We start from the raw sequence: 269,116 nt of genomic DNA, 5'->3' as shown, positions 1-269,116 counted from the left end.
GACAAGCTGAGGACTCTCCATTCAAGGCAGAGCACAAGCCCTCTCAGAAATTACGTTCCTGAATCCTCTTGGCCACTGACAAGTGTCAGAGGGAACCTCCATTGAAGCAGCAGATGACTTCATACAGTTTAGCAGGCAGCAGAAAGCTACCGTTTTTATTCATTGGATTTGTCATTAGTCTTGCACAGAGCTAGATTTTCTTCACTAATTATTTTGGGGGAGATACAGTGCCCAGACTTTAGAGCCATTGAATTGTTCAGATTGAAAACAATCTCTAAGATCACTGAGTCCAATCATGTCACAGTGAAAGGTTACAGAAGGGGCAGAAATCAGACATTCTATTGATAATTGTCTGCCTTGGGAAAAGAACGTTTCGAGGCCCCTAAAAATCTGCCTTATATATGCAAGCACTGATCATTTAATACTGGAAAAGAGAAAAAGCTTATATAACACTTAATTACACTTAAAATCCATTATACAGTGTACAACTTATTTGAGACCAAGAGACAGAGTCCGAATGCACAGGAAAACATGAAGACCAACCAGGCTCTGATTAATCTAAAAGATGTTCTATAAAGATTTCAAGGACAGAAGGAAGCCTGAAAATGAGGAAGAAGAGTCTACAACTGTTTAGTAGAACTGCTGGTTTTCTCTTTTAGCAGACTTTAATCACAGAACTGATCTACACCAATGAACTATGCGGTCAACACCGTGTTAAACATTTGGTTCTTTCCAAATCATGTTCACATGCAATAACTGCATTCCTGCCATAATTAAGCGCCGTGCCTGCCCTTTTTACCGAAGCAGAATTGTTCCTCTAATACATCTGAGCACACATTCCCTCCCACTCACAACAAGAGAGAAGCACAAATCCACTTGTGAATGCAACTTTACACTTCTCACAGTGAAATGTTATCTAAAGAAAATACTTTGAGGTCTGGAAATTGACCATTTAGAGCCCAACAAGAACTGGCCAACTGTTCACAGAGAAATAAGGTAGTGGCAGAGTGATGATTTTCCCTGGGTTTCAGCTGTTGCTACAGCTGGCACGCAGACGCCTGCAAGGGAAGACAAAGCACAAAGATCTATAAAGCAGCTGGAAATAAAGAACAGCTCATCTGACTGCCCCTGCTCAGGGCCTGGCAGGAGAAGAGTAGGAAACAGAAGTCAGAGATACACCAATATGGAAAATATTTGGGAGAGCAAAGGAAAAGGACAAAGCAACAAGGTGATGTAAGAATGATCCCTGACAGCTTCTCCAGGAGAGAAAGAAAGCACACAGCCATGTATCTGAGGTGTGCATGCAGCTCACCTTCACTGGGCAAAGATGTTCCCTGGGAGATGGGGAAAAAACACACACCAATGTCTTTTTTTTTTTTTTTTTTTTTTTTTTTTTTTTTTTTAAATAGGAAACACACTCCTTGCATTACAAAAGCCATAAATTAAGCCATGGTTTCAAGAAGGTTCTTTCAGTGGCGGTGGCAGCTCAAGACATTTCCACTCATTGGTGCTTGAGTAGGCCAGGAGTCAGAACTGGTTGTGTGCTGATTATGCAAGACATTTCCTAGTAATCATGCCTTTGTAGTCAACATTTTTATAGTATTACCTTTTTCTCCAAAGCAATGTCACCTCAAGGGCATTACCTAGCTATTATTTGAAAAAGAGAATTCCATGAGAAACTCTGTTCATTCTGGAGGAAAGATAAGAATCCATCATATAGCATAAAGCCTGTCCAAAGAGACACCCCTGCAATGGATGATGCCTTTGAAGTGAGTGCCTACAAAAGAAAATAAATACTGTTTGTATTAAGACTATCTCATTAATTGTTATTCATCTAGTTTCTTTAAACCACACTTAATTCTTGCTTTCTGTTTGTTTATGGCACGTGCTCTCAATTTGACAACTAACAGGTGGTGTGGCCTACAGTTCTGGAAATTGAAACTAAAAAAAAAAAAAAAATCATATGCAGGTGAACCACAAAAGCAAGATAATGCAGACACTACAGAAATCCAAACACAAATCAGTTTTATATTGTGTTTCTTTGACAGCCCACTCTGAGGTGTAGCTTGGCTGCAGGGAGCTCTTCACCACAGACAGTACAGGAGATTCCCCTAGGAGTGTTCCTTGCATTGTGCACAGCCAAGTTCCAGCTTCCCACTGCATTGCACAGCTAGTTTGTCATGGGCTGCTTTAGAGCTGCTTAATATTCAGTGCACTGCTATCTCCTGAAGGTCCTTTATGGCACAGAGCACCTCACAGGCACATACCTCACATTTCCATCAGCACGGGCAATGCTTTGCACGTGCTGTGAGCTGATGTAGAAGGGAGCAGAGGTGAGGCAGGTCTTTCATCTGCCTCATCTGGGATTAATCAACTTGGTTATATATATTCTTTAAATGACTGAGATGCACTATCATTACACATCAGCCAGTCAGAAAAGTTGTTAGAATCAAACACTGAATTTTAATTACAAAGTACTAACTAATCAAAGTGAACAAAATGCTACATTACACACTGTATGTCTGCTTTGTGACTGTCTCCAACCTCTGCAAGCCTCACTCCTTTGCAAAAGGGAAAACACTGCTCCCCTCTCACTCTGAAGGATGTGACAATGAAGCTGCAGCTCAGTAAAGAACCAGACACACCAGTCCATCATAATCTGTCTTCCTGGACACCAGAACTAAACAGAAGCCTTCAAGAAATTGCAAATATTAACCAGCTTCATTGTAAAATGCCAGAGGAAATGCATCAAGACTCCCATACATAAAACTAAATTAATGATTCATAAGGCTGCAGAATTAACTATGCTAAGTCAAAAAACTAAGTGCTCAAGGAAGCACATCCAGCCATCCCTGGCCCTCTGATTTCACATGTGATTGCAGTTAGATATGCATGCACTATTTCACAGGCTGTGCTGTCCAAAGGGACATAATCTCAGATCTGGGGGGGGCATATCTCCTTCAGGAACAGCAAGTCCCTGGACTCCCATTGGGAAAGGCTTCAAAGCAATCCTGTGTGTAAAACCAGGGGCACATCACTGGGAAAGTGCACCCCCCCTATGTCGTGGGGAGGAACAAGGGTGTATTAATTGTCCTCCCTGAGCCTCTGCCTCCAGAGGAGTGCAAGTAGTGCCTGTGTGCCTCAGAGTCTGGGCTTAGCCCTATCCCTACTCACCCACACCTTATCCCTTGGAAATGACCTGCAGGAGCAGAGGCTGCAGGTCCTAGAACTCAACTTTCAGCTTCACGGATCACAAAACACCCAGAACCTTTTTGTAAACCATATGTGCTTTGAGAGCTCTTCTGTCCCTGTTCCATGCCCACGTGACCCTGCAGCTCCAGAGCAATATCTTTCTCTAATTTTGTGCTGCAGACCTCCTCGGTTGCTCACAGTAAATCCTCTCTGCTGCACATTTCAGCAGCTTTGAAGGAAGAAACAACACCCTGGAGTGCACGCTGAGAACATTGTTTTCTGAGGCTCGCAACTCAGTCAAATCAAAGCCAAAACTAAGGCACTTCATAGTTATGGCTATTTCAATGCCAAATTTTAGCCCACAGGCCTCAGCTACTCACACTGCAGAGCTGTTCAAAAGAAGGCAGCAAAAAGTCTTTATGGAAGGGAAAAATATTTTTCCACTCTCCTCATATTCACACATGGATGAAATACTTTTGCTGAAACTTTCCAAGAAGTTCACCTTTGAGCAGAGGCCAAGGGCCTTATTTGAACAATTTTAAAACTCTCTGCAAAGAATAAATACTTTAATCATATAAAAAGGCACTGCTCAATTACAGATTTGACTGTGGGTAGCTCTCCTCACATCAATTCCATTGTCATGGGACCTAAATCAGCCTCAGTGCTTACGCAGAACTAATAAAAATTATCCCTGCCTCTTCCAACAAAAAGTTATGGAAGACTGAGAACAGAAGGCTAATATATCCAGCAAGCATTTCAACTGTACAAGGACACAGCAATGCCATAACAGAACATACCAAAATGCCTCAGCCAAAATCTTCACGTCACATATAGAATAAATCAAATGGCTCTCATATTGTTACTAGAAATATTGTCTTCACTGTGTTTCAAATCTCTTTTTCTGCACCTAAGTCAGGTTTAATAATTCAATTTTCCATTGCACAAACATGTGTTGGGTTGATTTAGCACAATGCTGATTTTCCCTCTCTGCTCTCTTATCTCCATACACTCGCTGATTCTCCATAAGAAGCATCTTACTTTCAATAAGTTTACAAATTTGTCATTTATATTATTGGCTAGTTAGTACTCAGTCCTCCCCCTCATTCCCAAATTAATTGCCATGGTTCCTGTTCTTTTTGAGCGAGCATCAGTTTTCAGAATAAGAAATTTAACTATTTGATTAAATGTGTTCTCAAAACTTCTCTTCTGCCCTGTTTCATTTTGCTTTGATTACAGATATACTGCACATATGCCTTTTATGGCCCTGTTACAGTGTGTTTAAACAGGATAAATCTCTGTTGGCTATAAGGATCCTCATCTCCTAATTCTGGCACAGAATCTTTTTCATTTTTCCTCTTAAAAGAGAAATATTTCCTCCCCTAGAAGCCTATGTCACTCCAGTATCCTTTAATCCAAGCACTCCCCAGAAGACTCTGAGCTTATTAATTATATTGGAGTATCTGTTATTTAGGATACTGGGAATACTTCTCCTTCTGTCTGGGGCCCCCTGAGCAGACCTTTGCCAGTGAGCTCTGTATTTATATCTAACTAGTTCAAAGCCCAAGGACTTTGTCCCTCCCACCCATTGGGTTATAATCAGATGGCAGCATGTCTTGGGTTTGACTCACTCCACTCATGCACACACTTAGTTTCCACAATGGGTAAATGAAGAGTTTGAATTTAAATGCTGTTCTTACAAAAAAATCCTAGTGCTTGCATTTTCTTGACCTCTAAGATTAAAATAACAGGGATAAATTCACAATAAATCCTTGTATTCTTATAATAGTTTGTGTTATTTGCTTTTTTAGTCAAAATGATCCATATTTAACTCAAGAACTATGTCCCTCCTTTATTGTGGGACATGTTTCAGGATACTCAGAAGTTCCTAGACCTTGATTTAAGGAACTTGCTGAATGCCTGTCATATCAAAGAGATCTTCTGGATGCTGGAGATGGTTGCACACCATGGACAATTTTGTCAGCCAGATCTGAAACAAAGTCTTGCAAGCTTTTCAGCGACCCCAAATTTTCCCAGCACTCAGGCAACAGTAAACCAGAGTTATCATAATGTTTTCTCCTCTTCATTGGGCTAAAAGGGAAATAATTGAAGGGAAGCAACAATTCTTCTTATCTACAGATCTCTTGATTTTTAATGCTACATTCATTCTATCTGACTTCATCGAATCCTACAGAGATTTTATAGCCCTTCTACAGAGTCCAGCAGACCCTATTAAATCAGACTCCTTCTCCACAGTTTTCTTTTGAGCAGGGAGGAGCCACAAACAAGTGAATTGTAAGCCAATATGTAACAGATAACTCCAGAAATATATAGTGTGGTCCCTCTGCAACCACATAATGTTTTTTCATCATACATACTCCTCAAACAATTAAAATCTGGGGGCTTCACTAACTACTGCAGCCTTGAACACAGGAATCTCTAAATTAGAAATTATATCTTTTGAGTGCAGTGCAATAAAATCCAGGTTTGGGGAGGCTGGGGTTTGGGGGTTTTGAGTTACTTTTTTCTTTGATTGGTTTTACCTCCTCCATCTGTAAACTATCCTACAGTCATACACAAGAGTCTGTACAGCAGTGATTTACCTTCTTCAACTTCCACAAATCTTCCTCAGGGGATTTCTTCTTTCATCATCTAAAAACTCTCCAGCAAGTTCCACCCTTGAAGAAAAAATTCCGTAACTGTTTGAAAACAAGACAAAGGCAGTCTTGAACTGCAGAGAGCAACACATTTACTTCTAATGTCCATTATGTTCTCTCTGTGGTGAAACACAACAGTTGAGTAAAGTCACAGTACAGATAAGGAAGAGGCTCAGTCAAGTCCATCAGGTGCTGTGCCAGCCACACACACAGTGGCACTCTGGTTTAATAAATGAGTGCTAAACATGATTCTGGAAGTGGCCTATTTTGCTTGGGGAGGCAAAAATGCCTTTATCAGTGTAAATCAACTCCCATTTTTCCCTTTCTGCTGCTGTGACTCTTTTTCTACCTACTGCAGACTCCAGGCTTTCCACAGCTCACATTCCTACCCATCAGATCAATAAAAATGCAGTATTAAGACTTGCTTTTTCATTCATTTATTTAATCCTAACTTTTAAGACCCCTCAAAACTCAATCTCACTTTTTTGACTCTCCTTGTTTTCATTTTAGAAGCTTTTCATCTCTACTGGTGCTTCTTCTTACAGATCATTGCCTACCAGAAGCTCCCCAAGGATAAAGGCTTTGTCTTTTATGTACTAACACTATACCCTTGGTAACCAGTTTCAAAATGACACACCCAGCTTTGAGATGCACCTTCATCCTGATGCCAGAAATGCGTCTGTACTTCAACAACAAGCAATATTTCCTTTACTAACAGATGTTTAAAAAATGTACAGCATATCACTAGTGTTCTAAAAATACTTGCTTTTGTTGGTATTTACCTTCATACTTTGCCCTACATCCTTCCCCTCGTTTATTCTACCTCTGTTTTGCCTTTTGCTTTTCATGCCATGCTCTGAGACAGACTCCTGCTCACTTGCAGATGCTCCAGGACCGGGCATAAACCCTCACTGTGACCTTTAGGCACTGTTCCAGTGCAAGGACTGATTTTTCCATGGGTACCTCAAGTCCAACACTTCTGCCACTGGGATGTAGAGTAATAGAGCACAACTCACTTGAACAAATGATCAACACCTATTAAAAGTGCTGTGAATTTTTGGGAGCAGCACACTCCAGCTATAAAGAAATCCCTCTTTTTACTTGGCTGCTGCTGTCATACATCTGTCACTTCCTTGAAGTGCTGCTGGTGACTTCAGCAGATTCACTTGTAAGGGAAAGGTGACAGGATTAGACCCACAGGCTGTAAACTCTTCCCTCTGGGATCACCTGGCTTTATTATTATTGGCACATTGTGCTCTGGCAGCAAAGACATTAATTTAAGGATACTCATTGCTATTTCCAGCTCTATTACATCTATTTTTGTTTGAACTTATTTAAAGACAACATTATCAACCCAGGAACAAAAGGCAGGAAGGAGATGGAAGCCCGCAATGCTCTAGACAATGACAGGAAACAACCTGTGTTTTGACAGTTCCTCCAGTTCTCTTCCAGATGATTTTACCAAAGAATTAGACAAAGTCCAAAAAGCAAAATAAAACCCAAAACCCTGTGAAGAGGAAATCCTCTTGTATAGGTGCTAACAGAGTGGAAAATTTTAGAGAAAACTCACGTCTAGCATCTAGCCTACTGACAACTTACTTAGCAAACTCATACCTTATCCATTGTATTGGGATGAAATACATGTATTTCTAAAGTTCTACAGAAAGACTCCCTCAACAAACCCCAAGACCTTAAAAAACGGCAAAAGTTGAACACTGTTAATGCAAAATTGTAAAAAAAGTTGGCGCAGAAGCCACTAGTTTATCCTGTGGAGATCTCCTGGGAACACAGGAATAAACAGGATGGAGGAGCCTCTTTTCAGGGGCATTTTATAAACAGCAAATTAATTGTGCAATATGTTACTACAGTCAGGGAGATGAGCTGGACTGGAAATCAAAACCTAGAGTAGATAATTATAAAATGTGCATTAAAAACCATTAAATTACACGCCAAAAAAGTCAAAGGAATATTAAAATCTTTCACTTTGGGTTATAAGGTGAACACTGAGAGATCCATGGAGAAACATTTCTGGTAAAGTTACTCCTTACCTGTCCACAACTGAATTGTCAGGACATATGTATGCACTACACAGGCAATTTTTCAATCCTGGTGTACCCACACCTGCCTTCTGTATTACAGGGATTTTGTAACATCCTCCAAAAAAAAGTAGCTTAAACATAAAATCTTTCATCCACAAATTAGTTCTGACCTTGCTAGAGAAACCTATTCAAACTGCAAGGCAAGTCTTTGCTAATAGTGCCAGCAAGAACACAAGAAAGAGTCAAACATTACAAAATAATACAAAAGTACAAATAAAGTGGTCACCAGTGCACCGAGGAATGGAATAAACCACCCAATGCATTCTCAATCCAGCACCAGACACCATCAGGTCCCAGTATGTTTCAGTTATTACAGATTCATCCTGGATTAAACCTGCAACAAGAAGTGAAATGGCTCCATATCTTCCTCTTCCCCCAATAACATGTCTGTTGTTCGTCATGGATTGTTTTCTAAACCTTTCCTTTGCAAAGTAAAAAGAAAGCAAAGAAGCCACAACCTTTTTAGGTTTTTTTTTGTTTTTTTTTTTTTTTTGCCTTTTTTTTTTTTTTCTTTTAAGAAAATATTGAGAGTTTAAGCTCCAGCCGTGCAAGCAGCCAGCCGTGCATTCATCACCACAACGTGGCATGATGTGTCACTGGAGAATTTGGCACCCACTTAAGAAAAGATATTTTGCTTATTTTTGTTCCACTGGCTAGTCCAAAACCAAGTGCAAAGTTGCATAATCCCTCCAATTCTGTTGGAGAAATAACAGTCAGAATCAAGATCCATGGAAGAGGGAAGGAAAAAAAAAATTCCAGCCCTGTTTTCTGGATAAGATGTTAAAAATTAAGAAGCAGGAGTTCTGTAGAGAAAGCACTGCTCTTGCTCTCCCAGGCAGGCTTCTTGCTCTCCCAAGTGGACTCCAGACTTCATGTATTTCTTTCCCTCTATCCCTTCCTCCCCCAGCCCTTGATGACAGTATTTGGCAGGAACTTCTAATTAAAAAAAAAACAAACCAGACTGCCTTTGTGCTACCCCAGCAAACCTCTCTGGGGGAATGATGTTCTTTGCTCAGCAATTCCTGTTCTGCTCAGAATGCCAGCACGAGGAAAGCAGCTGGAGTGACTTCCTATTCTCCATTCAGGCCTGGCAGGCTCAGAACAAAGCCTTACAAAAAGAGAGGCTGAAACCAAAAGAGAATCACTGACAAAGACGTGCACAAGGGCTCTGGTAAGATGTTATTTCCAACAACACAGGACTCAGCAACAACTTGAGCCACCAGAGGCCTGGAGAAGCCAGTGGATGGTTGTGGATAATTCTGTGGCTGCAATCCCAACAGCTGCCGTGCAGACACCTAAGGATATTGTCCAGTTTAATCTGAACACCAAGAGATTTACTGCAAATCCCTCTCCACAACCAATTCTAACAATGCAGCTATCACCACATCTCCCAAGCCTTCATGATTTTTTTGATGGACATTACTTTTTTTCCTGAGAAACATAATGTCTGTTTACAAGTGCTTGGAAAGCCAAAGTTTAATCCAAGGGATTACAGCCATTAAATTCTCCTATTCTCAATTGGACCACTCCTCGAGCTTTAATTTGAAAATCCATATATTACTTGCTAATTTCCTTACAATTAAATGCCAAAATCCAAAGCATCTGAGATCATAGCTGAGTTCTGGAAGAGACCCAAGAGTTAAATCTCCAGGGAAGTCAGGCAAGGCTGATAATTTGGTTCAGACAGGGATATATATTTGAGTTTTTATGACAGTGATACTGGATAACACTCCAGCCTTGCATTTTCTCCTCTTTTTCATCTTTACTCATTTCTTCCTTTTAAGAAAAGGTGACCTTTTTACTTGCCTCTCATCACTAATCAGATCTAGATAACACTAACTAACCCTTACAACAGCCTGGCTACTGAAGGTTTGCTGAGAGGGTGAAGGACATGAGAGGGGAACAGTGTTGCCCCTCCAAGGTAATTTAACTCCACTTTGAAGGTCTGGCCTTTTCCTGAGGCTGTGTCACCACAACACTGGCACCAACTGCATCTCCATAACAGGATGGGTCCCCTTCCTCCTCTCCCACCTCCTTTTCTTTAATCACCATGGATTTCCTTCCCTGTAACCTTGTTGCCAGCTCTCAGTCTACTCCGTGGATAGATTACAGATTCCTCTGGTTCAGTCTGCAGTTGAGGGACGAGGAAAGCAGTTCCTCCAATAGTATGTAGACAAGAAGGATGGAAAAAAAAATTTTCCAAAGGAATAGTCACTCATTAAATGTTGATTTACATAAAAATGCATTAAAGGAATGCCCTGCATGTAACATAGAGGGCATTAATGAATTTGTTTCTACATGTTTAATCAAAAGTCTTAAGAAAATACGTGTATCACATCCATGTTATGACTAGCTCCAGGAGCAGCTCTCTCCCAGAACAATCCTATGGCAGCAAATCCTCTGCCTGTGCTAACCTGCCCTCTCTAATCTTTGTTGGGCTCTGTGTTCATACAAGAACAGAACACACCACCCAGATGAAACACAGATATTAAACAGCTATGCTAAAAAAAGAGAATCTGCAGCAAAACTTAATTGGTCACCAGGGGAGGGACACACTAGGGACTGTGGAATCCCTTCTCAGGACATTATTGTGCTTATTGTGCTGCAGGAGAAGTATCTTATCTACGACACTGTTTTGCCTTTTCCTGCTCAATTACTTGAGGAATTGTTTTATTTTCCTCCTCAGTCTCCTTTGATGTAGGTATTCAGGCCAGCAACAGTGCAGAGTGGGGAGAAGGGTATCTTCAAAAATGTTCAATGAAGACCAAAGGGGAATTTTGCCAGTTTGTCGTGTTTTCACTGCAAATAAAGGTGCCATTATGGCTGAGAGAGGATCTACACAATGATAGCTCAAGAAGGCCATGATGGCTCTCAAACAATGGATTATGAACATAAATTTGTTTTAGTCCTCTACCTTAAAAGCCAGAGCAGTAAACGCTGAAGCCCAGTACTCCCTGCCCATGGCAGGCAGTTGAACTACATGACCTCTAAGGTCCCTTCCAGCCCAAACCATTCTGGGCCTCTCTGACAGTCTGTTTACCTCCTGCAAGTACTTTGTTGCCCTTAAGCCAATTTCCAGCAGAAAAACGCCAGCAGGCCCCAGGCTGCAACCACAGTTACAGCTGGATTGCAGCTTCCTGAGCTGAGGCAACTTTGGTGGAACATGTGACACAGCCTGAATTCCTCCTCTGCCAACAAGGCGAGTGCTCCTGCAGGTAGGGCTGATACTGGAATACATTTTCCACCAGCTCTTTTCGTCATAATAAGGGGGGTGGTGGTGGTGGCTGTAATATATATAAATATGTGTTTATATAGATACATATGTGTATATGTGTCTGTTTTTTTCCAGGGCTGCTGTCTTCTGTTAAGAGGAACTTCACAAAGCTGTGTCATTTCCTAATTAATAATAGGATAATTACTATCTACACAGGCCAAGTGTAGCTTAAAGAAATAATTTTATACTTTAGAGCAGTGTTTTCACTTCGTGATTCAAAATCTTTTTTAATATGGGGCACGTGAAGTATCTAATGTTGTTGCCCAGCAAACAGGGTTTTTTTCCATGGAGTCATGAAATGGGTTGGAAAGGACATTAAAGATCATCTCATTCTACCCTTGCAGGGACATCTTCCCCATCCCAGGTTGCTCCAAGCCCCATCCAGCCCAGCCTTGAACATGGAAGGGATGCAGGAAAGGGATATAATCACTTAGGGTCACTTGGAAAGGGGAACATGTGCAGCAGAGAAATACTTGCAAAGCATTCGCCTGGTTTTTGGTATGTAAGCAGCAAGGCAAAGTGAAAACCCCTAAACATCCAAACATAATAAACTGTCTGAAGAAAAACATTCATTACACCAAACAGACAGCAAGTACAACATACATACAGGAAAAGAAATATATCTTGCCTTCAACTGTGCAGTCTGACTCCATTCAGAGGCAAAGCTGCCAGAAGCACTTAAACTCAAATTCCATATTGATGTAAATAAGGATCATACCTGCAGCAGCCATAGAACAGGGGCTGCCAGACCCTCAGCTCCTGAGCAGGATTTGACCACCAGACTCGGGTGGGTCTGGGAGTCTCCAAATGCCTGAAAATGGGTAAAGAGAGCTGGAGTGAATTCCCCTCCTCCATACTGGATACATCACTGTATTCAACCATGACATAAAAGAAAAACGTTGGCTTTCCTTCCTCTTCAAAAGGGAAATAGCAATGCCCTGAAATCACATCGCTTCCAGGCAGCTTCCCAAGCACACTTTGTTTTCATTGACTAAAGAAATGCCCAACAATGGCAATTGAAAGCAGATTTTCCTATACTATAAAAAGTCTTATTCTATTAGAAAATAGCAGGTTTAAAATAATGTTATTTAGCCAACACTTCTCCCTGCATAGTGAAAGAAAATGGGGCATCCAGACAGAAACAGAGAGTTGTTTAGGATGCCCAGGCTCACAGCATCCCCAGCAACTCTGGGTCTTCCCAAGAACACCAAACTCTGCCTTCTCTTTTTCCTTGACATACAGACATCATTTTTCAGTTTGACAGGAATCACCAGGCTGCTGCTCTGGAAGGAGGAGATGGTAGGGGCAGTTACTGCACTGGTAATCAGGATTTGCCTGGTTTACTTTGGGAACAGAGTCCCAACTCCAGTGGGTTTTCTGCCAGCACAGCTCCCCTCATTCCTAGAGAAGGGCCCAAAAGGAGACAGGTGGAAATGAGATCAGATTTGGACTGAACATTGTGCAATATTCTACATGTACAAGGCTCATAGTTCACACCAAAATTAAAATGACTGTAACTGTTTGTCTCATAGCACTTAAACCAGTAATTGGTAAAATTTTCCCTGGTCCTGTGTTTCTGGAAACCATCTGAGCTCCACTCATCGTTATGGAAGCAAATCTGTGTGCACACTAAACATTTGACCCCAAATCTGAAATTGTTTTCTGAACTGGTATTTTCTAGGAATGAAATATGTCTCTTTGAGTCACAAGAATCATCTTCATTTTAAATGGAAAGAAAATGAAGCAGAACATTTTATATACATATGTTATATATATGTGTATGTGTGTGAAATATATATGTTATGTGCAATATAGGAAAAGTCTATTCTATATTCTATTTCCATCTCTAAACTTTCATTTTCTTTCTCTGTATTTTCAATCTGTAAACACAGGCTCTTGGCAAGTTCCCTGGCTCTTTCTTAGGGCAAGAGGAAATCTGTCCAATTGTTTGACAAACAAAGCATCCTGATAACACTTTATAATTAATATGTAAGAATTTCTCCACCTATAATCTCTGGTGTGACCACACTCAATAGAATGAGATTTTTCTTTTTTTTTTCTTTTTTTTTTTTTTTTCTTTTTTTTTTTTTTTTAATAATCAAAATTCTGGGTTATTTCTGTATTTTTTCCTTATGATTTTTGCTGTCCTAAAATTTAACCTGGTTACCCTGTCTGTGCCATGTAAATGTCCTTATTTGTCATTCCCTTTACAGACTGCTCGCTGCTCTGTGGGTTTCAATTCTACTCATAACAGACAGAAAAGGGAAAAATACTTCTTTTTAGGCATAGAGAAAGGGAAATAATCAAGATAATGAAGCCCTGGGAAAATCTCTGGAAGTGAGGTGATAATTCAAATCACTTTGAGGTTAAACAAGCCACACGAGGCAAATTTGGTGGAATGGTTTTGGGAAGGTCTGATTTTCACAGGAACTCAAGGAGGAAACATTCCCAGCTCAGGACCTAAAACCTGGCTAATCTTTATGGTTCCCTGGCAGAGTGCAGAGCACCAGGGCCCCACTGCAGAGGCAGGAGCAGAGCTCCTGGGCACGAGATATCCTTGTATCCTCCTGTGTTCAGTGAGCTGGAGACCAGGCTGTAATATATATAAACATATATTTATTTATCTATATTAATATATATGTTATATATATATTAATATATATAAATAAAAATATTATTTATTTATATATATTTAGTGTGGAGGCAGGTTACACCACCACAGCACAGGTTCCAACTGTCTGGATATGGCTGTGGACAGATCTTGCTTCTTCCCTCTTATCCTTTGTTTCTTATTTTTAAAAACCTCAGGGTGCACAGGAATGTCAAGTCTCCAGCTCATTACAGGACCATGTGACTACTCTGGACTTTGAACTCAGATAAACTCCCTACTGAATGAAAACTTGTAAAATGCTTCCAGAAGAGATTATTTTGCACCAGGCTGTACTAAGAAATGCAACAGAATTTCAACACTCACGTTTCAGAGGCACAAAAAAGAGGAGCCATCCTTGTCTTGAGTGCAGCATTTCAGGGGAAGCTCCAGAGCTCCTCGCCCTCCATACAACACTTAGACCAGACTGTGGAAGCAGATCACGGTTTAGTTTGGGTAACAAACCTTCCTGATTCCATTTAACGATGCATCATCTTCTGTCTAATCAGTGCACACAGTTTTGCTTCCAAAAGACATCTTCAGAAATCCCAAGATCACACATTTACATCAATAAAATCAGGTCCAAGCTGGCCACGTTGGGATGGATCAGAATTTCTGCTTGCTCTTTAGCCTGGAGAGAGACTAGAGTTTATCTAATATTTGGATAAAGAAAAAGAAAATCCCAGCCCTGATCATTAGGGTGTTTTTCCCTAGGTGCAGAACAGACTGTGGCTCACTTCCAGATGGAGTCATTAGAGATTGTTTTCCCTGTGGTTTTCACTGGATAAAGCATTCCTCTCCAGTTCCTCCTGTGAACATTTGTACCCTGTCATGGGGCACTAATCAGTACCTCCTGCCCTCTGCCCCACAGAGGCATTTGAGCAAAAAGCAAAATAATTTCTTAAAGTTATAATTCTATCCCAGTCCCCTCCAAATATAGTTGGGAGGGGCAGAGATAGAATTATAATTTTAAGTATAATTGGAGAGATGGAGATGATAGAGATAAACATGGATCTGTTAACACTCGTTTTGAGTTTCCTAGGGATCCATGAGACACTATCTCCTGTGGCTCATGGAGAGGGACAGCACTGGCAGAGGAGCCAAAGGCTGATGCTGCACATCCAGAAATGCACTTTGGTTGTGGGAACACTCTTCCAATTAGTCCATCCGATGGGGTAGTTTGGGATTTGACTCCCATCCTCTAAGGATGTGACCCTGTTGATCGAGGAGATCGAAAATTGGCAGAGTTTTGATCAGGGCAAAGCACCAACCAAAGAAAAAGAGGCAAGCTTCAGGGGGAGATGTAAAATTCCCAGTGTCTCTGGTGGAAAACCTCTAGAGGCACTTAAAAGGAGCTGGAGAAGCAATCTGCTCCGTCCAGCAGAAAACGACACAGGTCCCTGAGGTGCGACATTGCCATCATGTGGCCGTCCCAACTCTGCAGGAGCACCCGCAGGGGCAGGAGGAAGCGGAAAGTTATCTCAGATCTGCAGCCTTTTCGATTGTCCTTAGCACTGGCAGCCCACAGGAGACCTGGCGAGGAGGTGAGCCCCTCTCCTGACATCCCTCTCCAAAGAAAACCACTCGTTTCTCCAGACCTGCCCTCCTTTATGCCAGGGAGCAGAGGCATTTTCTATTTCCCCAGGCACAGAACTGCCAGGCTTACATTACACTGCACAGAACAGAGCACAATTGACCATCCAAAACGTACAGAAACACCAGAAATGACAAATGGAACATTCCTGATGTCAGGAAGCCAATCTTTAGGAGTGATCTGAATGAGAACAGCACAATGGCCTGGATCAGGAAGGAACTACAGCACTTATATATGCAAAAACGTATGAGGACAATATACAGAAGTTAGTGTAGATCAGGAGTGGAAAGCAAAGCAAATTAACAAAATGATGAATTTAAGGAAAAAATTAAATACTGACAGAGTGCAAAACAGGGTGGAATGCAGAAGTGAGCTGTGATAAAATACGCAGATGGCAATGTTTTACAGTGGAGCAGCAACAGAATTAAACAGGATCCAGGAATGATGAGGGCCAATGAGAACAGCAGTGAAGACAAATAATTTCCTGCTTGAGCCAAAAGCTGTTCATCCACACAAAATTTGTGTTTGCTCTCCTCTGACACCCTGGTACAAAGCATGATTGAGCTTACTCACAGAATGGCCCACTGCTTCCTGGAATTACAGCCTCAGGGAGGGGCACACAAACTTCCTAGGAAAGGGAAAACCCTGGTGCAGAAGTACAACAGGAGTTTTCTGTACAGCTGGCACATCAGGCAGAAAAACACACAAATCATTTGGAAAGCAACTCAGCTGGACATTCCTTAGAACACCCAGATTTCAGCTATAACAATCTTGTAGCAAAACGTCACTAATAAAAAAGGGCAATGATATCACTTGAGAAATGAAAAAAAAATATTGACAGGCACAGAACAGCAGCTCAAACTCCCACAGATGCCTGGCCCTGCAAAGGCAAAGTCTGTTTGTGTTCCTGACTCCCAGCAACTGGCACCTGGAAACACCTGAAACAACCTGCCTGCTGTCTCAGCTGGAGCCAAGCCCCTGCACTGGGAAAGATCCTTCTGCACTGAACTGCCCAGACCAGGGAGGAGCCTTCTTCTGCACCACAGAATCTGCAAAGAAAAATTGCAAGAGCCCAAAAGTGGAAACTTAAAAATCCACTGAAGGAAATCAGATAAATATATGCTATTACCCTGAGCCAGACCTACTGACATGGTAATTACACCTTTTAATGTTGTTGTTGTTGGTTTTTTTTTCCGATGGTGTTTGCATGGTTTTTTTGCCAGATTAAATCATGGAATCGCCTGTAACAATCCTAAAAAGAGGGCTGTTTCTGTTGTGCAGTTTCTCCTCTCTGGGGTAAAAGAGAAATTTTGACTCATTTTTTTAGTAAAAAGGCTGATCCATTAATAATGCCCCCAGGCTGCAAGAGTTTTGTTCTCTGTGTCATCAAGCAAGTTTCCAAATGCTGCTACAAGTTTCAGTAGCTTTTCACAGCCGCCTGTGCAAGCATCAGCTGCATCACCCTCTACTCAAATTTCTCACCTTGCAATGAGGCTCAACACTGAACTCAGCGTTCAGCTTCCTGCTGGGGCACCTCACATCTCGCTCTGCATCTCCTCTTAGCCCTGTCTGGCCCCGGTGACCCTGCAGGGGCATGGCCATACCTGCATTTATGGCCATAAATGCCTTTGTGTGTGACATCAGGGGGCAGCCCCTTGTCACCCAGCTCTGCCAGCAGCTACACAAAACCGACATCAAATTAACCTAACAGGAATTAAAACGTATTTTAGGACAGCCTTTCCCCAGGGAATGCAGGGGAACCCAGCTGGACAGCAGAATTTAAAGGCTTTTTCCTCTCTCAGTTTTTCCCAACAGCATTTCCCAGCCATGGGAGGCAGTCTGCTTCCTCTGGTATCTCCAAGCCAAGGAGGGCTTTTCCCAGGTGCCTTTCTGCCCTTTCAGGGGGAGGAGAAATATTGTAAGGCAGACCCAGAAATTTTGCAGACCCAGAAATATTGTAAGGCATTTAAAAATGCCAAAGGAATAAGTCAGTGGAAGTCCTCATTCTGATGTGTTTCCCTGTGGAACACACCTACCTGCTCTGAGGATGGCACACATCCACCCGCTTTTTGGTGTGAAACTGAGATCACAGATGGCAAAAAAAACCCACCAATAAAGTCCCCTCCTGCCAAATTTAACCCATGCAATAAATGTGTGTCTCAAATAATGGATTATGAACATACTTTTGTTTCAGTCCTCTACCTTAAAAGCCAGAGCAGTAAACGCTGAAGCCCAGTACTCCCTGCCCATGGCAGGCAGTTGAACTACATGACCTCTAAGGTCCCTTCCAGCCCAAACCATTCCGGGCCTCTCTGACAGTCTGTTTACCTCCTGCAAGTACTTTGTTGCCCTTAAGCCAATTTCCAGCAGAAAAACGCCAGCAGGCCCCAGGCTGCAACCACAGTTACAGCTGGATTGCAGCTTCCTGAGCTGAGGCAACTTTGGTGGAACATGTGACACAGCCTGAATTCCTCCTCTGCCAACAAGGCGAGTGCTCCTGCAGGTAGGGCTGATACTGGAATACATTTTCCACCAGCTGTTTTTGTCATAATAAGGGGGGTGGTGGTGGTGGCTGTAATCTATATAAATATATATTTATATAGATACATATGTGTATATGTTTCTGTTTTTTTCCAGGGCTGCTGTTTTCTGTTAAGAGGAACTTCACAAAGCTATGACATTTCCTAATTAATAATAGGATAATTATTATCTACACAGGCCAAGTGTAAGTTAAAGAAATAATTTTATACTTTAGCACAGTGTTTTCACTTCGTGATTCAAAATCTTTTTTAATATGGGGCATGTGATGTATGTAATGTTGTTGCCCAGCAAACAGGGTTTTTTTCATGGAGTCATGAAATGGGTTGGAAAGGACATTAAAGATATATATGTAATATATGTGTGTGTGTACATACACGTGTATGGGTCTATTTTTTTCCAGAGCTGCTGCTTTCTATTAAGAGTGACCTCACAAAGCTGTGTCATTTTCTAATTAATAATAGCATAATTATTATCTATCTACACAGGACAGTGTGGATCAGACAAGCTCGGGAAGTGGCTCATGGGAATCTCATGAGATTTAACAAGAACAAATGCTTCTGCCGCACCTGAGGAAAACCCCGGGATCGATCCAGGCTGAGGATGAGCAGATCTGGGGAGATCTCCCAAATCCCTGGGAGGAGGATTTGGGGCTGCTGTGGGTGACAGCTGGAGCTGCCCCAGCCCAGAGCCCCCTGTGCCCAGGGCTGAGCTCCAGTGCAGGCAGCAGGAAAGGGATTGGGATTCTGCCCCTCTGCCCCTGGGCTCAGGTGAGAGCCACCTGCAGAGCTGCCCCAGCCCTGGGCCAGCACAGGGGGGACCTGGAGCTGCTGAGAGAGTCCAGGGGAGGCACCAGGATGAGCAGAGGGATGGAGCAGCTCTGCTGGGAGGAAAGGCTGGGAGAGCTGGGATTGTTCACCTGGAGAGGAGAAGCTTTGGGGTGACCTCACTGTGGCCTCGCAGGGCCTGAAGGAGCTGACGGGAATCACGAGGAAGCACTATTTACAGGGGCCTGGAATTACAGGACGAGCAGGAATGGCTTCAAAGTCAGTCAGAACATGGTGACAGTAACATCAAAGTTTGTCACTTCAATTCCATTGTGGCCATTTACTTAAGAATTGGATTCGATGATTCTTGTGGGTCCTTCCCAAGTCAGAATATCCTGTGAATCTGTGAAACTTCAAATTGAAAGAGAGTAGATTTAGATTGGATGTTGGGAAGAAATTGTTCCCTTTGAGCGAGGCCCTGGCACAGGGTGCCCAGAGAAGCTGTGGTGCCCCTGGATCCCTGGAAGTGTCCAAGGCCAGGCTGGAGAGCGCTTGGAGCAACCTGGGCTAGCGGCAGGTGTCGGTGCCCGTGGCAGAGGTGGGCGGGATGAGGCGGGCTCCAGGGTCCCTTCCAGGCCGCTCCGGGATCCGCTGACGGCGCTCCGGGCTCCGCTCCGGGATCCCCTGACAGGGCTCCGGGATCCGCTCCGGGATCCCCTGACAGCGCTCCGGGATCCCCTGAGGGCTCCGCTCCGGGATCCGCTCCAGGATCCGCTCCGGGATCCCCTGACAGGGCTCCGGGATCCCCTGAGGGATCCGCTCCGGGCTCCGCTGACAGCGCTCCGGGATTCGCTCCCGGATCCGCTCCCGGATCCGCTCCGGGCTCCGCTGACAGCGCTGCGCTGCGCAGGCGCCGCTCGGGGCGGGGCGGGGCCGGCGGCGGCTGCGCGGGGCGGGCGCGGCCATGGCGAAGCACACCGTGTCCTCGGCGCGGTTCCGCCGGGTGGACGTGGACGAGTACGACGAGAACAAGTTCGTGGATGAGGAGGACGGGGGCGACGGGCAAGCGGGACCCGATGAGGGCGAGGTGGACTCGTGCCTGCGGCAATATCCTGAAGGGAGCGGCGGGGGCGGAGCGGGCGCGGCCGCCGCCGGGGCGGCCTTATAGGGGAACAGCGGCGAGCGGGCACCGCGGCGGGCGGGAAGCGCTGGAAGGGGCTGAGGGAGAAGGGACCGGCGGGACGAGGGGAGACCCTGAGGGGGGAAGGGGCTGGCAGCAGGGAGAGGCTGAAAGGGAAGTGCCTGACAGGAGGGAGAGGCTGAAGGGGAAGGGGCTGACAGGAGGGAGAGTCTGAAGGGGAAGGGGCTGGCAGGAGGAAGAGGCTGAAAGGGAGAGGCTGAAAGGGAAGGGGCTGACAGGAAGAAGAGGCTGAAGGGGAACGGGCTGAAGGAGAAGGAGCTGACAGCAGGGAGAGGCTGAAAGGGAAGGGGCTGACAGCAGGAAAAGGCTGAAGGGGAAGGGGCTGGCAGCAGGAAGAGGCTGAAGGGGAAGGGGCTGGCAGCAGGAAGGGGCTGAAGGGAAAGGGGCTGAAGGGGAAGGGGCTGGCAGCAGGAAGGGGCTGAAGGGAAAGGGGCTGAAGGGGAAGGGGCTGGCAGCAGGAAGGGGCTGAAGGGGAAGGGGCTGAAGGGGAAGGGGCTGAAGGGGAAGGGGCTGGCAGCAGGAAAAGGCTGAAGGGGAAGGGGCTGGCAGCAGGAAGAGGCTGAAGGGGAAGGGGCTGGCAGCAGGAAGGGGCTGAAGGGAAAGGGGCTGGCAGCAGGGAGAGGCTGAAGGGGAAGGGGCTGGCAGCAGGGAGAGGCTGAAGGGGAAGGGGCTGAAGGGGAAGGGGCTGGCAGCAGGAAAAGGCTGAAGGGGAAGGGGCTGGCAGCAGGAAAAGGCTGAAGGGGAAGGGGCTGGCAGCACGAAGGCGGTCCAGCTTCCTCCCTGCCCGCAGCAGCCGCAGTGTCCCAGGGCTGCGCTCAGGGACGTGTCCCGGGGGATGCAGACTGCGGGTTCCCTGTGTCCGAAGAGTGCCCCGTGCCCGCTGGCAGGGCTGCCTCGCCCAGCTGGCCCCTGGTCACCCTTCCCAAGGGCTGCTGCCCCCGTGCCTGGATGTGCCGAGCTGAGACTTGTTCTCGAGGGCTGCAGATTGCAGAAGTGATGGAGGGTGGCTTCTTTTACTTGGACCCTCATTCAAGGAAAGGCCTAAGAAGTATTCAACAGTCCTGGAACGATACAGCTGCTTGTTGATGCTGCTCCTGCCTCAAATGGCCTGAAAATTGCTGTCTTAGGCTGGAATGTCTTCTTATCTAGTGAAGGAATCCTTGCAGCAGAGTGTTTTCAGTCATGCACAAGCCAGCTACAAGTGTGGCTGTCCATGTACTTGGTGTCTGGTCCTTAACCATCTGGCACAGGGAACATGATGGCTGCACTGCAGGCAGCTCTGAAGAACCCTCCCATCAACACAAAGAACCAGGCAGTGAAGGTAAAATAGCAACTGCTTGCTCCTGGCTTACTCCCTAAAAATCCTTTCCTGTCTCTGTTATCTCTGTGCGACTTGAGGAGGCCAGAGAAGCAGAATTTAGGGTATTCCCTGATGTTGAAAGATCCGTGACCATAAGTGTTTTAATCTTGTTTAAAATACTTTAGCTCAGGTGTCACGTGTTCAGGTACCTTTACCTTGGTGCTGGATCAGCTGTGGTTCTCCTGCCAGTGCTGATTGTGTTCTGTGTGCCCAGGTGTCACCAGGTGCCTGTGTCTGACTCAGACCAGAAGTGGCAGCTCACAGATATAATCATTGTGTGCTCAGGGAACCAGGCTGCAGTTGTCACCTCTGACTAATGAAACCACCAGCAGTGAGCCTACAAAAAAGGAAGAATCGTTTTTTACCACATCCAATCAAAATGAAGCTGTTAAAACCTCAGGAAAACCGAGCCCTCCCCCTGTGACAAAGTGTGGGAGTCTCCTGGGTACGTGCATTTCTGAATATCCCCAGGATGAGTCCTGAATAGCTCATGATTGCAGTCGTGGGAGGAACAGGCTGATAAGATAGGGCACTGCCCAGCTGGTGAGTGCCTGCAGTCACTTCTCCCTGCCTGAGGAGAGGCCCAGGGCCATGGTTTCCTGCTGCATGCTTCCTGGCAGAGCTGTTCCTGCAGCCCCAGCCCTTTCCCTGAAGGGTTTTACAGAGCTCTGAGAACCAGCTGTTACAGATAGGGCTGGCTTTGTCCTCACATTAATGACTTGTTTCCATTAGCCCTCTATTGAAGGATTTAAGAATACACTTGGTGGTGGAATTGTAGAGGGCAGAATGACTGAACATTAAAACATGCCTTAATTTTTTGTTATCTTTAGAACTCACAGAATTTTACTTCCAGTCATGGGAGAAGTCTTGCTAAACCAAGTGATTATGGGATATTAAATTGGGCAGGAAAAGTGACGTCCATAGTTTCTGTGGGTAGAAGCTGCCTGATGTGTTTGTGTGATGGAATTATTCAAAAGTCCAGCAACCCTGAGACATTCTTCTCTCGTGCTGCCTCAGTTAGTGATGGATGAACAAGAAGAGCTGCTCTTTGCTGATTACATTGCTAATTGCTGCTGTAAGCATGCCACACACATTCCCAGGCCTGAAATGATATCCAGATCAATGGTTATTAATGCTTAATATTAATGGCTAGTCTGCATCCAGTGTGTCTGGGACAGCTGCTGACTGCTTGGAAAACACGTGGCTTCCAGCACTCACCTCTTCCAGGCTGCCAATGGCATTTCCCTGGATTATAATGGTTGTGTCACATGTTTTTTTACACTACAGAGGTATGGAAATGTCACATCTTTATGCTACAGAGGTATGGAAAAGGATCTAGTGGGAAGGGGGCCTAGACAAGCAATTGATTGTTATAATTATTTTGGAACTGGATAGATCTTGAGCTTCCATATGAGCATTTACTATTTAGCCATAATTAAGAGGTGGAGAATTGCAAATACTAACAGAGAAAAGCAAAAACTTTGGAGAAACTAAAGCAGGGCAAATGTGTTAAACTCTTTTACATTGTTCATCCTTGGGAGGACACGTCTGTTACATCTTACCATGACAAGCTCTTCATGCACAGTCCTCTTCAGAGCTGCTGAAGAGCAGAATGCTGTAATTCAGTTTGAGGGAGGAGCAGTGTTTGGCTGCAGCTCACACGAGGAGGCTGTGTCTGTGCCTGCCTGTTGACAGGACCGTGCTGAGAGCATCGTGCTGAAGGTGCTCATCTCCTTCAAAGCCAATGACATCGAGAAGGCCGTGCAGTCACTGGACAAGAACGGCGTGGACCTGCTCATGAAGTACATCTACAAGGGCTTTGAGAGCCCCTCTGACAACAGCAGTGCTGTGCTGCTGCAGTGGCATGAGAAGGTGAGTGCATGGGGACAGCTCCTGCCGGAGTGCCCAGGCCCTGAGCCCCTTCTGTCAGCTGAGACTCAAGTGCCAGATTCAGGCTGTGACACGGGTATGGCCCTGGAGCTCACAGATGACTTCTGTCTCCTTCCCACTGCTGCTTCCTTGGGTACTCACCCAACAGTTAAAATTGGGGTTTCTCTTGGAGTGAGGCAAACAAAATGGTTTCATCCAGCTATTCAAGTAGGCTGAAGGAGAATTTCCTTCCTGGAGGGAAGCAAAATTTGCGGCTTGGTTATGCAGGGAAATGAAACCATAATGAAATAGCTTTCTTGAAATTGAGTATGATTATTGTACCCTGGCTCCTGGCGTTTTGTGGAGGGCAGGAAGATACTCAGGTGCAATATAAGTGTGATCCAGGTAATTTCATAGACTCCCAGAATGGTTTGGGTTGGAAGGGACCTTAAAGCTTATCTCATTCCACCCCTGCCATGGGCAAGGACACCTTCCACTAGCCCAGGGTGCTCCAAGCTCCAATGTCCAACCCGGCCTCGGACACTTCCAGGGGTCCAGGGGCAGCCACAGCTTCTCTGGGCACCCTGTGCCAGGGCCTCCTCACCCTCAGAGGGAAGGATTTCTTCCTGATACCTCGCCCTACTCCCTGTCAGTTTGAAGCCCTTCCCCGTTGTCCTGTCACTCCAGCCCATGTCCAGGTCCCTCTCCATCACTCCTGTCAGCCTGTTGAGCCCTGGAAGGCCGTAGCTGCCCCGGCCTGGTGCTGATGGCCACGTTTCCCTTTGCAGGCGCTGGCTGCCGGAGGAGTTGGCTCCATTGTGCGTGTCCTGACTGCCAGGAAGACAGTGTAACTGCAGCAGGGAGTGTCACCAGGGGTGACTCCAGCAGGGAGCCGCTGCTACAAGCCCTGATCCCCTCCTGTCCTGGACAGGGCAGCCCTGTCCCCCAGCTTTGCCTTCGCCCTGCTGCTTCTGTCATACCCCACCAATTACGCGCATCGTGAGCTCTTCTGCAGTTCAGTTCTGGAAAAATTATGAAGGTGGAATTTTACTTCTAACAGGAATATTTGGTACTCACCAGCCTTTCAGTGATGTATTCAGTGATGTAAACGATTTGGTGTTTAGGGTGATTTGCATTTGTGTGTAATCGTGGCAGATTTGGACCTGGCTCTCTGAGCAAATGCTGAGGGACGCAGGGCAATGTCTTAATTTTTTTTGCTAGCCAAGCAGTGTTTTGAGCTAAAATCTTGATATTTGAGAAGTGGGGCAGCTATTATTAACACAGGTAACTGGACCATGTTGCCTTTGGTCAACCTCTGACCCTACACCCGTGAATAGGAGAGGAGAAAAGCTCTTTTCCAACCCCAATTATCATTCCAGAGAGCTGAGTATTTTCCTTAACCTGCTTAGGTTCCTTGCCATCAGTCTGATGCTGGGTCCACAGTGGGAAGGTCACAGTGAGATGGAGTTGTCCATAGTGCAGTTCAGAAAGTGGAATTTGAAAGATTAATGGTCCATTTACACTGGAGGCCAGCCCAGTGAATTCTTATTTTGGGGACCAAAGATCCTGAGGAGAAGAAGAAAAAGCAGCTTTTACACAGTGAATCACCTTTCAGCAACTGGAAAGTGATTAGGTTTTGTCAAGCACAACTAAATGGCTGCTTGGGGTAGTCTGAGAAACATATCCTGGTGTCAACACTATCTCTGCAGAGCCTCCCCTATTTTGTTTTCTGGTTGTGTAGGGTCGGTAAGGATACCAGACAGCTCACATTCCTGTTGCATTGTGCCTCATCATGTTAGCTAGTGGGCCAGTCAAGTTCCCAGATAAAGAGGAGTATTTTAAAGAATTAGGAAAGCCCAGGTCATCCCAAACCATGGATCACCATAGAAGGTTTGGGGCCAGGACTGAAATACGTGTGTTTTAATTTCACTATTTTACTACAGTTCAGTTGTGTAAAAACTGTTGGGGACCTTGTGAAATCTTTGCTGTTTTTTGATATCTGCTTTGTTTTTGTAATAATAATAAAGACCAGACAATAAACCATCACTGAATATTTACTCAGTGTCTGCCATGCCTTCAATGGAGACAGGAACCAGAATGATCACCCTTAAACCGTGCAGAACACAGGCACAGCCACAGGAGGCACTGAGATCACCAAGTGGGAGACCCTGCCTTGCTACAGAAGCTACAGAAAGCATCCAGGTTTCACCCAAAGATCTACACAGAAATTCTCCTGGTCATGCAGTGAGGGTTCTGTCCTTACAGCTCTGCCAGGGACTGTGATTGGCTTCTCTGCTTCTTTCCATTTGCCCAGATTTGGGTTAAGACATCAATGAACCTCATTTAAAAAAAAAACAAGCTGTAATCCCAGAGAAGGGGAAAGTATTTTCCAAAGCAATTGATGCTAAAGCAGATCAGCTGCCTCTAGGTGGCATTAAATAAATGATGTTAATAAAAAGAGTGGTCTTAAAGTTTTGCAGATCCCTTAGGTGAGGCTGTAATGGACTTTGGAGCATTTACAGAACACGTACATCTGTGTTTCTGTTCAGGGATGTGCTAAAACATGGATTGATGTGGGGGTAGGGCAGGATTTGCAGGGGCAGCTCTGCTGGTAATGAATGACAGGAAGGGAGAAAGTAAGTCTTAAAAAACAGCCTCTTTCCTCCAAATCCTGCTTTGCTTATATTGGTGGGTGGTATGGACACCATGACAGGGGTTCATATTCCTGTTAGGAGAAGAAAGCTTCCATGGAGAACCTCATGCAGGTCAGACTGGGAAGGGTGACAGGGTTTGCAGAGCTCTGCTGCTTCCAGCTTAAGCTAGAGCACCTGGCAGTGGCACCTTCTCAGTCACATCCTGCTTTGGTGCTAGATGAGACCTGCCGCTGTCCTCACATCCACCTCAGTGTCGCCACCATCTGAGAAAAGAGCCAAAACCCCCAGGTCCTGTGCAGAGAGCTCCGACCTGCCTTCCTGGGAATAAGCTGCACATGCTCCTCCACTTCTGCCAATAAAACTCACAAAAAGGTCTTCCCTTGTGCACAATGGAGGCTTCTTTGGGCCTGAATCTGAAGAGTCTTTTTTTGACTCTTCAGAAATTACAAACTTGTACGTAGTGTTGCTACGATGTCAAAACATATGCACTGCACCCCAGCTGCATTTCTCTATTTCTGACCCACCTATTGGCAATCTGAATTTGCTGGATTCCAGGAATCTTCCACAGGAGTTATCACCATCTCTCTTACTCACTTCCTGTTGGACGTTATGGTAGAAGAAACAAGTTTACCTACTGAGTCAGCTTTGGGTAGAGAAAGGGGAACAAGAGACTTGCTCTTGCAGAAAGGGCTGTGTTTATCACAGCTCTGAAATCTCACTGTTAAATTACAAATACCCAGGCAGAAGGACAGCTGCTATGAGCATTCCAGTGGGGATGACCTCTCATCCTCCTCCAGCTCTCCTTGTACTGCTTTTGGGATAAACCTGACTGAGCAGTGCACCAATTCAGACAATTAAATGAGCAGAAAATAATGCCTGCAATAAGGTGAACCTTTTGCAGCTCCATGGGTCTCCCATCCCTCACAGGAATCAGAAAAGGCATCTAGAGGGGTGTCTTTACACTCACCATGTTTATTCCTTTTGCCTGGGCATCACTTCAGCTGGTTGCATCTCCCTCTGCTTTCCTGGAGGTCAGAGAGTCTTCCACGCTCCTGTGGGAAGCTCATAGGAGCCAGCTGGGATGCTGAGGGCACACATACAGAGCCCCAGGCTCAGAGTTCTCTTCGGTCCTACTTTGGATTAAAACCCCGGTCTTTGCAGCTCTGGGGCTTGGGTTTCTCCATCAGCAGTACTCAGAATTCACCTCCCCACAGCCTCCCTCCCACTGCTGGAGTTATGTAATTTGCTGGGGAAGTTTTGGTAAAGGCACAAGGGTTAAGTCTTGCTGACATATTTTAAGCTCTTGCAAAATACACGTCACATTGCTGGTAGATGGGGCAGAGGCAAAGCACTCCCAAAAACGCTTACAAACCGTGTGTGGAGCTGCAAACCTGTGAGTAAGCAGCGAGTCAGAATCCTGCTGTCACCCACGTGCCCAGTACTCATCTTGGCCCTGTGCTCCCAGCAGTGCTCCAGAGCCGGTTGTGTTTCCTTGGCCCTAAAACACCCGGACAGAAGTGATGCTGGGCTGTGCCCTCGGGACACGGTGCAGCACGGCCACTGCCCCAGGAACCTCAGCCATGGGCAGCTCCATGTGCCCTCAGCAGTGAAACTCCACACTGGGACAACACGGTGGGGTGGGAAGGACCAAGGGTTTCCCAGGCGGTGCCTTGGGCTGTCCTTCACCTCCCAGCTGTGCCTGCAGGAACCGCTTAGCGATGATAAGACTGTTCTTTGCAGGGCACCGAGGGCTCAGCCCAGCGCTCACCCTGGCGTTTTGCAACCTGAAATTTAACCCGCTGAACCACCCAGCTGACATAATCCGCGGCTTTTCAAGTGTAGAACAGAAGCTCAGAACCCGAGTAGGCGAGGAGCAGGGATGCACCCCACGGGAGCCCGCTGTGTCGGCGGCAGCCTCAGCCCCACTTCCCCATCCCGGGGCTGATGATGCGGTGGGGCCGCTTCCTGCCAGGCTGGTGACAGCGCCGGGGACAGGCAGAAGTGCAGGCTGGAGGGAGCCAGAGAGGCCCGGCTGTGCCACAAGGAAGGACAGCGAGAGGGGCGAGCCCCACGGCGCGGGGATCCCACATCCCGCTCCGGGCACACCATGTCCCTGGTGGAGACGATCCGGCTGTGGCAAGAAGGGGTGTGTGCAGCGGACAGGAAGGACTGGGCTGCTGCTCTGGGTGCCTTCACAGCCGTGCAGAACCCCCCCGCCAAAATCTGCTTTAACATCGGCTGCATCCAGCTTGTCCTGGGGAAGCTGGAGGAGGCGGAGCAGGTAAGGTACAGCCCCGAGGGCCGCTCATCCTCTCACCTCTGGGACTAGCCCAGAGACACAGACATGGTGGGGAAGGGAGGGATTAAAAGGATCGCGGCCTAAGGGGTGGATTCGGGCCCTTTTAAAGCTGTGAGGAAGGTGGACAGCCCTAGGCTGCCGAACCTATTCTGCCAGTGGATCAGAGGTGAGGCGGCAGCAGCGATAACACGGCTCACTGTTCACTCTCCCTCTCTCCAGGAGGTGACCGTGCTGGCGGATGGCTCCAGCTCAGAAAAACCCCGGAGTCTGGTACAGGCTCTCCCCCACCAATGCCCAGTGCTGCAGGGAGACACAGCCCACAGAGCCCAGCTCAAGCCACTCAGCTAAGGCAGGACATGTACAACTTGCTCTACACCCTCAGTTTTTTAAAGGTGTCCCCTTTTGCTCCTCTCCTACCTCTGCAGGCATTCACCCGGAGCATCGGCTGCGACAAGCACCTGGCAGTGGCTTATTTCCAGCGAGGGACTGTGTTTTACCGGAGGCAGAAGTGAGTGGAAGCATTTCAAGTTTCATTTTTGCCGCTTACAGAGATGCCAGCCTTCATTCGGGGATGGCCCCAGGCAGATTGGTGCCCCAGAGCCCAGACTGAAACCCCTCGAGGTCAAAAAGGCTCCTGCTCTCCAGCACTGCACTCCTGGGATTAACATGAGGCTCAGAACCTCTCTCCTCTCCTGGGGTGTCTGAAACACAAGGATAGAGGGGAGAGCTGACTGAACTCAACCAGTCTGAGTACAGGCTTAGAGGCAGGCAGGGTGCCACCACGAGCTGGTGACACCTTCATCCTCTGCTCCACAGCCATGGAAAGGCCATTGAGGATTTCAAAGAGGCGCTGGCCCAGCTGCGAGGCAACCAGCTCATCGACTACAAGATCCTGGGGCTGCACTACCGGCTCTTTGCCTGCGAGGTGAGACACACCTGGCCACAGTTCTGATCCCAAAGGTCTGTTCCCCAGCATGAGAAATCTAAAGAGGAGACAGCCAGCCTCTCTTTGTACCTTGCAAAAACCAAGCAAGCAGGTGCAGTGCCACGGCCCCACTGTCCTTTCCTTTCCTGCCCTCCTGGCAGCAGTCTGGCTGTTCCAAGAGCTCTTTCTTTTGCTCCCATCCCTCCAGCAGATTCTCTGCAACATTGCACTGGTGTATGCCACAATGGAGAACTGGGAGAAGGCTGAGGAGCACCTGACCCTGGCCATGAGCATGAAGAGCGAGCCCCAGCACAACAAGATAGACAGGGCCATGGAAGCCATCCTGGTATGGAGGAGCAGGTCTCACAGCCTCACAGGGAGAGGGAGGGAAATCCCACTGACAGCACATCCACCTTTTATCAGGATGAAAATGCAGTGGCAATAGATGCTGTGGTGGGAGAAAGTCAGTGGGAAGAGCTTTGGGTCACTGGGGAGGCAGGGATGGGAAGACAAGATTCAATGGACCACACCAGGGCTGGGATTGGGCTGTCATGATGCTGGTCTGGCTTTACGGAGCAGCCCCCAAGCCCAGAGCAGAAAGGACCTTCCTCAGTCCCTGCTCTCACCTCCAAAGTTTCCGTGACTTCTCTGTGCTACAGAAGCAGAAGTGCTGTGAGCTGGTGGCCATTCCTGCAGGGAAGCTGTTCAGGCCAAATGAGAAGCAAGTGGCTCAGCTGGAGAAGAAGGACTACCTGGGAAAGGCAATGGTAAGAAACATCTATACTATTTATTCAGGCCAAGCCTGTGGTGAAGAAGAGCTCTTGACTGCCTTCTCAGCACCCCTCTGAGCTGCTGTCTGCTGCCTGGTAGGCAGCCAGACACAGGGAGCTGGTCTCTGCCTCAGGCATCCCCCAGACATGGAGAGAGGGATGGCCAGAGGGATCTCGTGGGAAACAGAGAGTCTGCAAGTATACAAGAGCTAAAAGCACACTCTTGCTGATCATGGCCCATTTCTAATTTCTCTCCTTACTGAGACATGAGGGATAGTCAACAATGAGCTGGAAAGATCCCACTGGAGCTTCAACTCACGCCAAGAAATTTTCAGGGATGAGGGAAAGGAGCTATTTAACATTAGACACCCACAACCAACCTCCAGTTCTTCCACTGCTCTGTTTGAAAAGGGCTTTTCAGCTCAGATAAGCAAGCAAGCTTTTCTCCTGTGAGTGTGCAAAAACCAGTCACTGGGATACCACCCCTGGCTCAGGTCCTGGGAGGCAGCACTCATCCAGAAAAGGAACCAGGGACTGGGGAATCAGACAGCCGAGAGCCAGGCAGCTCCTTGAGTGCCAGAAACATGCACAAAACCATGTATCAACTTTCTAAATTACATTTAAGGTCACCTGTTGGAGGTATGGGCTTGAACTGGACATTTTGGCTCCCTTCAACATTTGTATTAAAACAGAAACAATACCTCAAACCACAGGGGCAGCCAGGCTAAGAGCAGAAAACTTAGCCCAGTTGAGATGGAAGCTTTGGTGCCAGAGGCACTCAACCTGTAGTCCAAGACGATTAGCCTAAAACATAGCCCTTCCTGAGATTAATGCTTCCTGAGGAGCTTGGCTTGGCCAACAGCAAAGGAGGAGGTGGACATCAGAGGTCTGAGAGAAGTCTACAGGCACCAAGTCACTATTTTTCTTTGGCTCTAGGTGGTGGCATCTGTGGTGGATAAGGACGATTTTTCAGGATTCGCTCCCCTACAGCCACAGGTAAGACCCAGTCAGTGAACAGCATGCTCAGTGCAGGGTGACATGGGGTGGTTGTCATCCACAGTGGGGAGCAAACAGCACCCTTACCACCCTGAACTCTGTGCCACTGCTGTGGGGAGGAGGTGGGCACTGCTTCCATGGGTCAGCTGCTCTCTCCAGCATTAGGAAGCTCATCCCAAACCCACCCACAGCTGTGGCTGAGGTTAAGCTGGTTCTCTGCACAGGGAAGTAGTGGGCAGGGTGATGGCTCTCTGCAGGGAGATGTCTCTGACCCTCCCTGAAGGGTTCATTAGGGATTGTCTGCCTAAGGCTGAGTGGAGAAACAACACAGTTCTGCTCTTGCTTTTCACCCTCCTGCCCATTCCAGAACACCTTTGCATTTCCTGTGCCATTTTCCAGATGATATAGTGGCATCTTCCCATTCCTAAATGTGGCAAGAGCTTTTCCAGGAGGTTTTTAGAAGGATATGGGGAAGCACAGCACCGTTGCACAGGATAAATTACACCCTTCTCAGTGTAGACAATCTCAATCTTCTGTGAACTGAAACTCAAATCAGGAGTGCAAACAGGATTGTGCTCCTGAAAACTAACTGTATGTTGAAGAATGTGGAAACTGTTCCTTAGAAGGAGCAAAGCCAGTGATACTCTTCATGGCACTTAAGGCAACTGCATGTGGAGGAAGGAACAGTGTTGGGGTGAGGGTAGACCTGGTAAGAGGCTGCCGGACATTTCTGCAAAGCAAACTAAATTCTCAGGATTACTGTTAATTTTCCTTTTTATCTTCCTGTTGGCAGGCCTCTGGTCCTCCACCCAGGCCCAAGACTCCAGAAATCCTCAGGTATGTTGGATAAAGGATGGATAACCCAGAGCCAGGCACAATGCCATCCTGTACTCTCACAGCCCAGCATCCAGCTGGCGCCCAGAATTCAGAAGGAATGGGGAATGTAGAAACACGGAGGCAGAGGTCTGGATTGTCCCTGCAAGGTAAAACAACAGCATTGCCAACATTCCTGACTTGTCCACTGCTCCCACACCCAGGGCCCTCAGAGGGCAGCCACACCGTGTCATGTACGAGTTCATTCCCGAGACCGCCGAGGAGCTGCAGGTCCTGCCAGGAAACATTGTCTTCGTCCTGAAGAAAGAGAAGGACAACTGGGCTACAGTGATGTTCAATGGAAAGGTATAGCAGGAGTGTGCTGGACAGGGGGGCAGACAGCAGGTTATGGTTGAGGTTCTGCAGAGGCAGAGGCTTGCCAACAGTAATTAACTAAGTTTCTGACTGAGGTCTCTTATGTCCATCCTGGCTTCGGCCAAAGGGTTCAGTGAAATTCACCCAACCTGCAGAAACTAAAATTCAAGACTCAGGAACCCTCCTGGGATGCAGGGGAGGGTAAGGACACATTCGGTTGTGTCCTCTAGCAGTGGGTTGCCTTCTTGCCAAGCAATCACTACTCATCTCTCCTCCCCCTGCAGAAAGGAATCGTCCCATGCAACTTCCTTGAGCCTGTGGAGCTCCACAATAAGCTGCAAATCCAGGTGAGGAGGCCCAGGAGGAAACGGTGTCCTGGGGAGGGCAGATCTCCACATACTCACCCAACATCTGCCTCTCAGTAGGACCCATATATGTGACTCCCCCTCATGATGCTGGGGTTGGTTCTTCTGGCTTCTGCTCACCTTATTATGAGCTCAGGGATCTGCAAAATCCGTGCTGGTGGCACCCTAGAGGTGGTTGGCAATGCTGGGATTATGGATAGCAAAGTCAGCCCTCCCCAGTTCAAGATCCTCAACAGCCTTTGAGAAGATGGCAGGTTGGAGGGGATCTGCACAAGGCAGCAGCACCCCAGCCCCTCAGGAGGGTGGGACTGACAGCACTGTCTTCTTCCCATGGCACAGGAAGAAACGGCTGTGGAAGCTGAGATCTCTGAGTCACCCACCTCCGCTGTCCCGGAGAAGCCACGGCGGCAGGCGCCAGGTCAGTGTGGGGAGCACAGGGGGACACCACCCACAGCAGGTTGAGATGCTGTGCTCTCACCCTTTGAGACCACGGCTAGGGCTCATCTCCCTCACATTCCTGACCCCACTTCCAGTCAAGGACTAGGAGACAACACAACAGGAGGCAGAGACAACTGCAGTGCGGAGGATAGAGTAAAACAGTGTCTGTGGGGTCCCTGAGGAAAGCAAATCCCTCTGTCCTTATTAGCACAGTGACTAATGAGAAAAAGGGTCTGGAGATACGAATGGGGCAAGAACCAGCTGGGACTAAAACATTCCTTATAGGCTTCTCCTTCAAGCAGGGCATCCATGATAGTTTCAGTGCTGCTGTGAGCTGAGCTAGCTTGAAGGAGCTGTGTGATCAGGACTCCTGGCTGGTGCTACCCAGTGTCCCACATCCCAAGCTCATGAGCCCAACAGAGCAGCTTCATAGGAGTCCATGGGTACAGCTGACACAGAAGGCTGTGGCTTAGGGAATTAAGGACAAACACCACGTGGACACAACAAGCCCAATGACCATCTTATACGACACCAAAAGCCATCTCAGATCTAATAGTGGGAGCATGTTCAACGGTGTAGCTTGGGCTCTTCCTGGAATGAGCACTGCCAAAATGTAAACCAGATCCTCATGATGAGACCTCCACAAAGCTGCATGAAATCACCCTGCCTGGAGGCCGGAGTTTAGCTTCCCTGTAAAGGAAGGACAGGGATTGCCTTTGGTTTAGAGAGATCAGAAGCACAAAGACACTAAAACCAGCAGCTACCTGTTTATCTTTTTTGAATCCACCCATGAAAGACATCCCATCCCTCATGTTCCCATCTCTGCAAGAGGGAAGGCACAGAGCCAAAGCCTCTGCTCAGTGGTTGTATCTAGATCTTACAGAAGAACCCCTGGGGCAGATGCCATACCGTTTGAGGGACCACTGCTGGCTCCAGGGTTGGTTGGTGGTGTTGGAGATCATGATGGCCTGCAGGAGGTCTGGCTGTGTGTTTAGACAAACTTTATCCCATCCCACCTCCTGAGCCACCTTTTTCCTCCTCTCCAGACTATGTTCCTGCTACTGTGGTGCAGCCAAGAGACACAGCAAAGGTAATGTCCTGTGAGCACAGACCCTGAGGTCCTGCTGGTCATACAAATCTGCATTTACCAGGAGACTTAGGGCTGCTTTTTGGGAGTTCTCCAGGCCCCAGGTGAACCCGGGGCTGTGACCAGAGCCGCTGCATGACTCTCAGCTTAGTCAACCTGAGGAACTTGAGAAAACTTGAGAAAGGAAAAATAGGAGAGAGCTTGGCTGGAACATGCTCCTGGGTAGGGTCAGCACATCAGAAGGTAGCACTGGGAAGAGAGATGGGAAAATAGAGCCATTCCAATTAAAAAAAAAAAAAAAAAAAAAAAAAAAAGAAAAAAAAAAAAAAAAAAAAAAAAAAAAAAAAAAAAAGAAAAAGGCTTGGAGGGTAGACACTGCTCTAATTTGATTACCCTAAAGCCACAATTTAGTGCCAAGTCCCTAATCTATTACTGAGCTCTCTCCTGGGGCAAGGCTGGGGCTGCCAACAGCCAATGTCCAAGCACAGCTTGGGAGGCACAGTCTAACTCAGACAACCAGTTTCCACATCCCTGTGCTTGCCAAAGCCACACAAGGTGACATCCTGTTTCCTGCCTGCAGGAGGCTGAACCAACTGTCTCCAGCCTTCATGTCCTCAAGGTGCACTACAAATTCACAGTTGCCCTGAGAGTCGATCAAAGTGTCTCCTACAGGGAGCTCCTGGAGATGGTTTGCAAGAAGCTGGAGCTGCAGCCTGAGCACACAGAGCTGAGGTGAGGCACTGCCAGCCCCAGGGAGCCAGGGCTGTGTTCCAGGGCTCCTCACCTGTATCCCCTGCACACCAGGTACAAGCCTGTGGAGGGCCAGGAGCTGGTGACACTCAGTGCAGACAATGTGGAGGTGGCCTGGAGCCAGAGCAAGAACAACTGCTTGACAGTGTGGTGCAATGGCACAGAGGTAAGTGACAGCTACAGGGGCAGCCACTTTCTCTCCTGCCTCTGTTTTCCTTGCTACAAGCATGAGTTTGTGGCTTGCACAAGAAGCCAGTAACTTCATGAAAGGCAGAAGAGCAAAGAGTGAGTGGAGAGGAGAAGCAGAGCTCATCTCTCTTGCCCTGGTACATAGAAAGGAAACCAAGTGGTCATGTCCTCATCAGCTTGTTTCCTGCCTAGGGAGAGGGGTTTGTACAAGACAGCAAACCAGAGGAGTCACCGCAGGAGGCAACACCAGGGGAATTGGGAACAACCCATGTTGTAGCTCAGTACAGTTATGAAGCCACACAGCCTGAAGACCTGGAGTTTGAAGCAGGAGACACCATCCTTGTTTTATCCAAAGGTAACTGTACTCCTCCTGGGACAGGAGAGGGGAGGGACCCCCCAGCACTGGTGAGAGGAGGGTGGTGTGGCAGCAGCAGAGCCCCTCCAGCTCTGCCATTCACACGTCCCTGTTACACACATTTTCTCACCTGAACCTCTGAGTGAAATCAAGACATCACAAATAGTTTTAAAGGCAACAAACCCTTATATTTTGGTGTCTATAGTTACGTCAATAATCTGTGGTGGCTGTAGTGGCAGCAGTACACAATCAGTTCCCCATCTAACCTCTGACAGGTTAGATTTCACAGCATGCAATACTGATGACCCCCTCCACCCCAAAATCCTACCTTCCCCTTCATTGCTGAGCTAAATATTTCCCAATACAAAGCTGGCTCTTGCCTCATCTGGTTCCCCCACAGCAAAACTGCCAGAGCTGGTAGGCTTTACTTAACCCTTCTAATGGGTAGCAGAAGTTTCGGGGGCTTGTTTTATGGTTTTTTATGTGAACATGGAAAACAGCTGACAAAACACTTCAGATGTATCCTGAAGAGGACAGACCAAAGTTGCAGATCATTTCCTCACTCTCCACATTCACTTTGTTTCCACTCAAGGCAGTTTCCAAGCCCCCAGTCTCTATTTTGATCCAATTTCCCATCCCCATTTGATATTCCTTTTTACCTTACCCCTTTGCTCTCTTCCTCATTCCTCCCTTTCCTCCACATTCCACTCCCTGCTGGGTCTAGCACAGCTCCAAGTTTTATCAGCAGAAGCACCACAGAACAGTGATCTCAGGCCTGTCTGCAGCACATTATGCTCCTGCTCATTCCTATGGTCATAAGAACTGTGTCAACCTTCCCTTCCAGTGAATGAAGACTGGTTTGAAGGCACATGCAAGGGGAGGACTGGCATCTTCCCATCTGCATTTGTTCAACAGCCCAGTACTGAACACCCAGAGAACTGATTTCAGAAGAGCTTGAAGTTGTGGAGAGAAATCAAAAATTCAACTGTCGCCATGATGTTGTCTGCATATTATCCCCTGCATCCGAAAATTAACTTTAAATGTTATTGCTACTTGTATTAAAAGCTTTATATTTTCTCTTACCTTTTGTGTTGTTCTCTTGAACAGGAACTTCTTGTTAAGAAGTTTCTAATTCCTGTTAGGAATACATTCATTTCTATATCCTGTGCTTGCCAAGAGACTTGCTATGTTCCCCCATCCTTAAAAAAGCTTCTATACAGACATGTCAGAAGCTGGGAACACCCACAAGAGGGTGGAGCAACCTGCATTTACAGCCCTGCCAGCAGATCCTGAAGGGAAAGTGAATTCAGGAAGCTACAGACCAGGAAAGCATTTGCTTCCTTAAGACATTAGTGCCAACCCCAAGATCCTAGAAGACACTACATAGCCTCCAACTCACAATTCAAATTCACAGGAACTCTAAAACTCTCACCAGTAAAAGCAGACAAATTTTCTTCAGGGTTGGGACCCCTGCTTCAAAGTTTTTCCTGATCAGTCAGAAGATAAAGAAACTTAGAAACACACAGCCTGGGATCCCAGAGCTTTACTCCAAAGGTGCTAAGGGAGCAGGGGCTTCTCCACTCTGGATTCTATCACACAAGTCCAGAAAACCCCACTGCCCCATTAACCTAAGTATCACATTTATTTCTAAAGGAACTTATTCTGGAGACAACAAACACCTGTAATTTCAAAACCAGAACATCCCTGGAGTTTCCTGTGGCATACCTGGAAGCAGTGAACATCCTGGTCTGCAGCCAAGTCAGTGGCAGAAGGATCTGTGCCCTCCATCTGCACACTGCATATGCTGTACCAGGATGAGTCTGCAACTAGGGAGGAGTTTTGCAAGCAGCTCCCATCCTATATATTTAGTTCAGTATGTAAAACACACTACACAGGCAGCACAAAACCACAACCAAATTATCTGTACCAAGCCCAAGCCAGAACTGCTGTGATTTATTTAGGTCTCTTTCAAATTAAAATAAAAAAAAAAATCTTCAAACATTCTTCTGGCTTCTACAGAAAAGTAATGCATTTTTAAGGGCCTGAAGCCAAGTCACACAGGAAATAAATGCTACACACAGACCTGGATGGAGAGAACATGGTTTAATTAAAGGCAAAGCTGATTTCGGCAGCTGCAGTTCTTGCACAGACAGACAGAAAACACAAAAAAAGCTTACAACACAAACCAGTTTCTGTTGGGGGCCCCTTCCCTGGCTCCTCCAGGTGCTGGAGGGCAGGCGGGGTCAGATGCATTCCCGAGGCCGGGTGCTCATGCACAAGTGGAACGGTGCAGCTGGGAGCTGGCACGGCCGGGAGTGAGATGGTGCTCCTGGTTAGCTCGTCTGGGGTGCAAGAGTCAGTGACGGTGCAAACACGGGAATGTCACAGCTGCCTGGGCACACAGCTCGGACACACACCAGAAGGGCTGGAGGGGACACACAGGGTGGGCTAGATTACCACCAGGTGGGAACTTCACTTTTTAGACTTGTTAAAGGAAATACAGCTTTGAAATGCAACACAGAACAGTGATGTTGCTAAGGTGGCGCTCGTACGGAGCTTCTCGAACCCCTGAGGGTATTGGGTCTCCTCCGCCTTCCCTTTTTGTATTCTCTGGGGCTGCCCAGACTCCAGCGTCACTTCGGCTCCTGCATGTGCTTTGTTCTGCAGCTGAATTCTAGCCCAGAGATCCTGAATCATCACACAAACCCCTACTGCTAAAAACAGCAAATGGACATTGAGTCTGTTTCTGTAACTTCCCTGGGAAATCTAACAAAAACGCTGTCCTTTTCTTTAACAAAACTTCCAGTCTTCCTTCCCCCTAATAAATAGCAAATAAAACGTTTTTTTTTTTTCCTTTTCCCTTCTGCACCTTTTCATCTATGAACAGCACTGTGCTGTCTCCGTGTGTCCATGGGTGCCTTGGATTTGTTTCTGGCACTGGAAGCCTGGGGCTGCAGCTGGGACAGGTTTCTGCAGAGCTGACCTGTGCCTCACTGGCTGTGCGGATGCCCCACGCTGTCTGGGCTGGCTGTCGGATTCACCCAGCCCTGCTGGACCCCTGATTATTTTCTGCCATGGTAATGAAACTACGAGCGTTCAGCAAAGATGGGAGGATGGAAAGAGAAAAAACAAAACCAAACAAAAACAAAACTAAAAAAAAAAAAGCCAAAAAAAAAAAAAAAAAAAAAGGCAACACAAAACAAAACAAACTCAAACAAAAAACCAACCAGAAAAAAAAAAACAACCCCAAAAAACCCCAAAAACAAAACAAAAACAAAAAAAAAAAAACCCACTGAAAGCTTTCTATCTACCTATTAAAATGAGTCAGGCTGTGAATGCACAGACTAGCCTGTCCTTTGTGGGGCTAGCCACTATGCTACAGTAAAATGTACAGGAATCACACATTAATTTAAAACCCCATAGCAGTTAACTTGCTTTTCAGCAGAGTGCTGCAATGCCCCATGTCACCCCTTATAGCTCAAACACCTACTGAGAGAAAGGCGTTTCATGCTGGAGTCTCTAACACACCCAAAGCCTCTGGGTGAAGTGGTGCCAAGTGCCAGACTCTCTTTCATGAAACTCCTTTGCTAGTCCAGGACACAGAGCCCCACCTCGTCACCACCCACTGTAACCGGAGCAGCAACTGGGGCTTTCATTGCTACACACTGACTATGGAGCACATCTGTGTAGAGAATTCAGTGTGATCTTACTACTGAGATAGTCATAAAGATGTTTAGGAGTAATTTCAACTACATTCTCAGTCAGCGAAGCAATCATTAATGGGTTCCTATTGTATCTCCTCAAAGAGAAGAAAAGGATTGAGAAGTTCTCATTGGCTTCTCCCATCTGCCCTTTACTCTCAGCTTTTACTTCCCATGTGGCTGGGGACATGCACAATGGAGAAGGTGAGAGGCGGTGATATTGGGTTACTGAGTGAGCCAAACAGCAGTCCCTCTCTCCCTCCGAAGGGCCCGGGGGATGGGAGAGTTCCTGATGTTGTTTGCTTGCACTGCAGATGTTTTGTGCACACTCAGTGGGTTGGTGGAGCACTTACGCCCTCCTGACAGCAAGGAACAGAAGAGAGGGCTGCCACCTGCACAGGACTGTGTGTGCCAGTCCCACAGACCCAACATGCCATGGTTTATGGAGCCGTTGTTGTAAGGGCTGTCTCCTCTGTCTCAATGCGGCGGATTCATGGCGCCTTGTCCGCGCTGCTGCTTCTGCTTCTGCTGCATCAACAGCTGCTCCAGGGCCGAGGGGCCGGGGTGCATCATGGAACTGGACCAGATGGACTAAAAACAAACAGCCAACACTAGTACCTCCTTGCGTTACACAGCCCCTCTGCCACATGGGAAAGCAGACACCATGTTCTGTATTCTCCATCCTTATCACTCATACCTGGCTTATCACAAAAGTTAACCAGGCTTCAAAGAAGACCTTCTAAAAAGAGGCTTCCTGGAAGAACCTTATCCTCCTCCAGAACCCTTATTACCATAAAAATTCATCCCACGTTAACTATTACTAATTTTACACTAGTCAAAGCTAATACTAGAATTTCTTCCAGTTCTGCCAGCCTGGGCTTGTTCCACAAAATCTCAAAACCAGCAAGAACTGGACATCTTCCTGCATCGGTGACATCTCCCACACTGCCTGTATAAGTGAATCTGCAGGAAAACCTTTGGGCTTCTGGCACTGAACTCTGACACTTCCAACAGGCTAATGCCCATCACTTGATTGTCCAGCCTGCAGAGCCATCCCTGAGCACAGCCCCAGCCAAACCCACCTTCAGGCTCTCCATAAGCACAGCTGAGGAGTCCTCCATGGCAGGAGGGCCTTGGACTGCCCAGGTACCACTTGGAGCACTGGACTGGTGCCAGCTGCTCTCCGAAGAGGATGATGTTGTTGGGAGATAGTCCAGACCAAACCCTCCCATTGCTAAAATGGCAGAAAGACAAGTTCAAAGTGACATGGCAAAAACAGTGCAAAACAAACATCATCAGATGATGGTGTCTGACAGCTCCATGCTGACCTGGAACCCAGCACTTGCCTGGCTTATCTGTTTTCCAGCGGTCTGTGACTCTCCGGTCTCTGCTGTCTGGAGTCCCAATGGGTCCGAAGTTGGAGAAAGGAACAGAATTGTGGTTATGGGTTGGAGGGGAGCTTGGCAAGCTGCTGGGGTTGGAGGAGTGAGGAGACTGGCTGGCTGGTGTTGAATGATCTAGGGATTACAAGGAAAGAGGAAAAAAGGTCAGCAGAGACAGCAGGCGCCTCAGTTTTGAATTTCCTAGCGCTGCTCCAAATTCTGCCATCACCCAGTTTGCTACAATGCTGACAGTCAGCAGTTCCTATTCCCTCTATTACATGAGTGTAATGCAAATTCCTAAATTCTGAGTGAAAAATTTACAAGAACAGAATGACTGTGTTTAATGCTTTCCAAAAAAACAAAAGGCAGGAAACCTCATGAAGGCTGGCTAGGCAAAGCCAGTTTTCCCCATGTCTCTTGAAGAACTTGTCTCCAACTAAAAGAATAACTGTCTCTGAGCTTGACAAATCAATCGAAAAATTAGGTAGGAACTTCAGGATTTTGCAAGTTTACAACTTCAACTCCCAAGTCTGAAAATGTTTTACACTTATGTGAGCCTTAAAACAATTCAGACCAGAACCCAATAGTGAGCAAAAGAGGAGAGGGAGCATGAAGCAGGCTGTCCACAGGCAGAATGGAACCAATGAAGAGGTGAAGGGAGAGGGAGCTAAAGGCATGTGAGCCAAAAAATCTTGTTACAATAAAAGCACTTTGCAACTCCCTCCATTTTACCCACAATGGCTTTTCCTAGTTGGTTGCAAAAGTCCCACCAAACATCTCATCCAGTGCAGATGTTACTTTAAATCCACTCATTTCTTAGATTCAACTAATTCCTCTCTCACAGGCTTCTGGATTTTTAGTGAGAATAAAATTATGACATAATAGTTATGGTTTATGCCTTTAAGATAATTACTAACAAAGAAGCTGGTTTGCTTTATGCACTGCTTAACAGTAAAAAAAAAAAAAAAAAAAAAAAAAAAAGGGGGGGGGGCAACAAACCCCAGTATTTTCCTCCACTCTTCCCTCATACAGTTTCCTTTTCTGAATATCAGCATTATGAAATCCGGTTCCTCCTGCTTTTTCCCAAAAAAGTGACACAAATATATGGATATCTGAGTTAGAGCACTATTCCCAAATGGCTGTCAGGAAACCGAGTTAAAGAGATTTCAGGATTTATCACCTCCTACAACATTTATCCTGCTCAACTACTTAAATTAAAATCCAGGTTCTTACACTATATTAATTACAGAATCCCCTCGTATTTCTGAAGATATATAAAGAAAACCGAAACCTTCAGAGACCTTGTCAAGCAAGTTTGGGTGTTTTTTTTAATTTCCAGTTACATATAACTTGCAGTTGGTTTAGAATTAACTCAAATCCTCTTACATCATTAGTCACAAGAAATGCCGTACCAGGATTACCTGAGCTGGCTGGAAGGGATGGAGACCACGGAGTCCCTTCAAAGAGAGAATAGAGTGAAGTCTCCTGATGGGCAACTGAAGGGGTGACTTCTGTTTTTGTGCTGGTATTCATGTTTTTTCCATATACCTCATTGAACATGCTGTTGTTCGGATATCTTTCCTGAAAAAAAAAAAACAACAACAATATAAGAGCTTATCTGTCAGATTTCTTTCAAACACTGAGACTGTACAAAGGAAACAATTACAGTTCAAAATATTTCCTAATTCCTTTTTCACTTCCCAGCCCCATCTTCTTTGACTACTTAATTTAAGTCCATCACATTATGAATCAGAACAGATTTCTCCTGGTTGGACCACGAAGTCTTCACAAAATTTTCAGATTCCCAGTACTCAGAAAAGTTGTATCAAGACCCTGCTCAATTCTCTGGAAGAGAAGAGGTAATTCATTGGTCTGGAAATAAACACCTACACACCACAGCACCCCGAGATAGAACTTTTCAGTCAGTTTCAGGACTTCACTGAGAGCAAAGGGTCCATGAACTCAGCAAGATTCAAGAGTACATCTGCAGAGATATAGCTAAGATGAATTTGGGAGGAAAACTGAAAAAGGCAAATATTAAGGTTGATACAGAGTGAAATTACACATTCCTTTTCTTTCAGATTTTCCACTGGATTAACCACAGGCTGAAATAGCAAAAAGTTTTGGACTCTGGTTCTCACTCACCTGATTTAGAGAAAAGCCACTGAGGGACAGGAAAGATGATGACTGACACATCAATTCTGACGGTTTTTCCAGCAGGGACTTCTTCAGAAACCAAAAAGGGGAAAAGCGCAGTTAGTGCTCAGTGTAGGGACCAGGAGGAAAGTGTGTAATCAGAAACTGCCAAAGTGGTTTTGGTCACATTTACACCTGGCCTTGCATTTTAGCTCCATCACATTGGAGGACAGGGGAGGCAAGCTAACAAGTGCAAAAAATCAGTAGTTTTCCTACGACCTGTAATTAATAATCTACAAATCAACAAACATGACAGCTGAGAGTCTCAGACAAACCCCACTGCCAAAACAGGTTTTCAAAAGCGAAGTCTAATACTCCAATACATCTAAAGGGGAGACTCCTGCCAAAGACACCTTATGGTTGTGTAAAACCTTGTACAAGTGAAAAATCCTTGTACAAGTGAGACAGGATCCCTCCCAGTGACACGAGCACTCTTTCAGACAAGATTAGACTCGTGTATGTGGCCATTGACAGAATATTTTTGCAGTTCTGAGAGCATCCCTGTTGTAGAGATGTTCTTAGACAGCGAGAGCAGCTGAAAGTGCTTTTAAAATTAGGTTTAGTAGTCTGAGTGTCATCTAGTCCTCATTTCCATTATAAATTACTTGTAGAGAGGAAGGAAAGAAAAACAACTCAAATGTTTAAAAGAAAGGTTCCAAAACTCCCCTGGCTTTTTAACTTCCATGTAAAGGTATTATGGGCCATGACCTTTTTTTCCATTATCATGCCACCTTCCTCTCACACAGTTGTTATTTCCAGCATAACATTTCTTGTATTTCTGTTTGGTTCTTACTATGATCAAGGAGTGAAAAACAATTGAAATTAGCCTACTCAGAGAAGAAATAGCTAAGTTATCACTGATAGAAACCAAAGAAAAATTATCAAGCTTGGCTGGTAGACAATGAACATCACCAAATCTAGGATATGGATCACCAAGCCACAGAATTAGTAAAACCACAAGTAAAAATGTATGTGAACCAAAATAAAGCTGTAGTGTTGTTACAAATAAACCCTCTCTTGCAATCTCACCAGCTCACCATGTCATTTGTTTTAAAATTTATTATTCAAACCCCAAAAACCAGAACTAGCACCCTGTCTTTAACACAGTCACAGTACCTGGAATATTTTTGCTTTCATCCTGTAAACTTAAGACAAACAGCCTCATTTTCTTGGCAAGAGGCCCCTAGCTTGCTAGATTTTCAAAGTGACAGCTCATTACTTTGAAAGCTCATTTTAAAAGACAGACAAAATTCCCACTCTGTATATCCACACGGCTTGCACAGCGAAGGATTTCCTTCCATTTGTCAGCAGACACAACAGTAGGAGCTTCAAAGGAAGCTGCTAAAGCAGCAGCTATTAGTTTCTTGGCAAAGTTATCTAATGAGACAGAAATGGGTGTCTGTTTTGTGACCAGCTCCTTGGGATGGCAGGTAAATAAAACTGAGGAAGATACTTAATCAGAGATTCTGAGTAGTCACAAATAATTCTTTGCTACAGCTACTAATCTGAATGAGTATGATTTAATGAATATGCTTGTAGTCATAGTAGAAAGGCATGCTGCACTTTCAGAGGCAATTTAAAAACTCAACAGCTCTGAGACACCCCAGCTAGTGAACTAGAAAGGTTTAATATGAAAAAATGTAGAAAGAAAATCCCCTATGTTAAAAATGACAGTATTTCTGTAAGAGTCATTGTGTGCTTATCCAGTTAATTGCTATTTTCTTCCAAAGCCATCTTTCTCTTTTTTCAATCTCTTCTGCGTTGAACAGGGCAGCCAGCATCTCCCTGCCTGTATAGAATTTTTATATGCAGATGATAATCACAGAATTGTATCAGAATTGCAGAATGGCTTAGACTGGAAGGGACCTTAAAACTCATCTCATTCCACTCCACTGCCCACAGACACTTTGCACTATCACAGTTGCTCCAAGCCCCATCCAACCTGGCCTTGGACATTTGCAGGGATGGCACAGCCACAGCTTCTCCCCAACCTCACAGGGAAGAATTTCTTCCTAGTATCTCATCCAAACCTATTCTCTGTCAGTTTGAAGCCATTCCCCCTTGTCCTGATGACTCCCCCCAGCCCCATCAGTGCCCTCCTACCCGTTATTTCAAACCCACACAACTGCAGAAGAGCAAGTGCATTAAATCATGTATCACGGTGCATCAACACCTCTCCTGTGGACTATGCTTACAAAAACCCCACAGTTATTCTGATTTCAGAACAAATTAGCAGGCCTGGATTCAGCCCCAAAGCTGTAGTTTTCACCCTTGTGAAAACTAGCTCAAAGGTGAGGCAGGGAAGTGGACAGGAGGGATGGGGGAGAGAAAGGAATTTCACATTTCTTATAATTTCACAGAAGAAAGAGATGCCAGTTTTAAGAGTGAGAAGTAGCAGTATTCCATCAAATACATACAAAGAGGCTTCGTCCAGGAAGAGAGGCGAGAGGCCCCAGCAGAGCTGGGTAAAGATCAGGAGGATTAGAGAAAATCAGCTCTTCCTCCTCCTCCAAGGCAGCCAGACTCTTTAACAGGTCCGGAGGAAGCAGAGGGGAGCTCTTGGGGTCCTAGTGACAGAAATGAGCACAGTGAGACAACAGAAGGCAGAAAGAACAGCCAGAGCAGGAGAGAGAACAGCAAGAGGAAGGCAGAAAGGCAACATGCAGAGGGCGAGGTGAGAATGGTGCTGAGGAACACTGAGAGAACTCTGAGCAGAAACAACCACCAGCCATGCTGCCAAATGCGCCCGGGGAGAGGATCACGCATCAAAGTGACAGCAGGGAGCTTTAATTAGCAGAGCATGTGCTTCCCCTTGCATCCATGCCACATACTGAACCTGCTTCCATGTACAAGGACACCAAACAAAATCTTATAGTCACTCTTCTACAGCTGACCTGTGACTCATTTAGGTTTCAAGTAGCATTATGTTTGCATCTTCTTTTCTCTGCTTGTGGAGCTTCGTCTCCCATGAGATTTCTTTCCACTGGTGATAGCTGCTGTGCCAACACACAGCTGACCAGCCCCCTGGGCCAGTAAAATCTGGACATCTTAATTTTCTGAGGGATGCTTAAAGCACAAGCATCACAGGCACAGCTTCTCTCTGTAGCACAATGTGCTACCACCTTGGCAAGGTTTTCCTTTTAGGAATGAGGACAAGGCTTTGACCCTGTCTCCATCTAAAAACCACAACCTGACATCAGGGTAGGGGCAGACTCCTGTACATTGTCTGGCTTTTCTCTCAGAAGGATGAGGCAAGTGAGATCAGCTGACCTTCTCCATGTCCTGAGTGCATTTACAGAGGCACACCCAACCAAAGGTTTAAAAGGCCTCTGTTTAGGCCTCCTTATAAACATCACCAAAAGCACTCACAGATGACTCCAGGGCTGTTAATAAATAACAGAGATTGCTGGGTTTATAAACAGCAACATGAAGCACGATTACATAAACAGAAGTATTCCATTACTGCAACTGGGAGCTAAGGAAGCCATTTAGCTCTCTCAATGTGGTGGGATTTTCAGGAAGAACAAACAAAAAAACAAAAACCCAACACGAGACTGCTGCTATCATCCTTGATTGCTCAACCTATTGCAGCTTCAGCCATTCAATTCACTCCAGCAGTGTTAGGAATTCACCTAAAGTGTAATAATTCAACTGTAATTGTTTGTGTGGCTTTTATGGTTTTCATCAGTTGCCAGACAAGAATCTTTCCCAAAACTATCAGCTGCCATGTTTCTCGACCTGGCAGATACAGGGCAGAGATGGATGTCACACACACTCTGAACTTACATCTACTTGAAACCAAATCTTCAAGAGACTGATCCTACACACAGCTTACAAAAATGGAGAATTCATTACTTTGTGCTGGAACCCCAAGTACTGACGCTCAGGTCTCTTCTAAATTAGTTCACACTGACCTACTTGGTACCACAGGGCATTCCTGAAACAGGGAAATGCCAAGAGTTGCCAGGAATACCAGAGCCTTAGTTTTCCCCACTTGTAGCATGGATCTTACCTCAAAGGTCATCCTGGAGACAGCATCCTGCTCGGAGTGGAAGACTCCCTGCCGCTTCCCCCTGCGGTCCATGTTCGACTGCTGGGTCATCACCCTGTTGTCACTCATGCCATAGGAAGAGTCCCAGTAATATTCTGGCACCTTGACTTCTGAGGGGTTCTGGTTATATGGCTCCATTGGGAAAGGCTTCATTTTTTTCTCCAGAGGTTGCTGTTGCATCACAGGAGGCTGTAATGACTGTTCAAAGAGTTTGAGAGGGTCCTGGGCCTGCAGGTAATAGGGCTGCTTTACAGACATGATCTTCCCCAGGGAGCCTTGGACTTGAGGGGGGTTCCAGAGCTGCTTCGACGAGTCTGTCTGTGGATACTGAGGCAGAGACACAGGATTTCACCAGCAGGGAGGAACAATTCATGTTACCTGAATGCCTAACTCCATCCAAGAGGTCAGCCTGGCTCATGCATGATCAGCAAATCAGAATGTCTGTGGAATGCCTCTGTTATTAATCAAAAGCAATTTCCATAGGCATCTAATGCTCTCTAGTCAAGCTTTAAACCAACAGCCAAGTATAATCCTTACTCTGTCCAGTACCTTTTAACCCAAAAGCCAACAAACTAAACCTTTAGTAAGGTACTGAGCCAGCATTTTGCTGCTCAGAACACAAGCAGGGTCTCACCATCGGGTCCAGATTTGCCAGAAGGGAGATTTTCTCCAGCACAAGATGAGCAAAGGAACTAAAAGCTGTAAAGGAACTGACACTGCAACCAGTTAACCAAAAGGAGAGTGCAGGTGGAGGTTCACACTCAGTCCTCATCACTCACACAAAAAAACTAGAAAGGCCTGAGACAGACATATCACTTCCATACCTTGTCTATAGCAGAAACACACAGCAAATAGATGACACAAAAGACATTCCATTCCAGTACATACCTTCCTTTCAGTTACAGCATCATATGTTCACACCCAACAAACTTCAGCTCATTTTCAAATTTGCCCAGAAATTCACAATCAAAAAATTCTTTAATGACAATTTTGAAAGGTAATCCGGGAAGATAAGTCTTGAATGTTGCCACTTAATTTTAACTAAAGCCCAGCATGTAGCACAGACCAAGTTTACCTGCTGGAATCCGGAGTGGTGTGGCGGGCTCTTCCCCAGGCCCTGTACAGCTTTCGTGGGGGACTGTTGCTGCTGCTGCTGGGCCAGAGCCTGGACCTGTAACTGGCTTGCGGACTGTGCTGTTGCCTGAGCTGGTAAAGATGAGAGGGGTTGCTGGGAAGGAGGTGGTGTTTGCTGAGGTCCCTGGGTCATTGGCCCTGGTCCAGAGGGCCGTTGCTGGCTGTAAGGAATGTGGGACTGTTTCCCACCTTGCACCTGGTTTCCTGCAGGCGAGTGAGCTGTGGGCTGGAGGAAGGTTCCTGGGACAGAAACACCACCTGGGAAGGTGTACCCCGTGCTCATGGAGAAAGCCACAGGAGGGGGGACAACATAGGTTGGAGGAGGAAATCCTGGAAAAGATGAAAAATGCACCGTTAACCACAATTTGGCAGAGCATACAACTCCCTCCAGAAAACTTTTAGTGAGGGTTTCTCTTCCTGTGCTGTTCATTTAAGAAAGGAGGCACTAATCTGCACACATGCACTACAATGTCCTTTCTCACTTTGGCATGTGTGTGACTGTGATCACACAAGGATTCGAACTCTGTTCTGGAGTTTTCTTGCCATATTCCAGGCACTGATAGCAGTTAGCCATGGCAGTACCTGAGGGTCATGTTTCCACATCCCTGTGTTCCCTGCCCTGCAATCTCCCTGCTTTTTTCGACCCCCACTGCTTTTTCCTTCATTGCTCTTGCGTTTCTGATGCTTTACACCCAAAGTTTCCTCCCCTTCAAATAAATACATTTTCAGGGACTAAACCTCTGCAGGAACTAAGAGAAGCAATCGATATAGTAAGTGTACTGTCTCCTCTCACAGGATCACCAGTCTCTGGATCAATTTAGAGAGGGACAGATGGTAACCAAACAAACACTCATATCCGTAAGATCAATTCCTTCCCAGCACTTCACACTGAAAAGCCAGGTTTGGAAGGCAAGCTATAATTTTGTGTCTCACAGGCCAGATTTTATGCTGACTTTGGGACAGGGAACATTCCCATCTGCCTTATACTGAGGAGCTCCATGTAACAGGTGCAGGGAAGACACAGCTTCCAGTTATTCCATGAACAAACATGGATAGCTAGGTATGACAGGCAGACTCCACAGCAAAACGGGACACACAATGTGGCAACAGCAGCAAGACAGACCACACAAATTACAGCTTCAAATATGAGCACCACTACAAAAGAAACCGAGTTTTAAAGCAAGCAGTGTGATTGATCTTTTGCAATGGAGTCTGAAGCACAGGGAATGCTTCAGAAGCAGTGCTAGCAGAAAGCTTTGTCATGTTCAGACTAACTACAGCAAGAGCCTAGTGTGAAGTTCCTTGATCTCACACTCACTAAACCAGAGGGCAGGAGACAGATTTCATGACAAACCTCAATTCCAAAGCATAAGGTATCTTATTTATCTCATTTCAGTTTTGCTACGCCCCTTTTTTGCTACTTGACAAGATGTTCAAGAGGAAAATCTACGTTCATTAACAGAGCCCCTACCTTCCAGAGGCTGTACCAACCACTGGATTGGTACATCAGGATTTCTTTCAGTCAACAATAAATGACACTTCAAAAGAGTGATGCAAATTACCTGGCCGGCTAGGAAGGGGAGGGAAGGCTCCTGGGTGATGAATAGGGATGAACTGGGAACTGCTGGCCTGACTTGGAGTCTGAGTTACAGGCGTTTTCCTGGCTTCAGATACCGGAGTCTTCCTCATCTCCGTCTGGGATTTCACCTGATGCAAAAGAAAGTATGAAGACATTAAATCACTTTTCCTACATTTCCGCATTAACCATATCATGTCTTGAGCCAAAAATTAAACTCTCAGACTGAGCAATTATTTTCTTTTCCCTAAGTGACTGAGAGAAGTTTGGAACACAGACCCCTCCTCACTGACCTCAGGCAGATTACCCTGCATGTCCTCAGGCACTTCTTGCCTCACAAAAGCACTCAAGGGTATTTACTCAGAAGATGCAAGGGGCTCTTTCTCTAGCATGAGAATGAGAAGCAGACACAGCATCTCACACCATCCAAGGAACTTACCACGCTGCTCACCTGTAGTGTTTAAAAACAGAAAGTGCAGATGCTACTATACTTCTCCTAGGGCACTGCTTCAACCTAAGTCATGCTACTTACCTGCAGCCCCTTAAAAAACCAACACTGCCACATTCCTCCTGGGGAGTTCTCTCAGCCTAAGCCATACGGTGATGTATATGCACAGACTCCTCCACACTATGGAATTCTTTTGACCCAGAGCATACAAGACAAACAGCAGAAGTGCTTCACCTCATTCAGTTTACTGTAACTGCGGGGTGTTCTGTTAAAAGAGCTGCACCAGTTAAAGGCAGAGAGAAGAATGTAATGTAATGTTTACCTTATTCTGAGTCTCCCGCGGTCTGGGTCTTCCTGGGGAGGAAGACAGAGGGGAAGACTACTTTCCCTTTCTGTTCAGCTCGGCAGAACTGCCTGGAATGCAAGATGGAGCAGGCAGGAAAAAGACAGCAAGCAAGGAACCTGGGCAATACAGAAAGGGCCCAGGAGCAGACCTGACACCAAGCCTCAAAGGTGAGTGAAAGAAAGGGTTGTATCAGGGATCAAATGAAAAAAAAATCCAAACCAAACAATAACAATAAGCCCCACACCATAACTTGTGTGGGGTTTATTTAGACATTTAGTGCTGCTGAAAGGAGATGCAAGACAGTTGTTTTCTGACAAATTACACTAGTAAAGGGATAGATGCATTCAAACCCTTTAAATTCTTTTTCAAATTGGATTTTCCCATTTAGAAATTACAGGAATGTAGGGTTCTTTCTGCATTTGTAAAATTGGGAGGTTTGGGTGGATTTTTCATTTCCCAATGGAAAAAGTCTGGAGGGAACTCTACCTCGAGGTTCTGGCTGATGCTAAACACCACAAACAATGCAGACCCTTGCTCATGCCACATCTCTTCACCCTCCATCACATTCAGCATATTTAACTTCCATTGTGCTGCCCCTTTTCCCTCCACAATAAGCTGAATATTTTTATAAGCCATATTAAGCATTACGCATTCTTTTACAGAAATGCTAGAGAATTCAAAGACTCTCTTCCTGCCATGGCATTTTAAAACTCAAGCTCTATCCAGTAAAAACTCAAGTATGCTATAACATTTCCAGAGGATGGCTTCCAAAAAGCCCCCTGCATAATTTACTGTTAGCTTTATAAAAACCTTAATCACTAAAATTGATTAATCAAGACAAATTTCATTCTTTCCTTGCTTCTATTTGATATCATCTCAGAAGTGTTAATGCTTCTAAAGTATTTACCCCCACAATAGCCCTAATTGCTCCTACACAGTGTTTGAGAGAGGCACCATTTTATCACAGGGACCTCTTAAGAATACACTTGAAGTTAATCTGCATTGAACTTCCTTGGCTCCTAACATCATCTTCTCCAGTGAGCAGATATTCAACCCACATCACATCCTGCCTGAGCATGCAAGTTTCCCATGTATCTGCAAAGCAGGATTGATCACTTCTGTACCACATTCTTCACATTTTTGCCAAGTAGGAACTGCAGCATTTAAGTTTTTGAAGGCAATGAACTATGTAGGAAATAAAGCCTGAAATTGTCAGGAGTGCCAAAGCAGAACACAAACAGTCCACTAACTGGAATGAAACCGACACTGGTTTCTCAGTGTAGGGGAAAGCAAGCCCTCCCTCTATTCTGGAGCAGGTCTGGATAAACAAGTCCACCAAATTATACGAAACAAAAGGTATTTCAGTGGACTTGTTGCCCTAAATACAGCTGATAAAGTTAAAAAGCCAACATTAATTTATATTCAAGAAGAGACAAACAATAACAAACAACATCAGTGCAGATTCTGCTACAGCTGGGTTTGTCATATCTTAAGACTAAATCAAACAAATTTCTGATAGCTGTCATCCCTATCCAGGAAGCTACACATAGTCCTCAGATCTGGTAGGTTTTTATCTACCTGAAATCCTTATTTTGCAAGACAGGGGCACAAAGATCAAAACTGAGAGTTATGCTCAGAGCCCCAACGACATTCCAGATGCATTTGACAAATAAACAAGAAACTTGCTATTCTGGCTCACCTACATTGTTTTTCAGATATCAGAATTGTGTTCCACGACTCACAATTTCCCCCTGGTTTCTGTAGCCTTTACAGAAACCATTTGTACCCCAAGGTATGGCTCCCCCACAAAACCAACTGAATAATGCTGCCAGTTCAGGCATTCCATTTCATAACCATGATGTTTAACAGCAAATCATCAGGAGGAAAACAGGGAGAATAATCTAAGGCTCCTAAACAACACAAGCTGGAAAAACTGAGAGATGGTTTGTCTAGCCTGGGGAAAAGACCTCAATTGCACAGGCCTTTGGAGCAGCTGCAAAGAGGAAGAGTTATTCTGCAGACCTGTCCTGGGCAGCAGTAATGGGCTTACCCACAGACAAGGGACATAAAGTGCATTAGGAAGTAATTTCCACTTGCAAGAACAGTGAAGAACTAACAGCTTCTCTAGGGAAATAACAGAAATCTCCATCACTATGATTGAATGGTTCCAGTCATCATCAGGGAATAACTGATATACAGCCAAATTGCCCAGGTACAGATCAGATCAGCCCTGGCACTATCCTCATTTACTATGGCTCAGTGGAAGACAGACCAGCAAATCCACTGTTTAATTGATATATTTCATATGTAATGCTCAAAGAAATAGATAAAAAGCATGTCCCTAAAAAATATAAGTAGTAGAAGAGCAGCTGATGTGAAAACAAACTATTTTGAGCAAGTGCCTGAGCACAGACAGACGATTTAAGAGCACAGTGTCATTCCTTTGCTTCAACACAGCAACATCTCATTGCACCCACACTAGAGAGGATCTTACTCCACATATATAAATATTGGTGCTTTTGTGACACGTTCAGTTTGTTGAACGTGCACCAGTCAACTGAAGTGAAAATGCAGAGTACCCAGTTCATTCACAACAGACCCCAGAATGGCAAGAGCATGGCTACGACCTGGCCATGTGAACTGCCTTAGTGGCCTAAATAATTTTTGGAATGGGTAGAAATCTGTTTTTTAAGACAGTTATAGCACCTCTCATCGCACTCTTTTTTCCCCCATCTCTCTCTTTGAGACAGCATCAAGGAAAAGCAAAGAGATCTCAAGATCACCATCACCTGGTCTTTGAGGTAGAAATATTTTATATTATTGAGCATTGACTGCAGCTGCAGGGCCCACAGCAAGACCTCAGCTCTACCATACTCTACACAAGCAGAGACTGCCCTGACACAACATAGCACTGTCTCTGGCACAGTATCCCTCTGAGCTAAAGGCTTACCTGAACTGCCACATTCTGCTTTCCTGCTTCCTGCATCTTATCCAAGCCGCATTTCTTGGTCTCATTCTTTCTCTTATTGTTATCCTTCTTCCCATCATTCTTATTTGCTACTATTCCTTTGCTAAAGTCCCGTCTCTCCCTGGCTATGTCCTTGGGGGGGTAGATGCGCCCTTGTTCTCTGTTCATCTCCCGGGGCTTGATATTCTCTTTGAAGGTGACCATTGGTTTTTCTCCTGCATCACAGCTGTTGCTCAGGCTTCTGCCAGAGGACAGCACCGATTTGAGTCCAGGGCTCCCATCAGCACACAGCGGCTCTGCCATGGATGTCTCCTGCAAGGCGAGACTCTCTTTGGCTTCACTAGGGTCCTCCAGTAAGAGCTCCGGGATTTCTGTTACAAACAAGAGCTTTCCTACCTCATTTTCACACTGAATCAACCTGAAAAAGATAGGAAGGAATTAAAAAGCAAGTACATAAACTACATTACTTATCACAATCAGTCTGTGAAGGAACAGCATGCTGACCAACAGAACATATTATTAGTGCTGTCAGCATCCTGTGCTCACATTACAGCTAATTGCTGTGTTGAACAGAGAGAAAAGTAACATTCCACACTGGCACCTGTGTCACCTCAGCTTCCAGTAGCATGAGAAACACAAAGTACTTGCAATTACCTTGGCTGGTTGTCAGCAATCCATTTGCCTGTGAAGATCAGGCGCTGCTGCCGTATCCGACGTTGCTGCCCTTCTTTATCCCCTGTAATTGCTTGGTGGCCTTTGGAAAAATCCAAGTTCCTAGTATTGACACAGATGAGGGGATATTAATTACACAATTACCCTCTGCAATAGCCTATTTTTCTAGAAATATAACGTTGCTCTATTAAAAGCTGTGAACTTTCACCAGATACTATTCAAAACATGACTGTTAAGAGATGTCTGATTTACATATGTAATTCCTGTCTGGTAAGGTGCATGTACATTAAAGAGGTTCAGCAGAGTCATGAGCAGTATTAAAACCTCAAGCATTTCTTAGGGCTACTGCATCCATTGCAGTGGTTTTGAAGAGACCGATATCGATATCAATCAGTATCAATATAAACAACATAAATAAGATATTGTAAGGAACAGGCCAGTGTCTGTAGGACTCATGACATCAGCAAGGATGCAGGATCTTTTAGCTGTCACCTACCTGAATGAAGGCCTCAGAGCCAGGAATCCTTGCAACTCAAATTCTTCTGGAAGGGGAGTTGCTGACAAAGAGACATCAAACAGCATAAGGAAAACATTAAAGCACTGAGCACAGTATCACAGCAGATACCTCAGCGTGGTCTCTATACATACTAAAGCCTTCTATTAACTGGTCCACCCAGTAATCTGAGGAATTCAGGAATGATAAAGCAGAGCAATCTGCTCAGAACAAGGAAAAGCATTTGCAAAGTATTCACATGAACTAATACAAGAAAACAACTTGCTTCCTTGTTTGTTCTTCAACTGTAATTCCCCACATTGTTTTTCCCAGTTCTTTACAGCACAGACTACAAGTGTCCTTACCATTATTACTGGATAGATCTTCTTCATGAGGCTGGAAACTATTCAGAAGAGAGATCAGCCAGGGCCATATGCTAAAAATTAGAAAACAGGACAGCCACCCTAAGTGAAAACTGCAAAACATGGGATGTGTTTGCTTTACCAAAAAAACACCAAATGCTGTTACCATCACAGTTTACATTAATCCTCTGATTCCCATATAAAGTCTCATGCAAAGTGTCAGTGAAAAGACCACGTTCTTGAAAAAATTACTCTTACTAAAAAGCCAGCCTAAAGTGTCCAAGGAAGCAAGGCTCTCACAGCACAGTGTTCATCATCCAGCAGGTCAGAGAGCCCGCTGTGAATTTAACCAGATAAAACAAGAACATGAGCAAGTGCTGTGAGCACCTGTCTGCAATTCCTGCTTTCCAGTCCGAAGCTGATGACTCTCAAGGCACAATCAATGAATCAGTTTAGGCAGCAAAAGAATTTATCAAGACACAGCTGTGCACAAGTACTTCTGCTCCATGAACAAGAACACTGTACTGTACTGCTGGAGCATTTACCACCAAGGGAAGAGACTCAAAGTAAGGGTTGCACCGAGAAAGATCATTAAACTAGAGGTGAACTTGGAGTCCCCTGCCTTGCCCTCACAATACCAGTAACAACCAACGATGGGAAATTCTTCCAAAAGGCCCTGGAGCAAACAATTTTAAAATCACACTGATAACTGCATAGGTGGTTAATATTTAACTGCTACCACCAGGTTGCTTGCTCCTGTTTACTAAAAGGTCCCACCCAGAAGTCCAAAAATCCTTCTGTTTCACCAATGGGCACCACAGAAACAAGAGTAAACTATTTCAGAATGCTCACTGTGCTTGGTGTAGGAGAAATGAATGTGTCCTCCTCAGCAAGGCTTCCAGCCATCATCCAGCCCATGGCCTGGTCTATGCACTGTGCCCACCACAGCACTGTACACCCTCAGCTGCTTTCCAGCATGGCACAGACAGCGTGAGCTTCGTGATTATTCTCTACACTACAGTGAGCAACAGCTTCCTTCCCATGACTGACAAGGAACAAAAGAAGGGAAAAACACCCCAGAGGTCTTCAAGGAGGCAAGTAAACTTAATGATAGTCCAGAAAATGGGTTCCTTCAGAGAATCCCAGAATGGTTTGGGCTTGAAGGGATCTCCCACCCTGTGCCATGGGCAGGGACACCTTCCACCACCCCAAGGCTGCTCCAACTGGCTTTGGACACTTTTAGGGATGGGCCAGCCACAGCTTCTCTGGGCAACCTGGGCCAGGGCCCCATTGCCATCACAGGGAAGGATTTCTTTCTAACCAATCTAAATCTTTGCTCTTTCAGCTTAAAGCCATTTACTCCATTAATTACTGCCTGCATGTCCTCTCTGCAGGGACTACTTGATATCAAGTAGATATCTTGCCTATTAAAATATAGGCTTAAGTCTTCCTTCAGGACGTGCGAATGGCAATAGTTATCACCATCTCAAAACATATCTGAACTCTTTTCCTTAATCTTGCCTTTAGGAATTCTGGGGTTTAAGCTTCCAAAACTCCACAGGGTTTTTTGTTTCTTATTTTAAAAAACAAAGTTATAGGCAGCCCTTTCCCCATGCATCACACTGCTTTCCTTGGAGTGCCCATCTTAGGAACAATACTCAAACAGTTGCATCAGTAACAGTCACTCTGATCCTAAGAATCACCTTACAGAAACACTTTATTGAATCACAGTAATTAATGAAAAGTTAACAGACTATTAAAAAATTTGTGAGTTTTGAGCAATTTAAGCCTTAATTTATGAGATTAGTGGCAAAAGTGAAAAATCAGAGTAACAGTCCAGAACTGTTATGCCTGCATTGATATTTAAAGAGCCCCTCTACTAAACTGACTTTAATTCCTAGGCGACTGCATTCCAGCACCGCCCAAGTGGTGGTTTAATACATTAAGGCAAGTACTCTCCTGCTACTTTTCCTAGTAATCTGAGAAATCATTATACTAGATAAGACTACAGGAACACTCAGTAGTTATGCTGAAACTGGACATTATAAAATAGATCCCTTGACTGTAAAAAAATTTAAAGCAAACCTAAAGACACTTAAGAGAATCAATTTGCTCATGTAACCAACAAGTCTCACGCTTTGCTCAATGAACTTTTTAGCACGTGCAGTTTCTACCACTTTGGTATCTGTAATGATGAATTGCATGATCACTTTTGCCATGACTAATTTGTGGATCAACAGTAATTAGGACCTTCATGCAACAAAATGTAACAAGAGAAAGATTAACACTCACTACCGTCTCTCATCAACCACTGCCTCCTGGAAAACACTGGGCCTAAGTTTCAGCCAGTCCATCGAAACCTTCACAGCTGGAAGAGGATACGCAGCCCCAGAGTCCTCCTGGTAGTCATTTTGTAAAGGACACTTGCACAGAACTCCAAGAAATGACACTAGAAACAGAGTAAGAGGAAAAAACAGAAAAAAAACCTCCATGATATGGGAAGGACACTTCAAAGCTGATCAAATAACCTAGTCAAACATATCCACCCCATAAACCCATATTCTAAGAGTTAGCTCTTTAGAACAAGGCAGGCCAGCTACCTCATCTTAAACAATCCACCAACAGATCACAACACAGGGCTTTTTAATAGTTTTCTACTATGCAGCAGAACCTTGATGTTTATATCCCTTCAACTGTCATGGCAAGTCATTTTGGCAGGTTAAAAAAATCAGGTGAGACAAGCCCAGTGCAAAAACATTCACTCACCTATTTATTAGAAACTATCAACTGAACTACCTACCTGCACTTTATTCACTTCAACCAGCAGGCACACAAATGTACTGAAGCTCTGCAGGCAGGCACCCAGCCCAGACCCCTTAGGGCACAGAAGCTGAGAAAGAGTAACCACACCTCTACAGTGTGACCATGGTGCCTTCAGAAACAACTCCAAGCTGGAATTTGGAGAAATCCAGCTATTCAGAAATTTAGGTGTTGACAAACAAGGCCAAACTGAAAACTGACTCAGCTAAAATGCTCTGCACTCTCACTTATCTCCTGGTTGATATTACCAAAGGCAAAGAAGTAGCTGAGGTCCTGCTGACTCAACTTCAACTTCAGTCCTGTGGAATCACAACCAGTTCTATTCAAAGCAACCCCAACTGTATCCAGCCAACTGGGGAGCAGCCCCCCAAGAGGGGTACTACTCACCACCAAGCTGGATCCAGTTTTGCACCCAAGTTAAAACGTTCTTTCAGAAGCAGGAAAATGATGCAGAGCTCTGTAAAGCTTCAAAGAGAGTAAGGCTGGACACAGAAATCCAGTGTTAGTCAGCACTGCTGACATAAATGATCCTGTGTGACCATCATCTCTCACAACTTTCTCCCTAATGTCTATTCTCAGCACTTACTTTGCAGAGCCATTAAGCTAGAAAATGACAGGAAACAACTAATGGATTTGACATGAAAATGAAGAGAACTACAAAAATCAATTAGCTCTCACACTTACTGAAGAGAGCCAGGAGCTGTGTCCAGCAGAGCTGCTCATCCTGGCTGTAGCTGTGTTGCTCTGTTTCATTGCTGAAGTCTCGCAGGTGGTGCAGTTGGAACAGGTTGATCACAGTAATATGGACTAACTGCTGAGAGTTGAAGGCCTTCTGGAACAACAACCTCTGCAACAAAGACACAGGGTGTATGTAATTTTAGATAGCAAAGCACATGCTTGAAAGGATTGGTAGTTGCTCCTTCACTGCTTGACCAATGCTTCTGCCCTTAGGCAACACTCATTCTGAATTTTATTTTCAGGACATCCCTCTCAGCACAGTACTGGGCTTCCCAGGAGCATCCCACTGTTAAGTAAAAGATTTTTGCTTGTACACCGCTCAGGCACACAACAAATCAACATCCCCTTTGCACATGGTTCTCTTCCAGAGCAAGTGCAATTTCAAAGGTTCACTGACAGCACTGCAAAGGGCCGTAGATCCACTGGGTTTGTCTGTCTTGCAAAGAACCAGCATGGACAAGGTGACATTTAAAAAAAAACATCCCAGGAAAATTTAACTACTGCTTGGTTATGCATTAAGACTAATTCCACACCTGACTTCAGGGTCACAGGATGCCTTGGCAGACTAAATTAGCGAGAGCAATTTACAAACACCTTTCAGTAACTATGCTAGGAAAGACACCTTTCTCAGGACAGGAAAAGAGACTTCAAGGCTTTTTTTGGGGAAAAAAGGAGCTAGCCCTAATCTCAGTCAATGTATCTTCACACACAACTATCAGGGAATCAGGTGGATTAACTAGTGTAAGCATCAGGAGAAGGTTTAAGCTCCATATTCATCCTTGACTCTCATTTAGGGCATGAAGCACTGTAGAGCTGACAACTGAGACTAGCAGAGCTAACAGCAGCAGCACCCACGGGCTGACTGAATGCTCCTAACCCTGCAACTGCTCTCCTCAGAGCTAAAATGAGCCACAAAGTTAAACTGATTCACTACCATACAGCCAGCTTCACACTCACATTCAACTTGCTGAAGACAGAAGAGTTGCTCTCTGATATATTAGGCCTTATGTTGCATAATATAAACAAAAAAAGGTAATCTAAGCAACAAAACGGGGCTCAATTACCTGCTTTAACACTGGGTCAGTCCAGAAAATTAAGACTGTTCCACATGCCTGAGCAATGCTGACAATTATTGATTATAAGCACTGTGGAAAAAGCAGTACTTGTTCAACAGCCAGCATCAGGGAAGGAGAGATAAAATCATTTCATTTTGAAACGATATAAACTTTCAGGGTTGGAACAGCCCACACTGAAAGTTAATTCATAGCAAGTTCTGCGGCTTCTTAAATTTATTTTAAAGACAGTGTTAAATTAGCTGTAGCAGCACAATTTAAGACAAGAAAGTGTAAAAAGACACTGTAAAGAACATTTGTGATTTTTTACATTGCTCAGACCACATTCCCCTTTCCTTTTCCCCTTGAAAAGCATCCACTGCTCCGCTGAACATATCCATCCTCCCTGCTTCTTTTCCACTAATTAGGAAGCTGAAGAATAGCAGTTTCCAAAAGGCATTTACCAGCTGACACTATGTCCTCTCTGAAACTGAACTACTTTGCATAAATACCTTACTTTTAAAATTCTTTTGTTTTGATCTTCACTGTATTGTCCAACATAATGGGCTGGGTATGTAATCAGTGGACTCCTGGATTTTCCATGGAAAACGTGCTCTGCATAGTTCTAGCCTGCACAAAGTAAGGTTGTATGGGACACTTTTCAAGGGCAAACTGTTAACAGAAGAGGCAAGTTTTCTGAAGCAGATTAAAAGCAGCCTTAATAACCACTGGGAGAGCATGAAAGCCATCCAAAAAACGAAGCTCTCGAAATTCCTCAGACCACCAAGCCAAGACTTCACAGATGAATCAAGTCCTTTTCACAGGTATCCAAGAATCATCCAAGTTAAAGAGCAGAGAATCATCAGTGGTCACTGATTTCTCCTTTATCTCCACCAACCATGAACCATGAGTCAAATGGGAAAAATCCCTAATCTTGGCAGAAGTTACCAGGACTATCCAATGTTAGCTGCAATGCAATCCTTCCCTAACTGGCTACTTGAGCTTCCTGTATCTTATCATGTGAAAGAACAATTACTGAGTTCTGTAATATCAGAACTCAGCTGTTAAAAATATTCTCCTCAATATACTAATTAATATGTTGTTAGAACTAACCTTGAACTGTTCTTCCAGCTTTTCTCGAAGAGGGCTCAGCTTCTCCAAGCTCTTACTCAGGTACACATGGCCATGAAATTTAATAAATGCCTTGATGAAGTCAGACACGCTCCATCGAGTCTTCACCTCATCACGACTGCATTTAGAATAGAAATACCTGATTCAGTCTTTGGAATCACACACAGCTGCACATAACACCACAGAATTACTCTAAAATGAGGGAGAAATGTCCATGCAAAGCTACTTGTGTTGGCACAATGTGCTTATTTCCTGCATTCACAAATCACAGTCAGGAGCATCATAAACTATTCTTTGTTCCATACACCTGTGAGGATGTTCTGACTAGACAAGGGTCGAGGGACTTCTGTTTCCACTTCCAAATATGAATAAATTCCAGCAAGGCAGGTACTTTCAGAAGAAATATCTTCCAACTTATCTGAGTGGCAATACTTTACTCTTAGTCTCACCTTTCCAGTGCTTTAGAAAGTGCTTTTTGTAGGTTAGTGGAGGCAGCTGGGAAAGGAAACTTCACAGCAATGCTTCTGCAGTAGTAGAAAATTGTGGTCAAGTGGTCTCCTTTGGAGGAAGCTAGGATAGCCAACTGATTATAAGGCTGACCTAAGGAAGGAAAAGACAAGTTGTTCAACAAGTTGTCTTAGGGGGCAAACATGCTGGGTTTCAGAGTACGTGTGGTCACTTGGAAAGGGAGCATAAAGTCTTCAGTTCTTCAACAGACAAGGCTCAGATTCATCTGCTGACCCTTTCACCCCAGCCTTGGATCTATACCATTTCAGTGAAAAAGCTGCTAAGCTTCTAAATTTGTGGTGCATCAGCTGTTTGGTTGTTTGGGGTTTATTTTTGGTTAGTTAAATTTTTTAATTTTTAATTTTTTTTTTTTTTAAATTTTTCTGAATGTAACAGATTATAGCAGTAGTGAAGCCTTGGAGTAAAGCTGTGTATTACATTCCTTGTTTCTACATCTGCACAAAAAGGAAGCACACAGATCTATATAGCAAATAACTATTATCTGAATGATTTACTGATGCATGAGGCTCTGTTGTATGGTTGTGTGGAGAATTTGGGGAGGGACATTTATATAAAAGCCCAGGTTTTCAACGGCCACAGAAGAAAACAATACCTCAAATCTTCCCTTGGAATTATGAACTGAAAAGGTATCCCAGACTCACCATTAGAAGGGACAAGCTGAGCTGCATGTCTATAGTAAGACTCTGCCTGGCTGGTCTGATTCCTATAGCGAGCTAAGAAAAGAGCAAAAAAAACCCAAATTGAGGCACAAAATTCCACTCCCCTGAAGTTACTTTCCTAAAATGCAACTTACCTGAAGAGCATTTCACTAGTATATCAGAAATAAGCATCAGAAGAATGTGCAATTACACCAAACGGCACCAAGATTCAACACATTCAATTCTGACGTGGCTGTTTTGCCTCAGACCTAAGACTGTCTTATGAACAGTGCCAGAACACTACATACAGAGAGCTAAAATAATTTTCATCCCTCTTTGTACGATCACCAACTAGATCTATTTTTAGGCTGTTCAAAAAGCAACTGCAGATTCCTGTGAAAAGGGAACTTTCTACAACACAAAGTTTTACTCAAATGAAGAAATAAACCTGTTGAACTTAATGTAAAAAAGAAACCTCATTTATGAAAGACTGGATTTCTAACTGGTGCCCTTGTACATAAAAACGTTAGTGTTCTGGAACGGAGAAGTGTGCTACTGCAACAACCTTTTGTAATAGTTACCAGTTTCAGCACTTCCCCGTGCCTACCAGCTAGAACACGATTAGAATGCTAGGAGACAGACTCTAGCAGATCACTAGAAAGCCAGTGATTAACTGTCTCCATGTGTTAATGTGTAACCCACACCAGATAAGTCTGAACAGTTTCTTTCCAGATCTTTTCCTCTACAGCAACTCGGCACAATAAGCAACTAGCTACTGAAGTGGAGCACACTTGCAGATCTCTAAGAAGCTGAACACAGCTAGAACTCCACAGGCCAGCCCTTTCCTTGTGAAACTCACCAATATCTCCCAGGTGGACAAGGCAGTGCTGGCAGATGTAGGAGCAGGAGCTGGACTGCGGCTTCACAATGGCGCTGGTGTGCGTCTGTTTATTGCTAATGATCCCCAGCTGGGAAGACTTCACACGGCACGGCAGGTCTACGTTAAAAACTGTGCACAATTCCTGTAACAACTGCAAAAAGCGGGGCTGGGTCAGCAGCACCTCAAGACAGGCATTGGAAAGGCATCAAAACAAGTCACAAAACTGACAGAGCACCACTCGGAGGTGTACTCACCACAGATGAGCCAAACATATTTGAGGTGAACAAGCTCAAGTTATGGAAACTGAGACTTTAAAATACATTCTCCATATGGAATTCATTGAGTTCAATTGCATCCACCATGTTCATCTGCCCCATAAGAAAAAGCTCTGCATCCCAACTAGTAAGCAACTCAATCCTCATGAGATTTAAATCACCAAGGATTAATCAGTGGAGACTGACTATGGGAAGTCTACAGATACTGTTGGGTTTTATGGTTTTGCTTTATCTTTTTTGTTTTGTTTTTTCAGTAGGACACTCAAGAGGAGTGGGGTTTATATCTTGATGAAGTGACACTGTTCTCTAAAAAGAGTAGAAAGAAACATCCCTCACCCTCCAAAGCAGCTTGTTCCAACGTAAGAAACCACACTATCCCAACCTAAACTTTAGAAAGAAGCTGGAACATAACCAAGTTTGTAAGCAATGCAAGGCAATACTAACAGTTCAGTGGCAGAGGTGTCAGTAAATATTTGTGCTAAGCCAACACTGGGACTCTTTCAGGAACAAGGCACCAGCTACTTGATCAAATATTTCAAAAGCTGATTGAATAAAAACCTCAACTCTGCCATTCTAATCAGAGCTTTTGAAGTTTTCCCCTACAGACTCCAGCAAATACTCTGCAAGTAATGGCAACCAGAGAGCGAAGAGTGTTAGTTGGACTGAGTTCTAGGGTAAAAAAAATGCAGGTAAGAACTGACAGACTTTCTCCCAGCTGGGAACATGCTCAGTTTCCAAATAAAACAGACCTGCAGGAGGGTTGCACTTTCAGATAAAGGCACAGAGAAAGCCCATGGCTGACAGACACACACTCTGTCAACAAGATGTGACGCGATGCTTTTGCTTACTGCAGAAAGAGGTTTGTGTTACATCTCACTCCCCTTTGGGTCTGTCTTTATACAGTAAACAAAAATCTCCAAACAAGAGAGATCTCACAGATGAAAGCTGGATAAAAGGAAACAACTTGACATCTTCAAAGACACCAAATTAAGACAATTCATGCTCTTGTTCAAAGATGTCACTTGCCGAGGCCTCACAGATGGAGAACAGGTACCTTGGCTGAGCCAAGGCTTTAGACTGAAAAATGTGTTTAACATCACAGCAAAACAGAGAAAGATGCCCTAGTCTGTAGTGTCAAACTCAGAAAGTGTAAAATTCCCTGATCCTCTGCAGGAAGAACATGGCTCTTGCAAGACAAGCAGTGTATATGGTAGAATGCCCTTGGCAACCATGACAGCCTGTCAAAACCGGCTGCTTCCAACAAGCAGCTTTCCAAAAAACAATGCTGAAGGGAAAAAAGGGTAGCCACGAGGGTACCTTGGGGTTGGCATTGCAGATGTCTGGAATCCAGCTAGGAAATGATACATCATGAATGACCTACTGTGAGTGCTGTAAGCTGAAGACAGTGTAAATCAGCCATGACAAAGTTACTCTGAACACAGAGAGGATTCAGCAACCACAATGTTGTTGAAGCAGACACCAATGAGGGGGGAAAAGTACAGAAAGGCAAGTTATCTTTACTAAGGCCATTATCATACACTGACTCTTACTCTCCATAATTTAAAGCTGAATTCTAATGGAATCTAGCATAGGAAAGAGTGTAGCCAAAGTAAGTCAGTCAGAAATAAGTATAGGAATAGCAATCACACCCCTTTGGCAATTAACTGAAAACTTTGCAGAAGATTCTTAGCCCAAGAGCACTCAACAATATAGTTTTGCTTTAGGGGAAGAAAAATTCCTAGAACTGAATTAATTGTTCTAATTGTTGTTGAAAATAAAGACACCTCAATGCTCATCATCCACACTAGAAGTCAGATGGAAGAGGCAAAAACCAAAACATTAGGCCATCACAGACATCCTGTTCATCTTCGTCTTCTGTACATATTTCTGTTCCTGAGTAACTTAATCCAAGAACAACTAATTATCCTTGCATATCCTTCACTAAACAGAGAATGAAAAGGAATTAAGACAATGGCCCACAAACACATACATAGGAATGAGAAGCCAAATGGGAATTTTAGAGAAATGACAGAACAAAAATAACTAAGAATACAACGAAATCATCAATTACTCATCTCTTGGGCTTGAGGTTTTTTGTGTCGTTATTTTTGTTAAGACATTACAACTAAAAGACAAAATTCCTCACCACAGGTCACTGTAGAGACAGAGTAAAAGGCTTTAAGAGGGACTGGAGAGTCAGTGAAGGCTAGACCTAATAGTTAAGAGGATTCACACAGGCAGTAGTTCAAGAAGACAACAGATGCACACCAAGAAGGCAAGAAACAGTGCAAAGAAGTATCACTCTACCCTTCCTGCTGCTTTATAGCTGCTCTGAGCAGTCACAGCAGAGCACAGTAAGAATGGACCTTTGACCTTACCCAAAACAGTGGGGTTTAGGCTTTAAAGCAGATTCTATTAGAAAGGAACTTAAATTGCACTAAAACAACTATGACATGCAGAGAAGTTTCAGCTCAAGATTGATCAAAGATGTCAGCTCTGCAGACATTTCCTGTTGAGAGCACCATGGTTAGCAAGGCAGACTGCTCAATGCGATACAGCAGCAGTTTCCTAAGCTAAGGGCAAAGAACAGATTTTACACACCTAAAACTGATCCTCCATCCATCTTCTACTTTGTGCAACTCACCTGTGTGTAGAAGCCACTAGCTGCTTCTAAAAACAGAGAAAGGTTCGCCTGACTTCCGCTCCGATTCGGATTTGCTCTGTTTTTCGCCTGACCCTGGAGTGTTGTGATCTGATTTTTAAAGGCATGATTCCAACTGAAAATAAAAGAAGCATTTATCTTTTTACTTTGGAAGTGTCTTACGCAGATGGCATAAACAACAGGAAAGAACTGTTTTATTATACAGCATCAGACATGAAGAATGTTCAAATTCAGGCAACATTCAGGCAATTAAACAAATTATTTAAAAATTGTTAAATATAGAATAACCACCTTTCCTCACCTCTCATATCTAGGGAAACAGATCCTAACACACCATATATATAGCTAACATATACACGCATATATGTATATATATGTATATGGCTAATGCTAACGTTATTAATATTTGCTTGCAATTGTTCTATTTTAGGCAGCATAAAAGCCCCTCCCTAAAACAAGATGTAGGGTCCAGAAATGAGGATTAAAATCATGCAGTAAATGGAAGCATGGAGAAGAGAACTCAGCCAGCCTATTCACCTGGCTTCCCTCAAACTGAAAGAACCATATGTTTTGTTAACCAAACTTATTACAACCCATGTCTGCACCTTAAATAGCAGGGAATGGATTCAGGGCATGGAGAAAACACAGCTGGATCTTTCCCTGGTTTGTAAGGCATCACGAGCAACCCATTAAGTTCTCCCCTGATTATTCCTACCTCTGCCCTGCTCTACCTCACCAGGCTTAAAACACAGCTCTTCAGCAGTTACTCAGCTCCTGTTAGACCTTGCTCAAAGCTCCAGGTGATTATATCAGGCAAATTTCCCCCTTTCTGAAAAATGCAGACTTCAGCCCTTCCTCATAGCAGAGCAGGACCGGTGCTCCTTAGTTTCTCCACCCCATCTGCCTCTTCAAAACCCATTCCTGCGTGACATGGCTGCTTCTGAATTGCCAGAGGTAAAATACTAACCTACTGAATGCTCTTTATCAGCTCTGCAGTGCATTCCTCATGTTTCGCCCCTGCACAGCTCTCATTTTAAAGGAAATAAGGAACCATTCCATAGGTAAAATTGCTCTTCTGGAAGTCTCAAGGTTTCCTGCTCCCAGCCTAGATTACATACATATACACAAATTCAATGAGGTACTTACAGTCCTGCTCCACTTTTTATCTAAAGCGTATCCCAAATCAGTCACTAGCATTTTTTGATATAAGTCCTGGAGAGCCTGTCTGGATGTCCAGACTTCTGCTGACCCAGCTTTGAATCTGAGCAACAAGAAAGAAAGAAAAATAACCTAAGACAAACAAATTTATGGAGGTAATCTGATTTTTCACTCATTTACCAAATGAAAGAATAGAGCTCAGTGTAAGATACACTCCACCAAACACCTGCTTTTATCAGTTTCCTCAGAATAGCGAAAATATAAGAACTACAGAGAGGCTGAGGGTTGGGTGCTCACTGATTAACTGGTGAGACTCCTACAACACCAGAACTACATGTGACAAAGTTAGCAGCTGGCAAGTTAAAAACCGAAGGACAAGGACATTGTTCTCTGTAAGTTATTAAACTGCAGAATTCGTGCCACTGGATCAATTTAGAAAAATTTCCAGCGTAGCCTGAAAATAACTAGCAGACAATAAATCTACGGAGGGATGCTAACAGAACAGTCCATGGACACACACTGTTGGTATTTAGAGAACACTGTGGGCAAGTATTGCTGCATGCCTGCCATTTTATAACTCTTCAGGAGTCATCTGCTCTCTGTCCCAGAGGGGGAGTGCAAACACTGCTCCCTGCTATTGAGTTACAGAGTTCCAATTCCCATGGCTTCTACAACCACCTGGGCTGGGGCTGCAGGAGCACAAGGGATGGGCCTCACCCCAGGGAAACCACCCTGATGCTGATGGTGGAGCCACTGCTGTTAGGTTTGGGTGGATCCAGCTGCTTTAATATTCCTATGGGGAGTATGCCAGGCTGCTACTTTCACTACACCCAGGTGTAGCAAGCACAGCTGAGCAAAGGTTCATGAGGGAAGCTACCTTTTTCTGCAGGGCCAATTCATTTATATAAACCATTTCAATTTCCCACTAATACATATGGCTTATATCACAGCTCACAGAATTTCTCTGCATCTAGGGCTGCACTTTCCCAACATGTAGTAGTGCTCAGATCAGCATTTCCTCACCCCAGGTTCCTTAAAACCCCCAAATCCTGGCTAATTCCCAAGTACAGAGTTCCTGTGCTAGTCTGGGCAGGAGTCTCAGAGAGAAGAAGACACATGATCTTCATCTCCAAATGTTTAGAACATCCAAAGTCAACTTCAAAAATATGTACTAGGTACAGGCAAAAGAGGTACAGGTGTTAAAATACTATTTATTTATTTATATAAAGAGAACAAGTCTTAACATAAGTGATACACTTTCCAGAAAATTCTCAGGAATGAAAGCAAAAGGAACACAAAAGGAAAACAAAACTATGAATTAAATATTATTAATAAGCTAGTTCAACTGTATAATAAAGGCAATTACCTGTCATGTCAGCCTTCAGGACTTCTGCCTGCCTGTAAGAAAACAATAAGACAATCAATTAGAAGCAGACAGACCAAAATAACTGAATTATGCTGAAGCACATTCATGCAATGGTGAATCTGCTTACAACTCACTCTGCTCTAGTTCACCCCATGCAGGATTTAAACTATAGTTGTTCAACAGTGTGACTGCTTTTAGTTCACCCCATAACAGTAGTCAACTGTTCACTTTTCCCTGCTTATGCCTCTTTCTGAACAAATACAAACTAAAATGCTTACACATTATGGTTTATATTTTAAGTTTCATGTGGCAGCAGTGTCCTGCCAACATTAGTGATAATTACCTGGGAACTTGGTATCAACTCTAGGGTGTCACACATGAAAGGCAAGAGCCAAGAGAGTCAGAGCAACAACACTCCTGTCAGTGTCTGTCAGCACCTCAGTACAGCCCTCCTGCCCCCATGCTGCACAATTTTCACAGGGAGAAGGGATTAGACTGTGGCTTCCTCAATTACCCCTCTTCCTTGAACTGCATCCTAAAGTAATGCTTTGATCAGGTTTTCAAGGAAAAAAAGATATAGTACACACACAAAGAATGGCAACTATAGGTGACTATCTACAACTCTGGCACTGAGCATCCTGTGCAAATCCCCACATTACTAGGAAGATATAAATTGGTAAGCCCTTCCACAAAATTTGTTAATTAAATGCAAGCATTAATAATAGCTCACCATAGCCACCTCCATTTGAGAAGCAATGGGATGCCCAAGAGCTTTAATTGTCAAGAACAAAATCAAGAACACGTTAACTGTATCAGAGGTGAATCTGTACATTCCTCACCTGATCCAAATTTAATGCCTTTAAGACAACTTTTTCAGTTTACTTATTTTAAGAAGGTGTTAACATGGTTTTTTAACTCCTAAAAGCAGGAAACACTGGAAGAGATAACAGAGACAAGCGATGCAACTTTTAGCAACTGTGTCAGGAGAAAGCCGAAAGTCCACACAGAGGTAACAAAAGGCACCTAAGGGAGGGCACCTAAGGGAGGGCTCTCTGTGGCTGGAGCCAGAGGACAGGAATGAGCAGAACCTGCCCCCATGGAGCCAAGAAGAGCTGAGGAGGGACAGGAATCTCCCCTGTGTGCTGTGCCTCCGCAGCCCCTGCGCTGCTGACCCACAAGCCCAGTCAGGCACAGATGTGTGGAGCTGGAACTCAGCAGCCAGTGATGTCACTGCTCCCAAGGAAAAGCTGACTCGCTCAGGTGCTGGAATCTCGCTTTTCTGAGCAGCCAGCCAAGTTTCTACAGTCTGGCTCATGCTTCAAACATCTTCCAGTGCTGTGAAGGTCTGAGCCGAGAACACGCTCTGTCCTGCCAAAGCCATGACTGGTGAGAGGCTCAGCCCCAGCAGGACACACAGGGCTGCACCCACAGGCACGAACCCAGAATTCTCTTCCAGACACAAAGGCTCTGCCCTTTAAAAGCCAAGAACTGCTCCTCTGGAAATTACTTGTGTGGAACTACCTTCTACTAAGTATAATCTTTAAAAGGGGAAATACAGAAGTGCTTTTTTCCCCCCCAGAAGTTTGCCCTCACTGTTGCCTACAGAATTCAGATAGAGTCTCAGCCTCTCCATCAGTGTGACTTCTGACAGACTCTCTGTACATGCACTGACCCAATCATATGGATAGACCCAAGCTTCTACCATAAAGACTTATTGAAATACACTTTTCTTGGAAGAGAAGACTCATGGGCTCACAGAGCAAGAGACTAGCACCAGTCGCTTCACTGGCTGTAACATAGACTACCCTGTGTATTCATAAAATTGTAACAAGCAATACTGAAGGGACTGTCTCTTTAATTTTTAATAAAATATATAGAAATTATTTCAGTACTTCCTAGAGGCCAAAGGAATTACAAGAGTCAATCTAACAATAGTATGCTGCTTCTCATTTCCACCTAGAAATAATTTATTTCAAATAGTTGCATTCTAAGCCAGGATAAGGGGGAGCAGCTGGGTACAAAATTGGTTCTGCATCAGTGGCAAAGTATTAGCCAGAGAGAGAGAGAGAGAGAGAGAGAGAGAGGAGGGAGGGAGGGAGGGAGGGAGGGAGAAGATAAGAGAGAAGATGTGCTGCCTGTTCCTTAAACCAGCTTCACAATGGGCCTTTGCTGGTGCTCAGGGACTCCTAGTGAGCACCCACTGGAGTTCACTGGTAACAGCTACAAGGAGATTCTCACAGTGCCAATGGTTCCTTCGATCACCCCAGAATTCAACAAGCTTTTCTGCCTGTTACTGCACGACCTCATACTGAATTTACACAGAATGACTCATTCTGGACAAAAAGGTCGCTTGGAGAAAACCTGGTAGGGCTTGTTTACACATTGTATCATTTCAAGAATATTCTCAAGTACCTCCTTGCCAACTGGACTCAGCAGTTCAGTCAAGATTCCCAAAGGTTTTTTTTGGTCCAGAATCAAATAAGAACAACCACAATTCAGAAAGTATGTTTTAAGTATTTACATATACCACCTTGATATATCATAATAGCTACTCTTTATAATCTCCTAACCAAATATGTAGATTCAGCTCTGTGCTTTAGTCAAACTTTAAACTGAAATACAACAGCCTCCCACCCAATTCAGTAAAAACATTTGATAGCTAAAGCAATTTAAATTTTATTTATAAAATCGAAAAGCTTCAAACTTTAAAAACACAGCAGTCAGGACCATCTCTTGATGTTCTAAAGGTATAAAATAAATGAAAATCTAAGCCCCCACAGAAGACAAAAGAAACTTCTCTTAAGAATCTGAGGAGTATATAAAATTCTGTTTTGCTGGAGCTCAGAGGTCACATTTAATCCTAACGAACCACTGGACTTGGCAAAGGAAGACAAGAAAGACACATTTCGTTTTCCCTCCTCCAAGTTTTTACCATTCTTGATCAATTAAGTTTTCCCAAAGCAGAATAAGAAAACAGGTTGTTTCCCTTAAGCTGGTAAGCAGTACAGAAGATAATCCCATAAATCTTGGGACATGTCTGCTGTATATATATTTTGATGTATTTACCCCATCACACTGAAAGAAACATCAAAAGATCATGCAGTCGCACCTACTAGAGCAAGCTCGCTTAATTTGATGTTAAAATCATCTAAGAAAAGGTCATACAGCCTCTTTGGTTAACTATTCAAGTTTTCCTCTTGTTGCCATCTGACTTCCAACTGTATTTGCATATCACTGAACAAATGGATCTATTTACCACTGTCCCCAAAAGTACTGATTTCTGTTCCAGTATCTGTCTGCTATAACTCTGAGCACCCAATAACAAATTTTCAGTTCTGCATCCACCACCCTGCATCTCTAATAGGGCCACATCCATTCTACAGAAGCAGGGGTCTGCTACCAAGCTTCATTATCAAGCACAGATAAGCCAATAAAATTAAGCCCAACTTCTCAAAGCAGCAGTTTTGTGCTACCCAGCTAACATCCTCTATTTCTGGAAGTCAAGCCTCACTTACACCACACCTCTCTCATTTTCACAGGGAGGATGTGCCAGGCGCGATCTGCTGCGGCACGACGAGTTCAACAAAATCTGTGGAAAACCCCAGAGCTCACAGAGCCACACAGAACACAGAGTTGCTTTCACGCTTCCTGAAGGGCATTCCACCTGGTTTTCCCCTGACAGCCATAAGCATTAGCAGCTGTATCAGTTTCCCTCAGCAAAGCTCAGTAACACACACCCCCACCGATAAGGAATTGAGGATTTACATGACTAAACGGGCAGTGATCCAGGCAGCTGGGCTTATAAAAGCCATCAGAACCCAATCACATGTTCTGTGAGTCTAAAAACTAAAAAACATTCAATGGTCAGGAGTTTCACTCCAAGCAGAAATTCATGTTCCTGCAGTTCTCTTTCCTGGAGGTGTGTGCAAAAACTACCACAATGAAAAGCACCAGCAGCCTAACATGCCTTAGCAGGAGGTGACTGATCCCAAGGTTCATCAAGGGCACCACCAGAAAGTTTTTCATTCTTCTGAAATGGAATACAAAAATACAGAGAATATACAAAAAAACGTGGGAATTCTTTCATTTGGGTAGAAAAGTTAGATTTTTATACTAGCATAGTAGATTAATATTTTAATTTCGTATTTTCATTATTTGGCAAGGCTCACACCCAGAAGGAACTTCAAAGCAACAACCTGCAACTACCATTTTAGATTTTCCTCAAAATAAGTAATATTAAACAAAAATTTAGAATGGTTTCAATACTCAGTGGTTTGGGGTTTTTTTTCTTTATTTGTCTGTATTTAAGCATACCTGTGCTGATTCAGGTGGAAGCAGTAGGGAACACTAACAGCATGGACACTGAATATTGCCCAGCATATTTAGGGGAGATTGGTTGCTCAGAAGCCCCTAAGCACTGCATCCAAGACATCATTCACATCTGGAGCGCAGCACTTAACAGCTTTACCTCTTAGAGCAAGTTCTTAGTGCTCCAAGCTTCAAGTGTTGCCACCTCATTTAAATGACCATAGTTTGCATAAAGTTCTGGAAGTGCTTGCTTTGGGAGCTGGCAGGATTGGGTGATGGCAGCTCTTACTGAGGTAGCAAAAGATCTTCAGGCTGTGGGTCATGGAATTAAATGTTCCACGTGCCTTGGAAGAACACTGCTAACACACACCAATGAAGAACACCTTTAACAGAACCATCTTATTGTCAATTTTATATGCTAAGTAGTTTAAATCTTATTATTCCTCTTACAGGCAGCTGAAGTCAGGGTAGAGCTAATTTCCTTGACCTGCAGTTTAATCAGATTATAGCTGTAGATCAAAGCCACAGAAACAAGTATTTCACCACCAGTAAAAAAACAAAACAAAACAAACCTACACTTCTGCAAGCAGATCTTAAAGCAAAGCAATCACCATCTGAATACAAGCCCCTTCCACAGGGAATCCTGCTCTGTTCCTTCTGTGCTCTCACCATAGCTGAGGAGGATGTTGAGAAATGGGACACAGAACACAGTTTTTCTTAATCCCATCTTCCTCCTTCTCCTCTATTAGAAGCAAGTCAGAATAATCATCCTCAAAACAAACCACAAAAGCAACTCTTTCCAGTTGATCAGAGCTGACAATCCTCCTCCTCGGATAAGGGCAGAAGTACCCTTGCAGTCAGTTTCACTCAAACTCACTTTCTTCATGGAAGTCAGTTTCTTTGTTCCAAGACTTTAAAATTATGTGCCCCAAAGGTAAAAGAGCTCCTAAGAGAAGTTAATGTGTTCTTAATCTCTGATTTAATCTACAGAGAGGGACATACAAATCTCTCACACTGCTCAGGCTTCTGGCATTCCACTGCCTCCACTGGACCCTCTGCTCTCCCTCTCCTTAAACCTGGAGCCAGAACATGAGCTAATGCCTCAGAAATGGGTCCAGCCACAGGAGTAGCAATATGCCTGGATCTGTTCCATAGAACTCCAAAATTTAAGCCAGGAGAGTAACCTGAAAACTTATACACAACAACCTTATTTTCCAATTGAAGCAAGAATAGCTGGCAATCAATATACAGTGTTAGGACTAGCTCAGGAAAGCTCAGCTGTGTTTCCACAGTCATTTTTTAAAAAATAACGACTATGCTGTTTTCTCAGTCATCATATTGACCTACTAGTTATGAGGAATTTTACTAAAGACAGCAGGGATAAAAATAACCTCTAAATGGATGCTTCCCAAGAGGAAAAGCACAGAAACTCCAGACACCTTTACCTTGCTTACCTTCCAAGTCCTGACAGTGTAGCACCGTCATAACCTGACACTATTTCCAGCATAGGAAAAGTCTGGTTTAGTAACAGTAAAAAGAATTTATAGCTATAAAAAATACATGCTCAGAAAATAAGAAATGGATACTTAATATGTGTGGCAATTCAAGACACTGATATATTGTCATATGTTAAGGAATACAATTTGAATGAAAATTTCTACTAGCAACAGTATGGAATACCATTATGGCACATCCATGCAGTACTACATTTACTGCACTGGCTGACAATATGTCAATTTTGCAGCTGACCTGAGAACAAGGGAAGGCAAAACATACAAGATCAAATATATAATACATCTGCGTATCTCCTCCAATCTTTACACTATCCCTTGGACAAGCAGATTTCTCAAAGCTAAGGCAATCTTAAAGGTACAAGTGCACAAAAACTTCAAAATTGCCCTCCAATCCTCTCAGCCATTGACAGCCCCCTCCCTAAAGGAAGACAGACACCAAAAATAAAGCTCTGCTCCTCACTGCCCACAATTAGGAAATTTGGGGAAGCACACCGAATGGGTTACCAGTTCTTAGGACTACAGCCTCAAGAGGGATGTGAGACATTTACAACTGAACTTGCCACAATAATTCCCACAAGGTCTTGAGACCGAGCAAGAAGAAGCAACAGAATTATTTTCTGAACAACAACAAAAACCCCCCTGAACTATGCTCTTGTAATAAACAGTTAGTGTGATGTGTGTTGTTGAATGTTTAATGTATGTTATAAGGTTAGAAGAAGTTCTGTGAAGATCTGGTGGTTTTTTAATATAAGTTTTGTAATGTTGAAAGTTGATCTCTGACCACTGGGAAAGTTGAAGCAGGAAGGAGTGCACAGACTCCGAGAGGAGATGGAGGAGGAGCTGGGTCAGAGAAGTGACATATGCACGAGTGTGAGGAGGGCTGGCTTGTCAACAGCACATATAAGGATTGTTAGGGGTGTGGGCAGTGTGCCTCTGGCTGCAGCCAAGCGCTGTCCCTTCTTCCTTACTCAGCGCCTTGTTGAGGTTCAATAAATCTTTTATAATTTTAAGAAGTGAGGCATTTCTCACACTCTTTTTTTCCCTTTCAAACCCACCCTAATGAGAGTGTACACTACCAGGTCTCAGTGGTGATAAATGTATAGTAACACCAGCAGTAATTTGCGCTATTACAGTTCCTGACTTGGTAAAACCTTCACTTGTCTCACGGGACTGGAAACTGCAGACAACAGATGTTAGAACAAGTGAACATTACTTCTTTTAACAGCTTCTGCACCACAAAAACCATTTCCAGAATTACAGAAAATGCAGATATCTGAGCACTGAGATAAGCTTCAGATGGGTATCATCACATCAGTCTCAGAAAGTTCTCCTCTCCAAGCCAGCCCTGCAGAAGCCTGATCAGGTCAGGCAGCAGATACCAGCCCTCCCTGGACACTGCATGGGATCTCCCAGACAAGCACAGAGAACCCAGTTCAAAGGAAGGAAGCCACGGTCTGTTCAGTGCCACTCTTGCAATGCAGACAAAACGTGCCCTCTCACCTGCCTGCAGAGCTGGAGAGCAGAGACACATTTCCCTCGGGAAGGGCCACTCCACTTTGCATCAGAGAACAACAACCGCAGCATCTAAATGCTGACTTTCAGCTCTACAAGTTTCCTGCTGCCTCCAACCTCCACTACCAGCTTGGGATATACAACTCATATCGCTGCTCATTTTTGGTGTTCCCTAGAGAACCCCTTCCTCTCAGTCCCTGCCTCAAATTACCCCTTGCACAGTGGCAAATGCTGACCCTTATGCTCAGTAAAGCTGGAATGACTCCAACACAGAGGAAGTGATCATTTAAGAGGAGTCAGTTACTGGGAATTTGAGATACTGTCTTCATTGCTAAGCAGCAGATGGGTAAAGAGCAAATCCATTAGATAGTACCATCAGAGGTGGCAGAAATAAAGCACAAGTAATCCCTCATACTGTGTTTGTACCAAGTCAGCTATGACAGACACGGTGGAGTTGAGTGCTTTTAACATGTGCTCTCCAAGTTCTAACACTAAGATCTATGTCCAGATAGTCAAGGCCTTCCAAAGCACAAGCCTTATTAAAGCAAAATTATTGATACTTAAATATTGTGGTAATGCAGTAACTGTAAACTGGTTTTTGCCAGTCCTATTTTATAAACTTCCAATCACGTCAACATCACATGAAACACACATCTGTGCACAAACATGACATAACCAAAAGTTTTAAGCAGTTATTCATTATCAAGAGGTTTGAAAGGACACCACATGGTACAAGCAAGCCAGGACAAAAACACTCGTATTACATTTGGGTAGGATCCTAATTTCAAGCTACATCTTAGAAATTCTTTTCAATTCTCCATCTTGAAAATGCATGCAAACCATACTCTGAAAGCACAGTAACAGCAGAAGGCTGAACATCAGTCAGGGAGAATTATATCCTCTCTTTATGATAATTAAATGGGTACTCAGAACATCACTGTCAATTGTTTACAGCAGTCTCATTAGCTGCTCCCTATTCTCTATCACAAACACACAGGCAATGGTGTCCTGAGATAAACTTACTTTCCAGCTACAGAATATTAGAATAATTTCTGGCTTAGCAACACACGACTCTCCCACAGTCCTCTGCTGCTGCTTCTCCTCAGTTCAGGAGTGGCTCATCCAGAAGGGCTGCTGGCTACAGTACCCAAATCCATCACTGAAACACATGATACTCCTGGAATATGGGAAGTTACTGTGTTCTGTGTTCAGCTGAAGGAGAAACCTGTGACCAATCCAACCAACTCAGAGCTAGCAAATGCTATTAGCAAAGAAGAAGGGAAGCAGATGGATACACTATTACAAGAACTGTCCTCTCCAAGAAATGGGCAGCTTGAAGTTTTGAGGCTCATCAAACCCCAACAGGTCTGGAGGAAATCCAGCCTGGGTGAAGAGATGCAGCTCCCTGGCCCAAGTCCAGCTGACCTGTGTAGCTCTGCTCCAGCAGGCCCCAACTGCCCCCAAACAGATCTGCTGCCACCACTGCCCCACTGAGTGCTCCCAAGGTGCTCCCAGTTAACCAGTAACCTCCTTTCCCACTTTGAAAACTAACGGATTGGTCAGGAGCAAGCATCTGAGCAAATTGATAATTCCCAAGGTTAAATCTACTTGTGAGGCCTAACCATTTTTATTAAAAAAAACCCAAATAATTTGATTTCAAATTTAAATCTAAAGACAGAGTCCTTCCTAGTTTTGTGTCAGAAAAGTTCACATGAATGTTCAGCTGACTACAAATCAGTATCTGCTTTATGAATCATATATGGAAAAACATGGGAGTTTAGCAGACCTTTACTAAACATAAACTGTAGAAAAGACTAATGTGAATCCAGTTTTCCAGACAGCAGTCTCCCTTTCAGCAGTCAGACCAGACCTCACTGTCTTCTGCAAAGGCTGAGGAAAAGGCTCCATAGCAATGGATTAACACATCCCAACTGAAGATGAAATTGTAAGCCTAGAAAGGGTCTCAAAAGGTTATGTAGCCCATTCCATCACCCTGGTGTTATTTCTGACAAACATTTAGTTGCTCGTTTTAAAGTCCTATGGAGTCACCTCCACAGCCCAAAGCAGGACCCCAGACACTGACAAACCACAGCCACATGGCACTGTCCTGCCTTCAGGAATTGCTGTGTGCCTCGGGTTCACCCACTCCGGCCCCTTCCACCAAATCCCACAGCAAACATCACCAGCCTTGCTCAACTCACTGCTACATTTGGAGGGTGGGGAAGGGTAGTGACTGTCCTCACTCAGAGAGGACATCTTCTGAATCTTTGAGGCATATTAAGCAAGAAGAGACAACGCCATCAAAAGACTTGACATGTCACTACACAGTTAGCAGTTATTAACTTGACATTTGTGTTACTCAGGCTGCACAAACTAATGCAGCCCCTGCATTCCACTTTGCAACCAATTGGATTTCAGTCACTTGTTTCGTGTAGTATACCAGAATGTCCGAAAGAACTTTGAAAATAGAATAATTTTGGCACTGTGCTTCAGCATTTGACAATATAGCAGGGAAACCAGGTGAATCATGCTGCTTTAATACAAAAATCTGAAATCCGTATATTCAACAGCATTTCCCATTATACACAAAAAATTTCCTGCACCCAAGTCCTTAAAGGCCCAAAGATCTTCACGTCTTTTGGATCTGTCCTTCCTGAAGACAAAACACTCTTGACCCATATCACCTAATGCTCCAGCATAGCAGTTCTCAAAGAGTTATTTCATGAATTAACAGAATCAGTTATGCAGGACAGAAGATACATTTTTGTAACCATCTTTAATCAAAGAGTACAGAATTTTAACTGATCTTCAATGAGTATCCCCAAATTCTTACCAGGTAATGTTACAGGCAGACACAGCACTTTTTTTAGTGCTGACTTCTGACTGGCCACCTATGATGGAAGCAACCAAAATAGTCTGTAGTTGCACAAGCAGCATCAGCAAGCAGTTGACATCTTCGTTAGAAACACTCTGGAAACATTTTTCTGGGTGCTTTCAAGCATTAGAGATGATTTTAGGTTTTGAAATCAAAACCAGAAAACTTCAGCTGAAGTCAGAGCAAGCCATAATCCCCTACAGATGTCTTTGCCCCAAGCCTCATATTTCCTACCATTTACCTCAAAACAAAATAAATCTCTAAATCAAATAATAGTATGCTCAAGCTGGGTGGAAAACCTGCCAGAAATTCATGCCCTGGCATAATCTGTGTGACATACTAATAAATTAAGGCCTGCTGTAATAATTCAAATGCATGTCAACAATGCATATTAAGGATTTTATCTTCTTTATCTTTACTTCTTTCCTAGATAAAGATTTCATATATATGTTCAATATTACAACTGTCAATGGTATTAAGACAAGCTGAAACACCTTCCAGATTTTTACTGCAAGTTTACTCTGCACATTTTAGTAATTTAATTTGCAATCATTAACGAATATAGAAATCTCACCTTTTTCTTAAAATTGAAATAATATTTCCTTTATTTTACTAATAAGAGAAGCAACATGTCTGAGCTCTAAGAGCTGCTACAGTTTTCATGGTTTTATACACTTTTGGTGGGTCTGGGTTCTTCTTAATCCTTATAAATGTTGCTTAAATCCTTTGAACACTATTCTTACCAACAGATTGGCTTTTTCCTAGGAAATATCTGGCTGGATCAAGTCTCTCTGCTCAGAAGTTTGGTCATGGCATTATCACTGACAAGTATTTACACTACACTTCAAGACAGGCAACTTCAACAGGTAGAAGTCTTGTCCCATCCCTCCTTCTCCATAGGTATAGAGGATTAGTATTTCCAGTTATAATTTTCAGTTATTATTAGGCTGGTTTGGAAAATCTGCCCTAAAGACGCCTCATAACAGCTCAAGTGTACCTTGAATTGAGAGCAAGAATGCCCCAAGACCCTGCCAAAACCAGTTCTGTCTGCAGAAGGAACCAAGGATGTCAAAGGCTGCTTGGGTTAAAAAAAGATTATCACAGAGTCACAGCTGTTTGACACACAGCAATACCCACGTGCTTTCTTCACATCATGGCGAGACCAACACAGGACATGGCAAAGCAAATACCAGGAGAATTTCACTGCAACAGACAGCAGCACAATTTACAGAATTATCATAAAACAAAGGAGGGAAATGGTCTTCCCAACAGATTTATCAAAACCTCATTTATTCTTCATATGTAGGGAAGTTAAGATGTGGTAAATAACACAGCACAGACCATGGGGGATCCAGGGGGCTCAAAACAGGCAGGCCCCAAACAAACTGCCCTTTGCTGTAGCCTGACCAAATAGGAACAAATCTCAAGGCCTCATTAAATCCAGGCATCATGAAACACCAAAGTCTGAAACAAAGATGCTTAATGCCCAAAAGGTCTGCTTTTCTGCTTTCCAAACAAAAAAGTAGCTTCCTTTAAGTAGTTCAAGAAATGTTCCCCTAACTAACTACTCTGGCAGAATCAATCTTAGAGGTTCCACACTCAAAATTAATTTCTCATTTTCTAACACCTAGAGAGTAGCTCTCAGAGAATTCAGCTGTACAACAAGCAGGGCCTGCAGACTCCAAACAGACAATGCTTCAGAGGAGAGGAGGGAGAGAAATAAAATAAAAATCAGCTTTACCCATACCACCATTAGACAAGGTAGAAAACTGTTCAGTCAGGCTGAGCACTAGAGGACACTTTCATCACCAAAACCAATGAAATTAAAAGATGAGAAAGAGATTGCTGATGTATTCAGGACATAGTAAGTACTTTCAGAAACACTGTATTTCTTTTCCCTGAAGATGGAAGAGAATATTAAGTCTAGCAATACTCCTAAGTACCTCTGATTTGAGTCCCATCAGTAAAATGGGACTCAACACAATCCCACAATCCCAAGGGATTCAGAGACTCCTCAGCCTTCTGGTTCCTTATGATAAATCCCTTGAGTGTAGAAGCCAGTGTGAATAACCCAAGAGAAGTCTAACTGGAATACAGAAAGAAGAGAAAGCAGACCTAATGTCACTCAAAAAAGTTTATTCCACCCCAACTCACAGGATTACATTGATCTGAACAAGTACCTGCTGATTTAACTCAGAGGAATTTAAATACTCAACTTCAGAACACTGTTTAAGCCATTTCCCCCTCCTCTGGTCATCTGGGAAGTCCCCAAACTTACAGTCAAAATTTTGTCTTAAATTAGAAGTGCAGCAGTGGGCAGAAAAGTCTAGAAAGGTGGCCCAGAGGCAGGACTAGGAGCAGGGCTGCAGCTGGTGATGACTCCAGTAGAGCTGGAAGGCTTCCTGCAGTACTTTGTCCAGTGCAACAACTCAAGTGCTCAGCAGACACACAGACAAAGCCACCAGCCCTCCACCCTGTGTGGAATCACGAGCAACAACGGCCCAGAGTCTTCTTGTCACTTCACAACAAACAATCTGTTATTCCTCTATTCTGTCCACAGCAGTAAGATGGAGAAATAAGACACCACATCCTTCCCTGAGCACAGGAAAAGCTATGTTTTCCCAAACACCACTGAAATCTATGATCTCCCTCCTAATGCATTAAGAAGTACAGAATCCAAGTATGCATCTCTGCTAACGATTTTAAGGAAAAAAAAATCTGTGGGTTTACTCCCCTCCTGCCTGACAGTTTTTCCAGTAAGATGAGGACAATCCTCAAGTTCAAAGCAATGAAAGCAACAACTACTGTCCTCCCACATATATTCCTTACAAATTATAGCTGCATTCTTTAGCTGCTCTTTTACCAGCCTGCTGCTATGAGTGAGTCTCTGCTGCTGTTGTGAAGATGTAGCAGCAGTGATGAAGAACCCTTAAACCTCTACAATCCCCAGCAGCTCCTCATCCAACAAAAATCAGATCCTACAGCAAATTATCCTCTCTTCCCTCCCCAGCCACCATGCACTCCAACTGCAATTACTCCTCTTCTATGCTCATTTTTGCTGGCTGAGCAGAGCAGGGAAGATGCCAAGGCATTTATCCATCAAACCACTGTCTTCTCCCATCAACCCAACCTTTTTTTCTCCAGTAGGAAACACCAAGACATCTGAAAATGCCCACAACAGCCAATGTGGCAAACTAAAAAAAGCAGGGGCTGCCCTGCTTCAGTTTCCAGATTGATTTAAACAGAGCTTTAGGTTGCTTAACTTAAAAGTTTGTGATACAATTCACTGCTCAGATCAGCTTATATGGAGGCCAAAATCATCCCACTGGACCAAGCTATGGTTACTTGTAACGATTCCTTGGGATAGAAGAAAGAGATTTTACAAATAGCCAGAATATCACGGTATATTTTACACTGAATACTTAGATAAAACAGCTAATTCAACAAGAAAATGTACCTTCTTACCACGCACTGAAATGAAGAAACAGAGGAAAAATATCCTCCAACCCCCTACACTCAGGGATGGGGCAGCCTTGTCCAAGTGCTTTGGTGCACTCCCTCATTAACACTTCAGACAAGCATCACCTGGTTTTACTGCCACAACAGAACTTTCTCTTTTCCAATAAAGATCAAACTACATAGGAACATGCAGGTTAGAACAAGAAATTAACTGCTACAGGAATCATCCCTGCCATCAAAAATAAATAAATGAATGAGTACAGCTGCAACTTTACTTACACTAACCTGCACTTCTAGGTCACTGGAACACTGTTGTGCAAGTAACCTCACAGCAGAGCACAAAGGAAGTGCAGTAACAGCATTCACAACAATGTGTTCTGCAGCAAGGGGAGACTCTCAGTCCAGACTGGAAAGAGGGGCATGGTCTGCTGCCAGTGATACCAGGTATATTCTATAAGGATGATATTCTATATACAGCCCTGTTTTAGGAAACAGGACACTATTTACTGGGGTGCTGGGTCAGTGAACACTTCAATGATAACAAACACTATCACTCCAAGCAGCAGTCCCACCCTGCTCTTAACCATTAGTGCTGCAAGCCTGTTGCACTCAACTTCATCCTTTTCGTCTGCAGTAACAATGAATGGTATCAGGAAACCAACTCAGACCAAACCCCACAGTAAAAAAACCAAAACAAAAGCAGTTTTAACCCAGTCTGGTTCCCCAGACTTGGCCATAAATTTACGCCATCACATCAGCGGTGAGGGAGAGTGAGAAATTTCTGTCAAGAGCTGTTCAAGTTTAAAACCCACCCTTGGTCTGTATGGCCAAGCTTTTGCCAAGTGCTAAGCAAGACACCTTCTGTGGCTACTGCAGCCCTCTTTTCTCTGGCACATAGTCACCTTCCTGCCAGCCCCTGCAGCAGCAGAGCACGGCCAGCACCTGCTAACCTGCAGAGGCACTCCCATCCCTGCTGTCACCTCCCTACAGAGGAGTCTGCTCAAATCCCAGCACAGAAACCAAGTGCTGCTTTACCCCAGCTGGGCTCTGCCTGCTTCTCTCTCATCAGCACACTCATTTGGATCACCCAATCAGCTCACTTTCACAAAGTTATCATGGCAGCAACCAACTCCAGCACACCTGAACAAGCCTTGCTTGGAAATTTAGGTTTGAAAAACAAAAAAATTATCACAGATCAGACAGTGATTTTAGCACAAGCTGTCCCTGGATGACAGGAGGATGCTCAATAATTCAGATACTCATGACAGGAAGAAGGGAACAAGTAATTGCTGCCCAGACACCTGAGGAGTAGGGTGTGTGTCTTGGGGCTCTCAGCGAGATCTATTACCTTCAGCAGAAACCTCAATGGGGAATTGCTTGACACTTTTTTTTAATTGTGATTCTTTTTACCTCATAGGTCACCGCAAAAAGCTTCTTGATACTAAGTAAATAGCAGCCATCATCAATCTTTGCCTTTTAAAATCATTACTCTCACCCTCAAAGAAGAATAATAAGTGTTACTCAAATACTAGCAGAAATTCTAGTTATCAAACGGTGGAGACATCTTGCATAGAGAAAAACAGAGACTAAACTAGAAGGGAGACTTTATGTTCCCCCAAAGAAAACATCATGCTACAAGGTGTCTCCTGGAAAGCCAAAGCAGGCCCCACTACATCTCCCCTGTTTAAAATTCAAGAGTAAATACTGTAGGAAATTAGCACTAATCATTTCAGAAAACAAAAAGCTGGAGGGAATACTTTCCAAGACTGACTTGGTCTTGCTCAGATACCAAGACAAATCAAGAGAGCTGTGGAAGAACTGGAGCAAGGCCTCCAGAGCTGGAGGAGAGGCTGTGGGAGCCAGCCTAGGTCAGCCTGAGGTAGGGAAGGCTCCAGGGCACCCACAGCTGCCACATGCCTCCAGGAAGGGGACTGAGAAGATGGATCCAGGTTCTCCGTGTGCTGGGAGGAAAAGAGAGAATGAGCATAAATTAAAACAGGAGAAGTTCAGACTGGATGTACAGAAAACCTTTTCCATCACGAGGACATTGACAGTGCCCCAAAAGGCTGAGATGTCTCCATCCCTGGAGGTTTTCAAGCCCTGGCACTTGGTCTGACCCAGAGCTGTCCCTGCTGTGAGCAGGAGGCTGGACAGGAGACTCCTGAGGCCTCTCCTCCAGCTTTGTGATCCTGCCAACCCCAGGAAATCCACTGCAGGGACACACTGTTAAAAGAGGTTACAACATTTACTAACTTTTCCCTTCATACACTCTCAAGATAATTAAATAACTGACTTAGTCTGCTGAGACTCATTCAAACAATATTCTGGTTGGTGCCTTTCCAGCACACACAAGCATCACCTCCACATCATCCTGACCAGGAATCAGTACTACCAGAACATGCTCACACACACACACTGCAATTACCTCTGCTCTGCCCTCCTCCTTTAACACTGCAAGAGGTGTGTCAGGGGCAGGCAGACAGCAAAGGAGCAGCCATGAAGAGACACAGCAGATGCAGGAGTTAATGGAGCTACTGATGAGTCTTCAAAAAGAGACCCACAATTTGAATTATTAAAGCTGTCAAACCTTTAATGAAGTTGGTTACAGCCTCATCATAAGGCTACAGGAAACTACCTACTGGTTCATCAGCACTGGAATTTCTAAGCAGTGTCCAAGCCCTGTAATTCAAATACTTTTTATTCTACATTTGTGCTTGTGCTAAAAGCCACAGTTTACCAGGGCAAAGCCACATTTAACTGGTAACTGAGCTCACATCTTTTTGAAATGCAATTGAGACAGTCATATATCAACCTGCTAAAATTCTGAATCCTAGTTAACTCAATTTTGAACACTAATATACAAAACTGGCATTGAAGATCATTTCTCTAAAGTGAACAAACATGGACTAAAGCTGAACACTGGCTTATAAAATGGATGTACTCAGAAGTTTCTAAGCTATTGTGTCAGAAATCCTATCAGTGGTCTTTTGCTTAAAAGTGACTTCTTTTATATCTAGCAGGATACATGAAATGTCTACTTTCAAGCAGACAAGTGCCCTCTGAGATTAATTTGGTTTATGGGGAGTACTTGCAGATTCCCCAGGCAGCACAAATTGCATGGATACAAATTTTCAGCAGATCCCCGATGAACAGAAACACCTGACCAGGGAGACTTGAACAGTGCTTCCTAAAATATCTTTTAGGTTCTTATGCCCTAAAAGAACCCTCTGAAAGGTCTACTCACCTTACCAGATGCAGTGCAAATCTTTGAAAAGTGACTCAAACAATGATTCCAGAGAAGTATGTTGGAAACTAGAGAGAATACACTGCAGTACTCTTGACAGGTGACTTTGAAAAGGATAAGACCAGGAAAATAAAAATCCTAAAAATCTATTGCAACATAGGAAGATGACTTAAAAACAGACTCTCCTGCAACTTTTCAAAGACTCAGGACATGAAGCCTGACCTTATTTGCTCTTCCTGGAAGACTTCTGTAGGAGGCTCATGTGTTTCTCAGTTCTTACAGGTAGATTGAAGGGGCACAGTCCTTCAAGGACAGCATTTTTAAAAAGCTGATTCACACACATAGAGAAAGCAGGAACCTAGAAATGGAAGAGTTAAGGCAGTCCAGCCAAAAGTCCCTTCTTCTCTGCTCATCTTTTCAGCAGCTTGATTCTTGCAGAGTCATTATTTCACTAAATATTCAACCACTACATGTTCACCTTAGAAATCTATCTCGCTTCCATTTAAAATTCAAATACACAGAAAAATTATTTCTTGCAGAAACTTTTCTGCCCAACCTTAGTGTTAAGACAATGAAGACAGCAGAGACTAATTGCCTCATGCCTTCATTTGGCACAATATTTTGTCATTTGTTAAAGCTGCCCTCTCACATTGTTACACTTTGGTCTATTCCTTCTTCAGTGTAGTCAGATTGAGCCTGTCCTGCCACAGTAAAAAGGAGGATGCCCTCCTCCTGAAGACAGAGGACTAACAGAACTGGATCCAAGACTTTGAGGCTTCATTCCCAGTTCCCTTTATGAGCTTAGGCTGCAGCAATCTGCAGCTGCATTTCTGCCCTATGCAAATCAAACAATGTAAATGCACATTCTGTGCACACAAAAAGCATTTCACGGCTTTTCAAGGAAACCTTCCCCAAGCACACCTTCGACACAGAGAACAAACCCAAATGGTCTTTAGAAGCAGAAGGAAGATGATGGACTACAGAATGCTTGAAAAGCTCAGAAGGAGGGCTGTCCTGCTGTTTTAGGACGAAGGTTCCTGGTGACAGAGACACTGCCTGTAACACACCAGTGCACACACACTTCAGTCCTGTTGCTTTGGCACAATATAAGCAAAGCAGTCAGGAAAAAGCAAGAACAACCCAGGATGAGCTGAAGTGTGGGAGGAACAAAGAGAGGAGAAACAGGTGATTCCTGCCCACAGCTTGCAGGAAGGATTTCCAGCTTGGCACAGCAAAATGCTAAGGAAGAGCCTGGTGGAGCAGGAAGGTGACAGGGCAGGGACATGTCTTCAGTGGAATGGCCTCCCACAACCCAAAGCAGCCAAAGGACACGTGCAGTCACAAGAAGGAACAGGGAGCCAGAGGTTACAATATTATTAAGACACATCCTACAACAAAAAAAGCAAGTTTTTTACTGATAGAAGATTGCTAATAACAAAGCATTTAAGAGCTTTGTTATAATAAAAGAGTAAGAAAGAATGAAGAAGCTTTATGACAGCATAGGTGTACTCATCTGGAAGAGAAAAAAGTTCATAAACTCACTATTAGATAAAAAGATTACATTTTTTTCTTTTTCTAAGAAATTAACTTGAAGTATGATCTGGAATAACAGAAGGAAGCAGAGATAAAAGACAAGATGAGGAAGAAGAGAGGAATCTGGAGAATCAGCAAGACAAGACCACTAAAGTGTTTCAGAACTTTGTACAGAAAGTGCTTTTGAAACGTAAAATCCTCAATGAATTCACTCCTAAATCCTTCCCAAGCCCTGAACTCCTCAGGAGGAATGTGCATGCCCTTTTGGCATTGCTATGCCCTTTCTGTGAGGTGCTCTGGAAGTGTCGGGGTGACACAACATGATCAACCTGGACATTTAGTACTCGACAGCTACTGAAAAGCCCTTGTAACTCACGACGCCGCTTTCCAAAACCACAGGAGAATGAGCATTTGGGTATAAGTTCACCCCAAAGCCTATCAAAGCTCTGCCCGTATCAACGTGAGGTATCTCGTCTCTCGACTTGACGGACTCGGGAACGGCTCTGCTCGAAAGCACAGCCCTGGCAGCCTCACTCGTCTCCCAAGCCCTCAGCTGACCGTCTCCAGCACGGACCGGCTGTGTCAGCCGTGACTGAGGACTTCCAGCTGATGGCGAGGGCTGAGACAGACTCCTGCTACTCCGGTTCTCGCAGAGCACCTCTCGGGGCTGCGAGCACTGGTCCCGCTCCACGGCCGGGGTCAAACTCGGCGGCCGCTCCGCAGCGGCGGGTTTCCCCGCCACCTCCTCGGGAAGCGATGGAGAACGCCGGCAGGGAAGCCGGTGGACTCTACTACAACTCCCGCGGCTCCACGGCAGCGGCGTGACCTTGCTGGGGAGCCCCGGGCCATGCGGCAGCCAAGCCCGCCCGCCCGGGGGCTCGGGGGCGCGGCGGCTGGGTCCCCCACGCGGCCCCGGGCACGGCCCGCTCACCACCAGCGCCTCTCCGTGCCGCTGCCAGGCCTCAGGGCTCCGAGTCCGCCCGCTGCCCGCCGTGCCCGGGCCGCCCGGCCGCGGCCTCGCCTGCCCGCCGCGCTCCGGAGATACTCACCGGAGATACTGCGCGCACAGCAGGCTCATCCTCCGCCGCTCGCCGCCCGTCCCGCCGCGGCTCTCACAGCCCGGGCCGGCCCGCCGCCCCCGCGCCACCGCCGCCGCCGCCTCCCGCCGCCGCCATCTTCCCGTGCAGGGCCCGCGGGGAGGAAGGGGCGGGGTGTCTCGGCTCCGCGCTCCGGCCGGGCAGGACCGCCCGCGCCCCGCCGACCCCGCCGCTCCGGCCCCTCGGCGGCCCGCGCAGCCCCGGTTTCCCCGCTCCGGCCCCGGCGGCGTCCGCTCGCCGCTCTCTCGTCCCGCCGAGGCGCCGCGGCCCTCCCGCCGCGCCGGCCGCGCTTCCGGGCCGAACCCCGCCCCGGCCGGCACTTCCGGCGGCGCCACCGGCAAACCCTTCCCCCTCCCGCTGCCATGGCAACCGAGGGGGCGGCGGGCCGTCGCCACGGCAACCGCGGTGCTTCCCGGGGCCTGCATCCGCGGCCTGAGCCGCGCGGCGACGGCCGGCTTTGTCACATCTCCCCTCTCGGCCCGGAGCGGCGGCTGCCGGGAGGCCCAGTCACGGAATCACAGGAGCACGGAACGGGGCAGGTTGGAAGGGACCACAGCGGGTCATCGGGTCCCACCTCCCTGCTCAAGCAGGGTCATCCCAGAGCACATGGCACAGGATTGTGTCCAGACAGCCCTGGAATATCCTCAGTGAGGGAGATTCCAGATGCTCTCTGGTCTCTGTTTCAGTGCCTGGTCACTGCACAGGAGAGAAGTTCTTCATCATGTTCAGGTGGAACTTCCTGGGCATCCATTTCTGCCCGTGGTCTCTTGTCCCATTGCTGGCTCCAGGGAGCAGAGCTGGCCCCTGTTGTGAGCTCTCCCTGCAGACAGGGACAGAGGGCTCAGGGCCCCTCTCAGCTGAGTCTCCTCTGTGAGAACAGCCACAGGTCCCTCAGCCTTTCCTTGTGAGAGAGCTGCCTCATGTCCTTCCTCCTCTCTGCAGCCTCTGCTGGACCTGCTCCAGGAGCTCCAGGTCTCTCCTGTCCTGAGGAGCCCAGGCCTGGACACAGAACTCTGCATGGACCTCACTAGGGCTGAGCAGAGGGGCAGGATCACCTCCCTGACCACCGGGAACGCTCTTCCTGACGCACTCCAGGACTGTGTCAGCCTTCTTGGCCACAACAGCACACTGCTGGCTCAGGCCCTCAGTGCAAGTGTGGTAGTGGCCTTACACTTTAGTGACAAGAAAAGTTTCAGCAGGAACAGTTTACATAGGCTTGGACTTCCCACATAGAATCATAGAACTATCAGTCTTGGAAGAGAACTTTGGAGTCATCCAGTCCAGGTATCAACAGTGTTGCTGAAGCACACACCATATGAGGAGGAAAAAGGAAAGAAAGGGAACTTGTTTTTATTAATTGTCACTTGTTTTTATTATTGTCACTCACTGACTCTTGTTCTTCATAATTTACAAGCTGAAGTTGGCATTGCAAAGAGAGTGGGAGCAAAAATGCATCAGTAAGGAATAAAGGCATGAATAGGAATAACACCTATTTTGAAATTAGAGAATAGAAGCATGAAGGCTGGAAGAGACCTTTAGGATCATCAAGTCCAACCATCAGCCCAGCACTGCTGTGGTAACCCCTAAACCACTAAACACGTCACCCACTGCCACATCCAGATGCCTCTGGAACACCTCCAGAGATGATGTCTCCATCACCTCCTTGGCCAAGAGAAGAAGATAAGAGGGAGTCACAAACTAGACTTCCTGTTCCCTGCCTGCTTGCCACACTGGGGATTCCCAGGATTTGCCAGCTTGGGTGTCCAACCCCAAGGATCACTCCAAAATATCCCAAATGTGCCTCATCTAAGAGTCCCTCCATTACCCAAAGCTGCTGACAAGCTCCAAGCCCCACTGCCTGGGAGGCAGCACGGTCAGGCAGGGGAGGGTTCCACCCCAGGGATGGCCCCAGAGCTGGCACACAGAATCCCAGCATGGTTCAGATTGGAATGGATATTGAAGATTATCTCTTTCTAACCCCACTTCCACGAGACACTTTCCACTAGACCAGATTGCTCTGGGCTTTGTGCAGCCTGGCCTGGAATACTTCAAGGGATGGGGCAGCCACAGCTGCTCTTGGCAACCTGTGCCTTACCACCCTCACAGGGAGGAATTTCTGCTCAATATCCCATCCCACCCTGCCCTCTGGCAGTGGTAAGCCTTTCTCCCTTGTCTGTCACTCCATCCTTTTTAAATATTCTCTCTCCATCTTTGCTATGGACTCCCCTCTGGTACTGCAAGGCCACAGTTAGGTCACACTAAAGCTTGTTTTCTCCAGGCTGAACAACCCCAATTCTCCCAGCCTTTCCTTGTAAGAAAGCTGCTCCATCTCTCTGATCATCTCGGTAGCCTTGTCTGGACTCACTCCAACAGCTCCATGTGCTGCCTGTGCTGGGGACTCTGGAGCTGGACACAATGCTCCAGTAGGGTCACCTCAGCATGGAGCCAGGGCACGGGCACATCGGGCAGTAACCTTGCACCTGGGCACAACATTCTGTCACAGCTGAATATTTACAGTTTGCCCACTATTTATACCATGTGGTCCCACCTCCCATGCTGACTCGGTGACTTGTTTTGTGCTCCAGTTTGTCTTTTCATGGCAGGAAAAATCCCACTGAGTTCAACATCTATTCAAGCGCATGAGCCAGCCTGAAGAAATGAGGCGGAGGAAAATTTGGGATCAGATGAGCACGAGGTGGTGGCTGATACAAGTTGTGTCATTTGAGTCTGTAAGTGACCTGAGGACAAAATGAAAGATCATGTTTCAAAAATAAACCCCCCACATTTTTTTCAGGTTGAAAAAAAGAACATGTTTAAGGAAATTATTTTCAGGGCCCCACGTGTTCAAATGGGAGTCTTGCAAGGCTGCAGAATGGTTTTCCTGGTTTCAGTGCAAGCAGGCTGGGCAGCGAGCAAACCTCCCATGGAATCCACTCAGGCAGGTGCTGTAGCAGGACCCAGGGCTCAGCTCCATCCCTCCAGCCTCTCAGCTGCAGAGCAGGAGCAAACTGGTTCAGCACTGGGCAAACTGGGGCTACTGCTGCCTGCCTGGAGTCTGTCCTGTGCTAAGCCAGGCTGAGGTTGTACTTTCGGGTTTTATCTCCTGGATCAATGCACAAATGCAGCTCCTAGGAGCTGCATCTCTCGGGGCACATTGTCCAGAACTCTCCTCAGACCCTTCACGCTCCCTGTGGGATTGGTAGCCTCATCCTTCTGCTCCTGATCCAGCATGCTCAAGGCATCTTGCACCTGATTGTGGCCTTCCAGTACCTGAAGGGGCCAACAAGAAAGATGGAGAGGGGCTCTGGACAAGGGCTTGGAGTAAGAGGACAAGGGGGAATGGCTTTCAACTGTTAGAGCTCACCTCATTCCAACCCCCCTGCCATGGGCAGGGACATCTTCCACTACCTCAGTTTGCTCCAAGCCCCATCCAGCATGTCCTGGAAAACCTCCAGGGATGGGGCAGTCACAACCTCTCTGGGCAGCCTGTGATAGTGTCACACCACCCTCACAGGAAAGAATTTCTTCCCAATATCCCAATATCCATCTAACATCTGTCAGTGTGAATAAAGGCATTCCCCCTTGTCCTGTAGCTCCCAAGTCCCTCTCCATCTTTCCAGTCCCATCTTTTCAGCTACTGGGAGGTCACAATTAGGTCACCCCAAAACCTTCTCTTCTCCAGGTGAACAATCCCAGTTCCTGTATCCTTTCTGGATGAGCACAGTTTTCAACCAGGAGACCACAAAGTGCTCCCTGGAGGCATCACGCTCATGCTGCATCAGGCACAAAAAGCAGCAGCATCAACTCAGTGGCTGTCTTGTTTGGTCTTGTCTGAGTCCAAACCACTTTCAGAGCGACCCCAAAAGACCAGAGAAGTTCCCATGGGGCAGAGCTGACTTCTGAGGCTTGGGCAGTAGGGAACAGGCAGCCCTGAATATTTTCAAGAGAATCTGTTGGGTGTCATTGCCAGTGTTATTTCATTTGCTTAATGCCAATATAAATTGCCAAGCAGAACCACATATTAAGGGCAGCTGCATGAGGAAACCTGTGGTCCATCAGGATGACCTGCCCAGTTACAAAGTCTACCTTCCCTTTTTCTCACTCCTCTTTAATATCTTCCAGACAAAGGAGAAAAGGATGTCACAATCTTTGCAGACTCTTCCTGGTTTTTCAGGGCTTTTTTTCTGAGTTGTGGAGTCTTTTGCTACCCCTCTGAGTTTCTGCACTGTTGAAATAGATCTGTCCATTAGGACAGCATGTACATAAGTTGCTCTCCCACACCTTCTGTTCTTGACTCACAGAAGGCTCTTTCATAACTTCAGATTTGTTGTCAGACTATCCCACAAACATTTTCGAGGGCTTGACATTGTTGCTGATTGCTTTGCTCTATTTCTTATGAAATTCTAATTCAAACCTATTGTTGCACACAGCAAGGGGATAATTTCCTTCTATTTAAGGGGGATTCCCAAGGCAATCTCCCCTTTGTTTTGTTCCAAGAGATTTGTGATAAAAGAAGCAGATTTCTCCTAGAGGTCAACTTGTATTATCGTCTTTGTTAGTAATGGGTCAGTAACTGTAGTCTATCATTTTAATAATATCACAGCATGGGAAAGGATTTGGTCCCCAGAGAAGGAGGGTAGACCAGAGACTCTGTGAACCCATGGAATAAACCCATCCCTCAGCCAAAATGCCCAGGAGTGAAACTGCTCTGCTCTCCAGAGGGAAAGTCCTGTAATTCCAAATGTGAATCCATTTTACATCCTCTGACTGCCTCTGTCACCTAAAGAGCTCAGCATTTTACAGACCTTGGATGCATTTATGCTCAAAACACTCTCTAAGAGGTAAGAAAGGACCATCCCACTTAACAGAGAGTAGGGGAACAGAAGAGATTTCATCAAGGTCATAAGACAACAATGGAGAGGTGGACCATGTGGAGCCTGCTTCCATCTTTCTTATTAACACTAGCATCTTTAATTGTCCTGTGAGCCTCACTGAATCCAAGGTCTCCCCTTTGTGGGAGATATTCTGCTCCTCTTTTCATGCACAGATGTGGCACTGGTCAGCCCTCTGTCTCTGTGCCAAACTTTGGCTTTTATGTCTTTGAGACATCACATTCTCCTGCTGCTCAGATGAAACATGAAATTCTCTGCAGGTTAGGTGATTATTTCAATCTAAATGTTGTGATGTGGGAAATTAGCACTCAACAGCATTTGAAGGAAGAAACAAAGCACGAAGATACCTAAACAATCCTAGTTTTGTCCTCTATTCTTCCTGATCTGTAATTATGTTATCGTGACTAAAGTGTATTTGTTGTCATCCCAGATTATCCTTAGATTTTGAATTGTTAGTGACAAAAGCCTTATCTTACCCTAATAATAACTTCTTTTCCCCAAATGTACCCTATATGCAAAACTTCAGGAGTTTCAACTGTGTAGAGATTTGTTAAGCCTTCATTGTTTCCTCCAAATATCACCCAGAAGAAAGAAAAAAAAATCATAAAATAGGCCTCATTTCTTAGAGAAATTCCTTCCAGTCCTTATAATTTGTAAAGTAACAGATTTCCTTTTAAATTTTTGAGAATAAGTGCTGTGCATTCTGGGCAGAAGTAGCCTTTCACACTAAAAGCTAACTCACTTTGGGAAGGGAGAGAGTGAGCAGCCATTCCCAAGGATCCCTGTTGAGTGCCTCAGCCTCACTCCCCATCCCAGGAACTCAGCTACAATCCTGCCTGGGCAGACTGATCTGAGCTGTGACCTCAGAAACAGAGATATTAAAAGGGCTGCCAAGTTAATTGCATCTGAGGCCAGTGTTCAGCTGTTATTGAATGTGGGCAAGAGAAAAATTGGTTCCCAGGCTGACCTTCCCCAGGAGATTGGCTCAAATGTCAGTCCAGTGTCCCAGAAAAACTGCACAGCACTTGGGGTCAGTTCACAGAAGCCACAACCAGGGTTTTAAGTCCTCAACTTCAGTAGATCTCCAGCTTTATCTCATGCACCCTTTTGTGTCTTCTTCCAGTGCATGATGAACCAAGCCTTGAGAAGAACTCCCCAGGCTACTCAAATTTTCAAACCTCAGTTATAAGTCATGTCTTTTCACTGGCTGCTTTTCAGCCTTGCTTACTCCTTCCTTGTTTGAATGTCTGCTCTTACAATGGATCACCCTAAATTAAAGATTTTTCCTCTTTGAGCCAGGCTGTGCCATCCCCTGTGGCCTCAGGCCTGCTCTCTGTGGGTTTGGCAGGTCCCTCCATCTCAGCTGGGCTCCCACCATAGCAGCTGCCCCTGACTGCTTCCATTTATTGTCCTATGCCATTGTTCCATGGCTAGCCTGGCCCAATCTGCCAGTTCAGTCTAGCTTCCTTATATGTGCAAATCCTTTCCCTGCCATGGGTTGGGTTTGCAAGCCTGTTCTGGCTAGATACATGGAAATTATATCCCAGAAATGGGTGTAAATTAAAAACCTGCTTTTGTAGGAACCAGGGGTTTTGTTCCAACTGGGCCACAAAGGGAGCAACTTCTTTATTCAAGATCTTTTGCTCGTTAATTTTCAAGGAAAGGTCTTCTTTTTTTTTTTTTTTTTTTTTTTTTTTTTTTTTTTTTTTTTTTTTAAGTGCATTGTTGCATTACAAAAATTTCTTAGAGTCATAAGGCTGAGCATGTGAGGAGCAGAACTGAATCTGATTCTTAGCCCTTGTCAGAAAATGCTCAAAATGTACCAGGATGGGTTCACAGACAGTTTAAGCCCCTGTCATTTTCCTTTTCTCTAATAGGCTTGGGTTGTTTCGAGGAGTTTGCAGACTGTCAGTTTAAAAGCCTTAAGCTGGAAGGTTTCTCTTCCTCCTCCCAAGCCCAAGGGGAGGAACAATGTGAGAAGCAGTGCTGGGAGAACTGAGGGGTCCCCATCCCTCACCCAGTGAACACAGCCATCATCTTCCTGCCTTCTGCTGCACAGCCTTCTGCTCTTGGGGCTGGTTGATGGTGAAGAGCTGGACAAATCCATGTGCAGAAATACCCTTGGTGTGAGCCACAGGCCATCTCTCAGGTGTGCTTAACAGGTCTCAAGTCCCACAGGCACCGATTTTGCAGTGCTGATATGAGCTGCCTTTGTAGGCAGATTCTTTTGTTTCTCCATGCTTTTTTGTTCCTCAGAGAATAAACCCCAGCTAATCATCCTGCTGCCCTCTCTCTGTCCTGCTGTACCAGCTCTGCAGGTGGCAGATGGCTGTTTGCCACCATGGGCTGGGTTGGAGCTCAAATCCACTGGGGGTCTTGGGGTGCTCCAGCGCTGCACAACAATCACAGGGAGGGCTGGCAGGGAACATCTGGCTCCTGCAGCTGGGGCTGTTGTCTTCAGCCATGGGAAACCTGCACCCACATATTCAGGGGAAGCAGCAAGTAAAAGGAAATACATGCTGGGTTGGAAAACTCTGAAGGAAAAAAGGGGAAATAACCACTGCACAGCCTTGCAGGCGTCTCTCCTGCACCAAAACCTGCCACCGCTCCCCAGCCGGCAGCGTTGCTAAGTGACAGCTGATTTACCACATCACTCACCATCCAGCAGGCAGCAGGAAAGCCGGGGAAGAGCTACAGACAGGGCTGCCCAGACCTCATCCTCACCACAGCCCAGCAGTGCTGGCCAGATCTTGTCCCCACCGTGGCCAGGCAGTTCATAACCTGTGTCTGAACAGGTGATCTTGATTTTTCACTGGTGTTTAAGGTCAAACCCTGGTGTGAAACAAAGGAGGCAGAGAGATTCAGCTGCATGGCAGGAGCTGTCAGGACCAGTGGGATGTGCTTGGTATCACCAGGCAGCAGGAGAACTTGGCCCAGGCAATTTTGTCCATTTGTGCCTTCTGCCATTGCAGCACTTAATGCTCCTACAGCTGCAGATTGTGTAAGCTACAGGAGGGAAAACATGCTCCACTGCAAAATTCCTTATGCAAAATTAGCAGGGAATGGGGTTATGATTAACAAAAACCTCAGCTGTCTTACCTCAACTTCAGCCTCTTCTGTATAAAAGGAATCAGTGAAGAAACTTGTAGAGGGCACAACCCCATATGTCATGCCAGGGAAGTTGTACCACCCCCAAGAGAAGGGGGTAGGATACCATCCTTGGTGGGAACATGCAGGAGAGGAATATCCATTTCTCTGCTGACAAGACCTGTGGTTTTAAAGGCAGAGTTATGCTGTTCACAGCACCAGTCATAAACTGCAGAGACACTTCTCCTAATGTCACAAGTCTCTCCTTTTCAGGGTAAGCTTGGAGAAGCAGCACAGGAAAAAGCCCAACACAATCCCAAAAATCTAATCCCATTGAATCATCATATGTCCATACAGAGCCAGTAAGAAGATAGAGCAGGGAACAAGGGGCAGAGCACATCACACTATCAGTGTGTGCTCCTGTGGGTGAGCGCAGCCAGGGCTTTCACAACAAGGATTTAAGGGTTCCCTGAACAAACATTCATTTAGCATCATCTTGGGTTCATTCCCTAGTGGTCTTGCTTCTTCATATCACTCAGGCTGATGAGTATCTCAGCACCTGGCTAAGCTGAGAGGGAAAAAGTTTTCAAGCAAAGGACTGTGAATAATTAATCTCAGCAGGACCAAAAAGAAAAAACCCCAGCATACTGCTGTGGGTAGGGCTAAAAGCCTCTGCCATGAGAAGGCAGAAATGAGTGTCTAGGGAATGTCCTCTTAAGGACAGAGGAGGAAGACATATGGAAGTAGCAAGGGAGACCTGTTGGTAGCAAATATGTCCCTGCTGAGAGGAAAATCTGTGTGTAGGAGACAGAGATAAGGCCGGGACATCCTTTGGGAAGGGGCTGAAAGCAGCTGCATGCAGTTCTTCTTCAGTGGCTGTAAGCGGAGAGAGCTCTGCTGGCCCTTGCTCAGGGCAAGGAGCTTCTTTAGTGGAGAACAGCAATGCTGCAGTCCAAAAAAGGAGAAATTTAGAGAATTAGACTGTAGGTTAGCCTGGAACTAGTTTACTTTGCAGCAAAGACAGTTTTTTGGTGATTGCATAGCATCTATTTGACGCTGGTCTCTTTCAGGCAATGAAGTGGATGTATTGGGTGAAGCTGAAGCCCCACAAGTTATTTTCCCCACAGAACCCCAGAACAAGGTGCTGCAGCAACATCATGCTGGGGTGGAGCAGCTGGGAGACTTATGTAGGTCCCAGGCTGGGACCACCTGAGCAGCCACCAAGGTGGGGGGGGGAACACACTGCTGCTCATGAGCACTGGGTTGTGCAGGTCACAGAATCAGTGAGGCTGGAAAAGACCTCTGAGGTCATCAGGTCCAACCTAGGACTGATAACCACCTTGTTAACTCTGTCACGGCGTTAAACACCTCCAGGGATGGTGACTCCACTGCCTCTCTGGGCAGCCTATTCCAATGTCTGATATTTCTGCGAACAAATTCCTCGTGATGTCTGTTGGCCTAAGACTATGCCTCCTCTCCCTGTCGCTGGTTGCCTGGGAGAAAACACTGACCCCCACTTGGTTACACCCTCCTTGCAGGGGGTTGTAGGGCGTGATAAGGTGACAGTTCAGCCTCCTCATCTACAGGCTAACCCCACTATTACATCTCCCGAGTCCTGGGGATGCCAGCGTGTCCCTGCCGCACCTCTGTGAGCGTCCACGGAGCGGATGCGGGTGTGCGCCCATCCCTGTGTGTGTGTGCATGGGCGCGTCTGTGGCGGGGCGTGCGCCCCTCTCCGTGCCGCGGGGATGGAGGTGCACCCGTGGGGTGTGCCCACGCACACACGCGTGTGTAGGGCCCCGCGGGGGGAGCGCCCCGGGCCGTGCTGGCGAGGGGCGGCCCCGGCCCGGCTCCCGCAGCCGCGGCGCCGCCCCCGCGCCCGCCCGGCCCCGCTCCATCCCTCCGCCCTCCTCCCTCCCGCAGCCGCACCGAGCCACAGACCGCGGCGGGGCCGGGCAGGGCCGCACCATGACCGAGACCACCAAAACCCACGTTATCCTGCTGGCCTGCGGCAGCTTCAACCCCATCACCAAGGGGCACATCCAGATGTTCGGTCAGTGTCGGCGGCGGCGGGGCGGGCCCGGGGCGGGGGGCAGAGCGGGGAGGACCCTTGGGGATGCACCCCAGGGTGCGGACGGGGCTCCGGGGGGCTCCGGGGGGCTCCGGGGGGCTCGGGGCCGCAGCCCCGCTGCCGGGGACCGCGGCGCGGCCGGGCGCTGTCCGCGGCGTTGGTGCTGAAGGCGCCGCGGGCGGGGACCGCCCGGGCCTCCCCAACCTGTTCTCCATCGCTGGCAGCTGCCCCGGTGCTTTGGGGCTGTCCCCCACGATGGCCCCGCTCTGCACTCACAGCCTCACCCTCCCGCCCCCGCGGCCCCCGGGGTCGGTCCTGGCGCTGTTTGTCCGCTGCTGTTCGTCCTCGGGTCTGAGAGACTGCAGCCGCTGCAGCACTTCCATTTCCTCTGACCAGGGAGGAGAGAGAGCCAAGCAGCCACAGCTAGGCACAGAAGTCAACAAAAATCCAGGCACTTAATGGAGATACTGGAGTACTCAACCATTAGATTGATACTAGGTTGAAGGAACGGGAAACGTTTGTGTGAGATGATGGGTATTACCGAGCGTCCCTGTGATGATACAGATCATGGGGATGCTAGAATCACGGCTACAGCCTGCTTAGGCGAGACAAGAGGGAGGGAAGCAGCGAGAGAGAGAGGGCAGTCTCCATCAAAGGCAGTCTGACATGCCATAAATACTGTTTGGGTAAAGCTCAAAATGCCTGGAAATCCCTATGCAAACTGTGGCCCACTTGGCTGGGGAGGAGTCCTGTGAGGGTCAAGTGTCCACTGCAGACCACCTTGGAGTGCAGAGACACGATTCATCCTTTATGTCTGATAGGAGATTTAAGGCTGGGAAGCAGACACTGAAGATCTTATGCTACCGGTGGGGATGCATCCCTGGGGGTTCTAAAAGCTGTATATAAGTTTCTAAATATATAAACTGCACAAAAATAATTGAAATCAGCTTGAGGTATTTCTGCATCAGACCTTGTTTTGGTAGAACGTAATGAGTCGCCCATCAGAAATGTTGCACATTAGAAAATGATGATTTTCTAGATGCAATGGATCACATTGTTATTCCATTTCATAAGTGCCAGAAAAATGTAGGCCTGGACACCAATATGTTTGAATTTATTTTTTTTTAAAAATCCTATTCCCTAAGCAAAAAGAAGCTGACAACAAGGATCAAGAGGAACTATTTTAAAAGAAAAAGAATTATTAAATTAAATTACAGGGACTTAGTTGATGGAAGCAACCACTGGTGAAAAAGATTCCTGTAATTCACATTAATTTTAGTTTGATTAAATCACACTAAATATATCCATGTGGCCCTCATTCAGTGGACTAACAAGTAACAAAATGCATTTTAGAAAATAAGGATCGGTGAGATATTAGTATGCAGTGCGTGTTCTTATAAACTCGAAATAAGATTTTCTTTTTGCTCAGTACTCTTCAGTATTTTAATCAAAAAGGTGAAAGAAAATGTATAATCCCTGATGGTAAAACCGTGGCCATGACCCCAAAGTCATGGGCAGAGTAGCAATTCCTGCTGGTAATGAGTCAGTTGTGCTGCCTGACTCGGGTTTTTTTGATAAAAAGGGCTTGTTCAACAGCAAAGTCAAAGGCAAAGTCATATGCCCAGCAAGGAAGAACGCACATCAAATATAAACAAAAGGCAAATGTCTTCTGCCAAACACGGTGGTGTCAAGGACTGAGGGGGGATTGTGCACAACCCACTGAATGCAAACTCTGTGTGGTGCTGTAAATAAAGCAGCAAATGTGATCCTTGTAGATATGAGCAGGGGAATATCAAGCAGAAGAAGAAAGGTTGTATTATTTTCATGTACAGCATTAGCAAAACCCTTCTCTGAGGAACAGCGACAGGAATTACATTAGCTTTGGAAGCCAGGTTTTGTGGCAGGAGACTAGAGAGGGTCAGTCTAGATCTATCTTGAAATATGTTAAGGGGCATCTCGGTCTGTCTGGGGGAGGAATATGTGATATGTGATGAAAGTGAGCAACTTTATTCAGCAGAATAAGTACTGGTGAGACGCCAAGAGTGGATCCTGCACCACTTCAAACTACAAATCTGTTGTGTGGGTTTGAGTGAAGGTAATCAAGTAATATGAGAACGTACCTGGGTACCTGATGGATCCTCTGTCACATGAAGGCTGTAAATGAACACTCAGGCGTCTTTCAGGAAGACAGGTTTTAGCTGAAATAGGGTGGCTTGATGTGGAAATTTTCTATGCATGCGTCCTGTAGAGCTCCTGGAATACAATACTTGAGATACCTGATAGGGACAAATGAGGCTTCCATAAGGAAAGGACACAGGATTTAGCTTCTAAAATCCCTCATCATTTTTGTGTGAGGAACATTTTTCCTCCAGTCTCAAAGTGTAATTCTGTGAAGCCATAGGAATTTCAACCATAATCTGTGCTGCTCTTCTAGCTCTGCACTTTAGAGTCCAACCAAAACAGTGCTCTGTCCTGTAAATGATGCATTTCAAAGAGCTGAATTTGAGCAAAAATACTGTCTTCATAATTCAGACAAATATTGGAGCTTTGAGAACCTAATAAGAGGATTTTTTTTCTTAACATAGAGAGAGACAATTTATCTCTTTAACATATGGCATTAATTAAGCCAAAAGGAAGTAAAATATTTGCTCAGATATGTCACTGTAAACACACCATTGTATGTCAACCATCTCTTTCATCAGTGTGGATTTTACCATGTTTTATTCAGACCAAACCCCAACCTTCTCCCATAGGATTTTTGCCTGAATAGGAGATTAGTTAATTGTGTGGAAGTCTCTTCTAGTGGGAGGAAGATTCCCATTGAGTTATTCTTTCCATCAGTCACAGGAATTTAAGACTCTTCATTATCACTGGGATTCCAGAAAACTGGGACTTTTCTTACAACCCCAAATCTGCAACTGCATCCCACCACTGAACCTTGTGAGCAGCTGAACTTACTGCACCAGAGCTCCCCTCTTTGTCTGCAGTTATAATTCTGGATCACTGGGGATCCCCAAATGAGGCTGAATCATGTTTGTGGAAACAAAATGAATACCATACATATAAATTAATACTTTGCCTAAGATATATAACATACAGCAAAAAAAGTAGGTGAGGCACAGTCATGAACAGCCATCCCTACCAAGGGGTTGAGGCAAACACCCACATAGTCCTGCAAACATACCGAGTTATTTGTGGTATCAGCTGTGCTTTGAGAGGTGTTCTGAATCATGAATTTCCGTTGTATTTTCTAGCTTTATATGGCTGGAGAAAAAGTTTGGGATGTTACTGCGGTGGGGTGGAAAGATGGAAGTAGAGACAGGGCAAAGTTTGTTTCCAAAGCTTGACACAAACATTGGCGGCCTTTCATCCAAAATGAAACTCCATTTATAACCTAAGGAGGTATTGAGAAGAAAAAGAAGAGCCCAAGCAAAGAGTCTTAATAATTGAAGAAAAATCAGATTCAGAACAAAGCCCTGCATTAAAGCCACGTGAAACCCCCACCACTGTTTGATGCAGGCAGCCCACCTGCTCCCCTCAGCCGACACACACCAAACCCCAAGCAGTTCACTTTCATCTCTTGCTGCCACTCAGAGGAGCTCTGAGCATGGGCCACTGCTTAACCCTCCTGCCCTACAGCAGCTCAGGGAGGGAACCTCTGAGACATCCCCACACTGCCTTTGGATCTCAGCATGAAGCACTGGGACACTGCGGAGTGGCACAGACACCCAGCAGTGGGATGTGCCATCTAAAGTGCATCTTCTCCATCTCAGCTTCCTCACAGTTTGCCTCCTCCTTCCTTCCCATGCAAGCAATGCCACCCAAAGGACAAAAGCCAAGGCACCAATGTCAAAAGCAAAACCTAATCCATGCAGCTCTGCTAACACGCCAGAGCCCACGCTGGCATTCTGCCCGACAACAAGCTCGTGCTTGCTTTGACAATTAAAACACTTCCCCATGTGGCCCCAGCTCAGGGAGCCTTAATACAACTGTGTCCATAGCTTGAAAACCAAAAGGCAGCTCTGCAGAGAAAGCCAGAAAACAAATTTTTTTTTCTATCAAAAAAAAAATACAGTTCATTTTGAATATGGTCTTGGGTAAAATAGTGGGATTAAAGGCATCACCAAACAAGGTCAGAGGCTTTGGGTTCTCTGTCATGCTGTTTCAAAGTTGGAGACAGAGCCAACAAATAGCTGGATTCGGAAGGAAGGTGCTGAGAGTAGTTTCTTTGTAGGTTCTGCAGAGGAAGGGGCTTGTACTGTCCTGTGGATATGTGAGAATTGGAGGATTGTTGTGATGATTTCTTCAAACAGAAATGAGGGTTTTGGGGGGACAAGTTGGTATCTGGCTGATCAATGCGCTGTATTTTGATATTGAATTTTTTCTCTATTTTCCTTTATTCATTTTTCTTCAATTGTAGAAGAAAAGGCCCCTCTGGAATTACCCACACCCCCTATTTTGGCACTTCAGACATTTTTTTCCTTGCCTTTTTAAGGTTCTAAAATTTTTCACAGTCCATTATTTTCATGTGCAAACTTCTAGTTTCATTCACAGAGACTTGCTCATTAACCAGAGTTTTACTTCTGCCCAGCTCTAAGAACAGCTTCATCTCCAGGGATTGGATGACCCCTCAATTCCCCTTTCCACCTCTGCTTACCAGCCTGCAAGTTGCAGAGCTTCACTGGGGCCTCCCTGCTCTTGCAAAGGAAGGTATCAGTCTTCCTTCCTCCCTTCTGGATGCACAGTGCCCACAAGGTCCAACAACATGGAGTCTGGGGTCCATGGGGATGCTCAGAGCTGGTCTCAGAGACAGCAGGTTGGGTAACCCCTTCCCCAAAAATGGGACATTTTCTGACTCAGTCACAGGTCCTTGGCGCCTTTTTTTTTTTTTTTTTTTTTTATCCCAGCTCTTTTTGGGTACTATGAAGCACTTGAAGGCAAACAGATGATTCTTATCAAATGTGTATCATCTCCCTACCAAATAACTCGGAGTGTTTTCAGGACTATGTGGGTGTTTGCCTCAGCCCCTTGGTAGGGATGGCTGTATATGACTGTCTATCCCAACTGCCTCCTCTCCTGCAGGTGGATTCATGGGGTAATGGGTTTCTCCAGATCAGCTTCTTTGGGAGGAAGAGATTTGTGAGATGCCTTTTAGATTTGGCCCTTTCATAGGGAGTTTTGGTACCTCAGATATGATAAACCTGTTTGATCATGGAGTTTCCCCACCTACCTCATTTCAAACAGTGCCCAGGACCTGGACTTACCTGTAAATAGCCTGAATCCTGGAAGTCAGCAAATCCCCACTATTCTTCCTTTTTTTGTCTTTAAGGTTTCCCTAGGTCCTATGTGCATCAGTTATTGAAGAGTGTTAATGTCCCAACCAATTGCTGGGTAAAAACCTTTTCTGGTGGAAAACAATGAAAGAGAACTCTGCTATCAAGCATAAAACCTTCTTGCTTGGTTCTTAAGAAAACTTGAACAATTAAAAATCTCAGCAGGCTGCTCTTTGATTATCTACTGCAATCCTCATAGAGGAGCAGCACTGAGGGCTACTGCATCCCATAGCAAGGGATTTGAGATGAAAGGATGGAGTTCTCTAAGTAAAAAAGGGATAAAGAGGCAGGAGCCGAGGCTTTTGTTAATCATGTATAGTTTTAACATCCTGAATTTCAAGAATCACTTTTTTCTTATTTGATTGAGATGACTGAACTGCAGAGCAGTTTAATGAGAGCGTCGCTGCCTGGGACAGAGCTGGGAGAAATGCCTGAGCGGCATGACAGCTTCACCCTTTCCCCTCTGCTTAAATAGGAATGCATCGGCGAATGTCCAGAAGCAAAATTCCTTCCCCCTCCATCTAACAAAAGCTTGTCAAGAGCTTGAGAGAGGCTTTGCTCTGCAACATGAGTAAGAAGTGCGGGCCCCTGCGAGGCTGGCTCCTGGTTCCATTTCATCCTCGGCTGAAATCTGAATGCGTAATTAGCTGGAGGGATCGATCGATGGAGCGGGAGGTGTAATGGGGCTCTGGGGGGACGTGACAGACAGGGAGAGGCTGCCTGAGCTCCGGCCTGGCTCTGCACGGCATTGGAGCTCAGCAGCACCGGCAGAGAGCAGTGGGAATGACCGGGACAGAGCCAGGACAGATCTGACTTCAAACACCCGGGGTGATGCATGGGACACGGGGAGCCGCAGCATCCCTGCTCGTCCCTCTGTAGCACAGTGGAGGAGCTTCCACTGACATCCAAGCTGCTGAAATCACAGCAAACAGCCAAAACCTTTCCTCAGGACAAGGGCTTTAGGAAGGGAAGTTGTTCCCCCCTGGCTCAGCATGGCAGTGACACCCACCAGCCCTGCCCTGGTGCTGCGGTGGCCGGGTCGCTAACACACCTCCATGCCCAACACTTGCCCCAAACACACTGACAATGCAGATACTTGGGTGCTGTGCTGGGAGGAAAAAGCAGCACTGGCAGGACTGCAGCACCCATGGCCCTTCTGGGGACCATTACGTACCAGCTGATGTCACATTCCCATCACCGCACCCCATACAGACTCATTTGTCATCAGCTCCCTGCATTTCGAGCATCTCCTCTTCATGAGCCAGAGTGAGGAGGAGTTTTACTGAGCACGAGACTAAACTCCATCAATAACTATTCAGGGATTCTTTTAAAACATTTATAAGCTCTTAAATATTTAACAGTATTTATTACGATCTCTGAGACATCACATTGGCTCCATGATAATGCCACCTCCCAAAATGTGCCACCATACCTTCTTTTAATTCCACCGACTATAAACAAACCTAGCAGTGAGAAATCCAGTCCTACAACCTCATTCAAGGAGGAAACCGGGGCTCTGCTTCTATTTAAAAACCATTTGCACTCACTGTGATGCTCTCACCTCCTGCACTGTTTTCTCTGATGCCTTTTAACATCAGCCAGTGCAATGCCAAGGGTATCAATTAGCAGCATGCTAAACGCCAGCAGCCCACAGCTCTCATGTAACCTTGGGCAGCTCATTTAACTGCTTGAGTGGTGCAATGGGGGAGCCACGTCCTTTCCCTCCAGGCTGCTGTGGGTTGGGTACCAATGGTGGGGGCCAGGGGTAGGAGTGGGTCATGACCATGCTGATCTTCATGCAACTGAACAGCAACTGGCCCAGAATGGGCATCCTCACTTCTGCACACTTCAGTTTCTAAAATCCCTTCTGTCAGCAAGTCTGGGGGGGCTGCAAGAGGCCCTCTGAGCCAAGGAAGTCCACCTTTGTTGAAATGTAGCACAAATAGCTCCAACCTTAACCCTAACCTCAACCTCCACTTCAGACCAGGGAGCCAAAAGCAGCTCTGGGAAGATCCAACAACCTCTAAACACTGAAAAATCAGCATAAGATAGAGACAAAGCCAGGGCACCTCTGGATTTTGATATGAGCATGCCATCTCTGGTATTTATAACTCCTCAAGCTAAGCACTTCCATGATGCCACCAGTGCCCAGCCAAGCAGGGATAGATTTTTGGGATGCCCTGTGAGGATAAAGTCAATAGTGCTCATGACAAGCCCAAAAATAAACCTCGGCCAGGGCACAATTCCACTGAAACACCATTGCTGTTGGAAAAGGCAATCTGGCTCAGAAAGACTTTTTTTCCCTCCCCCTTTTCAGCACCAATTAGTTTTCTTCAGTAAGCCCAAGCCACTGGATATCTATATCGGTCATAACAGCAGAAATTTGCTAAATCAATATTTGGGGACAGAAAAGCCTAGATTCTTCAGAAATACGCATTTTCAAAAGCCACTGTAGGGCTTGCCTCGGGAGAAGATTAACTGAGATAAGTCTGTTTCAGGGCTGAAATAGGAAGCAGAGGCAGAGGAGGTCCCCGTGGGGTGGGTGGAGAACCCATCTCTGAGCAGGCAAGTAAGAACTTGCACAGCCCCTGCTACACAAAGGTTTCTCTTTCCACTGAAAATCCAACAGCCTCTAACTGAACCTAAGCCTTCCCTGAGGAGATGACATTTCTCCGTGGATCATTGGCAAGGGAAAGCAGAAAAACCCACTTTCCTCAGGACAAGCTGCGCTGGGGATGCTTAAACACAAAACTATGCTTCTGGTGCCTTTGCTTTGTGCAAAGACGTGGTTGATGTTTCTTTTTTGGGGAAAATGGGGTCGTGGGAATGGGTCTGCAAAGAGACAGAGACGGGGTATCACTGATACACAGCTGCAGAAACGGGAAAGCGACATACCCCTGGTGTTACCTTGAGCCTGAAATCCTACCACGGCTCTGTCACCCCACCCCTTCACCAGCATCCCCCCAGCCTTTTTCTGCCTCTCTCTAGGTGGGATGTTTTCTGCCTGCACAGTCCTGGTTGAGCCAACACAGATCCCAGAGCAGGCCAGCCTCTTCAGACACTTTTCCAGCAAAGGCAAGCCGTGGGGCAGACACACAGGGGTCAGCTCCACGTGGAGGCAGCCCAAGACCAGCAAAGAGCTGCTGGGCAAAGGTTCCTCATCATCCCTGCTACGTGGGGAATTGAGAACCATGAGTCCTCTGCTCCCAGTAGGATTGTGATCCTGCCACGTGTCAGCCCAAAGCAGCAGCACAGCACATGCCAGGACGTAAAAAGCGCTGCCTTTGATGCCTACAACGGCTTGGAAATGAAAACAAACAGAGTGCTTCCACAGGGAAATTAGGGCACTGGAAAACAAGTGTGGAAATCTGCTGGAGCTTTATTTCCCCTTCATTTTTTTTTAAAGGCACTGTGTGACACCAATTTCCCTGACTGAGATGGGGACTGGGGCCTCTCCAGGGATGTACATTAAGGTGCCTGTCCTATTTTTGGATGTTCTATCCACATTTTGATGAAAGTGACATAAATGCTTGGCAGAATAGTGAAAATTCTGCCTTTTGCTGCTACCCTTTTGCTATGTGACTCTACCCATGGGCCCAGGATAACAAAAATCACTTCAAAGCAGAGCTGCTGGGCCTATGTGGAATACTCTCCCATTTGCTTGCCAAACAGTTTATTTTTGCTCCTGATATTTAGACTCTCATGAAGTTGGTATGCAACCACAAAATGCCAGCTCTGTGCCAGATTCACACCAGAAACTGATGTTGCTTTACTGTGGGTGGCATGTTACATCACCTTACACCAGCTGGAGAGCTGTTAGCCTCAAAAATCACAGAGGAGAGACACACTTCAGCCGAAGTAGCTCTGGCTGTTTTCTCCCAGCCCAGCCACAGTGATGTTAACTGCCCTGGTATGTGCTTAAATAGATCCCGGAATTCAGAGGGGCATTTTTACACTGAGCACGTGCAAATCCACATTTCAGCATATTTCCTCCTAAAAACAAGGAAAACACTACACTAGAAGAAGAAAACTCTCTCCCCTCAACCACAATACACCATGGACAGTTCTTACTGATTTATGGGGTGACAGCTAATGCACCAGACAGGGAAAGGTACATGACCTTTCACTTTCCCCTTCAATATCACATATACAGAAAATCATCTTACCTAGAGATGCTTAATCCTTCTCCATGGGCTTCTAAGCAATTGCTATCCTGCAGAAGAGAGATCAAAAAACCTTCTTTAGGTGAAGGCCTCTCCTTCATCCATTTTTAGACTCACAGAATGGTTTTGAAGAGACCTTAAAAATAATCTTGTTACAACATCCTGCAGCAACCCCATTCCCTACACCAGGTTGCTCTAAGCCCAATCCGAGTATCTGGTAAGAGTTGCTTTTACCTCATTAGATGCTTTCCCTTACCTCTTTATCCCCAAGACCTGTAAGATGTCCAGCTAGTAGCCCTGGGTGTTGAAAACCTTGTGGAGGTATTTAACATGTCTACGCCTCAGGTGAGATCCAGCATGGTTTTGAGAACATTCCTGCTCTCAGATTCAGTGTGGAGATCTCCAAGCAATAATTTATATTGCTGCTCTGTAGAAGTGAAGAGAGGGGCAGTGCTGTGCTGATCACCTGTCTGACAGAAACCTAGTTCCAGCCCCTGCCTGGAGGAGCACTTCAGCTCAAGAAGCAGCTCCTTTTACTTCTCCTCATGTTGCTCACCTGATGGGCATTGCCTGCTCCCTCACACTGCATTGCAGCAGGATTAGCAGCTACAGGAGAGGAAAGCATCTTATCCTGGGTTGTTTTGCCATGCTTTCCCTCAGATGTTCCTTCTCACGATCTAGAAGCTGAGAGCTCTTCTTCCTGGACCCCTGGGGAACTTCTCAGACACACTGACCCTTGCAATGCTTCACTTGCAATAAAAGAGGGCGAAATAGGATGTCTTCCCTTTCAATTCCAATTATATCAAATAGGTTGTCCCTCTACAACTTCATAGAAGAAACTCAGATTCCCTGGGACCAGTCAGGTCGCCTGCCCAGGCCCCAATCTAGCTGGGGCTCCAGAAAATGTCCTGCTATTTCTAGATCACCTAAATGGTGACTCAGTCTCCTACTTTTATTATTCTTAATTAGTTAGTTCGTTTTCAAACATCTAGCTTCACCTTTCTGCCTGAAGCCAGGAGTGGTCACCAGATGGTGATGGCATGAGTCTCAGTAGTCATCCCTTGTGTGGCTCTGAGTTGGGCACTGGCAGGGGCCTGTGTGGGCTGGCAGGGTCAGGTCCTGCAGCATCATCTCTCAGGGCTTTTCATAGCCTCTGCTTCCACCACAAATCTTGAGGCATTTGGTGGCCAGTGTTTTTTTTTTTTTTTGTGCTTATGAAAAGCTGATAAAACTAATGCCCAGCAACACCTGAAGCCTTTCCCACGTTTGTTATTTCCACAGTGCCCGGGTACAGCTATGGACTAATGGGGTGGAGGAAAGTGTAACAGAGCAATTAGCTCAGAGATGAAGATCATTAATTATTAGGGGGCTTAATGGGATTTTGCTACCAACCATAATTCTCCAAGAATCTGACTGAAATTGTCTAAGAGACACTGAGCATGAGGTAGGACGGGCTGTTTGGGTCACTGGGATCTCCCCAGGCTTGCCTTGGGAAGGGTCAACCCCATGGTGAAGAATCAGTACCCTGCTTCTTCCCAAAGGAGGGACTTCCCTTGAAGAGCAGCCATGGCTGGATAGAAATGACAGAACAGGCATGATAGAAACATCTCTTCCAGGAGCCCAGGGAAGGGAGATGTCAACAGTTTCCTCAGCTCTAACCAAGATCTGACTGTGGCTGAAGACACTGGCTGGGACCCAGAACAAGGCTCTGGGGTAGGCAGGAGAGCTAGGCTCTGGGGAAAGGACATCTCTGGTGAATATATCCCTGATTCAGCATTCAGAGAGCTTTTTAAAAAAATATCTATTGACAGAAGAGGTACAACTGACACCAAGAAGGCCTCAAGCATCAGCACCTTGTTATCTAAAAGTCCCTCAATCCTTTTCTATGTGGCCTCCCATGGGCAGCTCTGGCTCTTTCTCTCCTTCTCTCTTCCTCCTGCAGTTCCAGCTCTCCTTCCTGTCTCCAGCACAGCCACCTAACCCTGCATGTGCCCTGCACAACATCTGACCCTTTCTGTCCCTCACACAACCTCCTGTCCCTTCCTCCTCACAGCACAGCCACCAGACTCCAGCTGAGCCCAGCCAGCTCACTCACTCTTTATCCCACCCACGGCTGTGGGGACAGGGCTGTTCCCACTCTCTGGAAATTAATACAGCTGCAATGTATCAATGATTGCCTTCAGCACTGTCACTATCTGACTTCCCACAATCTATCTATACCATCTATAGCTGTATCTATATCCATACATCTCATTCAATTAGACTGAGAGTAACTGCTGGCACCTTTCCCACACTGAGCTCTGGAAGCACCATTTAGGTCCTGCAAGTGCTGCTAAGACTGAGAATAGAACAAAGTGTCCTGGTGTATCTGGGTCACCTCTCCTGGGATTTTAGACAGTGGGAAAGTGCCTCCCTTGCCCTTGGCACCTCATGGTCATGTCTCACCTCCTGTCCAAGGATGTCAGAGGCCAAATTGCTCAAAATAAAAATAAGACACTTGGGAAATGGTTTTGCCTTCTCCATCACCTGTGGCTGTGCAACTTCTCTGTCCCAGCTCTCAGGGATGTGCAATGAAGGCTGTGCAAAGCTTTCTTGCCTCCCTGCTACCTTGTGTGTGTTTTCAGAGAGCTGGCACAGTGTGAGCAAGATGCAGCTTCAGTCCCCTGTAGAGAGAAGGGCATAAATCAGAGCTGGCCTGTGGCTTTACTCTGTAAGAAGAAAAGAAAAATAGAAAAAAGGAAATCTTCGGGGTGCAGATGAACCAGGCGCAAAGGCAAAGGAAATACAATTTGAAATTACATCTTGAGAAATTGCACATGAGGAATATTTGATTTCATTAATGTCAGCTTAGCTGATGGAGCAGTGCCAGAGGAGCCAAAACATCGCGATTAAATATACTCAGTGAGAACCTCCAAAAGGAAACGTCTCTTAAATAAGGACTGATTTCCTATTGGGGAAGTGGGATGCTGTTTTTTTCATTCAAACAGGACAAAACCTTTACCTTTCAGTTTTGTAGCCCTGGAGCATATCCTCTGATTGGTCATTCCCTACCACCATCTCTGAGGAGAGCAGCAGAGACAAAAATACTTGAAGTGCATTTGCAGGGCAGGCAAGCCAAGCTGAGCTGGGAAAGCAGGAAAGTGTCACCAGTGCTTGGGATGGCTCCAAGTGTCACCCTTGTCCTCTCCCCAACACAGCAAGGCTGTGGTCATCCAGCAGCTGCCAGGCATGGAGCCAGGGCTGAAATCTTCCCATCCCACAAACAGGCTGCCAGGGGGCTAATGCATGTCTTGGCAGGGCCATCGCCCCGAGTTTATTTATGTCAACAATGTTTAAAAGCCATCCAGGCTGCCTGGAGCATCACAGACAATTCATGCCAGAAAAGGAATGAGCTCTTCTTTTACAAGCTGACGTCCTTGCATCGGTGGGGCAGGATATAAAGTGCTCGTAGAAAATGAAAGTACTGGAGGGGATTTTCTGTGGTCTGGCATAATCTCTGGACATCACAGGTATTCAACAGGCAAGAAATGGGCTGGGAAAGGGATGGGAAGCTGTGACAGAGGGCTGAGCTCAAGGACAAAAAATGGGCCAGACACCCCAGCTAATTGTCAGAGAAGTGGAACTAAGATGCCAAAGACTTAGGATTTTTCAGACCAAAATCTACTTTTCCCCGGGCAAAAATGTTTGCACGAGCAGGGAAGGAAGGTTGGGAGCTGCAGACAGGTGACCATAAGGAAGACGAGTGAGCAGAGGAATACAAAGCTACTGCAGTGTCTTTGGAATTAGCCACGTCTACAAGGAGACTGTGAACCTGATCCCCGTGGGCAGCATGTTTTAAATTACAGGCATGACAAATTTTGTGAAAGAAAAAGGTCTTTTCTGAGAAAAAGCAAGCACTGCAAGATCAAAGCAGCCGCAGCATTTGAAGCAATGACCCACCAGATCCAGCGTTTCCAGATCCCCAGAGGAATGACTGCTGCAGGGATCCACACCTCCACTGCTCCAGGGGCACACACCATGGCAGGAGGCTCTGCACCCTCAGCCCAGGGTGGGCCACGAGACACCAACATCCCTGAGGTCTCTTACAAGAGCTAAAGCAGTTCTGTCTGGCCTTGTGCAGACGGGAGGACTCAAGGCCTGATGAACTGTGTCAGGACAGGCTTAGCTGCCACCATCTAGTGTCCTCTCCAGTTAGCCACTGAAGGGTGGGTCAGTCTAAGGAGATTCAAACTGTACAAAAAATTAAAATAAGCTTTAAACACAGCAGCATGATTGCAGTGAGGACACTGCAAACTAACACTGCAATTTTAGAATCACAAAATCATGGAATCATCTAGGCTGGAAAATGCCCTTTAGATTGAGTACAGCCCTTAACCCATGTCTCCAAGTGCCACCTCTATATGGCTTTTAAAACCCTCCAGGGGTGAGGCCATTTACATGAAGAAATTTTTCCCAATATCCAATCTAAATCCATTTTCCCTTGTCCTGTCCCTTGTTCCCTAGAAGCAGAGTCTGAGTCCCACCTGGCTCCACCCCAGGGAATTGTGGAGAGCCAGAGGGTCCCTCTTGAGCCTTCTTTGACCCCCCACCCAGCTCCCTCAGCCACTCGTGGTGCTCCAGACCCTTCTCCAGCTCTGTTCCCTTCTCTGGACATGCTACAGCCTCTCAGTGTCTTTCTTGTGCCACCCTGAAGCCATGGTGTCCCCTGTCCCAAATCCATCCCAGCACCATCCCAGCAGTAAGGGCAGCTGCTCCTGTCACCATGCCAGCCCTACCAGTGACACAGCTCCTCTCCAAACAGGATTTGGTGTGTTATTTAAGAAAATGCAATCCTTTTTAAAGGCTTTTGTGTTGAAATGCATAACTGTGAAGGACTGGCTTAGCTGATGGTTGTTTGAAAAGTGAGACTGCAGAGTTTCCTGATGGACACAGCCCTACAAGCAAACAATGTGCTCTGCCCCAAAACCAAGAACACACCAGTTTTGGATGCAAAAGGGTGCTCTGCAAGTTGTTGGCAAGACAGAACCAGGAGGCAGGTTTTCCCCTTCCCTGCACTGTGCTGCTGCTTCTTAGCCCACATCTGCCCAAACACCTCCCTTCCAGTGATCTAATTGTCAATAAATGTGTTCTTTTTTCTGGCATATATAAATCACATGCGCTGCTTCTGCGGTAGACAACAAACTCTTGGAAATGCAGATCCCAGCTTAGAAAGCAGCCTCATTTTTACAGGTTTCTCTAAAGACCATGAAGGTTAAGACCCAAAGGAGCAGTTTTGATGGCAATAAAAGAGAGCAGCAGCACCCCTCTCCTGCCAGCAGCAGAGCCCTCCCTGAGTGCTGCAAGGCCATCAGCAGCCCCTCAGATCCATGCCATGGGCAGTGACACCTTCCACCAGTGCAGGTTGCTCCAAGCCTCAGCCTCCTTGGTCTTAGACACTTCCGAGGATGAGGTATCCAAAATTTCTCTGGGCATCCTGTGCCTGTGCCTGTTTTCTGCAGAAGGAAGATTTTATTAAGGCAGAAGGTGGTGGTGAATATTTGGTGTGAGCCCCTGGAAGCTGGAGCTGAGATGACACACCAGTAGCATTGGTCACGTCACCTGAAGATGCGGAGATGGTGCCAGGCTGTTTAAACACAGACCTTGAGATATTGGTAGCCAGGAGAAACCTTTGGCTTTTACCACCAAGAACTCAAGGCAAATTAATATCATCAGCCATCCCTGAGAGCTTGAAGCAGACCTTACATGCAAAGAGTTGAGCTCCTCTGAAAGATGAACTTTATTAAGGGCCATACATGAAGATAGACAGATCAGTGTTTGTAATCTTCTTTTGGCAAGGAAAACCAAATCAGGGCAAATCAGGAAATAATGAAAGGATGTGTTCATTTAAAACTCAATGGCATCTTTTTTGTTAGGGAATTTCCTTTTTATTTTAATTTGCATTTTAAAATGCATGATGATATAAAGGTAAATGCAGATCCATCAATCTTCACATCTCCCTGCCTGTTCAAAAAAGCCAAACCCAAGCATCCTGTGTTTTGCTGCATGTGCTCTCATGGAATTATGAGGGCAGGAAAGATAATCTTGATGTATCCAATTCAGGCAATCAAATTTTACTCCCTGCACCAATCAGCCCACTTTTCCCTCTCTGGAGGCTGGTGTGTCCAAGGTACAGGAACTGGGAAGGCAGCCAGAGTGAGGATTTCAGGTGAGTCTGAGGAAGAGGCTGTATTGAGGCTGGCAAATTTCCCACAGGCTGCCACAGAGCCCTGAGGCTGTTCAATGCCCTTGAGGGGGAAAAAAGGTCCGTGGCAATTATATCTCCTTAATTTACTTTTAACTGACAGGAACTGAATAATATTCCCTAGCAGAAATTTCAAAATATGGAGGAAAAAATAATTGCCCAAGTGGCTTAGAATCCTGGAATGATTTGGGTTGAAGGGGACCTTAAAGCTCATCCTGTTCCAGCTCCTGCCATGGGCAGGGATATGTTCCACCATCCCAGGTTGCTTCAAGCCCCACCCAGCCTGACCTTGGACACTTCCCTTTGCCTGACTGGGAACACCCTCCTCCAGGAAGGACCTCTCAGCATCTCCCAGGGCAGTGCCAGATGATGAGTTCAGTGTCTGAAGGATGTGATGCACTGTGACATTTCAGGGTGCCTAGAGGGATCCTGAATTCACCACCTCGGCTTCGGAAATGCTCCTTTTATTTGCAAATCCAAAATATTTTCTAGATCCTCCGCTTGAAGAAAAAAAAAATGATCCTTCTAATGGCTCATCATTCTTTATCTGCCTTTTTGCTTATACCTTCCCTATCGTCTTTTCCCTTGCTACTGTCTCAATAGCAGGGGTAGGGATGTAGGAGACCAGGTGAGTTGGGCAGTTTGCCACCAGCATTTTTATCCTTAAATGCCACCTTTAGGAAATTCCAGTCTGAAACTGAGCATCTCTCAGCACAGCTGGGACACGGGTGGCACAAGGTGGGGTGTAACATCTGCGTGGCTGTGGAGGGCCTGGCTGGGCCACGGCTGCTGGCTGCCACGGTGTTGTGACAGGGCTCAGTGGGTCCTGCTAAATCCCCCTCCACCCTTTTCCTTGTGTTCCCCCTCCAGAGCGAGCCCGGGATTACCTGCACAAGACCGGACGCTTCATCGTCATCGGCGGCATCGTCTCGCCCGTGCACGACTCCTATGGGAAAACGGTGGGTGCTCCCCATTTCCTCCTTCTGCCCCTGGCTGAGATGGTATCTCTGAAATCAGGGCTGAGCACCGGGCAGCACTGCCTGGCCTGGGGTCCCTTCATGGCCCTCTTCTGCCTCGGGGAGCTCCTGACCTTGGGAAAGAGAGAGAAGGGAGAGGATGAAACCTCTGGGTCTTTAGATTAAAAACTGCAGTGAGACCCTAAAATGAGCCAAAGTAGGACAGCAAAGAGAAACATTCCTACCCCAAACAGCAGTGGTGGTTGATAGGGATTTTTTTTAGTTTTACTTTGAATTATTTCAAAGCCAACTGTTGTTTTTTTTGTTTGGTTTGGGTTTGGTTTTGTGGGATTTTTGGGGTTTTTGGGGGGGGGGGGGGGTGGGATTGGTCAAAATCATGCAAATTAGGAGCCATAATCTCACTTTTCTCCTGAAAGCTGGAGGAATTTCATCAAGAAACCACCCCCTCAAGCTGGCCCCTTTGGAGCACAGGTCTGGGAGTGGCAGTGCTGAGCAAATCTCACCACCCAAGCACGTAGCCAGGGCTGAGCCCAACACACTCCTCCCCTCCAGCAAACAGGAGCTTAAATAAACTTCTGTGGGCAGAAGGGAGTCCTTCTGGCCTGTCTCACATGAGTGATGCTCTGCCCAGAAAGGTCTGCGAGCCTGGGCTGGCCAGAGCACAAAGGCTGATCACTGTTCTCCCTTCCCTTTCCCGTGCAGGGGCTGGTCTCCAGCCGGCACCGCCTGACCATGTGCCAGCTGGCCGTGCAGTCCTCCGACTGGATCAGGTGGGTGGCACAGCTGCAACACCTGCCGTGGCACCAGCAGCCCCTGCCCTGCACCCCGGGGGCAAAGTCCTGCATGCCAAGTGGAGATGCCACCAGCTGGTAGAGCTCCAGGATGACCTTCCCCTCCTAATCCAGCAGAGAGCAGATGATTAGTTTGCCCTACCCTTCAAGGGAGCTCTCAGGATTCAGGGAGTATTCAAGCCCCTCACTGAGCCTGTGGTGATACCCAAAGTCACTTTGGGTGATACCCAGAGTCACCCGGCCCATTCCAGCCTTGTGCTGTGGCATCTTCCCTGTCCGCACATGTAGCACCAGACTTTCACCTTCCCAGCACTGCCATGTGGCCTCTGGTGGTGGAAGTGACCCCAGGAGCATTTTGAGCTGCCCTCAGAAAGAGGGTCACGATGCACATAGTTGCATCCAAGCCAAACAAAAGCTGGTTGGTTGGGTACCAAGCATGGAAAGATGCCCAGGCACACATTCAGGTCTCCAGAGCTGTGAGGGATCATTGTGTAGAAGGGCTGGAGGAGGGACACGGCCCATGCCAGGGCTGAGGGATCAGTGATGGCTGCTCATGGCACTGCTGGCCAGCCCAATGGGGAGGAGGTCCCGGCACTGTTGCCCTGTTGTGCTTTGGGCAGGGTGGACCCCTGGGAGTGCTACCAGGACACCTGGCAGACCACCTGCAGCGTGCTGGAGCACCACCGCGACCTGATGAAGGTGAGGCAGCCCCTACAACATGGGTGCGCCAGGGGGAGACTGCAGGGGTGGGGTGCTCTTCCACCAGCTCATGGCCATCAGCAATCAAAATACACCAGACACTGACAGCGAGGAGCCTTGCAGGAACACAGTGAGATCCTGACCTGGAAGGGGTGAGACCTTGTCACAGCTGCTTTGAGATCTGGGCCCTGATGGTGGAAGGAAATGGAGCCAGCTGGAGCCAGCAGCCGTCCCGGACCTGGGAGCACCATGGGGGCAACAGGGCTTAAGGCAGAGTCAAAGCAGGGGTGGGCATAAACCACAGAATTAGTGACACCCTGCACGGGGCGGATGGGGCCTCCCTGTCCACCCGCTGAGACACTACTACTGTATGAATCTGGCAGAGAGATTTGACAGGGAAGTTCAGCATCTGGAAAGTCCCCAGGGAGCACAGCCCAAGGAGGAAACGTTTCAGGCAGGTTTAAAAGCCAAGCAAGAAGGTGACTGCCCTTAGGTGACCACAGGGACAGGGGTAGCAGAGCTGCTGGTACATTTAGATAGGAAGAAAACCAAATATGGGAAATGGATGAAAGGGCATTGTACAAGCTCACAGACAGCCCAGACAGGAGGAACAGGAGTAGCATGAGTCAGCCCAGCAGGATGTCCAGTGCATCCAGGACCTGTGGTGATGAAGCCATGGAGTTGCTGGTGATACCTTCATTCTCCTGCAGAGATGGGTGGAGAAGAAGAGAACATGTTTGCTCCTTGCTAGCCCACACAAAAAAAAGTTGATACCACCTCAAACACAAGTCATTATCCACAGGGCCCATTTGGTGAGGTCAGAGGGACTGGGGACCCTGAAGTGGGCTGGGATGTACCTGTCACAAAAGATGACCTTGAGCCAGGGCTGCAGAGGCTTGTTACAGGGTCAGAAAGGTTTTGTGAGGGTGCTGGGGTGAAGACACTGTTCCAACTACATCCTTCCCTGGTGGCAGAGAGTGACTGGCTGCATCCTCTCCAATGTCAACACACCCTCCATCACCCCTGTGATCGGCCAGCCCCAGAACGAGTCCTCGCAGAACATCTACCAGAACAACAACGTTTCCACCAAGCCCACTGCAGGTAGGTGGCAGTGGCTTGGGAAGAGAGGGATGGCAACTCACCCCACACCTCCCAGCCAGGGCTGCCAAATATTATAGCAGTGCTCCATCACCATGTGTTTGGACAGCTGTCTCATCAGTCTTGGTGCACCAAATCCAGGGTGGGGCAGGGGTGTGATGCAGCATCCAGCACAGCAAGGGGAGAAGCCAAGATCAGCTTAAAATGGCTATGAAATCTCCCTGGACTTCAGCTGGATGATGTCTAGGCAGTGAGACCAGCAAAAGGAAAGGCTATTTGGTACCAAGGGGTGAACTGGCAGGAGAGATGATGTAGTGGGATTCCATACAAGACAGAGGGATGTGGACCATAAAGGTATTAGCTGAGAAGCAGTAACATTACTTAAATCCCATAGAAACGGACATCTTATGATTTTCTTCATGATTTTAGCTGTCTAGCTGGTCCCTTCGAGGCACAGTGGAGCACTCTCAGGAGTTAAGACCATGAGAGGAGGTGTTGGGAGAAGCTGGGAGTAGTTGCATACCCAAGCACAGGGGCATTTTGCAGAACTAGCGTGGCTGAAGCTCTTGGCCAGATCTATCACATAGCCTCTCTCCCATCGATTTTCCTTCTTCCCCTTTAGCAAAGATCTTGGGGAAGGTGGGGGAAAGCCTGAGCCGGATTTGCTGCGTTCGCCCGCCCATGGAGCGCTTCACCTTTGTGGGTATGTAGAGGAAAGGTGCAGCACCACCTCCAGAGATCCACTCCCCACCCTTCCTCCCAACCCCTCTTGGAGGCCGGGCACCAGAACCTCTCTTTTGCTGCCCTTTCTCAGATGAAAATGCCAACTTGGGGACAGTGATGAGATACGAGGAGATCGGTGAGTACACGGCCCCTCTCCACACTGCTCCCACTGCCCTGGGGCAGTGCTGCATGACTTGGGAACATCTGCATGACAGCTCTGGCAGATACAGGATCATCTCACCTTGGTGCCAGCTACTGGGGCTCAGGAATGCAACAGGAACAGCTCTAACTGGGATGAGCCTAGTCCCATTGACAGACAACAGCCTGAAATAAGGGAGTGTGCAATGGGGACACAGCTCCCAGCACTGGCACAGACCTGCCATGGCATCCTGACAGTCCCCTCAAGTGCCATCGAACTTCACCTTCCATGATGGTGTCACCCTATCCCCACATTGCCTGCAGCCCTGCAGAACCTTGCACAGCTGCAGGAGAGATTTCAGCTCCTGACCAGCCATGGTGCCCCTTGCTCTAAAGACTTTTAGGGGTTTTAGTCCCACCAGACATCATCCAGAGCTCTTCATGGGGAGCTTGCTGGTGGTTTTGAGACCCTTTTCGCATACAGCCTGGCACTACAGCCATCCTAGCACCATGCAGAGCCTGAAGGCTTTGGCCACCTGGCAATGCCAAACAGAGAGGCATTTTCCCATGTAGCCACCTTTTCTCACTCCTCCGAGGGAGGTTACGACTTTTGTCTGGCAGTTGTGCCAATAAATTAACCTTTATGGGCCTGTCAGATCAGAAAACTCTTTCTCACAGCACAATCTTCTTGCTGAGTTGCAAAGCCAACCCTCAGAGTTGGGGTGGGGTGGTGCCTGCTCAGCCCCCTGTGCTCCCACCTCTGAGCTTCTCTCCTCTGTTTTCCAGAGCTTCGCATCTTGCTGCTCTGTGGCAGTGACCTGCTGGAGTCCTTCTGCATCCCTGGCCTCTGGAATGAGGCAGATGTGAGTCACCACTGCCAGGCACCCCTCTGTGCTCCTCCTTCTCTGCCTCCCACAGCCAGTGCTCCTGGGAGCCTCTAGGTCCCCTGGGATGACAGGAGGGGTGCCCACCATCTCTGCTGCCTCCTCCATCCCACACCTGACATCTCCCCTGCACATTTCCACAGGGCTTCCCTGGTCCCAAGCCCTGTACACTGTTTACTGTTCATGCAGAGGTTGTCACCTGGGGTGGCAGGGTAAGCCAGTCCCAAGGGGTTTCCAAAGGCTCTGCTCCCACTCCTTGCCCCTTGGAAAAAGCCGGTATTGAGAAGTTGCCAATCCCAGCAGAGTGAGGTATGCAAGTAGGAAGTAAGGTACTTACAGGAGTGCTCCAGATGTTAGGAATTAAACACATTTAGAGCCAAATCAACATCTTTCACTGCTGGTCCTTTCTGGAAGAAGCCATATTTTCATGGGAGAACAGCAGCCCTGGAGAGGGGCTGGGCTACTGACCCTTCAGCTGCTCCCAGCAGTTGGAGCCATGGTGGCTGTGAGGGCTCCCCTGGCTCCTCATTGAAATCAGTCAGTCAACACAAACCTCCCTCCTTGAACAGCCTTCAGAAATCAGTTACCACATCTTCAATCCTTACCTTTTTAAAGCGTTTAGGCAGCAGGTATCTCCTTTGAAGGGCTGGAAAAACTGAAATGAGCCAAGCCCTGGAGCCCAGCACAAAGGATGCAGAAATTCATGAAAGCACAGGCAGAAGATGCATTCTGCGGCAGAACCTCCTCATGGGCTCCTACTGCCTGAATTTGCTGACCCAAAGCTCTTTTGGATGAGCTTGATTTGTCTCACCTGAGATAGGTGTGAGCACTATGACTGGTCCCCATGCAGTAGCAAATTTAGCCAAACCACCTCGGAAGAACAATCCTCCCAGACCTCTGTCAGGACTAATACATCCATCCTGCTCATGAACCCATCCAGCGAGGCAGAGGTCACATTTACCTTGGGCAGCCTCTTCTGTGACCTTCTTCTGCCACAAGTTCTCCTCAAAGCCTGACCTCAACATCTGCTAATAGGATATAACCCTGTGCCTTTTCTTTGATCTACTGCCAACCACTTGCCTGCATAATTCCATGTTTCTGCCAAAGGCTGTTGCCACAGACTCAAAATCACTCCCCATCTCCCTCCAGACCATGGTCCAGCTTTCATGGGCAGCAGGGTGGGGTTGGCAGACAGTGGCAGGTTTTGCATGGGGTGGCTCTGAAGCTCTCCACACTGTGTGTTGCTCCCAGATGGAGGTGATTGTCGGGGAGTTTGGGATCGTGGTGGTGCCCCGGGACGGAGCAGACCCCGAGCGGATCATGAACCACTCCTCCATACTCCGCAAGTACAAAGTGAGTGACTGGGTGCATGGGTGGCCAGGGAAGGCTGCCAGAGGACTGGCAGTCTCTCTTCACCCAGGGGAACACTTCTGCCATGGGACACAAAGGATCTCAGGGTCAGGTGCCCTCAGCTGATGGGTGGGATGAGCAATGGGTCACCACGCAGCAGAGTGGGGAGGCTGGAGGGGCAGATATCTGCTTTCAAGCCATCCCTTCACTCCTGTTTTCCTATTTCCCCTGCAGAACAACATCCTGGTGGTGAAGGATGACTCAAACCACCCCATGTCAGTTGTCAGCTCCACCAAAAGCAGGTGGGTGAAGCAGGGCTACTCCCACTACAGAGCGGGGAGCCAGCCTCTCCATTTGCAGGGGCACCTGACCCACCCAAGTGGGCTCTGACCCCTTTCTCTCTCCCCACACCCCCAGACTGGCCCTGCAGCACGGGGATGGACACGTTGTGGATTACCTCTGCCAGCCTGTCATTGACTACATCCTCAAGAGCCAGCTCTACATCAACGCCTCTGGCTAAGTGCTCGAGATCCTGCAGCGAGACAGCCCTCATGTCCCTCCTGCCTACAGCTCTCCATCACTCTTTTCTCTCTCTCAGTCCGTGTCTCCATCTCTCTCCCCAGCCCATGGCCTCCTGCCCGTGCCTGCCCCTCACCCCCAGCACCAACACTCTGTTGTGCAGCCACATCCAGGGAATGGTTTGGTCTCTTTTTCTGGGGTGCTGCCCTGCCCTGCGTGCGTGGGGAGGGAGCAGGGGCTGGTCAGGGAGCGACATGCCCCACGTGCTCCCAGCATGTCCCTGGGAAATGGTCCCTTCAGTCCATCTTCCCAGCATGGTCAGAGCAGGGGCTGCCTATTCTGCATCATCTTACACCACTTAAGCTCAATAAATCTGGGTGGGTTTGTTTTTTTTTTTAATTGAGTAGCTTTAGTGTGAGCCCTTTGAGCCTCTCAACACAGTGACCAACCAAACCCTGGTGGGCAGCAGGCAGTTGTAACACGACCAGCTTGGTGCCCCACAGCAGGGGAACCTCCTCAGGCCAGCCATGAGATAACCCAGCTAACAAAATCCTCCTCCTGCCCCCAAAAAGTCATGGAGAGGACATTTCTAAAGGGGAGCAGAGGACTTGGTAAGTACTGCTGCCAGAGCATTACGGGGAGAATGTCATGTCTCACCTTCCTTTTGCTGCAAGAACTCAAACCACTCCCTAGGCAAGAGAAGTTGGGGTGATCTGCTCTTACTCAGTGCCAGAGGGGGCATCCCACACCACCTAGAAAGGGATCTGTCGTTTATGGAGCCAAGAAACTGGGTAGAAAGAAGCAGGGGGTGAGCCAAAGCCTCTGGTGAGGATTTGCCCCAACATGGCCACGTCCGTCCCCACCCTCTACCCTCCAGACCTCCATTTCTGCTCCATCCATCTTCTCCCACCACTCCTACTCTCTTCCTCTCCTCCAAGAGTTCATTAAATGCATGATAACCTCCCCCTCCCGAACTTCCCCTGGCTGCATTGCACATTCCTTGGGACAAACCAGGTTCCTGCTCCTGCCTGTGACATGCCCCCAATGCCAGGGATGGACCCTAGTGGAGATACTCACAGTAAAAGCAGGACAGGTAACGTGGAGCAGTTATTGGAGTCTTGTGGAAAGAAGGGTTGCTGGAGCAGGGCCTTGTCCTGCTGATCACCCCTAGGACCCTGAACAGCTCCTGGGGAAGGTCACAGCCATGAGGAAGGATTAGCCCTCATCTTCCCCCTTTGCTCTCTGTAACCTTATATCACTTTGGGTAGAGTCTTTCTGCCCGTGGCTGAGAATCCTCCATGGTCTTTCAAGGAGAGATGTGAAATTTCTTTTATTTTGTCTCTTAAAAATTCCACAAAGGGTCACAAGTAGCTCTCAGACAAGCTCCAAAGGTGAGACATTGTGCTAAATTTAGTGACCTGCTGGGGCTGCTGGGCATCCCTGGAACAGCAAGCTGTTTTGGACAAGCAAGGAAAGCCACAGCCACAGGGTCCTTGCAGCAGACGGGATTTTAGGAGCAGTAGTTGACAACTTCTTAGGAGGGCACAGCGCTTCCCAGAAGGACAGAAGTGATGTGACCCACCCAAAGGCCAGAAGAGGTCTTTCCTTGTCAGGAATTTCCCTTTGCACGGAGAGATTTGTTTGGGAACTGTTCTAAATTCGGCAGCTGAGTCCCTCAGCGCCAGCTCTGGCATCTCCAGGTGGTTGAGTACACATCCCATAGGATGAGGAGATATGGAGATGCCAAAGCAGAGAAGGTGGTGAGAGTGAGTGGTGGGACTCTGCTCCAGGGAGGCCTTCAGCCAGTGTGAGCAGCACCATCACCACCCCACTGAGCTCCCTAATGGTGACACCTCATCCTGAGACATCCAGTGTTTGTCAGCCACTCGCTGGGCTCCTCTCTGCCTGCTGTTCTCACATGTTCTGTTTGTCAGCCTCCCTTTCCTCTCCACCCCAACACACAGGTTACCCCAGACAGAAGCCTCCCTCCTTGCCAGATGTCCTCTGTGTTTCTTGGCTCCAAACCAGAGAAACAGCAATGGTGGCAATCAGCTCCCACAACACACAGAGGGACTGAACTTCCTGGGGAGCGACACCTCTGAAATGGGAGCAAAGACAGTGGGTTTTCCTCGAGGAAAGACACAGAAAACTAAACGATGGAGATGGAGAAAGAAAGAAAGTGTCGTGTCCAAGAGCCATCTCTGATCCTCCCCCCTCCTTCTGGTCCACGGAAGGGGCTGTGGGAATGCCATGGCCTCCTGATCCATGTGGTTGGGATGATGAGTTTGTTCTGTCCTACTGCTCTTACCTTCGTGTATCCGCTCAGTAAAACTCACAGGATGGGGGGAGGGAGGGGGGTTTGTAACGGGGCCTTCAGCTCTGGGACTGGTTTGGAAAAACCTCTTTGGGTGGGCATGGGAAGAAAATAATCATCTGTGATGATCCGTGTGACCGCTGGGGAGGTGAGGATGGGGGTTTCCAGGGTGCAGGGGAGGTGTGGGAAGAAGCTCGTGGGTTTTGGTCTTTGAACCTCCACTTTTTAACAGTCAATTTGCTGAAAGTGAAATGAACTTCAAACGTCTTTTGGGGAAAGAAAATAAATAGAGGGGGGGAGGGAAAGGGGTTGAAGTTGCCATGCCACCAATTTCACCTTTGTCAAAAGTTTCTGAGCCTTTTTTTTTTCTTTTTTTCTGTTGCTATATGAAAAAATGGTCATTGACAAAAAAATACTTTATCAGCAAAATGTTTAAATTATGTAATAAACAAAACAAAACAGAGATGTTAACTGGTGTGACTTTAAAACATTCCCAAGACTTAGTCAGAACAAGAAAGCAAATGCCTGCACTGCTGGGATAACCCATGGCCAAATTCCTCCAAATGAGGAAGCCTGAAAAAGTAAAGTGTTAGGCAAGATCTAGCCAAGAGTATTTACCATTTATTGACCTCTTACCTTTCAAAAAACCCAACTCACAGAAAAACAGGTCCCTAATGGCTGTCCCTGTGCTGTACAACAGGAGAAGGGACACATGCCAGGGGCTAAAATACATCTCACTTAAATAAAAGTGTAAAGCAGACATAATATGCAGTATATCATGAAGCAAAAGCATGGATGCTGCTTTATCAGATGCCACTTTATCAGAGACTTGAGAGATAAGGAGGGGTGAATGAATGAGTCCCCAGTGTCCTTCTCCATCTGGGACCTCCTCTTTTACCACCATGCAGGGCAGGGGCTTCAGCAGAGCTTCAGCTTCCAGCACGTGGTGGCACTCATCTCCCCTTTTCCCTTTTTATCCCTGCATGGCATCTGAGGGAAGGTGGGAGCAGTGTCAGGATGCAGCTGGACCCACATGAAAGCTGCAGTGAAGGGTGAAGGGAGTGCAGTGGCCTTGGGCTCATCCAAGCTCTGTTGAGATGAACGGTGGGAAACCCCTGTGGAGAACCGCCTTAGTGGTGATGGTGGCCTCTGAGAAACACACAGCACCATCAGGGAGGGAGGGAGGACAGGCAGCACCAACCCAGAGGTGGACACACATCGAAGACATCTTCAATATTTTTAAACTAATGAAATATTTTTAAACTAATGAAAGGTTACAGGCACTGCAGCAGGATGGGACAGGCTTCTGAGGCGCAAGAGCCACACCACTCCCAGCAAGGGGAGGACTGCCAGCCTGGGAAGAGACACCACACGAAGCATCACCAGTGCCACAACTCAGAATTCATCTCCCCCAGGAGCCTCTCATGCTGCTTGCTTCCTGTCTCCTGAGCTGCCAAAGGTGAGGAGAACAGGAGGAGGAGCTGGTGGTGGCAGTGTCAAAAGTATGGACAGAGACTCCAGTCCTTCTCTGTGTCCAGACCAGCACAGGGTATCCACAGGTCATGGAGAACCTCTATTATGAGCTTCAGGGTCCAAACTGTGCAAGCTCACAAGGCTGGCACCTAACCCTGCACCTCAGAGGTTCATTGTAGGAATGGGCTGTTCTTCAGACAGTAGCACCTTGACAAACCAGGAGTCTCCTTCTTCCCATGAGCAAGGGACGGAGCACTTTGAAAAATCAGGGACTTTCCGGGGCCAGCGGGAGGAACTTCACTTGCCACGCTGACCTTGAGGGTAAGGAGCAGTTTAACACAGCCAGTTCTGCCAGATTTGGGAGGCCCTCCTGCCTTCAGCCTGGCAGGTGCTGCAGCCTTTCCAGAACTGGCTCATGGCAGTTCGATGGCTTTTGTGTTGTAGCAGCCTGGAGGAAGACTCTTCTGGATATCCTCCAGGTTCTTAATATCAGCCAGGATGCCATCAATGCTGCTCTCCAGCACGAGCACCCGGGCCTTCTGCAGCGCAGCCGTCTGCTCCAGCTCCGACATCTCCGCCTTCAGCTGCTGGCTTCTGCTTTTGGCTCTGCTGAAGTTCTCCTCAAGCTGCCTCAGGCCATCCTCATCCACAGCGCCAGGCTGGTCTTTTGCACAGAAGGAAAACAAGGGAAAGCATGCAGGGAGGCTGAGGACTAGATCTTTCTAGATATTTCTTCTCCGCCCTGCTGCCCCAGCCTGTTCACAGGCATCACGTAATTTAGCTTCCCACTAAACTCCCAGAAGCCCTGCCTCGCCCCAGTGGGGACCTGCCTGCATCCACACCCCACAGTGGTGTCACAACACCTACTCAAGAGACGCAGCAGCTCCTCCAGGGCACTCAGTGTCTGCTGCACAGCCGCCTCTGCCTGGCCAGCCTTGTCATGGACCCTCTGAGCCTCCCGAGCTGTCTGCAGGAGGAAAGGCAGCAGCCGTGAGGTGGAATCAGCCCACAAGTCAACGGGGAAGGAGACAAGGCAGGGGAGATGGGGACACACCTTCTCTATCACAGCAGCATCTGCCTCAACCTCGGAGAGTTTCCTCTCAAATGTGTCATCCACTTCCTTGGCCTCGTTTCGGAGGGTGGCCACAGCCTTCTCCAGGGCGAGGACGCCGTCAGCTGTCTTGTTGGCTTCCCCCTTCAGCTGGGCAATCTCCTGGGCACAGGAGAGTACAGGAAAAGGCACTTTCAGAAGGGCAGAGCACAGCCAAAATCATTCTGGGTGCATTGGAATAGGGAACTGGTAGAAACTGATTCCTTCTACAGGGGCCCCAAAAGTATCAGAAGCTGTCCTCATGTTCTCCCATCAATTGCTCCAGAGAGTCCTTTCTATGTCCATGGCTCAATTCCTCCCTCACACATCAGCAAATCCCTGGGAGATTACAACATACATCCGGGAGGTGTACCCACAGACAGCAACTTTGGGACCTCACAAGCCTGCCAGTGACTCTGGCTGCAGGAGCGAAAAAATCCCCTTGGTCCCCGAAAGGTGGCTACAGTGCGATGCCACAGACATCCTCACGGAAGGAATATGCCTGTAGAGATCATCAAAACTGGTATCTGCAGGACTCACTGTAGGGAAACTCCAGCTCAAAAATCAACCCATCAGGCTCACCATGAGGTTGCTAACCATCTCCTTTTCTTCCATGTTTTTCCCCTCCAAATCCTTTCCTGACAGCGATAGCACCAGAGTCTGTCCTCACCTCCTGGATGCCCGTAGTGATTTCCTTCGCCTCCTCCACCATGCTGCTGCCTGCCTTTGACTCGGAAGCAGCACTATCCACGATGCCTTTGGCTCGGTCTGTCTTCTCCCTGGCACTGGTGACCATGCTGCTGATGAGGGGCAGCCTCCTCATGGCATCTCTGGCTTCCCTCCTCTTGTCATCTGCTTGCAGGTTGAACTCTGGAAGAAACGCATGTGGGAATGAAGCCACACTACCTTTCATGAGATCCCACATGGAAAGGACGAGGAAGGGTTTCTAGGACGCTACCTTTGAGGCTCTTGAGGATCTGTTCCACCTCGTAGAAGGTGGCATTGCCAGCGCGGGCGGCTTGCAGGGCTGTGCTCCTGGCAAGGGTGGCTCGGGACAGCAGCTGTGTCAGCTTCTGCAATGCATCAAGGGACACCAAGAGTCGGTGAAGGACACGGTGTGGGAGCATCACACAGTCCCAGAGCAGTCTGGGAGGAGCTAGGCTGGAAGAAACCCATCAGTCTGTTCCCAAATGCTTGCTCTTGCCCCTTAATCAAGACTCTCACAGGCTAACCGGCCATCAGAAGCTTGTGCTGGTGCTCCTGAACCAGCTCCAGCTACATCCCGAGTCATCTTAGCTCTAATCTTTGCAGGATCAGGTCTTCAACCCGCCTTACATGGAGGAGATGTGCAGGGGAGATCCTGCACCAGGCAGCTCCCTGCACACACTAAGGTCTGAAGATCAGCCCCAAGGAAGGGTCCAATCCTGCACCAGGCAGGCAGAGCTGCCTTTGACAGCTCTGCAAGGACAGTGGTGGGGCCACAGGCATCCCCCCAGGGCTAAAGCTCCTGCTGGGGTGGTCACCAGCCCAGCTCTTACCGCTCTCTCTCCCTCTTGCCCTTGTAGCAGCTGCTCGGCTTCCTCCTCCCAGCGCCCCACACGGCTCTGCAGGCCCCGGTACTGCGCCAGGGATGTGTCCACCAGGCCCAGCAGGGCGCTTGAGTCCTGCTTCAGCCTCAAGGCTTCCTCCTGAAACAGACACACCGTGGGGTCCCCAGCATCTCTCCAGTTGCCCCCCAGGAACCAGGGGGAAAAGGGTAGGAAGATGCCTATCTAGTGTCTCTCCAATGAGGATGGAGCCATGGGAAGGGCTGAGCTGGTGGTGGGACAAGCAGGAAGGGCATCAGGAAGAGCAGAAGGGGATCTCCTGTCTGACAGGCACAAAGCCCTCACCTTAAAGGACCCCATGTCCATCTCTGTCAGGCGGGACAGGGAGCTTAGGATCACCAGGCTGTCCTGATAAGCTTCATTTGCCATTAAAGCCATTCCATCAGCATCAGCCTTCAGCCCTCCAGCCAGTGACTTGAGCTCCTCATACCTGTACAGATGTAGGTTGGAGAGCCTGGTACCAGCCAAGCTGCCAGCCTCCCACCCCAGCATTAATACTACCATCTACGTTGACTCATTCACATCCTCTAAGGCCCCATGCAGATTTATCACACATAAAAAGTCAATTGCAAACATTCCCTGCATCCCAGTCCCTCCAATGAGCAGGGCAACTGCTGGCTCCTTACTCCCGCTCCAAAATCAGAGATTGTTTCACACAGCTGAACCCTCACAGGCTCCATGGTGCTGATCCCTGCCCTACAACTGCACGTGTTCTCCTGCACATCCCTGTTTGACTTTCTAACTTCCTTCAAGGCTGCTGCTCACATCTCCCCCATGGTGGGCTCTGGAGAGGCCGAGTCTGACCAAAAGAGCCACAATGGGCTTAAATTCAGGGGTTTTGGCCTAAACCCAGCCCAGATTTTCAACCACATGTGGAAAACACCCCCAGAAGCCTGTGGTGTTAAACCCCTTTGCCCAGCTGCAGGTAGGACCTCAGGAGCACAGAGGGCTGTGAGGTGGGAAGCTCACAGAGAGCTGCCAAGCCCCCATCTCCACCCCTCAGACATGCCAGAGAATTCCCTGCCTCCAGCTGCACATTTCTGCAGCTCCGATGGGGAGGCAGGGATTCATCCCCCTCCTCCCTGCCAGGTGCCCACAGGACGCTGAGGCCAAGGCAGTGCTCACCTCCTGGGCAGGGAGCCCAGGGCAGCCTCTCCATCAGCAGCGGCACGCAGCAGCTCCAGCGCCTGCCCCGCGTCCTCCCGCGCCACCTTGGCAGCCTGGTCGATGGCATTGGCTGCTTGTGTGTGGCTGCAGAGCACAGAGGGGCTTGTCAGAAAAGGGTTCCTGGCCAGGTTTCCTCCACCAACTTCCTTTACTGGGGCATTCACTGGTGCTAGATCACACTCCCTCGGGAAGCACAGCGTGTCTGGGAAGGGGACCCCGATTTCGCTTGATCCTCCTGCATCTCCCAAGGAGAGAGGAGCACTGGGGAGGGCAGAAGCTCTCTGTTTCAACTGGACATCCAAGGGCAAAACTCTGATACCAAAGATGCTTCTAAATCACATCCAATTACATCCTCAAGGACAGCTGAAGACAACTCTATAGGGCAGCAAAGGCAGCTCAGCAGCTGCATCTTCCCCTGCTCCAGGGCTGGCAGATGTCAACCAGAACCCTCCAAAAAGGACCTTTTGGGCACTTAGCAGGATCTCAGTCCTCCTCCCCTCTCTCTTGGCAAACAGGGGAGCAACTCACCTGTCGGCCAGTCTCAGAGCCTCCTGGGCCAGCAGCAAGAACTGATTTAAACCCCCGGGAAAGTCTGAAACAGGAATGCTCTGAGGAGGGAGGAAGGAAGAGAGGTGTGAGTGCTCTTCCCTGCTCTCCATCCAGTTAGGCAGTGAAAGAGGCAACCCCAGCACGTTAAACCCCCACTGCCCCCAAAGACCTCTGCCAGCTCCTCTCAAGGTCCCGACTCCAAAGAAAGGACCATCAGAACACCTACATTCACAAAACAACATCTGTAATTCTTTAAATCCTTGCTTTCTTTGTTGGTTTTCTCCTGAGCTGGACTAGGAGTGTGTCCCACGGGATGCTCTTACCACCCTTCGGAGAGCGGCGCCGCTGCGATCCAGGTCCAGCCTGGCTCTCTCCAGCAGCTGACGGGTCTCCTGCACCTGCCTCTCGTACTGGCTGCCCAGAGACCTCAGTCTCTTCACTGTTGCCTTGACCTCATCCAAGTGACTCTGGGAGCTGGACCCTTGCCCCCTCATCCTGGCCACACGGCCTTCCAGAGACCTGTCAGAGGCTGGTGAGAAGGAAAGAGAAAGGCTGAAGAGGAACTCGCTGCTGTGCAAAAAGGCCCAGGCAGCAAAACCCTCCCTGACACAGCCCCCATGGCCCCATCCAAGAGCAGTGGGCAGGTGGTACCTTGAAGGCTCAGAGCTTCCTCGAGGATGGTCTGCAGCATCTCCTCAGCCACCAGCATCCTCTTCTCCAGCTCCTGACTCTCGGTCCCACAATCAGCTTGCACCTCTGACAAGAGCAGCTCCAGCTCTGCCAGCTGCTGCAGGTACAGCCCCACCTACAACCACAGACCAGGCCATCATGGGGGGAAGACCAAGGTGGGAATCAGGGCTGCAGTCAGGCCCAAGGACAGAGACCAAAATGAATGCTCATTTTAGGATGGGGCACAAAGGATCAGGCACAAAGCCAAGGTTTGAATTCACATTTCACTCGCACCAGGAGTAGATGCTTGAGGAGGAGACACTGAGGGTGAGTGAATCGTTGCACTCCTTGCTGCTCAGTGGCCCTGGGGCTGGCACAGATGCTCACCTGCTCTTTCACCTGGCCATAGCAAGCCGGGCACTCACTCTCTTCACAGCGGGGCCCCTCGAAGCCAGGTTTGCAGATGCAGCTCCCGTCACTCCTGCACTTCAGGGGCTCGGCACCAACCGAGTCGCAGTCACAGGCTGCAGGTCAGAGGGACACAGATTCAGGGGGACCTGGCCCTGCCTCAAGCCACAGCACATCTCTCCCTGCTTTCCTCCCGCCATTTAGCCCTGCGCCTTGGTTCTTCCTCACCGTTCCCACCGTCCAGCATCCTCCTTCCCATCCAACCGCCCCACAGTCGGTCATGGGTTTTCTTACCCACCCCCAGCTCAGACAGTGCCTGGAGCTCACCTCTGCACTTGTCCGCGGGGTCAGGGGCCAGGGGGTTCCCGAAGAAGCCGTCCGTGCAGCGGTCGCAGTAGAAGCCGGCGGTGTTGTAGAGGCACTTGAGGCACTGGCCCGAGCGCCGGTCGCAGTTGCCCACGGCGTTGGGCTCCACGTTGCCGTTGCACCGGCACGGCTGGCAGGGCTGGGAAGCTGCCGGATCTCCAAAATAGCCATCGGCACAGTACTCACAATTGGCCCCTGGGAAAGGAGAGATAAGCAGGAGTTAATGCTTGTGCCCACCGGGCAGAGGCTGACTCGCTGCTTGCACCCCACAGAAATGGGGGTGTTCGGCCCCATCAGGGTTGGCACAACAGCTGCTCCGCTGTCATTGCTACCACGGCCAACACACGACGCCCCACACACGCTCTCCAAAGCTGGGTGCCACAACTGACCTTCTACAAGGCGTTTCCAATTTGGTTTTTTCCTTATGTTTTATTCCACTCCCTTTCCTACCCATCCTTTCTCCACGCGTGTTACATTTAGATGAGAACTTTTCCCGGAGCAGGACAAGGTGTGTTTGCCCAACCCCTGGGGCCCAAACACCCCCCCGCAGGCAGGAGTGGCAGAGTCACAGGCAAGCTGGGCTGACAGGATGGTGTGGATCTGCCCAGCTGCAAGCACAGCTGTAGGAAAAGGCAGAGCAGAAGCCAGGAGGGCATTACCAGCAGCTCCAGGAGGGCAGTGGTCACAGATGACCTCCTCAGTGCCCGGCCCCACGGAGCAGCCCTGGCCGGGCCCGCAGGGGCAGGTCCTGCAGCTGTGTGGCTGCCGGGGGTCTCGGTAGGAGCCGAAGGGGCAGCTGCCCACATTTTCATCTCCTGAGTAGCATTCACCTGGAGGAGCAAGGAAAGGGCTTAGGGCAGTTTATTCACATTCCCAGCAGGACATCTTCCACCACAGCAACAGCCACACGACTCCAGCCGCAGCAACACAAGCACCCGTGGTCCAGCAACCTCCACAAGATCTCTTCAGATCCTCACCATGCCCACATCATGCACCACATAAAACCATGAAATAGTCAGCATTGGAAGGGATCTTTAGAGGTCATCTAGTCCAGCTCTCCTGCACTAGGCAAGGACTTCTTCAACTAAACCAGGTTGCCGAAGTTCTGTCCAACCTGAGGCATTGCCATGTTTAAGTTTCAAATAATAAATCAGAAGTGAAGAACTATTGCTATCTGGGCAGCAGCAGATGTTTTTTCTCCCTCTAACATGCACCCAATTTGTTCCAAATGCATCTGACTGCAATGCCTCCAGGCTCTGGAGAGTCTTGTCTTGGATGGTCCCCACATTTTTAGACCCAAGTCACAGAATCACTAAGGTTGGAAGAGTCCTCCAAGACCACTGAGTCCAATCTGCAGCAGATCCTCACCTTGTAAACCAGCCTAGAGCACTGAGTGACATGTCCAGTCTTTCCTGGACACCTCCAGGGATGATGACCCCACCTGGGGAGCCCCTTACAATATCTAATGACCCCTTCCATGAAGAAATTCCTGTGAAGTCAGTGGTCTCAACTCCCCACAGCTCCATTGTCGGGACACAGACAGCTTCCTGCCGTTCCCATACAAGCACAGCACGGCGGTGGCTTCTCTTACCGGTGTCGGGATCACAGATTCCTCCCCCCTGGCAGCTGCAGGGCACGCAGGTGCTGAAGGGGCCCTGGCTGGGGCTGTCCCTGCGGTACCCAGGGGCACAGCTCTGGCAGAACTGGCCCCTGTAGGGCGCCGGGCACTGGCAGCGCTCCACCCAGGGCGCGGGCACGCCGGGCACGGGCTGTGCCGACACCAGGGTCACGTTGTCCACGTAGCCGGTGCCTGCAGGGAAGGACAGACAGCCACCTGCAGGGGACGGCAGCGCCACCCGCACGACCCACAGCCAGGACCTGCACGGGTCGCATATCCTATTGCGATGCCCGTGGGCAAATGGAGCAGTCAAATCTGTTGCCATCCTGCTCAATCTCTTTGCTACTTAATTTTGCCTCCTTGGAGCACGTGCTATTTTTGTCTTTTAATAAATTTTAGCAAAGGTGTATCCATCCAGAGACTTGTTGTCTCCAACAGCTAGGAGAAACCAGCCTTGCAAGCTCTCTGTGCACTCACTGTATTCCCCAAAGGTGGCTCGGATCCAGAGGGCTGTCAGGTTTCCCAGCAGCCTGCGAAATTCAAAGTGATTCAGTCTTGGGCTCCACTTGCTGCTTGGGTGCTCATCCAGCCTGCCATGGGAGACGAGGGGAGTGGAACTGATGTCAAAAAAATGATATGCCTCCTCCAAAAGCACCACATGTCATCCACCTCCCTCCTGGGAGCTCAAGGCTTTGGGCAATGACCTCCATGCATGCAACTGATCCAGAGCCGAGAACCCAACCCAACCTCAAGCCACATTTTTTGTTGCCCTTCTCACAAAGTAACCTCCTTATCCAGGACAGAAGTGTCTGAGATGCACCCAGCCCAAACCAGGCAGCCATTTGCCACCTCCAAGGGACCACGGCTGAACCCAGAATCTCCATAAAGCCACAACCATTCTTGCCCCCCCTGCTCCAAACACCCCAGCTCCTCGCTTTACCTGAACGTGTACGTCTGGCTGATGCCGCAGGGCAGGTCCTTTCCCTGGGGCAAGAAGGGGGCAGTGACTCTCAGGCCGTGTCCTTCCAGGACCACATCATGTGGAGATGGCTGGCGTCCCCCTCGGTCCAGGCGGTAATCAAAGGAGAGCATCTGCCCATAGCTCAGCTGCTGGTTCCCGAGGAATTTTGCTGCAAAGGGCAAATCAAAGGCTTAAAAATCTTTCCTTCTTCCTAAAGGCTCAGTCGATGGGATCGGACCAAGCAAAGGGCTCCCTCTGCCCACCACTGATCCCACACTTACCAGGTGCCATGAAGTATATTGGCTCCTCGCTCCTCGCCGCTATGAAGGCATCCTGGTGGCGTGGGGACCACTGGAGCTGGGCTGGGGAGCCGCTTTCATGGACACCTCGCCAGCCCTCAGTACCTGGAGCACAAACAAGGAGCAGTCAGAGTGGACAGGGAAGGTGTTTCCAGGATTCCGGTAACTTTCTTGAGCTGTGTCTAAACAAAACTCTCCAGCCTCCTACTCCGACCTCTGAGGGGGCAGCACACATCTGTAAATCAGCCTGGCTGGGCACAGAGGCCTCCTTCCAAGAGGCAGGAAAGACATAAGGAAGAAATCCTCTGCCCCCCTCAACCCTTGGACCCTTCTTCTGCCTATGACCAAGCCATCCCATCGAAGCCAGGTTGCTGCAGCCACAGGCAGGTTGGATGAGCACCCAAAAAGCAAACACAGCCCAAGGCTGACTTCACAGCACAGCTGGGAAGGAGGGAAGGAGAGAGGAGAGGAGGCAAACATGCCCAGGAGCCATGGGGATGTCCTGCTTGGGCTTCACCTTGCTGGAAGGTAGAGGTGATGTTGTGGACACTGTAGTTGTCTGCACTGATACAATTGGCCGAGTGCCCGTAGCAGAAGCAGGGGGAGCATCCTGCAGGGTTTCTGGCATCCAGGTTATAGAAGTGTCGCTTGCACCTGGGAAAATGGACGAAGGTGACAATGTTCAAGTTGTTTTCTCCTTTTACTGGCCTACAACCATCCCTCTGATGCAATACAGCCTTCAGCAGGGTTCAGGTTCATCGCTGGGCTGGGATGGCAACACGGGTGTGAGCAATGGTTTAACCTGACAGAGGGAAGGGCCAGACTGGATATTGGGAATAAACTGTCCTGTCGGAGTGGTGAGGGACTGGCCCAGGTTGCCCAGAGAAGCTGTGGCTGCTCCATCCCTGGAAGTGTTCAAAGCCAGGTTGGATGGGGCTTGGAGGGAAGCCAGGGTAGTGGAAGGTGTCCCTGTCCATGGCAGGGGGTGGAATGAGATGAGCTCTAACATCCTTTCCAACCCAAACCATTCTAAGACTTGGTGAAGGGAAGCCATTGCGGAGAGGAGGCTGTGCCAAGCAGTGCCCAGCAATCCTCCTGACACTCACCTCTGGCACTGCTCCCCAGTGGTGCTCTCCTTGCAGACACAGCGGCCGGAGTGACAGTCTCCTGTGCTGCCTGCTGGGTCACACTCACACTGCAGGCTCCTGCAAAGGTACAGCAGGAACCTCTACCTGGATTTCCACCTTGGCCTGGGAGCTCAGTGCTTCCTGCTACTACACAAGAGAGTGGAGAACCCTCCCAGCTGCCATTCCCATGCAAGAAGTGGGGAAATAATCTGCATAGCCACCTCTCTCCAAAATCTGCAGCACTGAGGGTGCCAGGTTGAGCCAGTGCCCATGACTACTGCTCCAGAGCATCCCAAAGCACCAGACTCGCCTACAAGCACAAAGTGAAGCTCCACTGAGCTTAATAAACCCTGGCTGAGTTTCATAGACCCTGACTGAGCTGCACCAAGCAGCAGCACCTCAGGGAGGCTTGGGCAGGAGGCCGAGCCCAGCAGCAGGACTGCAGACAGCAGTCTCTTGCTAGCAGCCTTTGCCTGCCAGCGGCCCCAAAGGAGCAATGGGGGGTGAGGTGAGGAAAAAGAGGACACAGCTGAGGAAGTCAGATCAGAAGTGTTTCTAAAGGTGTTTAAGAAGGGCTTCATGAAAAGAAAGGGGTTGATTTTTGCATGCACATCTCCTTGTGAGCAGCATGAACGTGAGGCAGCCCCACAGACAGGCAGGTTTTGTTTTACATGGTAGTTGCTTGTTGGGCACTATCTGGGTGATGAAACCATCACCTCAGAGAGTGGCTAAGTTCAGATTTTGATGGTATTGCAGGACACCAAGCCCTGCAGGTTAGCGCAGAGGTCCAGCCTCACTCAAGCCCACTCTCTCCTAGCATGGTTGGCTTAAAGCTGTCCATGAGCTGCCAGGAAACCAACCCTGCCTTTGCAGGGGGTGTTTTCTGCCAGCACAGGCCCCAGAGGGCTCCGGAGGCTGGCCCTATGCCACCAGCACTCACTGCCCACTCCTCCAGCACCCGGCCTCGGACAGGGGCTCGAAGCCCGGCTGGCACTGGTCACACTTGTCCCCCATCACTCCGGGTTTGCAGCTGCACCGGCCATCGTTGTCACACTGTGTGCCGAGGGAACCTGTAGAAAGACAGGACGGAGAGGTTGGGAATGGGCACATTCCCACCCCAATCACTCTGCGAGTGTGGGATTATTTCAGAGGGCAGGCGGTCTCTGTGCTCTGGTATGAGGGGGCTCAGCAGGTGCCTTTAGCCCCAGGCTGGCGGCCGTGCACGTACCCCAGGGGTGGCAGAGGCAGGGCAGGCAGCACTGCTGTCCCCGCGGGCGGAAGAAGCCGTCCTTGCAGCGCTCGCAGCGCACGCCCTCCGTGTTGCCCAGGCAGCCGAGGCAGCGGTACCCGTTTCCCGTCTCCCTGAGGAGCTGCCAGTCAAAGATGCACTGCCTGGACATCCCATTGCAGTCACAGACTGGGGAGAGGAGAGGAGAGCAGAGAGACGTCTCAGATGATGCCCAGAGATGAAGGCGCCAGCAGCAATCCCACCCTGAGCGGCGAGTAACGCGAGGCAGGTGGTGCAAACCTCCCCTTCCTGCTCTGCCAACACTGAGCTGCTTCCCCACAGCTCTGGCTTTGTCCCCGTGTCTGTGTCCATCAGCCACCCCAGTGCCACCAGTGCCCACAGTGGGGAGGGACGCCCCACTCCACTGCAGAGGATGGACAAACCCAAGCCAGGCAGCCACAGTCCACACAACAGCATTGCCAAGGCTATTCCCCACTCTTCCACAGGTCTTGTAACACAAACAATGTATAAAAAATTATACATTGAATAAGCAGAGGTGTCTTGAAAAAATCAGTCTTGTCCTGATAAAAGCATAGGTAACTATTCTGTTACTCCATAGGTTGGAGACAGACAGGACTCACTGAGGGTCAGTGACAAACAGCCCAGATTTATTATGGCCACCCCCTTTTATAGGAGGGTCAAAACTCCCAGACAACTGATTGTTCATGGTCCCAGCTCCCTGACCAGTGATGTGTCTGCATTCAGGATTGAACAGGATTGGCTGGGTTCCTGTTGGGATTCAAATCCATCCTATCCTTGCTCACCCAGAGATTTGTCCAATTCTAGGCTGGTGGAGTTTGGGGATCTGTTATGGCCAAATTTCTCTTTGCAGCTGTGAGAAGTAACCTTACTGGAGACTTTGGGGAATAGGGGAGGTTTCCTGAGGTTATCCTTTGTTTCACCCGGCCAGGAGTGAGCTGAGTAGGAAAAGCTCAACCAACTTCCACCAGGTCTCCCCACCCAGGTCTGCAGTGCAGGGTGATGAGGAGTGGTCTGGGATCCAAGGAGTTGGGCAGAAGTGTGCCGGCCAAGAGGGAGATTGCCAAAAAGGTTTGGGTGGGATGGGACGGGTCACCTCACCCCACCCTCCGTCACTGTGAAGAAAAGCTGCAGCTGCCCACAGTGCTGCACGAGGCATGGCAGGAGGAACAGGCATGAACACTGCATTCCTCTGTAGCCAGGAGAGATGATCCCTCTGGACATCAGACTCAGGCATCTCACCAGATGTGCCCGCTCCAGCACTCCACTGCCTTGTCCAGCTGCTCCCTTGAAGCCACCTCTCACCTACTTGGCAATCCCTCAGTGGCCAGTGCTGGAGCTTTAATCCTGAGGACCTTTACTCCAGACATGCCCCTTAGGATCACTGAGGAGAGCAGGCACACCTGAGAGAACGGCTGGCAAACACAGGCAGGAGAAAGAAACATCCCAAGGGAAAAAACAGGTCCTCAGGGGCACCGAGCCTGCTGAGGAACTGCACCAAACCACCCTGGTGCTGCCCTCAACCTCCCTCTAAGGAGCTCTGCTCACTGCTGGCCTCCTTGGGACAGGAAAAGCCATCCTCAGTTACCCAACCCCTGCTCAGGTCACCTCTGAGTGCACAGGAGGTGGAGGGAGTCCAAAAATGGGCAGAAACTTGCTGCACGGATGCAGACAGTGCCTTGTACTCGTACACAATGAGTCTCCTCCTTCCCAGCTCTCTTCTGGCACAGCTCAGCCCCAGGGTACAACGTCCCTGTCCTGTGCATGTGATTCCCGGAGCAGGCAAAGGCTCCTGCTCCGTGCTCACACCTGGGCGCCGCCCTCCCACACACCCATCGGCTCCCGCATTCCAGAGGGAGGCACTCAGTGCAGCCTCTGCCAGGAGCAGAGATGACCTCATGCGCCAGCAAACAGGGAGAGAGATTTTTCCAACCTCGGCAAGCACAGTCTGGCTGCCAGGAGAACAAGAACAAGAGCTCAGGAGATCCTCTGCCACCCTAGCCTGCTGGGAGGGGACCTGTGGGCACAGAATTCCTGCCTCTAGGGTCTGGGAACGTAACTCCAGCCTCAGAGAGTGTCACCAGTGACCAAAGGGCATAGACAACACAAAGGACCGATGGAAAGCAGCAGCGTGAGACTTTCTTCAAGTACTTGTGCTCACCTTGACAGCAGAAAGACCTCACTCGGGCTGATCCCACTCCCCATCCCTCTGCACTCCAGCTAAATCTCAAGTTGGAAGGGACCCATAAGGATCTTCGAGTTGAACTCCACCCATGTATCACCCTACGCAATCTCGAGGATTTACTGGGTTGCTAAATTACAGGCATGAGCACCATTCCCCCAGGGAATGAAAACCTTCCTTTGAGTGTTGCTCTACTGCTGCAGCATGTTCGGAACCAGCCCTGGAACAAATTCCTGTCTTGCTGATTCAAAGCCATTTAGGGTGCTGTGGCAGGTTAGTGCCACCACTGCACTGCTATGTCTGCTCCTGGTCATCATCTCATTTTCTTCATCTCCCAGAAACCCAGAGCTCAGGCAGGACAATCCTTCCCAGAGCAAGGCACTGGAATTGATAACGAGATGGAAGAGGAAGGACTGCTGGAGGATGAGGACCAACTGAGGACAGGATCACTTCTGTATCCAGGTGCCCTGAGGCTCCGCTCTGAGATCATCCGTGGAAAAAGAGCAGGTTCCATTGAGGAGAAGTTTTTTGCAAATGGATTTCTTCAGCACTACGTCAGGATGCAGGAGATCCATGGCACACATACAGCAGGATGTCCTTCCCCCAGCTCCCACCAGCAAAATAAAGCACGAAAAATGCTCGATGGCTATGCTGAGATGAATTCTCACATCAGAAAGGCTTGGAGAAGAAGACAGTCAGCTTCAGGCTTCTTAAACTGTCCCCTTGAATTCACAAAACCAGCCAATGAGGGTGGCCCTGGGTCTGTGAGGATCCAACAGCCCTGTACCCATGAGCCGATGTGCAAAGATCCCTCCTTCCAGCAGGAGAACAATAGAGCTTTGCATGCAATGAAGGCTCCACGTCAATAGAAGCCGTTCCCTGCTCTGTGCTCTTGGGACAGTGATGCACAAGGCTGTCCCATCTGCTGCTCCACGGCTGGGTGTCCCCATTGCCCAGCTTCTTATTGCAGGAAGACCTGCCTGGGGCTTCTGGGCCTCCATCAGCAGGCTAAATTACACTCTGAACCCACTCCAAGTCTGCTGCAGCATGAAAACAGAGTCCTTATCGACCATCAGTGTCACACACACACAGAAACGAGTTCAAGAGTCCCTGGGAAAGCAGCAGTTTCCCACACACTGCCAGGAAGGAGCAGAGGAAGAATCTATACCACTGTTTTAAAACTTGCACGTAATTAAGGCTGATGTAATAATTAACCCAAGTAGCAAATAAAGCAAAGCAGATTTTTTTTTTCTTTAAAAAAAAAACCAAACAAAAACATTATTCAGCACTTATTTCCCTTTGCACCAAACTTAAAACTGATAAAATTCACCTTCAAGCCCAGCAAGCTTATTTCAGAACATCAGTACTGGAGACCAAAAAAAAAAAAAAACAAAAAAATTACATCATTTAGTATTTACAAAATACATGCAAAAACCTGATTTTGGCCAAACTTACCCACCTCCAGACTACAGGCCAATGAAACCAAAAATCAGATAGCTGAATTACCACTGGGCTGAACACGTTTAAATCTCCCTCCATGACACTCTCCACTAGGTGAGATTTGAAAGTGCAAGAGGATCCGGTGGATTTTTAAACACGTGGACCGCAGGAGACTCCTGTCTCCCATAGGATGTGGCAGGGCTGTGGCACCTCGTGAGCCTCACAGACTCACACAAAATCCAAACACTGCCGTGTTATCACAGCGAACTGTAACAGAGCTTCCAGCCCTTCTTCAGGCTGGGGGAAGGTTTTGGTCCCAGCAGTGACGGGCACATCAGCCACTGCCCGGGCAATGCTTGTGCCCACCCCGGGAGCAAAACTCTATAGCGACAGCAACGAGGTAAGAGCATATAAACAAGTTATTGAAAGGGGATGCCGGTGGCAAAACGAAGGCCGACTCCTCGTGGGGTATTTCACCTCGGAGGAAAACCGAGAAGCACCTACAGCTGCAGTATCAATGCCGAAGGCAGGGAGGGAAGAGTGCCCGTAGCAGGATGCCGCATACCCCGGTCACCAGCACTCCAGCTACGGGCACTCTCCAGCTGCCAGCCAACCTTCCCGCGGGACGGGAGCGGCAGCAGCCGCCGCAGGGAGCCTCACCTTGTCCGCCGCGTGTGCTGCGGGCCGCGGGCAGGAGAGCGGCCAGGCAGGCCAGCGGCAGCAGCCAGCCCTCGGCCATCGCCGGGGTGGGGGAGCACCAGGAGCCCGTCCCGCCGGGGCTCCGCGGCTGCCGCTGCCTTTTTTCGGTGCGTGTTTTATGGGCTGCCCCACCTGAGTCACTCCCAACAGGAAGAGCGCGTGTGCCGTGGGCTGACTCACGGCAAGACCCAGCCCAGGGAGCGCAGACGGGCGCCTGCCCCATCCGCACACAGGACCTTCTGCATGCGCCTCTTAGGGAAATAAACTACATCTGCAGCTGCCGAAGACACCCCCCGGCCGTGCCCCCGCCCAGCTCCATGTCCTCTCCATCTCCCGCTCCACAGCCGCGCTGTCCGGGCACGCCGCAGCCTTGCGGGGACCAAAATGAAACAGCGTGAGCTCACAGGAAGCCTGGGGAGGGTGGATGGGGGCCGCCCGCTCGCAAGCCAGGTCCAGGCAGCCAACCTGCGAGAGCAAGGCTCCTTTCAGGTGACTAATAGCGCTGGGGATGCGAAGTGACCCAAGGTCTGCTTGAATAAATGCCCAGAAAGCAGATCGATTGGGATTGACCAGGCAAGTTCAGGAAATCCCCAGACCTAGAGATAAGGTGGAAATCATCACATGTTTGTCTGCCTTTGCTCCTGAGATGGAAAATGAGCTTAGATGGGTCCTTGGCCTCACCTACCACATCATTTTTGTGCCAGAAGAAGGATGAGGAGTGGAGACAGAGATGGGGAGAACGCTTGTCTGAGGCTGCTGACAGAGCCAGGAAGATGCCAGGCTCCACAGCCCAGGTCCATCAGCACTTTTTTCTCGAGGGCAGCTGACAAGCCACACAAGGCATGAAGGCCAGTTCCACCTCATTCCTTGCCTTTGCCTTGCAGGAGGACCATGACCACTTCTGCAGGGGAATAGAGGCTGGGGCTCTCCACATCCTGCACATGTCAGGACAAGCAGGACTCCAGCATATCCACCTGCCCTCAGGAAGCAGCTCATCAGAGGGGCACAGTGAAGGATGGGCCCTCGTGATGAATCACAGCACCTTCCCTGCCTAATGCCAGGAGACTCCTAATGCCACAGTGACTGCAGTAATCCAGGAGCACCTTTAAATAGAATGAAAACACCTAACAAGTTCATCCCCAGAGACACAAGTTGCCTATAGGTCCCCTTCTCCATTAGGGATTCAAACTCAACCCAAGGCATGACATGCGGCTCACTTCAGGCCTGACAGACCAGGGTGATTAACACTGAGTTCCTTGTTTGAGCCTCTTACACTCCCCAAGAGCCTCCAGACACTCCAGACACCTGGAGCTGACTCACAGGGCTTTCCTCTGTGGCTCCTGGTGATCTCATGGGCGCAGCCAGCCCAAACTCACCACATCTCTGCACCTCCCTTTGCCAACTGTACCTGCCTCTGCTAACTGAGTCAACTCACTTTTCTAAACAGGAGGTTTCCTTTTCATTTCACTTGCTGGATCTTAATACAGCTCACAACAAGGAACACAGCGTCCCAGATAGGATAGTGGCATGGTGGGTTTTGGCATCCGAGGTTGTTTTATCTGGTTTTTATTACTGTTGTTTCAAGTGAGATAAAATTATTTATGGTGTTCCCACCAATTCAAAAGTTCTTAGGATCCACTCATACCTCTAAGGAGACACCATCCCTTCTGCTCTTAAGTACATCACTGGCCCACAACACCTCTGCTGTGTCCTTCCTACCTGCTGACACCCTTCTGCTCGGGAAGGTCATCTCCAGCAGTGTGATCCTTAACATCAGTTCCCTTAGATCTCACCCAGTCCATATCCTCGGCTGAATTCTCTCTTGGAAAACCAGCCTTCCTCATCAGGAAGCTTTTCCCTTTTCTGTCTCCTCCATGTTATGCCTTTTATCTCATTGTTGCCACCCCACCTCTCACTCCACTTGTGCAAACAAAGCCATGACAGCTCGTTCCTCAGTCACCTCTGCCTATTGACTCAGATTACTCTCACCTTGTCATCCAGGATGACCTCTGAAAACCACGTGCCATGACACTACCAAAAATGTATTTCCTGAGGCCCTGATTTTCTAACCACACCCGATCTGGAATGAGCAGCTGCCCCCCACCCTCCACAGAGCAATGTCCCACTGCAACCTGTCGCTGTGGCAGCACCCTTGAGGAAAGGTCTCACACCAACATGATCAAGAGATGTTTTACCTTTTAGTAAGCAAATGTGTAAGCAGAGGGAGGCATAAAGAACTGCTGTGCTCATCAGACACTGCAACGAAACAGTTTTGTTTTACTGGAAAACCTTTGTCTTTTAATCAGCAACACAAGAAAAGTCCTTCTGAAGATGTTTTATGTTCATTCAAAACCAAAAAAGTTCCTGCAGGCAGACCACTATGGCTCACAAGTTCATCAGTCCTTGAGGATGTGGCTGTGGCAGAATTAAGCGCTCCAAAATCAGTCTGAAACAACATAATCATCTAAATTTTGCTTGTGGTTGCTGGTGAAAAGTGATGGATGTGTAAAAACTCTGAAGTGATGGTTTTATTAATGTGTGCAAGGGAGGAAACCCATTTTGGTGACTTATGTCAGATGAACACCGTGATGCTGTGAGTCCTTGCAGCCCAGGTCAACCCTCACATCCCCAAACCTCCTTCTGCAAGGGGCCATCTGGTCTGCCACCTCCTCCAGGAGGAAATCCTCTGGGATTTCCTCAGTGTGAAAAATCAGTGATCATGGTGTGCTGGTACCACCAAACACCAGTGCAGCAATGGAGCCTGGACTTGAGTCTCTCCTCTGACGGGTGTCCTCATGAGAGCCAGAGCCACCTGGAGCAGAGATCATTCAGGCAGCAGCTTTGCTGGGCAGGGAGCAGGCAGGGATCATGCTGGCAGTGAGCAGGCAGGGCAGGGCAGGGCAGCAGCAGTGGCACAGCAAGGAAGTGTTGTCATGTGCCTTGCCCAGGCCAGCGAGAAGTGAGACAAACAGGCATGAAGGAGGAAGGCATTGCCATCCCACGGCATTCCCCTCTCTGTCCCCGTGCCCAGCCTCTACAGGGTAACTTTTACATGGCATTCCTGATCTTTCTGGGATGGGGGCACATTGAAGGTGTCAAGCCAGCAAGCAACTGGAAAAAATAACTCACCAGAATGTGGTCATCGCTGTGGACGGGGAGCACAGGACACTGCCAGCTCGATGTGACAGCTGTGTGACCTCCTTCACTACCTCAGATGCAGGCTAACACAGTAGAGATGCCTCCGCCAGGCAGCTGTTCCCAGCACTTTTTAATTTGTAACAATATCTTGTCCTCCCCCACAAGTGAGAGGGAACCCAGCTCAGGTCTGTCCAAGCCCTCCCCTCTGCTCACCAGGCCCCTTGTCCCCTGCTTCTCCAGAGAGCACATGAGAGACGACGGGGCTTGAACTGGGGCAGTGAAAAGAAACACAGGGAACCGAAGGAGAGGAAAGGCTACCAGAGCATGGCTTGGTCACTGCTCAGCGAGGTGCCTCCTCGCCCCCCTTGATGTCAGGTACTGGCCACACTGAGCAGATAGGCAAGGAGGGCATCTCTACTTGGGCTTCAAAATATAGATTGGTAAATATAATATAAATTGGTAGAATATATATTATATATTGGTAGAAGAGTTTGGCAACCTGTAAGCCATTATCATGATCCCCTGGAGCTGGGTCTGCTCCTCCCTGTAACAGATTTCTGAGGATCTGCTTAGGTTACTCTTACCTCATCACCCTCCACTACCCTCGAGAATTACCTTTGAAAACCACATGAGGCTCATCCTTCTACAAGATTACCTGTGAGACACATTTGCACAATGCCCACAAGAAACCTCTGGTGATAAAAATGCTGAAGATAAAAAGGACAAGGCTTGCTTCCTAATCCAAGGGTTTTGGCCTCAAAATGCTAAGAGGCTTCATTTCAATCTATGGCCCATACAAGCCCAGAACTGTCCCACTACCCAAATGTCTGCTCCCTGCTGCTCCCCACAATCCAGCTGAAACCTCAGTCAGATTTTACCAGCTGGGATTTGCTTTACAAAAACATTGGCAAGAAAAAAAAAACACATGTATTTTAGAAAACAAATTCATTAGTGACAACTGAAGAATGAAAAACTGACAGGCAAAAATAATAAGAATTTACCAGCTGAGATGGGATTAGCTCTGATGCAAGTTAATGAGACCTGTGTGTTTTCCTCTGCTGAGAAAAATAACAGAAATCCAGCTGGAGCTGTAAAACAAGTGTGAATGCAGAACAGCCTAGTCTCTTATCACTACAGTAGATCCTTAAAAATTTGCTTAATTCAGGCTAGGCTCTGGGAGACAGGACCCAGGAGCAACACGGAGTACCCAGATCTGTGGCAGCTCCCAGCAATTTCAGCTTCTTTATTCAGGTTGCTTTTTCTTTTCCCAGGAGCCCCATTGTTTTCTACCTGTTTAGTAAAAGGATCTTCCCCTTACAACGTAAATAAATTCCCCCCCGCTTCCTCAGGGCTTTCCAGGATGACAGTGCTACTCCAATAGCATCAGCATCAACAACACAGTATGTTTTTAAGTCCTGGAAAACCTGCAGCTTAAAATCCATCACAGCCATGGCAGTGGAGCAGTGGACACAAGGAAAAACCATCATCCTTTACCCTCTGTATCCCACCATATGCATTTCCAAATTTTTTCTCCCTTTTTCCCATACCAAACCAGGTTGTCTAAGGAGCAAGGGGTGAATCTTGCAACTGAGACACATCATCCTCAATACCCAACCACCAAAAATAAAGTAATACTCAACAAAATACCCAGGTATAAGGGGTTACAAATATTCAGACTTTATTATAAATAAGAAATACTGTTTTATACATAAAAACTGCAAGTGTTGCATTTTGTTCACCGCCCCAGACAGCAAGACCACAGATTAAGGCAAAAAAAGCTGGAGTGAAGGCACATACTGAGGGGGCCACAGTCAGGAATAAGGTGATGAAGGGATGTCAACCATGACACCCAGCACTCCACCAGCAGCTGTCACATCATCACATTATGTAAAGAAATAACTGGACTTATACAATGAATAATGGCTGTAATGCAGTACTGATTAACAGATCGCTTATAAAGATTTTTTTTTATTTAAAAATAAAATTCTGTTAAAAACGGCTTAAGAAAAAAAAAAAACCACAAGAAAGCAGGAAACCTTAGGCCTGAGGTCAGCCAGGGCATGAGCACACCTTTGCACCTGATCTTCTCACAGCCTTGGCAGAGGTGATGTGGTCACAGCCATCTTCCCAGAGCAACCCAACATCCCTGTGTGTGCAGGCACAGGGAGCTCTCCTCCAGAGGTGTTTCCAGGCAGGAGGGAAATCCCACAACCATTAAGGGGAGAGATACAAGAGCCATGCAGAGTTTGGGAGACCAAACACCCCCTGCCCAGCAGCACTGTCTGCACCAAGCCTCCTGCCATGCACAGTGGTATCAAGATGTCCCCAAATGCAGCTCTCTGAGCACCTCAGCGCTGGTCTGGTGTCCCAACAGTGCTACAGCTCCTCACAGCCCAGCTGCAAAACCACAGCCCCTGTTCCGCTCCTGGCACAGCATCCCAGGGGACAAGGGACACAGACCTGGGTGCTGCAGGCATCGAGGGGGACAGGGCTGGCTTTGCAGACAGGGCTGGAAAGCATCCACCCAACAGGCAAAGTGGTTATGGATGAGTGCTGGGGATATGGCAGAGGGAAGCAAGCAGGAGCCCAGCTAGCAGAAATCCCAACTTTGAAGGAAATGATACAGAGAGAAGCAATACATGGTGCACATGCCCCAATGGCTACAGGGGAAAGCACATAGAGGAGGCCAGGCTGTGCCACTCTGGAAATATGGCTGAGTATATTTACACACACATACACACACACACACGAGAGACTTCCTCACACTATAATCATGATTTTTAAAAAACAGAAAAAAAAACCCACATTCACACAAAAAACATAAATTTGAAATAATTAATAGCACCAGTGTGTGTCAGATAATAAGTTCTTCCCCGCTACGCAAACGTACAAAGTTGCATAGTGTTTAAGGATAGATATATACTGGATCTCAGGGAAAAGGGGGAGGGATGCCAGGCTGGAGGCAAGAAGGAAAATGCAGAGGATGCTCTGGTCTGGGAGAGAGGGGCTCCTCACCACTCCCCCCCAGCACCAGTGAGCACTGCCTGGGGAGGGCGCCAGCAGGGAGGCAGTGGGAGTGGTGTAAAGGCACAGCTGCCACCTGAGCCTGGCCTGAGGTCCCTGTGCTGCAGTAGCTTTATGGTGACTGGGAGATCCGGAGGCACAACGAAAGGAGGGCACATGGAAATTCCAGCTCTTCCTCCCAGCTTTAAAATAGGCAAAAGGCCAGAGCAATGGCAGGAGAGACAAAAATCCCACTGCTCACCTTCAGAAAAAAGGATGGGGAGAAAAAAAAACAAAAAAAGATCTTTGCATTTCCACTCATGTGCCCTCCCCATTCCTTCCCCACCCCAAGGCATTGAGCATGGAGGCCAGTGCAGCTGTTGGAGCTCTCTGAGTGGCAGCTCTCCTCTTCAGCAAGACTTGTCCTGCTTCAACAAACTCATCTGTCAGTCACATTCCAAGCACAAAAAACCAGATCCTCTGGAAATTCAGTAGCAACAGATGGGAATACAGCTTGGGCCTTCCACACTCTGGCAGTCTGAACTACCCAGCAGGTAGCAGCTTTCACACTAGACCCAAAACTTCTCCAGAGAACAGAAGTGGGGCTGGCAAGACCCACCACTCCACCAGTATCCCATCTTCCCAAAGAGTTCCAATCAGAGGCTGCCTTTTTCTCACGGCGATGCATCATCACAGAAAGCATTTCAGAAAGAGGCTTCAGCTATTTTGTCAAAGGCTACCAACACTGTTGGATTGGCCACTAGGTAATGATGAAAAAATAAATTCACAGGGTTAGAAGCTGGGAAGAAGGATCTGAATTGAGTGCAGCTATACTGGCCATTACAGTAATACTTTGGTAGCCATCCCCTTCCTTCATAGAGACAAAGAGCTCCAGGACTGAGGATTTTACAGTCAAAGGGAGAAGACAGGAGAGAAAGTTGTGTTAGTTTTGCCTTGCTGTATACAGCTCACATGGTTATTTCTGAACCACAGTATAAAGAGTCCAGAGCATCTCTCATCCTTGCACTAATCAAAGGGAAACTGTGTCTGAGGAAGGGGCAAAGGTGGAGTGCTCAGGAAAACAATCTATATAAAAAAACCCCTTTGATGCCCAAAGACGGATATTTAATTAATTTGCTTCTCAAAAAAAAAAAAAACAAAAAAAAAAACCACAACAAAAAAACCCAAACAAACCAACAAACAAAACCAAAACGAAACAAAAAAGAAAAAAAAAAAAAAAAAACAACAAACTGAAACAAAAATCCCAAACAAAAAAATGAAACAAAACAAAACAAAAAAACCACCAAACCAACATCAACAAAAAAAAAAAAACCTTTCAACTTATCCTGATTTGACAAGAAAACAGTGGCTGCGAGCAGCGAAGAGTTGGGGATTTGGAGAAGGTAACGTGTGTTAAGGCACTCCATGGCCGAACCACCACTCACCAGGGCGATTCCCCCCACCCCCTCAGGGTTTCTCTATGGACGGGGTGTTGAAGCAGCCAGATGGCAAGGTCTTCCTGATGTCTTCCAGGTTGCTAATGTCCTTCAGGATCTCTTCAATGTCCCTGTTGTAGGCCTGTATCGCATCGTCCTGCTTCTTGGCTTCTCTCTCAAGTAAAGACATTTTCTGGTCCAGGTCATTATCTTTCATCTGGTCTTTGGCACTGTTCAGGCTACCTTCAATTTCATTCAGTTTGTTCAAATCCACTGTCTCCAGTTGCCCTGAAAAGCCAGAAGCAAATAGTGAAAGTGCATTAAAACCCCTTTGACACCCTGGGTGCCCACATGGCTGAACCCGCAGCAGACCTCCACTGGGCCATCTCTGCAGTAGAGACAGCATCTGAAACAGGACCAACCATAGGGGTGACATCTCCACTGCCTCAGGAAGTCTTCAGTTTGCAGAAAACCAGCACAGAACATTGCCCAACAAATTCTGAGGCTACTTGGGAAAGAAAAAAACCCAAAGTCCTTGCCAAGACCACACAAAGCCCATTTCAAGAGATCAACAGATCTATCTGGTTCCTCAAACAATACTGGCAGGAAAGCCAGCACACATGAGGAAAACACTCAAAAGCATAGATCACATTAGAGACAGTCTTACCTAGTTGATCCAACAGGTCATTAATGACAGTGAGTAGGCTGTTCACAGAGTTCTTAGCTTTTCTTGCATTGTCTTCTGCCTCCTGGGCAGCCTGTGAGGCCTGTCGGATATTAAAGAAATGAGAGCACAGAAAAGGTGCAGGGATTACAAAACTGCTGTCTCTCCTCTGCACTTAGTCATCACATCACTGCCTCCTCACTCCAGGATAACAATCTTGCACAGCCCTTTATCACAGGCCTGGGGGAAAGACTGACAATCTTCAAGTAACCAGTTTTCTGAATAGTTCAGGATGGGATCCCTGAAAACTGAGCAGGATTTTGCAGTAAAAGCCAGGATGAAATCAGTGGGACTATACAGTCAAGTTTTAGGTAAAAATAAAAGGACAAGTAGCTCTCAAATTCCAGCAGGGAGCCTAGACTAACGCACCAGGACTTGTCTCCTTTTCAGTCCCACCTAAAGCTTGAAAGAGGCAGAATACTAGCTGGATACAGCGCTGTCTTTGCAAGAGGACAACAGAACTTACCTCGCCTGCCATCTTCATATCCTGCTCAGCATCAGCCTGCTTCCTCTTCAGCTCTTTTTCTGCATCCTGCAGCTGCTTCATCATGTCATCCACTTCCTTGGCCAGTTCTGTCACATCAGCAAAGGTCTTGTCGGCTTCAGTTCTGGTAGCAGCAGCACTCTGCGGCCAGCAGGTGGGAGAGGATGGAAAAAAGTGGTGAGTGCACAGAACTTCCTTCAATCCTTCTCATCAAAATGCACTGACTTCCTATCTTGCCATATTTTGCATTTGCAGCGGGGAATAGAGCAGAGAGCACACGGGGCTCACCAGGACACACTGTAACAGGAGTTCATGCAATCCCACAGCAGGATCTCAGGGGGGTTAAGTGCAGCAGACCCACCTTCTGAACGGAGCTGGCGATTTTCTCAGCATCATCTGCTCTGGCCTTGGCGTCGCGGGCATCGGCAGCAGCGTTGCCCAGGGCCAGCTCTGCCTGGTGGGTCTTGTTGTTGGCCTCTGCAATGGTCTGGCTGATGGCAGGGATCTTCTTCAGCGCCTCCTCGGCTGCCGTCTTGTTATCATTCACACGCTTGTCAAAGTCTAAGGGGGGGAAAAGCAGAGCCTTATCACGTGCTCCAGAAGAGCCTTGGGATGCTCCTTTGACCAAGCTACCCAAGGCTTTGCTGCCCTCCCACTGAAGGGATGAAGAGCAAACTGGGGTCAGCTCTCCCTATTGCACATCTTCTGATGCTAAATAAGGAAGTTAAAAGGAAATTTTCAATCCCTGAAAACACTTGTGTTTTTTCATTAAAGAAAAACAAGCCAAAAGAACACACCTGACACTCAGGGTAAGGGCAATAGCAGGGCCGCTCTAACCAGAATATCCTACTGCCAAGTGACTTGTCACACTGGAATTGAGAGATTCACTCCAAGTGCTTCCTCTTTACCTTTCAGGTTGCTGAGAATGGTATTGGCCTCCTGTAGTGTGCCACTGCTCTTCCGAGCAGCTTCTTCAGCCAGGGCTTTTGCTGCATCTGCTCGAGCCAAGAGCTGGTCTGCAGTCTGAAGAGACATGACATGTATCAATGTATTCCCATGTTCTGAAGGACAATCGTGTAGGTGTATGAAAAAGCACTGTTAAGCCCAAACAACAATGCCATCCAGAACAGCAGTGCTTCCTCTGAGACCAGATGAGTGTACGTACTTTGGGAATACTGTTCTGAACACAAAGTTGGCACCATATCTGGCAAGTATCTCCTATTCTCCCATACAGTGTCAAAGCCATTGCTTCTAACAGCTTTCTGCATCTCTTTTCTAGGGCCATTCTGCAGCATTCTTAAAATCAGTAAGTAACACTGATTAAGATGAAATCATTTGCATCTGGCAAGTTACTTGTCTTTCTTGTTGTTTTTTTTTTTCCCAGGGAACAAAAGCCTGCACAACACAGAACTGACCTGCTGCTCTGTCTTCCCTTTCTCCAAGAGGTTCTTTACTTCTAGCTCCTTTCCTTTCATATCTTCTCTCAAGTCCTCATAATCTTTTAGCTTCCTGGCAATTAGCTGATCCAGTTCCTCTGCTTCCTTCTTGATCTTATTGGCTTCATTCTGCAGGTGGAAATCACACACACAGATTCGTGAATGTTAAAAAATTCCTGAACAGGTGGTACGTTTTTCCATTTCGACATTCAAGCCAAGATGATTGGCAAAGATTTCACTCAGATTTTTGTCCTTCAGAAAGTGGGGGAGGTGGGGTTTATGTAGGTGGTTTTCTGCATTTAAATCTCCTGAATAAATGCTAGAATTGCATAAAAGCTGGATTATGCCTAGATGGGCAAAAACCCCACAGAGTGTACTTATGCAGCGAGCATTAGCAGAGCACACGTAAGGTGTGCCAGCAATCTTCAGGAAATATTGCACATGATGGTGCCCACATGTACCTCTAGCCCCGTGGAATCCACAGTAGGCAGGCTGGTGAGATTAGCATAGATCTGCAGGGCTCTGTTTCCAGCTTCCTCTGCCTCCGCAAGTACCTTGGTGGCCTGTTTCTCTAGGTCTCGAGAAATATTCCTTGCTTGATTGTACCTAAAAAATCCCCAAGGATCCAGTTATGTAACAGTATTTCTTGCAGAACTGAACTTAGTAAGAGAGTGGAGAGGCTAAGAAATTGAAAATCACCTCCCCTAAAATCCAAAGCGTACAGAGGGTTGTCTTAGTTTTAAACAATGCTCTAAAGTCAGGAAATAAAAAGCTTTCTGTTACTGACTCACTTCTGGTTGAGCTCATCAATATCAATTGCAGTCTGGTTTTCTCCAGCCAGGGTCTTCAGCAGCAGTTGATATGCTTCCGTGGATGTATCATTTGCAGCCTTGGCTGTGCGAACAATCTCATCAGCTTCCTTTTTGTGCCTGGACAAAATGAAAATAATGCCATTGGATTTGTCAGCCATTAGTTTTTATCCTCAGTTCTTGATTATATTCTCTCTTACTTTTCCTCTTTCCTTCTCCCAGATTTACATATGGGAGATGCTGAAACATTTGCAAAGGAAAATGGTTGCCACGTCTGTCATCCACATCAGTAATGTCTGCCCTCAGTGCTACACAGCCATCATCCCACAGCACCAGTCTCTTAAGCAGCAAAGGGTGTGTGTTTCCTACCCAGCAAATGAAATTCTGCTTCCCCCTTGCAGGGAAGAGCAGGGCCCTGATGTAGGCCACAATGAGTGTGTCTTGCCCCAGCCTACCTTTCTGCCAGCTTACGGGCCTCTTCTGCCAACACAGTCATGTTGTTGGGATCCCCGCTTTGCTCTGGAGGTGTAATGGACTGGAAAAGAAACAGAAAGAAAGAAAAAAAGCCCTTAAAGGTCTTTTTTCATCTTTTATTCATATTTGCTTTAAATATTTATATTCATTATCTAAATGCTTAGAGAAGTGTCTAAACTGTTTCTCACTTCTCTGTATGTTTTTTTTAAGCCCATGCAGTTTCCACCATTGGTTATCCCTTGAAAAACAATAGTGCTAATATTTATTTAGGACTTTTTATGTTGGTTTGGGCTAAGACACAATCTGTGACTGACAGTGGAAACTTCATTGATTTCCCACGATCTTGATGCCAATTTGCTGTATGAGGGAGAGAGCAAGTGGAGAAACACAGCAGAGGCACAGAAGGAAAGGGCCTCACCCTCTCCCAGCTGTGTGGGACCCCAGCAGCACACTCACCACGTTGTCAGCTGCTGCCTTGGCCTTCTCCAGCATATCAGAAGCCAAGCTGATGAGGTCCTCAGTGTCCTCCACCCGCACCCGGGCCTGCTCTGCCAGGCTCTCCGTGTCCTGCACTGTGCCCTGGATGTTCCTCAGCCTGTTGAGTTGACTCACTAAGGTGCTGTTGATGTCTCTGAGACGATCCATGAGGCCCTGATCTACGTCTGAAACACATGACACAAGAGAGAGGAAGCAAAATTAATTAGAGCAGGAAGAGAAGCTGGAGCAGCAGCTTACCACTGCAGGCACCGCGTTGGTAGGTTAATCCCCTACTGAAAGAGAACCGGGCAAAACCATTTCACAACTCACTTAGCTTGAGATCAAAGCCATAATCAGAATGAGCACCAGGAGAAATGAAAAGCCATTAACTGCTAATAAGACAATCCTGCTGGGTGCTGGAACTGACTCTGATGGGAGATTTTGTGTTCAGAATCACGTTTTACCTCTCTCATTGACTTAAAATGACAACAGACCTGCTCCTCACTGGGTGGATGTGGTGCTTGGGAACATAGGTTCATGGTGGCCTTGGCAGTGCTGTGGGGCAGGGAACAATTGGACTTGTTCTTAAGGGTCTTTCCAAATTAAATGATTCTATGATTCCAAGACACAGAGAGAGAGATCAAAAATTCTACCATGAAACCAAATCCATTCCCTCATCTTTCTCCAATCCCCAACCTGCTACCCTCTTATGTGGGACTAGGTACGAATGCCAAGCAGGCAGTGTAAATCTACCTCAGCTAAAGCTGAGAAAAGCTTAAGCAACTGTTCTCACTGGCAGGAACCTTCCAAGTAAATCCCATATTAGATCCATGTTAGGTTTTTCCCAGCTTCACACAAAGAGGACAAATTTTCCCAAAGTAGTCTGAAATCACTGAACCAACTCCCAGGGGACCATCTTTTACTGCAAAGTCAATAGTCCTCTTCAGAGTTCTCTTTTCCAAAACATGCATCATCTTATACATTAAAGAGACGCTCAGGACAAACCACTGCCACAGACATGACAAACATCTTGCTCACAGACAATGTCACATGTCTTCTACATCCCATGGTAGGGGTGACGACACAAGAACAAATTTAAACAGTTTAACAGGAAAAACATCACTCTTCAGACTATTCTACTCTTATGGTGGGATAGTTAAGTTAAACATCAGGATTTTGAAGCCTTCATTCTGATTACTGACAGTATCCCAACAAGAATTACTTGATCCCAAAATGCCTGAGCAAATTTGAAGCGTAGTAAGCATACTGCAAAGTTTTCTGCTTGTTTAACAAATAAAACCCTCCTTTGCATCAAGAAAAGAGGGTAACACATAAAAGACTTCCATCCATACAGAGCTAAAGGCAGATCTTTACTTCCATGTACAACAAAGACCGCTGGTAGACCAGCATGGATAAAAGCACAGCCACTGTAGTTTTGATAAAAACATTCACTGACTCAGTGCTGCCTGAAATTGCAGTCAATCCTGGAGCACAGCACACTGGTTTGAAATAAAACATGCTGTCTCCAAAGGGAACAGGAACATCAGGCAAAGAACTCATTTACTTGGTCTGATCAGGTCAACTCACCTTTGCTCTTTTGTGCTTCATGGAGCAACTCCATAACCTCTCTTTCTGCCTGCTTCAACCTCTCTTCAAAGGCTTCATCAGTCACAGTGTCTTCTCTGCTACCCAGATTTGCTATAAGATTTTCCAGCTCCTGCAGCCTTTGACGTTGCTCGGCCACCTACATGAGAGGAACAGAGCACACCTATGACACAGCAAAACACCTTGAGCGCCTCTGCTTTCAGCAACCACCAACAGCCACGGGCCAGAATGCTGCACAAGTGGACACGTGCAGATGGTGTACCACCATCTCCAGTGGTAGCAACAGCAGTGTCTGTGGCCTTACCTTATCTTTCACTAATCTGTAACAGGCTGGACACTCCTGGCAGCCTGGCCACGAGCGGTTGTAGAAATAGTTCTCCTCACACTGGTTGCAGCGGCTCCCCACGAAGCCCTCCTTGCACTCACAGTGGCCGTTGTCCCGGCACTGCAGGGACTGCGAGCCCTCGGGATCACAGTCGCAGGCTGCAGGGGAGTTAAACCTCAGTCAGACCGCAGGAGAGGCAGAAATACCCTAAAACTCACAGGGCAAGAGGATATCCTTAACACCCTAAAACAACTGCAGGAGCTATGGGGCGCAAACCCACAGCTGGACATCACTCCTGATTGCAGTGCTTCTACTCACAAGCAGGATCCAACACTCACTCTGTGTGTTGAGTGTTGCTGTTACCTCCCCTACAAAGCATCACTCAATCCCACTACACTGTAACCAACTGCAGTTAGTTTTCCTGCTCTTTACAGGCAGGGATATCAATGAGGGAAGTTTGGATCATCCTGCTTTGCAATCATCTTTATCAGATCAGCTGCTCCTCAAGACAGAACCTGTATACTGAGGACACCTGCAGAGTAACGGTGCAGGAACACATTAAGAAACAGGGCTGTTGGAGGCCAAGATGCAGAGAATGTATTTACACCAAGGGGAAGTAGGTATCTACTAAGTCGGATATCTAGTAAGTCGGACAAGAAAAAGGTAACAGAAGAAGAAGGGGATAAGCTATAGTACAGAAATCAAATTTCATCACACACAGTGTGGACGTAAAAGCACCAACTTCTGTTGTGATGAGAAGCGAAGTGACTAAATACCTTCCCAGAGGCAGAAGGAAAGCAAAGGTAAAGCTGGGTGTGCAACATCCTTCCCATCTGCCTCGCCCTCGTCCCTCAGACTTACGTTTACAGCCTTCAGAGCCAAAGCCAAAGTGGTTGTCCTCACAAGTGTCACACCGCTGGCCGGTGACGCCTGGCTGGCACTCACACTGCCCGGTTCGGATGTCACACTGCCCGCTGGTGGAGCCCAGAGCGTGGCAGTTGCACCTGGGGGAGAGGTGGGCACGTCAGATGTGACACAGAAGGGACACGTGGGACAAAATGCCTCTCTGAAGAGCACATCTCAATATTTGCATTTGCCAAAAGCCGCTTTTCCTGCTGTGAAGATGCAGCAGGCAAGGCACTGTGCTTTTGAACCATGGAAGGTCACTTGCTGCCTGCACTAAAAAAGGAACCCAAGAGCTCCAGCTACAGTCACAAAGTCATGCGGCAGTTTTCTATTTAAAACCCTGATTCAGAGCTCTTTATAAAGCTATTTATAAGTCAGGCTTTTTTGTACAGCCTTAGTAGCTGCTCCTTGACCACTGCTCTTCCCCAGCCACAGCAGCAGAGGCACACCTGTTACTTGTGACAAACATCACATTCCTGCACAATGTAAGCACAAACCCTCCAAAACCTCCTTGGGTCCCTGCCCCAAGCCAAGACAAACCTCACCTCTCACAGCCACGTCCACTCTGGAGGTTGAAGAACCCAGGCTCACAGGCACTGCAGTCTCTCCCAGTGACGTGAGACAAGCACTCACACTGCCCAGTCACTTGATTGCAGACTGTCTGCTGATTCACTGTGCCGTAGGGATTGCAGTGACAAGCTGCAAAAATAAGAAGGTATGAAGAAACATGCACAAAGTTAGAAATCCCTTGTGATGTTGGTACTTACCCTAACAGGCCTGGATCCAAACCACATGGCCACCCAGCCCCTGCATCACACAATGCTTTTGCTTTGATAGCACTAAGTGCCCACAAACACACGGATTTCAGCAAGCTCAAACCACCAAACCAGGGTAAAGCCACACATTGCTGCTGACGGGCACGAGTGACAGCCTGACAGCAGCTCTTGGGGACAAAACCATTTTTAAACGCAAGAAGAAGCCGGTCTCACCTCTGCACTTGTCCGCGGGGTCAGGGGCCAGGGGGTTCCCGAAGAAGCCGTCCTTGCAGCGGTCGCAGTAGAAGCCGGCGGTGTTGTAGATGCACTTGAGGCACTCGCCGGTCTCGCGGTCGCAGTTGCCCACGGCGTTGGGGTCGATGTTGTTGTTGCACTGGCACAGGCGGCAGGGCCTCACGGCACCATTTCTGCCCAGCGGGTCTCCGAAATAGGCATCATCACACAGCTCACACCTCTTGCCTGGGACACAACACAGACACGGGTGCTGCAGCAGAAAGCCCCTCGCTGCCATCTCACATGGATCCCCTCTGCAGTCCCTTCTTCCATTTCATCCTTCTGTTGGCGCCAGACACAAATCCCTCCTCATCTCTAAATTCGAGCTGATTTTTCACTTTGCATTATGAACTTCGCATTATGAATTATTTCAGTCTTCCTTCCCCTCCTATCCCTTTAAGCCAAACCTATTTGCTGCAATTTCTTGTTAATTTAAGAATCCGAATAGGTAGAGTTCTGTGGGGCACCACTGCTCCAGGAAGCTCCTCTGCCAATGAGACCTGCCAAACCTCCACAGGCAGTCACTGAAGCATCCAATTCAGCAGCTTCCTACACTTACTGCAGATCTGACCTCCCCAGCCAGTTATGAGCTCCATTTCTTAGGCAGTTCTTGCACAAACCCCTGTTTTCCTCACATTCCAAAAAGGTGGTGTGAGACAGGAGGAACTCTTCTGCAGTCACATAGCTAGCTACAAGAAAGACCAGCTGCTGCAGACACCTGAGCTGAAGGGAAGCTGGGGCCTGGACTCTGCTCTGGTTCACAATGCAGCGGCACCCACAGGAACCCCCGTGAGCTGTTATGTGCTTCGTCAGAGGCTTTCCTGAGCACTCAAGAATTTACAGGTATTCTGTACTTTGGACTCTGCTATGCCAAGCATAAAATCAGCACAGAAGCATGAAGGCTGCGAAACATCCTATGGCTTCCTTGCTGTTTGCAGGCAGAACAAAAGTTTCTGTTTAACAGCTCATGCTTGGACTTCACAGCTTATTGCTAAGAAAAAAAAGATCTGTATCTGTTCACCTATTGCTCCTTAAAATTGCTGAGCGCTAGTTCGATCTTGTATTTTTTTGGGCAGTGTTCATGAGTCACTGCAGCCTTCCTGCTCTTCGTAGGAAGCATCCTGTAGTGCCTCACTTGCTGGCAAACTGCACCTTCTAATTTTATTTCAGTCTGACCTGCCTTCCTGGCTCTTTTAAATCTATTTTCTGCCCAACACAATGCCATCATCAGAGCTCTACTGGAAGGTAGCATGGCTCCCCTATACAGTGCAGAAATGGTCAGACTTTGCAGATCAAGCCTTTTGCTCTCAAGAAACAGGCGCGAAAAATACGTGAGGCTCCAAGCCTCACACAGGACAAAAAAAAAGGGCTGAGGAAGAGAGAGGATTTGAACCAGAAGACACAGCAGCTTTCAGAGCTACTCACTGTGCATCAGAGAACAAGAACTAGCAGGAGACACATTTCCACAAACATGTGGATGTAGAAAAAGATACTTTGTGTAGGAACACACCTGTAGTGCCAGCCTGACAGCTGGTGCACACAACCTCCTTGGTGCGGGGCACGATGGCACAGCTGGAGGTGCCTGGGCACGGGCAGGGCTGGCAGTCGGAGGCTGTGCCGGCCGTGGCATCGCCGTAAAACCCATCGCTGCACTTCTCACAGTGAGTCCCCGCCGTGTTATCCCTGCAATTGCACATGCCTGGAATAGAGAGGGACGTGAGTTTTGCTTCATTGTCCAATCCACAAAAGAAGAACCGCCCTCTTGCTGCTCCCTGTTTGCTCAGCCCCTCTTACCCGTCTCGGGATCACACGTCTCGCTGTGCCCGTTGCAGGTACAAGGCACGCAGGGGCTGTAGGGCCCAAGGCTTGGGGTCTCTCGCCGGTACCCAGCGGTGCAGCGCTCACAGAACTGCCCCTCGTATCCCACTGGACACGAGCAGCTCTCCACCCAGGCCACAGGCACACCGGGCCCAGGACGAGCACTTGTGATGGTGACATCATCCAGGTGACCGGCACCTAGAAAGCACCAAGGGGCAAACCCTGTGTAACCACAGAGGCTGTCATCCCCCCTTCCCCAAACACAGATGAACGGTACAAGGGACAGACAGGTGGGTGCTTGCAGGTGGTAAGGTGAATCAAGATGCAAAACCCTCCAGAAAGGTTTAGAGAGATGAGAAAAGACACACTAGAGCTCACCAAGGGAACACGCAAGGTAGGAAGGCTGAGAATGACAATATAGAGAAGAATCTGAGAACAGCAGGTGAGCAAGTACAGTCAATTAAAATTAAGTTATATTTTACATGTGCTTGGTTTCTGTTTCCAAATCAAATACCAAAACCAATTCCTGGCTTTCAAGACGGAACAGACCATGTCTCCAGCAATTTTAACACACCATCTGCAAACCACACCTCGGGACAAACTCTTCAACTATTTCTCTCAAGCCATTCTTTCCTCTGGCATTTCACCACTTCCTTCCTCTACTACCAGCCCCTTCCCTGGAGCAAAACAAAGCCTAGACACAACATAGCTGGGTTTTAACTTACACCACTGTGTTAACAGCATTGCAGCAGCTCCAGTGCACTGAGTGGTGCCTCAGCTCCTACATATTAGCAGTGGCTACAGCACTCAGGGATGGTTTGCTCCACACCTTTCTTTTCCTCCATTTCACAACCCCACATTCCTCATTATGGGTCACCCCTCTGAAAACACTTGCAGTTTTCCCACCTTCCCCAAATGCAAATTCATCCTTTGCATCTTTCTGCATCTTCATCACACAGCAATACTAAGGACACATTTTTGTTTCTAATTCATGCCATTTTTGTAAGTCTTTGTTATGAGGAACTTTCACTCAGGTTCTGCATAGGCAGCACTTTAGACCTTGTCCTTTCCATTTGTCATGTCAAGGCAAGACCAAGAAAGAGGAGGGATGTAGCCATTTCCAGTGTAGTGAAACTTAAGGCCAAGTGTTGTAAACTTCCTACATCCTACCGTGTCCTTCAGTACTCTGTACTGTGGATTTTTACCAACAGGAGGATAGTGACTCTAAAACAAAGCAAAATTCCCATGTCTGGAGCAAGGAAACCGCAGTTGCTAAGTGTTCGGCTTTAAGACATTCAAAGACAACACTTTTCTTTCCCATATCCTCTTCAGAAGGCCTGGGTGCATATGCCACACAGGAAAGAAAGGTGAAAAGCTGTTGGCACAAGCTGCCACAGCTGTCTATAGCTGGGCCCTACAATGAAGCAATCCAACACCAGACAAATGAGTTTGCCCCCTCTTAGTGACATTCTGCTCAGAGACTTACTTCTCTCGCTGTACGTCCCACGGATCTTGATGGAAGTCAAGTTGTGGAGAAGCTTTTGGAATTCAAATGTTGTAAGAGCAGGCCTCCACGGGTAATCTGCAGCCTCATGGAGCCTGGGGAGAAGAGCCAAGCATCATCAGCACAGCTTTCAGCTGCTAACAGCTGCACCCTCTCAAAAGCTCCCTTTGCAACAGCGCCGTGCTATTGCGACATCACCCACAAAGGTTTAAATCTAATGATCTCTGTTTCCTCAAGAGCTCAGAGGCCAAAGGCAGCCCAGGCCAGGTGACAGCTGCTCCCACTGTACCTGAAGGTGTAGGTCTGCACATTCTCACTGGGGTAGGAGTTTCCCTGGGCAATGAGAGGCACAGACACTCTCAGCCCAGCCCCTTCCAGCACCAGGTCCTCTGCAGAGAGGCGTGTGTCTCGCCTGTCCACACGGAAGGAGAAGGTCAGGTTTTGCCCATAACTCAAAACCTGGTTGCCCAGGAACTTGCCTGAAAGGGGAAGAAATCCTTACAGTTAGGGAACAGAACACAAAGGGCACAAGCAGCACAGAAAGCCACGCTGTTAGAATGACCTACGTGGTGCAACGAAGTACATGGGGAAGTAGGTGTCTGAGATAACGGAGATATCCTGGGTCTCAGCACTCCACTGGAGCAAGACTTCCGAGCCGTCACGCTGCTCAGCACGCCACTCATCCTCTCCTGAAGAATCAGGCAGGCAAGAATTAACACCCTTGGGAGATGGAGATCTGCACACACTTCTCGCGTCACGTTGTTCACATCTCAGTTAATCTAACGTGCATGGGCACTGACAGGCTGCAGAAAGCAGCTGTGCAGAAGAATTCAGGTAGTAAACACCATCTTTCCAATTTACGCCCCTAACTCAAGTGCTGCCTTGAAACCTCTGACGACTACTTGTCCAAAACCTCCTTTCCTAAAGAGCTTAAGCAAAGACAGAAAAACCTACAGTTTTTCTAAAGAGCTTAAGCAGAGACAGAAAAACCTACCTGCTTGCAGTCCCCTACAACTTGTTGAGAGTTGCACCCTTTGTATGAACTGTTCTCCAGTGGAATTTTAATTAAAAAGATGTTCTTTTCAGAATGCGCAGCATGAAAACATGCATACACATGAAACTGACTGCATGAAAATAACAGATTTTTCCTGCGCTTACAGACTCATTGGAAACACAACTGTGTTTTATTCAGAGCCATGTAAACCTCAGATCTAAAGAGATTTTGAACCTCTCAATCACAAAGTCCTGATTTGGTTCTAGAACTGAGGAAACTCTGCTTTGTCAGCATATCTCTCAGGCTAGAAAAAGTTTCTATTTGCAATTCCCCCTTGCACCTGCACGGTGTACAATAACTGTGTGCCCGAGGCCAGGGCTGCCAATTCATTCCTCCATATCTGAACAAACAAGCTGCAGACATGGAAGCTCCAGGTAGCTTCAGCACTTCCAAAAGAGGGATCCTAGACCTGCCTGCCCAAGGTTTGTGGTCTTGCACAGAAAGGAAGGAGTTAGGTCTTTTTAATCACTTCTGACTCAAGTCTACAACCCAACCTGAAATACAAAGGAAAGCTCAATTTTACCAAACTCAAAGTTGGAGGTGATGCTATATATACTGTAGCCCACAGCACTGGTGCAGACTGAGGAGTGTCCAAAACAGAAGCAGGGAGTACAGCCTCTTGGATTGGAGGAATCCAGATGGAAAAATCCAGGTTTGCATCTGAAGATGCGAAGGAAAGAGAATTAATTTCCCTGATGCTTAACCCCAGATCCTCACTCAAATGTTTTTCATTCTTGAAACAAAGCCATGGGAAGAAAAAACTCACCTCTCACAGTGGAATCCTTCCACGTGGTCCTTGCACGCACACCGCCCTGTCTCGACGTTGCATTCCCCTGTGCTGCCAGCAGCATTGCAAGAGCAGGGCCTGGGAGAGGCAGCAAAGAGGTTAGTTCAGCAAGATCCACATAGAGAAAGCTTTTTTAAAAGCTTAAGTTTTCCTTTTAGAGAGCTGCAATCCTCCTTACCTGCAGCCAGCTTCGGAGAGGGAGTGGAACCCTGGCTGGCACCGGTCACACTTGTCCCCCATCACACCGGGTTTGCAGCTGCACTGGCCATAGCTGTCACACTGTGTGCTGAGGGAGCCTGTGGGGACAGCAGGGACAGGCACCTCAGCACACACATACGGCTCCACCAGCTATTCAAACTTTACAAAACGGCTGAGAAATAAGGAAGAAGAAAGAAGGAAGCACAGCCTCCAGCTGATGAGAGACAGCTTACCTAAAGACTGCCTCTAGTTCACAGGGATTTTTCTCCTGGCAGCTCTAGACAGATGAACTGCTATCTAGTCTTCCCAAACTGTATTCAGCCTTTTGTTCCTACCAACCTACCTTTTTATATATAAAATATAATTTTAACTTCCAATTGCCTTCTCCTGCTTCATCCTCAGTGCTACATTTGCATGCCTCCCATTCCACATCTGTTTTACTCTGCAATATGTAATTTCCAAGATTTTATTCCCTGAATCCCTTATATTCCCCGTAGTTAGCATCTCCCCTTTCCCTGACCTCTCCCTTTCACACTCTAATTTCCTTCCTTGAGTTGAATTTGAAGACTAAACTGCCTCTGTGGAGCGAGGCTGCATGGGCCACTATGAATCCTAGTAAACTCTTGGGCAAACCCCTCATTTTTGGAAAGATGCCTTCCTCACTACTGCTCCATTAAAGTGGTCTTGCACAAAAAGCAGTAGTAAGTTTCTTTAATCCATAGTGGACAAAATCCTTTCTCCTAAGCATCCATGTAGCTGCCAGTCTTGGAGCTGCCAGCACTGCAGGAGTTAACTCTCAGGAGAAAAATATTTAAGTATACAGAAATAGTTGCTTGTTTCCACTTCAATCCACACCAGAAGATTACAGCAAAGTGAAGAGTTATAAGATGATTAGGCTGGACGGGACAGAACAACTCACAAAACTTTACCATATACAGATGAAGTTCAAATCCCCTTTGCAGTCCCACTTATGATTATTTAGGAAAAAAGAGTACTTGACAAAAAATACCAATCCAAACATAGCCAGGAGATTCAAATACTCTCTGGGTGTCAGTGCATCATGGCATACAATGGCTAAGTTACAAAGGCCTTTGAAAGCTGTCCTTAAAGCCCTGAGAAGTCACCTCTCTGCATCTTTTTGACTGTCTCAGCTGACACGGACCTTCAACCCTTCTTAAAATAAGGTCTAACACAAGCACCCAGGAAAGCCGTCAGAAGAAAAAAAGGACCTTTATTGGTCAAAAATTTCACAACTGAATGACTCCTTGACAAAATTAGATGGGAGATGCACCCTGGCAGACCTCTCCCTGGCTGCTTTTAGGGCATGCTGCAAGCAATGACTTATGCCAGCTACTCTTTTGAAACCTCACATCATATCTTACTATGTGTTACCCTTTCCCCTCCTTATACCTTGCTGTGTACTTATGGGATCACTCCCTACAGGTTAAGTGGTCCCCTTCACAGCAAAAGATTTATTCTCCTGCCAGAATTACCCTCATCCCCGTTTTTTTTAATGGAGTTTAACTACATATTTTGAGTTTACTTTGTTTTATCTCACCCCACCCCCTTTTGTGTTTAATGTTTCACTTGTTTGTATTTATAGTGCTTGGAAACTCAGTAGGAGAAACTGATGCAGCAGCTAAAGTTCACTACAATTTCTCAGCATGAATAACTTCCAGAAATACCCAGTCACATCATCTTGGTTATTAAGAATTTAAATTAGTTCTTTAGTACTGGGAGCATCCAGGATAACACACACACAGTGGAAAAAAAGATCTGTTCCAGAACATTTTTGAAGAAGTAAGTGCTGCAGAGATGACCCATCTGCCCCTGCCACCCTAACCCCATTTAGATCCAAAGATAACTTAAACCGAAACAGAACCCAATAAACATTTCCTACATGTAGCGGGAAAAAAAAAAATAAATCCAAACAACCCCTCTTTTCATCGCGGAGTTTGCAATGAGCTGCACGACCGAAAGGGGAGGTGGGTTTTGTGCACGGAGGTCTGCAAGCAGCCTGTCTGCAGTCTCACCGACTGGGTTGCAGCTGCAGGGCAGGCAGGCCTGGTCGCCGGCGGGGCGGTAGAAGCTGTGGCGGCAGCGCTCGCAGTGCGGCCCGTCCGTGTTGCCGGCGCAGGCGGTGCAGTGCCCGCCGTGGCCCGTGGCGCGGTACAGCTCGGGGTCGAAGTAGCACTCCTGGGAACGCCCGTTGCAGTCACACGCTGCAGAAAGAGATGTCAGTGACCAGCCCGTCCCCGCAGCACGAAACCCACCCTGCGCACTTCAGCGTAGAGGAGTTGGAGTAGGAGCTTTTAACCACTCCAAGACCTGAAACAAACTTGAGACCGTTCTCAGTGACGCCAAAAGAAAACAGGCATTTTCTACCCCACTTCTTCCAATGTTGTCCTCCCACACAGGACCACCAATCTCTGTCATCCAAACAAGCATGAAAAGGTAACATGAGGCTACTCCATATGCTGTAATGAGAGCTTTGGCCCTGGATTGCAAATCCCTAGACAAGCGGACATCCCAACTTCACCAGCCCATTGAGGGAAGCCACAGACAGCTGGGACCTATCTAGACACACAGAAGTCAGACAGGAAGAGAACTGTTCTGTCTGAAAAAGCTTCCCCATAAAGTAAACTACCAGGAGCTGTGGTCTGGGACAAAACACCAAGCAAACTGGTGCTCCGTGACAGAGTGGTCCAGAAATCAGATTAAATAATCAACAAGTAATTGTAAAAAACCAATAACCCAAACACAAAAATCAGCCGATGCTAAATGAGAACCTTTTGAAAGGGCAATTATACTCCAGCATAGCAAACAGATTTCTTTTCCCATGGGTCTCATAAAGTTATAAGCCTGTACATTTTTGCAGGACACCTCTTTCCTAAAGGTGGTTCCCATCCTTCTCCAGAAAGGAGATGCCCATTCTTAGGGATTTACCAGAAAGCTCCTACAGGACAGGAGTGGAATGACCAACAGTCCCGTGAACTGTGCTTAACGCTGGCTAACTGTAACTGAGACAAGTTAAAAGGCAGGGCCAGCTTGTGGCTGCCAGCAGAAGGAGGGGACCCTGCCCCAGACAGGCTGTATGCAGCCACACATACGCAGGCACTCGTTGGCGCTCTCCGCGGTCGCTCTCCTCCACGGGCGGTCATTGAAGAAAGGAAGGCACTTTTCACAGTCCACCCCGAAGGTGTTGTGCTTGCAGTTGCAGACCAGCTTCCCAAGCTCATTCTTCACACACTCACTCGCGTGCCCATTGCATTTGCACCTGGTTCAGGAGAGGTAAGGAACAGGTATTAAAACTCCAGGGCTCCAGGTCACTCACAAAGCAACACCAAAAAGTAGGGCCCGGATCTCGAAATCTGAGATGAGAGTAATTTGAAGGTAGATGACTACAACAAAATTGAGAACAAAACTGCTGTCATTCAGCCTGGAGAAGAGGAGGCTTCATGGATATCTTATGAAGGCCTTCTAATGTCTATAAAGGGTTTATGAGATAAAGATAAACTTTTTCACAGGGCCTGCAGTGATGGGACAAGGGGTGTCACAACTGTACACCACAACGACACAAAGACTCCAACTTCAGAAGGCTGAAAAGGCGATTCCTTTATTCTCAGAAAACGTTTCTCCTTTTATAGTATTTTACACAGATCAATTCAATTGGTGACAAGAAGACAAACCTCTTTAATCACATCGGTCATGGTCAGACCAGAGGGACATCAAGAGAAGCCCCTCCTAGGTGAAATATGTAAACATTCTTGCTGTTACTAAAACATGTCTCTTGTTTACAGAAAATTCCCTAGGAAAGGGATTTCAAAAACCAAAATATGTCAGGCACAAACCAGGGCTACAAAGGGGCAGTAACTTTAAACATCTTTCAAATTTTAATTTTAATTTGAAATATGGTGGGGTTAAATTGGATGTAAGGAACCAGTATTCTACAATGAGGGTGGTGGGACGCTGGCACAGGGTGCCCAGAGAAGCTGTGGCTGCCCCTGGATCCCTGGCAGTGTCCAAGGCCAGGCTGGACAGGGCTTGGAGCAACCTGGGACAGTGGAAGGTGTCCCTGCCCATAATGGCGTTGGACAATCTCTGAAGGTCCCTTCCAAACTAAAGAATTCTATGAAACAAAGAGGTGCAGGCTGCTCTAGGTAGGCATCTAGAAAGGGAGAAAAGTTAACCTTCCCCATGGCAGTCTTCAGACTAACCTGAGTAGGAGAATCAAAGATTCAGCTGGCTTTATGTGAGTAAATTTTCCACAACTTCTCTCTTGTGAGAGCCCAGAACATGGTATGTTCACTGGGTGTGGGCTATTGTGGTATTAGTGGGAAATTAAATAGCACAAAGGTGACTAATACAGAAGCCCAGGGACCTCCAGACTGGTGTTGCAGCCAATATAAATCCCCATGTGGCCAAATCCCAGTCTCAGGACCACAATATGCAAACAGTCCAAAACCCTGCAGTGGTCTCATCTCTGTTTATTAAAACACTTTATCATCAACTACTTTAAGTTTAAGCATACTACAAAAGACTTTGGCAAAAGCAATGGACAGCCATGACCATGCTGTACTGTGTTCCAGACCTCCAAAGGAGATAGCGTCTCCAATATATGTCAAGTAGAGATACTGAGATTTTCTACTTACTGTTATTCTAGAGTACAGATACGTGCAGAGAACAATTTAAAAACACATTTAAAAATGCACAAACCACAGAGCAGAAAAAATGTTCTTCTTTTGTTACTCTTTTTACCATTTAGCCTCTCAAATCACTTATTATTTCATCTAATCAAGGGAAAAAAGTTGATCTCTGCCAGCCCTGAAGTTACAGCCACAAAAGTTTATACACAATATTTGCAAATTACATAAAATTCATTCTCATGCATTCTTGATTTAGGACAGTCAGTAAAGACCAGAGCCTATTGGCATCATGTGAATACAATCAGTATCTTTAAGTATGTCTAATAAAACTAACCAAAAGCTTTAATAAGCACTGAGTTTTATTGTCTACTCACCTACCACCCACAGCAAAATCAGAAATTGCATAGTAGTAAGACTTGAGAACTTTTGGGTCATTGAAAACTTCATCTCCAAATGTGTTCAGACGATTGAGGGTCACTCTAATATCCGTAGCCGTCACCCATTCCTAGATTAGACAGAAATCCCATCAGATGAAACACCCTCTCCCTTGAGAGTACCAGTCATTAGCAGCTCTATTAATGAAGTCATTCAGCAGCAGCTGGTTCCTTCCTCATTGTTTTCCCCTTTGCACCTCGGGAGCACAAACGCTCCTGCTCCAGAAGCCTTATACCACATCCTCTTGGCTGAAATGGGTTCTCCTGACCTTTTCTCCTCTCTGGAGACCCTTTCCAATGCCTCTTTGCACCCTGACTGCTTTCAACTGCGAAGCACTCAGTAACCTCTCCAGCAAAAAGTGCAGGGCAGGCAAATATGCCAGCTTGCTAATTGTACATATCAGTCTGCCCGTAGCTTTCCTGCAAAGCTATGCAGCACCAATGGGAAAAGCTTTAGGGTATTGCACCAGACTACAACATACAGATAGACAAAAGAGTGAGGCTGGGGAGGCTGAAGAAGACAGGCAAATATGACTTGCAACACAAGAGTTTTTTATAATATTTACACAGTGTCTGTAACACACTGCCTTGCCCTCGTGCAGCAGCAGCCAGCACACACAGCCTGTTGCCAGATTCTGTATCATCTTCTTCCAGCCACTACACTGACCCCTCCTTGGTTTTATTACACCCTTTACAAAGCTATTTTCCTTCAAACACCATAAAAAGCCACAAATAAACACTCCTATATGTACGACTGTGCAGCACCTGTGTCACTGCTCAGCAGTAACATAGCGTTTATTTACTGAATCACAAACACTGACGTAAATACATGGAAATACTAATCACAACATACACATTTACTTCAGCTCTGAAAAGCAACACCAGGGGTTGGTACATATTTTAGGAAACTGGTGGCCAGATCTCTATTCCTTAGAGAAGTTTATCAGAAAATTGTACACATTGCTAACTTGAAATCTCCTTGTTCACCTTACCCTGGTGATAAGGCATGGTTTTCTGCAAGGGTTAGCTACACCAATGAGGTGGCCAAACGGGTTCTTTTCTACTTCAGAAGTTCTTCGTCCTTTCCCATTAATCTCTTTTTTTCATTTCACTTTAGTTTGCAGAAGCAACCCCACCAGATTGTGCTCTGCTGCCTGGGAATTGGAGACAAGCAACCCCTGAGCTGCTGGGTGCTCGTCTCAGTCTGCTCCTGCTACTCTAAGAGCAAAGGGAAGTGATGGTAATTACAGCTCTGAAAGGAAGACAACAAGCCCCAGTGAGGCAAACCCCACAGCTTTAGCTCCTTGTTGCAATATAAACTGGAGAAGTCAGCAAGCAGAACACAAAAACTGGCAAGTAAATCAGATAAACTGGTGCTCCTAGTCCACTCCTGACCACTGCCCAACCTCTCCTGTGAATGCAAAAAAATGTCCAAAATGTTCAACAACAAAAAAAAAAACCTGCCAAAAACCACTTGCCAAGCCACTTGTAAGAGAAAAATGTCAAGGATAAAATCAAACTTCTCTGCTTCAACACACACGTAAAAGAACAGGGTAGGGATTCTTGTAATGTTTTATGCAATTAGAAGAATCTTACATTTCTTACTTTTTTCTGCTTGAAATGTACATGCAGATGCCTCAAATATTAACTGGACTGAGATTTTACCTTCCTCTGTCCTTGAATCTGAAACAACAGCAGAATATCTACAGCTGCTTTCTAAGCTGGCAGAGATTTACATTCATCCTCTGAAGACTTCCGTGATGCCTACTGACAAATCACCCTTAACGCCACCGGGTTTGCTGGTTTTGCACCATAAACTGACTATCAATAAACTCAAGACTTGAACTCTTCCTTCCAAAGCCTCTCAGTGGATTGTCCATCCCAACCGAGCTGTGCAAGGGCCTTTCACTATGAGTAAGGGCTGTAGTGCAGCTCAGTCATCACGAAGCCACCATCCACAGCGACTCCACAGGAAAACTCAGCTCAGAGCACCTGAGTGACCTTGTCCTGCTCACATACCTGCAGCACAGGGCTGTTGTCAAAGTTGTAGGCGCTGGGACGCCCCTCCAGCGTTGAGAAGGCCACGTTGCCTCCGGTGAGAGGGGAGATGTCGCTGAACTCATCGGTGCAGAGCGCCTGCTGCTCGTCCTCCCCGGTGCGGATGAAGCCGCGGTTGATTTTGCGGTAGGTGCTCTCACAGGAGCCACTGTAGTACTGGTAGGGCACCCAAGGGCCGTCCTCCTGCGTGCGCTTGTAGATGGCAAAGCTCTCGGGCCGGCTGGTGTGGAACTTGAGACGCACGTAGGTGATGTCAAAGGCTTTTCCTGTGGGGGACAGGAGACACGTGAGAAAGACTCGAAACTGAGAAAAAATGCTAAGAGCTGCACTGCATTTCTCTCTCTGGAGAAACATCTCCCAGCATTATCCAGAAGGATGAGCATGCCCAGCAACACCAGAAGTATCTCTTCCAGCCCAGTACTGCGTCTCCAAGAAAAGACAAGGTGAAAGAACTGAAAGCAGAAGCTGAGGGCAGACTGAATAGATAAATAAAGAGACCTACAAGCTTCTGTGCAACAAAACACATTTCAGAAGCTGCAATTCTCTTTTGCATGCATCCCTAAGAGATGACAGACTACATCAGACATGAGTAGTTTGTGTATTTAAAGCCAAGGCCAAGTTAATCATGATATATGAGGATATTTCTCCCAAACATATGCATAGGAGAAACAGTATTAACCAGAGAGGAACAAGTCACACTGTAGAGCCTGGTTTGTACCTCTACCTCCTCTCTAAATAGACAATACCTCAATCTCTTTTTACAGCTCACAAAGCTTTTCCTCCAGCACTGAACTTAGGAACTACAGCCCTCCTGTATTCATTCCCTGGGAAAAACAAAACGAGGTTTAAGTTTCCCACATCATTTAACTAAAGCCACCAAGGCATTTTTCAGATCACAGTGCAATGATTTACAAGCTACCCATGTTCTTAATCTCATAGAAGGATGAAAAAAGGCACCTCCTTGCCCTCTGTTCCCCTCCTAATCAGTCTGACAGTCAGCACATCACCCTCCCTTCATGACTCTCCTCCAGTGACTTGAGCATCTACCCCCACACACAAAAACCAACTGCCCAGGGGAGTCACATCCCTGAGAGAATCCATTAGGAGAAAAGAACCACAACACTCTTCAGCCACCTTTGTCTGCTATCCATGCTGCCCAAGGCACTGGCCAAGCGTTCTCAGGAGGAAGAATACAGCTGTGTACCAGCTGTTCTTGCTCCACTTCAGCAAGCAGACTGTGTACAATCAGGACACCCTGGAGCATGTAGGGAGTTTGCTAAAACAACGTTGAGTTTGTTTGGAATAAAACCCCTGGTGTTTAGTCCTTGCCACGCTCTTTTATGCTCCCACCACTTCCAAGAAAAAGTGCTCTAAGCAGAACTTGCAGTCATACCAGTTCTTTCATTGATCAAAAAAAAAAAAAAAGCTACTAGAAGAGTTTCAGCTGATTGAAAAACAGGATTTTTCAGCCTGCAGAAGTCACACGGATTTAACCTCAACTTGTAAAATGAATGAACTGTACCACGTTAAATTTTAACATGAGGCTTGGCACTTGCTGAAGTGTTCACCTCCTTCACAAGTGAGCAGACCAGACGGTACCAAGCACCAAGAACAGAGTGTCCTCAAAGGACACACGTACAACCCAACAGCCATGAGTTAGGTCACGAACCACGGTTCTGCCCTGCAGGCCCCCCAGTGATTAGGCCAGGGGCCAGCCTGCATTAGGCATGTCACACCCAAAGCCTGTCTGGCACCAGGGAGGAACCGAAGTAGCAGGAGAAGCACAGCAAAGGGCCCAGAAACGAACATACTTAAAAAAGAATTAAGTAAAAATCAAGATATACTGAAAAATTACGTCCCCCAAAGTGTTTGTTTGGCACAGCCTGGTTTTTGGTAGCGGGGGCCCACAGGGGTTGTTTCTGTGAGAAGCTCCTGGAAGCTTCCACCGTGTCCAACAGAGCCAGTCTCTGATGGCTCTGGACATGGACACGCTGCTGGCACGATGGAGAGCCTGGTAACGCCTCTGTGATGAGATATTTAAGAAGAAAATCAGAACGGAACATACACGGTGTGTTTTTCCAGGCCTGGCGAAGCGCCGCCGCTGGGGCCGTCCCCGGTGCAGCCCCAGAGCGAGCGCGGCCTGCCCCGGCCTGCCGTGGGGCACTGGGGCAGGGGAACAGGCTTCTCCTTCCCGGGCCGCGCGGAGACAGGGGGCAGGGAGTGCTGGATGGAGACTGGGGTCAGGGAGTGCTGGAAGGAGACTGGAGACAGGGGGCAGGGAGTGCTGGAAGGAGACTGGAGACAGGGGGCAGGGAGTGCTGGATGGAGACTGGAGACAGGGGTCAGAGTGCTGCATGGAGACTGGAGACAGGGGTCAGGGAGTGCTGGAAGGAGACTGGAGACAGGGGTCAGGGAGTGCTGGAAGGAGACTGGAGACAGGGGGCAGGGGGTGCTGGATGGAGACTGGAGACAGGGGGCAGGGAGTGCTGGATGGAGACTGGAGACAGGGGGCAGGGGGTGCTGGATGGAGACTGGAGACAGGGGTCAGAGTGCTGCTGCATGGAGACTGGAGACAGGGGTCAGGGAGTGCTGCATGGAGACTGGAGACAGGGGTCAGAGGCTGCTGGATGGAGACTGGAGACAGGGGTCAGAGACTGCTGGATGGAGAGAGGGGTCAGAGTGCTGCTGGATGGAGACAGGAGACAGGGGTCAGAGTGCTGCATGGAGACTGGAGACAGGGGTCAGAGTGCTGCATGGAGACTGGAGACAGGGGGCAGGGAGTGCTGGAAGGAGACTGGAGACAGGGGGCAGGGAGTGCTGCATGGAGACTGGAGACAGGGGTCAGAGACTGCTGGAAGGAGACTGGAGACAGGGGTCAGAGTGCTGCATGGAGACTGGAGACAGGGGTCAGAGTGCTGCATGGAGACTGGAGACAGGGGTCAGGGAGTGCTGGAAGGAGAGTGGAGACAGGGGTCAGAGACTGCTGCATGGAGACAGGGGTCAGAGTGCTGCTGGATGGAGACAGGGGTCAGAGTGCTGCTGGATGGAGACAGGGGTCAGAGTGTGCTGCTGCATGGAGACAGGGGTCACACAGTGCTGCTGGATGGAGACAGGGGTCACACAGTGCTGCTGGATGGAGAGAGGGATTGAACAGTGCCCCTGCTGCTGCATGGAGAGAGGGATCGAACAGCAGCACTGCTGCCCAGCAGCCACCACTACCTGCCAATGGCAACAGGGCCACGTGGTGAGCAGCAAAAACATGGCAAGTGACTGCCCAAAGTGGAACCTGGACCAGATCGACCTCTCAGCACTGCAGGATCCTGCAGGAATCTCCAAATTAGTGGAACTTGTTGCCAATGGTACCTACAAGGAGCAGTTTTATTTCCACTCAGAGAAGAGGAGGAGGTGAGGACACGGGAGGGAAAACAACACGGCAGCACCAAGGTCAGTGGAAAGAAAGAGAGGGAGGAGGCGCTCCAGGTGTCGGAGCAGAGATTCCTCTGCAGGCCCTGGGGAGGACTGTGGTGAAACCAACTCTTCTCTTGTCACACATCAAGTCCACGGGGGATGCAGAGATCCGCTCGCAGCCGTGGGAGAAGTGGAGCGGGTGGATGGCAGGGAAAGCTGTGATCTAATGGGAGACCCAAGCAGAGAAAGAGAGGGCCCCTGCCTCCAGAGACAGAGAGAAAAAGCCCTCGCTCCCCAGCTAGAGCAGTCTGTCATTAAAAGACTGCACCCTGTGGACAAACTGCCCACGCCACAACAGTTTTGGGATGACTGTCTCCCCATGGGAGGGACCCCACGGCATAACAGAAGAAAGACTCCTCTCCCTGGGTGAACAGAAAAAGATCTCCAATGACAAACTGACCAAAACCCCCGTGCCCTGTCTCCCTGCACTGTCGGTGGGAAAGTGAGAGGGCTGGGGGAAAAGAGATTTATTTATTATAAAGGCTTATTTTATTTCTCATTATCCTCCTCTGGCTCTGTTAAAAAAAATTTACTCTATAACTTTGAAATTGAACCTGTATTGCCCTTAAAGTGTTTCCTCCCAGCCCTTATCTCAACTCATGAGCCCCTCATTCATTTTTTCCCCCCCTCTCCTCTGCTCAGCTGTAACAAAAGAAAGTAAGCAAACGACTTTCATGGATACCTGACATTTGGCCAGTGCCAAACCACGACACCTCATAATAAAAAAAAACCCAAAAAACAATCTGGTGTTTAAACCACCCACCAAACAGTATTGTCTGTGCGTGACATGCAGAACAGCTGGGACATTATACAGATACAAGCTCCCCGACACTTTTTAGTAAATACCCTTTCCTATTTATATCATGTGTGCAGTTATGGATGACCTAAGCACAAGACTGGAAGCCAGACATTCACCATCGTGGCTTTTGCCCACTACCAACTCACTGTTGGTTTGGGGTTGGTTATTTAATGAAATGTTCTTACACACAGAAGCTAAGTGAAAAGCAAGCACCACTATTAATGCCAAACTGCTTTCTTCCAATGGATCAACACTCAGCACTAACTTAGCTTAGGCATTCCCTCCCCTTCCTGCCCAGTCCAAAAGACAAATCCTATTTCTGTATATTTGGAGTGTTTTTCTCATGAATCTTAATGAAGGTAAGAAACAGGCATCCTGTGTACAAATCATACTCCCCCCAGCTTTCCTGCTTCTCTTACTACATGGGCTCTTCTCAAAGAGAGCTACTCACTGAAAGCAAAATATGCTTGAGGCAGGAACAACCTGCACATGCAGGAACTCAAGACAAACACACAAGACAATAGGCTGGAGACACACAAACATCTTTTTCAGGTCCATGGTAAACAAACTCGGGATGTGCTTCACATCTTTTCCAGGTAAAAGGCAAGGGGCCCAGGAAGCAAATTCTTTCTTTTTCTTCTGCAGTACTACCCCAGTGTGTTGGCCCACAATTTGACAGCCTACCCCAGAACTTCACCAAGATCTTGGATGGAGAGCAACTAAAAAACCACAACTCCTATCATAGTTTTATCACTAGTAAAAGTGTCATCAGCTTAATGTGAAAGTTTTCTTTGAGCTCACACGGTAAGATAAAGCAAAAATCTAATGCTGAAAAGTCAGTGCTGGTGGGGTTTCTTTGGGCAACTTTAATGACAAGTGAAAACAGGAAAACATCAGGCAAATGCAGCCATTCCCTAAGTCAAGAGGGAAGCCAGAGACAACAATGAAGGTCACTTCATTAAATTGTGTCAGCTGAATTATCAGGAATACCCCGCTCTTTTGAATTGGGGTGGTTAGTTTTCTTTTACTAGTACTGCATTCCTCTGGTGTGAAGCGAAACCTCTGTGTTCAGGCTTCATCAAGATGGGGAGGAAATGCTTCAAAAGAATCCTGGGAATGATGAGGGGGCTGAGCATGTGCTTTCACTCACATACACAGCTTTCTGCTCTAGATGAAAGGCCAGGTCACAGGCTGCTTGCCCCAGAAAAGAACTACTTTTTTTTTACTCTCCAGTGTAACTGAATTATGATCCCTGTTTCCTGATAAGGTCTCCCACAACTCCTTGTGAAAGCCCCAGCTCAGCTAAAGGCACAGCACATGCCAACTGTGCTCTGGGCAGCATGAAAACCTTTTCCCTGGGAACTCCTGCTAAATGGCAAGGACCCTCCCTTTTTCATCTCCAGTTTTACATGGCAGGCCAAGAAAATGCATTCAAACCCCTCCCAACTGAGCAACCCACGTGAAAAAGACATTTATGGCAGCTGGCAGCATAACTCCTTGAGCAGTGCAGTTAATGGCATTAAAGAGGAATGCAGCTAATGCACAGAGAGCGGCTGTGCAGTGCCTTGCTGGGTAAATACTGCTGGAACAATGGAGTTTACCCAAGACCAGCTGACACAGTGTGGAAATGTGCTTCCCCACTGTTCACACTGAACATAAATGCTGTGCTTAACAGCTTGGCAAGTTCTTTGAAGTTGAAGAGTCTTCTTCTAGCAAAGATAAGCAGCCCAGGTTTCTTTCATGTCTTGCCGGGCTGAATAAACATACACAGTTATAATGGTAAGAAACGGTGACAGGTGAAATAACCAGGTGAAAGGCAGTTTTAAACATTACACTTAGAAGACAAAAAGACATTGTTCTCCTGTTCCTAGAAGCCAGTACTTACTCGAAGCTCAGTTTGGCTTAGAACTGTCTGATAGTGTCAAGTGGCAGGTAGTATGTGTGTACTGAGATGTGGCAGATCTATTTTGCAGGAGGAACTCCAGATGCTGCAATCAGTGACCATGAGTTTAGTGCTTCACGAGTGCAACCTGATGTGTGTTTAAAGCATCCAGAGCTCAAAATCATGAGCCACGCTTTTTAAAACTGCATCTTTTCTGAGGCATGGAGCTGTTCACCAGCAATTAACACGGTGACACAATAGCCAGTCCCCTCTGACAATTCAGGATGATGCAGAAAACCTTGAATCCCTTTCCCTACTGTAAGCAAGCACACATACAAGCCTTCAAGATGATATTGCAATTACAGACTCAGAGGAGCAAGCAAGTCCTGGGTGCCTGGAGAGGCAGCAGAAGTGGCATTGAAAATGTTCAGCAATGTTTGATTCAGTGGATACTGCCCCAAACAACCTGCTCACATCGTTGGGCTTGGCCAGCTGTCATCAGCAATTACAGCTCTCCCTCAGCTGGGTCATGGCCAAATTCAGTATGCCAAGGTCCACCAGGAAATGTGCCATACTAAAACCCATATAAGCAAACGCCATTTAGATCTTCAGAAACTCCTCCCTTTTCCCTGAAGTTAGGAATTCCTTCTACACACAAAAGACCTCCTTGTATCCAGGCCCCTCAGAACGGATGGATAATTTACATCAGGAAAACTGTCCCGCCAGCTGGCACGATGACTACAAGTGTTGAATTGTGAGCAGATGCCTGGGTGAGATAAGCCCAGAGGACACTCATCCTCCCTCATTATTAGTCCACTCGAATCCCCTGCTCATGGGACTGGCACACGGGAAGAATCAATGCTACCCCCTCCTGCACACAGCCACTGAGTTTTGCTGAGGGAAAACATAATCCACCTGAGAAGACTGCATTGGGCAAAGAACCAAACCTTTGCAGATTTGTTTTCCATGAAATCCACTGGGCAGTAATGAAATGGTTAAACCTGACTGTTTCTCTTTTGGTCGGCTCCTGGTTCAGGGCAGCTTTTCTCACATAGGTACTTGCCGACAACCTATGTCTTAGTGAAGGTTAAAAGAGTTGAAAACAAACCCAGTAACAAATAGAGCCCACTTAGTACTTTTTGACTGGATTTCTTTTCCATTTTGCAGTGACAGGGCAGAGAGCAATAAAATACAACTGGCATTTCATTTTGCTTTTTTCTTCTGACCTGTTTCCCCATCATTCCCAGGAAGATATGCCAGCTTTCCCAGTTACTAGATCGAAATGCGCTCCATGCCATTCACCCTTATTCCCGCCCCAACTCTGCCCTTCTTGAGCCATCAGCTCTCGCAGCAACCAACACAATGCTGGACCAGCCATGAGCAGAACAGACTGGCTGTGATTCTTCCAGACACACAGATCCCGGAATCTCACACAAGCAGTGGGCTCCTTGCAGGGGACAGAAACCTGGATGTCAGCAGACAGAGGCCAGCAAGTTCACAAGGTGTTCTTTAAGACCAATTGCTACATCTCGAGCCAACTGACCACTCCAAGGTTCTCACTTTGTGCAGTATTTTGTTCAGCCTCTCATGCTAGAAACCCTGCCACAGCCTTCCCTCCTGGATCACAGGGGCAGCAAATGAGAGGGAATAATTTAAGAAGAGTGAGTTATCCCATCTAATGGAATGGGATAGGATTTTTCAGCATGCAGATGGGCAACAAGAGCAGGACAGAGTTTATAAGGAGGGGAGGAGAGTGAGAAACACCCTGAGACACTTGTTCTTTTGGAAGAAAGTACTTTCAATAAACAACAGCCCAACACCTGCAAGATGCGTAAGTGTAAAGTTATGTCACTTGCATCACATGTACATGAAAAAGCCACACTTATGACCAAAACCAAGAAATTTCTGTAGTTCTAGAGCAAATGTCCTTTACAACTAGGTCCTAGCTTTCCTGAAAAAATTTGTAGAGGAAGAGGAATATGAGAGCACTGGTATTGCACAAGCAAATGGAATAGCGAGCATTTGAAAGAGGAAAGGAAAGAATTCCCACTTTCTGAGGAATTCCACTAGGGAAATAACTCCATGCAGAAGCACAGACAACAGTTCTTACATGCCAAGCTGTAGTCTTTATAGGAACACAAACGAGTAATAACAAATCTTAGGTTTATTTTCTTGTCCTCACCTGAAGAGCCTCAAGATTTATGTGCATATATCATGAACAAGAAAGGCCTGAAGGATATTTTAACAGTCTTTTCTTAAACCATGCCCCACCAAACCAAAGATTCTGGCATGTGGAGCTCCACCACAGACGGGTGCTGGGGTTTTAAAAAAGCCTGACAGATACAAACATGGATTGTTTTTTCTGGGAGCCCGTTCTAAGACGGGGACAGAGGAAGGAAATGTGTTTGGGACACTGGGGGAATGAGCACAGCCTGGAGCATGCTGGAACGAAGGCAAACTCCCACCACCCCATTAGATCATGCATTCTTCCAGCACTCCCAAACAAAGGCATCATTGACTCCTGTGCGTGGGCGGCTCTGGACAGCCAAAGGCTGCCCAGTAAATTATTGCATGATAATCCAACATTGATAGGTCATCAAGGCTGCTTGTTTTAGTCATGTTTCCAAAGGGGTGAGGCTTATTTCCCCCTGCTCTGGGCTGAAGGTAGCCTTGTAAAAATGGCATTTTTTCACTTGATCACTTTTAAGTCAGTGTAAAAGTTAAACCCCTTTATCCATTAATTCAGTACAGCTTGATGCCTTATTTGGACAGCTTTGATGCAAAGATGTTAAGTCCATTTCCCAAAACAGCCAGCTGTGTTTATTCACTGGGGACTGGGAAGATCCCATGTCCAACACAAAAGTCCTAGCTGCACAGGAAGCCTCCAAGTCCTTTTTCAGCACAAACGATAAAAACTCATTTTAAAAAGGCCCTTTACGCTTGGCAAGCACAGCAGATCACAGATGATCAAGGATGCCACGGGCAATTTTGGGGTGGGCTTCATCTCATTTGTGCATCTGAACTGCAAAGCTACCTCCTACCACCAGTATCAGCACCAAAACAAGCCAGATTGGTGCTGCTGTGGGTTGGGATCCTCAGAAAGTTCATTTGCTTGTATCAAAGGTCCAGAAGCTCCTCCACAACCCATACACAATAGGTATGGGTGAAAACAGGTCATTCCCACTACTGAAGGAACACAGGAAAGTGAGAGTTTACTCTCACAAAACAGGAGTTTTACCCAAGAAGCAAAGGAAAAAAAATCAGAAAAATTTATGGATGCAGAAAAGACAAAACTTGTTTTTTGTCTTTTACTCTTGGCAGAAGAATGCACAGTTATTACTTTCCTTTCATTACTGACAGTCCAATGCCAACACCAACAATACATACAGTAATAACAACCCTTGAAAACTGACAATTCTCACCCATTCCAAGTCACCGTGGGACCTTAGTGTCCAAGCAAGATTACATTTTCCCAAGAGTTTTTCTCATTTTGGAGATACAACCACCATCCAGTAAAATCTGAAGCAAGCAACCAGCACCACCACCACAGCTCCACGAAGATCAGAGCTGGTGGCAGCAGCAGGCCAGAGAAGATGCACCAAAAAGCCTTCCATAGAATTGGATACTTTCCATCCTTGATCCTTGGCAACACTCTCCCGTGAATGTTTCTTGTGGAAGACCAGATCTCCACAGAAATCACAAGAAAGCAACAAGTCTTACCCACTTTCAAAAGTCATTCTCATATTCTTCAACCTAAAGAGCAAATCCCATTTTGATAATTTCCCTTAATGAATTTCAATTTGACAGTAGGAGGTGTTGGAGGGAGTGTTCCTGATGTTCAGCTCCAACTGTACCTTTTCAAAGGTGGAGATTTGGAGATGGAAGAATGACTGAGAAGAAAGAGGCTAAAAACTACTTTCAAACTCCAAAAGTTTAAATAGCTAAAGAACACTGAGGTCACGGCTTCATTGAATTCAGTATTTGGCCAATTGGCAAAAACATGATTTCCTGTAAAAAGAAAATAAGTCTTTTGGACTGTAGTGCAGTACCTTTAAAGAACTGTAGTATCAGATAATCTGGTGAGAATTGCGAAACCATTTCTTTAAAGGACAACTATATTTAACTGACTTTTGAGGGGGGAAAGCAATCAAATAAAAAGAATTTTGTGAATGCTGTTAGTGCAGGAATGTCAGCAGGTTTTCCTGAGGCCTGTTAATTCCTTCTCCATGCCCTCCCAGGAGCCTCACCCTCCAGCAGCTCAATGTCCTCCCCCTGCTTTTTCAACCAGCACACCTAAAGTCAAAGCATGTGTGATGCTTCAGTTTCAGTTGTTCAACAAACCCAGATGACCAGAGCCAAAGATGTCCTGACCAAAGGCAGCATGAAAATTACCCTGGATGGTGCCCATGTGTGGGTGAGATGCCCCTTGCTCCAGGCCCAGCATTCCTGAAGGTGGGCACACCAGTTCCCACTGGAGCACTGCTGCTCCACCCAGTTCAGTGGCTCCATCACTTATCATAATCAGCCGCTAATTTCTATTAAATAACATTTTGAAGCCTTTTCCCCTGTCAAAAGGCAGCATTTTCTACACTTACCCCGATCCACACCTTCTCACAGCCTGCAACAGCTCTAACACCTGGCTTTGCTCCTATCTGAATTAGATATCAAAAACACACAGCTCGTATTGTTGAGCTTAATTAAGAACAAATTAGGTGATATGCCTATATACAATGAGTGCTCAAAGTAGCAGCAAGTTCAGCAGCTCTGGAAGTAACATGACCCACCAGAACTGACTCACACACTGCTGGCTGTACAGCCACAGAGAGGCCAGAAATGTTCCTTGCACAGAATGCTGAATTCTTTGGAATTTGATGTTTTACTCTCCCTTCAGCCTTTCCAACTCCCACTCACCAGCCCCAGATTTTTTTCAGACACAGGCCATAATTAACAGCGCTGTTATTTGGGAATAATGCTGTTGCTGTTGAGCATCCATCACCTGGCCTGATGCAGACTCAACAGCTTTCTTTTCTCAAGTATTTAGGTTTTGTCTTCTTCAGTAAACATTTAAGAAAACTAACTTTGAGCACATTTGAATCATGCTGTTTAATGCTGCACAGTTTACATATCTCCTGCCTCTCCATCTTCCCCTCCTCCCAAGAGACTCCAGCAATGGATTTTAAGCAGCAGTTGACCTGCCTCCATACTAACTTTTAATGCAATTTCAGTCAATTACAGGCTTATGCACAAGCTATTATTATTTATGAAATACAAATTGCAGCAATATCCATAGAGCCCATTTTCAACCACCCACAGATGCAATGATTTTACTTTCTCAGCCTATTAAGCTGGGGAAGAAATCAGGATAAACAGACTTGACAAAACCATTGCTGGAGCGAGGCCATTTCCAAAACAAAGCTTGCCACTGAGTTATGTTTCAAATATGTTTCGGGAAGTCAGAAGCAAAGCTCTTCCAAATTTTTACTGAAGCAGAGGAGGAACTGCACCCCAGTTCCCAATTCATATGTAACAGCCAGCATTTGCCTTCAACTTTGCCTCTGGAGAATAATGTGTACACACTGGCAGCACTGTGGAAGTCACAACGGTGTGTTAAACACGCAAGTGTGTGAGTTCATGCTCACCCACAGATCCCAGCTGGAGACACAAGAAGGACAAAGTACTACTTAATACAGTGGCTATTTCTGAGAAGAGAGTTTAGCAAAAAACCACAAGTACTCGAGAAGGTAGCATTGCTTAGCATGGAGGGACAGAAGCAATTCTGAAAAATCATTCTGGAACACCATGAACAAAGAAAATGAAATTGGATGCTTCCTGCTGACCCTTCAAAGGTAATGTAAGTCCAGACTTCTTGCTATGTCCAGCTGCAAAATCTGCAGCTCTTGATTTAATGGACAGATTAGAACAGAGCCAGATCTGCTTCACATCAGGCTCCGAAAGACCTCAGTGTATCCACACCAGACCTCAATTTGGAAAGCTACCTATAGATGAAAATTCCTTCTACAGGCTAAAGGCTGCCCATCCAGGAAGAGAGAAAACTGTGGGAGAAAAAAAAGAATGGGCACATGAACAGTCTCTCCTTACTGTTTTCTCTAAGGGAAGATTCTGGAGCGAGATATTACTTTGCTGCTTTGTCAAGGAAGGATTGAGAAGGTACCAACAGAGTTGCTGAAGTGGGACCGAACACTACCTGAGATACTGCTGAGACAGTATAACGTCAAGTGAGTTTCCTGAAAAAAGTATTTTCCTACATTAGCCCCAGCAGATACAAGAAAATTAAACATTATTGCATTTAAAAGACCTTCCACAGGAGCTTGTAATTTTCTGAGCCTGTGTGGTGGTGTTGAAACTCGGGCCATACGGTGTGGTAGGAAGCTAAATGTTAGCACCTGGTTCCCAGCAGCAGGAATGCAATGGAATCCTGGGAATTCCAGATGTGCAATTAATTCACCTTGTTAGCAGGCTGTGCTGCAAAGAACAGGCTGAGCAGGCTGGTGGGAGCCTTGCAGAGAAATGCATTTCATTCCCAGATGGTTCAGAGCCTCCCAACAAACACCAAGGACCATGATACACATGGGAGGACGAACTTTGAGTCCCTGAGCCCTGTGTCGAGAGGCACATTCCACAGCTTGTTAGACCACACCCTCCCCAGTCCTGCTCATCTTCAAGCAGTATATCAAGCAGGGATTTCCTTAGGTAACAGCATTGCCCAAGAGGGTCATTGCACAGAAAAGTGAGTTTAACCATCTGCACCAAATGCCAAGTGATGAGATTTTCTTGAAGCACACTACACTGCTGTGAAGACTAAAGGAACTCTACCAGAGAAAAGATACTTTTCTCAGGAGACAAACTTAAAACTTCATTTTCTTATTAGTACTGCTAAGCACATTCATTATAAAAATGCTGAATCTCTAGGTTGAAAAAATAGCTTTTGAAGTTAGATGACAACTCTCATAACTCAGTTAGTAATTTAAAATATCATGAATTAAAACTTCAAGTAATTTGTAGCCCATCAGTAGAAGCCCACAAAACAGGGGTCAAGAGAATTCTTTTTCCCCCTCCTTTCGGGGTCCTTAGTTTGCATGCTGACACTTTTGATAGTATTTTTTAAGGAAAGAGAAACAAACAGCCACTTAGGCCCATCTGTAAAGCCTCTGCCTTTGTGAAGTCTCCAACAATACAATGCTCTCAAGGCTAAATTCTTAAATACAGAAGGAGCCCTGGGAGCAGAGGGTTAATATCACAGGGCTTCTTCTTCCTATGTGTCAGCTTCTTGTTTGAGTTTTAGGAGGGAAGTCTTGCATCTTCTCAACTCCACAACAAGGATATCATCAGAGTCACCTCTGACTGCAGAAGCCAAAAGCTGTGAGAGATGAAGATGCATGTTTGAATCCCAGTTCCCTCTTTGACTGACTTTCCCCCTAACACTAAAAAGCACCGTCGTTATTGTGGAGAGCTTCTTCCTCCTACCCATTCAAGCAGAAGAGCAAAGGGTTCAGAAACTATGTAAGACATGACAGGGCACAGACCAAATTCTTAGGTGAGTGTTACTTCCATGGGGCAATGCATTCCAGCAGGAGGAACACAAGTGCCTCCTGTTAGCAAAGAGTCAGCTAACAGCCGTGCCTGCCTGAGTCACTGCAAATAACCCCACAACCCTCGCAGGGGCACTGTCAGGAAAAAAGCTTTAACATACCAAGTTATGCAGCAATATCAGATAGAACAGCCTCCCTCTGGATGAGTAAATGGACAGTGACAACCTTCTCGGATGTCTCACTCCTCCAAAGACTTAGAGAGCAGTTTTAGTGAATGGGTTTGTTACCGGTTTACAAAAAGTAATGCTTCATGTTCTTCAAATGCATGGACAAGGTGTGTGCTCAGACTTCCCTCCACCAAGGCGTGATGACTCTATACTTGCCGTAGATTATTTTTATTACTACAAAAAAGAAAGTAGTATTTTACCTCAAAAAGCCTTTTTATGATAGAAATATTTTATTTTCTTTTACAAGTCAGGAAAAAAAAATAATTCTTAAGCTCATTCAACATTTCCACTACCAGCACATAGTACCACCTGATACTTGCTGAATTTTCTTGACACACACAAAAAGACCCAAGTACAGTCTAGTTTCATTTCAGGTCTCCCTATACAAGCCAATGCAAAGAAAAACACTGCTATTAAAAAAAAAAGAAGCTATGAGGCAATGATTAGATACACTAGATTTTACACATATGACAAGAAGAAAGCCTTATATCAATACCAGCAATGATCTAATCACTTCCAGATCACACTGGGATACTTTTACAAGAAGTTATTCGAACTTCTATCACAATTACTTTTTGCCAATCTAACTATAGCAGTAAAAAGTTATTTTTCAGTCCATTAAAACCCAGAAATTAACACTTTTAACAAGTGTAGAAAGAAATCGAGATCTGCACTGCTGATTGCTGAAGGACAGTGCTGATGGTGGAGAGACAAGAAGGTGACAGTGTTGACAATTTAGCAGGGGGCTTTTTCCTGGAATAGCCGATTTTGCTGAGGATAAGGGAACAGCTTTCCATATACTTCATGGTGCAGTATCATTCTGGTAAAACACTGCTAGACTAAGAAGAGCTTAACCTAGATAATATGGGAAGAGACATTCAGGGAGTTTTAGGATGCATACATGCTTAGCCTCCTACCTCTCACTTCAGCTCCAAGAGTGGAATTTCCTTCCTCCTCTCAGTCATCTTTTATCTAGACCCCTAAGTACTGAAGGTAAGTAAATATGAGCAAGGGAAAGAAAAAAATAATCATTAAAAAACCACAAAATATGAAAGTTGGAGAGAGTATAGCTAAAAATTTGTACACAAAGTATTTTTCATCCATGTCAAGGTCACTGATAAATAAGTCACTATGCTGATCACACACTTCTTCATTTCCTCACGTATTACTGCCCTGGTCACCTAACCAGCTCTGGTTAGTTTTTATGCTAAGTTCTGTTGCAGAAAGCCAAGGCAGCTGGACAGATTGGCTTTTGAGGGACATTTCAATCTCCCAGGAACATTAAGTACACAAATTATTCACTGCTTCATTAACCAAGTGACTAGATAGCAACAGAGTGCAAATTTAAACCACATTGCCCAACATAAGCATTATCCTCCTCCAGACTTGCTGGTTAAAGAGTAATCTATGTTCCCCCAGCTCAGTCTCCCACAGCTCCTGAGAAAACACAGCCAGACTGTTCCCAGCCTTTTCATGGACATACCAATAAGCTTTAGAATTAAGATGAACTTGAAGAGGTAAATCTGTGAGCATGAGGATGCAGAGGAAAATCATTGTGCAGTCATATATTACAGTGCAATTCAGAAAATAACTGTGTTTTTGTAATCAGCTCTTTTTAAGATTCAGCTTCTTCCCCCCAAAACACACTGAGCTTTCAAGGTCCCTCTGACACAGACACTTTTACAACAGAAAAAGATGGATTTGCTAAGCAAAGTTTTCCTAAATATTTGTATCTCTGTAGCAAACAAACACAGTGCTGTGCCAATTCTATTTGCACAGGATAGTTTCCACACAGTGTTTAAATGAGCATTAAACTTAAAAAAAAAAATCTTGAAGTTCTGGTTATGAGATCTCTGACCTTGTTCTCCAGGACTGGGTGGACACTAAGTGCCAGCACAGAGAGAAAACTCACAGTTTCCCCTTTTCTCACACTGCTATTAAATCCTTTTATAAGCAACTAATTCACCCAGTTCCCACTTACTGAGTCTAACAATGAAGCACTCCAACAGCTCTTTGGATAATCTCTCAAGCCTAATACCAGCCACTAGCCACAGATCTTAAAAGTGTACTCAAACAAAACATCATTCAGGAGGGGGGGAAAAAAGTGCCTTCAAACCTATGTAAAAGGAAATGATAAAACAGCAAAAACTTTATAAAGAACTTGCAGGCAAAGAGCCGGCTTAATCTGTGGTCTGCTCAGACAAATCACCACCACTCCTCAAGAGAGTTGCCATTCTTCCAACAGGAAAGCATTAAAAAATTAAGAAGCAATGAATACAATTCAGGTTTGCAGTGTAGTTCAAAGGCTTAATGTCCTGCATTCAGCTGAGTGTGCAAGCCCAAGAAGGGCTGTGTTCCATGACCAGGCTTCCAAATCTGCTCAGACACACCACATCTGCTCCCTTTTGATCACTCACAGTCTGGACAGCCCAATCCAGCACAAACTGTACTAACGTTTTTGCTTTTCCTCCTGTTTACCCCTTAAACTTGCAGCTGCAGTGGGAAGTCTCTCCTCCTCCTCACAGCAGCCCCACCGGGCCACAAGTTGCAGAACAGCACGTAGAGTAAATCCAGCATCTCTGCTCCCACGCGTCAGCTCCAAATGCACAGCTCACCCCACCCCACCGAGTACAAAACCCAAATATTCCCAGCCAAGGGTCCAGAACCCATCCTGACAGCAGGACCACATTTCACAGGGCAACTGCCAAGTGCCATGAGCAACAGATACATCACCTGTGCTTCACTGAGGATTAAATGAAAGAGGTGTCACCGTAAAGGACATGCCCCATCCCTCGGCTGCACATGCTTCTTCCCTTTTCCTCTTGCTTCAGCTGGCAGGTCCTTACCAAACACACAGGGAGCTGAAGCCAATTCTGGCTACAGATCAGGGACAGGAAAACAGCCAGCGCTGTAGTCACAGTGTGCTCAAGTATTCCCCACAAGGAGTGGCAGGACAGCCAAGAGAAATTTCTGTCCTTGACCTCATGGCCATCTCCTTTGAAGACAACTGTTTGTAGGGGGTAGTGGTGGTCATTTTTTACTCCCAAAAAACATCAGCAGAAAACTTGGTATTTATACAAGCACTTTATGTTTAGCATTAGGGCATTATCCAGCAAATCAGAGCATCACATAGCTGGCTTAACAGCTGGAGCACTTGAGTGTTTTGAGATGTTTTGCTCCTTTCAGTGAGTTACCATCCACTCCATCCCAATTTCAGAAAAGGTAGGAAGGAGTTTTCAGACTGTATAGGCACATACAAGTCTTTCAAAAAAATCAATCCAAAGAGCTTTAACTGATATTCCACATAAAGTCAGCAGAGTTTTAATGATCTACAGCAGTGGTCCTTGAGAAATAAGGCATTCTGCACCAGGTACTCTGCCAAATGCTACCAGAGCCCCATAACATCAGAAGGGAGACTCCAGTGATGTCCAGCATCACTGTGGTATTCCCAAAAACATCCAAGATGCCATTTCCTACACCAACTTTTCCACCTCGGGTCTTCCCATTGCTCTAATTCTTCCCCCTTTTCTTCAATTTCTCTAAGTTTAATCCATGCTGTCAACCCCCTCACTTCTCCAAAAACCTTCTTAAATTCAATCACCAAATCCAAGGAGCAGAGAACTCTTGAGAGTTACAGATTCCACACAAAACTTGTGGAGCAGTAACAGTGGTACTGCTGTTAGGAGCCATTGGATATTCCCATTCTCACTTGGAAATTACTAATATTAGAGCTGAGATACCATTAATCCCACTTGTCCTTGGAGTTACACCAAATAATGCATGGCTCAGTGTTTCTCCCAGAGTTAATTCAGATTTCACCAACAGAAGTTAGTAACTCCAATATTTCCTTTCCAGCATGTCATTCTAAACACGTCCATGGAGTATTTTTATCTGCTGAGGTGCTACTGAACAATCTGATCTTGCTCCAGCCTTTTGGGTTCCTCAGAAACCAAGTAACCAACTTCATTAGCAGTAACTTCAGTGGCTATATTATCTGAAAACATCACCTCTTCACTTTCTAAAGAGATTAAAAACCACAGATGCCAACAGAGGTTCTTGAGAAACCTATTTCTAACCTCTAATGAAAAAGCAACTGCACCAGTTTTTCCCCTCCTAACCACAAGTAAAACCCGGAGTGTAAAATCTTTCCAAGCCTACTCCATGCTCTGGCAAGTGATCTCTTTTTTTTTTTTTTTTTAATCCCAGAACACACCTTAGACAATTTCTTGATTTTTTTAGTATCACTGAAAAGGGGCAAGCTACGTTTAGAAGCATCACTGCACTGAACTACCCTATACTGTACTCCCAGTGCAACTTGGCCATAAGTTCCCTCCCTCTTCTAGAAAACCTTCTGCTCACCAAAATACTCTGTGGGCTGCAGATAAGGATTAGGAAGGAATGGGGCTTTTTTTAATTTCATTTTAAAAATCCTTAAGATCACGAACAACAACTTTGAGGTGATACTACTGCTGTCCCAGAATGGATAACTGTGCCCAAAATCTTTTAGACTCATTTGGACAGTGTCTGCCCTCCCTTGGTAATACTTGGCAGAATTTACCATCAGGCTCAGCAACAAAGAGCAGAAACCAGCTTTTGCATCACTTGCTCTACACCAAGTCAAGCCTTCAAACTAGATGGTCATCAAAGTGACCCAATGTCTGCCAAGCAGGGCCCTTCCCAACACCTGCAGTTTTGAGTGGCACAAACCCATTTAACTGATCACATCCACTCTTCAGGAGCTCAGCATCACCAGCTATAATCAAAACATCAGCAAAACCAAGGATGGTGACCTGGAAAGGGAAAGTAGCACACAGTGATTCATCCTGAGGATGCTAAGGCAGCAGATGAAACCATGACCAAGGGTCATTCCAACCCCATCACAACAGGCCATTTGTGCTCCAAGCTGCAAAAGGGCAGATGGGCTTTAAGCCTCCCAGCCCAGCTGAAACAGCTGAGGTGACCCTGCCCTGGGTAGCAAAGGCTGCCAGACCAGACCAGCTCAGGGGGCTGCTTTAGAGGAGGTGGACTTGAGCAAAAGATAAGAGGTGCATGCCTGAGCTCTTTCTCCCACTCCTCCTCCTCTGCTCCGAGGCTGGGAGCAAAGCTTTGTAAAACACTGCTCCCAGACATGCAAACCAGACCATACTGAGTAGATGGTTATAGGTATTTGCACATTCTGTTTACAAAAGTCTACGGAATTAACAAGGGAAGTTATTTCATTATGTCTTCAGGGGATGGGGACAGAGGAGGAAACACTGTAACTTCAGAAACCAGCACCATCTGCTCCTCTGGGCTGCTCAGCCCAACCTCCCAGCTTGGGTGAGCTCTTTGAACCAGGCTCCAGCCATGTGGAGAGGTGCCTTCTGCATCACCCTCACCTTTACACACACACACACAGAGTATTGGCTTGTTCAGCCAACATTCCATACACATCTCCTACTTGTCTTGAGATGTTACTTGTACTTCAGTCTGTGCTTTCCACAACAGTAGAAAAACTGAAATTCAGAGATCAGCTTGCTACTAACAGTAGTAGAACTCAGCCCAGGGAGATGTGATGTGCAGAGGGCTTCTAAACTGCCTGAGGGGGAAGTCTCATTCCAGGGGTTTCTTTAACCACATCTTTTTACTTTAAAACATTTTAAAACTTCAAAGCTCTAAAAAAAAAGACTCAGAATTAAGGCTTTTTAGGCACCTCAGAACAGCTCAGGACCTTTCCAAGCCCCAGTAACAGAATGGAACAACTGCTCCACCACACTCACCTATGAGAAGGGTCAACTCCATCTACTCTTTCTTAACACTCAGCTGTGCAGCATCCACCTTGCATGTTAGTCTCTGCCATGTCAGGAGCAGCCCCTTGCTCTAGGGCCCAAACACCACTGCTGTCTTTCAGATGTTTAATAACCCTTTGAAGAGAACAGGACAATTCACACCTTTCATTTACTGCTACAGTTACTGCAATTGAGGTTCAGGGAACATCTAAAGAGAAGAACACTTGCCATTTCTTAATGTGGCTTTGTAAATTCATCAGTTTGGTCTTTGCTCCTTGAAAGAATGCACGAAGCTCTGCCAAAAATATGAATTGACAAGAAAGTCTTCAAGTAGGAAAGCATCAAGTCCAAAGATCTTCAAAGCAAGCACATCCCACCAAGGGGACCAGCAGGGGCAACAAAGCATCCCTCAACCCTGCCCAGCACGTGCTTTGCACAACCACTCAATGACATTTCCCAAAGCAGTCAGCTACAGAAATAAGTGACCCAGCAGAGAGGTCACCAATTCAACTTCTCCTTTTTCTTCTTTCCAGTCACTTAAGTGTTTTTCCTGAAGGCAGTGTCTCCATGTTAAACAGATGTAAGCACCCACACCAACCTGATCTGAAAAGCCATCTTATAATTGATGCTTAACGAGCAGGGGCTCAGCAGTCTGCTTTGTGATTGCTACCTGGAAAATCATGATTGTCACGAACAAGAAATTGTACAAATCCAAAGAAGCACAACAACACAGGGAGAAGCCTTGGACATCAACACCAATGTGAGGTCCTGTATCACTGCACGAACAAACATCAGGAGGAGGACTTGGAAGTTTCCAGAATGAGACTGGACAAACCCCTGGGTAACCTGGCCTGAATTCAGCATTGATCCTGCTCCAAGCAGAAGTTTGGATTAGAAGTCCAGAAGGGTCTTTATAGAATAGATGGTTCAGGTCTGATCTTTGAAGATACAAACTACCAGCCATACATGACACTGTGCCCCACTAGCAATGGCAAGGGAATCCAGCACTGAGTATATTTAAAGGTTTTATTAATAGAGCCAAGGGGAAGACACTTTTGTTTCATAGCAACCTCCAAGGTTTTGAAGTTTGTTTCTGTTCTTTTTCTGGGACAGAGACAGAATGTCCCTGACATTTTTCAGGAACAAAACTGTAATGAGTTATCACAGTTGTAGATCAGCACCTTGTTTCTTCCAGGGGCATCACCCCATGAGTAGGCTGGGTAGAGGTATAAAACATTTCTCCCTCAAGAAAAAATAATTCGGCATTTTTCCCTACTAGTTCACTTCAGATCAAGAACTTAAAACTCTGTCTCTGCAATCCAGGCTTGTGCTTTAAAAAAATAAGTACATAAAAATGTTATCCTACTACGGTGTCCAGAGCAACTTCTCTTCCTAAGGCTTTAAAGTCAGAGTCATTCCTGGTGATACACCGCTATTAAACAGGAATGCTTATTTTGGCAAAACTTCATATAGCTGAGAGTGCTCTGCTGAAGAGGTTAGGAAGGAAGCATCTAGCTGAGAGCCCCCAGCTATCTCGGCTTGCTGACAAAACCCTCAACTTCAGAGCTGCCTGCCACTCCCAGATCCCAAGAAATCACAACCTTCTCCTCTCCCACACAGACCAAGTGGATCGGAGGGGCAAAGGCCACTTTGATAGTCAGTTACTAGACAGCCCTACATTGAATCTTGTCCATTACATATTCTACTTCTCTACCGCCCACTGAACTTTTTTTACAGCAGGGTCAGGCAATGAAGCTGTATGTCAATTCCCAATACATACATATAGAAGACTTTATAATTATAGAATTAAATTTTTATAACATTTTAATTCACCTCAAAGGTAGCAAGTCTTCAGTAGGAAAGCACAGTAAAATCAGCACCTGGCAATTTTTACCTCTGCAAACCCTCCTTTCAAGGGGCTGTGCTGTCCCTAGAATACAAAGAAAAACAGAAGGAACTAAATACTGGTTTGGGCTGCACTTTACTTCTAAGCAGCAGGTCAAAAATTTGAAAGCCCGGCTGAGTAAACAGGAAAGCTGCAGATCCCAGAAACAATAGGATCAGCCAGGTTCTTTTCCTAAGGTTTTACCTCTAATTGTTTCCCTGTGTTTTTGGAGAGAATTTTAATGCCTGTGTGCTTAAGAAATCCTCAGGAAAAGCCTATTAGCTTCCAACAGTGTACTGGAGTATCACAGGGCAGCTGGGCTGCAGCACAGAGCCTTGGAACACACCCTACAAGCCTCTGAGGGCGATGGTGAGCCTGGGAAGGGGTATTTGACCTAACAGCACTTATGCCACTATGGATAAAGGGAACCTGGTTTGGGGGGGTTGAGTGCTTTTTTGTTCAGGTGTCCAACCTGGTGCTGGCAGCAGCCAAAACGATGACACCTTCAGAAAGCCCAGGAATAAGTAAAACATATATAGGACTTTTTGCAGCACACTTGAATTTCCAACACCATGCGCTTTGGGTACCAAGCCAGAGATGGTGGTTTTCCACACACCATCTACTCATAGCATGGACCCAGCCTTGAGGTTTCAAGCTGGTCCAGTCCCATTTCGACTCTTTTCACCAGAGCAGTGAAAATCTTGAAAAGATTTTCTTTTTCACCCTTGAAAACATCTCATGCTTGAGCATCCCTGGTCACTTGTGCTTGGAGCACGTGTCACCTCCAACGTGCCCCAGCTGGAAGCTGTAGCCCAGGTCACTGAGTGTCCTGCATGACCTAATCTGCACACCCAGTGGGATGCATACCCTAATGGGTTGAACAATCCCTTTTGTCAGCAGCATTTAATTTTGGGAAAATCACCAGTAAACAAAAGAGGAAGGCATGAAGAGCAGCTTGGCTTTTTACTGCACTTTTGCAAGAGAAACCACATAATTTTCCATTGCTGTTGAAGTCCAGGCACTTCACCAGCCAGGTGAAGATCACTGATCTCTGGGTCCGCTTTCTTAGTTTTAGTTCTTTTTAGTTTTAGTTCTTTTTCTAAAAATTTGAGTAGCTATAATACCATAGGGGGAAAAAATTAAAACAGTTTTGTTGGTTTTTTAAGTGCAGAATAATCATATGCAAAAAGCTGGAAAGAAACATGGAAAACCCCTGGATCTCTTTCACAGATTTTCATTGCTTCCTACACTTTCACCTCCTGCACAGTTTTGCTTCTATCACACACTGAAAGCAAAGAACAATTATGTGGAGATTCCCAAGCTGGTACAAAGCCACAAGCAGGAAGCAGTTCTGAAATACAGGGGTTTGGCAAAACACAGTGAGAAACCACAAAGAAGAAAAGAAGTCTTGGACATGACAAACACTAAAACCAAGTGGCTGCAACAGCTCTACCACTTCAAGTCTCAATGTCATCCACAATTATGGAAAAGGTAGCGAACAGAAATGCACTGAAAACAAAAAAGAAAAATATTTTTAAAAAATAGAATGAAGAACCTCTTTCCCCTCAACAGCTAAGGAGCTAAACTTGCTGTACCAACCTGACAACAAAGTTCCCAGGGAAAAAACAACCGCCAGTTATATTCCCAAATTTAGCACAGAAATATCATGACCTATGGCAGTGACTATTTCATAACTTACAACCACAAGGATAAAAAGAAGCTTTAAAAAAAGGCTTACAGAAGCATGCTACTCATTTGAACTCCAAAAAAAGCCTCAGCATTTTTCAGCATTTTCTAATAAAAAAACCTGTAGTTCCCACTATTTTTTTTAAGAAAGTTGAATGCTCTTTAACTAAAAATCTCAAGATACCTTAAAATCGTTTTACAATTAACTTCTGAAGATGGGAAGTACATGTATGCACTCACTCTGAACACATCTAGCTGTGCTCCATGTGAAATCAGGGAGCAGTGCTTCCCACTAGCTCCAGCCTCAGCATTGCCACACACCAACCACAGCCAGCAAAGCAATAAACTTCAGCACTTCTGGAACAAAGGCACAACCAGTAAGTGATAGGAAGTAACCCAGTTCTTTTTTTCATGTACCTTTTTTAAGATCTCTTTATATTATTAAGACCATCTGATGCACGAGTCACAAAGCTGCATGTACAGGAGCATCCTCCTGATGACGTATTATCTGATGATCATTCTGAGTCTGGGTGAGGAAGCACCATTAATTACTTCTTATCAAAATACACACTTCCCTACAGAGCTGGGAGTTGGAAGATCAGATGATCAGAGGGAATCCTCATCACACAAGGAGGCAAAAAAAAAAAATCTGGTTTTTTTGCAGGCAGTGCAATGGAAGGCAGAAGAGAGCAATCACTATGGTGCCAAAACCTGAGCTACAGAAAACCTCCCCTTATTCCTACCATTTTAGGAAGGCTAACAAGAAAGAAAGAAAAAAACCCACAACCCCACAGCTTGTTACCTTTCCCTTATGTTTGTTCCATGTCCCAGTTTCCCAAAGAACTGCAATTCCACACAAGTTACAGGTGACTTTCACAGCTGCACAAGACACAGACAGATGGATACAGGACAATACCTGGCAAGTGCCCACACAGGCCTGTGTATCTGCTCACACCATCAGACACAGTGCAATAAAAGCTGTGTGGTCACTGTTAAGATTTCCATGATGACAAAATGCAGATATTAACAGCTGACAGCTGTTGTAAAGAAAACAGCTTGAGTTGGGAGAATCAGGAAAACTGCTCTCCATCATTCCATGCTCTATTTACATCTGGAATCTAGTCTCTGCAACCACAATGGCCAGAGATACTTGTGGTTCAGGTTTATGTTTGGGGACACAGCTTCACAGTTAAAGAACCCCACCAAATAAAGGTCCTGCTCTCACCTTTACTTTCTCATCTGAAAGGCACTGTTTTGGTTTGGGGCAAGATTGCCGAAGTTCGGGATACTGAAAACAAAGAATTTGATTTTTACAGCAGTTTCAACTATTTGGGAAAAGGAAACTGCAAAAAGTAATTTTCTGTATGGTACATCATCATTTTTTCCTCTGTATCACCACTTGTGCCTTGTTCCCTTACATACGCCTGCACAGCAATTGACAATTAAAAAATCAATTCTTCAGAAATCCCAGTCGATTACTTAAAATAATCACACAACCTAGAGAAAAACAGCACACTGAACCCAAATTTAGCCAAGAGACAGTCTCTTCTTAGCTCACAAAAGCAGCTCCTTAGCGTGGGGTCAGGAGGACATCAGCAAGCACAACTCCTTCCAAAACCTGGCACTTCTTAAAATACAAGACATGCTTCAGCTTTCAGTGAACCTGTCAACACCAACACAATAGCCCCGCCTCGAGTGCTCTATTTTTAACATTTTCCATCCATGCGAAAGACAACTATTTAATAAATCTAAAGGAAGTATAACTAAATGAGAGAGTTGAACAGAACTTTCTTCAAGGCCAGCCCAAAGAACATGAGCATAAGCCACAACCACAGGCAGCCCAAATGATTTGCAGGGATTACTGAATTACAAACATATACTGGCCTCAAAGACAGGAGAGATGTCAAAACCCAATGCCTGGTCCCCTGGGGGCATATGGCAGAGCTGAATCTGATGCAAAGGTCTGTGCCCTACATGCTTATATGATGCAGTGTCATCTGGTATAGCTGCATTGAGAATAGGTGCTATGAAGGATAAAACTGACCTTAAATGGCTCGTTATTTATTGGATTTATTTATGTGATCCCTTTAATTTTCCTGAGGATGTCTGGGATGAGTGTAAATCAGAGTGCTTGCAGAGCTCTCTAACCCCCCTGTGGCCTGTGCACATGTGTGCACGCTATCTTTAGCTAACAAGCCCTTGCTTGCCTTGCTGGCAGGATTCAGCTTGTGCTGGAGCTGGAGACACCCTGCTCCAGAGCAGCCACACATTCACTGCCTTGGGAGGTAAGGATGCATTCAGCATCAAAAATAGAAAGATCCAGAGGTTCTTCAGTCTCTCTCAGCAGGAAGGAAGGGCTCAGCACGCCAAAAGACTGCAGCTTGCATCTTCCAATGACTTCACACTGCTTCAGGAACCAAGCCCACTCTGGACTCGAGCATTACTGGGGAGGAAAGAGCTGACTCTTCACCACCCTTCCCCCAAATGTGAGCAAGAGGGAAAGATGAAGTTGCACTGCAGTGCTGTGCCTGGCCTTGCAAAGGAGCTTTCCCTGATCTGATGGAAGAGCATCCGTCCACAGGCGCTGCTTCCAACTAGGAATAAACCAGAAATGTCCTTGGTGCACACTCTGCACAAGCACCCCCACAACCTGCACACCCCACTGGTGATCTCAGTACCTCTTCCCAGCACATCAGAGGCAGCTCCAGCTCAGCATATGGGCTGGATATTTGCAGCAAGAGTCAACTGGGCAGGAACTGCAGCATATCCATGCAAAAATGTGTTGCTCTGGGGGTTTTCTTGCTCATCTTTAGCACTGTGTGGGCAGGACACAGCAATAAAGGGAGACCTCAGCAAGAAAAGCCCTCAGGTATGCTAAACTCGTTTTCCATTCCTCCAGGCACCCAGAAGATTAAGCAAGTAGGTGAAAGTTGCATAAAAAAACCTCAATCCTCTCTTTAGGACAAATAAATACAGTTCTTTTGCAGGATCAAAGAACATTTTTTTTTTTGTCCCCAAAACCAGAAGGCATTACCCTTTTTATAACTATAAACTGCAAAGATTTATCACCATTCATTGGTTGTCTTTGTCTGAAGAGCAGCTCTGTACAGGTGGCAGGTGATTTGCAAGAAAACCTCCTCCTAGGAGACACATATGCCAACTTTTGGTAAAAGCTTTCTGAGAGATGAAAAGAAAGAAACGCTGATGCAACAGCAAGAGCTGTTTTAGTAATTAACCCAAATCGCTTCAGCCTCTCTCTCTCTCCTTATGTTTAACTCCTAGATATGAAATGAATATTTGAAGTGCAAAACTCCTTCACGGGCTTTGTATCCTCCATTACCATGAGAACTTCAAACTCACAAACCAAAAAGCAAGTTACTATGGTGTTATTAATTCTATGCACTATCTCCACCTTCAGCATAATTTATGGGAAATTTTTACTTTCACATTATTTTTTAATAGCTCTTTGTGATGAAAAGCTTTAAAAAGATAAACCAGTGGACCATCTATCATGTCTTTTTTTAGTCTAGATCCATCTGTTGCCTTTGAATCTGCTTCTAGGCTAGTCAAGCAAATACATAAATATCACTTGGTCCACTTTTAGTGGGTTATTATTTTAAAAAACATATCTCATTATTACTCCTAATGCAAAGTCAGCTAAAACAAGCTAGGACAGCTCAATCTCCAAATAGAGGTTCTGCATAAAGTAAAACTCTACAAGAATTCCGTTTTTTAACTTAAAGACAGGCATGAATGTCTTTTCTACGAAAGTCCTCCCCCAGAAATGTTCTCTGATCTCTCTCAACCTTTTTCTCCTGTTTCTTGCTTCACCTCATGAGCTGCTCCCATGTGCAAGACATAAAAGTGGAAATTTCATATTGCTTGTTTCCTTCCTTTTATAGAAGTCTGAGTTTTGAAAGCTCACAGTAGCTTCTCATAATCTAAAGTCCACACTTTTGAGTTTGTCTCAGCATCAGCAAATCCCAGAATGTTTGAGTTGGAAGAGACCTTAAAGCTCATCCCACCACCTGCCATGGGCAAGGACACTTCCCACTGTCCCAGGTTGCTCCAAGCCCTGTCCAGCCTGGCCTGGGACACTTCCAGGGATCCAGGGGCAGCCACAGCTTCTCTGGGCACCCTGTGCCAGGGCCTCACCACCATCACAGGGAAGAACTTCTTCCTTAATTCTCATCACATGAGTTCTTCTAAAATAAATTTTAGGTTTCCAAAATTGTCTGTGACTACTTTTAAGTATGTCCCTGGGCTGTCCATCCTGTTGCCTCTCCCACCAGCCAGCATTTAGCCCCAGGCATACCTCAGTATCACCAAGGCCACCAAAAGGTTATCTTTCCATCAAATTAACTGCTGGCACTTAAGCAAGCAAACTGATCCAACCAGCCAAGGGCTGCGTGGTTCCTTGCCCCCAGCTGCAATAAGTGGACAGGGCTGAGAGACACCAGTGTAACCTGAGAGGCTGTGAAGTCACACCTTCATTCCTTGCTGCCCAGACTTCCAGCACTTCACTGAGCCTGAGGACAGCAATTCTGCAATAGCACCGGACAATTCACAGACACAAAATGCTTCTGCCTTGCATTCTCTACCACAGCAACTGAACACAAAGCACGACTTGTCAGCATGAAAGCCTTGGGTGGTGGAAGAAGAAAGAGGGGAAGCAGCAGATATGCAGGACAAAAATGGTCTGGCAATACAGTAGTTACATGGCAAGACTTGGAGCAGCTGCTGGCAGAAAATCCTGGCCTCCACCAGCTCATCTTCATGGCTTATACTTCATTCTGGAGAATTATAGAATGGTTTGGGTTGGAAGAGATCTTTAAAGGCCACACAGCCCAACCCCCTGCAACGAGCAGGACATCTGCAGCTGGAGAATGTGGCTCAGAGCCCCATCCAACCTGGCCTTGCACATTTCCATCCACCACCTCTCTGGATAACCTGCTCCACTGGTTTACCACTCTCATTTCTTCCTTCTATCTAGTCTGAACCAACCCTGCTTTAGTTTAAAAACATTGCCCCTTGTCCTATCACTACAGGTCCTCTTAAAAGATCTGTCTTCACCCTTCTTATTAGTTCTCATTAAGTACTGAAAGGAAGAAGTCTAATGATGGTTTAATTGTTTTACCTTGGTAACATACTTCAAAAAAAACAGTGGCGCGTGTTCTTTAGGCACAGTCAATGAAGACGTTTTAGGAATTCCTTACCAATTATTTATCAATCCCTTTTTAATTACCAATTCAAAATTTCAAAATGACCAGTAATATTTTCCAATAAGGATACGAATCTTCCCCTTCAAAATCTTTAAATATGCCTTTCTAAAGGATGCAAAGAAATCACACAGACCTAGGAGCTGCACACTCTTTTAACTACTCATGCTTGTTGCCACTTCAAAGCAAACCTCCACTACTAGAACTTCATTAATTAACCATTACCTCTATGACAAAAAGAATATGATGTTCCACTCTGCAAATCACGGTCACTTGGCCTAAAGACTCTTTCTTCTCTGCAAGGAGACGCAAGAATAAGGAAGTGGTTTCATCATCTACCTCAGAGAGCACGACATGTGGAAAGCCATCATGGAGGGGCTTTTTAAATTCGTTTTTGAGGCTGTTCTTATACAAGACACCCTGGAGTACCACTGAAGTAACTGCCATTTCTTTCCCAAGGGTAGCAGAACATCATGTAACTTGATGAAGAACATACAACACCCTTAACAGGCTCCATGCCTGCTTTCCAGCCAAAACCTTTTGCAATCCATTTCCATTACTGGAGTTACCTCTGCTGAAAATCAGCTTTAAGACATCAGCAGGGGAAATGCAAAAGTTGACAGATTTCAACTGTATGCTTTAAAATAGCCTTCCCTTGAGCATAGGTATCTGAACAAAGCAAGACCACAGACAGCTACAGGAACACACACTTGATTTTTCCATTCACATTAGTGTTAGTTTATAACAGTCTGGAGGGGTTTTTTCGTGGGAAATCATAAAGGCAGCTTCCAAGAGAGAAGCTGCTTGAAGCTTCTACTGTGTCCAGCAATGCTGATCCCTGAAGGCTCTGAAGATGGACATGTTGCTGGCCCAATTATAGAAGTCGGTAACACCTCTGTGATGACATATTTAAGAGGGGAAAAAAACCACACACAGTTTTTTTCTTCTTTTTCCGTGGGGTGGGGAGGCGCCCGGATCCAGGTCCTCCCAGCACCAGGAGCTGGGACCACGTGGCTGCTGCCATCTCAGCACAGCTGGCAGTGAACTTGGCCTGTTCAGCTGCTTTTAGCCAACCATGCTGTGAGCACAGGGGCAGAGGTGGCGGCAGCAGCTTCTCCTTTTCAGTGCCCTGCATGAGGAGAGGGGCTGGATGCTGCTAGCACCATGACGAGCAATTCCCCCATAAGGAGCCCAGATGAGATCAACCTTTCAGCACTGCAAAACCTTGTAAGAACATTTCAATTCATAGAGCTTGAGAACAAACCAACCTACAAACAGCAATTTTTTCCCAAGTCAGAGGAAAGGAAAAGGTGAAGAGACATGTGAGGAGAACAACATGGCGACACTAAGGTCAGTGAAAGGAAAGAAAGGGAGGAAGTGCTTCAAATGTTGGAGCTGAGATCCTTCTGCAAGCCATGGTGAGGACAATAATACTACAAACTGTCTCCCTGTAATTCATGAAGTGCATGGGGGAATGCAGAGATCCACTTGGATCCTGTGAGAAAAGGTGCTCACCCTGGAGGAAGTGGATGCTAAAAAGCTCTGAGAGGCCCAGAGAAAGAAAGGCCTTTGCTTCCAGCGATAAAGGACCTTGGCTTCAAAACTAGAATAGCTCATCCTTAATGGACTACACCCCATGCCAATCAAAAGGACCCATGCCACGTAGTTTGGGAAGAGTTTTTTGCCCATGGGAGGGTCTCACATTACGGCAGGTCAGGTGGGACTGCTACTCATGAAAATTAGAACCCCGTTGGAGAAGTTCACAGAAAACTGTCTCCCGTGGGAGGGACCCCACAGCATAGCAGAAGAGACTCCCCTCCCTAAGTGAACTGAAGAAAGATTTTTAGAAGTGACAAACTGACTGAAGACTCCATGTTTTGTTTCCCTATGCTGTCGGTGGGAAGGAAGGAGGGGCTGGAAGGAGGAAAAAGGCATTCTAAAAGTTCATTTTAGGTTCATTACCTAAAGGTTCATTACCCACTTTTAATTTTGTTAATAATAACTTTCCTTTATACTGTTTAATTTTGAACCTGTTCTGCCCTTAAAGTGGGTTTTTTTTCCTAATTCTTATCTTAAATCATTGTGCCTTTCAGGTTTTTATTCCCTCCTCTGCTCAGCCACAGCAGAGGAAAAGAAGTAAATGATTTTTGTGAGTGCCTGGCTTTTGGCCAGTGCCAAACGACAACATTGCAGACTTTTACCAGCAAGTTTTTTAAGCAAGGCAGCACCCGTGTGGCCCCTCATTGGGGTGTGACAGAGAACATTCTACCTTGTTATGCAAATCACACACACACAGAGCAGAGATGTAAATCAAACTCTTCGCTTTCACGTCCTCCACGGGTCCAATGGCGGCACCAATTCATTTCCTGGAGGTTCCTTCCCACTGGTCTCTTGCAGTTTCCCTGAAGCCAAGAGCAGCTTTCTGCAGGGGAGGAAACAGTGGGGTGCTGAGCACCGGGGCTGCCTGCTCCAAGCAGCTGTGTGTTTGTTTGCAGGAAGGACAAACGCCAGCGGGCAGCCAGCACTGCTGTGAATTTCAAAGCCTCATGCGATTTAGCCAGGCACAGCTCGAACTTCCTGGTACACAGCTCTAATGAAGCAGATTAACAACTCCAAATTCTATCCCCTCGGCTGAACCACCTCTCCTCCCACAACCCATCTCTGTACCCCAGCATTCAATACCACTCCCCCATCCATGGGATCATCCTTTCAAAACACTTTATTCCCTCTCACTGCTTTCAAGTCAACTTCGACTTTTTCTGGGTAATAGCAATAAAGAAAATCAGCATTTGTAGACAGAAAGGCTGGAAGACAGGGTACCTCCCACTCACCAGAGCAGCATGTTAATGTTCTAACACACAGTTCACAAAAGAACATACCACAGCCCTGAAGTTACAGACTGAATGGCTGATATGAAAAAGGTGATAAATTCATAGACAAATTAACAAGGAGATATATTCAGTACACAGTTTCACAACAGGAAGAACTGAAATTCCTATGAACATTTTTAACCTTTTCCACATAATAGTTAGTGACACTGTCCAGGCAGAGATCAGTGTCAGAGCACAGCATTAACTGTTCCAACTGCATATCCAAATCCTTGATTTATTAACCATTATTTTGCTGAGTAACTACAACAAAACCAGAGCCAACTGATTCAAGTGCACCAGAAAATTAGTCCAGTGCTTTCCCTAACACAAGAGTTTTTACAAGGGCTGTACCCAAATTCTCAGTCTCTGCTGGTGACTGTGGTGCTCATGAGATGCCAGTGCCATAGCTGCTCCAAGCAACTTTCAACACCATGGGGCTATGAATTACAAGCAAAACATGACTTACAATGGTAAAAACCATGTTAGTGCCATGTTTTTGCTTGAACTTGCAGAAAATCAAAGCACAGAAGGACAACAAACTGGGCTTTGAGAATATTGTGATATTCTTTCCCAGGGCTACCCTTATACTTTCAGAGACACAGACAAATGCCTTTTCCTAGAGAATTCTAAATGTATCACTGAATATCTAATTAAAGATCTTCTAAGAATGCCTCTTGGATTATTTTTTTATGAAACTGTGTGCTCCATACTCAAAAATCGGTGGCAGTCTGCCAGAGAATTGAGAGAACCAACATGGAGTGCAAAGGACTGCCCCAAGCTCATGATTTACAGCCTTTCCAGCATCTCCCAAAAAAGTCCTGGGCTTCTCCTGATGCAGCTCCTACATCTTACAAGCAAAGAAAGTATAGGAAAACAAGGCTACAAGGAAATATGTGGCAGAGAAAATACATCTTAAGCTGCTACTAAAAAAGGCCTTTACTTCCTAGAGGTGATACAAAGCTTTTAGAAAAGCTCATTTCTGTATCATTACTTCCAAAGTAATCTGTACTTTGTTCCATAAGGAAACAGGGTTTAGCTGCCCCAGGAGCAGCCCTGCTCACCCCCCTGCAATGTGGGCTGGCCCTTGGGAGGGAGGGTGTGAGAAAGGGGCAGCGCACACAGAGATGTGTGCAGAGTCACTCTGCTTAGAAAGCAGAAGGGCACTGACTCGTGTAATGCCGCTAATTTGATCAGTAAACTCACGCCTGCAGAACAGGGATGGAGGACACAGAAGAGCCACCCCAGTGCCCAGTAATCCTCCCAGCTCCACCTGCAACCCCAGAAGAGCAAGGCAGGGCCAGGAAGGGCAAAAACTAGATTTCATTAAGTAGACATTGCACGATGATAGTAGGTCCTTGCTTTATTTAGAGTTCACATTTCACTCCGGCAGCGTCACCGGCTGCAGCAGCTGCCCCATCCCTGCAACCCCAAATATCTTTACTCCAAGCTTTTAATATCTTCTTCACAACCCAGCTGGGAATCAACAAAGACAAACATTCCTTTTTATGACAAAAAACAAGGCTTCAGTTGAGGAAAACTTGTAACTGCCCTTTGATGAGGGGCTCCCATCCCCATAGTCCCTAACACATGCAAGATGAGAAACTACGGAATATATTACTTATGGATTTAGAACTTGCATTGCATTTCTCAGCCGAACCAAAATGAAACCACCAGCACCTTGTCTGTACACATGTATAAAGCAGTGAGTGTACAAGGGCAGCGACAAGGCTACCCAGGCAGGCCAAGGCTGCTGCCAGGACCAGAACTGTGGGAGATCTCAGCTAAAAAACTCCATCCCAGGAAGGGGCTTACCCTCCCAAACCGCACAGCCCACGGGCAACCTCAGTAGCAGGAAGACAGGAGTGGGAAGGAGGGGAAACCCAGGAAGACTGCAAGGAGCTTCAGGAAGGAAAAGAAAGGCAGAAAGGGACAGAAAAGACAAGTAAAAAGGAGATCTGCAAGCTTGGAGCAGCCACAGACTTCAGCAACAGCTCGGTAACAAGTTCATCAAGTAGATTCAGTGTTGCGAAATCCCTGGTCCTATGTAACTCCAGCGAGGATCGCAGGAGCCATGAGACCCAGGAAGGCGGCCAGAGAAAGCAGAGGAAGCAGCAGCTGGAAGGGAAGCATCAGCTGCTGTCACACAATGAAAAGCTGCTGGGCCAAGCCCAGAACCTTGACAGCCACAGCCAGGAACAGGACAGAGGGAGACATGCTGGATCCTCACAAATAACTCACGTTCTTTTCCAGAAGCTGAGAGGCAAGGGCAGCCTGACCAGGGCAGCCTGACCAGGGCTGCTTCCCAAGCTGCTGGGAAGAAAATCCCATTGCAATATCCCACCAGATGGGAGCATGCAAAGGACTGCAGATAAAAGGACTATAAACAATCATTATAATCAGAGCTGACCACACAGGTCCTAGGACAAGAATATTTTCTTTTCTCTCAAACAGCCCCACTTAAAATTGTAATCAAGAAGCATTTGATGGTACTTTTTCCAGAAGAGACTGATTTTTCATTCCATTAGTCTCAGTAAGAGATACGCTCAAAATGAACCGAGCCTTTCAAAGCATATGACTTACACTGTATTTACAAGGTTGTAAGAAAGCACCAAGAAAACAGCCCCTTTATCCCTCCTGAAGAGGTTCAATGCAACCCTTTCCTTAAAAATACTCCAAGACACATTATCTTTTAATTCAAACATAAGAAAGATTCGTTTTCCTGAAACAAAGCATACAAGGAAGGGAAAGAATAGATTTTTAAAAAGTTAAAAACCAAACTGTTGAGCAATCCTGATATTTTCCCCCCATCAAAACAAACCAAACTGGCCCAAATGCAACATGCTGCACAAGCAGCTGCTCACTGTGGTAAGAACAGTAAGAAAAAGGTCTTTTCTGATGCCAAGTAGATTGAGCTATAAAGCAGACTTTAAATAAAAAACACTTGTAAGAAGAAAGCAGAGTGCTTAGAACTGGGCTGGTGCCCAGCCCAAACTCCACAGTGCTCCCTCAACCTTGGAGCTCCCAAAGGAATGAGCATTTCAGGCAATTCACTGGGAAGGCAAGGGCTGCCATGTTCAGCCAGCCACCGCCCTTGTGAACACACATGTGCTCAACAACCTCTGTTATCAAACAGGTTTTAATATCTGGTAGGTTTAAGGGGGACTTGGGGTTTTTATTAAGAGGTGATCTTTCCATTACAGAGGGTTAAGAGCAATGGAAGGGCCAGGTGCCACTCCTGAAGCCATTTAACACTTTTGGACCCTGCCCTTCCCACAGGAGCATCTCAACCCCGAGGATGAAATAGCCATTTACTTTGTTCTCCTGTAAAACACAGGACCCACTACAAAGCCAAGGCAGATAAACAGCTCTCCAAGCACACCAAAGTCTGTAGCAGAAATGAGAAAATTGCAGAAAGCTGAGCCAAGAATCCACAAACCCTGTGTCTCTTCAAGTTCTCAATATATCATCTCTACTAACATCTTAAAAGTCTTCACCTTCCCCCACAAAAACACCAAGCCCCCAAACAACTGTACAAATAAGGCCTCAAGCTCCCTGGAAATGTACCTCCCATGTACAAGATGGTACTGGCTTACCTACCAAGAGAGGAAAAAAAAAAAAAAAAAAAAAAAAAGTCCAGTAATAGTTTTTGGATAGGTTTTGGATAATATTTCTAAATGAGAGAATTTTGAAATTCTCCGTTGCTGAACACAGCTGTGTTGTGTCAGAACTGCAGGCATGATTACCACTGGAAACAGCTCTTTGATGACTATCACACTGGAATATCTAAAACAAGTAGAAGCATGGAAACAAAAAGTGCTTTGCCACCCAGTTTCAAACAGAATGCTGAAGACCACTGAATAATATATGTGGGGGTTGGTAGGGATTTGGGGTTTTTTTGGTGAAAGATCTCTCAAATAGGGCTGGGCTGAGGCTTTCTTTAAATTTAAATAAAATTACCTTGTCATTTCAGATCCTTTTGTAGCTGATGAGTTTTCACCATTTTTCAAGCTTCTACATGAGAACAATTCCTAGAAATTATTATGTTCTACCTCAGAAGTACCTAAAAGCCTACCAAGGCTACCAGCAGCTTGCACTTTTGGTCTGGCATGTTACAAAAGGCACCTAGCTTCTCCTCTCAGTATTCCTAGTCTTGTCTGACAACTGCACATGTCTACTAGCAGCAGCTCTCTGATCTCATGGTACAGCTGGTTTGTTAGCAGCTGTCATGAAGGTCTCAGCAATGCTGATGTGACAACAAACATCACCAGTGCACTGCTAAAAACCCGGTGTTACTCACAGGATGCTGTGGACAACAAGAGCAATCCCCAGAACACCCTTTGGAAATGGCTAAGAGATTATCCTAATATTACAAAGAGTTTCATCACTAACATCACAGTTAGTGATGTCCTCAACACAAGCAGCCACATTCATCCCTGACTTAAAGGCTGTAAAAAAATAACTCCTGTTATTTTCTAATCAAAACACGCAGCAGGAGGCACCAATAAGCAAGATCTCATGGTTAAGAGATGTGTAATTAGCAGGCTAGAATGGTTTTTCGCATGCTGGAGCTTCCATGGGGTGCAGCAGCCCAGGCTGATCTTCCAAAGGTTATTGCAGACCACAGATGGTGACTTTAGACGTTATGTTTAACATGCCAGATCCCATATCTCAGTTAGCCCACGGGAAGAATATGGAGCCAGACAGTAAAATCACTCAGCATGGCTCACCAGAGGCAGTGAGCATTGAATTAGGGCCCCAGGACACAAGCGGGAGGTCTCAGCCAGACAAAGGTGGTAAGCATAATGCTCACAGCCTTTCTTCTTATGGTGAACCCAAGATTCAGAGTTTCCCATCCCATCCATCTACACTGGAAATTCTTTTCTCTAAGTGTTGTTTGCATAGCAATCCCGTTTCTCATTTCCATGGGAAGCAGCAGCCTGGGATTATCACTTACAGACTCAGAGAGGCCCAAAGCCTCAGGCTACAAGAGAAACGGTACCTAACAGGCCAAAAGCTTTTCAGCAGCTAACAGTTCTGAGCAGCTAACAGTTTCGAAGGTTTAAATTTACAAAAGGAACTGTCTGAGTGTGTGAAAACCTGCGACTAATTCTACCAACTCAGGGCAAGCACCACAAATAGCAGCTGGTTTTGCAGCAAAATACCACACAGTTCCAGTTTGCTCCATCCCCCAAAATAAGTGCCCTGCCGTGTATAGTATTCCCAAAGGCATCATGCAGAGGCATCAGCATCCCGACACAGAGTAGGACAAAAACTTGGGAATTTGAAGCGTACACAGGAAGCGATAGCTTTATATAAGTGCACCGAATAACTGCTGGCCACTAAACGCCCGCATCTCTTCAGTGCTCGTGTTGAAACCTGCAAAATGTAAACCAAGCCTCTGCGAGACCAGCTAAAATAGTGTCTCCCCGAGGGCTCTGCAAATACCACGGCAAAGCCCAGGCTCCCGACACACCCTGAACACCAGCCTTGGAGCTGGAAATGCCCTCCCAACGCCTTAATTACCGCGGAGTTTTTAAATTGCAGCTACACCAGGCAAAGCTTCACGTGCATACGCCCTGCCTGCTTGCACTTGGTTTCACCACAGTGCTTCCCTAAGGAAAGCAGCAAACCGCAGCCTCATAAAGTTTTAATGGGATAACAGGCAAACGGAGGGCATTGCTGCACTGAATAAAACAGAGCAACTGCATCCCAGTGGTATAAACTACCTGCTCGATTTCAGTCACATTTTATAGATCTCCCTTCTGAAAAAACCCACTGTTTTTCTGTACCGACTCAAAAAAACCCCTCGTCTGCTGAAAACAACGGGCAAATCAAGCCAGGGCTGAGCACAAGAACTGGCAGCTCGCCTGGGTTTCCTTGTAAATGCCTTCAAATGGCAGTCATGCCCCAAACCACGCTTTGGCGGCAAAGTATACATGACCAAGCATCATCGCTCTCAGAGCCAAATAAAGGACTGAGCGGGTAGGAAAAGGGGAGGTGAAGTAGAGGGGCAATTCATTTCTTTAGTAACCAACGGCTTTCACAGGTTTTTCTTTATTTTATATATACTAGACACCATCTAGCTTGGTGACATGAGTTTCCAGGCTGATTTATAGTAAGGATTTCAGGAGCCGACATGTTTTTAACCAAGGCAACCAGTAATTTCATCTTTCTCCTTGAAAGTGAGCCTACCACCAGCAGGCTGCTTCCAGCACCCATCACTGCCTCTTCTCCTGAGGCAATGACAGAAGAGGCAGGAATTAATCTTTTCTGCCCTCCAGATAGTCCTGAATTCATAGCTGAGGCCACCAGCATCACTGGTCAAGCACATCTGGACACCATCCGTGCTGAGATGCAGTGAGCAGTCACCTGCCCCAGGAACACCACACTGGGCTGCTCCAAGCTCACAGGCAGCTGATGAAAGCACAGCTTTTCTCAACAGAGATGCAGCCCCTCCACTATGGAACAGCCACCAGCAGAGGCTGCCTCTTTGTCCAAGGGACAAAACACTGCGACCACAATAGCTGAAATCAAGCAGATCTGGCCAGGAAGTAAAAGTGGGGAAAAATGAGAGGTGGCTCTAGCACAGCTGGTTGGGAAGGCAACACAAAGGCACACGTAGAAGTGGATTTTTAAAAAAGTAGAAACAACAGAAAGCACACAACAATTAGAGCTGCAGAAGGAAAGAGTGAGAATCTGCTCTGAAAAATGATACAACATCTGAAAATAAGCAAATTTTTGCCCCAGCAAGAGCACGCAGCACCAAAAATACTCCATGTACCTCAATGCTGTCTTCTCCCCTTCTTCCAGTGTTTAAAGGAACATCTTCAACACACGGCTTTGTTTCTGTGTGTCAGGGGTCTAAACAGCAAAGCTGTGCTCAAGCATATGCACACAAAGCACTGGGGAGATGCCAGAACTATCCCAATGCTCCCAGGACAAGCAAACAGCACAGATAGTAAAAATAACGTGACACCCTGGCTTCAAAAAAAAACCAGACAACGCACTGTAAGGCCTTGGCTTCCATACTCTATTTGAAAGCTGGCACCACTGCCTCAAAGTTCCTTTATTTGGAAATATATGGTGGGAGAGCAGTAAGAAAAAAAATAAGACTGGCCGGGTCAAGTCTGAATCAGTAATTAATTCTAAGGAAAATAGGGAAGCCCAAGGATACTTCTAAGAAAAGTGGAAGAAAGGACACAGCAACGCTCTCCCCTCTTCTCACTCACTAACCTAATTACCCACACACCACTCTGAGAACAGGTTCAGCTCCCCCTTCTCCTGATGTACAGCTGGAAATTCATGTCTCCAGGCCTCTTACTCATCCTTACTTAGGATAATACCCTCTCATACAAAGAGAAACTGCCTTTACAGCTCCAGATGTTCCTGACGCAGAGATAGGTAATTACCCCAGTTCCCCTCCTGCCAGGGAGCACCCTAACTTCTAGACACAGATGCCATCTCCAAACACTCCCAGGATCTGAGCCTTCCACTCAGTAGTAGTGATCTGTGCTTTATTTTTCAGTATCAGGCTTTGTGCCAGCACCCAGTCCCAAAACTAAAGGTTTTAAAACTTGTGTTGAACCGCAAATTGTAAGGAGATTCAAAAAAATGCACATGTTGGCAAGAGACCTGCAGTTCTTACTGACCTTTCCAGGCCCTTCTGAAATGTTAGTGCTGTTCTACACAGACTGAACATTGCTGGATGTTAATCAAGACATCTCAAACTGCCAAAAAACTCAGCACAGGGCAGCATGTACATGAAACCTACAGCTAATGCAGCTGGTCTTGACAAGGTGCAAAACAACACTGAACATTCAGGACACCAATGCTTTCAGAAATGAAGGCAATTGCAGCATCAAATAAGGATACGGGTCTGAGCACAGAGCTTAATCCTCAAAGACCAGGCAGAACTAACTGCTTGAAAGGGCTTTGTGCCCCAGAATGCCTTTATGTCCTACCGAGTACATAAATACTTGTCAAGCTCTTTGCCTCTTTCTCTTAGTGATGCCAATAATTAAGTGTCCCACAGACCATAGTGCCTGCAGGCACACAGAACCCAAACGAAGCACCCAGCAGCTCACTCAAACAAAGATGGTTTTAAGACCTCACAAAAATAGGGAAGAGCAATGCTGCAGAGCAGTTTGGGGCATTTCAGGCTAAAAAGGCATTGTCATACCCGACAGCTCTTCAACCTGCCACAAGCTCAGGAACTCAAGAGTCACACAGCCCATGTGCAGAGTGCTTAATGCTTTGCTGTTGTCATCTTAAATCCAACTTCACCACCACCATGCCCATAACAAGCTTCTGATTCTTAAAAGGCTTTGTACTAAAAATACCCCACCCAAAAATCCAACAAGGAAAAATCAGACCAAATAAAGCCCCTCAAATACGTCAAAGTCGGTTAGGCAGCTTCTGCTTTAAAGTTGTACTCTACTCAAAAAAACACGGCAGAGCAAATTCCCAAAGCTCCAAGAACCTGCAAACAAGCCTGGAATACAAGTGAAAGTGTTGCAATGCTACAGTATTTCAAAAATGCAGTTGTTTTCAGCAAAGAAATTTGTGCATTTCTTCAAAGCCCAGGACACAGCACTCTGCTCCCAGTACTTTAGAAATAAACTGTTTTTCAAAGAACACCCATATATATACGGATGTGCAAAACCAAGGACAGCAGTAATTACAGATGGGTCTGTAAGTTTTGCCTTGATAATGAGAATTATAGTGATTGCTATTAAAAAGAAGTTGAGAGCAAATCTTTGCTTTCCAGGAGTCTTGAAAAAAAAATTGCTAATGTACAAAGAAAAGAAGGTAAAAAGGGACTATAAGATATGCTTATGTGATATATTCATGTTGAATCTCCAAACACAAGGAAACACTCTGGGGCAGAGACACTCCAGGCTTCTGGGACACATGGATGTGCCCATCAGGTGACCCCTGGTAGAGAACTTGGTGCCTTCAACTACATCCCACCAACGCTGGTGTGAGCTCTCACAAGATCCAGCTCTCCAAGCCCAAACACCTTTTTTCCCTTTAATTACATTGTTATTGATACTAAACTTAATGCTCAACAGCTGCTCTTGATTAGAAGCTGTGAATGGCTGCAGTGGGACTTTAATATTTACTTGATTTAATGACAAGAGGATATATGTTGTGGTTTCAACTTTCAACTGGCTTGTCTTCCAGTTCTAAATTATTACCCTTCCTCCATGTCATGAGAGCTTGAATAACTGAAAAAACAGAAAAGAAAAGCTTGTCCACAAACCAAAGTGAAGGCTAAAATACTTTATCCCAAAGGAACCTCTGGAATTGACAACCAATCAGAAATTTGACCTTTTTTTGACTGGCTGTTGCAGTTCAGCAGCAATGCTGGCTGTTGACATGCCTAACCCATCCAGCAATTAAAAGACAATGCTGCCCCAGGAATAAGAGGATACACAGCAGATGTGCCCTTGCACACATGATTTCTAACAGCACCTGCCACTTTTCCAATCAACATCTCCCACCTGGATCCAAAGCTTATTGCCTGGAAAACTCCGTGATCTAATCCTGCGCTTGGCTGAGTCAGGTTACCAGTTGGACTTGGTCTTAAAGGTCTTTTCACAGACTCATAGAATGGCTTGAGGTGGAAGGGACTTTAGGCTCATCTCATTCCAACCCCTGCCAGGGGCAGGGACACCTTGCACTAGACCACATTGCTCCAAGACCCACCCAATTAGCCTTGGACATTTCCATGGATGGGACATCCACAGCTTCTCTGGGCAAACCTGTCCCAGTGCCTCACCACCCTCACAGGGAAAAATTTCTTTCTACTATTTTTCCAGCCTAAATGGCTCTATGATGCTGGTGCATGGGGTGGGACACAATCACTGCAACCTGCTCCACTTCCAGCTGCCTCTGGCAGCGCGGCCTCTCCTCTCACAAACCAACAGCACCTCCAGTGCAGACTGCAACGGAGCAACCCCTGCAGCATTCAACTGGAGAATGCTGAAAGTCAAGTTTACCAAGCACTGTTGAGCAGATAGGAGTAAAACATCAACTGAGGGGTGAAGAACCTGCACAGGGCCAGACCCCCGGCTGAGGACATCCCAACACAACCGCGGGGTGCAGCCAGCATTAATTTAGACCTGGTGAACATGGCTGGGGACCTGTAGAGCGGGGATTCAATGACACCTCCTGAACACCAGAGCACCCAGGGCCTGGCTATTGGCACTCACCCAGACAGGGCAATGCCGAGAGCATAGATGGCCTGTCAGCCCAGAATCACAGAATGAGGCACTTTGGAAGGGACCACAGCGGGTCATCGGCTCAAGCAGGGTCATCCCAGAGCACATGGCACAGGACTGTGTCCAGACAGCTCTGGAATACCTCCAAGTGAGAAAGACTCCACACCCTCTCTGGTCCCCGTTCCAGTGCCTGGTCACTGCACAGGAAAGAAGTTCTTTGTCATGTTTCAGTGGAACTTCCTGGGCATCCATTTCTGCCCGTGGTCTCTTGTCCCATTGCTGGCTCCAGGGAGCAGTGTGCTGCGTCCAGCCCCTGAGCCCTCCCTGCAGACAGGGACACACAGGGCTCCTCTCAGCCATCTCCTAAGCTGAACACTCCCACCCCATGAGAGAGATGCTCAAATCCCTCCATCATCTATCTCCACAGCCTCTGCTGGACCTGCTTCAGGAGCTCCACATCTCTCTTCTCCTGAGAAGCCCAGACCTGAACACCACATTCCAGGTGTGCCTCACTAGGCCTGAGGAGAAGGGCAGGACCAGCCCTGGAGGGGCTGGCGATGTTGGTCCTAACGCACCCGCGGCCACCACGGCGCACAGGGCTGGCTCCGTGTCCACCAGGACCGGCGGCTCTCTCCGCAGAGCCGCTCTCCAGCGGGTCCCCCCGGCCTGCGCTGGCGGCCAGGCTTACCCTTCCCCGGCTCCCTCCCCGCCGCCCGTCCTTACCCAGGTGCAGGGTGAGGTTCACGGCGGTGGGGTGCTGCACGCCGGCCAGCATGGTGCGGCTCTGCCACCAGGTCGCGTCGGCCGGACTGTTGTAGTCGGTGAGGAAGGCGGCGCCATGGCTCAGGTGCGGCTGGGCGGCGTCGCAGAGGTGGCAGGACTGGGTGACGCCGGTGACCCCGGTCTGCACGCAGTACTCCTCGGCCGGAGTCCCGCACGTGTGCGTGGCCAGCACGGTGGCGTTGAACGCCGCGTTCACGAACTCGGGCATGCAGCGCTGCGCCCGCCCGCTCCGCTCCTCGGCGCACTCGTCCATTGCAGCGCCGCACGGCGCGGGCGCCCACAGCCACAGCGCCCACAGCCACAGCGCCCAGCGCTCGCCGCCGCCCCTCATGGCGGGGCCGCGGGAGCCGGCGGGGGCACGGACGGGAATCGCTGGCTCGCCGGGTGCCACCGCTCGGCGCCGGCCGCGGGCTGAGACGGGCGAGGCCCGGCGGGGCGAGGCCAGGCCAGGCGGGGCGGCGCGGAGCAAGCCGGGAGCGGAGTCCCGCGGCGCGGCAGGGCCCGAGCCGCCCCCGCCTCACGGAATGCGCCGGCTTAAAGCGGCGATGGCGGCGGTGGGCCCGCTCCCGGCTCCTCGGCCCGGCCCTCACGGCGGAGCGGCGGGCTGTCAGCGCCCCCGCGCCGGCACGCCCCGCGAAATTGCACCGTCCCAGAATCATGCGGCTCGGAAAAGACCTCCGGGATCATCGAGTGTGACCTCTCAGCCATCCCTGCCTGCCGTGTCAACCGGCTCAGAGCCCCGAACGCCACGTCCAGTCGTTTCTTGGACGCCTTCGGGGGTAGGGACAAACACCTCCCTGGGCAGCCCCTTGCACTGTCTCGTCACCCTTTCTATGGAAAAGTCTTCGTAATGTTCAACCTGAGCGTCCCCTGCTCAGCTTAGGACTATGTTCTCTTGTCCTGTCACTTGTTTACTGGGATAAGACGCCGACCCCCCGGCTGTCCCCTCCTGTCAGGGAGCTGTGCAGAGCCACAGGGTCCCCCCTGAGCCTCCTTTTCTCCAGGCTGAGCCCCTTTCCCAGCTCCCTGAGCTGCTCCAGGTGCTCCAGCCCCTTCCCCAGTTTTGTTCTCTTCTTCGGACACACTCCAGCCCCTCAATGTCCTTCCTGAACTGAGGGGCCCAAAAGCGGACACAGCACTCCAGGTACCTCAGCAGTGCGGAGTTTAGGAGAGTATTCACTTTCCTCGTTCTGCTGGTCACACTGTTTCCGGTTCCAGGTGCCACTGGCCTTCTTGCCCACCTAGGCACACAGTGGCTCGTGTTGACCACCACCACTAGATCCTTTTTTCATTTAAATGCTTTCCATAGGGTGGAAAAAAAGTTTCTTGAGAAATGCAAGAAAATTGGTTGTGGGTTCTCATCTCGGCTATGCCAAATCTGGCTGGTTTGTGCCATCCAAGGACATGCTCCTAGGCAGATCTGAGGGGACCCACCTCAGCTACTGTAATTTTTAATGAACTTTTGGTTATTTCCCTGCCATAGCCCAGATCTCGCTATTGCTTAGAGGCATCAGCTCTATCAGACCTGACTGTAGATTTCATTAAGGCTTTTAGCTATCCTAAGATCTTCCTGCAACTTTTCAGGTTGAGAAATAGCGTAAAGATTGTGTAAAATCAAGAAATCCTGTAAAGCCGAAATGTCTCTGCCCATGACAGGAAGTTAGACTTGGTGACTCTTAAAAGGTCCCTTCCAACCCAAGCCATTCTATGAATCTATAAAACTGCTTTTCCAGGAGAAAGTGCCTCCAGAAGCCTTCTCAGTAAACAGGAAACTACTCCTTGAGAAAAAATTGATAGGGGAGCCAAGGAAAGGCTTTGTAAACTTGGTTATATCCCGAGAAAGCCAGAATGCAGCCTGCGGCTGAAAGAACTGAAAAAATACAGCCTGTTCTGGGAAAAAAATGCACATTGTTGTTTTAAAGTAAACACACGTATCCTACAGAAGTCCTTACATTAAGAGCCTGAGCCGGACTGTTCACAAAGTCTGCACAGCACACACTGGTCAGCAAGCCTAGAAATCATCCTGCTGCTGGGAGATGTTTTTACATGTGTGGTTGTTATTACACATCAGTGTGGTGGTTCCTCTTTTGGCCTCCCCTCAGAGCATTCAGCTGGCCTTGGTGAGAATATCCGTGCTGAGGGTTCCCCTGCCTCCCCCAGCACCAGCAAAAGGGACGAAGTGCAGTTCAGAGTCATGCTGCCTCGCTATTGTTCAGGCTGGGATGACACATCTCCAGTGGAAAGTTGGATTTCCGCTGCTTCCCCCACTTTTCCTCCTTTTCTGCAAACAAGCCGTCTGTTGTGAAAGCAGCGCTGAGCTGATGCCGTCGGGGCAGAAGCTCTGAAAACAATGTGCTGGTGGAGCTCCTCAGGTTCAGCAGCAGCCTGGCTGGTGCCTGCAGCTGAGAGTGGACACGGCAGGACAGGCAACAAGGGAGGAACAGCTCGATGTGAAGAAGGGAAGATTGGGATAGAGGTGAGGAGGGGGCAAGGACTCCAAGCCGGATCAAAGGGTGTTGCCACAAATCCCTATCAGTGACACAATGAGATCATCTGTCCGTATGCCAAAGGTTCCCACAGATAATGGAAAAAGATTCAGCTTCACGCTACATTCTTGGGTTTAAAAATAGTCAGCACCTAAACCAAATAATTTACTTCAGGATTTTAACTATTCAGTTTAAAGTAGCTATATAGGACCTATATAGTGAGTTATTCTGTATGGCAGGAGTGGCTGGGGGGAAGGACAGACTGTTTGATAGGATGGATACCTACAGTTAACCAGCTGTAAAATAAGAGTATTTGTGGATAAGGTTCGTGACTGTGATGGGCTCAGACACACTTATTGACTGTAAGTTAATTGTTGCTCTTAAGTTAGCTGTTGAAATGGGTATGTTCTTACTTCAGTTCTCTTTTGACATACACAGATCGGGTTAAATGATTGAGAACAAGTGGAGAGAGACTAAGAACAAAGATAAGAATTACAAAAAAGGAAAAAAACCCTATAAAAACCTGATAGGAAACAGCTTTTAGAAGGGAAAATCATACAGGAAATTCTGTCAGCTCTCAGAAGGCCAGAACTCCCAAGGCTGGCAGTCTCCCTCTTAGAATAGACCCCTTTTAGAAAAAAAAAAAAAAAAAAAAACCAGTGTTCGCTTTCCTTTTGATAAAAAAAAAAAATAGCAACAATATTGTATGTGCCCACAAGCAAGTTAAAATAATTAATCAGGAGCACTGTTGGCCTCTGTGTCCTTCTACAGCAGCTCAAAACAAGGGCTAGCACACCTCTGCACCCACCAAGATATTTGACCCATTTGAGGCTTAGGAGGTCCAGAATGTTTTTCACAAGAGGCTGCACTCATTTTAATTTTCAGTCTTCCCATACTGATTTAGCATCAGCATTTGTTCAAGGACAATATGCAGGCATATAGGAAAGGGAAATGCTGAGGAAAAACTCAGAAATTTCAGTCTGTGATAGCAGACCTTGGTTTGCTCCATGTGTGTCAATTGTTAAAACAGGTAAAAGTAACACCCACAGAGAAAAAAATACCCTGCTTTTGCTAATAAAAGTAAACGGATACTTTTAGGATCCCCAAACTAAAACTGTATACCCTCAGCATTTCATTAGCAGTACACAGATGTCAGTTTACACTAAAAACTGGAGGACACAAAAGCCCCAGGCTCACCATCAGCCTCATAGAGTTATCAGCCAGCCGAGGAGCCACCCAAGCGGGCTTAGGAATTGTCACTTGTCACAATCTGGCTGGTTTGAGGAATATAAGAAGTTTCCAGCAGCTTCCTGCCCTGCCCTCTGTCATGCCCCACCACTTTCCTCAGCAGACACAATCAAAACAACAGTAATCACAGCAGACATCCACCCCCCGGCCACCAAACAGCCAAAAAAACTTAAAAGAAAGTGAGTCAACAGATCCACCAAAGAGTTGGTGAGGATGAGTCAAAATTCATGAAGGCTGGGTGACAAAATTCAGCTGCTTTTACAGGTGGATGGAAAAAGAAGCCCCCCTGCAGTCTCCAGTAGTGCACTGGGGACTAACAGCACAGGATTGATGTCACAGTGTTTGAGATACACAATTTTATATTAAAATAGGGCTTAAAGCCATCCTGCTTAGGAGAAATTCTGTCAAGGACAGGTGTGAAAGGAATGTGAAATTGTTTGATAAATGGCCAGAAGTATTCACAATCAGTACACATACAGAAGTCAGATAGCCATACTAGTTACTAAACATTCATATCTCATGGTGATCTAACAGAAGCAGAAAGTTACTGTAATCTTATTAATAGAACTGAAAAGTTATTATCCATGAAAGCAGAGAGTGTTCCATAAAATGGTTCATTTTGTTTTGACTTTCTTCATCACTCTTTTGCAGAATGTCTTAAATAATCTTGTACAGCAACAGTGGGTAGTTGCTGTAAAGGTGAATAAAAATGTATCTCTGAATGTCTTCATGTGAGGTAAGCTGCTTCTTTACAAGTTTCTGCAAACCCTGGAAAAATGAAATATGTAAGTGGATTATTTTATCTCTTTTCTCAAGTGGGTCTGGAATGTAGCCTCATTTTCTCTTCTTCGTACTGGTGGTGATGGGGAAAAAAGGTGCTAAAACAAAAATGAAACATGAAAGGCCTGTGCAGCTTTCCATCTTCCTATTGTGGATTCAAGCACAGCCCATCCTTTTAACTTTTTTCATGTATATAAACTGAATTTGTAATCTTTTATTCCTAGCAGATAAGATTTGTATATTTTATCTTCATTCCCTGCTTTTATTCTGCCATGTACTCCTGTGAGGAATTTAATCAAAACCATCTTGCAGTCTGTGTTAGACCGTGGCAGTAACATCAGGACCCAAGTCAACCCAAACTATACTCCCTTCCTGTCTCCAAGCTCTCCTTTGCCTGTCCCACATCTTTCCATGGAGAAAGAGACATGCCTTGAAACATCCAGTGGATCCCTTGGAGAAGAGATGTTCCTCAGCAGTCCTTTTCCCTTCCCTTCTCACTCCCATTCTCAGACAATTCACCAGCACTGCATGGACAAAACTGCATCAGGGGAATTGATTTGATTTATTTCTGTATGGTATTACACTTGTATTACATATGTATTACATACATAGTATAGAGACACTGAATTCTCTGTGAGTTTAGCCATCATCCTTGCACTACAGGGTTCACTGATGGATTCTCTGCCACCAAAAAATTCCGGCAATATTTATGTTTCCAACATACCAATGAAGTTTGCTTTGTAAAGAGCAGGACTAATTTACCCTAATCCATTTGGATAATGCCCGAGTTCTGTTCTTCACCAACTTGCTTGCCTGCACAAATCCTTCGAATGCATGAGCTGGGCCTGTTTACACTACACCAAAACATTCTCAGTGAAGCTATCTTCCAAGCTGATAAAATGCTTCCCAGAAAGTAGTGTGTGTATTGGAGGTGGTCATGGGAGTCTCACCATGTAGGGTGCATGACCACAGTGAAGTTGTTTAACAGCTGCCTGGCTTTCCAGCAGAATTCCCAAAACTGTTTCAACAGAAAGCTGGCTAACTTCTTTTGCTGAGTAAGAACAGAGATGAAATTTTCATCCCAGTCAGTTCTTTTTAATTTATGGTCACAGCCTGGCATCATGGCATCGTCTGTCAATCAGTCTCAGCATGACTATAATTTCATTAGCAGTGAATTGTGGTGTTCTGTCATTTGTAAATCCCTCAATTTCTTCATACATGATGGTCTTGAGAGCAGCCTTGGTTCAAGTGTCTCCCTCATTACAAGAGCTCACCTTTGTCAGTCTGATGTTCTTTACACCTAGGTTTCATGAACTTTCCTTTTCAAAAACAAAAGAAACAAAGTCTCTGAGAAACTCTATCTTCTTTTAGACCTTTCTTTTTCCTGTAAAAAGCCTGTAATGCCATGTATAATTTATGGTCTTAGCCTAAGGTCTCTCGTAGTCACTGGACTCATCCCAGGTCAGCTCATCTAATAGTGGAGCCATTCAAGGTCAGTCTGGACAGGGCTCTGAACTACTTGATCTAGTGGACAGTGTCCCTGCTCACTGCAGGGGGGTTGGACTAGGAGATCTTAAAGTTCTTTTCCAACTCAAACCACCCTGTGCTTCTCTGACAGTCAACAGAGAAAGCCAGACTTTTCGATGATGGACTTTGAATGAGCAGAGCTCCTGTTTCTCCTGCTAAATAAATGGTTTGTCTTGACAAGCAGGCTACAGTTTGGTTTGCTGTTCTGCCAGAAGAGTTAAACCTGGATGACAACCTGGAGGCTGGGAACACTAGATGTAATTTTGGGATCTGGAGATCACTGATCTGCACCAGCTGCTTGTCCCTCCCCACACATCTCCACAATTTGTCTCTGCTCCTGCATGGACTTAAGGCAAAGCTGCTTTCCCTGACATATGACAGGAAGAATACAGTGCAAGGTGAGCAGCTTCAAGGAATCTGAGCTACAGGGCTGCTTTTGGGGCACATACCCATGTCCTTGGCTGTCTGTCAGCATGTCCCAGCTCTAGTCTTGGTACCCCCAGCTCACTGTGTCCTCCTCTGCGTGGCTCTGTTGATGGTCAGACAATCACCAGTTGAGAGGACAGAAGAGATATTCTCTGAACTCAAAGCCCCACTGCCACCAAGGACTAAATAGACAAAAGAAACCATTGAGGGAAAATCTGTTTGGTCTCTGTAGCCAAGAACCAAAATGGAAAAAAAAAGTTACTTGGAATGAACAGAATCTTCTGAAAATATAGCTATTAGCTCTCCAGAGTCTCTGCAAAGCTACAGAGTATACATGAACTGCAATTTTCAGAGGCTTCTAACTCAGCCATCCTTAGGTAGATGCTTGCAAGAACACTGAAAGCTTATTTTTAACATCCATACCATCCTCATGTTAAATTGCTGTTCAGATCAAACAGAGTCACCGTGAAATACATACAGTGATATAAATTACATGTGCAAAATAAAAGAAGGCACTTAATTTACAATTAATCCTGATCCATAAGACAGAGTGCTGGAACCTCATTCATTGGGAGGAACTGAATTCCTGTTTCCTTCTGTACCCATATTTTTTTTTTTAATAATAGGAGAAATTTTCCTGCTGGTTTAAGGCATGCAAAATGCTATGTAAACACTCACACGGCTACTTACAGATCATCAAAGCAGAGGAAATGATCTTTTTAAACTCATCACTGCATACCATAAACAATGGGAAAATGTATAAAATACTTTATAAATAGACTGTTTCCTGCTAAAAGTCATTTTTTTCTTTTTGAAATTCCACTAGCAAACTACCTAAGGAGGAGATTTTAAAATTATTATTTTTATTAAAAGAAGAACTCAGTAGGCAAGAAAAAACACATGTTTTATAGCTATAGGCTGCATTTTGCTTTCTGGGAACTTGAGCATACTACCCACATTTTTATCCCTGACACTCAGTTTGTGGAAATATCAGATGAACAAAGTCAAGTGTTCAGCAAAATGGATTGATTGCAAAGGGATGGGAAATTCTATACCCTGTATCCTGTTCTTTTACTTGTCAGTTCTTTAAAGAATAGGAAATCTGTAGCTTCTGCAACTGCTATTAATTTCTTCCATTTTGGAGCTCAAGAAAAATTTTATATCTTGTGTTAATTATAATAAAAGCAGTATATTTATTATATTAAAAGCATTTATCCAAGTAGATCAACTGCAACATTCATCTTTGATACAATAAATTACCTCCAGCTATAAGCCCATTATTTTAAAATCACATGAAGGAGCAAAATCAAGATTTAGCATGTTGATTTATTAAACAATGAATTGTAATTGTTTGTGATGGAGTTAACTTACAATAAACAGGGGAGGTTGCAGAGGAGAACCTACATCTTTACAGAATGAGTGTCAACCTCTTCTGCTCCTGTTTTCTCACAAAGATTCAGATTCCTGTCAGTGAAAGGTATTTTAAGTAGCATTAAATCAACTTTGGAGGTTTAGATACTATTTTAAATCACAGAATGCTCTTTAAAATAGCATCTCACTGTGACTGCCCGGTGTTTTTTTAACCTAGAATGTAGTTTTTGTTGGACTACTTTTTGACTTGAATCATTCTCAAAGCGCATTTCACACTTCCCCATCAGCCACTGGTTTGTGGCAACCAAGTTTTTGCCACCTGAACTGTTTGACTTCAAAGGCTAAAAAAACAAAAAGGCTCCAGAACATAAACATCTCTATGCAGTAATACACACCATGCCATTACAATCCCAAAGCTCCAAAATCATATTGGAAACTTTATATATGTTTGTCCTGCGTTTCCCTATAGTGAAAATTAAGAAATTTCCCCATGTGTGCCCATGAGCAGTGAAGGCTGCCTTATTGAATATTACTGATGTAGCTGACACCACCAGATAACATTGTATTAGTTTTATACCCTTGTTTGAGGGCTTTACAAATCCACAGGAATATTCAGCTTCTCCCTCATTTTGCTGAACTACTCGTGTTTCTCGTTACAGTGAAGTTGGTCACACAACAGGTAAATTTGATTTAATGAGTTTTGCCAGCACCACCCTCAGGCTTGCTCCCTTCCAATTAATTTACACAAATATAAATGTAATTCCCCCACACGGTACTTGAAAGCATCATAAGCTTCCAGGTAATCACCAAGAGTTCTTTTCAACTTACCTAAATTTAGGGCAGCAAGGTCAGGCTGGATGGGCTTGGAGCAACCTGGTCTACTAGAAGGTGTCCCTGCCCATGGCAGGGGGTGGAACAAGATGAGCTTTCAGGGCCTTTCCAATCCAAACCATCCTGGGATTCTGTGATTCTATTTAAACATTTAACGTTTTCTTCTTTTTTTTTTTTTTTTTTTTTTTGCCCCACCTTGTGTTTATGTGTTCATTCTTTGCTCTTCCTGGATGTGAGGCCACAAGTCCCAAGGGAGCTAAGCAGCAGGAGACATTGCTTGTTTGTTAACCTGTAAAACTCAGGCTGGAAAGCTTTTCCTTATTTGCACCTCATCTCCAGCTCACCTGTGGACAAGTATAGGTACCCCCAGTTTTAACAAATTGAATTTCTCAGGACAAGAGCCAACAACAACCATTCCCTCACTGGAAGCCACCTAGCCAGGTCCCAGTTTACCAAAATCTGGCTTTCCAAAGAGAGAAAACAAAATGAACAATGCAGCACAATAGATGGCACATGACTTTGTTAGTCCCTTGAAGTACATAGCAGATATTCAGCATTTTTCTTATATTTAGCCCAAGCCCTTTCACTCAGAGTCCCTTCCAGGCCACAGTTGGGATGGCAGATGTTCTCCCAGTGTGTTACTCTCTTTGCATCCTGTAGTGGGGATTGCCAATTTGGGTACTTTGTGACCACTTTGAACTCTCGCCAAATTTTTAGCAGTGTAAAAATGCTGGATGTGAAATTTGGGTACAATTTAGAAGTAATTTTTTCATTCGGATACGCAGAATTAATAGAAATGTTTTTATAGAAATGTCTTTGCCGCCACTATGTGTTCAGGTCTCTTTCTTCCCTTACTTATTTCCAATGATTTTTAAGCCCTCTCCAGAGAATGCTTTCTGCAGGTGTGGTTTTACTAAACTTGCTTTACTGACAAAGATTACTGACATTTACAAACCAGACTTGAGTATTAATTAAGTTTATTAATTAAGAAACTCCATGAGTTTCTCCTGGAGAATCCCTGTGCAGTTTAAAGGTCACCTTTACTGAGGCTGAACCTGGAAATCTTCAGTCCAAAAGCAAAAGCTCTGTGGAAGCTGGAAGCAAGATAAGTTACATAATGTGGGGAAAAGCCAATAAGTTACTTGCATTGTTTAGACAAGTTTGAATATATGAAGTTGCAGGCAATGAGGAAAGGAGCCATCCTTTTAAAGTAAATGCAGAAATCAGCATTTGGGACAGCTTCAGTGCTCTTTGTTGCCCACTTCTCAATGTTGGTTACTATGACTACCTGATGTAGCCATTCCTTTTAATGTATGTTTTTTTAATATTTTTGAGTCTGGGCAAGTATTCTACCAAGAAAGAATGGCAGAAGGACAAGATACTGTTCCCACAAATGCTGGTTTTTGGTTTACATCACAGACCATTTATTTAAGCAGCTTTTTGAGCTGAATAACAAGATCATACAGCTGTGTCCATCTCTCTGGTTCTTCATACGCCTGGCAATGCTAATGTCACATTGCTCAGAAACTCCTCTGGCTCAGCTGACCTCATGCAGAAATGTCTATCAGCTTGTAGTTGCTCCATCCTTGGCTGTACAGAGATCTCTGACCTTAGTCTCCTCACTCCAGCTGTGTGTCTTCTTCCCGCCTTGCTCTTGTTATTCCAGAGGCATTGTTCCGTGTTGCTTTACTATTCTCTGTGCATGGCATTTCTAAGGATATAGCAATTTATCTCGAGAGCTGACAGGAAACATCCTTTTGGTCAAAATAATCAAGTAGCCAACATTGGCATGGATCCTGATGACTCTCCTGATTGAGAGGCATTCAGGGAGATAAAGGTTGTTGTGACATTGGTTTTGTCCCAGTGATAGATTTAAAGTGACACTTCAAAGTGACTTCACAGTCACTTAAGGTGACACAATTAGTCAGAATCCCAGAGATGTTTCTTTGGAAAAAAAAAAAAACCAAAACCAATAAATAGTTTTACAACTTTGTCAAGTGCGTGCGATTTGGAACACTCAAACACAAAAATTTTGAGTTTTGAAAAAGTTAATCTTGGACTTTCTCCTTAGTGAGAGAAGAAGAGGAAATATGGAAATATTAATCTGAAGGTCTTGAGAGTCTGCAAGCCTGAAAATGCCTTCACATTCAGCTGTTGATTTGTTTTCCTTATTGGTGCTGCACCCTTTCAATAAAGATTATCAAACAGCAGCCTGCAACTTGTCAGCTGTGTCTGCTCAGGGTTTGGCTTTAGTTTACTCTCTTTGTTATGTATTACAGCCAGCTTAAAAAATTGCAAAACCTCACAGCACAGCATGTGAGGGCCCCACAGAACCCTCCACTTATCTGTTTAATAGAGAGGTGTTGCTGTTTTGGGGACAAACTGATGTAGAGACTTGCTCTGGTTCTCCCATTGTCTGGTGATGACAGTGATCCTTAGCAGTCATTAATTACCATGTGCAGAGAAACATCTTTCTGCACGTTTTATCCTAATTGCCACCAAACCAAGATCAATGTGTGTTGCATGTTCAACTTTTACCTAATATCCATGTCCTAGTGTAGATGTTTGTGAACCATTACCGGTATGATGGTGTGAACATGGACATTCCTAATGAAAACAAGGAAAAGTCTTTGGAAGCAAAGTTCTCTTTGTGTAACAGAGGTACCTGCCATAACTGATGCACTAGAGATGTCCCTGAGGCTGACAGCCTCTCCTGGGATAGAAAAGTTTCAAGGTCCTTAGCAAGCCCTTGGAAAGGCACTGTCTGTCTGCTGCGGGCAGGATTGGTGCAGGATGAAGATGCTGACCCGCTGCTGTCTATTTTTGATCTGTTCTTTTTGGTCAGCATGGCTTAGCCCATCTTTACTTCACTGCCCTCGCTCATCTTTACCAGCACAGCAGGGCCACTGTGCTTCTGCCGGGCTCATACAAGAGCCAGTCTCCCATGTGCCTGCACAGAAGTGGCCTCTAGAGACACAGGTGTGGTGTTTTTTACCCCCTCTTCGTTCTCTCTCCTCTTGTGGCAGACTGCTGCCACGCCCAAAGGATGAGCAGAGCCAAATTCCATTCCTGAGGCATTGCTGAGCTTCCTGTGAGCAGCCTGCCAGCTCCACTAGCCAAAGCAAATGTCTGCACTAGCCCTAAGGGAGGGGGATGAACCGTTTTATGGCAGCTGTAAAAGGCCACGGAGTAAACACCAGTGCTACTGCTCATCTGCTCTCCCAGTGATCCAAGCAGCTTGGAGTGATTCAAACCTCTCTGCTGGCTTTGTCACATTCACATTACAAACTAGAGATTTAGCAAAATTTAGTTCATTAATTTGGGGTTGTTCTATCCAGTGGGAGACTGGCTATTCTATTTGACATTGGTTTCAAGACCTGTAACACTTGAAAACTTCTGCCTGAAAATACACATTCTGCCTTTCCTGCATAGATCCATGTGATCCCCAGGGCTTTATGGGCTTCTTTGTTTCTAAGCACGGGGGCATTCCAGGAAATTATAGATATCCAAAAGTCTAAAGTTGTCTCACATTCAGGGATGTACTAGAAAACTTCTCATTTGGCTTCTCCTAAGAGCGAAACCAGGCAGTTTTCCATTGCTGTGCTTAATTTTCATACTGTGAGTTTAGCTGGCCTTTCCTTCTGCTTCCACAGTGGTCTTTGCAGAGAGTTTACAGGCTCTCACTTCCTTCAGCTTTATCTCTGCAGGGATGTAGATGGGGGATGCCTTGGAACAGCCAATAATGTGACTGGATCTCAAATGGCAGTCCTCACTCTTCAGATTTGGAGGCAGAAAAAATAGATCAGTTAGTGAGTTGCAATCCTAATTTTTAAGATAAAAGTTCAAGTAACTGTCAAATATTATCCATCATATTATGGCTTTGAGGGTGTTGTTAATATTACTTTTCTCCTTTTCCACTTGGAATTGGAAAACCAGAAGAAATCGTTGTTTCCAAATCCCCTTATGAGAACTCTGTGATATCAAAAGCCAAAAAATATTTGATACATGTGGTATACAATCCCAAGGTACCTCAGGTGGGTGCAGCAGAGAGCAATCGATGGCAGCGTGGCTCAGGTAGTTCTTTCTCCTTGAATTTCAGTAATTCCATATGCTGCACAGGACCCATGGGTGCTCTGGCACTGTGGCTTTTGGAAGCAAAGCACAGCTCCATGCCCTGGCACAGTAAACTCACTGCTGCCTCTGTCTTTACTGAGAAAACATACATGTCATTTCAGGTTAATTTTCGGGTTTCTGTATCCCGGCTGCTTAAGCTCCTCATTAGCATGTCAATCCTTGTTTGGACTGTGCCATTCATCAAGTGCAGGCAAGGATTATTGCTTCCCCACTTAACTGGCCATGATGGATTAGGTATTAAAAACCAGACTGAATGTTGTTAAGCAGTACTTTCATGTTTGACGCTCCTTAATATGTAAAGCACTAAGCACATAAATAAAACCAGAAGTTGTCATTTGTAGATGCTAAGAAGTCCATGGCTCCTTCTCCCTTCAGAACCTGCAGCTGAGCTCCCAGACACACTCACTTTTTTCAACACCTGGCTGTTCCCTTAAGAGCTTATTAACTTTTGAACCAGTTCTTGAAAGCAACATGAAATTAGAATGAGAGTGATCCTAACCCACTGAGCCAAATTCCGGCCTTGCACAGGACACCCCAAGGATCACACAAATTAGATCTTTATGTGAATGAACAGGGCTGTGGTGTGTGAAGCTGTACCCAGGGAGCAGAGATGTCTTGGGGAGCTGCAAAATTCATCACTGCATCAGTGCCAGAATCAGCAAGACTTCCCAGGACAACCAGTAGGGTATTAATGGTAACATTTTTTAATACTGTCTTCCCAGTCATAGTAAATAATAGCTTTACAGTTACAAATTAGAAACAATTCTGTAAATAGACCAGAGAAAGATCAACCTCACTCTAAAAAGGGAATTTCTTTTGCTAGGACTTAACAGCAAATACCCTGTAAAACCATTTTTCACTACTGTCATAGAATATTGTACATCTCCTTGATAATCCTTGGTATCCTATTCTACTTCCTCACCTTGCACACCTCTCTTGCCTCCTGTTTAAATGCTGACCAGTAACAGCCAGAGGAAATTAGAAAGCTTCAACAGATATTAGATCATAGTCCAGACTTGTGAGTTTGATACTAAAATTAAGTAGAGTTATCTTTAAAACCACTGGACTTGTGCTTCATGCGTCCAGTTTGGTGCTAGTAACATGACTGAGAGGTAAGGTAACGTGTGAGGGGCAAGCCAAAGAAAGCAGGTTTTGTCTGGATGCAGTGACTACAGCTGTGCCAAGGGAAGGTGCCTAATGCTAATGCACATTTTCCAATGTCCATTCCTGCTGACCGCCCCAGAGGTTCTTCCTTCAGCTGGAAAATAATTATGTTTTTGATAATGGTGGTATGGAGTGACAATTCGTCATTCATTCGTTCTTCAACCTACAGAAAAGTCTGCATCAGCAGAAGGAAATGTGGGGTTGACTGCAGCAGAGCATGCAGGAGATAATACATGCTCCACAGTAAATTAAATCTGGAGATTAATATTGATCCTCTGTAATTCAGAGCTGGATGAAAGAAGCAGTACTTCACCCTTGCCTAGTTTTTAAGAACTCTTGATGAGAACACAAAAAATGTTGGACTTGCTTTGTAACCACCACCATCTCCTGCACCCCAGTAAGCACAAATAATTACTGGTCTGCAGTGGCATTTAGTGGGGAGATCAATTTTGTCAGACTTGGTAAAGAAACAGGGCTGGAAGGCTTTTTATCCTGTGTGTCAGTACACTTCTGTGAGCACCAGGCAGCCAGCTGAGCTTCCAGTGTCTGGAATCCAGTGTATTCCCATTAAATAACCGTCCTCTTCCACATGGATGTGGAGGAATGAACCCCGACTGTTTGGGAAGAGTGATGAACACTGTCTTGGATGAAGGCAGCAATTCATGCTTCTGAGATGGCTCCAGGTTCTGCAGAGACCAGCAGCATCGCATCAGTCTTGATATTCCATGTTCCTGCCTGATGTGGATCACCCAAACAACTGACCACAGAGGGTCACACAGCAGGCTGGCTGCAAAGGAGCCTGGTGCTGCCTGGCATGGTCAGAAAACCACTGCAGCAAAGACTGTTTGCACAGCTTGTCAGACAACGAAGTGAGATCCCCACCGAGCCTAAGATGTGGTTTGGAATCTGTTTGGCAGGAAATGGTTTTAGACACTGAGAAGGTTTCCTCAGAACGCCTTGTGTCTCCAGCAATCACAGTCAGCAACAGAAGCTTTCGAAATTCAAATCCAAACACAAAATCAAAGGTATACCATGCAAATCTTCAGAAACAAACTCTTTATTAAGAAAAAAAAATCATACAACTTACAGGAAATTCCCTATGGACATGATATATTACAGAGCTGTACTTGTACTAAGGAACCAAAAAAAGGCATACAAACCGGGAAGGGGAAGAAACAAATTTCAGAAGGAAACACACTTTAGTTGAAGTGGGAAGACTCCACTGAACTGCTTCACTACCACCCGCCCCTGCCCACATCCCTGTAGCCTCCTCGGTAGCCCCTGCCTGCTCCTCGGTATCCTCCTCCTCCTCTGCAGGCGCCCGCGGCTCCGTAGGCTCCGGCAGGACTCCCGGGGTAGCCCCTGCCCGCCCAGTGCCAGCCGGAGTGGCCGCCGTGGCCTCGGCCCCTGTGCGCAGACGCTCCCCAGCCCCGCAAGCCGTTGTCGTAGCGAGCCATCTTGGGCGGGCGGGGGCCGTCCCCGAACCTGCCAACCAACAACACACACGTGAGGCAGCCTCAGAAACAGCGTCTCTAAAGACGGGAAACAGACCCTCCTCGGCTAAGCCACCTCAGCTCTCTGGGAACGCAATACAATGGGCCAACTACAGTTGCACTTTTGCGCCTTTTCCACTTCAGAAAAGTTTCCTTTGCTTCAGAAGCAAGGCATGGAAACAAGGGGCAACAGAGGTGCAAGCCCAGCCAAATAAGTGTTTTCTTTCCCGGAAAATGTTTGCCCAAAATAAGTATGTGTTGGGGTGGGCGGAGCCCCAGCTGCTTTGCCCTGGAGAGGGCCAGGGTCCCAAGCGGCGGACCCCTCTACCAGCTGGAATAAATATGGATTATCTTTTCTTGAAAAGATAATTTGTGGTTTGTGTTTTGGAAGAGGGGATGACAGCTTTTATTCCCGAGAGCTGTGGAAACAGGCAGGGATGTCTCCGCATCAGCCTTTGAGTGTAAGCACTTCACACACGCTCAGAGCGCTGAAAGCAAAGCCCCAGGTCCCCACCCTCAGCTCGGGGCGCGGCTCTCACCTGGTGCCGGCAGGCGTGAGCGCCAGCCCCGCCGCCGCCGGCCGGGACAGCTGCCGGATCACGTTCAGCATCCGCTCGTAGGCGGGGTCCAGCTGCCGGACGATGCCGGGCTCTTTGGTCACCTCCACCACGAGCGCCTCCATGGCAGCGCGCAGGGCCGTGATGCAGGCGGCCGCCGCGTGCGGCATCTTCAGCTTGATCCTGCGGCACAAAGAGCGCGTCAGAAGGGCCGGGATCCCCAGGGAGCACCTGGGAACGAACGGGCTCTGCAGAGTGGCTTCCCGTTGAGCCTGAAACCTACACCCTCACCTCCGAAGTTCTGATTTCTCACTGAAGGGGTGAGAAAATTCAGAGGGCAAATTTGAAAGATTCCTAGAATTTGGCATAATTAAAATGTAACTATGCTTTTGGCAAAATTTGCTCCTGACATTTAACAAAGGACCACGAAGGTGCTCTGAGGGCGGAAACTCCTCTGCTGTGGAGATAGGCTGGGAGAACTGGGGGTGTTCAGCTTGGAGAATGGAATGGGAGGCCTTAGAGCCCCTTCCAGTGCCTAAAGAGGGCTTTCAAAAAGAAGATACAGGCACATAGTGATAGGACAAGAGGGAATTGTTTTAAACTGATGGAAGGCAGGGTTAGATGGGATATTGGGAAGAAATTGTTCCCCTGTAAGGGTGGAGAGGGCCCTGGCACAGGTTTCTGAGAGAAGCTGTGGTTGCTCCATCCCTGGGAATGTCCAAGGCCAGGCTGAACAGGGTTTGGAACAACCTGGTCCACTGTAAGGTGCCCACCTGAGATGAATTTTAAGTTCTTTCCAACCCAAACCATTTTGTGATTCTATCATTCTATACTCAGATAAATTCAACATGTAACCTCTTGCATCAAAACAGCAAGATACAAAAATAAACTGAAAACATGAGCCTCCAAGGTTTTGAAAGGTCCAACCTTCAAACTGTTAGCAAATTAAGTTTAAGGAATTCTTTGCCTCTGTTTTACTGACTAGGGGGTAAAAGAAAAAAAACCCCAAGCAACCGTCCAGATGGTATTTATTGATGGCCATAATATTTACACTGTCAGAGGTGTTTCTCTCCTCAACCTGTGTTTCTGTGCCTGAGGAGGAGGTCCAAAACACCAACTGCCTTTTACCTTTCAGTTAAAGAGAAAAAAACCAGCGGTTTTTATAGAAACTGCCTTGTGCTGTTTTCAGTTTAAGCAGATAAGCTGCATGGAACAGGGCTCAAATTAACCTTCCCTTCCTCACAGGAAACAAAGGTGATGCCTGCCCAACACACCTGTGGCACATGGTCTGCTCTGAGATCCCTGTTCTATAGAAATTGGTCTGTGTTAGCTGCACTTCCCCTCAATCAGCAGAACTGGATCAGCTTTGAAGTCCTTTCCAACCCAAACCACTCCACGATTCTGAACACCAAGGAGATCCATACCAGTCATCCACCAGAATGAGCTCCCCATCCGACAGGACTTTCTTGGAAGCAAAGAGGAGCAGCTGCAGCGGGCTCACCAAGGTCATGGTTTTGGCAGAGATTGCTCGTGTTCGAATCTGCAAGTGAAGGAGAAAAATGACTCTTGAAATGCAAAACAGAGCTCTACACATTCCACTGGACACTGAAACTGGAGAACTTTGCCAGCCAGAGGTTTACTGGGATTCACACTGGCTGGAGTAAAACCTCAACAAAAACTATCTTCCATTTTTAAATGTTCCTTTTCTGTATCTGCAGTTATGTAGCTTTTGCAAGACCCACCTTTTGCTTTGCCAGTCTTAAAATGACCAGGGCACATCTGAATTTCCTTCCCACCCTTCAATTACTGGGGCTGAGATGAAAAGCTTCAGTGGGGTCCTACTCATGCAAGTGTGGAAGTTGCCAGATGTCCATGCAGTCACTGCTGTGTCATGTTTCACTGACCTTGAGCTTGAACTTGAACTGAGAATTGGACAGCATCAAGCCAGAGATAACAGCCCTGCTACATGGCTCCTGCCCCTCAGTTTAAAGAGGAACAGAAGAGGTACCTAATGGGCAGGGAGAGAGCAGCACACAAATCCTTCCTGCATCCCAGCCTCACCCAGGTGCTGTCTAAGCTACTCTTAAGCCACCATTTTAGTCACTCTCCATTTGCTACGTGTATTTTGGTTTAATAAAGCAAAACTTTTTGAGCTCAAAAGTCTTTTGTTGGGTTTAGGAGAATCCCACTTCAGAGAGATGGTCAAGGTGGATCAAAGGTCTGACCCTCCTAGGATCCTGAGACAAAGGGTGAAGTAGCAGCAAAGCCTCACCACAGCTCTGAACTATGCATTGGGAATCCAGACTGTCAAAACAAAATCTCTGTACCCAAAGGATTTTAAATTCCTGTTATTACCAAACACAAAAGCACTGCCTTCCTCTGCTCTTTGAGCAGGAGTAGCTGAGCTCACCATGGCTGTCAGTGGAGCACAGGAGAGCTCACAGGGCTTGCAATGAACATGCCCAGAATGTACATCAAATTCACAGGATGGAGGAAAAGGTCATGGAGACCTTTTGGGTGATGCTTGGGAAATGTGAATTTGGGACCTTTCTGTGCAACTCTACTTCTGCTGAAAGTGGTTGACTGGAAGTTACTAGGAGGCTGAGTGACACCAGGACCATAAAACATTTACTTTCTGGAAAGAAAACCAACCAACAAACAACACCCCCCCATCCCCTCCCAACTAAAATGAGATAAATATTGCTGTCAGGTGTTTTTCTTGTGACTTCTTTACTAAAAAGAGCCTCTTGAACCATTTGGCAGCACGTGATCGAGATTAAACCCAAAGTATCTACCTTCTCTCCAAAAACAAAGAAAGGTGACGGATACTTGATGTCCTGGCTGCTAAAAGGGCAGTTGACAGATGATTTGTGGATGAGAGCATTGTGCCCCTCAGTGGTAAGAATCTTCCTCTTCTCCTTGTGGTAGCAGACGTTGGGGTAGACCCCAAAAGCCAGCAGGGAGATTACAACATCCAGGTTGTTATCAGGGCCAGTGTTGTTAAACGGTTGAGTCATCAAACATTCTGTTGGCAGAGAACAGAACAGTGGCTCAAATCCATGGGACATGGAGGAGAGCACAACACAGTTATTCAGGATCCTGGATCAATGCAGGGATCCCGGGCCAATGCCTTTTCTGACTGAATCACCTGCTAGATGTGATCTCCAATGACCTCTGCACTCAGAGCATTTAAGTGCTACACTCAAATTTTAATTTCTTAATGGAGAATGAAAAGCTGAAAAATACTACTACAAAAAGGTGTTTTTTCTCTCCCAAACTCTTGAGAAAACAAGGAGAGATGGGTTTGCCCAGAATGTGCTGTACCACGGTGTGTTTACTGCATTTGTTTTGGAAACAGATCTTTTAGGGGAGGTTAAAATGGATGTTTTTATTAGTTCATTTGTTACAAATCTCCCCCAGAGTCTCTAGTGGCCTGCTTTCAAGCCATCTTGCTCAGAAAGAATGGGATAAATACAGCAGTGATCCTAACAGCATGAGGAGGAAAAAATTAAAGGAATTTAAAGTGACAAAAAAAAAATAAAAAGGAGAGAAGATAAACATCTGCTTAATCCAGGCAGCCAAGCCATTTCACTGAGCTCCTCAGCAACATTAGGCAAATTCAGAACCTGGTCAAGTTTAAGAATTTTTTTCTCCAGAAAATGGAGTAATTTGGCACCCTGCTGCACACCCCTCCTGCAGCACAAACCCAGGAAGTCACAGAACAGAGGAGTGTTCAGAACACACACTCTCCCCACTAAGGTTTATGGAAAGAAGGGGGAAGCACAGCACAGCACATTTTGGAGATGCAACAAGTGAAGGAGAAAGAAAGTGAGGGTGGTAAGTTAAGGACATATTTAATAATTTTTTAATCCTGCAGCTCTAACCTCAGCCTCCAAAATCTCTGTGTTGTACCACAGCCACCCCAACTTTAGGAGAGAACACTAAAATTCCACCTGAACACAGCTGTAAAAATGGAGCAGTGTTATGGCAAATCCACTGTACTCCCCCTGGGTGCTCAACACAAGATTATCCTGGTTATTTATTTATCATCTCAGAATGAAAAATGCAATCATTAAATTACTGAATTCAATCAGAATCACCTTCAGGAAAGCCACAACTAATAAGTATGTCTTTTAGCTGGACTTTTGCTTCCCAAGTCATTCTAAGAGTAGCCATGCTGAGCCTTTTGTGCTCACAAAATCTTTTCTCTGCTTCTTCACCACCCATTCTGAAAAACAAACAGAGGGAATTAGAAGCCTGACCAAGGAAGGGAAGAGCTCACCCTGTGTCACCTGTCACTTCCCATCACCTGCTGTGCCAGACAACGTACCTTGCATCATCCCAGGCTTGGAACACAGAGAGCAAAGCCACGTGATCTGAATACCTGGTCCCAGCAAAATTCCTATGGACGTAACCCAGGCGTTTGCCTTCGTTGATGAAAGGCTCAGGGAAACAGGTGGCTGCAGAGATGGTACACACAGCATCTCCCACACTGAAAGGAACCACAGAAGGGATCAGGATCGTGCAGAGTTAGTGCTGCCAGCACCTGCTGCAGGCTGCAGATACCAGGGAAAACTCTGCTAGAGACCTTAGGAGTTTGGCCTTTATCTGCTAAGAGTTCTGCACTGAAACACTTCCCTGGATGTTAAATTAGCTCTATCTGCCCTCCCCTCCATCCATCTCCTGGTGAAAGGTAATCAGTAATCACAGGACCCTACAGCCATCACGGTGACAAAGAACAGATCTACTAAAGCGAAATGTGGAGATTGATTTTTCTCCTTATTTCACTGGTAAATTCCAGATCTCCCCACCTTTCACCCAGCTCCCCACTGTTATACATAGGTGTTTCAAGTCCCACTCTTAATTCAGAAATACTCAGTCTCCATTGGTGTCTTGCTGTTAACTGAATCACGACTACTTTATTGTCTACACTGGAAGTTATTTCTTCTCTGCTCCCATGAAAATTCAGTCACCTCTCCTCAGCTGCAGCATTTACTGCTCATCTAGATATATTGGTTTTTCTTTCTTGCACACGTCAAGAGGCTCAGGAACTCAGAGAAACAAGAACATAATCACTGATACCACTCCACTTACTAAAAAATACAGCCCATGATCATCATCTTGCCCAGACGAGGTTCAATGGGAAGTTTGGCCAGGATTCTTCCAAGAGGTGTCAACTCATCATTGGAATCCAGGGCATCAAGCTCTGAAACAAGATCTCTTGTTATCGAAGGCAGTTAGCTAAGCCCAGAAATCTTTGGATAAGAAATTCAGAGTTTTAATAGTTGTGTTTAATCTGAACTCCACTCATATTTAAGTTTAATGTTGCTTACACTGTTGCCAGCCTGATTTTCAAAACTTGTTTGAGGTCAGACAAGTTTTACTTTGGCTTTACAGAATTTTTACTACCTCCTCTGTAATTAGAATAATCACAATGTAATTCACAGACATAATTTTCCATTCCTTTTTAGTTTGCTTCTGTACAAACCCCTATTACACCATTAAACCATCTATTATCTAATTAATCTAACCGAATTTTCTACCTCAGGAGAATCAAAGCAGCCCTGTCACGACCAGCTGTGGAGTCTTCATTGCCATTGCCAAATCACAGAACCCTCTTCATCAAAAAGAGAACAGCTCAAACTCTCTCTTCCTTGAGGCTTTACCTGCCTTTCCCTCCTCCCATTACCTAAAAATTATCACCTGTATTCATCCTCAAAGCTACCAAAGGTTTTTTCACATTACAAAAAAAAACAAAAAAAAAAAACAAAACAAAACAAAAAAACTTTCTAACCTCAGCAATTAAGTGGGAAAGGAAACACATAAATGATTCCTTGGGCAACATCAAATCCATTTTCCTGGTATCTCTTGAACCCAAAAGCCTAAAGAACACTTGAATACTTTGAAGAATAACATGTTTCACCTTCCTAGAGAACATAGTAGCTGTGAACCTGCACTGAAAAATCACAGGTCATCCAGGAAAGAGAGGCACCTGCAGAAACAGCTATTTGGTGTTAGAATCAAAACCATTTGCCTCTGCCCCTGGCTCCGCAATTCTCAGCTGAACAGTATGAAAACTACTAATAATTTTCAGAACAGAAGGTCATTAAACCTGATTACATATTCCCAGCTATATTTTTTCATTCTGTTCTCCCCCCTGTACACAAGCAATGTAGGCTCAGCACACAATTTTCCCATAAAATCAACAATCAAATAGATATTTCCATTGTTAAAAATTGTAGAAAGTGCTTATTTAGGGACATTTACAAAGTGTGCTGAGGTTTGAGGTCCCTTTTATGCTTTACATCTGAAGCAAAAATTTAGAGTTCTTCCCTGCTCTATTTTATTTATATTCTAGTTAGTTCTAAGAAGAGAGCGGGGAGACAGCCCACACATCAGTTTCTTCTGCTTTTCATCCAAATTCATAAACTGGAGATTTAATTTCTTGACCAAATCTGAGATACTGGGTCAGTAAACTGTACATAGTGGTAATCATTTAATGAACCACCAACCTCTGTTTTCCAGTACTTTTACAGAGGCTTTGTGAATGCCTCAAGCACTGGACTGAGTCTATGTGAAACACAGCAGTGCCACAGCTGGAAAACAGGAAGCTGGAAGTAAAACAACAAAACAAGTTTGGAGGCTCAAGTTTCTTAAAGGAATGACAGTCCACTGGGAATTCAAGTATTTCTTCAGCTGCACTGCCACCCACACGATGCCTGCAGGTCGCTGCTCAGCCAGCAAAGGCTGCTCCGGCAATCCTCCCGGAGGCGGCAGAGCTGTCTGTCAGCCCCTGGAGGAGCCGCCCCGGCCAGCAGGGCACAGAGTACCTCTGAGCGTGCGCTCGGCCTCGATGACGGCGTCCAGCGGCGGCGGCTCGATGGCCTTGGCCAGGAACTGCCCGATGCCGCCCAGCCGCAGCAGCTTGATGCTCAGGGCGATCTCGTGCAGCGGCGTGCGGAACATCTCGGGAGTCATGTGAGTCTGAAGCCTGCCAGGAGAACAAAGGCCCAGCTCTAGGAACACGGGCTTTGATCACCCTGAGGGGTGCTTCCACCAGCAGAAACTACTGCCCTCCAAAGTAAACCCACCCATGGCTCTCTCTGCTCCTGGAACCTGGGCTCTTCTGTCACAAAATTCTGTATTTCTCCATCTTCCTTTGGGGTAAATCTATGCTGGGAATGCAGAGGGAATAGTCATCACATCTCCACTGCCTGCTGTGGGTTCTAGCACGAGCTGACCACAGAGAGCCTGTAGGGCTGGATCACAATTACCAGCATGGCTGTGTCCAGCCCCACATTTGTCCTTTACAATCCTCTCCTACTCTGAAAAGGAAGCTCTTATACTCCTGAGAGACAACCTGCTTTCCGCCTGCCCTATGTAAAAGCACTTTTCTAGTGCAGCTAGAAAAGATTTCAGAACACCTTGAATAGATACCCTGATTCAGCTGGGGCCAGATTTAGATGATTTCTCTCAAAAAACTCTGTACAAGCCCACAAACACTCTTTACTTGTATATTCTGGGTTCATATTCTCTGAAGGAAGGTAAGCTTAAAACCATGATTACTTCAGTAATCAGTTCCCTGTCAAAAATCAGTTCCCTGTGAAAAATTGTTAATTAAAATCATTGCACTGTACTCAACAGCAGATCTAAATAAATTTGAGGAATTCAAGGAGAGTTTTTGATTAACTGAGGCTTTCAAGAGTTTACAAAGAGCTGAACATCAAAACACAGCTATGTTGTAACAGCCAGAGAAAGGGGCACTGAAACTTCCAGGAGAGAGATCGGAGTGTAATTAACAGCTGTGTTGCCTTCTCCAACAGCAGAGATTTCCACGGCTCTAGTAATGGAAAAATAGTCTGCCAGAGACATCAAAAGTTTCAGCAACAGGGAAGGTGCTAGAGCACCACGAAGGGGCTTCCTGGCCGTGGAACGGGGATGGAGAGAAAAGTAACATCTGCCCTCCCTGCTTTTTACCACTTCCATGACAAAATGGCCTGTTACACGGCAATGCCAGGTGTCCCCAGTGTTTGAAGGCAGACCAGAGCCTTGTTCTCATTACAAAGCTCTTTTCCTTGCCTCAATTCCCAAGCAGAATTGTTCTCCTCTAGAGAGGTTTGGCAGGTTGCATTGACACTCTTGATACTAAAATCATGAACTATTTATCCACCTCACACTATGAGTAAAAGCATAACATACGTACATTTTTTTAAGCCAAAGAACTGAGATATTTCAGTATGAGCCAATATCATCCATCTCCTCTCTGTGCTTCCTGCAATGATTTCCCCCATCTGACCCAAAGCAGCACCCAACAGTTCTGGGAGAATTCCCTGAGGGTATTTATTTTATTTCTGGAGACCACAGCCTCACCTGTCGAAGCGAGCTCTGCTGCACAGATGGAAGCAGAACCCGGCTCGCACGCGCCCAGCTCTGCCTTTCCGCTGCTCCAGGTTGGTTTTTGATGCCCACACCGTGGCATAGTTTGTCATGTTGTTGTGAGCAGTGAACAGCTTCACTTTTTGCCTGTAACAGGAAAAACACCACTAAAGATCAAACGTCCTTCATCTTAAGCCCTGTCAAATCAGTTGCTATTGTATGGCTTGCAGCCACACTGCTTTCAAGAAGCCAACCATCCTTGAGCGTTGGTTAGTCAGGCATCAGTCTGGAAACTAAAGCATCATACTCTTTCTAAAGCAGCGCCCCAAACTATTGCACAGAAAAATGTTCTCACAACTGTCTAAAGCTTAAAATTCTCATGAATTCATGAGCTCTCTGTGTGTAGTTTTCTCAGAGAGCATGCACAGCAAGGCAGGAACTGTAACAGACTACAAAAATCTTCCTCTTTATCATCAGCCAGACACTGAGAGTTTGTAAAACTCCTTTGGCAGATGACGTCTACCAAATTGGTGTGGAGACCCAGTGACACTTCACATGAATGGCACCAGCGTGACCAACCCAGTCCCCTGAGATGCCAGCATGGTGTGTCACTGTGCTGACCAGCTAAAGACAATGCTAACTTGTCCTGAGGGAGTTAGGGTCCCCAAGCTCAGCTCAGGGAGCATGGGAACACAAGGCACTTCTGTGCACTCCCAAAACCTCTTTTGCATTCCCAAGGGGAGGATTTATGAAACAAAAAGCTGCTTCATGAACTCACTTGCAAGAGTCGATAACGAAGACCACATCATTGATGGTAATGCTGGTCTCAGCAATACTGGTAGATAAAATAACCTATAAAAACCAGGAAATGCAAAGTGACATTATTTGGTCTGAAAAAGCTGATAATGCCCAGCAAGATAAATGACAGAATTTCTTTAAAAAGTCAGCAATACATTCCCCAAAAGCCCAAGTGCACAGAGAAGGCTCCGTACTTTGGTCACCCCAGGAGGCACAGGATCAAACACTCTACGCTGCTCCTCCAGAGGAATCTGGGAATGCAGAGGTAAAATCCTGTACTGGTGGCCTCCTACAACAGGAATACAAGAAGGTTGGTTTTATTATGTGAATCTCATTTCTTCTTCCCACAACATAAAAATTTCTGGCCATTCACTCTCACAACAAATTAGCTCCCTAAGCCACTCATCCAACTCCCATCTTCACACAGTCAGTGGTTTCCTTGGGAAAAGATGCAATAGAAGAAAACAGCTGCTTGTACCGAAGCGTGGGTTCATTTCTAGATGCTTCTGCATGGTATAGATTAAGTTCCAGCCAGGCAAGAAAACAAGGACAGCTCCTGGGACATTCAGAGTCCTGATATAAACCAGCAGAGCCTCAATGAGTTCAAAAGAGGTTTCTCTCTCATTCAGCTGAGCCATGGAGTGCTTTGTTTCTGGGCCATATTCATCACTGCAAATAAGGTTGCAGTTGGCCTACAAAAGAAAAATACCACAAAGGAAATCATATAAATTAATTTACTCAAACTATGGAGACTGGCTGGCCAGGCAAATAAGAAAATGAGATATGTGGGTAAGATGCCTTTCAAGAAAAAATGGCCATTACAAAAATTCAATTAAGTTGCCCAAACAAGAGTTTCAAACCTACAAATTAAAAGTGGAATAAAACTTAGTATTTTCTTGACAATGTATGTAAGTAAGTGCTGACAATATCAGCTGCAAGAGAAGGGAGAGAATCTAAATTTTCCCCCTAAAAAGGTACCACCAAGCTCATATTTCTCTATTTCTTCTTCCAAAGCTACCCATCTCCACTTTTAAAAGCATTTCAGTTTTAGCTTTAAAGAGAAGTAAGTTGACAAAACATGAGAACCTTAGCTTCAATGAAAAAGAAATTCTTCAGTTTACAAGGGCAAGAAGAAAATTTAGTTCCACTGTTGAAGTTAACAGCAATCTTAGATATTAAAGAGGAAAGCTGCTAGAGATGTTTCACTTCAACTATGCCAAATGAATTCCACTCAGGCTGGAGTACTAAAAATGGCATTAGTTTAAGTTTTCATATTAAAATTCAAACATACATCGTCATCCTCACCAGTTTCTTCATCCTTCTCTTTCTTCTTCTTTTCCTTTGGTGGAGGGATAAACTGAGTCATTTGAATACAATCTTCCAGAAAATAATCTGCAAGGACAGAGAGACGATAAGGACTGACTGCTAGAAGCCTCTGCAACAGAACATAATTCTTTACACTATTTCTCAAGAGTCTCCTGAAATAAATCAGGATGTTTCAGAGTATGAATCCAAGATTAATAAAAACTCAAGCAGCTTCTAGAAGTGCAACCAAGGGTTTACCTTGGACAGGAAAGGTTCTGCCATAGACCTCAATGATGGGGCAGTTGAAGAAGTATTCACAAAACATACTGGTATCGATGGTGGCAGACATGAGGACAACCCTGATCTCAGGATACACCTGAACAACGTCCCTCAGCACCACCAAAAGGAAGTCAGTCTGCACAGAAAGAGAATAAAAGCATCATTAACTTCATCTCCATAAAAAGCAGTATCTTCCCAAGAAACCAGAAGGAATTACACATTTACTGAGCAAGAGAAGTAACAAATAGAATGAAAGCATTCTAAAACCAGAAACAGTTGTCAGTGCTTTATTTTGAAACTACTGCCATGCCTGGGATAAGTGATTTTTTGGATTTCCAGTGTAAAGAAGAGGGTTTTTTTCCTACAAAAATAGTTTTCTTCCTTCCCAGGTATTTTTAAACTTGGCTTACATGTAAAGTAGACATAATTAATAAAATAAATTGCAATTACTCAGTGCAGGTGTGTGTGATGTTTGTAGTTCTGTTTAAATATGACCTTTATTTAGTTCTGCCATGCAGTTAGGCACACACTTAGCTCAACAGACAAAATTCCAACCTCACTCACAATTTCCAAACTTGTATTTTACATCATTAACATACATTTAATAGATGAAGAGATGCATCAGAAAAAGGTGTGTTGAAATTTAGTTCAAATGAGTTCCCAAATTCTGTCCAAACAAGCCTAAACATGTCAGAACTTCACGTTCTCTCTCACTCTTGATATGACAAAGCTGAAAACTATACAGAATAATCAAGGGAACAGAAAGTGTTTGCCATTTCAAATTACATACAATACCTCTCCTAATTCTATCACGACTTGTATTTTACTTCATGTAAACCCTGAGTTTCAATGTATCACTATCAAGACTGCAGGTTCTGTCAATACCACCAGTATGAGGACAGTGTAAGTAGAAACAGCACTCTAAAATAACAGTGCCATTCAGTGTGCTCCCCCACTTGGACAAGATGTGTTTGTACTGTGTTGTTCCATTTTCCAGAGAGGACCAGGACACAGGGGATCCTAACAGGAGAATAGTCAGAGGCAGCCAAGAAGCACAGGTCCTTGCTCTACTTAGATAAGGAATAATTAAGAGTTCTAAAAATCTCATCAAAGAAGGAAAACTCAGACATCTGACACTCAGTAAGACACAGTTTCCTCTCACTTGGAAACCACACACAAACACATACAGAGTTAAACAGAACAAAAGCAAATAGAGAGGAGGACTGTCATCACCAGCTAACTCACGTTAATGTCTCTCTCATGGATCTCATCAACAATAACATGACTAATGCCACGGATCCCAGTCTCCACCTTTCTCAGAAGAACACCTAAACCAGAGACAGCAGGTAAACGCTCATGTAAGAGTTCAACCTTCCCTCTCCCAGCCCCTGGTTGAAAAATCAGGAAGTGTGCAGGCTGCACAGCCCCTTTTCCAACCCCATCTCTAATTGGCATGCTTTCCTTTGTACAAGTGACAGCAAGGCCACGAAGCATTACTACAAGAGAGACTCTTCCCCTTTCCCACCCAATGCTGCTTCCCCTTCTGTCTTTTAAGGACAATCAATATACGGCAGTTTTATCTCTTCATGGGATTATTTCTGTGTGCTATCAGACCTGTATTATCAGACTTCTGAACAAAAATCTTAAAATTTTCTTTGCACACAGCACGGCAGCAAACTTTAACCCAAAAAAACCCCTTTTCAATCTTCTAGGCAGAGTTTATAAAAATTCCAGCCTAATAACCATCTTCCTGCCCTTGCTGCGAGCTCAGAGCTCAGAGCCATGAGAAGCCCAAGCACAAGGAGGGCATACAGACCCACGGTGCAGAAGAGGACGCTGGCGTGGGGCCGCGGCAGCACGGACTCGAAGCGCACGCTGTAGCCACAGCTCTGCCCAGGCTCCTCGCCCCTCTCGTAGGCCACGCGCTCCGCCACCGACACCGCGCTGATCCGCCGCGGCTGCGGGGAAAGGGGCCCTGACTTAACGGAGAGCTTTTACACGTTTATCACAGCACCACTGAAAGTGATCAAGGAAATGATAAACGCTACAGGTCTCTCGTCCTAACAGTTCTTTACGAAGTAATCGTTAAACGTTAATATTGTAACAGCACAGGGTTCTTTTCACAAAGGAGGGATATAAGGATATATGGCAAAGACCAGCTGCCCTTTCCCAAATCATTTCCCCTTGGTCTGCTGAGAGTTTTCACATGGGCAAGGTTCAAGCCAGATTTTCCAAATTGTAAATCCATGCAAGGTTAACATTCCAAATGAAAATACACATGATGTTGAGGTTTCTCCTATTTATATTGCTGAGGAAGTATCTTTATGAACCATGTCCTGCAATGATAATAAGGCTCCTCAACACATCCATCAATCCTTCAGGGACAGGCTGGATGGGGCATGGACCAACCTCGCCTAGTGGGTGGCACTGCTGACCAGGGAAGGTTGTTGGAATGAGATGAGCTTTAAGGGCCCTTCCAACCCCCACCATTCCACAGTTCTGTGACTTTATCCTAAACACCAGGTGATTTCTCACATCCACCACAGAACTGCAGTGGCCACACTGGCCACACACTCCTCACCTGCGTCACCACTATGTTGCACTCAGCAGCTCGGTTGGTTCTGATGTATTCATCCAGGATGTACTGGGGCACTTGAGTGGTTTTGCCACAACCAGTGGCACCACGGATGACAACAACAGAATTGTGATGGATTGCATCCAGAATTTCACTTTCAAAATTCTTCACAGGTAACGCCTCTCTCTCTTCTTGGATCTGGGGAAAAAAAAGTCCATTTCCAAAATCACCAAAAATCAGCCTATTCCTCTCCACATCTATACTTTGCCTCACTTCTCTACACCTGTCCCTTTTACAAAGGAAAAGCTGCCAAAGAACAGGTCACAGTTTGCATTTTTTCCTGGCACAGCACCACTCACCCCCACATCCACCCCCCTGGAACATCCAGCACTTCTGAAAACCTCGTGTGCATTTGTGCTGAAATCCAGCCTTACACCCTTTGTGTTACCTTCTGGCAAATGAAGAGCAAGGCTGACAGGTCACAGGAAACACCCTTACCCTCTGTAATTCCTGATCCTGCTCCAGACGGTACATGAAATCACTTCTCAGGTCCATGCTTATTTGCTCCGGAGTCAGCTGGAAGTGCAAGACATGATTTGGAGGCTTTCTGACCCTTCTTCCTACCTACATCATAACTTCAGTATCAGATCAGTCACACCGCAATCGTGATCCCAAATATCCATGAAGCATCCTTTCCTGCATAACTCCCTGCAATCAGTTCTGCCTCTGAGCTATTTTATTTCATTCATTGCAGCATAAAACATTCATCTCCAAAGAAGTCTCTCAGAAAGACTGAGAACACTGCAAAAGAACGATTGTTTACATTTAAACCCTTTGAGGAAAGGGTTTAAATGTAAATGTAAATTTAAACCCTTCGACTGCTTGAGAAACACGCTCTGTTCAGCAGGAAGCCGAGAAGATGATGATTTAAATAGGAGTTTTTAATATAGGTAACGACCCAATATAAACACAAATCCACCCTTATAACAGTAGCTGAAAAGGCAAGAGTTTGAAGACAATTCATAAGGCAAATCCTATCTTTCAAAATAAATCTGAAGAAACGTAAAAATTTGTTACCAAAGGGCTAATAGTTTTTACTGCAAATAAGTTGTTCCAGTCAGAACTAGCACAGGTAAATCCTGAAGAGATTTGAAGCCAGCTCAATTTGCAATGTCCATATTGTTTATACATTTTGTGCAGCAACAGCTAAATTTACATTACTTCCCTATATTTTAAAAAACCAATATATAATGATCAATACTAAATTAATGTAATTTATGGAAAAAACTCCAGTAGAAAAAGAATTAAAATTATTATTTTGATCATAAGCAATCTGGATGTTGTAGGAAAGTCAAGTTTCTGCCCCGAGAATCTTTTCTGACCAGGTTATACCAGTCAGACAGACCAAATTACCCTCTGTACTTGGCTGACCAGTAATTCTTTCCCTTCTCCTTCATTTTATCATGCCACACTGTTGCTTTTCATTTGCTCTGTGCTGAATGGGATTAGAAATGAGAAATAGTAAGGAAGTTGGTTGCTTGTGTAGTGGCAGTTTCTCCTCCCAGAAAAAGAGTCTGAGCATGGAAGTATGGGAAAGAGAAGCCAGAGAATTATAAATGACATGAACTTACCTTGTAATTTCAATTATAAACTTTGTATGGGCTGCATGATAGCAGGCAAAAGGTGAAACAAAGCAGAGAATTGGGACACTCAACACACTGCTGCTCAAGACCTGATAAAACATGAAGTAAACACAAAGAACTCTCTGCCTCCAGATAAAGAAGGGAAGAAATTTTATCAGTGGACTGTCTTCTCCTTTGAAATAGCCCATACTTTAAATCCTGGTAGGGGAGAAGCATTTAGAAGTTTTGGAAGTATGGGGAAATCAAGTAACAGATCCATTTTTTAAGCTGTCTTACATTTGCCAGTGGACCATCATCAATATTGCAGCCAGTCCAAGGGTTCCAGTTGGAATGAGGTGGTGACCAGGGAACAACTCCCATATGACTTTGTCTCTGCGATGGTTCAAAATGGGCCAACTTTCCAACACTGATCAGAACTGGGTTACTGGGATCTTCAGGCTGTAAATCCAAAAGCAGAGTGGGCAGAGACAGATCAGTGAATAAACGAGCAGGTGTTTAATCATTTCTGTACTGGAGATTGGAACCACACACTCACCAAAGGCACGATCTCCAGGGACAGCTCCCGTACAGTCTTTTGCAGGTGATTTTCTAAGTCAGAAGACAGTGACACCTCATAGGGTTCCAACTAGGAAATATATAAAAACTACACATCATTATACACAAAAAAGACAGGCACTGGAAGCCAGAACTGTGGGCTATTAGAAGTGAACCATCAAACACCTCCTTGTGAAACAAGGCCAAAGGGTATCATCAGTTCAGAATTCACACTCTTGAAATGTTTTGCCAAATAAAGATTTGCTTTTCATTGAATAAGGATTTGTAGGCTATTTTTAAATATCTGAGTTCAATTTCAGAGGAACACCTTCCCAAACACCTAAATAACATATATTCCTTGGTATGTGTGCATATATATATTTCAATTGCCAGAAAATATTCATGCGACAGACAATTAATCCAAACAGCCAAGCCTAAACAGAAATTTTCAAGCTTGTAGAAAAATTATACTGAAAATAGCATTTGTTACAAACCCTATTAATAGAATGTAAAACTAGTTACTGCTCCAACAACATAAACATGAAGTCAAATTTCTGATCCAAATCACCCACAAGAACAGAAACAGTTGTTAAAGAATAAAAATTATTAATAACTTGTAAGATATTAAATATGGAGAGCAAACTTTTAACTCACTCCTATTGACAAGAGTGCTTCTGTGTTACGAAATGAAAGCAAGAATTCCTGTGCCTCCTGCCAGACTCACCGACTCTCCTTTCTTCTTTGTCTGCCCAGAGTAAGGCTCAATGACACCAAGATGGTAGAGCTGTCTGACCAGGGAAAGGGCACAGGACTGTGCTGCCAGCTTCTTGTTTGATCCGTGCTCACAGCTGTAAATCCCTGCAGCACACAAAGGTCACAGCTGTAGCAGCACAGGAGTCAAGCAGCTTCCACAGAAGACACTGCTCTGAACTGGGCTCTCTGACTGTACACTCAGACCAGAATCCAGAATTCCAACATAAAATCCAGCCAGGCCCCTCCATTGCCCAGCTCACACTGGCTGTGTGATGTTATTTTACTGCTAAGTCCAATGAAGTTTTTCTGCATTCAGTGCCTTGAGAAGTATGATTATCCAATATCACCCAGCAACATCATACAAATGATCCTTTACCTCTGGAAGTGGCTCCAACACATAACTATAATAAACTCTGTACCCACAAATGTTCCTCTATACCAATACCCATCTCTTGCTAAGTTAAAAAATAAATAGGAGCACTCACTTCTGCCCAGCTGCTTCACATAAATGGTCATTTCTGCATTAAAGCTTCTGCAAGAGAAAGAAAGAACATAAAGGTACAATTACCAATAGCTGACACTGCCAAACTGTTTACTCCTTCCAATATTTCTAGGCAAAGATCTCTGTTCTCAGTTAGAAACTCTCAATTCACCAATGACCAAGGTAAAGTATTACTGCTTTTAGTCCCTTTAACCCCAAAGTAGTAGGTAACAAACCTGTCATCAACAGAACCAGTACATTTGATAAGAAGAGTTCTGAATGTGACACTGTTCAGCACTGAAATTTAAAGCCACATTAATAGGAAATATGCTCTGAGCTGTCCAAGTTTAAAGGAGGTGGGATGTTAATGTCACATTACCATGCATCCCAGTGTACCATTAACTGTATCCCACACTAGTATTGGTATAACACTAATGTAACCCACTAACTGCCTGTGTTAAATCACTAGATGCAACATTTCATAGTTACTCTGCTTCTTGCCACACATATGATCAGCTCAGAGCATAAAAAAATCCAAATCACATAATGTAGTCAAAAACATGGAACTTATCTGAACAAGAGGCACAATATTTGAATTTACATGGATTTCCATTCCCTTACTGCCATATTCTGGAAACAGCAAAACTTAAGTAACAAAGCAACAGAGGGTTACTCAAGGGTAACTCTGGTGGCAAACCCAACAGTTTGCTTAGTAGACATGTAACCAGTTATGTTAAAGGTTAACTGGCATATTCATCACAGAATTACAGGATCATGGAATGGTTTGGGCTGGAAAGGATCTTAAAGACCATCTCATTCCAATCCCTTGCCCTGGGCAGGGACACCTTCTGCTATCTCAGGTTGCTCCAAGCCCCATCTGACAAGGCCTTGGACACTTCCAGGGACAGGGCAGCCACAGCTGCTCTGGGCAACCTATGCCAGGGCCTCACAGAGAAGAATTCAGGCTTAAAAAAAATCCTCAGTAGAGGAGAACAGAAATTATGATCCATGCTTTTAAGAATCCCAAACCTGAGCCTATAGTCGCCCCATAAAATATTAAAGCTGAATTCTTGTAAGACGGGATTTAAACTGGCAAACATGACTCAAGATGCGTGACTGGAATTTATTGGACTGAGATCCCCTTTGGAAACTAGGCCTTGGCATTTGCACAGGTGGAGGCTGTGTCTTGCACCTGCATCCTTCCTTTTTTTGCTGCAAACAAACAATAAAAAAGGTTAAGTGAGTGATTTTAATTTCAGGTTAGACCTCCTTCCTGTGCTATCAGCAAACTGACCTTCAGGCACAGTGGCTTCAGGGGTCAAAGGCCACTGGCTCTCAGGGACACAACAGCCACCTAAGACACCGATGACAGTATGTTTCTCAGCCAGGCCTACAGTCAGCATTCAATCTCATTCTCCTCCACCTGAGGGGAGAACAGCAACACCAGAAATCAGTTTGCAGCAGAATCCCACATGATTCCCTAGTCCAGCCTCAGCAGCCTGTGTGTGAGCAGGCACAGGTCTTCAGCAGGAACAGAAGGAGGCACAGGCATCCCAGCACAGAAAAGCCACATCCCATCCCTTAACATGAGCTCATGCTTTGTGTTTTAGGAGAGCCATCTTTATAGGAACCTATACCCTCCTGTCACAGTTAAAGTTATCAAATTCAAACTCTACAGCTATTACTAAGTCCTCAGACCATGAGTTTGATTAACTGACCACAAACCTCTCAGAGCATGGCTGACATATCTGTTATAACCTCTATCTCTCATCATTACCTAAAAAAAACCCCTGACACAGATTGGCAAGTTGCATAACAACTGGTATTTCTTTAAAAAAAACCCAATAACCTCAACTATATTCTGTCCTCAGAACTCCAAAAACATCCCTCTCCTGTTACACACACACCAAAAGGATTGAATCCAACAGTCTCCCAATGAGCCCTACAACACATGAGGATTGTTTCATGCCTATCTGATCTGTTGCAGCAGGTAGTGAATAGTCCCTTCTGCCATTCCATCCAGGGCAATCCACACATGCTTCCCTGAACAAGGAATAGACAGGAAACTCTGAAATGCACTCCAGAAGAACAACAACCAGGCTGAGAAACATACTGTCATCGGTATAATTTCATTCTGCTCAAGACTAGATACATTTAAATACATGGGGTTTAATGCTGCAGAAGGTGCAACAAGAAATGAGCTACACAAATAATCCCTAAGCTACAAGACAGAAGAAATGTTCAGAAGCTATGCCTGCAATAAGCATAATTTAAATTCCTAGTACTGCACAAACTAACTTTTTATGTCACTCACTTGCGTGAAGGAAATGGCCTTGCCTGAGAGAGATAAATTGAGATGAAGTGACTTGAAGACAGGTTTGAAATGAGAATTTACAACTTTCTGCACCAACACACATCTTTCAGATCTTCCAAATGATTGGAAGACTCAATAACAAAAGAATACTCTAAGTCCTGCAAGTGAGACTCTCTTGAAAGGCTATAATAAGAAAATTCTCTTGTCTTTCTAAAAATGTAACTCTCATAGAACACAAGTTTGTATAATGCAAAAAAGCCCAACCCCAAACTCAATGAGGAGAATCCAGCAGCAGCAGCATGCCATTATTTCTGGCCACAAAACATCATTGTATTTCACCAGAAATAACTCCATGTCCTAACCTCTGGATGATTTGTAAAGACTGTTCCTAATAGGGAGAAAACAATACAAAACTTTAATTCTTTATGCACAATCTGTCATGAACTACTTTCATCTGGGAGAAGCACATGCAAATTCTCTGGAGGAATGGCTAAAATTCAAAAAAGAGTAATATCCAGCTCATCTTAACTGAAACTTAAGACTCTCAGAACTCCTTTGGGAAGTTTCTGCCAAACTGCTTTTTTCAAAAGACTCCTTTGCCAAAAAAAGTTAATTATAATAAATATACATAATATATTAATAATATATAGATAATAATAAAAACATAAATAAAATGTCCTTAAAGCACACTGCTACATAAGCAAATCTAAGATTTACTTAAAATGCACAAAGGCAACCACAGTCACAGAACAATTACCACAAGCACTTGAGCTCTCTTTTCACAGAAACTGAACCCCAGGAGCTGACTAGAGGACAGAAATCAGTTTAAAAGCCGCACATCCAGAATTTCTCAGGAATTTCAATCCCTCAGATCTCTGCATTGAGGCTCCTCACCCCCTTATCAATATTTAGGGATGTTGCTAGTCCTGGTTAAGAACACTGTGGCTCTATGGAGCATGGCAAGTAAGTGTGAACAACCACTGGCACCAAAAATGTTTTGAACCCTTGATACACAGATGGTGACTAAAACTACCAAACCTGTTGTGATCAGGCCCCATTTCAATGTATTTATAGTCTTCCTGGATCTTCTCCTTTTGGAAAAACTGGTTCAGACGTGCCTTGGCATTTTCCAAGGTCCAACCCCCGTGAAGATCTGCATTTAAGTCCACTTCTGACTGTGAGGTCTAATATGGAAAAGAAGAGTATTGTTTACCAGTTTAAAGATTAAGCAATTCACCTGTATGATATAAAATAATTAAGACATCAGACAAAATGCTAAAAAGTCTTCTGTAATTCTTTATTTTCAGAAAAAAATGTCTATACAAAGTCCTGAATGTTCAGACTATCCAGAGTTTATTTGTCCCTAGCTTAAAGAAATTACTTTTATTAAAAGTCAACAAATATATCTGCGGCTTTAAATCTCCAGCATAAACTAACAGCAAAATATCAAAAGAAAATGGCAAGCCTGATTATAAATGCAAATGACAAATAAAATGGGATGAAAGATACCTATTTAAGAGCTAAAGGAGAATTCCTCTGCATGACTTACCTCCTGCACTTCTTGATCCTCTTTCCTGGAATAATAATCTTGCAAGTTTGCACCCCGATCCCACTGAGCTCCATGACTGCCAGAGTTTCCAGGTGCTGCACCTGGTCCATTGCCTACTATGCAGGAAAAAAAAATTAAATAAAATTAGCTCCCCAAAGCATATTCTTAGCAATGGAGAGGCACTGCCTAGCCATCTTGCCAGGCCATGACCAGTCCCTCAGATCTCATCCACACCTCTGCCTTAAAACTATGACTTTGGTGTCCTGTCTGCAGAGTGATGCAATCTGGGGGAGAAATCACCACCACAATACATTCAAATATACAGAAATTACAGTTTTCACTCTTACCTACTTCGCTTTTTAAAAGCAAATGTGGAGGAAGAGGTCCCCCCACAGGTGAGCTGGAACCAGTGACATCTCTGGCCGCTTCCTGTCCTCCAGTGGGAATATCACCTGCCACTGGCTAGGGAAGGGAATGAAAGAAAACCTTAGCACACCAGTGCAGAATAAATAATTTTAGTATTTAGCTAGAAACTGTTCAGGAAGTCTAAAGACCTCAGGCAATATTATGCAACAGTTATCCCCAGTAAATAGGCAATAGTTACTACCCAGAAGCAGCCCCAATAGTAACACAACCTTGAGTATTTTTACACTTAACTGCCATGAAACTAATTGGCACAGCAAAACCAAAATAGCAGTCATGTTCCCATTGGGTTCCACCTAGGCTGATGAAGCAGGGAGGCTGCTTCCACTGAGAAAACTCATATATCCTCAGTGGAGCACTAGAAAAACATTCTTCCCTCTCAATAGGTAATACATAACTTCCTGCTTTATTTATTTCTCTAAACTCGCTGATAAGAGTTACTCTCCTCTTCCTCAGCCTTTAAGTGACAGTCACTGCTAAGTGTTTGCAAAGCATCATAAAATGCAGTGATCCTGTTACACACCTGACGCAATTATGGTTTAAAATTGCCAGATTTCAATGTCTGGTTTGATACAGCTGTGATTATTATTTTTGGGTTTGGTTTTGGGCTTTTTTTAAAGCACACAGAATTATATATATTATATATGTATTATATATTGTATATATTATACGTATTAAAACATGGCTATAAAACTTCACAGTGTCAGATGTGAGTACCCAGCACTTTTAAAGCCAGGCTGCACCTCACAGGGGCTGTTATTTACCAGACCATCCTACAACATTCAGTTGGACTTCATAACCTCAAAGGTCCTTTCCAACCTAAATGATTCCACGATATTTTGTATGTGCCCCAGCCTTCCAGCAGCGCAAGAAGTCCCTCATATCCATCACTGCACAGGGGCACCAGACTGAACTCCAGGGGTGAAACACAACCAGGAACAGGGCAGCACAAGGACAGAACAGTCTTTGTGCTGGAGAAAGGAGAAAGAACAGCTTACTCCAAAAGCAGGAACCTCGTCCTTCTTCATTTCATTGACCCGCACCAAGAAGTTGACGAAGTCTCGGGCAGCGTTGCTCTGCGCGTCCTTCTTGTTGGTGGAGTTGCCCATGCCAACGTAGTTGAAGCCTTCCACTCGCACCTGCAAGGAACAGCAAACAGCTCTGGGCAGCTGGAAGGGGCCTGGGGCCAGCAACACCCACTGCAACACCCACTCCTGGCTGCTCATAAGGACAGGAGAGAGAATTACTGAGTATCGGTACATAGCGTTATACCGAGCTAGATATTTCTGTAGGTTTTGAAAAGCAAACCCCCGCATTCTGAGAACTTCTCAGGGCACAAGGGCTTCCCAAAACCTTGTGGAAGAAGAAAAATCAGTGTAGGAAGGGACCCTGGCAACACACAGCAGCAAATTCTGCACAAGATCACTTTCCTCAACCTCAATCCCAAACACCTGGACAACAAGTACAGGAGCAATCACCCACAGCACCACATTATTCCAACTCCACAGATGTCATTTATTTCTGATTTTTTTTTTTTTACTTTAGAACAGTAATGCTATACCCCGGACAATGGTACCTCCAACCCCACAGTAACCACACAGGACTCACAGCCATCCTACCAGGCTGCAAAAACCAGCAAGAGAGATGTTTCAGTGAGACTGATCCTTTCACCTGTTAAGCTTCCATGGATAATCATGGGGCATCAACATATCAAAACCAGTACTGAGGCCTACTGGTCACCAAAAACTGATCTGAAACAGAGACTGGACAGAGCTAGAGAATAAAGCAGGGATTTATTAAAGCCTTTAGGATCCACCTTGGGCAGGACAAGGCCTGACCAGGGCTACACCCAAGGTGGACTGAGAATGGTCACAAAATGACTGACTGGTCACAGACACCTTACATTTTTGTAAGTTTTGGTCCATTTGCATATTGGGGTTTAATTGTCCAACTACAGCTTCAGGTTATGAAGTCTCACCCTTCTTGTTCCTCCCTTCAGCCCAGCATTGTTTATTCTCCTGGGCTGAAAGTTGTCCTTGGTCCTTAGCAGGAAAAGAATTTGTTTTGTCTCCCTGCTCTGTGAAGAGAGCTCACCAGCACTGAATATGAGGCTCAGAACTGCACCCCTAGGCAGCACAGAATCTGCAAATATGACAGCTAAAGCTTAAGGCATCATTTCAATACTTATATATTTATATACTTATATATTGTATAATTGTATATTTATTGTATAATTGTATATATTTATATACTTATATATTGTATAATACACCATATGTATTATAATGTGACTTTTTACAAAAAACACGGAGTGACAGAACAAGGGGGAACAGCTTCCCACTGCCAGAGGGCAGGGTTAGATGGGATATTAGGAAGGAATTGTTCCCTGTGAGGGTAGGGAGGCCCTGGCACAGGGTGCCCAGAGAAGCTGTGGCTGCCCCTGGATCCTTGGAAGTGTCCAAGGCCAGGCTGGACAGGGCTTGGAGCACCCTGGGACAGTGGAAGGTGTCTGTCCATGGCAGGGGGTGGCACTGGATGAGCTTTAAGCTCCCTTCCAACCCAAAGCATTCCATGATTCTGTGAATGTATCTATTCATACAATCATTCTATCTGAGTATTGCTTAACCAGTTGTAACACCTTGAATTCTTAGTTTTCTTACTGACATGGGAGACAAGCAGGAAGGAAGAGGAAAATGACAAATTTAAGGTGTTTAATGTAAATCCATGGCATCACTCATGAACTAATCTGTTTTACACATGGCCTCACACTTAGTGCCAGCTACCTGTCAGAGCCAACAGAAATTCACAACCCCCATATCCCAAATATCTAGAGGCAGGAGTAAAGCACTATTAGAGCAGTGCAGAGTAGCAACCATTCCAACAAGAATTCTTTAATACATTTCATCGCAAGTTCAAGAGCAGACCAAAGCTCTTGGCAAATGTGAGGTACAGTACCCCTCACCACCTATTTTAACTGCAAGAAGAGTTGCACACAGTGCAGAGACACACCTTTAAATAAAGCAATTCGTTTTCCCTGTAAGAACATCATTTGGACTTCTTCCCTCCTTTCACTCATTTCACACCGTGCACACGCAGCCAGGACACTGCTCAAAACAACCCAGCCCTCCCTGAGCCCTGGGCTCTCAGTGACTCCCACCCAGGCCGGGCAGAGCCCACACCCCGGACAGGACCCCAGACCCCCGGTTCCTTCTGGGGGAGCCCAGACCCTCAAACTACCCCCAGAAGGGCCCCAGGTTCCCTCGGACAGAGCCGCCAGACCAGCTCCTAGACCGCCGGCCCTGATGCCACGTTCCCGGGGGCAGAGCCCTCCGAGACGGCAGCACTCCGAGACGCCTGGCAAAGCCCAGACCCCATCACGAACCTCATATCCCCGGCAGGGCCCCGCATTCCCTTTGACAGGGTCCTCAGACGCCCCCGGCAGAGTTCCAGGTCCCTCCCGGAGGCGAACCCAGACCCGGGGCACGGCCCAAGCTCCCTGTGGTAAGAGCCCAGGCTCCCGTCGTGGCCTCCAAGCCCCCAGCACAACCCCCAGACACCCGGCAGGGCTCCACACACACTCAAGGGCTCTCAGATCCCCGACAGAGCCCCGGGAACACGCCGAGCCCGGCAGGGTCCGTCCGTGGCCCCGGAGGGCCCCAGTCCCCCTCTGTGTCCCCACAGCCCTATTTCCCCTCAGAGCCGCCAGCCTGCCCCAGGGCGGCCGGCGCGCTCCCCCGGCGGGGCAGGCCCGCACCTCGCACAGGAAGGTCTGCCGGCCGCGGCCGCCGGCGGCGCGGATCTCGTAGGCCGGCATCACCCTCCTCCTGCCGCACCAGGCGTACAGGAAGTTCTTCACGTCCCCCATGGCCGGGCCGGGCACCGGGGCACGGCGCCCGCCCCAGCCGGAGCGGCCCGCGGCGGCTCCGCAGCGCAGCGCCTGCGCGGGGCCGGACGGCGGCCGGGAGGGACCCTGCGGCGCCGGGCGCGTTCCGCCCGCCCCCAGCGCCCCGCGACCGGCGGCGTGTGTGAGCCAGCGTCTTCTCGGCTGCGTGTTCCTCGAGCTGTCGAAGGGTTTAAATTTACGTTTACATTTAAACCCTTTTCTCAACGGGTTTAAATGTAAACATTTGTTCTTTTTCAGTGTTCTGAAACTACTAGCCCTTTGGTAACAAATTTTTGCATTTCTTCAGATTTTTTTTGAAAGATAGGATTTTCCTTATGAATTTTCTTCAAACTTTTGCCTTTTCAGCTACTGTTATAAGGGTGGGTTTGTGTTTATATTGGGTCGTTACCTATATTAAAAACTCCTATTTAAATCATCGTCTTCTCGGCTTCCTGCTGAACAGAGCGTGTTTCTCAAGCAGTCGAAGGGTTTAAATTTACATTTACATTTAAACCCTTTCCTCAAAGGGTTTAAATGTAAACAATCGTTCTTTTGCAGTGTTCTCAGTCTTTCTGAGAGACTTCTTTGGAGATGAATGTTTTGCGCTGCAGTGAATGAAATAAAACAGCTCAGAGTCAGAACTGATTGCAGGGAGTTATGCAGGAAAGGATGCTTCATGCATATTTGGGATCACGATTGCGGTGTGACTGATCTGATACTGAAGTTATGATGTAGATAGGAAGAAGGGTCAGAAAGCCTCCAAATCATGTCTTGCACTTCCAGCTGACTCCGGAGCAAATAAGCATGGACCTGAGAAGTGATTTCATGTACCGTCTGGAGCAGGATCAGGAATTACAGAGGGTAAGGGTGTTTCCTGTGACCTGTCAGCCTTGCTCTTCATTTGCCAGAAGGTAACACAAAGGGTGTAAGGCTGGATTTCAGCACAAATGCACACGAGGTTTTCAGAAGTGCTGGATGTTCCAGGGGGGTGGATGTGGGGGTGAGTGTTGCTGTGCCAGGAAAAAATGCAAACTGTGACCTGTTCTTTGGCAGCTTTTCCTTTGTAAAAGGGACAGGTGTAGAGAAGTGAGGCAAAGTATAGATGTGGAGAGGAACAGGCTGATTTTTGGAGATTTTGGAAATGGACTTTTTTTTCCCCCAGATCCAAGAAGAGAGAGAGGCGTTACCTGTGAAGAATTTTGAAAGTGAAATTCTGGATGCAATCCATCACAATTCTGTTGTTGTCATCCGTGGTGCCACTGGTTGTGGCAAAACCACTCAAGTGCCCCAGTACATCCTGGATCTCTTTTCCCTCTTTCCAGCTCCCTTGCAATCATTCTTCTCATGAGGAACAATCAGGGCAGGGACCCACTCCTGTGTCAGCCACAGGGACCATCAACCAGCAAGAGGCTCAGCCCAGGACACAAAAAATGCACCTTTCAATCTGACCGCAGGTGACTTGCTCTGGTGAGACCCCACCTGCAGAGCTGCCTCCAGCTCTGTGGTCCACAGCATCAGGACATGGAGCTGCTCGAGGGAATTGCCCCAAACTGGGCCAAGAGACAATGTCCAAGAAGTTGATCTTTGCTTTATTCAGCGTGCTGGGTGCCCGGGGATTGCTCCTCCTAACAGCGCACACACGGCAGATTACAATATATGGGTACACTTGGTGCATAATCATTGTTTTCCTGAGAAAAGGAGTGGTTATGCCAACTGTTCCTTAGAACACATCGGTATCATCAGCCTACACAAAGCACAGGCGCAGTGCACCCTGCTGGTCTCGCTGAGGAAGGCTCCTCGTCTTCCTCGGCGCTCCCCTGATGAAGGCTGGACATCTTCCTCACCGTGCACTTCTCACCTCTCTTCTCTAGACTCTGGTTAGCTGTTTCGGCGACTTCCTCACTGGTTTTAGCAAGCTCTGTCCTTCATTTTATGCAAGCTTTGTTCCCTATTTCTTGCCTAGTTTCATCCTGAGTCTTTAGCTTGTGGCTTTAGTATTTGCTAGCTTCTCTGTTGGTTACCATGTGTCTTGTTCTTGCCCAAGGATGCCTGGGCACAGTGCTTTTAACCCTTTCAGGAGTGAGTCCAGAGCAGGACTCCCCAAATGCTGGAGCCCCTCTGCTCTGGAGACAAGGCTGGGAGAGCTGGGGAATGGAGAGCTTTTCTCCATTCAGCTTGGAGAAAAGGTGGCTCAGGTGAGACCTCAGAGCCCCTTGCAGTGCCTAAAGGAGCTCCAAGAGAGCTGGAGAGGGACTGGGGACAAGGCCTGAAGTGACAGGACAAGGGGGAATGGCTTCCCACTGCCAGAGGGAAGCAGTTGGATGGGATATTAGGAAGAACTTCTGTTACAGAGATCAGTGACATGATTTATATTTGGATTGATTGAGGTTGAGCAATTCCAGACTGATCCCTTTGGCCCACAGGCCCTGCAGGCCTCAATGGCACAGCAAAAATTGACATTTATGGCACAGCAAGGATTCATATTTCACATTAAGGTGTCCCAGGGAATAGTGGGTTTCTAAATGTACTATTGTAGCACTGACCACTTTGCCACCTTAAGACTAAGATAAATAAGACTTGCTTGCATTCTTTGTATACCCTGTAATTGTAAACTATGTTGTCAATCTATATAACTCGCTGTCCGAAAACAATAAATTGGAGGACGACATGGTAGCCATAATTGGTTGAGATGTGTCATTTGCTCTGTCCAAGCTCCTATTAATTAGAGTCACTTGCAACAAACTTCTTCTTTGTGAGGGTGGGGAGGCCCTGGCACAGGGTGCCCAGAGAAACTGTGGGTGCCCCTGGATCCCTGGAAGTGTCCAAAGCCAGGTTGGACAGGGCTTGGAGCAGCCTGGGATAGTGCAAGGTGTCTCTGCCCATGGCAGGGGGTGGAATGGGATGATTTTAAGGTCCCTTCCATCCTAAACCATTCTAGGTTTCTCTGATTCTATGCCTTCCTAACCTGTGTGACAGCATTCTGCACTGCCACATGGAGGTGTGCAGCTCAATTGTGGCTTTATTTCTGTCCTAAGGAAAAAAAAGGAAGAAATACCTGCTTATTAGTGATCCAAAGGTTGCTGGTACAAAAGGGATTTTTTTTTATTTTGCATTAAGGTGTATAAACACAGAGATCAGACAGAAGCAGTATTTTACATGCACAGACAATGTCCCAGTGACTGATGAACAGATGCCAGCCTGAGCAACCTGATGGTGTCATACTGTTGTTTAAACCCACAATGTGGTATCCTCATGGAGAGGACAAAACACCATCCAGCTGAGAGGGGGTAGAGATAGATCTTCCTCCTTTCTAGGAGAAAGTTATCAGCCTTCTTCTCCAACGGGAAAAATTTGCTATTTTTTTTATTAAACAATCCCAGTCAGTAGTGGAACATGCAGAGCTCCAGGAGAGCAGTGTCAAATGTCAGGCCACATGTGCCCCACCAAAGCCAGCCCTAACAGGAAGAGGCTTGGGCACACTGCCAGCTCCCAGAAAGAAATCCTGCCTGTCATGTGGGGGATGTGCCATATGGCAGAGAATCCCAGAAAAAGGAACCTCCAGATCGAGAGGGAAGTGAACATCATACATGTGGCACTTGGGGATGTGGCTTAGTGGTGGACCCAGGAGTGTCAGGTTAATGGTTGGACCTGATGATCTCAGAGGTCTTCCTCAACCTTAATGATCCCAGGACTCCGTGATCAGTTACCATGAGGCCACACAATGCTGTCCAGCTTGGCTTTGGCCTTGGCAATGAACTCACTGGAGGCATCAACAAGCGGAAGCCGTGGAGGTCCCATGGGAATGCCAGAAACAAAAGTCATTACAGCTTTAGTCTGTGCAACACCAAAACCTGGGCAGACAAAAGCAAAATCGGGATATTTGCAGACCATTTTCCTTAAAGCAGCTTCAATACAGGCGCCCAACAAGGCAGCAGTACAGATTTTCTGTGTGATTACACAGTGTCAACCAGGCTTCAAGCACTTCTTGGAAGCCAGAACAGGGTAACTGTGCTTGCAGACAGGAGTGACACTGCAGTAAAAATTACACCTACTTACTACATTTATTCATATGTAAGCATCCCCCAGTGCAGACTCACACAGAGCCAAGCCTTGGGAGTAGTGAAATCCTGCTCTCTGTCCATAGCTCACGGCTTCAAATGTACCTCTGGATATTTAGTGTTTACCTCTTCATCTCTAAGGCTAAAAAATAATGCATTTCCTCTGACTTGGAAATACAATCAGCCTCTGAAGCTTGAAGAGATTCATCAGGGCTTGCATATGTACAGCCAACCCACAGCAAACAGTGCTCTTCATTAAATGTCTGATATAATATAATGTAAACATTTCCTGTTTCAGTCTCCCTAAACCACTCTGTTGGTTTTAATTGCTTTTTATATTTAAACTTGATTTTGTTTCTAGAAATAATTTAATTTTAAAATGCTTGGCCTTGTACAGCCTTCAACAAAATTCCTGTTTAATTACAGCAAGGCAGGAGAGAGAAGTATCAGAAGTATTCTTCTACTCAGGCACCACCGTTTCAGAAAAATTACTGCAGAAATAAAGCTGGAAATGAGCTTTTGGAGATGGAAGGAAAAAAAAACCCTAACAAAAAAACCAACCCAGAGAAAGAATCAGAAAAAGAACAAGGATAAATCACAGAGTCACAGCTTTAAATCTGTGAGATTTCACAGCAGAAGGAAGGAAGGGAGAGTGGAATCTGTCAGGGATGCTTGGTCAGCCTCCCTTTGTTGAGCTACTAACTGCTACTAAGTTGGGAAACAGCAGATGTAACAGTTTTTCACTGCAAAATCTTTCAGGAAGGAAGTTCTAAGAGTACAGCAACATGAGAGATTGAGAAGCAGAAAGTTTGCCCGTTTAGACATAATGAGGGAAACAGGCAGTGTTTACCCAGTTTACTTACCCAGTTTGATGACAAAGTTGAGAAATTCCCCAGTGAGAAACTAGAAAAGACCAACAGTAATTTATTAACCCCCTCAAATTTGAAGGTGTAAAAGCATCTAGAGCTACTATATTTATATCTTATACCATTGCTCACTTGCATGGATGTGATTAAGAGCTGAAGGGTAAGTGGTTAAAAGGATTTGGTTAAAAGGTAGTGAGGAATGGTCAAACAAGTGAGGAGGGATGAGTAAGAAAAAAGGGGGATGGAGATGAAAGAATTTATATTTAATAAAGCTGCCTTAGTATGGATGACAGAACCACATGGAGAGCTGCCACAGTAAAGCTCAAAGAGGAAGAAGGTTGCTCCCAGTGAGGCCTGGGAAGAGGCTGTACCTGATACTGCTGTGCCAAGGCGAAGTCTGGCTTTGCAAAGGCTTGCAACATCAGGTTGGTTTGTCGGCCCAAATAGTTGTATGTGCTGTCAAAGAAACAAGCCAAAAATGGAATTGGTAAACACAAAGAAGGAACTTAAAACCAGTGAAACAAAAGAAGCAACCACATGCTTTTGCTGTTGACACTGTGATTATTATGAAAGAAATTCGTGGAATTTATGTGTGGTGCAATCTACTGTCAATCTACTGAAGTATACCAAGCCCCATGGAAGAATTAAGAGAGCTGATTTCTCTTCCCAGTTCCTTCCAAATGGAACTGCTTTGCAAAACTAAAAATAAAAAGACATCATTGGGCAATAAGCAAAGTCAATCACTTAATTTTCCAGTTGCTTGTTCCTTTAATGGATTGCCTAGGTGAGACCACAGGTATCACACAGTAATTCAATCTAATCAGCCTGATATGAGGAGCAGAGCATAAATTAGAAATTAAACTCAGCACTTCATTGCTCATGTGAACGAACAATTTTAACCTCTCTGGGATTTGGTTCCTTACCCAGTGCTGACAGAAGTGTTACCTACTTCAAAAGTTGCCATGAGGATAAAAAGTACATTGAATCCTTTGGGTCAGCTTAGAAACCACAGCAATGATCACCCAAAGGAACCTAATCTGAGATCCTGGGTTATAGGGCTGTCCCATCACTAGGACTGGGGCTAGATTATGTGTCTGTTTGCCTCTGACACCCCTATCCTACAAAATCCTCCACTGTCCTGACTGAAGACAGTCAGGGAAATACTATGCAGATAGTGGAAGATAAAACAGCACAGTGTATGTGTGAGGGGAAAGAATCCAAGCCATACTGACCTTCCAACTGCTCCATTTGCCCCTACTGCCAGTGCACTCAACAGTTGCTAGTTTGGGGTGGAGGAAAAAAAAAAAAAAAGAAGTAAAAAAAATTTACTTAATGTAATAAAATCAAGGAGAAAAAGGAGTGGTGGGAGGGAGCAGCAAAACTGCCTTGCACAGTGTGTCCAGGGTTACTTCTTCCCCAAGGCTGAAGCAAGAGAGTACCTTAGAAGAAATTGCTTTTAAGAGAAGCTTCTTACCTCATCCACCCCATAAAGAAATTCAAACTCCCCTGTGTCATTCTTGTTTATGCACTGTGCCAGGTCCAAGAGGTCCGTGTCACTGAACTTCACACCCTGGAAGGTGGGGATCTGTGCTTTTATCCCATCCAGCAACTCTTCCACACGAACTGTGCAAAATAGCAACCTCATATGAGGGAACACAGGCCTCTTCTGGGAGAGCTCCCTGCCTTGTCCCCAAGAGCAAGACTTCAGATTTCACAGGTTGTTCACTTTCAGCCTAAGCCTAGTAAACTATACAACTCTAAAACAATGAGTAAGACAACAAAGAGTAAAACTTTTACCAGATCAGAAAAAGTTTAGGAATGAACTGGCAACAACACATTTAAGACTAAATATAAACCCATGCTTCCAGAAACACCATATAACCTGCTTTCCAGAGCAAATAACCAAAGATCTGTACTCTGTACTTACTCTTCACACCCGTGAGAGGAGGAATGTGATAGTAATAAAATGGCACCTCAGGGGCTTCCAGTGCAACCTTCTGTAAGAAAGCAACCAGCTCATCTAGAAGGAAACCATCAGATATTCCATAAGAGAAGGAGACAATCCATAGGGAGTCACAGTTCAGATTCACAGCACAGGGGCTGTGGAGAGGCCTCAGCTTGTGCACCCCACACAGCAAGTCATACAAAACCCTTGCCACATCATAAAACATTAAATGTGACATAAATCAGGGGAAGACAAAGACAGGCAAAGAAGAAAGGCAAAGACAGTATTTCTTTTAAACCAAACCAGTTTCAGTAGCTTCCACTCATTCTCTTAGAGGTGTAACTCAGGCATGCTCTCACATGTGCCAGACCTGTGTGCCAAGTGGTCTCAGCAGGATCACTTGTGTGCAACAGAGCACAAGGGATCAAGTTCACGTTCACCATCCTGGAGTATTGCATGGTAAGCATGATGAGCAGGGTTTTGAACAACTTTTTTTCCACCATATTAGGAATCAAAGTGTTGTTATGGTTGACATTCTTCCTGAGAATCTTGCTCATTGCATCCTTCATAGATCTTAGGCAATTTTCTCATTGACACAGAAGGAAGAATGGCAAAAGACAGTGCTGAACTCTCACTGCCATCCTCCTCTCAGTGAGGTTTCTGCTGATTTTTGTGCTATTCCTCTGTGAGTACCAGCCTGATTGCCACTGATTGTGTCCTGGCTGTCACTGTCAGCCATTCTGGCAAGCTACTCTGGTTTCTTCTGGTGCTTTCATCTGAACATTTCCATTCAAAATTCATTCAGACAGTTTCTAATACTTCTTTTACAAACCTCCACTTCATGTGGTTCTTTATATATTATTGTCAGGATCTTAGAAACAAAATATTGAGTTTGCAAGTTTTGAGGTAACCTTGGACAGACAGAACCAAACCTGATCACCTCAGTAACAAGAGATACAGATAACAGATACACACCTGTGTATCAGCAGTTGGTCAGTGCCCAGCAAGGGTCAGCATGGAACCAGCTGCTTCCCAGTGTGGCCCAGATTAAGTGTGAACACCAAACTATCCATTCAGAACACAGACTAGTTAATTAGACTATTCTTTCCAAAAGGAATCCTTCTTTTTACAAAAGGCTAACAAAATACATCCCAAAACACATCCTTCCCATTTCTTCCCATTTCTTACAATTCTGCTGTCTCTCACCCTTAAAAAAAAGCTTCTTGTAGGTTTTGCTTTTCCATTACTGTTGTGCAAACATTATCACCAGAATATTTTCCAAAGAAAATACACGGCATTAATCCTTTATCTATGATGAAGGTTGGGAGGACAATGAAAAGGCCTCAACAATCACATCTACTCACCTTTGTTTGTGGGTTTGAAGAAGAAGGGGGCTATGACAGCAATGCCACCAGCACCTATTGCTGCTGCGTGTCTTGCCTACAAACAACAGAGTGGAAAGTATCTGAGGGTACATCTGCTTCTATTTATCACACACAGAGTGAAAAATATCATATACACACCAGCTCTTGGCACTCTGGCAGATTCAGTGCTCCCACATGAATGATCACATGGTCCAATCTGCACAAAAAAAAAAAAAAACAAATTCAGAAGATTTTGGGGAGGTTTCAATGATGGTGAACTACCAGGCTGCCACAGAACAAGAACCTAAAAAAAGAGTTGAGCCTGTGTTGACCTGGTGAGCAGAAACATGGAGAAGATGCTGACAGTGACAAGCAGCGGTGGAAGAAAGACAACACATTTGTAAACATGAATCACATGTGACTTCTTGCTGTTGTCCTTGCAAGCCTGTCAGGAGGGATGAATCTTAGCATTTTATTAGGAAATTGAAACTAAGACATCAAGGATTTAAGGGGAGGCTGGGAAGAGTAAAGGAAATCAAAGTATATCTTTACTTTCTAAACCTATTTCTCTGCAAACCCACCAGAAGAGTTCAACCTCACAGCAGCACCTTTGACTGCTTGTGTGCTCCTGCAAAGGGAATCCTCCATGTTCCAGTCCATTAACCCCATTGCTGTTTCTCTCCTTTATATCCATAGGACACATGGATATAAAGGCTATGGATCTGAAGGCCAGGATCCTTCACACCAGTTTATTTCTTCTCATTATCCTTCTCCCCCAAAATACCTCCTCCTCTGCACATCCTCTGACCCAGCATCCAAGAGAAAGGCAGCAGTGAGGGGTGCAAGGGCTATGACAGGCACAAGAAAGGGAGAATAAAGCTGCAACTGGAAACACAGCTTCAGATCCAGATTAAATTCTTTCTTCTGTTACCAATTTTACACCTTTAGGGAAGCAGTTAAGCATTTAACACCTCAGCTTCAATCACACCAAATGATGTAGCACATTAAAAGGTTCAGAAATGCTCCTTATTTGCATTTCTTCTCAAGACTAAGCAAAGGAGACAGCCCTTCTCTTCCAAGCCCTTTCTCATCCCCCCACCTCACAGTGTACCAAAAGGAAGGACTCTTCCCAAGTAAGCAGCAGGAACAGACACCAGCTAACTGGCAGTGCCAAAAACACACTTCTATGATAAAGGAGCTGGGGAACAAAGCCCACCAACAAAATAAAAAAAAAAAAAAAAAAAAAAAAAAAAAAAAAAAAAAAAAAAAAAAGGCATCAGCACACTTCATTTTGCAATCAGGCATTATTATAACATAAGATCTGGAATCCCTCATTCCCTCTCAGTTACTTACTTGTCTTTTCCCTGGCAAACCCACTCCTCTGCCAACTGCTTCCTCTCCTGGATGCTAAGGGACAGTCCTTCTCCTGTTGTGCCATTGACTGTTTCAACACAACAAAACACAACACACTGGCTGAGGCCTCACCTACACACATTGGTCTCACTCAAGACAAGAACTAATATTTTTGAGTTGGGAAGAACCATTCAGATGAGTATTGTCTGTCAACACTGCATTATCCATTCCTCTCTAGAAATGTCACCTTATGAAGGCCATATTTCATCCCCCACAGAAATGGGGTGTTGGCAAAACCAGAGGCCTTAAGAACCTCTTAAGGTGAATATAAAGTGCCACTGGTGAATATAAATGACCAGGATGATTCCACATCCACATTCCCTCCCACTACAACTCCTATCAGGTAAGATATCACAGGATTCCCATCCAGGTAAAAGTGCTGTAATGCAATTTCTGTCACTTACCAAAAACGTTCCTGACATTCTGCTCATTTACCAGGTAATCCACATACTGACGAATCACTGGGAGGTTAATTTTTCTGCAATAAAAGGAACCAAAGCAACCATTAAGTCCCCACTCACAGTTATTTTAAACTTAGAGATTAAGAAACCAAAAAACCCCTATGAATTTCAAAGCCTTGCATTTGTACACACACAGATTACCCAGAGGTAAGAAACCCTCAACATCTGTTAACATCTGAGGGTAGCAGCTCAGCCTTGAATTCTCTTTTGCAGCTTCTCTTCCTCCTGACAAGCAGTTAGCTGTTCCAAACTTCTACTGGGAATTGCTGCAGGCTTGTCGCAGCAAAGAACTTTTTTGGGAGATAGGAGAGATCAGGAGACACTGAAACCTCTTCCTCTTTTGAGGGAAACAGGAGTCCTCTTGAGAGCACAAAGTTATTTGTGCAAGTGCTGGCAAATGGTTAAACTGCTGGCTAGTTGTAACTGCTGGGTACAGAGAGTGAAACAGCATCCGCTGGATGTGACTTTGACCTCTCTGTCTCCCTCATTAAAGGATGAGGAGAGCAGCAGAATTCCCTGGCAAAGAGGGGAGATAGAATTCTTGGGTTATCTTCTGTGCAAGATAAACTTATTTTGTTTACTAGTGTATAATATTTCACTGTTGTTTTCATTTGTCAAAACTACAGACCAAACAAACCTGTGGTCTGGAAGTCAATTCTGATGCCTCGATAGGTTTTACACAACACTCTAAATTCTACAGATGCCTTCCCAGAACATATCTGACAATGACCATGCATCCAGGCAGAGGGCTCAGGTCACTCTCTAAATACCATTTTGCAATAAATTTGAGTCATAATAAAAATAACCCCAGAAATCAGTTTCCTTTAAAGCAAGAATCAAAGCAGTGACTGCAATGGAATGAGTTCCATGACTGGGATGGAGCTGTGCTTTTCAGCACTTACAGTAAAAGTCACTTTTGGAGGTCTGTACTAGCAAATCTCCATTGTCTCTCACAAAAGCACGTGCAGATCCTGACACCACCCCCATGAGAGCTCAGAGTTCTCTGCTGACTCCAAACAACTTGGTCTTGCAACACCAAAATGCAGCGAGGAGGCTTTTGTTTGCCCTCCCTGCTCTGAAGAAAGCTGAATTTCAAGTTTCAATTTGATGTTATTTTCAAAACTGTGCTGTGCTGGCAGTATTTTCTTCAAGTTTAGACTAATTCTGTGCAGTCATACACACATGACTGCATGCATGACTTACCTACGGCAGAGAGAAGTCTAAAAGGCCTTCAGATTCTGACAATTATTTTCTAGCTCTCGAGAGCTCTTTGTAACTAGGACTGCAATTTTCCTTAACACATGTGAAAACACTGCAATGCTCTACACATGTAACTGTGCTACGATTTAATTTGCACCTACAAAGCAACAGAAAAGGAGATATGAGACTGATCCAAGCTCTCCAAACCCAGAGCCACGGTACTTGCTGGCAACAGAAGGAAGGAGAGGCAGGGAAATCACACTCTGCTCCTAGTGGGACCAATTTAATAGTTTCCCCAACCTCATCTGAGATCTGATTAAAAAAATAAGAAATAAAAAAAAAAAAGAAAGAAAAAAAGAAGAAGAAGAAGAAGCAAGAAAGCAAGCAGATCAGCTGCAAATAAGAAAGAAGAAAAATAGGGGTGGAAGGAAACAGAGGAAACAGTAATCAGTACAACTTTGACAGCTCACCCATCCGGCGTCATCGGAGTGATGGTAGCAGCCACAAGACCCTTTAACTTCTTTCGGGATGTCATCGAGCTGTTTGGAAAAAAAACCCCAAAAGGTATGAAAGGGATTACCATCTCTGCTCAAGCGCTCCTGTGAGAGGGTACGATCCCCGCGGGCCGCGCAGGGAGGGCGGTGTGCAGGGCGCCAGCCATTCCCGAGGCAGGGAAGGGAAGGGAAGGGAAGCACGGCGCTGTGTCCGCCCCCGCTCCCCGCACCTCGCTCGGCGGCGGCGCTGCGGGCACGGCCGGGGGAAGGAGGCGGGACAGGGGCGGCCACAGCGACAGCGGCACAGCTGACCGTGCACGGCCAGCCCTGCCCGGCCGCACCCTCCGCATCACACCGCCGCGCTCAGCCCGGCCCCTCCCGGCCCCGCACCGCTCCTCGGCGCCGCCGCCGCCTCCTCCTGCCCGCGCTTTGGGCAGCGGATGAGGCTGGTTTGGGTTATCCAGCAGTTCGTGCAAATATCGAGATAAAAATAAATAAATGAACCTTTAAATGTTAATCAGTAACGGGATGGAGACAAACAATCTTGGAATGATTTGGGTTGGAAGGGGCCTTAAAAGGTCACCCAGTGCCACCCCCTGCCACGGGCGGGGATATTTTCCACAATGCCGGGTTGCTCCAAGCCCAGGCCTTGGACATTTCCAGGGATGGGGCAGCCACAGCTTCTCTGGGCACCCTGTGCCAGGACCTCCCAATGATCACACGGAGACCTCTTCCAAATCTCTCACCTGATGTTGTCCTCTGAGCCCTGCTGAGGTGCTGGAAGCACTCCCAACAACGGTGCAGTGTCCCTGCTCTGGGACACGTGGATGGATCCCTGTCCTTGTGTGAGAAAGGCAAATGGAGCTCAGGCTTTCTGCTCCTCGCATGCAGCTCCATGTGTGGTTTTACCAGATGTGTACCATGTCCATTGCGGAGTGTGTGCTCCACGGCAGTCATCCACAGCACAATCCTCCCCATCCCACCAGAACTGCAGCTGGGACAGGATTCAAATCTGCTCCCAGCAGATCTGACCAGTGATCTACTAGCATCTCCTAAGACAAGGTGCTGACTGCCCTGAATAGATTCATAGCAATAAGTTAAAAAAAAAAAAATTAAAGACTTTCTTCAGTGTGCACTTTCAGATCTTCCATTAGAGCATGTTTTGAGAACACTCAGTGCCTGCAGAGAGAACAGTCCCCCATTGTGTGATCCAGGAGCACATTTTTCATGTATGGACATAATAACCTCAGGAGTTTGAGGCTGTGGTATTCCTCCTCCACTCCAAAATATGCTCACTGTGGGCTGTTTGCATGCAGAGATCACTCTCTGGGTTTTGGCCTTAGTAGCAGCTCCTTACAAAGTACATACATTTCCCTTTCCTTAGAGGGTCATCTTGTTCTTCCAGAAATCCCATTTCTCTACACTCTTCCATTCCCACAGGTAATTTCTCTTTCTCCAGGCTCAATAATTCCAGCTCTTGCAGCCTCTTCCACCTCCCCAAACCACCAGAATATCTCTGGAAGTTCACAGACAATTCAGTGCTCTATAGAGCCATTTAAAGGAAGTCCACAAGATTTCCTGAGTATTTTAATGCAGTTTTTGTGCTACTTCATGGTGTTGACAACACAGGACAGAAGCTTTACAGTAGCCTGGAGAGGTTTAGAGCTACTTAGAACTCTGTAGGACTCACAGACCAGCGTAAAAGGATTTTAGAACTGTTTTGAACTCTTCAGAGGAATTTTAAAGCTGCCTGAAGAGTTGAGAGTTAAATTCTTAAAAGCCATGATGGCTGGCTGGTATTCAGAAGTGCATCATCTCGGGAGTTGATGTGATGTCATTATCTGTGTATGAATCTATGTACCTATGTATGTATCTACCTATCTACCTACGTTTACTCTGCTCTAAATCTAAACAGGCAAAAACCAAAATAAATACTAATCTCTCAGATATTAAATTTTCATTTTGAACTATTAAGTTTGCTGTTGATTCTACCTGAAAACTTGTCAGTTTAACTGTTCCAGAGTTAAGCATAACCTGGAGGATTTTCCTAACTTAGCATTTTCTTAACTGTCTTTCACAGACATTCCCTGACAGGGAGTTGGAACCATAAGCTCTTTAAAGTCCTTTCCAACACAAACCATTCCGTGATTTTCTCCTTCACAGGTTGCTGTGTCAGCTGCATAAAAGATGTTTTAACATGCCAAGTGGTTAGTTTTTCAGGTGTTAAGATGCCTTCCCATTAGCAGTCAACAAGAGTATAATCTAATTTATGTCTCTGGAAATAGAAACTATCAGGGTGCACTGGAGCCTCAGGGGCCTCTGGCAACCAAGAGAGTATCAGGGAAGTTACTCTCCAAGTAAAGCTCACCTCTGAACGCAGCCAACAGTGCCACCTGCTGCAGAGTGCAGCACTGGCTCATTCTGGGAATGGACAGGAAGAGAGACCACATTCTGGGAATGGACAGGAAGAGAGACCAGGTTCTTGAAGAATCCATCTCTGAAGACTTGACTCACACCAGCTAAAGAAGTGCCCACCAAAACTCCACACCCACTACCAATATCCTCACTTTTAGAAGATGGGGGGTACTGATATGATCCACACTCATGCTAGTAAGATGAAGAAAAGCTTAGGAGATAAACCCTCAGTTTCAGTTACCTCTTAATGCCTTTTTGGAAGTGGAAAATATTATTTTAAGGAAAATATTTCCTTTGACGTATCAATCCCTACTCTGTGGGCCTGTTTCCATCATGTCTGTTAATGTTCTTGGGACTACACAGGGAAATCCTGAGCTCTCCAAGGCAAATTTCTGCATATCAGGGTCTTTTTCAGACATGTGGGGCTGTTCCCACCATTTCAGAACAACCCTTCAGCAGAGTCAGGAGTTTAACCCAGGTCCTTGGCAGAGGAGTGCCAGGTGCTCTCACTCCATGCAGCATATAGAGTGGAGTAGGCTGAGAATGAGAGAGAGGGAGGGAAGAAGGAAAGGAAGGAGCCAAAGCAGGTAAAGTGAAGGAAAAGAGGACTTTAAAACTCTGGGAAAGGGGATCAAAAAAAGAAAATGTAGAGCCCACTGTGTTTCTGCCCAGAAAGCTGTTGCCTCTTCAGAGCTGTGTTTGCAAATAAGGTGTTTTCTGTCACAGTTTAGGCTTAAGTCTCTCCTAAACCATTTTAAAAAGCAAAACCAGCAATGCAATACATTTGTGTGAAGACTTTTTTTCCTAGCAAACACTGTTACCTCTTTCTCTTAATGAGACATTCCTATCTTAAAGATATATCTTGAAGATAAAAAATTACCTTTTTTCATGTTCTTGTTTCTGAGAAGAATCTGTCAATAACAGAATGTGGATGAATTTGTAGGGGAAGATGAATTAATTTCCTCTCAGCACTAAGAAAGGACTGGAAGTTTCTGTGGATCTAGGTAACTTCTTTCATTGACTAAAGTTTGCTGAGACAATTGCTTGTGGAGTTCAGTTTCTAGCTAGATCCCAGAACATATCCATATTAAAAATAAGCCTTAATGTAGAAATAAACCAGTGAATAAAGCAGTATATAAAGCTGAAATAGCTTCTCTCTGGGCTCCATGCACAGAAGACAGGAAGGTTTTGGAATGTTTTTCATGGCAGCTGGAAGCAATCTAGGATTAATCCACCAAACCTGGAATGGTTTCAAAATGTGAGCTTCAGCAGAGAAATCTTGGAAAATGCCAAGTCAGGAGTGCTCTGGAGTGGTGCTGGGTTGTAGGAAGCTTTTTATTTGGTCAAGAGCAGCCAGTTCCACGTGTTCTCTGATGAAGTGAGCACAGAATCACTCATTCAGCAAGATTTAGGCAACGTTGTCACCGAGTAAGCAGGAAGATGCAGTAGTTTCACAGGTCACTTGTAACAAACTAGCTGGAATCAGGCTAAAACATGGACAAAACCCACAAGCACGTTTCCAGAAAGCAGATGATTTTTGGCTGAAGGTGAATCCAATAGTAACAAATTCCCCTACTGATATAAAATGTGTAGGTCAGAGCATAAGGTCTAAATACCACCTCACCTCAGTTCTGGCATAGATTTCCTCTCCACAATTTCTAAGGATAATAAGGAACCTCCTTGGAACGGTACTACAGTACATTCAACTGCTTCTTTAGAAGATGGTGTGTTTCTGCTTCTTCATTTTCCATGCTGGGAGTGAGAATATGATATAAAATGGAGGCTTTCTTTAGAGCAAGGAGGTTAGAGGCTTCTTTTGGGAGATGAATTAGCAGCAAACCGCAGTTCATCTAACAACATATAAGGACACCTCTGCTGCCCTTGGGAGTAACTGCAGTAACATCACCTGCTCCACTTCATTGCTGTGAAGGGAGGTTTCTGCACCACCAGATGAGCAATGGTTACAAAAGTAAAGGCCATTTACATTTTTTTTTAATTAAAATCATTGTCAAAGAATCTCTGCCTGGAGCTTTGGGTTGGGACCACTTGATAAAACGTGAGTGGCCACACATCCCTGTCTCTCACACCCCCCTTCTTCATATCACACTACAGACTTATCAGCTACAAGAACATGACTCTAAGTTATCATTAACCACACTGAAACAACACACTTTTTCTACTGGGTTCCTCCAGTCCTGACACAATTAGGTCAGTGGAAAAGATTCCTGCTTGTGCAAACAGTCTGTGCTTGCCTCTAGGGAAAAAGGTAACTTCCAACACAACTGCACTGATGTGACAGCGGCGATTGTAATGCTGCCACAGAGCAGATGGAAGCAGTTTTGCTGTGGAGAACATTGCTTAAGGTCTTGGTACAGAGAGGAAAAGGGGAAAGCACAAGTGATCGTATCACAGGTTTGTCCTTAGCCAATCAAAGTTGTTATTTAAGTGCCAGTGCCTTACAGTGTTCCTGCACAGATGAAGACAGTAAAATTAAGGTACAAACCACACGCTTTTATCTGCTTGTGCCCTCATCTTGCTCTTCAAGGCAAGAAAACAGAAAAATATTGCTTTGTTAGCTGTTCTAGAAAATGCCAGCCAAGTTCCAGACAAATATTTATGACATTACACAGAAGTCAAGAGTCACAGAGCCTTTGAGACTTAATGGCTGCTGTGTACTTGGATTTTCCTCTATCTGGAGGTACTAGTAAGGCTGTGTGTAAGCTTGCACCATAATCCCATCCCCATTCTCTAAGTTTTGGAATGTATATAAACAGAATACATGTCCCCATGCCTGCCCCACTGTCTCATGCAGCTGTTGACATGTTCTCTCAATGTTTATGTGTAAAAACAAGAGTGCTGGAAAACAACCTCTTGGGAAAACACTGAGGATTGTTCTCCAGCCTGGGGGTGCTCCACCAGGAACAGTCAACTCTTTGTCAGGGACATCAGCTGGACACATACAAACTCACTGGGGGTTTGTTCTGGGCCTCTCTGCTTCAGAAACCAAATGAAAATCCACTGTGAGCTTGTCTTTATCTAGAGAGTTACTGCCCCCTTTCCAAGGTAATACTTCTCAGTGCTCATCACTGGGGTAAATTTGTGGAGATTCGCCCAACTATTGCTGCTGGGTATTGGTTTTCATACGGCCTTTTCTACTCTGAGGGTGTTCAAAAACACTTCCAGGGTAAGGTGACAGCTCGCCTCACACCAGCCCATGCCTTTGCATGCCTGCAGCTCCTGAGCAAAGACCAAGCAGCTTCTGCTCCTCCAAACACCCTCCTGCTGTTCCTGTTTGACCCAAGCAGAGCCGAGGTAAAATGGAGAAATACTTTACTCTGTAAAATAAAAAGCACAAAGCACGCAGAGAACTGGTTACACGTTTCAGGCCTCAGCCTGTCTGAGTAAACTTCAGTAGCAAATGACTGGACACCACCCTCTTCTGTGGCTCTGGAGAGATTTGTGGCTTTAGAGATAAATTCACAATTGCTATTTGGCATGGTTTTACTTCCCTTTTTAGAACAGGAGTGTATCACACAGCATCCTGATGAAGTTCCCTGCAAGCAAAGTGGGTTTCCTGTTAAAAGTCATTCCCAGCTATGGATGCCAAATGTCCCTGAGAGCTCAGCTGAATTTGGCTGCAAGGAATTTGCACAAACCATGACAAACTGAGAGGTGTTCTCAGAATACAAACTGTGGAGTTTAATCTGCCCTAT

The 269,116-nt window shown here is 46.1% G+C and overlaps 8 protein-coding genes across 14 annotated transcripts; 3 read left to right on the top strand and 5 right to left on the bottom strand.

Annotated features, from left to right (window-relative positions):
• Positions 1–19,690: 19,690 nt before the first annotated feature.
• ARPC5 (actin related protein 2/3 complex subunit 5) lies at positions 19,691–25,252 on the top strand. The gene is made up of 4 exons (XM_066324662.1): positions 19,691–19,873; positions 21,216–21,287; positions 23,022–23,198; positions 23,984–25,252. The coding sequence occupies exons 1-4, from the start codon at positions 19,730–19,732 to the stop codon at positions 24,044–24,046; spliced, it is 456 nt and encodes a 151-aa protein (XP_066180759.1). The 5' UTR covers positions 19,691–19,729; the 3' UTR covers positions 24,047–25,252.
• A 2,640-nt stretch (positions 25,253–27,892) lies between these two features.
• On the top strand, positions 27,893–36,370 carry NCF2 (neutrophil cytosolic factor 2). 2 transcript variants are annotated; one of them, XM_066324661.1, is made up of 15 exons: positions 27,893–28,130; positions 28,574–28,656; positions 28,965–29,073; positions 29,285–29,419; positions 29,733–29,840; positions 30,780–30,839; positions 31,633–31,676; positions 31,877–32,018; positions 32,312–32,374; positions 32,732–32,810; positions 33,877–33,920; positions 34,498–34,649; positions 34,722–34,833; positions 35,049–35,211; positions 36,056–36,370. In XM_066324661.1, the coding sequence occupies exons 1-15, from the start codon at positions 27,957–27,959 to the stop codon at positions 36,151–36,153; spliced, it is 1,566 nt and encodes a 521-aa protein (XP_066180758.1). In that variant the 5' UTR covers positions 27,893–27,956; the 3' UTR covers positions 36,154–36,370. The 2 variants fall into 2 exon arrangements, with proteins under 2 accessions (XP_066180758.1, XP_066180757.1); XM_066324660.1 differs by having other exon boundaries at positions 29,282–29,419.
• A 929-nt stretch (positions 36,371–37,299) lies between these two features.
• SMG7 (SMG7 nonsense mediated mRNA decay factor) lies at positions 37,300–66,525 on the bottom strand. Of its 2 annotated transcripts, XM_066324672.1 has the most exons (22): positions 66,411–66,525; positions 66,288–66,289; positions 65,247–65,379; positions 62,307–62,478; positions 61,451–61,522; positions 60,731–60,881; positions 60,264–60,399; positions 58,045–58,207; positions 56,833–56,989; positions 54,544–54,614; positions 54,182–54,242; positions 53,668–53,787; positions 52,996–53,431; positions 49,238–49,382; positions 47,617–48,005; positions 46,503–46,868; positions 44,908–45,057; positions 42,440–42,520; positions 41,716–41,875; positions 40,259–40,429; positions 39,995–40,146; positions 37,300–39,503 (listed from the first exon to the last, which is right to left on the bottom strand). In XM_066324672.1, the coding sequence occupies exons 1-22, from the start codon at positions 66,459–66,461 to the stop codon at positions 39,390–39,392; spliced, it is 3,453 nt and encodes a 1,150-aa protein (XP_066180769.1). In that variant the 5' UTR covers positions 66,462–66,525; the 3' UTR covers positions 37,300–39,389. The 2 variants fall into 2 exon arrangements, with proteins under 2 accessions (XP_066180769.1, XP_066180770.1); XM_066324673.1 differs by lacking the exon at positions 44,908–45,057.
• Positions 66,526–97,129: 30,604 nt separating this feature from the next.
• Positions 97,130–122,495, top strand: NMNAT2 (nicotinamide nucleotide adenylyltransferase 2). Its single transcript, XM_066324659.1, has 11 exons — positions 97,130–97,362; positions 113,988–114,076; positions 114,797–114,864; positions 115,506–115,584; positions 116,559–116,685; positions 117,305–117,385; positions 117,497–117,541; positions 118,330–118,406; positions 119,679–119,780; positions 120,012–120,079; positions 120,195–122,495. The coding sequence occupies exons 1-11, from the start codon at positions 97,278–97,280 to the stop codon at positions 120,295–120,297; spliced, it is 924 nt and encodes a 307-aa protein (XP_066180756.1). The 5' UTR covers positions 97,130–97,277; the 3' UTR covers positions 120,298–122,495.
• A 1,880-nt stretch (positions 122,496–124,375) lies between these two features.
• On the bottom strand, positions 124,376–135,357 carry LAMC2 (laminin subunit gamma 2). Its single transcript, XM_066324658.1, has 22 exons — positions 135,173–135,357; positions 134,885–135,014; positions 133,924–134,022; positions 133,335–133,471; positions 132,800–132,922; positions 132,498–132,687; positions 132,035–132,147; positions 131,531–131,749; positions 130,599–130,769; positions 129,901–130,134; positions 129,553–129,689; positions 129,148–129,301; positions 128,820–129,025; positions 128,476–128,555; positions 127,906–128,031; positions 127,066–127,210; positions 126,712–126,861; positions 126,132–126,246; positions 125,844–126,043; positions 125,138–125,296; positions 124,951–125,050; positions 124,376–124,747 (listed from the first exon to the last, which is right to left on the bottom strand). The coding sequence occupies exons 1-22, from the start codon at positions 135,342–135,344 to the stop codon at positions 124,497–124,499; spliced, it is 3,411 nt and encodes a 1,136-aa protein (XP_066180755.1). The 5' UTR covers positions 135,345–135,357; the 3' UTR covers positions 124,376–124,496.
• Positions 135,358–144,324: 8,967 nt separating this feature from the next.
• On the bottom strand, positions 144,325–210,658 carry LAMC1 (laminin subunit gamma 1). Of its 2 annotated transcripts, none has more exons than XR_010744200.1 (29): positions 210,198–210,658; positions 167,859–168,163; positions 165,780–165,910; positions 163,870–164,036; positions 162,793–162,981; positions 160,740–160,857; positions 160,541–160,639; positions 160,298–160,434; positions 159,287–159,409; positions 159,010–159,199; positions 158,703–158,815; positions 157,193–157,414; positions 156,909–157,097; positions 155,339–155,584; positions 154,895–155,048; positions 154,305–154,447; positions 153,423–153,601; positions 153,101–153,257; positions 151,493–151,698; positions 151,018–151,097; positions 150,545–150,682; positions 150,215–150,359; positions 149,733–149,882; positions 149,226–149,340; positions 148,679–148,878; positions 148,300–148,458; positions 147,777–147,876; positions 146,844–147,397; positions 144,325–146,813 (listed from the first exon to the last, which is right to left on the bottom strand). XR_010744200.1 is itself a non-coding variant. In XM_066324657.1 (29 exons), the coding sequence occupies exons 1-28, from the start codon at positions 210,586–210,588 to the stop codon at positions 147,141–147,143; spliced, it is 4,803 nt and encodes a 1,600-aa protein (XP_066180754.1). In that variant the 5' UTR covers positions 210,589–210,658; the 3' UTR covers positions 144,325–146,433; positions 147,119–147,140. The 2 variants fall into 2 exon arrangements, 1 of the variants encoding a protein (XP_066180754.1); XM_066324657.1 differs by having other exon boundaries at positions 144,325–146,433; positions 147,119–147,397.
• A 14,607-nt stretch (positions 210,659–225,265) lies between these two features.
• Positions 225,266–251,225, bottom strand: DHX9 (DExH-box helicase 9). 2 transcript variants are annotated; one of them, XM_066324655.1, is made up of 27 exons: positions 251,059–251,225; positions 248,303–248,443; positions 247,229–247,343; positions 246,882–246,997; positions 246,371–246,516; positions 243,023–243,069; positions 242,509–242,642; positions 241,786–241,875; positions 241,527–241,688; positions 240,106–240,183; positions 239,614–239,805; positions 238,849–238,990; positions 238,278–238,360; positions 237,012–237,168; positions 236,740–236,840; positions 235,927–236,140; positions 235,643–235,737; positions 235,429–235,502; positions 234,645–234,797; positions 233,105–233,265; positions 231,369–231,480; positions 230,605–230,766; positions 230,375–230,502; positions 229,070–229,299; positions 227,699–227,814; positions 226,257–226,457; positions 225,266–225,709 (listed from the first exon to the last, which is right to left on the bottom strand). In XM_066324655.1, the coding sequence occupies exons 1-27, from the start codon at positions 251,167–251,169 to the stop codon at positions 225,460–225,462; spliced, it is 3,711 nt and encodes a 1,236-aa protein (XP_066180752.1). In that variant the 5' UTR covers positions 251,170–251,225; the 3' UTR covers positions 225,266–225,459. The 2 variants fall into 2 exon arrangements, with proteins under 2 accessions (XP_066180752.1, XP_066180753.1); XM_066324656.1 differs by lacking the exons at positions 246,371–246,516; positions 246,882–246,997; positions 247,229–247,343; positions 248,303–248,443; positions 251,059–251,225 and adding an exon at positions 244,313–244,402.
• A 3,021-nt stretch (positions 251,226–254,246) lies between these two features.
• Positions 254,247–263,823, bottom strand: NPL (N-acetylneuraminate pyruvate lyase). Of its 3 annotated transcripts, none has more exons than XM_066324652.1 (12): positions 263,735–263,823; positions 262,965–263,033; positions 261,238–261,311; positions 260,774–260,861; positions 259,580–259,637; positions 259,421–259,496; positions 258,039–258,131; positions 257,586–257,734; positions 257,344–257,390; positions 256,483–256,567; positions 256,109–256,148; positions 254,247–255,038 (listed from the first exon to the last, which is right to left on the bottom strand). In XM_066324652.1, the coding sequence occupies exons 2-12, from the start codon at positions 263,027–263,029 to the stop codon at positions 254,887–254,889; spliced, it is 927 nt and encodes a 308-aa protein (XP_066180749.1). In that variant the 5' UTR covers positions 263,030–263,033; positions 263,735–263,823; the 3' UTR covers positions 254,247–254,886. The 3 variants fall into 3 exon arrangements, with proteins under 3 accessions (XP_066180749.1, XP_066180750.1, XP_066180748.1); XM_066324653.1 differs by lacking the exon at positions 263,735–263,823 and adding an exon at positions 263,219–263,236; XM_066324651.1 differs by lacking the exon at positions 263,735–263,823 and having other exon boundaries at positions 262,965–263,142.
• Between the last annotated feature and the right edge of the window lie 5,293 nt (positions 263,824–269,116).

This window comes from Sylvia atricapilla, chromosome 9, assembly GCF_009819655.1.
Source record: "Sylvia atricapilla isolate bSylAtr1 chromosome 9, bSylAtr1.pri, whole genome shotgun sequence".
Lineage (NCBI taxonomy): Eukaryota > Metazoa > Chordata > Aves > Passeriformes > Sylviidae > Sylvia > Sylvia atricapilla.
This window is presented reverse-complemented; position numbering and strand designations above follow the sequence as displayed.

Excerpts from the sequence above, each read along its gene's own strand:
- ARPC5 (XM_066324662.1), top strand. The coding sequence starts at position 19,730 with ATGGCGAAGCACACCGTGTCCTCGGCGCGGTTCCGCCGGGTGGACGTG. Across the intron at positions 19,874-21,215 it reads TGGACTCGTGCCTGCGGCAA|GGGAACATGATGGCTGCACT; the intron begins TATCCTGAAGGG and ends CCATCTGGCACA. Across the intron at positions 23,199-23,983 it reads TGCTGCAGTGGCATGAGAAG|GCGCTGGCTGCCGGAGGAGT; the intron begins GTGAGTGCATGG and ends TTCCCTTTGCAG.
- NCF2 (XM_066324660.1), top strand. The coding sequence starts at position 27,957 with ATGTCCCTGGTGGAGACGATCCGGCTGTGGCAAGAAGGGGTGTGTGCA. Across the intron at positions 30,840-31,632 it reads TCGCTCCCCTACAGCCACAG|GCCTCTGGTCCTCCACCCAG; the intron begins GTAAGACCCAGT and ends TCCTGTTGGCAG. Across the intron at positions 35,212-36,055 it reads CATCCTTGTTTTATCCAAAG|TGAATGAAGACTGGTTTGAA; the intron begins GTAACTGTACTC and ends CTTCCCTTCCAG.
- SMG7 (XM_066324672.1), bottom strand. The coding sequence starts at position 66,461 with ATGCTAGTGACTGATTTGGGATACGCTTTAGATAAAAAGTGGAGCAGG. Across the intron at positions 53,788-54,181 it reads GCTCTGAGGCCTTCATTCAG|GAACTTGGATTTTTCCAAAG; the intron begins GTAGGTGACAGC and ends TGTCAATACTAG. Across the intron at positions 39,504-39,994 it reads TGCTTATGGAGAGCCTGAAG|TCCATCTGGTCCAGTTCCAT; the intron begins GTGGGTTTGGCT and ends GTTTGTTTTTAG.
- NMNAT2 (XM_066324659.1), top strand. The coding sequence starts at position 97,278 with ATGACCGAGACCACCAAAACCCACGTTATCCTGCTGGCCTGCGGCAGC. Across the intron at positions 115,585-116,558 it reads ACCACCGCGACCTGATGAAG|AGAGTGACTGGCTGCATCCT; the intron begins GTGAGGCAGCCC and ends CCCTGGTGGCAG. Across the intron at positions 116,686-117,304 it reads TTCCACCAAGCCCACTGCAG|CAAAGATCTTGGGGAAGGTG; the intron begins GTAGGTGGCAGT and ends CTTCCCCTTTAG.
- LAMC2 (XM_066324658.1), bottom strand. The coding sequence starts at position 135,344 with ATGTCCAGGCAGTGCATCTTTGACTGGCAGCTCCTCAGGGAGACGGGA. Across the intron at positions 135,015-135,172 it reads CTGCCTCTGCCACCCCTGGG|GTTCCCTCGGCACACAGTGT; the intron begins GTACGTGCACGG and ends GTCTTTCTACAG. Across the intron at positions 129,302-129,552 it reads ATGGCCAGGTGAAAGAGCAG|GTGGGGCTGTACCTGCAGCA; the intron begins GTGAGCATCTGT and ends CTGTGGTTGTAG.
- LAMC1 (XM_066324657.1), bottom strand. The coding sequence starts at position 210,588 with ATGAGGGGCGGCGGCGAGCGCTGGGCGCTGTGGCTGTGGGCGCTGTGG. Across the intron at positions 149,341-149,732 it reads AAGGGAAGACAGAGCAGCAG|ACTGCAGACCAGCTCTTGGC; the intron begins GTCAGTTCTGTG and ends ATGTCTCTTCAG. Across the intron at positions 147,877-148,299 it reads ATATGAAGATGGCAGGCGAG|GCCTCACAGGCTGCCCAGGA; the intron begins GTAAGTTCTGTT and ends AATATCCGACAG.
- DHX9 (XM_066324655.1), bottom strand. The coding sequence starts at position 251,169 with ATGGGGGACGTGAAGAACTTCCTGTACGCCTGGTGCGGCAGGAGGAGG. Across the intron at positions 246,998-247,228 it reads GCTTTTAAAAAGCGAAGTAG|TAGGCAATGGACCAGGTGCA; the intron begins GTAAGAGTGAAA and ends TTTCCTGCATAG. Across the intron at positions 230,503-230,604 it reads CAAGCCTGGGATGATGCAAG|AATGGGTGGTGAAGAAGCAG; the intron begins GTACGTTGTCTG and ends TTTGTTTTTCAG.
- NPL (XM_066324651.1), bottom strand. The coding sequence starts at position 263,077 with ATGGTAATCCCTTTCATACCTTTTGGGGTTTTTTTTCCAAACAGCTCG. Across the intron at positions 257,735-258,038 it reads TCCTCTCACGGGTGTGAAGA|TTCGTGTGGAAGAGTTGCTG; the intron begins GTAAGTACAGAG and ends TATTTTGCACAG. Across the intron at positions 257,391-257,585 it reads TTCTTTATGGGGTGGATGAG|CAACTGTTGAGTGCACTGGC; the intron begins GTAAGAAGCTTC and ends ACCCCAAACTAG.